The 282,092-nt window shown below is 34.1% G+C and overlaps 26 protein-coding genes, 1 long non-coding RNA gene, 2 other non-coding genes and 1 pseudogene across 38 annotated transcripts; 16 read left to right on the top strand and 14 right to left on the bottom strand.

Annotated features, from left to right (window-relative positions):
- Window positions 1–5,617: 5,617 nt before the first annotated feature.
- On the top strand, window positions 5,618–8,520 carry LOC145592252 (putative glucose-6-phosphate 1-epimerase). Its single transcript, XM_081648706.1, has 8 exons — window positions 5,618–6,103; window positions 6,266–6,340; window positions 6,651–6,707; window positions 6,838–7,001; window positions 7,102–7,236; window positions 7,450–7,552; window positions 7,725–7,824; window positions 8,134–8,520. Exons 1-8 carry the CDS (start codon window positions 5,951–5,953, stop codon window positions 8,301–8,303), a joined length of 957 nt encoding a protein of 318 aa, XP_081504832.1. The 5' UTR covers window positions 5,618–5,950; the 3' UTR covers window positions 8,304–8,520.
- Window positions 8,521–11,840: 3,320 nt separating this feature from the next.
- On the top strand, window positions 11,841–11,912 carry TRNAM-CAU (transfer RNA methionine (anticodon CAU)). The gene has a single exon. It is a non-coding gene; the product is annotated as a tRNA-Met (tRNA).
- Window positions 11,913–18,947: 7,035 nt separating this feature from the next.
- LOC145578775 (putative inactive receptor kinase At4g23740) lies at window positions 18,948–22,620 on the top strand. Its single transcript, XM_081636080.1, has 3 exons — window positions 18,948–19,415; window positions 19,793–21,111; window positions 21,825–22,620. Exons 2-3 carry the CDS (start codon window positions 19,869–19,871, stop codon window positions 22,442–22,444), a joined length of 1,863 nt encoding a protein of 620 aa, XP_081492206.1. The 5' UTR covers window positions 18,948–19,415; window positions 19,793–19,868; the 3' UTR covers window positions 22,445–22,620.
- A 14,362-nt stretch (window positions 22,621–36,982) lies between these two features.
- Window positions 36,983–38,944, bottom strand: LOC145578785 (ethylene-responsive transcription factor CRF2-like). Its single transcript, XM_081636090.1, has one exon. The coding sequence runs from the start codon at window positions 38,354–38,356 to the stop codon at window positions 37,277–37,279; it is 1,080 nt and encodes a 359-aa protein (XP_081492216.1). The 5' UTR covers window positions 38,357–38,944; the 3' UTR covers window positions 36,983–37,276.
- A 10,568-nt stretch (window positions 38,945–49,512) lies between these two features.
- LOC145592259 (ubiquitin-conjugating enzyme E2-17 kDa-like) lies at window positions 49,513–60,671 on the bottom strand. Its single transcript, XM_081648709.1, has 4 exons — window positions 60,496–60,671; window positions 59,358–59,485; window positions 51,028–51,132; window positions 49,513–49,821 (listed from the first exon to the last, which is right to left on the bottom strand). The coding sequence occupies exons 1-4, from the start codon at window positions 60,563–60,565 to the stop codon at window positions 49,678–49,680; spliced, it is 447 nt and encodes a 148-aa protein (XP_081504835.1). The 5' UTR covers window positions 60,566–60,671; the 3' UTR covers window positions 49,513–49,677.
- A 14,466-nt stretch (window positions 60,672–75,137) lies between these two features.
- On the top strand, window positions 75,138–77,425 carry LOC145578795 (uncharacterized). Its single transcript, XR_014098923.1, has 2 exons — window positions 75,138–75,524; window positions 77,225–77,425. It is a non-coding gene; the product is annotated as an uncharacterized LOC145578795 (long non-coding RNA).
- Window positions 77,426–83,704: 6,279 nt separating this feature from the next.
- Window positions 83,705–93,552, bottom strand: LOC145578802 (CMP-sialic acid transporter 1-like). The gene is made up of 8 exons (XM_081636106.1): window positions 93,164–93,552; window positions 90,138–90,221; window positions 89,805–90,019; window positions 89,570–89,648; window positions 89,175–89,344; window positions 88,191–88,377; window positions 87,928–88,005; window positions 83,705–85,077 (listed from the first exon to the last, which is right to left on the bottom strand). The coding sequence occupies exons 1-8, from the start codon at window positions 93,212–93,214 to the stop codon at window positions 84,937–84,939; spliced, it is 1,005 nt and encodes a 334-aa protein (XP_081492232.1). The 5' UTR covers window positions 93,215–93,552; the 3' UTR covers window positions 83,705–84,936.
- Window positions 93,553–102,187: 8,635 nt separating this feature from the next.
- LOC145592281 (serine/threonine/tyrosine-protein kinase HT1-like) lies at window positions 102,188–105,785 on the top strand. Its single transcript, XM_081648730.1, has 3 exons — window positions 102,188–102,735; window positions 103,453–103,908; window positions 104,300–105,785. The coding sequence occupies exons 1-3, from the start codon at window positions 102,292–102,294 to the stop codon at window positions 104,564–104,566; spliced, it is 1,167 nt and encodes a 388-aa protein (XP_081504856.1). The 5' UTR covers window positions 102,188–102,291; the 3' UTR covers window positions 104,567–105,785.
- On the bottom strand, window positions 104,080–114,654 carry LOC145592264 (protein SPA1-RELATED 2-like). 4 transcript variants are annotated; one of them, XM_081648726.1, is made up of 12 exons: window positions 114,411–114,654; window positions 112,360–113,533; window positions 112,049–112,215; window positions 111,110–111,267; window positions 109,228–110,053; window positions 108,498–108,644; window positions 107,570–107,887; window positions 107,402–107,461; window positions 106,286–106,867; window positions 106,075–106,144; window positions 105,782–105,914; window positions 104,080–104,567 (listed from the first exon to the last, which is right to left on the bottom strand). In XM_081648726.1, the coding sequence occupies exons 2-9, from the start codon at window positions 113,501–113,503 to the stop codon at window positions 106,676–106,678; spliced, it is 3,012 nt and encodes a 1,003-aa protein (XP_081504852.1). In that variant the 5' UTR covers window positions 113,504–113,533; window positions 114,411–114,654; the 3' UTR covers window positions 104,080–104,567; window positions 105,782–105,914; window positions 106,075–106,144; window positions 106,286–106,675. The 4 variants fall into 4 exon arrangements, with proteins under 4 accessions (XP_081504852.1, XP_081504848.1, XP_081504839.1 ...); XM_081648722.1 differs by having other exon boundaries at window positions 104,080–104,552; window positions 112,049–113,533; XM_081648713.1 differs by having other exon boundaries at window positions 112,049–113,533.
- Window positions 114,655–117,302: 2,648 nt separating this feature from the next.
- On the bottom strand, window positions 117,303–122,110 carry LOC145578811 (uncharacterized). 2 transcript variants are annotated; one of them, XM_081636122.1, is made up of 4 exons: window positions 121,332–122,110; window positions 119,390–119,530; window positions 118,813–119,305; window positions 117,303–117,751 (listed from the first exon to the last, which is right to left on the bottom strand). In XM_081636122.1, the coding sequence occupies exons 1-4, from the start codon at window positions 122,014–122,016 to the stop codon at window positions 117,544–117,546; spliced, it is 1,527 nt and encodes a 508-aa protein (XP_081492248.1). In that variant the 5' UTR covers window positions 122,017–122,110; the 3' UTR covers window positions 117,303–117,543. The 2 variants fall into 2 exon arrangements, with proteins under 2 accessions (XP_081492248.1, XP_081492241.1); XM_081636115.1 differs by having other exon boundaries at window positions 121,329–122,110.
- A 3,823-nt stretch (window positions 122,111–125,933) lies between these two features.
- On the bottom strand, window positions 125,934–132,959 carry LOC145592290 (uncharacterized). Of its 4 annotated transcripts, none has more exons than XM_081648741.1 (11): window positions 132,246–132,959; window positions 130,731–130,880; window positions 130,342–130,639; window positions 129,138–129,459; window positions 128,858–129,053; window positions 127,993–128,222; window positions 127,661–127,864; window positions 127,482–127,574; window positions 127,293–127,403; window positions 126,752–127,202; window positions 125,934–126,002 (listed from the first exon to the last, which is right to left on the bottom strand). In XM_081648741.1, the coding sequence occupies exons 1-10, from the start codon at window positions 132,808–132,810 to the stop codon at window positions 126,786–126,788; spliced, it is 2,586 nt and encodes an 861-aa protein (XP_081504867.1). In that variant the 5' UTR covers window positions 132,811–132,959; the 3' UTR covers window positions 125,934–126,002; window positions 126,752–126,785. The 4 variants fall into 4 exon arrangements, with proteins under 4 accessions (XP_081504867.1, XP_081504870.1, XP_081504863.1 ...); XM_081648744.1 differs by lacking the exon at window positions 125,934–126,002 and adding an exon at window positions 126,032–126,267 and having other exon boundaries at window positions 128,858–129,050; XM_081648737.1 differs by lacking the exon at window positions 125,934–126,002 and adding an exon at window positions 126,032–126,267.
- Window positions 132,960–133,708: 749 nt separating this feature from the next.
- LOC145578829 (uncharacterized) lies at window positions 133,709–136,218 on the bottom strand. The gene is made up of 4 exons (XM_081636133.1): window positions 135,478–136,218; window positions 134,636–134,743; window positions 134,207–134,541; window positions 133,709–134,063 (listed from the first exon to the last, which is right to left on the bottom strand). Exons 1-4 carry the CDS (start codon window positions 136,079–136,081, stop codon window positions 134,049–134,051), a joined length of 1,062 nt encoding a protein of 353 aa, XP_081492259.1. The 5' UTR covers window positions 136,082–136,218; the 3' UTR covers window positions 133,709–134,048.
- A 2,150-nt stretch (window positions 136,219–138,368) lies between these two features.
- Window positions 138,369–144,410, top strand: LOC145578841 (uncharacterized). 2 transcript variants are annotated; one of them, XM_081636149.1, is made up of 8 exons: window positions 138,369–138,688; window positions 139,473–140,666; window positions 140,770–140,835; window positions 141,941–142,085; window positions 142,273–142,491; window positions 143,078–143,294; window positions 143,859–144,054; window positions 144,218–144,410. In XM_081636149.1, exons 2-8 carry the CDS (start codon window positions 139,513–139,515, stop codon window positions 144,330–144,332), a joined length of 2,112 nt encoding a protein of 703 aa, XP_081492275.1. In that variant the 5' UTR covers window positions 138,369–138,688; window positions 139,473–139,512; the 3' UTR covers window positions 144,333–144,410. The 2 variants fall into 2 exon arrangements, with proteins under 2 accessions (XP_081492275.1, XP_081492269.1); XM_081636143.1 differs by having other exon boundaries at window positions 138,369–138,584.
- A 3,766-nt stretch (window positions 144,411–148,176) lies between these two features.
- On the top strand, window positions 148,177–151,027 carry LOC145605861 (uncharacterized). Its single transcript, XM_081661929.1, has one exon. The coding sequence runs from the start codon at window positions 148,469–148,471 to the stop codon at window positions 151,025–151,027; it is 2,559 nt and encodes an 852-aa protein (XP_081518055.1). The 5' UTR covers window positions 148,177–148,468.
- A 2,715-nt stretch (window positions 151,028–153,742) lies between these two features.
- On the top strand, window positions 153,743–160,305 carry LOC145592310 (uncharacterized). Of its 2 annotated transcripts, none has more exons than XM_081648755.1 (4): window positions 153,743–153,880; window positions 154,468–154,530; window positions 156,222–156,398; window positions 156,855–160,305. In XM_081648755.1, exons 3-4 carry the CDS (start codon window positions 156,299–156,301, stop codon window positions 160,034–160,036), a joined length of 3,282 nt encoding a protein of 1,093 aa, XP_081504881.1. In that variant the 5' UTR covers window positions 153,743–153,880; window positions 154,468–154,530; window positions 156,222–156,298; the 3' UTR covers window positions 160,037–160,305. The 2 variants fall into 2 exon arrangements, with proteins under 2 accessions (XP_081504881.1, XP_081504887.1); XM_081648761.1 differs by having other exon boundaries at window positions 156,256–156,398.
- Window positions 160,306–160,548: 243 nt separating this feature from the next.
- On the bottom strand, window positions 160,549–168,102 carry LOC145592323 (mitochondrial adenine nucleotide transporter ADNT1-like). Its single transcript, XM_081648769.1, has 8 exons — window positions 167,602–168,102; window positions 166,699–166,747; window positions 165,589–165,752; window positions 165,114–165,151; window positions 163,277–163,389; window positions 163,072–163,185; window positions 161,022–161,363; window positions 160,549–160,933 (listed from the first exon to the last, which is right to left on the bottom strand). The coding sequence occupies exons 1-8, from the start codon at window positions 167,763–167,765 to the stop codon at window positions 160,850–160,852; spliced, it is 1,068 nt and encodes a 355-aa protein (XP_081504895.1). The 5' UTR covers window positions 167,766–168,102; the 3' UTR covers window positions 160,549–160,849.
- Window positions 168,103–176,889: 8,787 nt separating this feature from the next.
- LOC145578858 (uncharacterized) lies at window positions 176,890–182,247 on the top strand. The gene is made up of 5 exons (XM_081636158.1): window positions 176,890–177,374; window positions 177,489–180,117; window positions 180,311–180,371; window positions 180,497–180,720; window positions 181,814–182,247. Exons 1-5 carry the CDS (start codon window positions 177,269–177,271, stop codon window positions 181,869–181,871), a joined length of 3,078 nt encoding a protein of 1,025 aa, XP_081492284.1. The 5' UTR covers window positions 176,890–177,268; the 3' UTR covers window positions 181,872–182,247.
- A 4,479-nt stretch (window positions 182,248–186,726) lies between these two features.
- Window positions 186,727–188,197, top strand: LOC145578868 (uncharacterized). Its single transcript, XM_081636169.1, has 3 exons — window positions 186,727–187,590; window positions 187,784–187,844; window positions 187,970–188,197. Exons 1-3 carry the CDS (start codon window positions 186,767–186,769, stop codon window positions 188,195–188,197), a joined length of 1,113 nt encoding a protein of 370 aa, XP_081492295.1. The 5' UTR covers window positions 186,727–186,766.
- Window positions 188,198–194,189: 5,992 nt separating this feature from the next.
- Window positions 194,190–194,296, bottom strand: LOC145607667 (small nucleolar RNA R71). Its single transcript, XR_014105601.1, has one exon. It is a non-coding gene; the product is annotated as a small nucleolar RNA R71 (small nucleolar RNA).
- A 5,237-nt stretch (window positions 194,297–199,533) lies between these two features.
- Window positions 199,534–202,852, bottom strand: LOC145605872 (uncharacterized). The gene is made up of 3 exons (XM_081661940.1): window positions 201,597–202,852; window positions 201,265–201,407; window positions 199,534–199,616 (listed from the first exon to the last, which is right to left on the bottom strand). The coding sequence occupies exons 1-3, from the start codon at window positions 202,850–202,852 to the stop codon at window positions 199,534–199,536; spliced, it is 1,482 nt and encodes a 493-aa protein (XP_081518066.1).
- A 10,476-nt stretch (window positions 202,853–213,328) lies between these two features.
- Window positions 213,329–217,071, bottom strand: LOC145578878 (protein trichome birefringence-like 23). The gene is made up of 3 exons (XM_081636180.1): window positions 216,624–217,071; window positions 215,009–215,289; window positions 213,329–214,908 (listed from the first exon to the last, which is right to left on the bottom strand). The coding sequence occupies exons 1-3, from the start codon at window positions 216,883–216,885 to the stop codon at window positions 214,138–214,140; spliced, it is 1,314 nt and encodes a 437-aa protein (XP_081492306.1). The 5' UTR covers window positions 216,886–217,071; the 3' UTR covers window positions 213,329–214,137.
- Window positions 217,072–218,001: 930 nt separating this feature from the next.
- LOC145605881 (secreted RxLR effector protein 161-like) lies at window positions 218,002–218,693 on the top strand. The gene is made up of 2 exons (XM_081661951.1): window positions 218,002–218,451; window positions 218,502–218,693. Exons 1-2 carry the CDS (start codon window positions 218,002–218,004, stop codon window positions 218,691–218,693), a joined length of 642 nt encoding a protein of 213 aa, XP_081518077.1.
- Window positions 218,694–228,095: 9,402 nt separating this feature from the next.
- Window positions 228,096–231,213, top strand: LOC145578889 (high mobility group B protein 13-like). Its single transcript, XM_081636189.1, has 9 exons — window positions 228,096–228,644; window positions 229,099–229,218; window positions 229,337–229,608; window positions 229,716–229,821; window positions 229,990–230,055; window positions 230,139–230,309; window positions 230,412–230,503; window positions 230,611–230,695; window positions 230,804–231,213. Exons 1-9 carry the CDS (start codon window positions 228,186–228,188, stop codon window positions 230,969–230,971), a joined length of 1,539 nt encoding a protein of 512 aa, XP_081492315.1. The 5' UTR covers window positions 228,096–228,185; the 3' UTR covers window positions 230,972–231,213.
- Window positions 231,214–232,639: 1,426 nt separating this feature from the next.
- On the top strand, window positions 232,640–238,987 carry LOC145578900 (putative GABA transporter 2). Its single transcript, XM_081636199.1, has 7 exons — window positions 232,640–232,960; window positions 233,036–233,266; window positions 235,826–235,923; window positions 237,083–237,269; window positions 237,643–237,773; window positions 237,900–238,136; window positions 238,331–238,987. The coding sequence occupies exons 1-7, from the start codon at window positions 232,846–232,848 to the stop codon at window positions 238,718–238,720; spliced, it is 1,389 nt and encodes a 462-aa protein (XP_081492325.1). The 5' UTR covers window positions 232,640–232,845; the 3' UTR covers window positions 238,721–238,987.
- Window positions 238,988–248,602: 9,615 nt separating this feature from the next.
- Window positions 248,603–249,187, top strand: LOC145605891 (uncharacterized). Its single transcript, XM_081661958.1, has one exon. The coding sequence runs from the start codon at window positions 248,603–248,605 to the stop codon at window positions 249,185–249,187; it is 585 nt and encodes a 194-aa protein (XP_081518084.1).
- A 5,016-nt stretch (window positions 249,188–254,203) lies between these two features.
- LOC145578909 (hydroquinone glucosyltransferase pseudogene) lies at window positions 254,204–255,800 on the top strand (annotated as a pseudogene).
- A 1,455-nt stretch (window positions 255,801–257,255) lies between these two features.
- LOC145578920 (protein SEH1-like) lies at window positions 257,256–261,536 on the bottom strand. Its single transcript, XM_081636218.1, has 8 exons — window positions 261,237–261,536; window positions 260,708–260,819; window positions 260,281–260,381; window positions 260,079–260,156; window positions 259,740–259,895; window positions 258,455–258,567; window positions 258,073–258,199; window positions 257,256–257,671 (listed from the first exon to the last, which is right to left on the bottom strand). The coding sequence occupies exons 1-8, from the start codon at window positions 261,396–261,398 to the stop codon at window positions 257,540–257,542; spliced, it is 981 nt and encodes a 326-aa protein (XP_081492344.1). The 5' UTR covers window positions 261,399–261,536; the 3' UTR covers window positions 257,256–257,539.
- Window positions 261,537–265,200: 3,664 nt separating this feature from the next.
- LOC145592337 (uncharacterized) lies at window positions 265,201–269,204 on the top strand. The gene is made up of 4 exons (XM_081648784.1): window positions 265,201–265,677; window positions 268,541–268,558; window positions 268,656–268,843; window positions 268,955–269,204. The coding sequence occupies exons 1-3, from the start codon at window positions 265,305–265,307 to the stop codon at window positions 268,841–268,843; spliced, it is 579 nt and encodes a 192-aa protein (XP_081504910.1). The 5' UTR covers window positions 265,201–265,304; the 3' UTR covers window positions 268,955–269,204.
- A 1,584-nt stretch (window positions 269,205–270,788) lies between these two features.
- Window positions 270,789–273,126, bottom strand: LOC145592330 (putative WRKY transcription factor 41). Its single transcript, XM_081648774.1, has 3 exons — window positions 272,487–273,126; window positions 272,247–272,375; window positions 270,789–271,718 (listed from the first exon to the last, which is right to left on the bottom strand). The coding sequence occupies exons 1-3, from the start codon at window positions 272,816–272,818 to the stop codon at window positions 271,094–271,096; spliced, it is 1,086 nt and encodes a 361-aa protein (XP_081504900.1). The 5' UTR covers window positions 272,819–273,126; the 3' UTR covers window positions 270,789–271,093.
- A 4,177-nt stretch (window positions 273,127–277,303) lies between these two features.
- Window positions 277,304–278,239, bottom strand: LOC145578927 (uncharacterized). The gene is made up of 2 exons (XM_081636225.1): window positions 277,899–278,239; window positions 277,304–277,491 (listed from the first exon to the last, which is right to left on the bottom strand). The coding sequence occupies exons 1-2, from the start codon at window positions 278,172–278,174 to the stop codon at window positions 277,483–277,485; spliced, it is 285 nt and encodes a 94-aa protein (XP_081492351.1). The 5' UTR covers window positions 278,175–278,239; the 3' UTR covers window positions 277,304–277,482.
- Between the last annotated feature and the right edge of the window lie 3,853 nt (window positions 278,240–282,092).

Genomic DNA, 282,092 nt, shown 5'->3' on the forward strand with positions numbered 1-282,092 from the left:
TTACATCTCTTTTTTTTTTTTTTAAAAAAAAAAAAAAAAGAAAACTATTAACCCATTTAACACCTATTTATAATTTTGATTCTCAACAAACCTTAAATTATTTGAATGCCTAATATAGTAATATATACTCAACTCAACTCATATTTCTAAAACATATTGCCTGTTAAATTAATTGCACCAAGCCACCAAGATAATACGGAGTAATAATTAAAAAAATAATAAAAAAATTAATGGAGTGATTTTGTCTTTGTTTATTAAGCTTACGTGTTTACCGATTTTAAGATGACACGAAAGACTGAAAGAGCGAGCTGAAAATCAGAAGAATGGATCATGTACAATACATTACATTTACCCATAAATATGGCACGACACAAGCATGCACAACGGCACAAATATGCCCTGGCCATTAGCCATCTTTGATAGAACAACATAGGAAATTACTAACGAAATTTGTATTTTATGCAAGTATATCTCAAATTTGAATACTAATATTAGTGAGGTGGGGTCATAAGGAACTAATTCTTTGCCATATCCATCTAATATTTGACTGGCCGTTAAATGAGGAAAATCTCATTTCATCGTCACATATCATTAATTATGTTTAACATGTTTGCTTACATGCATACAACAATGTCTTTTATAACCCCCTGATCAAGTCAAATGTATATAAAAAAAAAAAGTCAAGCACCTTTTCTTTTATTCACACTATTTTAAGTCTTTAACCTCATTTCAACTTTCAAAAGCCAACTTTTTCTTGCTTCAATTGGTCTTGTATGGACCCGGTCTACAATAAATTATTGTAGATCCAAAATTTGACACTTTCAAATAATATAATCACATTCTGGATGATATAATCACTTTTTTAGATGATATAATTATCTTTTTGTGAGTCATATTTTGATCTCATATTAAACCATTTAATGAGATTATATAATTATCTTTAGGATGATAAAATTTAAAAATCATCTTTTGAATGATGTAATTTACTATTTGATACTTTTTATAATGATAAATTCACTTTTTGAGTGATACATTTACATAATAGTTTCAAGATGATATAATCACTTTTGTAATAATATAATCGCATTTCGTATGATATAATCACATTCGTATGGTATACTAGAAGGTTGGGTCTACAATAAGTTATTGTAGACCGGGTCTATTCTAGTCTTATACTTCTTCCCTAGTCTCCCACGGTACGTATGACATACTGTCACATACTCAATTTAGGACACTCCCGTCAAAAATGACTTTCCCAGCTAGACCGTAAAAAAAGAAAAACAAAAACTTGACAAATCCATATCATCAATAATTATAAAAATAATACAGTAGTAACTATTTTATGGATGTTGTTAATACTCTCCTATATTTTTTTGTTAATTTTCGTTTTGATTTTTTTAATCTCATAAAAAGTTAAACACAAATTCTTCAAAAAAACAGTTGTACGATTATTTATTGTAAAACGGGTTAAAGTTATCATAAAAAAAGTTATTATTTTCAAATACTCCGTAATAGATTTTTTATCTTACAAAAACTTATAATGTATTAAATTAAATCATACTAATATTTATATCATGTAGTCATGAATCTATAAGAAGTTACACATTAAAATAAAATTCAAACCAACAACTAATTAAAACTTACCCTTTAAGTAGGCAAAGTTAGCATAATAGTTAAACTTACTCTCAAACTGCCCCTTTTACAATAAAATTAACGTACACTTGTCTTATACAAGACTTGTTCAAAGTTACTCCCTCCGTTTCTAAATACTTGCTCCACTTTTCTTTTCCTGCCGTTTTTAAATACTTGCTCCATTTCCTTTTTTGGAAAGCTTTTACAATATTTTATTCATTTCTCACCCTTAGTGGATCCAACATAATACTCTCTCTCCTTTTATTCTTCCACTACGTATTTTTGCTTTTTACAATTTTTTTTTTCACAACTACCCACAACGGCACTACTTCCATATTTTATTACTTTCTCCAATTTCTCCTAAAACTCCGCATATGTAGAAATATGGAGCAAGTATTTAAAAACGGAGGGAGTAAATGGGAAGAACAAAAAGGAATAAAGGATCCATAAGAATAACAATCAATGCTTAACAACAAGAATATTACTAGGGAGCTGAGCTAAGTACCTAATCCATAACTGAATAATTTTCTCCTTTTTTTTTTTTTGAATAGCGAATAATTTTCTCCTTCAACATTACTTATATGGGGTAATTCATTTAATTTCCATCACTGCTATATAAATTATCTTCTTTTTTTTTTTTTTAATTTTTTTTTTTTTTACATTAGCTAAATAAATTTTCACATGTTCAATTGTGGCCTCCAAATATAAGAATATTGTGTATCGTGGAATTACTATATATGTTACTATGAAGGGTACATTCACATTTACTGAACTGAGCTGAACTGAATTGAAATGATTGGAGCTGAGCTGAGCTGAACTGAATTGATTAGAGCTGAACTGAACTGAACTGAATATTTTATGAGAGAGAGAAATTAGGAGCCGAACTCAACTGAACTGAACTGATTAGAGCTGAATTGAACTGAACTGAAATTAAGTAAATGTGAACAGACCCTAAGTTAGAAGTTATTTACAAATTAAAAGACTACGTACATGTACACATACCTAAAAAAAGGATGGTAATTTAATCATGTTGGTTGGGAAATTGGGATCTTCCTCTTCCCCTCCAATGCCTTGGTAACCTAATTATTTACGAAAAATTGATCAAGTAATATTGCTACTCCGTATTAATGTAACCATCATATGATTCACATACATGGCAGTATTTTTGGGAATGTTTAGAACAAGTTTACAGTGTACCCTAACGAAATATTCATTGCCATTTATTGGCTAGGGATTTTAATGTGGTTATTGTTGATACTTACTTAGATAACGAACTTTACACAATCATATAAATTACACAATTAACTAATAACTTAGGTATATGACTTGTATATATGAGCTTAATTATAATTAGAAGTCTTTTAATTACACAAGTTGTTTTAGATCGATTTAGATCCTTCTATATATTGATCTATAAATCAAGTAGTATACTATCGGGTACAGTCATCCTGACATTTGACGACTTTCAGAAGTTTGAATAAATGACATGTTTGTTTAGCACGTGGCGTGATCTTATTAGATCTTAAAGCCTTGATTAGGGTTTCAAGCCATGCAATATTATGGTGTAACATACTAACATGTGCCACATGTCTTCAATAGATTGAATCTCATGAGGTCGATGTGGCTAGGTGTCGCCATGCAATTAGAATATGTGGCACCATAATATGGTTCAGCCACATCATTTCTAGTCTTGCTTCTACATGTATGTTAATACAACCAATTTCTTTTGTCCAAATATGTGTTATTCTATAATATAATATAAAATACTATGTATAATGCTTCATAAATTTGATATAATACATATTATTCTTCGTACGTAACCTTATGTTTGATAAACTTCAATTCAATAATGTAATTTGTTCAGCTTTTTAGTTTGAATTATTTTTATAAAAAAACAATGTTTAAGGAAAACCATACCGAAAAAGAAAAAAAAAAACAATTATATTCAAAAATAGTTTCAATGATTACATATAACTCAAACAAAATAATAAGTTACTGCATGCCTTAAAAAAAAACACTGCACATAAATTTAGATAAGGTTATATGTATTAATACAAGCTCAAAAATGTCAAATTTGGCTAAATGAAGACACGATAATGTTGATAAATATATAATAAAAATGGACTAAAAAAACACACACACACCACATATTAGGAGTAGGAGTTACACATATATTAGTAGAAATCACACTTTATAATCAGAAAGACATTAATCCAAAAGAATAGCATTAGTAGAGTTTCATATGAGTACCAAATAAAAAATATATATAAAAAATAAAAACTCATCAATGAAAGATCAATACATACAATAATAATCCGTTCAACTTAATACGAAGTAGCACATTAGAAAATAAAATTATTAATACTAGCCTTTCTCTTTCACTCAATAGTCGATAGCACACATTGATACAATTTTGATCATGAATATCATTGATGATACAATAAAATTCCAAAAACGATCCACACAACTAGCTTTAGCCATATAAAAACAATACGTATATAAGAGATTTTATAAATTCTTTTATTATGCGGCTACCAAAAATTTAAAAATAAAAATAGTTTCATAAATCACAAATTGGAAGATAATTAAGGATTCTCGATCATTAGAGAAAAAAATATTGTTTGATTACACGTCGGGTATATCCATATCCCAATTATCCAAGTAGGATCTCACAATGACAACATAGTTTATATCAAATAATCTACAACTCCAATCATTCCAAACAACCAAACAAAAATTTCGTCACCAACTCATACTAATTAATTTAACAATATGATGTAAAATGTTTATGTTTCATACTTTTCTCTTATTCCCTTTTGTTGTTTTCCTAAGCTAGCTAATCAAATGATATAAATTAAAGTATATATTAACCCTATAAATGGATCCTATAATTCTCTAAAGTTGACCCTTCGAGTATCCACTTTCTAATTTACTATTTCTCTTAATCAATTGTTATTACATACTCCCCTGTCCCACGGTATCTGACCTAGTCACCTATTTTCTTTGGGCACGTTTGCAAACGCACACCTTTAATCATTAATAACTTGAAACACTCTGTATCAATTTTTTTATTTAAATAAATTATTTATATAAAGTTAATATTTATTAAGTATACATGCATTTAGACCAATATATAACTCTTGTAAAAAAAAAAAAAAAAACTATTCATTAAAAAATGACACAGGTCATCTCCTCATTAAAAAATTTCACAGGAGTACATAGATACTAAAGGTGAATAAAAATGACACAGGTCATCACTTCATTAAAAAAATTCACGGCTAAAATGCCTTTATATATATATATATATATATATATATATATATATATATATATATATATATATATATATATATATATATATAATCTTTTCTTTTAATATTCCAAGATACTGAGTACAAGTACTTATTAAGATTAAAGGTTTTTAATTTTTATTTTCATTTAAAAATATGAGTATTATTTTTTGGTAGATTTTATATTAACATTATAATTCATTATAAAATTTTGTAAAAATCGTGTAAAAATATAATGTAAAAAGTCAAAACATGTGAAGTATTATAAATCGAGGGATATAATAATAGAGAAGGGTCATAATCAACCCACAAAAAATGATTTAAAAATAAAGGGTTGGGGGAATTCTAGTGTGCAATGATAAGAGTTCCTGACCCTTCTTAACCTTCCTCTATATATCTCTTTCATTTTACACCAAACTTTTTATATAATTTTTATTTTGTGGACTATAGTTTTCGTAAGAGTCTCGCTAAATTCAAGCTCTTTCACAATTCGCACAATTCAGAATTTGTGATCTTTGGGTCTCCTTTTCTTGTGTCAATTTTTTTTTCACACATATAATTTTGTGCACAATCATAATATCCTATCTTTTTGCCACCTGTACACCAATAATTACTTTTGTTTTTATTTTTATTATTTTGGGTTTTTTGGGTAGTATTTATAGCATTCAAAAATTTATTTTTAGTCAGAAAAAAAAATAATTAAAAGGGTTTGTTTTTAGTTGGAGTAAAAGTTAGTTAAAGTGGTTGTTGGAAGTCTTTGTTCTCCTTAGAAAAATTTATGTACAAAAAAGTAAGAGAGAGTCCTATTTTGTAAACTTTATTTTAATTTAATTGGCGGCTTCCCTTTTATATATATTCAAAGTTCAACCCTCTACTTCTTATTTCTTTCCTCTGAAAAATTTTGCACAAAATTATTCTCTCATTAAAATCAATTCCTCTGCCCCATTATTCATAGTCTTTTATTTTGGCCGGTGAATTATATATTTCTCCAAAGTTTATAAATATACAACTTGTATTATAAACTTTGCATGGTATTATCTCTCTTAGTTGTTGAGAAAAATAAAATGACTAATTGTGAAGAAATTTCCTTGGATTCAAGACCTGCATCATATGAAGAAATCAAAGACAAAAATGGTATTACTCAAATCATTCTTCGAAATCTACGAGGCGATACCGTTCGAGTAAGTCATCCTATCCATATTATTATCATCGTCTTAATTAATTACATACTCCCTCTGTTCCTTAAAGATCTTTCTATACACTTTTCTGTTTTTTGAAGTTCTTCCCACTTTACGCGGTTTTATTTCAATAAATCAATATTGATTTGGTGTTCGATTATTTAGATAAGCTTGTACGGTGGTCAAGTTCTTTCATGGAAGAATGAACAAGGAGATGAATTATTGTTCATGAGCAGCAAGGTATGCCACCCCATTTCTATTCAATTATTTTTAATTTAATTATTTTATTTTCATTGAAACTTCTGATATTTTTCATTTCATTATTTTTAATAACAAGGAAGGTTCCTAACAATAATATCTTTGATTTTTTCTGTAGTCTAAGAAATAATTAGTACTACTAATTATCATTTTTTAGACTTTTCGATATAAGTTAGAGGTGGGGTTGTTGTCAAGAATTGGTCTAGTATGTTGATTTATTGGTAATTATATATTAATCATATGTTTTTAGTTAATTATTTATAATAATCATCCTTAAATTTGACTGATTCAGGCTACGTTTAAGCCGCCAAATGCAGTTAGAGGAGGAATCCCCATATGTTTTCCACAGGTAAATTAAAATCTAATTTTACTCATTTTATAAAAGTTGCAAAAAATTAAAAATATGATTAGACCAACATAAATTTCATTGTTAGCTGATTACTGTAATTTTGTGTATTTACCATTGGTATGATCTGAAGTTTGGAAGCCGCGGCCTGTTAGAACAACATGGATTCGCAAGGAATAGAATGTGGGTGATCGACGATCAGCCTCCTTCACCACGTACTAATAAATCGAAAGGCTATGCCACGGTCAATTTGTTGTTAAAACCTTCTGATGAAGATCTTAAAGTGTGGCCTAACAAGTATGTACTACTGATGAAGTACTAGTAATATGTTAACTGAATCTTATTTTAACAATTTTACTTGTTGATTTAATGTCTAACAACAAATTCTCTACTTCAGATTTGAGATTCGAGTCAGGGTTACACTATCCGAGGATGGCAATCTTGTATTGAGATCGCGTGTTAAGAATGCAAATGGAAAGCCCTTGAGTTTCAATATTGCATTCCGTACATATTTTGCAATCTCAGATATCAGGTAATACCTCTTTCTTTGTCGATGTTAACACTTTCCCTTTTCATTCGTTTTAAATTAAGTCAAGAAACCAATTTATAAAACGTGTCACTACTTAATGTTAACATATAGGGTCAGGTCATGTTAGAAAATTGAATTGTTTATGTTATGAATCTAGCTACCAGTTTTTTCTATGATTTTCGAGTCTGATGGTCAATTTTCGGGTTAATGATACAGTGAAGTTCGAGTGGAGGGGTTGGAAACTCTGGATTACCTCGACTGTTTACAGGAAAGGCAGCGATTTACAGAACAAGGAGATGCCTTAACATTTGAATCAGAGGTGCATAACATAACCCAGATTTCTGATATATAACATATATTGCATTATTGGACTTATTGAGGTACTAATTAGGAATTTTTTTAACAACACAAAATAAATTCAAACCATACTGCCTCTCTATATATACAGAATTCAAACTATATTTCAACTAATGAATTATATATTCGTGCAGGTTGATCGAATTTATCTGAGTTCATCAGATGTAGTCGCGCTCTTTGATCATGGAAGCAAAAGAACATTTCAGATAAGAAAGCAAGGGCTTCCTGATGTTGGTAAGTTTTATTCTGTTAAGTCACTTTTGTTTACTACAGAGTAGCTAGACAAGTAGTGGTTAGATTTTTTTTTTTTTTTTATTTTTATTTTTTTGGTAACGAAGATGCATTGCAAGTGTTTCATTCTTACCTAGCAAAGAAATGAAACACTTGCAATGCATAAATGTGCTTGGAATTCACGCACTTGTGAATTCCAAACACATTATTGGTGTTACAAATGCATAATTATAAGCTTTATGGACAAATTACTAGCAAGTAGTACTACTAGATACTAGTTTTGCTGACAATTAACTTGTAAATATCTTTCAGCGGTGTGGAATCCATGGGAAAAGAAAGCAAAGGCATTGACAGATCTAGGAGACGACGAATATAAGAAAATGTTATGTGTTGATGGATCCGCAATTGAGAAGCCCATCACCCTTAAGCCAGGGGAAGAATGGAATGGACAATTGGAGTTCACAGTACTCTCTTCATGCTAACAAAGGAAAAAACACAACAACTTTAGATGATGATGATCAAATTTAGAAAATAATCATAAATGTTGCTTATTTTTCATGGCAACATTTTGTTTATATATTCTGACTGCTAAGTATTATCTGCAGGTTCAGCAAACCATTTAGAAGAGAAAAAAAGTTCCTTTTTTATTTTGAGGGGAGGAAGAAGTTTTATTTATTTAAAATTCTATTTTTTGGTTTATGCGAGCATATTTAATTTGTTGAAGTTGGCAAATTGTAAGTTACACTGTATTTTGTATATCATTTATGCTCTTTGATCCAAAAAAAAATTAACTTCATGGGTCAATGATATTGTAAAACTTGTATTATTGCTTCTATTAGTGATGTTTGTACTAACCAACATACTATGTTACACTTTTTTTTTTTTTTATGATTTGTTGTTATCATTTAATTTGGGTGTATGTTACAATATATTTAGCTCATTTTCAGAAATAAAGAAAAAGATAAAGGTTTTCATTGGCTAGTGACACTTTCTTGTACAGAGGAGGGGGGGGAAAAAGCATAAACTAGGAGCATAATTTAAGGGACAAAGTTAGAAAATTTTCAAGGGTTATCAAGATCAAACACAAGTATTGAATATAACTTACAACCAAGTCTCTATCAAGGTGAATTTAGCCTACTTGTGCAAATATCTCGTACATTCAATCTATTATTCAAGGAACTTTTAAGATTAAAATGTACATTATAGTATTTTGAGCACCTATTCTCATTAAGTATAAAAAAGTTTACCCTTGTATAAAAGAAGTATGATTTTAGAACTTTGACACTACCTAATTTAATCAGACTCGATCTATCCAAAATTGTTCTCTACAACCACAATAATTTAGCGTGACTAAAATCCAATTACACTTGAAACATACCCAACCCAATGGCCCAAATTGACATCTCGGGCTGTGTAGCCTCATAGATTCTACTCGTATTATACTTACTTTAAATTATTTATATCCTAAAGTTTCAATGTTAACCATGCCATCAAAATAGCTAGATGAAGACTTCTGTACTTCATATTGCTTTACCCTTGTAGCCTTGTAGGTCCAAACAAAAAAAATGCTTGACAAACGAGGGTGCTAATGAGCTATCAAATCGAATATAAGTCGGATAAGAGCACCTAACTTGGGCACATCGACCGGCCTAACACTCGAAAAGAAATTACAACATAATACAATATTAAAAAAAAAAAATAAAAAAAAAACTAATGATTTTATCATTTATGTTTCAGGATTAGACTGTCACTAAAATTTAATTGTAAAACGGAGTATTAAAAAAATTAAACATTGCATTTAAAATGTATTTAAGAGCTCAAACAAAGAGCCAAAAGGATTAAAAACTCGATTTTACATATATTTAACGGGTATCAAATTCTACTCACTAGAAATAAGAGGTAGACCACTTATAAACACAGGTGAAATTTCTACAATGTCAAAACTTATGTAAGTTATATGTCCACATTATTTTAAACACGATCTTTACATTTTGTAGCGAATCAAACAAATTACTCCATACCAATAACATGACAAAAATAGGGGAAAAAAATGATCAATAAGACACATGTGAAAGGAGAGGTAGACCACTCTTAAATATAGGTGATGTTTCATTTTAAAACCGATTGTTTGATGGCGAATAAAGAGTTCTAATATATTTATTGATTATTACCTCTCATCTCTATGATTGATTTCAAATAACTTACTTACACAATTAACATGTGCATTTCTCAACCTCGAGTTTTCCAAAAAAAAAAAAAAAAAAAAAAAAAGAAAAAAAAAAGTTATGAAAACTTATCAGTAATTCTCCAATCTACTGATTATGAACAATAAAAAAATGTCTCTAAATGGGAAGTACGTCCCACGAGAAGAGACTATAATGAAATTATTAAACAGCTTATTAATTAGCTTAGGAGAGATAATTGAAATTCAACGGTCCATATGTAATTGTAGATTCAATTGAAATCCATGATTTGTAACTTTCTTGGAATGTCATAATCATGGTGTCTCAAGAATAATTACATATGTCCATTTCTCAATTTTATTTATTTATTTATTTATTGTATTTTTTTTTTTTTTGGTTGAAAATGTCAATTTCTTATGAAATGGCAATATGAATTTGAAATGTAAGATTTAAATTCTATCTGTCAATATGACCTTATAAGTTACTCCATAAATATTGGTTCATATCTTAAATTCGATAACCAAATAAAATTGTTCCACATACTTGTAATCTTATCTCTAGGTACCATTCAATGTGGAGAACTTTTATTTTCAACCATTAGGGAATGAATACCTTCTAGAATGATAAATTGTGTTTTGAATTTCAACCATAGTTTCATTACTCGGTTTAATTATTAGTCGTTTTAAAGTGTAAATGGTTTTTTCACCAAGAAAACAAAAAGTGTAATGGTATTGCTTAAGTCAACTTATCTTTGTATCAATTGCATCATGTTTATGTGTGAGGGTGTGACATCGTAACTAGATAGTTGCACTACTATTTCTCTTTAAGTCGAATCTTGTTCATTTAAGTATCTATTTTCAATAGTAGCAATTTTATACTATGATCAAACAAGTCCATTAGATATCATAAAAAGGGAAATAGACCAAATAGTGTAAGTATTTGGTAATGGATGAAGAAAAAATTTAAGCTCAAACATAAATAATAAATTAATTCTTTTTTGTAATGGTCTCTTTAATTTACTTGCTCTATGCTTATTTGCACAAAAATTTATGCAAGTTAAAAGAAAGAGGGAAAAACATAGTAATTGAGTGTAGGATCCAACTCATGACAAAAAGAGAGAATTTTTCTAAAAGGGAATTTGGAGCAAGTAAATTGGGACGTTCTTGTTAGAAAAAATGGGTCAAATCATTTGGGACGAATGTATTGTATTATGTTCTAGCTCATTCTAAAGAAATTAAGGAGTTTCAAAACTTGATGGTTGGATGATGTTTTATTTCTCCAGATATTTCCTCTGTTTTTTATTAGATGCATCGCTTTTTAAATTTAGAATTTTCAATTTAAATTCATTACTTTCCTTTTTAGACAATAAATTCTCTCTTATCTCTTATATCTATCATATGGGCCTCTTTATTTTTCTCTATATCTTTCTCTACTCCAAAAATTACTTAAGAGCCCGTAATTTCAAAAGTGATACATATAAGATATGATCTAATAAAAAACGAAAAAAAAAAAGTATGAAATGTCTTGCCAAAAAACTCCTAATTTCACAATTTTGCAATAATATAATTTTGCACACACACGCATACACAACTCACCAAAATTTTTTTTAAAAAAAAAAAAAAAAAAAAAAGTAATAAATGCAATTTGAAAAGGTAGGGCCAGTTCACGGGTAAAAAGATTTCATAAAATGGACCTAGTGGTCCATTTCCTACAATATACAACCCGGTCATTAGCCCAATTCTTACGGCTTGTCTATTTACAGCCCATAATAGTCCAAATAATATGCCCAACTACTTTATACGTACTTAAATTAAATTAGTAAAACATATCAACAACATCAGAGTGGCGCAGCGGAAGCGTGGTGGGCCCATAACCCACAGGTCCCAGGATCGAAACCTGGCTCTGATATAAAAGAGTAGCTTCCCTTGCCAAAAATTTTTGTAAGCCCCAAATTCAAATTATGTAGATAGCATCAGTCATCCTATAAATTGTAGATCCCTTCTCAGTCTCTTTTTATTTGATTTGTTTAGTCAATAATAACTTGTATTTATTCTGGACGGAAGCAAATCGTCTTTTAGACTTAGTTTTTTCTCCTTTATGAGCTACGGAAATTAGAAGCCTACGAAACTTGTTTTTTAGTCCCCTAATTTCCTCCATTTTAAGTTACGGAAATAAAAGCAAAAAAACTCAAAATCAAAGTATGTCGATAACATCGATCCATCCTATAAATTATAGGTCCACGTGCATTGTTGTAATGCAAGGCTTGTTACAACAAACTACAAGTAAAAAACAACCAAATTGCCAGCCAATTTTCCTTTTCTTTTTTTTAAAAAAGGCCCAATAATTGGTTATCATTTTCGTCTAAAAATATTGGCAATAATTAGTAGGTGCCAAATGATAGAGTTTGGATCGTCATAAATTATTGTCACTTCTAATTGACACACGAATGGAACTAGGATGATACAACTCAATCACAATGGCCCACTAAGCCTTTTTCATTCTTTGGGATAAAATTTATACGTAGTAATACACTAATACTCCACCAAGAATATAATTATCATTAATTATTATAATCGATCAATTAAATAATTAATATACCCAATATAATGATGTCAAAAACTTATCAACATCGTAACATTGACATGAGTGGTTTTTATTCTTCAATTTGTTCTTGTTTAAAACTATGAAAACATGATGATAAGTTCTAGCTACTTTTTTTTAGTTTATCTATATATATCATGATATCATCTAATACAACATTATTAGGTAATGACTTTCAAGCTTTATTTATAATGATCATGGTTCTCTTCTTGTTTTATTCCCCTTACCACAATAAAGAGGTATGGTAGTATATTTTTCAAACACTAATATACTATTCTCTTAACCTAATTTTTACTTAGTTAAACTGTGTAGATTATTATGTAAATCTTAGGAAAAATAATTTTTCAAATGAAAAACTAATTTCATTCATCATAAAGTAAATTTAACTTATCAAAATTAGGTGTTGTTAAGAAGTAGTACTTGATACACTAGGTTTTTTTTTCCCCTCTCTTAATCAATAATTATTTATGTTTCTTTGCAAAAATGTATTGATTCAATATTGTTTTCTTAGAAAATTATACAGCATATTTATTACATCCATTATTGGGATATTGATTTAAAAACTTTTTTTGACTTTTATAGCAATCATTGTTCTCTTTCTCTTCCCCTTAAAAATAAGAGTAAGTACTTAAATGTAGGGGTGTAAATGAATCAAGCCGATCAATAAACTACTCGTGTTTGGTCTCGGTTGAAGCTCGTTCATGTACATTTATTTAATATATGAACCGAGCTTGAACAAATTTGAAGCTCGTTTAATAAATGAGCTTGAATATGATAATAGATATGCTCGTTCAAATAAGTTCATGAACAACTCGTTTATTTATGTTCATGATTTACTCGTTTATCAATGTTCATGAATCATTGGTTTATTTACAACTGTTGATTTAGTTATTAAATTTATAATTAAGATTCAATTATTGTGCTAATTTTAAAATTTCAAATATCAAAAGTGCAAAGCTCATTTATTGGAGAAGCTAGATTATTATTAAGTTCGTTCATGAAACACTCGTTAAATAAACGAGTTGTTCACGAATCGTTCGTGAACATATAGTGTACTAAATGAGCCGAGCTTGAATAAAAATTTGAGCTCGCTTGAAAGTTCGGGATCGTGCTCGAACTCGCCTAAATTAAATGAAGTTGAACATGAACAAGGTAATACTCAGCTCGGCTCGGCTTGGCTAATTTACACCCTACTTAAATGAATGTTTATTCAGTGTGTTGTTTTAATCGATACATCTAATTTTGGCCTAGTGATAAAGACTTGAGACTTGTATGTTTATGATAGGTCTTTGAATCCTTCTCAACAGCCTCCGCTACTTGCAATATCTTTGTGCGAATCATTTGCACACAAAAAAAGCCATTTTCTTTAATTGAGTATTTAAGAAATATATACGAGTGAATTTTTCTAAACATATATAAAAATTAATGATACAAATTTTCATATAAGAATGTCTTACCATCATAAGAGGGTAAGATCACACCTTGTAAAGCAGGTTGAGCTAAGGGGGAGAGAATAATGAGACAGGTTACATCCTGTGATCAAGCTTAATTATGATGCTAAGGCCGTACAAATGTTTCTTAATGCATGGAGGCTATTGGAGCCACCAAAAGTATTAAATCAATGAACTTAAAATATATATAAGGGTTTTTTTTTTTTTTTTTTTTTTTTCTGATTTTGAAGAAAAATATAAGATTTTTGTGAATACAAAAGATGGAGCGAGGACGCTAATTAAATAATAACTAGATATATGACTGATTAGTATTCCATTTTAATTTATTTGACTAACACATATAACAAGCATATAATCCAAGGTTTACGTACATGTGTTGCTTAAATCATACAGAGTATGTCAATATATGATGAGTATGTGTGTATCACATACGTACACTTAACATAATTTTGTTATAAGTGTCCATTTCATGTCATAATATATGCTTTCATTGTGTTGCCAACTTGATCTTTGATATAAAGATGAAATATAAGCAATCACAAAAATTGTAAAAAACATTATCCTTGTCAAAAAAAAAAAAAAAAAAAAAAAAAAAAAAAAAAAAAAAAAAAAAGAAGAAAAAGAAGAAGAAGAAGAATTATCTAAATTAATAAAATTGGCAATAGACCAATAGTAAATTAGGGGATGCAGCTACAATGAGTTATTATGAAATATATGCATACTCATTAATGTTGGGTAGTTTGGATATATATAAGAAAAAATATACACGTACATTATTTTTTGACAATATATAAAAAGTATAGGCACTATATATATATGCATAGATGGTTAATATATATATATATATTTTTTTTTGGGGGTGTGTGTTTCACTCGGATCACCCTTTGGATTAATCCGAATTCAAGGATTAGTTCTAGGTGGTTAGGTTTCAGTTCCTTCCCGATTGTTGTTGCGGGGGATCAAACATGAGTCCTCCCTACCAAGTGTAATCTCAATCACCACTACACCCACAACCAATTGGTTGGTTAAATTATTGGTTGAGTGTATGGTAATAATTAAGTACTTGCATAATCTTCAACTTCAACTAATCTTTTGGATTCAATTGGAGAGATATAATTAATATGACATTAGTATGTGACGCCTAGCTAATATTATAACATAACACAAGCTGTATATTGGTTTAATCTTGAGAAGACTATACCCTAGCTAGCTAACTTTTTTAGACCCCCTTTTAAAATAATACTCGTATAAGCTTTGGAGATCGAACTTGTAGCTTGACATATACCGGAGTATATTATACAAAGATTATCAAAAAGGATTACATGTCATTTCTTAGGGCGTATTAGTTACATTTACTTGATACTTACTTATTTGAATTGGACGTATTTTGATAATTATCTAAACCTAAAGTAATCAAATAAACTTTTAAAGTTCGTAAAATGAATGAATCCAAAGGACCACAACTGATGAATTTCTATTCAATATATAAAAGCAGAATTTATATACATCAAATAATTTGCTTTCCTTCTTCCTTGATCAATCCATTGAATGAAGACACAAATTGAAGAGGCTAGCAAATATGGACATTTGTAAAGCAAAAGGAGATGAATGAAAATGAAAATGCCCTTAATTAGCTTATCTAGTAAACCGGTTGCATAATGAACATGCACCCTGTTACTCCCAAGGGTTCCATCACACGCAGTTTTGGTCTCTTTTTCAACAAAAACGGATTGTGTAGCACTTTGTAACTATACTGATGTTTGTTCTAAAGCAATAATAGATAAGTGTTGCACAAAAACACTTTCAATTTGATGTAAATTATGCAACGTACTTGTCTATGATACTCTATTTGTTGATGCCCCTTGTATATTATATGAAATGTTTATATTTTGAGACAAAGAAAGTATCATATATATTACTACATGATACAATATATGAAATAACTTGTCTCTAGAATACAAATGCTATATTTTATAATAGCATTCAAACTTTGGCAAGTTTGATTTGTACTTATTTTGGCATTTGTATCTTAAGCTTTAGTTATTGAGTAGGAGAGTATACATGTGAATGTAGTTTGATGATAATGAATGCGGATGGAAGGAGTCATATTCAATCACGATCCCTTAAAGACAAGTACTCCATCCGTCCCAAAATACATAAGATGTTGGACTTTTTTTTTTAACTATTCATGCATTAGGTTTGACCATAATTAATTAGTAACATAATAAAAATATATTTGATCATAAAATAAATAAAAATGTTTTAGACAGCTTTTAATATAAAGCTTCATAATACTTCCTCTGTTTTTTTTAGTTGACACCTTTCTATTATTACGCTTGCCAACGCATGTTTTTAACGCTTAATAACTTCAATTATCAACATTGTAAAATTATAAAAAGTGGATATTTATAAAATATACATATAGACGATTGAAACAAGATCTCACATGATTATATTTTATCGTATCTATATCGAGTCAAAGTATAGTGTGTGAATAGTGTAAAAGTCAAACGATGTCAACTAAAAAAATGGAGGAAGTCTAATTTTTAAAATAATTTTCACTAATATTTAATTATATAAAAATAAAGTCAAACTACTACATTAACATGTGTGCAATGTTTGACTATATCATATATTATGGAACAGGGGGAGTACAAAATATGAATTACCACAAGTCACAAAGATTCAAATCCCTAAAAGACAAGATAAATATTAATTAAAATATACTCAATAACTATTATTCAAGAACAAAGGTAGTACTTCATAATACCAGGTATGAATGAAATATTGAAATGTGCCTATGGTCATGTTTGGTAAGTGGTTTTTTGGTTAGCTTTTGACTTTTGACTTTTTATATGGTCAAACAGCCAAAAAAAAGGATTTAGTAATTGGCTTTTCATTTACCAAAAAAGCTGGCTTTTAAGCCCAAATGAAAAAATTGCTATGAGTAGCTTTTTTCTTGGCTTTTGGCTTGTTTACCTACAAAGTATCTAATAAATAATCAACAACCACCAATTAAATTTACCAAACACTTTAATAAACCGTCGGCTTAACACAGCCAATTCAAAAGCCATTATAAATAGCCAAACATTTCAGCTGGTCAAACAAGTCAAGTAAATCAGCCAACCGCCAACATCCAACAGTCATTTGCCAAACAAGCTTTATGATAAAAAGGTAAGAATACTATTAGTAAAAAGGGGAATTCCCTTACCTCTTCCTCTACTCTCAAGCGTCCACTTGCGGCACTAGGCTGGCTAAACTTGTGAGAAGTGCCAGTTCAGTAGGGGTCTTTCATCATACCTTACAAAAATTATAGAAAAATAAAAAGAATACCGTTAGTAAGAAGAAAACGGGCTAAGTAAATGGGCCACATGGGAGGTTCCTCATCGCACACAGCCCATGAATAGCAGGTCTAATGGGCCCTGAAAAGATTTATGTAATTGGGCTACGTGCGTTTGTCCTTAAGTATTTGGAATTAAATCCCACAATGCTTGTGCTATGTAGGCCCATTACATTTACATCTTTTTATTTTGAAGTTTAAACTTAAAAACAATAATAGTAATACAAGTACTATTATTAAAACATTCTTTGTAGTTTATTGATGAGTCAATGTCTTTATGACCTGTCTTAATCTTGCCGGGGTTGGTAATTTTTTTTTTGCCCCAATTTGGATTGTAATCCATCTAACGGTTATTAATTCGTCTCAGTATGATCTACGGTTCACAACTATCCATAGGATAGTGCCCTATTTAAGGACCATTGCCATAAAATCCAAACATTAGTTACCATCTTTCTTGGGCAAACAAAAATTTGGACCTACTAACAGTTCCTTCTCACATGGAATTTTCATTACGGAGTACATGATTGTCATGATAGGATTTTGATGTTCATCTTATCGTTAATTTACTGTATCTAAATTAAAAACTTGTTTTTATCATCTTATTAAATATTTAATCCATCCATCTAAATTAACTTATTTTATTTAACTTATGTGATAGAGGATTTCTGATTTATAACACCCGTTTTTTTAGAACTGAAAGAGTTAGCGAAAATAAACAGCCTCTCGTTCAGGCGTTATTTTCACTAACGCATCAAGTTCTAAAAGGATGGAATGTTACATGATTAGAGATCACTTTACTAACATACTTCGCTTAATCAAGAATTGTATTTATTAATGATTGATTTTTTAAAAAAAAAAAAATAACTGAATACAACAGATCATTTTACTAACATACTTCGCTTAATCAAGAATTGTATTTATTAATGATTGATTTTTTTTTTAAAAAAATAACTGAATACAACAAACACACGTCAAAAAGTATCTCACATTTCACTAACTTTATTTACCACCTTATTTGACTCCTCTCTAGTTTTTTTTTCCTCACATTGCTACAACATTGACAACATGCACCAAGGCAACCTGTCCCGACTAGGAGCCCTTGGGTTAGTTGCTAAATTGACCACCAGGCGTGGTAATCTTTTGTCCAAAACTCTCTTTGCCTCTTACCTATTTTTGTATTCGCCCCAACAACAATCACATGTCAAACAACGAGTAGTAATTAACAAGTGAGAAGGTATCTCATCAAAACCATAGATGCTCCTATTTAAAACAAATTTGGGTAGCTACCCTCGCATTTGGGCAAGTGGGCAACCCACCTAGCCACTTCCCTTGCAACGGGAATGCTCTTAATAGTTTACGAATTTCATTCCAATTCTCGTTAATAAAAAAAACCTATCTTACCCAAGTTAACATAAAAGACGATCCCCAAACTTTGCCCTAACTTTACCTACATGGACACCACTCATGAGTTATGACTTATGAGTCGAGTCATGATTGCTTACATTTGAACCACAATAGGAAATTGCTTTATCATTGCCCATTATCACCATATGTCCATTAATGCCACTTCTACTCATTTATTCCACCAACATGATGCCAAATCTGCAATATAATTATCAGCCATACCCTTTTGTAGATCTTGCCTGCATATATCCATATTTATTTTCCTTACTAAAATGAACTTAAAATAAAAAAAAGTCACATTTTGACTTCCCTTTGAACTATTTAACCACCTTTTTCCAGTTACTCTCACTTCTTCCACTCCACTCACTCACTCATTTTCTCTCTTTTAAAGGAAAAATTCTTCAAACAAAATCATTCTACTTTCATTGTTAATCATCATTAATTCATACCCCAAAGTCAAAAACCCAACTATAATTACCCCATTTAATCACATTAATTCATCATTAATCTTGTCATTTCACCTCTTATTTATTTTGTCTGCATTTCACCATTTTTATGCTACAATCCGAGTTACTCATTTCTGACTCAGATCTGAGATGATGAAGAAAAAGCAAGGTAATGTTAAAATGGTATTTCTATAAAGTACAGAGTAGCTTCAGATTCGATTTCCTTTTATTTTTACTTTAATTTTTTTACTTGTTTGTCGTTTTATTTTAATTTATCACTTTATTTCTTCTTCTTCAAAATTTTCTCGATTTATGCACTTTTTTTTAGAATCTAAGTTGTTAATTTTCATACTTTTAGTTAAAAAATTACTCCAAAAGAAAACAAATTCAAACACCCTGTAACTTTTTCTGCTTTTTTGTTGCTTTTTTTGGGTTTTGAATTTTCTTTCTTCCCTATTTTGCTTGTTTTTTGTGTTTAGAAATTAGCGCGAAGTTTTTTTGAAAGAATCAATGTTTAACGGCGGACATTGTTTAAATGTTGTTTAGGTATTTGAGGTGAAGAAGCAAGCAAAAATTTAGCAACCCCAGAAAAAACCCAGCAAAAAAACAGGTGGAAAAAAAAATGAGGGTAATTTCAGTTTATTATGTAGTGTTTTTAGTGGTGTTTTCTGGGTTGATTAGTTATTATAATGGGGTAAATGCTAGTTTACTAGATGATGATAAGGAAGCATTGTTGGATTTTGTGAACAAAGTTCCTCATTTACATGTTCTTAATTGGAGTGAGAGTACTTTAATATGTAGTAATTGGACTGGTATTACTTGTAATGCTGATTTGACTCGAGTAATCGCGGTCCGATTGCCGGCTGTAGGGTTTAATGGAGAGATTCCAGGTGATACTATTAGTAGGTTATCAGCATTGGAGATATTGAGTTTAAGGGAGAATGGTATTAGTGGTAGATTTCCTAATGATTTTGGTAGATTGAAGAATTTGTCTATGTTGTATCTTCAGTTTAATAGTTTAAGTGGTCCTTTGCCTGATGATTTTTCTGCCTGGGAGAATCTGAGTGTGCTTAATTTGTCGAATAATCGGTTTAATGGGAGTATACCTAAGGCGATTTCGAGTTTGAGCCTGCTTTCGGCTTTGGATCTTTCTAACAATTCACTTTCTGGTGAGGTTCCTGATTTGGGGTTGCCAAATTTGCAAGTGCTGAACTTGTCGAATAATAATCTTACTGGCATTGTTCCGAAGTCGTTGCAAAGGTTTCCGAGGTCTGCATTTGTTGGGAATGATGTTGGTTTTGTGAATTCTTCGGTTGAGCAGTCAGATGTGTCGCCTGTGCCTGGTGTAAGGCCGAAGCCAAGGAATTGGTGGAGGCAGGCTTGGTTCTTGGCAATTGTTATAGGATGTGGTGTTCTTGGGATTGTAGCATTCGGGTTTCTGTTCTTTGCTTGTTGTTTGAGAAGAAATGATGATGATGGTTTTACTGGAAAGTTTCCTAAGGGAAGCATGTCCCCTGAGAAAACAATCTCGGGTAGTCAGGATTCAAAGAACAGGCTCGTGTTCTTCGAGGGTTGTAATTATGCTTTTGATTTAGAGGATCTTTTGAGGGCTTCAGCTGAAGTTTTGGGGAAGGGGACATTTGGTATGTCTTATAAGGCGATTTTGGAGGATGCAAATGTTGTGGTTGTCAAGAGGCTGAAAGAGGTGAGCGCTGGGAAACGGGAGTTTGAGCAACAAATGGAATTGATTGGGAGCATTAGACATGAAAATGCGGTTGCACTTCGAGCATATTACTACTCAAGGGATGAAAAGCTAATGGTGAATGATCACTGCAGCCAGGGGAGTATCTCTGCAATGTTACACAGTATGTTTCTATCTCATCTCATATTTCCATATGAAAGTCTCATGTGCAGCTCTTTTTTACTTCTTATATGTGACTTTTATTTATGAATCACTATTTCCCTATGCAAATTTTTTGTCCTAATAAGCCTCGAATATTCTACATTTCCTTGGGGGATTGTTGAAGGGTGGCTGTTTCAAAGATGTTAATTTCAGGTTGTTCTGGCAATATGCAACTGGTGATTTGCTCATCATGAATTATCTGTAGTATGTGTCACAGAAACAACAGGAAGACATGTAGCTATAGCCTTAAGATACAAGGGTTATTGGTACTTCCTTTAACAACTGATCAAGTTTGTGGACTTTCTTATTAGGTTGTCGAGTCTTTATGAAAATTTGAGTTTAGAAGATTTTGAGAACTCAAGTTGTATGAAACTAGCAGCTGTATAGTTTATTACCTGGACTCGGTGAAACTTCTGAGCAGCTTATATGGGGGTCAGTCCTTAGTCCTTTTAGCCTGGGGTGGGGTTGGCTGATCAAGGAAAATTGAATCTATAAACTTATGCAACTTTTCATCTGATACTCTGATAGCCTCGGTTCTAACTTTTGATGTTATTTCACTGGCTTATGTTTACTTGCCTCTAATCCTTTTTTAGTTTTGCCGAAACATCCTGCTCCTAGGTTTAAGTTTTGGTGATCATGATACATGTTTTTTCCTCACATTCTATGTTTTTATAGATCAAAGAGGAGAAGATAGGATCCCTTTGGACTGGGAAACACGGTTGAGAATAGCCATAGGAGCAGCAAGAGGAATTACTCACATCCACTCAGTCAACGGAGGGAAATTTGTGCACGGCAACATTAGGTCTTCAAATATCTTTCTCAACTCCCAGAAATATGGTAGTGTTTCAGACTTCGGATTAGCAACAGTTATGAGTCCATTAGCTCCACCTATTTCTCGAGCTGCCGGTTATAGAGCTCCTGAAGTGACAGACACCCGAAAGGCAACCCAAGCATCGGATGTCTACAGTTTTGGAGTATTTTTACTTGAGCTTCTTACTGGAAAGTCACCAGTCCATGCAACTGGGGGTGATGAACTTGTGCATTTGGTCAGGTGGGTTCATTCAGTAGTCCGAGAGGAGTGGACTGCTGAAGTCTTTGACCTTGAGATCCTGAGATATGCTCATGTTGAAGAAGAGATGGTAGAGATGTTGCAGGTTGCTCTGACATGCGTGGCCAGGGTCCCAGAACAGAGACCCAAAATGCCAGACCTTTTAAAAATGATTGAGGATGTGCGGCAGTCTCTTGCCGAGGCTCACCCTGAAAATACTATAGCCACATCAAGTCCACCACATTAGCTGTTTAGCTATGTTATTTTAATTCCTCTTTCTGATTCAAATTTCTTACATCGAGTAATCTGAATCACTGTTATTTTACGATTTGTGGCCTAAAACATGGCCAAAGTCAGATGGAACTCATGGAAATAGTAGAGTTGTAGAAGAGCAATATATATTGCAAGACATTTTTTTTTTTTTTTTGCCCATTCTGGTTTTGTGATGGTTGTTGTAATACTAATTTCAAGCTGTATTGAAATGCCTCTTTTGTCATTAAATTACTGGATGGTTTCATTACTGGAATACTCTACTGGCCTACTGCAATGTTGCCGGTAACTGTTCCTCACTTGCCTAGTTCCTCTCGTCAAGCTTCAACTACACTGCGTTGCCCCCTCGACTCTTCCCTCATCAATTTTTACTCTGCTTATTGTTTCTACATTCAAATAATGCATGATTTGCACGTTTTTATTTAATTTTGTTGAAATTTGGGGATTTCCTCTGCCTCCAATTGTGAGGGGTATCTTCTTTTGAGGGGTTACTTCTTTTGAGGGGTTACTTCTTTTGAAGTTAGAACACCAAAAATGTTTGTGTTATCAGATTTTTATGCATGTTATGCAAACTTTTATACATTAACATTTCTTAACTTGCCAAACTCTGATTATAAAATCTCATTCTTACATGGAAAAATACTTTCGTGCGGGATAGTGTAAAATCTATCTCAATTTGTATACTACGTACGAGTACTTAATAAGATAAGATATCAAAAGTTTATACAAGTATTAATTAGGAATAAATACAATCATTCACACAAAAGTGGTGAAGGTAAATGAGATCAGTGCTAATGAATACAATGGTTAGCTCCTCCCTCTTGGTTGGCTGGCTTTGAATACTGATGGAGTGGCAAAGGGTGCTTTAGTGTGCCATGACCTGCGTGCTAGTGGGGGAGAGGTGATTCGAGACTACATTGGTAAGCTTATAAATGCCTTCTCGCTTAATTTTGGCGCTTGCACAACATTCATGGTTGAGTATGGGACTGAGCAGGGGCGGATCTAGGGGGTTCATTGAACCCTCAGATTTTTTGAAAAAAAATTATAAATTCTGATTTATTATTTTTTTTTTTTTAAAAAAAAAAGTTAAAATAAATTTTTTTGAAGTAAATAACCAAATATCTAAGTCCAGCATATTGGTAAGGGAGTGACTAATAGAGTAGTGAGGCTCCTCTTAGATCATGGGTTCGAGACCAGCTGCCCTCATTTTACTTATCTAATATTATTATTATTTAAGCTCCGAAGTCTGCTTTGCTTGCGTTCTTCACCGGCGCTTTTTATCCTTTAGCACGTATTAACTGGCCCGATTCCCTTTGTTGATGTTTGTTTAGCACTTTCTTTCATTCCCTTTACCCCATCCATTCCCCAAATTCCTTCTAAGTCCATTCCCCACCCCCCTTAGGTATTTCCATTCCATTCCCTAGCCACCCCAACACCACCACATCACCACCTTTACACCTACCAACACCACCGGAAACCAGCCCACCTACGTACCTCATCACCGCCGACCCTAACCCGACCACCGCTGCCCCACCCCCGATCCTCGCCGCCCTCCCCTCCTCCGCAAAAACAACCACAACCCCCGCAAAAACAACCACAACCCCCCACCCATCCCTCCCTATTGCCGTTAAACCGCCGCCTAGCCCTCCCAAAGCCCCGCCCCGCCCCGCCCCTTCCCGTCGCTGCCCTTCCCCTCTCCCCGTAAATCTGCCCCTCCCCCATAAAACGTCCCATAACCACCACAAAACCCTAAAAACTCTTCTCCCTCCCCTTAAAATCGTCAGCCGCCTCTCCCACCACCCTCGAAATCCGTGGGGGAAGGGTTGTCGACGGTTTTTATGGTGAGGGAGAATGGTTTCTAGCACTATGTGAAAAAATGAATTTGGCACCGGTTCAAACCCGGCCTAAGGCACCGGTTTGAACCGGTGCCTATGTGGGGGGTGCCAAAAAGGGGTTTAAAAAGGCACCGGTTCAAACCGGTGCCAAAAAGGCCCACAGAAAATTATTTCAAAGCTTTTGGCACCGGTTAACCGGTGCCAAAAAACCCCCAAAAATCAATTTTTTTTTTTTTTTTGTCGTCATTTTTCACTTAAAAATCAAATTGACTAAACAACAACATATTGAAATTTACAGTATATAATCAAGAAAAAAATTACAATATACAAATTATAAAATTAAACAATTACAACATATAAATAAATAAAAAAGAACTACAATATAAATCAAAAAAAAATATTACAACATCACAATAAAAAAAAAAAAAAAAAACCCAAACATCTAAATCAATATTCTTGATTCTTGATTCTTGATTCTTCAATTATGTGCAATATTTTGGGCCTGCAAAGCAAATAGTAATGTATTAGCTGCGAAATTAGTTAAAAACCCAGAAATTAAAAAAAAAATCGAAAAAATTAAAATCGAAAAATAGTTAAAACCTAGAAAATACAGAAAATGAAGAAAAAATTAAATTAAAACCCAGAAAATCGAAAAAAATTAAAACCCAGAAAATTAAAAAAAAAAATCCAAAAAAAATTAAAATCGAAAATTAGTTTAAAACCCAGAAAATTAAAAAAAAAATCCAAAAAAAATTATAACCTATTAAATCGAAAAAATTAAAATCGAATATTAGTTAAAACCCAGAAAATCGAGAAAATCCAGAAAATGAAGAAAAAATTAAATTAAAACCCAGAAAATCGAAAAAAATTAAAACCCAGAAAATTAAAAAATAATCAAAAAAAATTAAAATCGAAAATTAGTTAAAATCGAAAAACAAATAATAATCGAAAAATGAATCAAAATCGAAAAACAATAATAATACCCAGAAATGAAATCGAAAAACAAAACCCAAAAATGAAATCGAAAAACAATTACCCAGAAATGAAATCGAAAAACAAATACCCAAAAATGAAATCGAAAACAAATACCCATAATTCGAAGAAAAATAACCCAGAAAATCGAAAAAAAAAACCCTATTAAAATCGAATAAAAATGAACAGAAATAAAAAATAATAATCAAAATAAAATTAAAAAAAAAATACCAAGAAATCGATTGAAAGAAGTGAGGACGGTGTTGCATGTTGGAAGGAGATGAGGGAGAAGGAGATGAGGGAAGAGAAATAGAAAGAGGACGGAGAAGGAGGACGGAGAAGGAGATCGAGTAAGAGGAGGAGAGGAGAGAGAAAGAGGAAGAGAGGAGGAGAGAGAAAGAGAAACGGCTAAATGAGCTAATGTGTTAGGGTTGGGGGCTTTTATATGGGCCACTTTTTTTTTTTTTTTAATATTTAATGGCACCGGTTCACTTCAAACCGGTGCCCTTTTATGTTTTTGCCACCGGTTTGAAGTGAACCGGTGCCATATATCCTGGTTCAACTTCCCACCAAATTTTAAGGCCATTTTTGGCACGGGTTTGGTCTGAACCGGTGCCAATTAGGGGGTGCCTTTTTGATTTTTTCTACTAGTGTAGGGTTCATTCGTGGCTGAGGTAAGTTTTACGGGGCTGAGGGAGGATTTGCGAGGGGCGGGGACGGCCGGCGAAGGGAGGCGCACGGTGAGGGAGCAGCGGCGAGGGGTTTGGTGGCTGGGTGGTGGCTGGAAACGGTGGAGAGTGAAAGTGTAGGTGGCTGTGTGGTGGTGGGACTCATTCTCTTTGTTGTAAAACAAACAGCATACACAATTTTAGGTAATTTCATTCCATTCCTTGTCTTTCCCTTTGTTCATTACATTCCGATTACCCTGGGCGAACCAAACGGCTCCTTAGTTTATTGTGGTAACAATGTTTATTCAGTCACACTAGCCTCTAAGCACATAGTAAGGTATCCAATCACCATTAAGGATTAACCAACAGAATTGCAAACAATTACTCCAATTTTATTATTACAATTGATTTATCAATTATTATTTTTTTTAATTATGTTAATAGCTCATATACAAGTGTGGCATTACTATTGTTATGATAACTTCCACATATCACAATTACTTGTTATTAAATTTATCGCATTGATAATGTATACTAACCTTATAAAGTGACAGTTAAATACTAACATCAAGAGTGATATATATGTGTATCCACGTACTAAGATCCTTCACATTGACATTGGGAGTGAATAACAATCTTTATTAGATATGATTCCGTCTTGGTTGTGCACATAATGTATATCATATATTGTAGTTGCAATATTATACTTAAAGTAGTAGCATTGTGACATTCATGACTGTAATTTAGGTAAATATTGGGATAGTACGTGGTGCTATGTAAACCTAAAAATCGAATTTTGATCGAGGCCTAGCACAACAATTGAGCCTTAGAGCTTAGTTATTAACAATTGAGCCTTTTTTTGTGAATATGGGCTGGGCTGGTCCATTCACTCCCAAATTGTATTACAAAGCTTGATTTTGCATCTCTTCTTGATTTTGTACTTTTTTTGAGTCACTTACCTGCAATTAGTGATCTTGTATTCTTTTAGACAATCAAAAATTTCTCCCTCTCTTTTTGAGCTTAAATATTGGGAAACTTGGAATATCTCTCTATGTAAAAGTAGTTTATTCTTAAACTTCTAATGATAAGATGATTTTAACACTAAAATACAGAATTTAGGGACAAGATTATGAATGTATCAGTAACTTATTAAGGCATCACGTTTTGTTCACCTTAACTTTACTAGTTAAGTGAAAATTAACAGACAACAATGTTATCAATTGGAATTATTTTCTATACCTTTTGTAAGGTATGGACTTTGGAGAGCCACAAAAGTCCTCAATTTAGACCTAAGTATATGAATTGTGAAAAACAGTCAGGCATATTACGAAGTAATTGAGAAAAACAGTCCGACATATAAAGGATGAAGGGAATACTGGCTAGTGTAAAGCATCTTAATTCGTAATGAATCTTTGTCTGATCCCACTTGGAGTATCACTTGAGACATTGTAGACAAGCCAAACTCATGACATATACGACTATCAATTACCAAAACAAATAATTTTTATTACATATAGATAAGATATCTTTGTAGAAAATGGTTAAAATTTGATAGAAAGGTGTACAATACGTAGTGGACCAAAGAGGCATGGTCCGGGCATGGTTCTAAACTTCTTATGCTTGCATATTATCAGGTTTTCATATCAATTATTACGGACTATTCCATACTTATTATTATTATTACAACTGCAAAATTAAAATCCAACAAAAAATGTTGGTTTTCTGATATTATCAATTTCCAACATAACTCAAATTCAAATTCCAAATTGAGTGAATGTTTAATGGTTTCTGTCACATTTCCACCTGCAAATAATCTGAGAAATACAACGTGCTTTTCCCTTGCCTTAATTATTTAGCCTCATTTGAGCAACTTTTTTTTTTTTAAATCATAAATTTACTCCCGAAATTGGTAAATTGCACCTTTATTGATGAGTTCATAGTTCACCCCATATAGAGGGAAACATGATCATGAATGGCTTCTTTGCCCCAGTGATCACTGACTGTTATGATTTATATATATTCACTCTTTGCTGATAACAAGTTGTCACATTGTCTTAATCTCTCTGACTCTTAATGTCGTGCAGTGTTATCATTTAGCTTTGATTTATTTTGTTAATTTTTGTCCGATTTATTTAAACTGTATTTCTATATGATGTCTGAAATATATAGCTTGAAATAGTGTTTAAACTCGTTACTTTACTTAATTAATTAATACGTAACAAGTGACAAGTAACAAACAACATGCCCAAATGTCCAATTAAATAAATGTAACATTATGATTGATTGCATGTCACCAAAATAGGTAGGCCTACAAGAATAATGAAAGAGATATTATTCGGTAGGAAGCTAAGGTAGTCAATTGAATTGGGGTAGTACTTTTGGAGGGCAGGAAGGAAGATATGATATGAAGAACAATCACAAAATGTATGTGAGTATGTAAATATGCCAGGCAAGATGCATGAGATTATATGATATCAAATCATAAGAATAATAATGGGGACACTATTTAATTGAAGCAGAAATAATAATAATAGTAAAAAGGATAGATAGATTGATGGAAGGAAAAATCTCATAAAACTCCCTCCATATTACTCCGTATTATCAATTATCATTGTCGGTAGGTAAACAGAAAATGACCCCTTTATTTGTGGGACCTTGCTTCCTCCCATTTATACCATGCACTTGCACTCTTATTATGTTACCTTAGTTTTGTCTCTCGATTGTTTTGTATATCTAAGAGAGTAAGGGTGTAAAATTTTCTTATATATATCCGGGTGTATATGACAGATTCTTTAAAGAGTGTGCTCAATTATAGAGGCATACGAAACGAACCGGATTAAATGGAGAGTAGGGGTTACATACTGGGTGGATTTATTTAAGCGGACTCCACTTCATTTAGTTTTTAAAGATTTGGGTTAAATGGATAATTAGTTTATTGATAGACGGCATGTGAGATGAAGAATAAATTGGTGATTTCATTTAAGCGGACTCCATTTCGATCATTTCCTTCTAACGTGTACTTATTTAAAAATAACACATACTTTCTCTGTATTTTGAGTTGACAAATTTATATTATCACATTTGCCAACGCATGTTTTTAACGATTAATATCTCTAACTATAAACCTTGTAAAATTATAAAAAGTGGATATTACTAAAAGAAAATTTTAGATTTTAACACCAAAATAAATAAAACCGATATTGGTTTTTAACAAAAAAAAAAAAAAAAAAACACCAATTTTAATACCAGACAAATTTCAAAAAAATTGGGTATTACTACCACTTAACTGATTTTGTTTATTGGGCCATAAAGCCACGTGTCGCTTTATTATTAGCCAAAAAAAGAAAAAAAAAAACTAAAACTACCGCAGCCACCCCAGCCCCACCACCGCCCTACCAAAACCCACTACTGCCCTCCCCGAACCCATAACCTGGTTTCTGGTGTTTGACTTAGTTTTGACCCTCGCGTGAGTCACACATGTTCCAGTAAATCCCCCTTCCTTAAATCTTCCCCCTTTTTTCCCTCTAATTGAATCCCCTCTCTCCAATTCAATTTTTCCTCTCCTATCTTCTTCCAACCAAGCCTTAATTGTTTTCCATTGAAGAAGGAAACTCTATTGTTTAGCTCGAATTACTGCAATTGACGTAATCTCGAGGCTAGCAAGTTGTTTTTCCTTGTTTTTATTAATGAAATTGCTTGTTAATTTTGTTGGGCTTTTAAATTTTCATAAATTAATAAATTAGGGTTTGTAATTGAAAATTAGGGTTATCATTTGGGACTGATTTATGCCCACCAATATTTTAGGATGGAATTAGCAGAGGAACCAATGTGTTTAGGTTGCCAACCAATATGACTACACTATACATATACACAGTCATGTAGCTATGTGGGGGTTAGGTGACTATTGTACCCTAATACATGTAGGCGATGTAGCCTATTAAACTAAGTCGTTAAGAATATAATGCTTAGTGTAATTCTCATATAAGAGAGGTTAGGGAATATTTGTGTTTAGGCTTATTATTAGATTGAGAGATTTTGATCGAGAACCATGTATCATCATCTCATATCGATGATTGATCAAAGTCCTAGTGCGAAGTTCGTGATTTGTACTTCTATTTGGCAAAAAGGTGGTTTTTCAAGTAAAATTATTTGTGTAATCTATATCATTCTTCTTTGTTACTTCCGGTTTATTAAATCCGCATAATTATATTGTTGATTACACATTTGTGAGCCCCGTCATAACTCTTATTGTTTAAGGTTACATTTAACCGGCCTTATTAGAGTTGTAAATCAAAAGCATGCCAATGAAATATAATAAGAACCTCAGAGGTTTTATATATTGAATTAGTACTTTCTCTATTATTTTTAAGTGTCTGAATACTCACAAAATAAAATTGCATATGAATTGAACCAAAAAATTGCGGAAATTGAATTGGTACAATTTACACCTTAAACGAAGTATTTACTTACCCAATCTAGTAAGAACCATTTTGTCTACTATACCTTTCCTTTTCAACCCACCAAGTACTCTTCAATCCCCGTTTGACACGTGCTCAATTCCTAAGCAAGGCCTAAAGCATCCTTGGATTGAGAAATCAATGATACAAGAGGTGAATTAAACGAGGACTTCTAAATCAATAATTGTGGACAAGAACAAATTCTTGTTGATATTTTAAATTCTTATATGTTGGTAGTGTCAACAATAATTGTTGGTCAATATTATAATAACAGGAGGTCTATGTTGTAACTCTCATATAAAACTACCAGCAAAGGTCAAGAACGGTTATTAACTAATAGTCTTTCTTGAATTAAATGTTTTAAACAGAAGATAAGAGTGCTCTTACCATGTAAAACTAGAGTTATTGAAAACATGAATACTACCTCAGTTACAGGTTATGTGCAGCGATTAGACATTTTCTCTCTCTGCTTTATGTCAAATCGTTGCACATAACATATAACGGAGGTAGTATATACTACGTATATGTTCTCGTTTAACTATTACTTTGGGCAGTGTTATTTGAATTATTGTTGTTTGGATGAATTAGATTATTTTGAAATGTCTTTCCAAATTTTGGTTATTACTATTTTCATAATTTTCATGAAATCTCAAATGCGATATATTTTAAATTAAAATGACAGATAGAGTACAAAGATTGTATAAGTACAATTTTTTATGCTCTATTCCATACTAATCAAAAATATATCCCAAACAATACTAGACAAGCTTGCACTTAGCTGGCTTGAATGAAGTCATGAAATAGATACGTTAGGCTTGCATGTACTCTAACAAAAATAGAAAAATATTTGACTACTACCTACCCTTTGAATATTTCTAACTTTTAAACAATTTTGGAATTTGAAACTAATTAAAAAGCTTATAAAAGTTAAGGAAGCAAGCTCAAGATTATTTAGGATATCAAGAGAGAAAATGACGTGAGAAGTTTGTCAAGAAGCAAACAGGTGGTGGCTTGGGTGGAGCTCTATATTGTGGGCTGTATGTACTCCAGACTCATACGAAGAGGGTGGTGTTTGCTGTTGCAGAACCATTTTGCAGGCCTTTGCTGCTGCATGTGTTCTGCAGGGGGGGCCTTATCTAGTTATCTGTAGAGTCATCACACATTACTAGTGGTCCTACTTCTCGTCTTCCTCTTCTCTTTCCATATGTTTACTCGAGTATAAGACGGGTTTACAATAATTTATTGTATGTATACGTGTAGCATATACATGTCTATCTGATTAAAAAAATGTATAAGTATAAAGATTTTACATAGTATTAACTTAATCAACTAAGCAGCTAATTTAATTAGTTGAAACTATCAAGAATATTGTTATTGAAATCTTCTTATAATTTAACAAGGGTGAAATGTTCTTGATGTGTTTAGTAGTTATTGAAATCTTCTTATAATTTATAAATTATACTATAAAGATTTTACTCAAGTACAAGGTATATGCTTTACATAAGAGACATAAAAAGTTATATTGTACAGTGAGTACATTATAATAATAGAAGTATTGTTTAAAAAATAACGAAAAAAAGTTGTTGAATTGTATATAAAGCTATCATTTTCATTAATTTTACATGTAATTAGCATGAAAATATCCTCTCCTATTAGAGTCCAATATTTAGGTTAACTATATTATTAAGATTAGTATATTTTAACATGATATGGGTTATTTATGGGTCATAGGGTGCCCTTATCAGAATCACAATATAAGGATCTTAAAGAAAAGGACTTCAAATACAACCTCAACCAAGCTTGAGAGATGGTTCCCACCACCCCTAACAAAATGGCCTCTCGCTGGTAGATAGGGATACATACATTTGCTAATTTGCATGACTACAACATAGAGTGCTTTAGTTTTTAGTTGATGCCAAATCCAGCTCATGCACAAACTCTTGCTTTGCTATTCAATGGTCCTTACTAATACTCAACTTAAAGAGCGCCCTTTTGAATGAACGGAGCATAACTATTTGAACAACACTTCTTATACAAGTGGCCTTGTTGATAATTACCTTTTTACCTTTTTTTGTCAAGTAATTTACCTTTGAAAAATTTAGAAAACGACTACTCTAATATCTGTAGTTTATAAGGCATATTGTTTAGTAGGATAATTTGTCAATTACTACCGCAAGTTAATACCATTTTGTAAATTACTACCGCAAATTAAAAAAGTTGTGAATTACTACCGCAAAATTTTTTAAGATGTTGCGATTACTACCAAACCCCCATTAAACCCAACTATGACGTCATTATATCTCTTTAACCCGTGTTTGACCATTGTTAAGGGTTTTAACCAGCCCCCAAAAAAAGAAAATGGTTCAGGGATATAATGACGTCATGGTTAAGGGCTTTAACCATGGGTTAAAGTGATATAATCACGTCATAGTTGGGTTTAATGGGGGTTTGGTAGTAATCGCAACATCTTAAAATTTTTTGCGGTAGTAATTCACAACTTTTTAAATTTGCGGTAGTAATTTACAAAGTAGTATTAACTTGCGGTAGTAATTGACAAATTTTCCTGTTTAGTATAATTAACACTGTCATTGACGGCTTGTGCTATATTTACCTTTTGAGCGGATATGGGTTTGGAATTGGTCTAGTTTTGTAATGTTAGATACTTTAATTCAATGTTGTGATCAGAACTAATAGTGAGATTAGCATTAGATTTAGCATTGAATACACTCACAATCGAGCTTATATTATCTCATTCCCTTCCTAAAGAAAATTAAATTGGGTAATTATATGTAGTCTATTAATCATGAATCATTTGATTATATGGTTATTCATTTTGACAAACCTAAATCATGCCATTAACTCACTGAGAGATCCAAGAGACAAAAGAGGGGTTAATCAGATCAAAATCATAGAAAAATAAAAACATAGGAAAGGACATAGTTAGTCAGCGGAGAAGGCTGATTGCCTTACACCTTTGCAGTCATACAAGTTACAATACATGAATACATACATGTCAAAATAAAATTAATGTGGTACCAATGCTATTGTGTTATTAAGAATATCAGATAAATTCTTTGGTATTTTGTGTACCCAATTTGATGATTTTTGGTGGTTTTTTAACATGTAAATTCTCCCAATTTGTTTAAAATTTGCACAAATTTGTGGTGGTTTTATATGCTACGTATGTCATATAATCTTTTACAAAACTTGGGATAAGTGAACCAGATTCTAGTGTGACCATTTCATATCAAAATGCATACATATATATCCGTGACTTGCTTCCCTTAAACAGCTAAAATTGATAACGACTTTTCAATAAAATTGTATACAATATACTTTTCTAAAATATCTTTCCTTTCCTTTTTAAGAAGATACTTCAATTGTTGTCATCCTATAAGACAGGATTTTGTGGGATTTTCGGAACAACTAGATTATATTTGGGATGGCCACATTGGATTTTGTTTAATTATTTGATTTTGTTGGGTATGATTTGACTAAGAAACTTATGTTTTTCGGATTCTGACTGAAAAATTAGTTTATTTAAGAATCGTTCTTCTATTGAGTTTATTTTCAGTTCAGTTTAGCTCCAATCAGAACAGACCCTAATATAAAATGGGTCTGGGCTACCCAAAACAAGGAGGACGAGGAGAGTTTGGTCCACAAACAAGGCTTATAAGATTCCATATTAAAACTAATTGACAATAGTAGGATTTACTCTTCTACCTTATAAAGTAGAACCACCTTCCCTCTTTATCAATGTGAGACACTCACAAGTGGGCTACAATGGGTTTCATCATATTTACACATTTGTTGTTGTTTTACGAGTGTGTTATCTGACATTGAAGAAAAAGAGGGATGATGACTATCGATGTAAAAATTAATTCCAAAGGGTTTTATACTTGTATTTGTTTTAGTTTCATTTGGTGCTAGCAATTATTAAAGCGAACTGAATATTTGATAATTTTCAACAAAGCTCATTACTTGCCACTTGTTAAAAGTTATACTTGTATTATACAAGTATGTATAATATTATAAGATTTAACCCTATAGAAAATTCACTTCATGATGCTAATTTAAGGATAAGTGCTACTTTCATCTTATAGATTTTACATTTGTTAGTAAGATTATATGTTTCTGCAAATCTAATACATCTGTGTATTAGCTAATACAAAGTACAAATTTCAATTTGGTTTACATAAAAGAGTTATCTAAAAAAAAAAATTGTAGGAAGTTGTACTACCAAAAATGTAGGAATTCAGTTTTTCAAAAAAGATATCCTACTCATTTATATTGTAAAAAAATGAAGTAAAAAAACCAGAAGAAGAAGAAAGAGCCCATGCCCCAATTCCCAGTAATTAAAAAGGAAGTTTGGCCCAAATAAAATCTCACTAAACAAATTTGGCAAATCACAAGTTGGGGGAAGCACTTAGTTAAGTGGGCCCATAAGATGGGACCTCTTTGTAGCCTGATAAAAACAGCCCCCCATATCTGAGTATCTCACCTGACCCCTTAATAATATTAAAATAATAAATTAATATTTTTTTTATTTTTTGTTTTTGTATAATTTTCTGCTCTTCTTTTTAACAGTTTTCTGTACTACATTGTCTTGAGTAATGCTAAAGCATTAAAGCATTTTCTTGGCCTCCAATCTCCAGGCTTTTTCCTCTCTATTTGAATGCTTTTTCTCACCTCCCAAATTTAGTAGGCAGCTCCAAGAGAAACTACCCCCTCATTTAGTAATCATGCTAACATCCTAACATGCGCCCTTAATTGGCCTTAATCATGTCAATTTATGTTAATTTATTTGTCGAAATGAGAACCTATTATGAACATCGTGTATTTTAATTAGTTTAGTTAGTAGAGTTTTGGGGTGATAATTGTATTTAAGACTTGAAATCATTTTATATGTTAGTTATAATCGTCATTTCTGAATCCTTCCAAATAAAGAGTGCACAGTCCGTTTGAGGAAAATGAGTTTATACATAATTAATTTTAGATTGTAGAAATATCTATCACTTAGCAAACTCATATGTATTTCAATGATGTTATTTAAATGTGTTGTCCACTCGATTATTATAAGATAAAAGGGGTATCAACTTTATAATTACAATAACAATTGTGAACATCTCAATATTGCAATTACAGAGTAAAAATCCGGAGGAAGTACATGACTCTATGGGATTTGCTTAAAATACTCCATATTATTTATTACTCGTATAGTCGTATTTAAAGGCGTGCTCTCATCAATCAACAAAAAAAAAATTAATAAACTAAAAAAAGAAAAAAGGAAGATGCAGTGGGGCTAATTCTAATTAGCAACTTGTGAGCATCACTTATCAGAATCAATTTCATGCAAATATTTAGTGGCAACATATTATTAATTCTATTAATTCCTTAGTTTGTAGTGTATTAAACCCACGTTTATAATTCAAGGGATTAAGAATTTTAAGGTGAAAGAGTTCTTTTTTGTAGATGACCCAAATTTAGCAAAGGAATTTATTCTTATAAGATAGAAATTTTATTGATGATTGATGGCCTATATAGGTTCCATTGAAAAAGCAAAGAGATGAAATATAAAGTGCTTTTGTGCTCTATAGCATAAAAGGCAAAGTTGAGACTTTTGCTAGAGGGTGCAACCTCGACAATGCACTCTAAAGGCCAAAATAAATACAAGTATGATACTTGAATTGGAATTCGACAAAAATTTATACGAGATACTTTTATACGCTGTGTGATTATATATACAATAATTTTACATCATAGATAGTGAAATAAATTTTTAAATTAAAGATTTATTTCCGGTCATAAGATTTTCTATTTTCGAATTGTTTTAGTCTGTCTCTTAACTTTAGTATGATACTCTCATGTTTGATACTTATTCTTAAATTTAAGAAGTTTATTTAACTTTATTCTGAGTTTTAAATGCGATACTTATTGAAAATCTGGGTCCCCTTATGCAATCAAATGAAACATACCTTTTTATAAACCATGTTTTCCAAGTGTAGGGAATGGAATAAGACATGGATTTGTATGGAATGATTTTTAATTATTGTTGTTTTGTCTAATTATTGTGGCGGCTTTACTTATATTAAGTGGCCTTTCCACCTCAAGACCAAGACTTAAACATCAACCTTATTAGGAGAATTTTCACCACATCTTCCATTCATTAGTAATGTACTAAGAATATCTTTAGTGAGTTGACGATTTGACAATTCTTGATAAGTCAATTATATTTTCCACAAATTATTTTCCAAATGCATTTGTATATATCAAAATTATCACTATCAACTTTGTAATGGTACTTCTTTATATGCACGCAATCTATCACTTAACTATCTTTAGGTGATGAACGACTCATAAGACAATGACATAATTGTAATTATATTGCATTGTTTCCAACTTTTAAACATTCTTTGACTCTCCTTTTTCTCCTGTTTCTTTACTAGACGGTTAAAACTTAATCAAAATTTGTATACTATGATGTACAAAGCATATCGAAATCATCATAATCATGTTAGGCAAATGAATTTGTAATTCAATTAGAATTAAAACCTTACTCGTAGATACTTCAAAAAAAAAAAAGGAGAACGAACATTTAAATATATCAAGTGGACATTAATATGATGGAGCTACATACTTACGATAAATACACTTGTTGATAGTAGATTACATACGAATATATGATACTAAACACATAATATTAACGAATTTAAACCAACAAATATAAATAAAAAAATTATACTAAATAGCTAACCCGAACTCATATTTTCACTCATCCTTTTTTTCCTCACTCATTACTGTTTACAAAACCTTCTACTCGTATTTGCCAAATTAATAGGCAAAAAAAGCTAATTAAGGCGAAAAAAAAAAGAAAAAGTTAAAGAGCAAGAAGTGAGTCGGACCCAAATATATCTCCAATATCTGGAAAATAATCATTAGTAGACCAACCCGATAACCCGAAATAATCGTGACGATCATGGGCACAGTCGAGAAACATCCCAAACTTACAATCCTCACCGAACACTTGTCCGTTATCGCGATCAAAACCCGAATGCTCAAACAAGTCGGGTACACTCGGAACCGTATTCTCAAAATCAAAGAACCCACTTGGAAACAACGAATCAACGCACGACACGTATGGTGACGAGCACGGGTTCCCCAATAACTCAACATTGTTTTGTTGTTCTTGTTGTTGTTCCTCCTCCTCTTTGACTACCACCACTACCTCCTCCTCCTTCGGGCTAACGGGTTCGGGTTCGGGTTCGGGTTGAAAACGAAGAACCGAAGTCGGAGAATAAACGGAAGGACGGTGGTGGGACCCGTCATCGTCGTCGTCAATGGAGGATGACGTGGTGGAGAGAGAAAGCTTCTTGTGAGTTTCTTTGAGTTTGTCGGAATTTGGAGTGGAGAAGTTAGTGAGCGCGTGGGGTCCACGGAGCTGAATAGCAGCGTTGTCGTAGACCATAGCAGCTTCCTCGGCGGTGTCGTAAGTGCCTAACCACAACCGTACACGTCGGAGAGGATCTCGAATCTCCGCCGCCCATTTTCCCCACGGTCTCTGCCTCACTCCCCTGAACTTCTTCCCTCCATTCGCATTCACATTTAAGGTGTTACTCTGTTTCACAGAAGAAGAGCATTTCCCTCTCTTCTTCGGCCTCCTCGAAACGACACCGTTTGCTGGCACCGCTACAGCAGCCTCTGAAGAAAAAGAGGAAGAAGAACAAGGCTCGATGTTAACCTCATTAACAAACCTCTTAATACGACGTCGTCTCGAGTCGTCGGAGTAGTCCTCGTCACTTGAAGAATCAGTCGCGTCTCCGTCGGTAACAGAGATTCTTACTATTTTTGGAAAAACAGAGTGATGGTGAAACTTGTTTCGGGGTTTTTTGTGGAGAGTTGTATGATTCTTATGTTCAGTATACTTAACAGGTTGGAGTATCTTCGGAGACGACTCCATGATATTCTATTTTTTTATCACGAACTTAAATTGATTTATTGAGCTGATTTTGCCTTTTACATTTAATAGAAAGAAGAGGGCGTGCGAGATATAGAGAAAAAAGGGAGGAAAGAAGAAGAGAATCGTTGAGAAATGGAGGAATAAAGAAGAAAAGAAATAAGAAGAGGATGATAATAATAAAGTAGTGGAAAGTAAACAACCGCTTCTATGTGAAGCTAAGGAATTCAAAATGTTATTGGAAGTGAAGAAAATCTTGAGTTTGGGTGAGTAAAACAATAAGCACGGAGCACAAAATCTCTGTGTTTCTCTCTCTAAAAATGAGAAAGGTGTTTTTTTTTTAAGAGGGAGGAGAGAGAAAAAGCTGAGAGAAAGAGGGGGTGTTTATTTCTTTTTACTGAGAAAGGATAGAAAATAAAAAAGGGAAAAAGGGGGAAAGAGAAGAAGAAGAATATTTGGTTTCCAACTACTTTGATAGCACGAGTCACTGAAATGAAATGAAGAGAAAAAGCAGTCAAGTACAGAGTAGAGGATGAAGAAGAAGAAAAAAGAGGAGAAAAAGGAGATAAGAAGAGGGTATGTGGGTAGGAGAGAGAATATAACGGAATACTGTTGTGTCACTTGTAAAATTTTGACGAACAACTTCATTTTACTGAATAGTGGTGCTGTTTTATAGGATCTTAAATTTTATTTTTTAATTTTAAATTTGGTAAGACTAAAAATGCTTTAAAATAAATGTCTCAATTTAACAAGTATATTTGTCAACACAAAATGTTAACCAACATAAACGATTACAAATAATACTGTAAACTAATACAGAGTATCATAAAACTGTACATTGAGAATTTAAGTTGATGTATCTACATATTCTTTAGGACTTATGTAATGCATACAACATTAAAGGTATGTTCTCATTGATTAAACTCAACTGAACTGAACTGAAATGAATATTTTATAAGAAAATGAAGTTAGAAACTGAACTAACTGAATTGAAAATAAACGTACGAGAATAAGCCCTAATATTAGTCAAGAGTTTAAAAAAGTGTATGAAAATAGTGTAAAGTAAGATTGATACATAGTTTTCCGTAAAAAAAAAAAGCACATTGATGCATATATAGTTGATTTTTAAGTTAAATTCATTTGTTTTTTGTTACACTTTTCAACATGCTTTTGTAATTGGTAATATTACATATTGAAACGATTTGAATAAAATCATTTATAATTACTTTGTATAATTTACAATGTATTTCGTAAATAATGAGAATTTACAATTTAACCTTAAAATCGTTAACAAAGATTAAAGAAGTACTCGTACATCTTTGGAAAACAGAGGGAGTAAAATAGCATGGGTAGGTGTGTGTGTTAGAGCAAGTTTAGCCCCAAGTCTTAATACTTGGGGTGACATCATCATTTTGAGTCTTAAGATTTATATTTAAGACTTTTCTTATTTTTCTCTTAAGACTTGGGGCTAAACTTGCTTAGTACAGCATAGTTAATAAATAGAAGTGGTAGTGACAGGGTAATGGGTTACAGAAGAGGGAGTGGGGTTGGGTGAGATTAGTGTGCTCTCTCTGCTGCTTTGCCTCCCTCACTTTTTTTAGTATTAATGAGAGAGAGCAAAGTGTCTTTCTTTCCGGTGAAGCTCCGAGATATTTTGCGAGGCGCCGCATCCGATGATGGAAGGAGAGACTGCCACGTCACAACCGTGGGTCCTATGAGACTATGTAATCCAATGGCTTCAACTACAAGGTGAATACAAGTAAATATTTTTCATTTCACTATTTTTGGGTGGTCGAATTTTCAGAGATTCTCCGGGGTACGAGCTTCGTATCTATATCACGTGACCTTTACCCAATACACCCACTTGCCCTTACTCTTTACTTACTCCCTTTCCCTTGTACTCTGTATTTTATTATTCCTCACTCCTAAATCCTTCTATTGTTTAGTAGGGCTGAGCATGGACGGGTACCCGTACCGTTAGGGCCCAAAATCCCTAAAAGTGATATTCATATCCCGAACAGATAAGTTCGGGTACCCGAACTTTGAATACCCGGATTTTTGGATCGGTTATCGGGTATCCAATAAGATATCCAATAATGATAATTAAATTTAATTATGTAGTTATTATAATATAATTTACCACTAATTAACAACAATATCATATAATTTTGACCAAATTATTAATAATATTACAAATCATTGATATTATAAAATAATTATATAGTAAAGTAAGAGTTTAGATTTTTTTAAAAAAAAAATAAATAGATTTAAGTAGGGGAAAAAGGCAAAAAAAATGCTTATCGGAGCGGATCGGGTAACCGTTCATTTTAAAATGATACCCAATAACCATACCCGATAACAAATTATTGGAACGGGTACCCGAACCGTTATGATTATCGGATCGGGTACCCTAATTTTCAGAACGGTTAACAATCGGTTTTTCGGGTAGTTTTGCTCAGCCCTATTGTTTAGGACTTGTTTTCTTTAACTTATTCTAAATACGTAGTACAGAGTATATTTTTTTTAATAAATTCAGATCAAATCAGATCTGATTAGAAAGATATAAATCAGACTAGATTAAAAAATTTTATTATCATTTACTTACATTAAAATATCATTAATTGCATATTAAATTTTTTTTTATAAAAATTACATATAAAAAAAGTTAATGATGAGAAAAATCCAACAAGATCCATTTTGATAATGTTTTTTTTATAGATTAGTATTAAAATGCAGTCAAAATTTAGTCAAATTGTTAAATCAGATTAAACCAGACCAAATCAGAAAAATTCAAATTTATAATTTACTTAAAAAAATGATGCATCTATATAAAAAAAACGGAAGAAGTACCGCTCTACTATTTGTATCAAATTAGGATTGCACAAGTTTGTTTTGACTTTTCTAAAAATTTAGTATTGAATAAATTATATTGCAACTAAATCAATCAATAACTATATACTAAAATTCCCTCCAAAAAAAAAAAAAAAAATGACACACCAGCAATGACACGTGTCATCTCTTGGTGTGTCCTTAGGTTTTTTTTTTTTTTTTTTTTTTTTTGAAATTATATTATAAAACAAATTTTTATACAAAAATAATCAATTCCCTAATGTTATAGATTACACTATAATTGCTAAAAATAAAAGGATTTGACATATTTAAACACAAATATTTATATAGCTATATAAAAAAAACTTTCTTAACATAATTTTGATTATTTTATACATCATTTTATACCTAACATATCTTTGTAGTTCTGTACTTTGATCAAATTTTTTCAACTATATTCTTAGATTTTTTTTTTTCCCTTATAAAACCAATTACAATGATAGTTTAATAATGGCTATTGAAATTACCGTGCATGACACGTGAACTAACCTAGTATTTCATATTTGTCACTTAAAAATACCTCATATATAAATATTTAAAATCAAATATATAGTTGTTAAATGTTAGTTGTTTCACTGTACGTATTGACTTAATAAAAAGGACAATTCTAAATGTTAGTTGTTTCAGAGTAATGCTCTTTCAGTTTTTTTTATAAATAATTATTATTATTATTATTATTATTATTATTATTATTATTATTATTATTATTATTATTATTATTATTATTATTATTATATCTCAAAAACATTAGTCATACAACCTACAATAAATTAGTTATTATTATTATTAGGCAAAAGCTAACGAACGCCCAGGGGCGTTGGATAAGCTAGCTAAAAGTCGAAAGATTAAATTAAAATGAGCATCAATTAAACCGATCGACTCGTGATTTTGTCATGCTTTCCCAAATTAATATCATTTTAGGCAATATTTTAAATGCTTATCCAACGCTTCGAGGGCGTTCGTTAGCAAGATCCTTATTATTATTATATGAAAATAACAAAAACTTACAAAGTCAATCAATTTTCAAGAAATTGGTGGGGAGCCAAGATACAATCTGAGCCCCCACCCCTCTAGCTATAGCAAACCCGATCCTATTGAAGATGTGAGCAGCTGCACGAGCACCAATATCCTGAATCTTAGCGAACGCCTGAACCTGCTTTAGCAACGCAATAGCATCCTTCTCTAATTCCCCCAATGAAGAAAAATACAAAGGTTGAAAACCATAATCAATAGCCTTACAACGCGATCCATACTTGTTCCGCTTCCGCTGAGCCGCCACCGACACAACACGACCAGGAACGAAGTCAGACAACCCCGATTGTGTCAAAGGTAAAGACTCCGTCAAGTCAACACATACATCAAGGCCTCTATTCTAGGAATAAAGCAACACATCTGTTGGTCGAAGAGCCCCATCAAGGCCTCTATTCTAGGATTGAAGCAAAACAAGTTATAATTATTATTATTATAAATAAAACAAGAGCTAGTTTATTAATACATCAACAAAATGTCCATAATTACATACGAGATTACGTGACGGGAAAACCTCTAGTAAGAGCATGGTTTTGCCATACACGCTCAACACCAAAAGGAACTAGCTTAATACGATGATAGACTACATAATTGCTCTCTCTCATACAAGTATCAGTTGTATCACCTAAGAGGGCTAAGACACAATCTCCAAATCAGAGAGGAAAATGGTGATCTTCGAGAGACAAGTAACAAGAACTTTAAGTACTAAGTGTGATTAGGTTTATAAAAGTAGTTGATATTTTGCTACAGTAAGTAGTCCAATAACCAATAATGCTTTAGAACATATGGATTAGCAGGGACAAAGTAAAAAATTTAGTGGCTGATTACTTGGACTCTGTCCCAAGCTAACAATACATTGCATAGAAACATTAATAACGGAACAGCCAAGAAAGTAGTATCATTAATTCATTATAATCTACACAAAACTTGATAACATTATATTTTTTGGTTTTAATAAACAGGATTAATTTGAATTAATTAATTACTTAAAATTTGACGGGAACTTGAACTGATTATTAATCAACGTACAAACTAGGGGTACGAGAATTTATTAATGACTTTCCAAATCACGAAATTTCTACCCACTTGCTAGCTTTGCTAGTACTTGTACCATGATTGTAGTAAATCAATTAACAGTAGTGGCTTCGCTTAAATGATTCATGACTAAGTCAATGAAGCATCAACTCCTAGGTCTCCTCCTCTCTTTGAGCCACAAATTACAAGAAGAGAACATATGACCACTACGACGAGAAATTTACTCCTTGATATATGCATTGGGTAAATTATCTACTATGTATCTCCGATAAAAGTCGGTGATAGTGAAATCCAACTCAACACAATGGAGTAAGGGTCTAATCACTTCAGCTTAATTTTAGTTAATTTCAATTCAGCTTATTTTAGTAAATGTAAACATGTCCTTAATATATCTCTTTATTGTCTATTAGTGGTGGATTTATTTTAGTGAGTACATGTATTGTTTGGATTTAAATTAATTATTGATAATTTTTAAGTTACAAAAACACTCCAATTTTAAGGTTGTTTTGAATGTTTTCAAACTTCTCTATAATACTTGTGTTAGATAAGAATATACCGATCATTTTAATGGTGTTTAGGGTGCGTTCTATTCACCTGATTTTTACTTATCTGAATTTATTATCTGATCTTATCTAAACTTATTAGCCATTATTAGAACTTATATTAGTTATAAATTAAACTTGGGTAGCCTTGATTAACGCTTATCACAACTTATTAGAACTTATTTTTCCTTATCTGAACTTATTAACTCTGAAATAAGTGGAAATAAGTTTAATAGGGCCTTATAGCGGCATAGAGAGTAATGATGTAAACATAATTCCATTTCAAATTAATACAATAGTTGATACCATTCACGGACACTAAATCCCTTTGTTGATTGACTACCACCTTTATCGTCTTTTCACCATCATTAATGGTTTGTGCTGTTGTTCAAGACCCCAAGTTCTGGGGACAAAATTGTCATCCCCATGACTTGTGCTTGTTATACTTTGTACTTCGTAGTTGTTTCAATAGGCAACCAAAACAATGATCATGTGAGAGATAGTTAGAAAAAATTATCAAAAAAACATTTAATCTATATGTTCTTAACTAAGTTTTAATTAGCAATAATATACTTTATAATAAGTTTAGCAAAAATAAGTTAACTTCGACAATATTAAATGGAAGAGAAAAATGCCTAGAGAGAATATAGGTATAAGTCATAATCCCATAAATATAACATCTTTAAGAGTAATTGACGAATGAATGATGGTCTTCAATAATAATAAATGTCTATACTGGAATGTTGAACGTGCCATGCACAAGTTGAGCACTTTCAGGCCACTCTGAGCTAATCACTTATCAAGCAGCTAATTTGATATTTGAAGATACTGGAAATAACACTGTAAATTAGGCTGATGATTAAACTTGATTGCATTAAGTTCTGATCAAATTAGGTTTTGTAAGCATATTAAATTATTTTCCCCTTAATTTAGGAATAGTTAATACTTGTATAATTTAAACCCATGACTAGTAGTACTCTCCAGGTGTTATCACTATTTAATTTAGCTGTTGAGGTTCGCCGCTTCAACATTGGAAGAGCTTATAAGACTGATTACAAAATGTATTATATCATTAATGGATGTTTAGTTAAATGCCTTGCTATTGTGTCCCCTTTATATTTCTCCCCTTTTCTCTTTTGGCTTTTGATTTTTAGGTTAACTAGCCTTTTGGCCCATTCGATGCACGGGTTCTTATCTAGGTTATTTCATATGTAGGTATATTTTTCAATAGTTGAAACTTTTGATATGAAATACAAAGTAATTGTTTCATTGCTAAAACCTAAAAGGAAAAAAAGAATGAGGGTGGAACTGTAGAAAAAGATAAAGGAATTTAGATACGTATATATACATGAAGATTGTAGGATATGAAATGACATATTGGTTTAAGTTATATTTTAAGTTTATTAGTTGAAAAGACAATTTTTAAATAATTAAATTCATATGTTTTTTTTATGTATATTAATTGGTTCAACTTTATTTTATTATGATGGAAATGAAACACTTCATTTTCTTAATTGAATTTGCAAGTTATAGAATGTATAAAGACTTAAACAATAAGATCAAAAGGGGTGACATGTGTCATATGTGGTTGTGAGTGACTTATGATGACATGTGTCATATGAAAAATTATGGTTTGTGTTTTTAAATACTAAGTATAGATATAGATATAGATATAGATTAGCCTAGATTGGTGGAGTTATGTCCATAAGTGTAGTATGTATTGTTTTTATTGTAGACAGTGGCAGATCTTGAATAAATTTTCCTTGGGATCAAATTAAGAGTGACGGGTTATTAATTATATTTGTCTCAAATAAAAAGGGTCCAAATTAAGAACAACAATTATAATTTTGGCTGTTGGGGGGCTTGGCCGCCCCTTGTTAGTCATAGCGAAAATCCACCTCTAATTGTAGGTATCGTATAATATAGAGTTATGTTTAGCTGTGTTTTTGAGTGTAGTGGTCACAATTGACATTAGTTATCATACTAGTTACTAGGGTTACTTGTTACATACAAAATCGACATTGAATTATATTAGGGCATAACCAATGACACATTGTGTAGACCTAAGAAAGCCTTTTCATGTATGTATTCAACTTAATATACTCTAAAATCTCATCAATCAATGTGTCGCTCCTACTACGAGTGTTGATGTATTGTGTCAATTTCACACTTGTTTCAGACAATACTCATCTCGAGCTTAGAGTAGGCAGGAGCCGGGCCACCCCATTATATGCCGAACTTCAGTCATTAGGATAGTTAAGTAAACTCTCAAATTAGTTCTACTAATGTATGCGTTTGACACAAATAGTTGTTTTCAGGCAACATTTGCAAGATTTAACTCTAATCGCTACAATATGTCAAACACAATTATTTGATTACCAAAAGTTATTGTCAAACACACCCTAATCAAATACATACCATAAAGAATTGTAGAATAATCCATAACCCTTAAACAAATACGGAGTACGTATTTGTACAAGTACATTCCATACCCTATAATACTCCATAGATTACATTAAACCCTCCAAGAGAGATTCTCCAAATCTCTATAGGTAATAAAAAATATAACTATCCTACACAACTCAAGTCACCTCTCTAGGATACTAGGATAGACATGTTACAGTGAAACAGAGCATCTAAAATAAAACCCAAATTTAGTAAAGCAAATAAACTTCACCAAAAGATTAGATTGTGTTTTTTTTTTTTGTTTTTTTTTTTTGGGCGACTTTTACGGTCCAAACACAAACACAAAGCACCCCACCTGTAATTGATTCCTTGATACTAATACAAGTATATTTTAAAAATTGGTACTAAAATAGTATTTCCACAACTTTAGCACTTTCTATAATTAACACTTTGTAGTTTGTTAGAAGGTGATAAGATAACTAAAAATGACGCCACATATAATAAGTCTCCACACTTCACTCTACATTCTCTACTTAATTCTTTAATTTCTTTTACTAATTCTTTTTGACGGGAATTCTTTTACTAATTCTTCAACATGATTTGTCATTTTATTTTCAATATCTGTAATTATATTGTAGTAGGTTGATTTTGGGTGTAAGAGATGATTAATCGGTGCCAAATTTGCGAGAATCAAAGCATTTTTAATATTCTAAATTCATCATGGAATTCAATGCATGGTTTCTTTTATGATCTCTTCTGCAAACTGAAAAGTGTATGATTCGTATGAAATAGAGACATTCATAGACACCTAGATAAATAACATAAAATATAGATTTTACCTTTACAAATTTTTGCACTGGTTTGTGAAAAATATCTTTAGATCTAATTCATGTCATCAAATTTCATAAAGGCTACACATACAATTGTTGTATGTGGTCCTACATACAACCTTACTTTGTCATGTTTTTATTGGCTATTATAAAAGGCCCATGTTCCATTATAATTCAATTTATATTTTACTCTTAATTTTCTCTCCTTTTTTATGATGTGTCAAATTTCTAATAGTGTTGTATGTAGGGAAAACATACAAATATACAATAGTTGTATGTGTATCAGCTCTCATCAAATTTGTAATCTATCTTGTTTCAGTTTTCAGTGAAATTTTATGATTTTTCACTTTTAGTTGGCTGTTTAATCATTATCGGTATTTGGATTTGAAGTACATTCCAAAACTAACCTTTTAGGACCTTTGTGATTGTGAGTTAGTGTTACACGAATTATAACTTTCTTTAATTGAATTAGGTAAAATTTAAAGCGAAGTAATCTTTTAGACAAGGTTAAACCTATATGTTGTACATATTAGCTATTAAGTACCCGAGTAACTAAAGAAGATCCATAAACATAGTATGTTTCCTATTTAAGAATGTATGAAAGAAAACCTAATAATTACATCATTATGGAAAGAACATTAGTGTTAATATTATTATTACCCGTTAAAAAAGTTCTAAATTAGAAAGGCACTAATTAAGGAAGTAAAGTTACTCCAAAGCCCAAAGTGAAGACAATGTAAAAATTCCATTGACCTACATCATAATTATTGTATTTCTATTCCTGTTTAAAGTTGTTCTAGTGGTTTATCACATTGGGTTTGATTCAATTTGTTCAACTTTAACATTTATTGAATTAATTCATGAGGAAAAAAGAGTCAATATTTAAAGTGCTTTTTCAGATGTTTCTAAAAGCACTTTTTGATTTAGCTAGATCTTTAGGTCTTTCTTCTCTTTTTAATCCCATTAAACATACAATAGAAAAATTAAACAGTATAATAAAGCGACCTAAACATGCAATGCTTTAATATAAAGCACCCTAGTTAATAAGTCTGTCTTCGAGCACACAGTTATTCAATAAAAAAAAAGCGTGTGTTAATAACTTTTCATGTGTAAATTATGAAATTAATAATATTTGATGTACAAGTTTGGTCGATTCCTGAAGTCAAAGCGGTAAGAGTAATTTAAATACTTGTGATGTAAACGTTACAGAATCAGACTTATGTCAAAAATCAGCTCATAACATTTGCCATGTGAATACCAACTACGGAGTAGCTAAAGTTTTGGGATAGTATTCAGCTCATGAGATCAAAACTCCGTTTAAATCTTACTCTTAAGGGCATAAAGGTCCCTCTAAACCTAAATACAACTATAATGCCAAATGGCCCGCGGAATTTACTACAGTGGAAACTTATCTAGCCCAAGTCCGTTTCATTACCAATTTACCATCCTAAAAAAACAAAGATGGAATGTTTTTCATTCTAAACAAGTAATTTCAGGCTGACTAAATTCTCGGTATAGTTGGAACTAAGAGGCATTACATATCTTAAGACTGACAGTAGAAACTCCAGAATGTTGATCATGTTTCAGATCTACAAACAGTTTCATTTCATTTGACGATTTGCCCTTCTTGTAGCCCATAACTATTTGCCATGCCTCAATTCTAAAAGAACGCAAAAACAAAACAAAAAAAAAAAAAAAAAAAAAAAAAAAAAAAAAAAAAAAAAAAAAACCTCCTGATTTAATTTATATTTTAATGAGAATTAAATCCTCAGGCTCTCCTTAGTCCCAAGAATTAGGCCAACTTTCCAAGCAGCAACAAGCCAGTGACTGACAGCTTCAGCAACGTGTCAGTGTCACATGTACCAGGAGAAACTGCCTTGGTCGTGGAAGCCATAGACACAGTTGACTATAGTTATTAAGTTGCAGTTATAATAATGTTTTATTAATATGTTGGGTGGAGCAAACCTTAAATGATCACCAACATATAGTATCTAAATTTAATATAGTCTCTATCAAAGTGTTTACTTCTGAGTTTAAGTAAAACAAAGAGAGATATGGAGCAATGGAATATCACCATGGGGCGCACGTCGTATGCCTCCCACTAGTACAGCATCTTCAGAGGTGCGGAGGAAACTCAGTTTACGCACGCAAGTAAACGCCTAGAGAAGAAAAATGGCAATTTAACTTGCCACTTGATGTATAATGATAAATATCATCCAACTCAACTGCTAGTCTCATGGGCATATATTAATACTGTAGGAATGTAGCATAAGAGACAGATGCTCTTTACCTTGTTGTATAAAGGCACCACTTCGCACGAGCCCTGCAGAAATAGAATTTCTTGCACATGATTATTAAGAAATGCATTGTGCCGTATTGGACCAAACCATCCAAAGGTGGGAGGTAAGAATGATTTATTCAGTGGCACTGAATACCAAATCATGCATAAACATTTAATACTGATAACGGATAGATTGTGCATAAAACCAAAAGCGGCTGCAGAGGTTCCAACAAGCACATAGTGCTGAGTTTCATTCTTTCTTAATAAAGGACACACAGATTAAAAGTTTCACATCATCACACTTATCTAATGCTAACCCATAGCGTACTTCTGTGTCCAGCTCCTGGCAGTAGTCTCATACTTGACCTTGTCTGTCTTGTACATATGAGCAATCTCGGGGACTAAAGGATCATCAGGATTTGGGTCGGTCAACAGAGAGCAAATCGAAAGCAACACCTACAAACATACACCTCATTAATTGTTAGCCAATTGTTTATCAAAAGATTAGAGCCAAATGCCTAGAATTATTGTGCTAAAACATTGTACACCTATTTTAAAATTTCCAAAGGCCAATAAAAGATATTAGCTTTATTTGGGGTACAATTAAGTACCTCCATGATGCAATGAGATGCACCTGAAAATCCACTCAATAGGACAATGATAACTCAAGCAAAGCAAGATACAGCACTAAGATACCATACAAAAATCTCTGTTGCTCAGCTTGATAAGTCATATTTGCAATTCTTAAATCTTAATGCACTATCTTTTTTTTTTTTTATACGAAGTATAATTTAACATATTAGCAGATTGCAGCCATTTCAAATTCTACAATAAACCACTTTCAAACTTCTTTTTAAGCAGCTATTAGTTGGAGTAAACTGCCTTTAGAGTAAACCTTACTTGCTAGACAGTTTCCAATGAAAATAAATACAGGTAGTAACTCTTACTATTAGTTGGAGTGGCCTTACAGTAAACATTTACTGGCTAGAAATTGTCCAAGTTACAATTTCTGCCCATGACAAGCTCACAAGTCGCAACTATTCAGAATGCCAGTTCTTAAGGTGGAGATCATTTGTTCCATTTTATTATTTTTTAGATATCTTACAGTAATAATTGATATGATCTTGTTAAACAAAGTTTCTTCTGGTGCTTTCTAATGTGGTTAATGTCACTAAAACTATGCATCCAGCATCCATGTTGAACTGCACACATCAGCTACATCTCTGGACTCACATTAGACAAATTCAAGTAATTTCTACAATAAATAGGTTAAATAATTCTCTTTTTGTCCAATACACAGATTATAAACATATAATAAGCTGGAATCTACGGACATTATTAAGGATCAAGGACAAAAACATTGACCTATAAAGTCAAGGTAGTTCTCAGCATTTCAACAATAAACAGTCCCCAGCTGGCAAACTTTAAACATGTTTCAGTGAACACTGGACCACTCAACTTGGTAGACAATTATCAGTCTAGAATCCTATAGCTAAAGGTCAAGGATCACATCTCTATTTAATTTAACCTTCGAAATCCAGATTATTACATGGCTTGATTAAGATAATGCTAACTAACAAAATCATTGTCGAGACCTTTATAAAAACATAATGCTCTGGAAACCAGACTATATTTAAATAAAATAGTGTCGCAAATAAGCACCTTGGAAATGGTTAGAGCAGGGCTCCATTGCTCCTTCAAGATATCAAGACAAATACTGCCGTTGCTGTTGATATTAGGATGAAACACTTTAGTTTTGAATGCTACCTGTTCAAAATAGTATGAACAAGAATTTTAGAGCAAGAAAACTGTGTGAACGGAGGAAAAAGCCAAACCTTGACTTCAATAGATCAACCAGCTTCAAGCAGATCGACAAATATGCCACCATAATTTATTTATTTTTAACTGTATATACATATTATATATTACTATACTAAACAAACATCAAAAGTTTTCCAAGTTTCAACCAAAGACCTTTGGCATAAAATAAAAGATAGATAAATGGAGATTCAAGCAGAAAGGGTCACAAAGCAAGGTATAAAGCAACACAGCTTATAAGACCGCCATTAGCCATATGACGCCAACCTAGAAGAGATCGCAAAAGTATGCCAACTTGTCATTTTTAACAATTGGGAAGCAGTCATAAATTGTGAAGGTCTTATAACTTTCACGCAACACTTTTGATTAATGAAAAAGTACACACAACTTACATTAGACATTTTTTAGCTTAAATGGTGCAATTGAATAAATTGTCACTCACTCATTTATAGAGCGACAACTCAAAAAGCTGATGCAAGCATTCGAGGGCTTGAGCTGAAGCAAAGGGCCCAGATTGCAGGCTGCACAACCTTAGGAATGTACCACAAAATGGCTGTGCAGTCCTGCAAGCATGTAAGATTTTTGTAGCAAAAGTGGTTTAACTCATGTTAGCAGATCTAAATAATACAAACACATTGCTATGCCGCAGCTCCCATTTCATGAGCATATAGTTTCCTGCCAAACAGTTTAGTGAACTAGGTAGATGATAAGAAAATGTACATGAAGCTCTTCTTAATATAAAATTGTCCTAGTACTGCCCTTTTTATTAATAATGGCTTGCTATATGCTTCCTCCATTTATTTTAAATTGCATCAGTTGTCATTTACAACTTGCCAACATGCATCTTAGGACAGTATTAGCATCAATTTTCAATCAATCAATCAAAATCTTATTCCCATAAGTGGGGTCGGTCGGCCACATGAACCAAAAGTGATTATTCCGTGTAGTCATCGACAAAAATCTTCCCCCTCCATCCCTTACGGATAATGCATCATCCTCATGCAAATCCATATACTTTATATCCTTCCTAAGTCGGTCCCCCTCTCCCTCGTTTAACCCCTCCAATCCTCGTAAGTCCTTCCAACAAAGTCATTTTCGGTCACTCTCCCTCGTTTAACCCCTCCACAGTCCCACTCTACGTACTGTTGCACCCTCGAGTCTCCATCTTACATGCCCAAACCAACGGTTGTGAAAGTTCCCTTAGTGTGTCTGCAATGCCTAGTTGCCTACCACACCCTACTTTCTTGCGAATAATCTCATACTTCTATCTCTTACAGTGTTCCCGCACATCCACCTTAACATGCGCATTTCTATAATCTCCATCTTTTAAAATAATATGATATTTTGAAACTATCCTATATAAAACCTAAATTAGGAAATTTTGTTCAAAAGAACCACCTAAGTTGTCTCTTTTGTTTAGAAGGACCTAATAAGAAAAAGGTTGTTTAAAAGGACCATATAAGACGATTTGAGTTGGCTAAAGGGACCAAATCCAATTTTCAGGGAAGTCAACGCCGGAATCCGGCGTTGACCGTCATTAAATTGACCCAAATTTAGGGATTTACCCCCAATTTATCCCATTATCACTACATACTCATTACACACTAACATTCTTATCAAATTTCATTAATTACATAACTCATTATATAAATTCAAAAACCTAACAACAACAATTAATTTATAATTAACCATTACCAAATTAGTTCCTCAGTTACCCATCATCAAACTAGCTCCACAATTACTCATCATCAAGCTAATTCCTCAATTACCCATTATCAAACCAATTCCAAAATTACCAATTATCAAACTAATTCCTCAATAGCCCATTATCAAACGTATTACTCAATCACCCATTATCGACTTAATTCCTCCATTACACACCTCACTTCAAATCATCTCAATTCTTCAAAAAAAAAAAATCAGACATTTTTCTATCAAAATGCAAGAAGAGAATCGAAAGCAGAGAGAAAGAAAACCTATGCTCCATAGTAATACTATCAATAAGAGATTGCTTTAAAAGTTAACGAAGATGAAGCTTAAGCTTAGCCCAATGCCCAGTACGAAAATAATACGAAGTAAAACATTGGGTGTTTTAGCAGTACGAAAATAATAGATTAAAGCAACTTGTCTGCTTAGAGGAGAGAGAAAGGAGAAGAAAGGGGGAAATTGGGGGAAATCGTGGGAAAGAGGGGAAAAAAAGAGAAAAAAATATATATATTTTGGGTCAACTTAATGAGTCACGTGCCCAGCACGTGACAGTCAACACCGAATTCCGGCATTTACTTCCCTGAAAATTGGATTTGGTCCTACTTGCCAACCCAAATCGTCTTATGTGGTCCTTTTAAAGGACCTTTTTCTTATTAGGTCCTTCTAAACAAAAGAGACCACTTACGTGGTCCTTTTGAACAAATTTTCCCCTAAATTAAGATACTTTTAATTGCTAAATCACAAAAAATAGTCAAAGGAGAGTGTATATAGTGTAAAAGTCCAAGTCAAAATAAAATCTACAAAAAAAAAGAGAGAGTAGATTCTCCTGCTTGACAAGAAATTATTTCAGGCAGAAATATAACAGCAATTTAAAATTTCACTTATCCAAATATCCACAAAACATTGCCAGATCTAATGATAAGCCTCCATCTCCTAATACTGGTAGAAGTATTCTGGGACCACCTATGGATTCAGTTGCAAACCTAGTGGATCAAATGACTTATTACCTGATTGGCCTAGAGATGAATCCAAGGAAGACATACCAGCAGCTCCCTAAGAGGCTAAAATACCAACTTCCAGATACAAAGAAATCTCCGAGTCCAGCATAAGATGAGAAGAAGAAAAAAAATCCCTTGGTATAGTGGGCCACCTCTATAAAAAAAATATAGGGGGGTGGGGGGGAGGTCACCAAATTATCACAAAACTACAGCAATTTTCGCTTATATAAGATTTAACCAAGAAATCCAAGGTTGCTACTCCCTCCGTCCTTTACTTAGATGCCTACTTCTCTTTATTATGTGAGTGATAAATGCTAGAAATAGGCATATAATAAAGGGATGGAGGGAGTATTTTTTAAATCATGATCATTTCGCTTTTGTTGATTGAGCAACACAGTTGATCAGGTACCGAGTCAAAGAGTCCATTTTTTTAGATAAAATAATATCCTTTTGCTAAGAGTTATTGCCAGGAGCTTAGAGAGAAATTTAGCAAGCAAAAAAAAAATCACCCACTACTTCAGTGAACTGAAATCAACTAATAATTGCATGATATCTTCCCCAGGAAAAACATACTGATATGTTAAATTTGAAACAACCAGCTTCTAGTATCGCAACAGTCCGACAACTCAGCCCACAGCACAGAATTTGCTTCAAAACCCACATATATTACTTGTCTACCAACACATTGGCATGCAACAGAACTGGATGATCCCAAACTCCAACACCTGCTCTAGCTGGCTTTGTGGATTCAGTCGCATTTAATTCCAAGAGGTAATCAATTTTATGATTGCTATCACCTTCCAAAAACTGAATAATCTCTTTAATTTCCATTATCTTAAGATAAAATGATATACTCATCAAATAGTTTATTAGTGAACTCTAAGACCTATCACCACAAGCTAATCATACTTCGTGATAAAAAGCATCATCCAGCCTCTTGTATCCTTCACCATGACCTCTTTGTAGGATTAGATAGACAAGGAAAAAGAAATACAGATTCATAAGATACTAGAGCTAGTAGAAGGTGACACACTCATAGTGAAGATGATGAGACAGAGAGAAACAAAACCAAAACTTATGCGATCACCTTATGTTCTTTTAATGGCCCATATTTTTGGAAGAATGCTGCCATCAGGTCAAGGTAAATTGTTCTAATAAAAATCTTTCTTAGACATAGTTAAAGTCCCTATTAATGTAAATCATCTGTTCTCAAACTCTATCCCACGCTTTATCCTTCTAGGAAGCCAACTTGGATTGACAAAACTCAATTGACTATGCTGAGACTGAGAGATGTCATGTTCCTCTTCACTTTAAAGCATTGTCTCCAAAAATAAAAGGTGTGACGTACTTATGGATGTAGGTCATAAGTCATAAGTTCCTATGTGGTTTTTTATACATTATAAACGCCATAATATGAGGGAAAGTTAAATCTTTATACAATCTCTAATAAAAGAAAGATGGTTAAATTTGTTCATGTTAAACAAATCCAAAAAATCAACACAAGTCTAATCAAGAACATAGCCCCACACTTTCCCACCTTTGAGATATATTAATCTTATCAAGCTTTAGAGTGAGTTTATGGATGTGATACCAAATAATTTGTCTAACATTAAGAGATCTACCAGACTTGTTTCAACCCCGAGGATGTCATTTGCCTTATCATATAAGGAACTTAGTTTTAAAAGGCGCAAGGCGCACCAAGGCGCAAATGGTCCTTGCAACCTAGGCGCAAGGCGAAGGCGCGCGCCTTTTGTATGCAAGGCGCATGTATTTAGATATTTATTTCAAATTATTTTTGACTTTGATTGTACTTAATACCGATTAAAAAGATTCATAATAAAATATGTAAAGCTAAGGTAGTCTGAATTTGAAAAAATGTCCATCATTCTTCAATTTATAACTTAAATCTTAGTTATTTTCCTTGAGGCGCAAAGGCGCGCCTTACCAAAGGTGCTTTGAGGCGCGGGCCTTCCGTAGGTGACTAAGCCTCGCCTAGCTAAAGCCCATTTCCCCTGGGCCTCGGCGCGCTTTTTAAAACCAAGATAAGGAAGCGTAAATGATTGAATAGGCAAGTTAAGTTGAAGGACTCCTACATCTAGTATAAAATATTATTTCTCATATACAAAGAAAGGTTCCTTAAAAATATAGGATCCTGGAGATTTCACTGTGAGATGGTACATGAACCAAATATGTAAATTAACAAGTTATCATCTAAGTTACTCCCCATAACTGATCTTAGGTATCACCAATTAAAGATAAACCAAATGACGAAAAAAGGTCTTACATCAAATTCAATAGCAAAGGCATAATTCTGATGAAAAAGCACAATATACCAAAACTTGAGGTTTAGAAAGAACGAAATTGCCAAAGAATTAGATAACATGTTTGCCACAAGGAGATCACTATTAAACATGACTTTGACAAGACTTTCCACTTCAATATAATATTGCCAGCAAGTCGGCAACAAATCTCTTTAGCTTGGGTCTTCTGCAGCTTTTCTAATCTAGTATCACTTAAACATTAACATATTTCTTTTGATTGCACCAGCTTAAGATGGCAAGCTACTATTTATACAACACCTGTCACTTCAGAGTTTTAACTTTGTATACTATTATTATTTGCAACAAAAGAATATTTTATATCTCACAAATAATACCCCTTTGTTGCAAATAATAATTAATAGAGGTAGTAATTTAAAAACATTTCAACGAGAACTCTTGAAACTTTCTGCACAATGAATTACTGCATGAATAAAGGCTTGTTAACTAATACATCCACAAATCCACAATCACCCACTATCCCCATATCAAAAAGAAAACCCCTCAAAACATCCAGCACCATTAGTTTCAACTTCACATCTTTGATTAAAAAAATTTGTTTTTTTCTTTAAAAAAAATTATACTGAAACTTTTTGCAAAATGAACTATTGTGTAAAATAAAAAGTCATGTAAATCATTATACCCTAGTTAAACATAATCAATCACCAAAATCCCTTATATTAACAAGCTTACACCATGTCCATTAACAAGCAAACACCTCAACCCATCTTAAAATACCTTATATACTCAACAGCTACATCCAAAACAAGACGGTCAAAAAGGCCATAATCAAATGACATAACATGTGAAACTTCAGTCCTAGCATCATAGAGCAAAATTGTGATTTAGCTGTGTACAAAAATCAATAACATACCACCCACAGCAAGTTTCTCAACCCATCTTAAACAGCTACATCCAAAACAAGATTGTCCAAAAGGCCATAATCAACTAACAAAACATGTAAATTTACTTCAGTCCTAGCATCAAACATCAAACAGTAAAATTGTGATTTAGTTGGGTACAAAAGTCAATACATAGCACCCACAATAGCACTTTGCATATCCTAATCTCCTATAACTTTAAGAAAATTGGCTTATGACAGGACACTTTGTTTTTTAACCAAAGGCAAACCCCAAATCCTTTTCTTCTTCATCACACTAAGCTCCTTCAAACTCTTCAAACATCTTTGAAATATAAACTTCATATAAATCATATAACCACTAAGGCACAAGGATCTAGAAGAAAATTTATAATCCAACTAACACTACCAAAATTCTAACTCAATCACCCTCAAGGATTGCTTATTCTCTTTTAACAAACCTTGTTAAAAACAAGCTCCACAATAACCATATACTGCTCTGGAAAAAAAATGACTCAACTATTCTTATATTAACTTCCAGCATATATGATATGCACTGCTCTAAACTACCCTACAATCCATCAAAAGTTAGTCTGCTAATTTCACTTTTTTTTTTCAACTTTGATTCCTCACACAGTCACTAAATGTGGGTCAAATTTCAGAACAACATTTATACACTATAGTTCATCCAAAAATATTCCTTTCCTCCCAATAACTTTATTGTTTATAGTATCCCAAACAATTTCATTTCTCTTAAACAAAACAACCAGATGTGCCCTTCACTCAAATAATTCAATCCTCCAATTTAAACAACAAAGGTTTGTTTATCCTTCAATTTCAAATATTCATATAGATCTCTATGGCACATAACATCAAACATTGCTAGTAAATGCTTAAACCACAAACACCATGACATCACCAAAGATAAAATTTGAACTTCACATAAGTGATCAACGAGACACAAAAAAACTTCAATAATTTAAAGATGTGTATAAAACAACACTCTTATAAAGAGACTCAAAGTTCACTCGAAGCCTCACATGATGATGTGAGAATAGCGATACAGATATTGTAGGAGTAAATTCAACTGTTTGCGAATGCCCAAGCTGTGGCACTGATATACTTCAAATCTTCCATATTTAAATCCAAAAGAACTCTATACAACATTGTCAGGTAGGAGCAAGGCATAAGACAGCCAAAATCCAAAATACCCAACCAATTTCCTCCAATTAATAAACCCATGGATGGTCAAGTATCCATAACATATCAAAAGAAGTATCTTCCCCTAATTATCGAAAAAATTATCTTCCCCTAAGGGCCTGTTCTGATTTAATTTACTAAACTGAGGTGAGCTAAACTGAATTATTTATGAAAGAAGGAAATTAGGAACTGAACTGAACTAAAATTAAGCCGAAGAGAATATGTCCTAATTCCTTCCAAACCCAACACAACTAACATTTGTATGCCTCAAAACAGTTGACAAAACCCACTCCGAAGCACAAATGTACAATCCCAAACAAACTATACACAAGATCATAGCCATCTAGTCATGTACAAATTAGCAGAGTTCTTAATCACCATATATGTAATTTTTTACTAGTGTTGACCTTTTGCATAAACTTAACATGAAAATTTCCAACCTTTTACAATCTTTGATATACATTTACAATTAGATACATAAAAAGTTAATGAGTGGTTACTATTACTTTTGTAAGGAGCTAAAAAAAAAAGATCAAGCAGAAGACTTTTTAGGGGTTTACTTAGAGACTTGAAGTGTAAACCATAGGTATAAAGTGACAGTTGACCAACTTTAATACGGACCGTAAAACATATTGTGATATAATAAAAGCTTATCTTACAAAAGGCTTTTTGTGGATTAAACATGAAAAATCCAGATTTTAGGGAGAGATCAAGTCACCAGAGAAAGTAGTTAAAAAAAAAAATTAGCTGTGAGATACATACATAGGCAACTTTACACACAGCATGAACTATTATAAGAAAAGTTGGCAAAACAATGAATGTAAGTTAAAACAGATTTCTGCATATCTTAAAAGGTTGAATGCCACCTAAAGTCTTAAACCAAGGCCATACACAAATTGTCCACAAAGATAAAATCCTGGACTTAAGCTTTCCAATATCATAACTTTCTTGGGAAACAGACAAAGACAATATGGTACCAAGACCAAAACTACCAACTCAAAGCTTTTTTCTTAAAACATATAGGATTAACATTTTTAACAGGTTACCTCATAAGTCACACAGAGGTTATGCTAGGAAGAGAAAGAATCAAACCTTTGGTGGTTTAAATGGATAATCTGGAGGGAAATGAATGTTCACAAGGAACACCCCTCCAGCATATGGACTATCACCTGGGCCCATAATTGTTGCTTGCCAATGGAACATGTCTTCACCAACTGGGCCTACATACAAACAGCAACAAAAGATTAGAGATTACTTAGCAAATGAACCTAAAGTAAGCAATATACTCTTGAGTACAACACGAGCAAGAAGCATCGAAGTCAGATAGCTCCACTGGCAACCAAAAGATGTTGATTTAATAACCTCCAGCTGACAATGGTATGAAGTGCATTGACAGAGGGCAAAGAATGAAGTATAAAAACTTCTTCTGCTGTAAAGCTGTTCCAGCTGCACATCCTTCATATCTAACAATGTAATATTGAAACATATCGTGTGGAACTACGGAAACTGATAGAGGGCAACATAAAAGCCCCCTATTTTATTAGTGTACCTTAGTACGGAAAACACATAAGCTTTCCCTGTGTAGGTTATAACAAAAATAAAATAAAACGCAGTATAAAATCCACACATGGAAGTGAAATCACGGAAAATAGGTACTTAGGCATTTTATCCCCAAACCAGCCTAAACATTTCATAATTGGATCACATACGCTGTACAATCGAAAAACCAACACTAGATGAACTTTACCGGCATGGAATACAGACGACAACCACAGAACCAGGCTAAACATTTCACTTATTGGATCACGTAAACTATACAACCAAAAAAAACAACATTAGATTACCTAAACGATCGATTCATGAGTTTCACAAGGCAGAATCAAGTAATCAACCACAATCAAACAAGATTATTACTAATTCAAACAACCAATAGAAGCTACAATTGCATGCAAATCACATCACACGGTGATAATCAACGAACTTCGATGAAAAATCCAGTTAATCAACAAAAAAGTGAACAAATTACAGTTTCCATTCCAATGCATATAAAACAGAAATCACCACAACAAAACTCAAATTCATAACTCGATATAAACGAAATCATCAATTCAACTAATCTCCCTTCTAATTCACAACAAATTCAAGAGAAAAATAACAAAATCGAGAAATTAAGAGAACTAAAAAAAACCGAAAAAAATTATAAAAATCGAGGAAGAAATAGAAGGATTACCAGCACTGCAGGAAGTAGGAGGATCTTTCTGAAGATCCTTCAATTCCTTGAGGATTCGCTTCGACGCCATGAAAAAATCCTAGGAGCTTCGCAAAACCCTAGAATTGGAGAGATACCAAAATTCGTCGAACACAGAAGAGAGTTAGCGTAAGAAAGGGTAGGAGAGAGAAAAAGGTGAGAAAAGGTGAAAGGGGTATTTAAATAAGAATACGTAGGAAATACGTAGTTATACCTGAGATCAAATTTCTGCCAAAGGAAAGTATAAAACGAGGGTTTTGCGTATGACAAATGGTTAGTCGATTAGTTATTATTGGAAAAGGCAAAAAAGCTTTCTTCGAGGCTCATGGACCGGTCATTTCACCTTCTTGCTTTTGTGTTACCCGTGGTGAATGACAGCTCGTCTTGCGTGCATCGTGTGTATAATAACAATAATGGTTCGTCTTGTGTATTTGAAATTAGTGTATAATGTTAAGTATTCACTATGTTCTACTCCGTATAATAATTAACACAGTAAACTTGGCACATATGTTTATGTATGACTTTGATCATTAATACGAGTATGAAAGTGGAGTTGGTGAGAAAAAGAAATACAGAGTAATAAAATACGTAATATTGAAATCTTATTAGGGTAGAAAGTGTTGCAATCACTAATCACTCATGAATAAAAGCCGGTCTCGCAGTCAGGTTACGAGACAGTGATACTTGGCATTCTAGTTTTTCGCCAAGTGTCGTGTCACATATGCGATGAATAGGATGCTTAATAATGGATAGATTTTTGAAGATAAAAATGTTGTATAGAGTTTTATTATCGATGCACTACTAATATTTTATATATACAAAATTAATCATAGCTTTTAATAAAAATCTAATAACTCGGTTCTAATTCCGTCAAAAAAAAAAATCGTTTTATAAAGTTCTTTAAAACAATATCCATTTATAATATTTTAAAATAACATACAATTAGTAAAAATAAGTTTTAATTGGTAAAAATACTTTTTTTTGTGCGAAATTGGTAAAAATACTTTCAGTTTAATAAAAATAACTTAAGTATGAAAATATTCTACTTTATCAAAAGTGATTATATGACTGTATTTAATATTGAAACCAAAAGGTTTGTCAAAAGTCAATAAACAAATTGGGCATCGCCCGGGGCACAAATCTAGTTATTAGTATAAAACGAATGTAAAGCTAAAATTCAAGCAGCTCAAGATCGCCAAAAGAGCTATGCAGACTCGAAGCGAAGGGAAGAAGAGTTCGAAATTGGTGATAAAGTGTTGTTGAAGGTGTCACCAATGAAAGGAGTGATGAGATTTGGAAAGAAAGGAAAGCTCAGTCCAAAATACATTGGTCCATATGAAATACTACAAAGAATAGGCAAAGTAGCTTATAGGTTAGCCTTACCTATGGAGCTTAGTAAAGTACATGATGTATTTCATGTGTCCCAACTACGAAGGTACATCCCTGATAAATCCCATGTGCTACAACCCGAAACCATTGAGTTAGATCAAAGCTTAACTTATGAAGAGAGACCTGTCAAGATTCTTGACAGTAAAGTGCGTAGTACACGCAATAAGAACGTTAACATTGTGAAAGTACTTTGGTCTAACCAAGAATATGAGGAAGCCACTTGGGAGGCAGAAGATGAAATGAAAAAGAAATACCCAGAGCTGTTTCAGGTATGTTGAGTTACGGGGGCGTAACTCGTTTTCTTTAAGGGGGTAGAATGCGATAGAATTTCGCGCTTTTTCCCTATATTTTACATATTTTTGGTGCTTTTTGCACAAATTCTATTAAGTATTTTAAGTATTAGTGCTCTCAAAGAGACACAAAGGAGTAAAATAATGACAAAAAGTACAGCAATACTATACATAAAAAGGAAAAGTTTTGAATTTCGTTTCCCAAGTTTCGGGACGAAACTTGTTTTAAGGGGGGTAGACTGTAATACCCCGTATTTTTATACGTATTTTATTTAAAATATATATTTTATAAGGGTATTTAAATAATTTTAGCATTTTAATTATGATGTTTTTAATTATTTATCCCATGTAAGTTGGGAATATTTAACTAAAGGAAAGTTTGTTTAATTAATTATTTAATAGAAGTTGGGGTTTTATTTTAAGAAGTTATGATTTTTAACAAGTTTTAGTAGGGAAGGGATTAGGAAAAACTAAAGGAGGAAAGTTTAGGGTAAAAAGGGTGATAGAGAACTAAGAGAACGGGTATAAATATCCTTCCTAGGAGGCAATTCAACTTTGCCTAGAGTGGAGAAAACCCAAGGTAAACTTCTTTCCCTTTTCTCTTTTTTTTCTTTTTTCTTTTTCTCTCTCCTTCCCTTCCCCTTCTTGTTGCGCACCACCACCACCGGTGGGCCGCCGACCAACAGCACCAGCCGGCAGCAGCGGCGACCACCGGCAGTGGTGCCGGCCTGCTGTCGGCAGCCGCATATTTCGAAAAAAAAAAGGGTTTTAAAAATCAAATCTTTATTACCCAAATCTAATCTAGGCTTTAATCTAATTGTAAATTATGAGTTTGGAGATTTAATTTTGATGTTTGGTTATTGTAATTATGTTAATTAATTTCCAGATTTGGTTTTTAATTAAAAAGCCCCAATTTTTGAAACCCTTGGTTCCTGATTCATGAGTTATTGAAGGATTATGATGTATAATAGGGTAGACCTTTGTATTAAGTGTTTTAAAGCTTAATTAAAGCAAGTTTTAATTATAATAAAGTGCTGGAATTTTATGTAGAACACTTAATATTATGTTTCTTGAAGAAATTTTAATTACCCATTAATTGGGACTTAATTATGGTGTTTTAAATATAATTTCAACTTACTTTAATTAAATTATGAGGGGTTTTAAAATAGTATATATTGCTGGATATTTGTTTAGAGTGCATATTAATACTCTATTATAATTATGAATTTAATGTGTATGAGACTTTGAAGTAAGCAATTTCTACTAGTCGTGGCAATTTTAAAACCGTACTCAAGGTACGTACGCGTACTTAGCATATTTTGATGATGTAGAATCATGCTAGGTTTGATTTCAATCAATTACAAGTAGTATCATGCTAAGGTTTATGTATGAAATTGTGAATTTATGGTGTTTGTGATTGAATTGTGAAGCATGAATTATTTGTGATGGTTATGGATTGGAAAATTATATTTTGGGCATGTTGTGTTTGAACCACATTTTTATTTATGGCATGTTAGAAGGCATGATTAATTAAACTACATGTTTAATTATGTTTGGAATATTGAAAAGGAATTTTATTATGGTTCAAATAATTTTTATTGATGCTTTAAGCATGAGGAAGGAGCTATATAAGTGTCTATGTACACAAGGAATAAATTGTGTGTTGGTGCCTTTGTGCACTTAAGGTGTTTTTAACACCGAGTGATAGGATTTTTGGCGCATTATGCGTTGAAGGTGTCTTTGACACTGAGGTAGAATTAAAAAGGGTTCAACATTAAATAATATGTGGTCACTAATTGTTCAAGAATTAATTTGGTATGTTTGGTTGATTGAATAATTATTGTTGATTGTTTTATGATGCTTTGAGAGTCATCACCAAGTCCAATAAAAGGTAAAGAACGTAAAGTGAAAGAGATTACGCACCAAAACTCTTGGAACGTATATACCTTGAGTATGAACAATGGGGGGAGTTATGGGGTTTTATATTTAACCATAACTTCTAATGGAGTACAGGACGCTGTACATTCATTTTTATTTATTATTATGCGCAGGAATTCCGCCACCTTTAAGTGGTTTTGTCGCTGGCACGGTTAGCTCCCGTGTCAGTTAACCTCAATTTATTTGGGGGAGGTTAGTAGGAAACCCGTTCGATGCGTAATCAACGCTAAATGAATTATTTAGTGTCTAGTCATTGTGTTTTGTTGATTGATGTGTGTGCTTGTAAACAGGTGCAATGAGGTAAGTGTGTTGATAAGTGAAAGCATGTTAGTGTGTTTAATTTACGCTTATGTACTCAGCTTAGCTGATTGTGTGTGTTTGTGTGTTTGGCCATGTCTTTACCTTGACCCTATGATGACCCATTTTTAATGGAGAGTAGTGGAAACAAGTAGAGATAAACTTTTCAGGTATTGAAGCATAATCATAATGGGGCATGAGAGAAGAGTGAATCTTACTAGCTTTCATTAGGTTATGATGTGTTTAATGCTTTATTTATTTATGACATATTTTATGTGGACTAACACAAAGGTTTGGTTTTGGAACGGTTTGGAATAAGGGCCTTTAATTTAATGGTTCCAAGTTGTAGTTTGATTTTATTTGACTTTGTTTGTTTGGTTTTAAACTTTACTTTCGTTTGGTTGACTTTTGAGTTGACTTGTTTAAACGGTTTTTAATTTTGAGTCTTCCGCTGTGTATCTTTGATAATTGCCTTAGCCATTTTCACGGTGGCGGTAATGTCTTATATATTCCTAAATTGTATTTTAAAGAGTAGAATGGATATTTAAAGGAAAGGAACTTCTAGGGTGTTACAAATACATAAGTTCAAATTTTTTATTGCAAATGGATGGATTAAACATTTACAAAATAAAAAAAATAAAAAAAAACCTACAAAAGCATTTTTCGAGTTTTATACCTTGAAAACGTGCTAATACATTACTACTTATATAAATGATAAATTTATAACTCTGTTGCAAAAAATCAATATTACACATAAAACAAAAATCTCAAGTCCCCAATAAACAAATCAATAATTAGGGGCCGTTTGGTTCGCACGGGGGTAATCGGAGTGGAATGAACAAAGGGAATGAAGGAGAATGGAATGAAACCCTTTCCACATGGTATGTTGTTTGGTTTACAAAAATCACCACCACCACCCAACAACCTATCTTCCTACTTCTTTAGCCACTCCACCGCCCAGCCACGACCTCCCCCACCCCTTGCCGCCCGTCGTCGATCCTCCCCCACCCTTTTCCGCTCGTCGTCGAACCTCCCCCACCCCTCGCCGCCACGCAAAACTTTCCCCCGCCCACGCGAAACCCTAGAAAACGATCTCCTCCCTCTAAAATCGCCGGTCGTCCCTTCCCCTAGCCACCAAGTGTCGAGAAAACTCAATCTTGCTTTGTCTTGAGGTTCGATTATGGGTCTAGTCGAAGATGCGAGTGTGTTCAGGTGAGGGGAGTTGCTGCGAATTCCGGCGAAGTCAAAGATGCGAGTGTCTTGAGGTTCAATTTCAGGGTGTCTAGGCGAATTCCGGCAAGGGATGGGGAGCTACTGCGTGTCTCGGCGAGGAGTGGGGTAGCTGCGGCGAATTCCAGTGAGGATTTGGGAAGCCGTGGCGAATTCCGGCGAAGAGTGGGGAAGCCACGCGAATTCTGGCGAAGGATAGGGAGTTCCGGCAAGGTGGCTGGGTGGTGGGGGTAACTAGTTGCTGGTGTATGTACGGTGGTGTAGTGGTGGCTTAGGAAAGGGAATGGAAAAGTCTTGGGGGGGTGGGGAATCAATGTGGACTGATTTTGGGTAAACTTAACAATAAAAAAGGGTAATGGGAATGAAAAAATTGACAAACAAACAACAACAAAGGGAATGAGACATGTTCATTCCCTTTCCCTTTGATTATTAACCCCAACCAAACGGCCCCTAATTGGTTTGTTTCAAAAAAAAAAAAAAAAAAAAAAAAAACTAATTGGCAAGCAAATTAAATCAAAATAAATTAAATTGATTGTTTGGACCTAATGGGCCATAGCATTTTGTGTGTAACAAATAATAAGAGACCAACAAATTCTCATACAACATCGATGTTACTCATCTTCCCACTTATCTAATGCAAAAAATTAATTTGTGTCAAAACCAAAATTACAATTTTCTGACAACTTGCAATAAAATTACACCAAATTAATCTACTAACATACACATAAACTGAACTCATTCATGTACGTACCAACATAAACAAATTGTAACTGAATTTACAAAAGAAAATTAATAACTAAAAAAAACCATGTATTTCATGTGTTATAAATTTTGTGAACGATCATATGAGAAACACAACCAGCAAGAAAGAAGAGAGCAAGCCCAAGAATGAAATATAAGTGGTGCTAAGGGCAGAATTAGTAGCATGAGGAGAAGAGGGAGCAAGAGCACGGGAAAAAACTTCGAGGAAGTGGCGGCCACGACCGGAGTAACCCTTGCCAGGGACGACGTGAACGTGTAGCTTCTGGCCGAGCTCGCAGTGAGTCCCAACGCTGCTGTAGAAGTAGTAGTCGCCAGTGACGTTGAGCTGGACTACGGTTGGACCTTTGTAAAACATGTTTATTACATTGTCATGCCCACAATTGTCATAGTCTGCCTTTGATACTTGTAGCACGTTGTGTGCTCCCATTCTGTATGGAAACACTGCAATTTTCATTTTAATTAGGCTAATGATAACTGTAGACCTTAGGGTAGCATATAACTAAAAAGATGAAATAAAAAATTGAGCGAGAATAAATAAGCATTAATTTACACCAATCTATACGTGATTTTGCTACAAATTTCTAAACTTGCACAGGGCATTATTTTAGAGCATGTATCAAATGTTTATATGCAATTCTTATGTATAAAAATCCCATAGAGACCAAAAAGTATAAGTATAAAAATCCTATAGAGACCAAAAAGTATCTTGCACATTATATTATAAAACAGATCGATGTGTTAATTAAGCAATATATCAATGAACAAATTTAGGTCAATTTCCTTCCGCAATTTTACATCTTTTGTAAAATTTAACACATACAAATTCATTTTTCATTATGTACCACTTATTATGATGAAAGGGATGATTGATAGACTTATAAAACCATATAATGGCAAGAAATTTCAATATCAAGGCATGATTTAGGAGGATTATAAATTATCATAATTATTGATAAAATAATTTGTTTATTTCATTAATTATGGACAAGATTTTTCAATTCAGCATTATATTGACCTGACTCAAACTCAAACAATTCGAAACTTAAAAAACTCACCTAATTTGTCACCAACCCCGAAGGTTCTAGGCTTAGCCCAATCCGCGAAGAAGGTGACATTAGGGGGTATTTCCCAACCATCAGTTCCTCCAACAACATGAATCAATGCGCTAGTAGATTGCAGCAAAACGCAGCACATTACAACCAACAACGGCAATGCGATGCGTATCATACCCATCTTTTCTTTTCTACCACCAAAATTAAATCTTAACCTATTCAAAAGCCTTTAAAAGGTTGAATTTTTATACCAAATTTAAAAATAAAATGGGTTTTATTTTGAAAGGTGATTTTTTGTTTTAAATGGGGTGGTTGTTATTCTATATAATCAACAAAAATCTAGGATTAAAGGCACATTTGATGTTATCTTTAATTAAGCTTTTTACTAATATTAGTATAAACGCCTAATATAACTAATTTTTAGAGTATTAAAATCTAACAATAATTAAAGTGGGGTGGTTAATTTGATGTTTTAATACACATGAACTGCATGCATGCACTCTAATTATAGAATTGTAATGAAAGCACCCCACGTGAAATAGAAATTTCATTAACCATAATTTGGTAAGTTTTGTTAGTGGTTGGGATCGTATTATGTAAATTTGCAAATTTGGTATATAAACATAAGTTTCCCAACGAACACAATTAAACTTATTTAGGTTATGTTCTGTTCACCTTATTTTCACTTATTTCAGGTTTAATAAGTTCAGTTAAGTTCAGATAAGGGTTAATAAGTTCAGATAAGTTTAGGTTTAATAAATTCTAAATTAACGTTCTCCTCACCTTATTTCCACTTATTATATTTATAGTGTTATTACTAATCAAGATTGCTTTTCACTTTTTTTTTTTTTTTTTGGTAAAATTTTGTGTGTTTTATTATCATGATTTCATATAAGAATAAAGTAACATTTGCATAAAAAATAAAATTAAAGTAACATTATACTCATAAGTTATGGTAAGACTAGATAAATTTTGGTTATATAAAAGTTAAGCAAATCAACAAGTTTATTATTTTTGTGAAAAAAACAAAGGAAAATTAATGAGAATGAAAGTCAGATCAACGACAAAACCAAAGGAGAATTTTTACTATTTCTAAACTATAAAATAGTAGTGTTGTTATTAAATAATGTCTTATAAGTGTTAATAAGGTTTAATAAGGTCAAATAAGTGAAAATAAGTGTTAATAAGGTGTAATAAGTTCAGATAAGGGTTGATAAGTTCAGATAAGTTCAGTTAAGTTCTGATAAGTTCAGATAAGTAAAAATCAGGTGAATAGAACATACCCTTAGTTACAATATACAAATAAATTACACTGCACTATGCACTCACACAATAAATAAATTATGTCTATTAAATTGAAAATTAGTGCATAAAGGTGTTTCATATGTCACATTTAGTTTGAAACATCTAAAAATTGAAGTGATTTAAACTAGAGGAGGGATCAATAAAGGATCAACAAACAAATAAACCTAGATGCAAGGTTGTAATCTGCAATAAAAATTTCCAATATTAGCAATAATAATGTATAAATTCATCCCATAAATTCGATTAGAATACAAGGAATGATTTTCTTTTCGGAAATTAATTATGTGGATAACATGGATGATATATTAAAATTCATCAATTACACGAGTGATGATTACTCCGTAAGGAATTGTATGAACGCGGATGTCCCTCTTTAAATTCACAAATTCAAGTACCATATCTAAAGGTGGGCATGGCCCGTGCTGGCATGATTCAGGCAAGGCCCGGCACGACGACCCAGTTGTGGGCCGTGGGCAGTGCCGTGAATAAAAAAATTAAAATTTGGCACGGACACGGAGGGCGGCACGGTCATTAGCCCGTGGGCCGGCGGCACGATCCGCCAAGCAACCGGCATGTGGCACGGCCTATGCCCACCTTCATTTATATAAACTTATTTATATAAATTTATTTAATTAAGTTTATTTATATAAAATTAATTCATTAATAAATAAATATTAATTAAATTAAAGTTGTTTAAAAAATATATTAACATTAACATAAATAAATCACATTATTTCTATAAACTTAAGTTGTTCAAATATATATATATATATATATATATATATATATATATATATATATATATATATATATATATATATATATATATATATATATATATGGATCCGATAAGAACCCCTAGATATATAAGAACCCTAGATATATAAGAATCCATCTCAACCGTAGGATCAAGTTGTTTTAGACGGTTAAGATTAAAACACGTGTCCAACTTATTCAACCCCCTTACCCACCTCCCTACCTTTTCTCTCTCCTCTAACTTTCTCTCTCTTCTTCCCGATTCTCTCATTTTCTCTCTCCTAAAACCCCCAAAAATCTGATAGAAGTTGCAATTTGAAGGATTTTCGCTTCAGGTATGTTTTTCTTTTCGATTTTGTTCAAATTTTCATGAAATTAGCATGATGTTCAAGTGAATTTGCAGTTTTAATTGGTGATTTTTGCAATTTTTAGGGTTCTATTTTTGCGATTTTTAGGAGTCGATTTTTGCGTATTATTTTGTGCGATTTTTGAGTTGGATTTTTCGTATGGAGTTTGATTATTTTGAGTTCGAGTTTAGCAAATTTAGGGTTCGAATCTTTGCGAATTATTTTGTTCGATTTTTGCGAATTATTTTGTTTGATTTTTGCGAATGATTTTTGTTCGATTTTTGTTCATTATTTCGATCGATTTTTGTTCATTATTTCGTTCGATTTTTGTTCATTATTTTGTTCGACTTTTGTGAATTATTTTTGTTTGATTTTTGTGAAATATTTATGTTCGAAAAATTAGATCTGTCGATTATTTTTTTTTTGTTCAAATTAGTTCGATTTTTGCAAATTAATGTCAATTTTTGAATTTTTTTTGTGTATGTATATTCGAACAATAGATCTGTTGCTGCTACGGCTATTACTACAGCCTCTTCTACTCTGCCTACTGCCCCTCCTATCTTCTTCAAGGTTAATTTTTATATATTTTGTAGTTGAAGGCATTTGGTGAATTTTATGAAGAAATTGATAACAAGAGTGCCGTTTTGTCCACTTTCGAAACAAGAAACATTGAGATGAAATGGAAGAGCAATGCAAACAAACATGATTGTGAAGTATTTTTGTTGAAGCACATGGAAACCTATGAAGGACAATGTCAAAAACAATGGAATTCGGGGCTAGAGAAGGATAATGTAAGTGTCAAGACATATGATTGATTAGGTTCTAATTACATCTACATATTCTGATTATGTTCTAAAGTAATTATGATTATGTTCTAAGTTAAATGTCTATGTTCTAAAGTTAATCTGATTATGTTCTAAGTTTAATGTCTATGTTCTAAATTACTTGATTATGTTCTAAAGTAATTCTGATTATGTTCTAAGTTAGATGTCTATGTTCTAAAGTAATTATGATTATGTTCTAAAGTAATTATGATTATGTTCTAAGTTTAATGTATATGTTCTAAAGTTAATCTGATTATGTTCTAAATTACTTGATTATGTTCTAAAGTAATTCTAATTATGTTATAAGTTAGATGTCTATGTTCTAAAGTTAATCTAATTATGTTCTAAAGTAATTATGATTATGTTCTAAGCTTAATGTCTATGTTCTAAAGTTAATCTGATTATGTTCTAAATTACTTGATAATGTTCTAAAGTAATTCTGATTATGTTCTAAGTTAGATAGATTATGTTCTAAAGTAAATCTGATTATGTTCTAAAGTAATTATGATTATGTTCTAAGTTTAATGTCTATGTTCTAAAGTTAATCTGATTATGTTCTAAATTACTTGATTATATTCTAAAATAATTCTGATTATGTTATAAGTTAGATGTCTATGTTCTAAAGTTAATCTGATTATGTTCTAAAGTAATTATGATTATGTTCTAAGTTTAATGTCTATGTTCTAAAGTTAATCTGATTATGTTCTAAATTACTTGATAATGTTCTAAAGTAATTCTGATTATGTTCTAAGTTAGATAGATTATGTTCTAAAGTAAATCTGATTATGTTCTAAAGTAATTATGATTATGTTCTAAGTTTAATGTCTATGTTCTAAAGTTAATCTGATTATGTTCTAAATTACTTGATTATGTTCTAAAATAATTTTGATTATGTTATAAGTTAGATGTCTATGTTCTAAAGTTAATCTGATTATGTTCTAAATTACATGGGAATGTTCTAAAGTATTTTTTATTATATACTGAATTACATGTGTATTTTAATTTTAACGTGTTTGTATTTTTTTTGTTTGCAGTTTGAGCAAATGAAAAGGTTACGAGTGGAGTATTGTGGGAAGATTATAACATCAGAAGTAAATGAAGAACGGAAAAGAGTGATGAAGATGGCTAGAAAGTGGTCAAAGCTGAACAAAAAATTGATATATGATTGTGTAAATCTTAAGTTTATATCTTTAGACATATATTTAAAACAATATATAGTACATTTTTTGTACAAATATGGAGATGACTATTTTGAACATGGGTATCATTTGGAATATTAATATCATTTGAAACATTAACCTGATTTGAAACATTATTTTTATAATGTTCTAAAGTATTTCTGATTTGGAATAAGCTTAAGTTTTTCTTTCGTACAATGAAGAAGGAAGAGGAAAGGAATGAGGTCACACTAAAGACACCAACTCCTCCTAAAACGACACAAAGATATTTCTACTCTAAGCTTCAATTAGTTGTCGTTCTCACCAACTTTTTTTTGATATATATATATATAAATACATTATACTACCTCCGGTCCACTTTAGTTGCAACTATTTCCTTTTTGGGCTGGTCCACATTACTTGCAACTTTCCCATTTCTTTCCTTTTTTAGTAACTTTTTAGTGATAAAATTACCATTTTACCCTTACTTTTTTTTTAAACACCCTAATTACAAAACTGATGGGTTTCAAATCGGTGGGTTTCGGGGTTGGTGTTTCGGTTTTGGTGGTTCCGATGTGTTGGGTTGGTGGTTTCGGTGTCGGTGGGTTCGGGGGTCGTTGGGTTTCTGGGGTCAGTGGGTTTCTGGTGGTCGTGGCTGGTGGAATCGGTGGGTTGGGGGTCGTTGGGTTTCTGGGGTTGGTGGGTTTCTGGTGGTCGTGGCGGGTGGAATCGGTGGGTTGGGGGTCGTTAGGTCGGTGGTTTGGTGGTCGTGGCTGGGTTGGTGGTGGTTGATTAATTGGGTTGAATTTGTTTTTTTTTTTATTCCTTGATTAATATGATATTATGTTAATAAATTGAAAAGAATACAAAATAAATATATAAAAAAATTACACAAAATTTTAAAACATAAAAACAACTTATTGCAAACTCCATATTGAAAAGCAATTATATCTTTGTTATTTTTCTTCCTTGTAGTCGTAGATTTCCTAGAAGTAAACTCAGCGGCATTTGCATATGCTTTGTAAAAACTAAGACCCTCTTCAGGATCTTTGAATATCATCCCCAAACGAGGTTTTAACTCCTCGGGAACACTTGGAATCCATTCCTTAGTGGTACCACCAGGGCTAAATGATCCAACAACCTCAGGAGTACGATAAATAACACCAACTGCAATAGAACATAAAAAGTAAAATTTAAAACTAGAAGGTAAACTTTAGAACATACAATAAAAGTCATACAATATGAAGAAAATATTATAACATAATAATAAACTTAAAAACATAAAGAGAAAGATACGTAGAAAACTTTAGAACATACAAAATAATTTAGAACATTAAGGATAAACTTTAGAACATAGTAAATTACTTTATAACATACATAATAAAATTTAGAACATAATAAAGTGAAAAAATTTAGAACATAATGAATTAGTTTAGAACATAACCAGGAAAAATTTAGAACATCAAAACAACTTTTGAACATAATCAACATATTCACAAAATGACTTTAGAACATGTAAGCAAGTAAAGTTTAGAACATGTACGTAAATTGAAATTAAAGCATTAAAACAATTAAACTTAGCTGAATACTTTAGAACATAACAAATCACGGACATAGAGTGGAAAAATTTGGAACATAATAGATTACTTTAGAACATAACCAGAAATAATTTAGAACATTAAAACAACTTTTGAACATAATCAATAAATTCACAAAATTACTTTAGAACATGCAAGTAAGTAAAGTTTAGAACATATAAGTAAATTGAAATTAAAGTATTAAAACAATTAAAATTATCTGAATGAGTAACAGAGGAGGGAGAATTATGTTCAACATCATCAAAATCCATGAATATGCAAAAACCTAATCATCAAAAACACAAATTGAAGCAAAAAAACAATCTGAAATTAAAATCCAATAAAATTCAAGCAAATAGAAAAACTCAAGCAAAAAAAAAATCGAAAAATAAAAAAAAAATGAAAATAAAAACAATAAAAAAAACTGGAAAAAGATGATTAGGAAAAATAAAAAAATAAAAAAATAACTGGAAAAAATCTGGAAAAATAAAAAAATCGAAAAATAAAAAAACTGGAAAAAATCGAAAAAAAATCGAAAAACTAGAAAAACAAATCTAAAAACTCAAAAAAAAAAAAAAAAAACGAAAAACTCGAAAAAAAAATCTAAAAACTCGAAAAATAAAAAAATCGAAAAAAAAATCTGGAAATCGAAAAGAAAAATAGGAAAAAATCGAAAAAAATTTTGGAAAAAAAAAATTAAACAAACAAATGTAATCACCACACATTATATAACAGCAAAATCGCAAAAAAAAAACAATAAAATCGGTAAAAAAATAAAATCTTTAACAAGTAATAAACTTACCCAATTTGTTGATGTATAAATGCTGAGGAGAGAGAAAGTGAAAAGAATAACCTTAAGATTTAGGGTATTTTGTTAAAAGTGTAAAAAAAGAAAAGGTAAAAAATTACATAAATGTCATTACTAAAGGAGTGTTTTAGATGGTTAGATCAAATCCAATGAATGACTAAGATGGGTTCTTATATAAGATTGAGTTCTTATATAGAGGAGGGTTCTTACATGAGCCTTCCCCTCTCTCTCTCTCTCTCTCTATATATATATATATCGATTTTTTTATATACATATATATTTTATAAAAAAATATGGGATTTCCCGCTGCCTGGCACGGATGGCCTGCCGCGAAGCCGACCCGACACGAGCCCCGTCGAGGCACGGCCGCGACGGTCCGACACGACACGATGCCCATGTTTAACCATATCCTTTAATTCACAAACAAACTTAATACATATTCACAAATAAACTTAATACATATCCATTACTTGCAATTAATTTTGTACTAGATGAAGCCCGTGCGATGCACAATTTGTTTGATTTTTTTTAAATAATGTTTTTTTTGTATTTATGAGCCTAAAATTTGTTATATATTTAGATAAAATTCCTAATATTAAAGGATAATATATAATATTTAATTAATTTAAACTTAAAAATCTCATTCGCCAATTTTGTTTACATGACATTTAAATTATTTAATTCTAAAAGAAATTAATAATCTCTTATTTAATTGGCTACTACTCAGATTTATAATCCTACATGGCGCGCTGAGAAAATTAAATCCTACGTGGCTCTCTAAAAACTCGGGAAAAAACTCCCCTTTATATATATATATTAGATTGTATTAACTTGATCAAAACTTTAAACCACTACGACTTATGTTTATTGCATAGCGTAACACCAACTAAGCTAATGGCGCAAAAACCATTTCCACAAGGCTCTATTACATTCCACGGCCCACTAGAAAACACGTAAACAAAATAAAAAAAATTCTTACACCAAAGTTCTGCTCTTTGCCCACAGATTGACATATCTTGGGGGAGGAAAAACACCTTATTTGTTTATGATTCTTCTCCTTAAACCCTAAATCACTAATTAATTTTCCCCAAATTTGTTGTTATTCAATTTGGTAATTTGTTTTTCTTCTCATTGAAGAATCTGCAGAATAATGGAAGCATCAAAAGCAGTATGTGGGAAAGAAGCATTGGATCTTCTAAATTGTGTTGTTGATTCAAATTACGATGAAGAGAAATGTCGTAAATTTTTGCAATCTCTTCGCCAGTGTGTCCTCTCCAAGGTTTTTTTCTCTCTCCTCTCTTAATTTACTTTCATTTCAATGGAAGTGCTACATTCTGATTGTTTGTTGATTTTCGTTTTTTTTTTTAAGTAATTTTATCTTAAATTTTGATTATTTTGCATCTTAAAATTTTGAAGATGAGGTGATATTAGCAAAGTTAGAATCTTAATTAGAATCCAATCATTGTTTTCAGCCTTAATTTCATGAAATTTAGAGGGTTTTGAATAATATGTTAAGAACGAAAAAACCAATTACTACCTCAGTTACATATTATTTGCAACGATTTGACATAAAGTAGAGAGGAAAAATGTCTAATCGTTGCAAATAATATGAAACGGAGGTAGTAGTTGTAATTGATGGTGGACAAATGGTGGTAGAGAAAGATGGGTTGAACTATGTGTTGATAATGTATACCATATTGTTGGAATTGGTTATAGTGCTATGCTGAATTTAATCCATTTTATAGCAAGAGATCAGTGTCCCAGTGATCTGGAGTATCGGCTGTTGTTAGATGTTAGAACTCGCTTTGGTGATGGTTTATGATTGATATACGCGGTCTCTTACATGTTGCAAGTGCTAAGAAACACATTGGAGACTTTGATTAGTTTATTTGTGTCGAGTATTGACTGTTTTAGGTGTTAGATATTGTTTTGGTGATGGTTCATGTTTGAAATTTGTGGTCTTTAGATTATGCAAGAGCTTAACAAATAAGTATATAATTGTAGACTCTAATTGGCCTAACCTGTGCCATTACCTTGGGACCCCATTATAGATTGTAGTTAGTCTCGAGTGATTAAGAGATAAGGATCTAATGATGCTTATGCGGCGCCTTGACCTTCTAGCCTACTGGGTTGTTGCTCTAAGTTCCGAATTCTTTGGCAATGAACGTAAGCCCTGTAGGGCATTTATGGGAGTAAGTTATTTATTAAGCTAGAGCAACATTACTGTCTTGGATTGTTTTTGGGTGCAAGTAAATTGTAATTAGTGTTACTTAGAGTGTACCATGTGCCACTGTACCAGTATGTGGAATTGGTATGGGAACGTTCTGTGCTACGTAGTTTTACACTTTTACCACGTTAATCCAAATGTATATCGTGTACGCATACCAAATTTGCACGTTCCAGATTGTGGTGTGGGGGGGAATTAGTGAATTATACAATATCAGTGGTAATCCACTGAATCACTTGTCTTGTGCAGTTTGAAAAAATGAATTTCTTGCTATGCTTTGAAATGAGTAAATTGCATGAGGCAAATCATGTTGCACAGCTGCTCAGTCCTTGTCATGCGATATAAGTATAACCATCATATCTTGTTATTATATGTGGAAAAATGTATTGATAATCTAATGATAATCTAATGCTCTGTCACTCTGTGTACGCTTACTTTGTTGGAACACTTGCTGTTATAAGGGTTGCGTCATCGCAGCATATTTATGTTTATTGCTTTAAGTTGTATTTGTCTATTAGCTATGTTTCTGGCCTATGGTATTGTCTTGGTGCTGGTTGTTTGAGCAAAATTATGCAAGAGACTGATTTAAGAATGGTGGAATATGATTGATCTAGGTGTTTAGATTAAATCAAATTTGGCTGATTGCTGCATCTCCCCCCATAATGTTAAGACCTATGAGCCAATTTATTTCTTGAGGGCAAACTGATGTTGTTGCTTCTACTGATGTTGTTGTTCAATGTTTCTCATTATAGAAAGTGAAGAAATTCTCGCTACCTGACGAGAAGTCGCCAGAACTCCAGAAGTAGGTCATGGCAGCAAAAGGCAAGCCTGAATTGGTTAGTAGGAATTAATGTTGTAACGAGTTTATAAAGGCAGCATGTGTAAACACCATTGTTGAGAATTTTGTAGATAGAATTGTTGTGGAAGGCTTGAGTTCTTGAGGCTGGTTTCAATTTATGATTTACTAAGTTTTCTGGTCTTTCAAGCCATCAAACAGACATTTTCTTACAATTGTTACAGGCGAAATATAAACATGTCAATTGAATGTAGAGCTGTCAATTCGGGTAAACGGGTCCTGTTTGGGTCGGGTAAGAGTGGGTCGGGTCAATTCGGATTAATTCCATAACCTATGCGGGTCGAGTTTGGGTTGGGTCATGCTTGAGTCGGGTCATACTTCTTATCGGGTTTGGGCCGGGTTACATTCGGGTCGGGTGAACAATAGGTCGGGTTAATTTCAGGTTTTCACGGGTTAAAACGGGTTAGGGTAATTCTCGGGTTCGAGTCGGGTTCGGTTCAAGTCAATAATTTGCGGGTTAGAATCAGGTCGAGTCAATCTCGGGTTTGAGCCGGGTTCGGTTCAAGCCAATAATTTGCGGATTATAATTAGGTCGGGTCATTTTCAAGTCGGGTCATTCTTGGGTTCAAATCAAGTTCGGTTCAAGTCAATAATTTGCGGGTTATAATCATGTTGGATAATTTCCAAGTCGGGTCATTCTCGGATTCAAGTCGAGTTATGTTCAAGTCAATAATTTGCAGGTTACAATTAGGTTGGGTCATTTCCAAGTCAGGTCATATGCCGGTTCAACTAACTATAAATAGATAATTATCATTTTTATTAAGCTAATTATTTCATTTGACTATAATATATATGACAATATACTAGGGAATTATAGTTTATAATTTAGGAAGATTATTAATTCATTTGACCATACAACAAATATACGTAGTATACTATATTTAAACTTAAATTTGAGGATGATGCTTCTTTCTTTTGCTACCGACTTGGTCTCCCTAGACAAAATGCTTTGATCAACAATAATAAGGTGGTCTAAATTGCATTTAAGGTGATTTGAAATCGGGTCCGGAACAATTTGGGTTGAATTTAGGTCGGGTCAATAACAAGTCGTGTTAATTTCGAGTCGGGTTAGTAACAGATCGAGTTGAATTTTTGGGTCGTGAAAGTAATAGGTCTGGTAAAATTCGGGTCGGGCCAACAAGTCGGGTTGAATTTGGGTCAGGTCAATAACAAGTCGGGTTGATTTCGACTAGGGTTTGTAACAGCTTGGGTTAAATTCGGGTCGGGTTAGAAACGTGTTAGGTTGAATTCAGGTCAGGTTAGTAACAAGGGTTAAATTCAGGTTAAAACGGGTTTGGGTCAACTTCGGTTCAAGTCAGGTTCAGTGCCGTTAATTAAATTGGCCGTTGTAAAACGGTAAATCGGTACAACTTGTAAATCGGTAAATTGGCCGTCTAAAAGCAAATTGGATGTTTCCACACACCCAATTGGATAGGGACCATGGTAAACATTTCGGCAATTTTTATTTCCGAGTGAAAAATAGTAAAAAAATTCTTAAATCGAAAGCCAATATCCACGCTTTTTGAGAAATTTTTGAGGTTCCAGGGCCCGGTAGGGCTTTGCACGGTGCGGTTTGGATCTTAAACCGTACCAAACCGCAAAATTGCGGTTAGTGATTTTTTCAAACCGCACCAAACCGCAGTTCTATACAAACCGCACCGCAAAATACGGTTTGGTGCGGTGCGGTGCGGTTTGCGGTTTTTCCATAATTTTTTTACCTCACAAATAATGATTATTTGCTAATCTTTTGTTATGAAATTTTTACTTGGAAACTGTACAACTATGCAAATAATTCAATAAAGAAGTAGTGCTTTACTTCAATGTTAGTAGTGACCCAGTTACATGCCAAGGCAAACATGGAGCAAAATCATTAAGTAAACCACAACCACTCCATTACAACTCCAAAGCACAAGAAACGGAGAGTAATAAGAAAGGAAAACTTTGGTTTTCTTAATAATGACCCACACAATTCAGTACATATAAATACAATATAAGAGTCTTCTTTCCATATAAGAGTCTTTGCATTAAATTGCGGTTTGCGGTGCGGTTTGGTTTGAAATTTTTTTGAAACCGCAAAACCGCGGTTTGGTCAAATTTGAAAACCGCACCGTAATTTCCAAACCGCAAACCGCACCAAACAGCAAAATTGCGGTTTGGTGCGGTCTAGACCGTACTCTGCACAGACCTAGGGCCCGGTGTCGAAAAGTCTTGAAATTCTATGGGATACATCTCGGGGTCATATATTGTCGTTTGAAACAATATATGATCATTATTTGTTGTCATAAATGTATGTGGTGGTCTTGGATCAATGAAATCGGTGCAAGTTGTTAACCAGTAAATTGGTCGTTTAAAGGCAAATTGAATGGTTCCACCGACCCAATTAAACTCCCGGAGGGTATTAGGGACCGTGTTAAACATTTCGGCAATTTATTTTTCTAGCGAAAAAAGTCAAAAAATTCAAAAATTGAAGGCTAATATCCACGTTTTTTTAAAAAAAAATTAGAGGTTTCGGGGCCAGTGTAGAAAAGTCTTGATATTTTAGGGGATACATCTCGGGGTCATATAATGTCGTTTGGAACCATATATGATCATTATATGTTGTCATAAGTGTTCGTAGTATGCTTGAGTTAACGAAATCCGTGCAAGTTGTAAATCGGTAAATTGACCGCTTAAAAGCAAATTGGATGGTTCCACTAACCCAATTGGACACCCGGAGGTTATTAGGGACCATGGTAAACATTTCGGAAATTTTTATTTCCGGGCTAAAATAAGTCAAAAAATTCCAAAATTGAAGGCTAATATCCACGCTTTTTGAGCAATTTCGAATGTTTCAGGGCCCGGTGTCGAAAAGCATTGATATTTTAGGGGATACATCTTGGGGTCATATAATGCCGTTTGAAACCATATATGATCATTATATGTTGTCATAAATGTTATAATGTTCGTGGTAGGCTTGAGTTAATGAAATCGGTGCAAGTTATAAACCGATAAATCGGTCGTTTAAAGGCAAATTGGATAGTTCTACCTACCCAATTGGACGCCCGGAGGGTATTAGGGACTATGGTAAACATTTCGGAAATTTTTATTTCCGGACTAAAATAAGTCAAAAAATTCCAAAATTGAAGGCTAATATCCACGCTTTTTGAGAAATTTCGTATGCTTCAGTGCCCGGTGTCGAAAAGCATTGAGATTTTAGGAGATACATCTCGGGATTATATAATGATGTTTGGAACCATATATGAACATTATATGTTGTCATAAATGTTATAATGTTCGTGGTAGGCTTGAGTTAATGAAATCGGTGCAAGTTGTAAATCGGTAAATTGGCCGTTTAAAGGCAAATTGGATGGTTCCACCAACCCAATTGGATTCCTGGAGGGTATTAGGGACCATGGTAAATATTTGGGCAATTTTTGTTTCCGGGAGAAAAAAGTTAATAAAATTCCAAAATTGAAGACTAATATCCACGCTTTTTGAGAAATTTCGAAGGTTTCGGAGCCCGGTGTCGAAATTTTTTGAAATTCTAGAGGATAAATCTCTGTGTCATATAATACCGTTTGGAACAATATACGATCATTATTTGTTGTCATAAATGTTCGTGGTAGGCTTGAGTTAATGAAATCGGTGCAAGTTATAAATAGATTAATTGGCCGTTTAAAGGCAAATTGGATAGTTCCATCCACCCAATTGGACGCCCGGAGGGTATTAGGGACCATGGTAAAAATTTCAAAAATTTTTATTTTCGGGCTAAAATAAGTCAAAAAATTCCAAAATTGAAGGCTAATATCCACGCTTTTTGAGCAATTTCGAATGTTTCAGGGCCCGGTGTCGAAAAACATTGATATTTTAGGGGATACATCTCGGGGTCATATAATGCCGTTTGAAACCATATATGATCATTATATGTTGTCATAAATGTTCGTAGTAGGCTTGAGTTAATGAAATTGGTGCAAGTTGAAAACCGGTAAATTGGTTGTTTAAAGGCAAATTGGATGGTTCCACCCATCCAATTAGACTCCCGGAGGGTGTTAGGGACCATGGTAAACATTTCGACAGTTTTTATATCCGGGCGAAAAAAAGTCAAATAATTCCAAAATTAAAGGCTAATATCAATGCGTTTTGTGAAATTTAGAATGTTTCGGGGCCCGATGTCGAAAATCATTGATATTTTAGGGGATACATCTCGGGGTCATATAATGCGGTTTAGAACCATATATGATCATTATATGTTGTCATAAATCTTCGTGTTAGGCTTGAGTTAATGAAATCGGTGCAAATTGTAAACCGGTAAATTAGTCGTTTAAAGGCTAATTGAATGGTTCCACCCAGCCAATTGGACTCCCGGAGGGTATTAGGGACCATGGTAAACATTTCGGCAATTTTTATTCCCGAGTGAAAAAAGTAAAAAATTTCCAAAAATGAAACCTAATATCCACGATTTTTGGGAAATTTTGGAGGTATCGGGTAGGTAGAGTTGTCAATTCGGGTAAGCGGGTCGGGTTTAGGTCGTTAAGAATGGGTCGGGTCAATTCAGATTAATTCCATAACCTATGCGGGTCAGGTTTGGGTTTGGTCATGCTTGAATCGGGTCACGTCGGGTCATACTTTTTATCGGGTTTTGGTCAGGTTTAGGTTGGGTTACATTCGGGTCGAGTGAACAAAAGGTCGTGTTTGATTCGGGTTTTCACGGCTTAGGGTATTTCTTGGGTTCGAGTCGGGTTCGGAAATAATTTGCGGGTTGGAATCAGGTCGGGTCATTTTCGGGTTTAAGTCGGGTTCGGTTCAAGTCAATAATTTGCGGGTTATAATCAGATTAGGTCATTTTCAAGTCGAGTCATTCTCAGGTTCAAGTCAGGTTCGGTTCACGTCAATAATTTGCGGGTTATAATCAGGTTAGGTGATTTTCAAGTCGGGTCATTCTCGGATTCAAGTCGGGTTTTGTTCAAGTCAATAATTTGCAGGTTACAATCAGGTCGGGTCATTTACTACTCAGGTCATATTCGAGTTCAACTAACTATAAGTAGATAATTATCATTTTTATCAAGCAATTATTTCCTTTGTCTAGAATATATATGGCAATATACTAGGGAACTATAGTCTATAATTTAAAAAGATAATTATCTCCTTTGACCATGCAACATATATATACTATATTTAACTCTTAAATTTAAGGATGATGCTCCTTTCTTTTGTTGGCCTGGACCGACTTGGTCTCCCTAGACAAAATGCTTTGATCAACAATAATAAGGTGGTCTAAATTGCATTTAAGGTGATTTGAAATCGGTTCGGGAACAATTTGAGTTGAATTTTGGTCGGGTCAATAACAAGTTGTGTTGATTTCGAGTCGGGTTAGTAACATATCGGGTTGAATTTTAGGGTCGGGAAATTAATAAGTCTGGTAAAATTCGGGTCGGGCCAATAACAAGTCGGGTTGAATTTGGATCAGGTCAATAACAAATCGGGTTGATTTCGGGTCGGGTTTGTAACAGGTTGGGTTAAATTCGTGTCAGGTTAGGAACGGGTCGGGTTGAATTCAGGTCAGATTAGTAATAAATCGGGTTAAATTCGGGTTTTGACGGGTTAAAACGAGTTTGGGTCAATTTCGGTTCAAGTCGGGTTTGGTTCAGGTCAATAATTTACGGGTTACATTCTGGTCGGGTCATCTCCGATCAGTTCATATTCGGGTTTGGGTCTCACATACTCGGGTCAACTTGGGTGTAAGGTTGATTTTAGGTTGGGTCAGGTTAGGTTTGGGTCACCATTTTTTCGGGTTCAGATGGGTCGGTTAATAATCGGGTTTGAGTCGGTGTTTCGGGTCGGATCAATTTTTGGCAGCTCTAATTGAATGGCATTTTCAATTCTTTGTTCTTTCTTCTGTTCCACTGTTACAGGCTTCTTTTGAACCTTCTTAATATTGCTAGATAAGGCATGTTTTCTAGTCTATGCTTTTGCTCCCCCCCCCTCCCCCCCCCCCCCCCCCCCCCCCCCCATCTTTTTATTTTCTAGTCTATAGCACAGTTTATACGAATTTATAAGTATTGCAGATTTACAGATGTGAGTAAATGAGGACAACTAGCGAAAGGCATAATGATTAAACCAGGATTGAAGATTTCTAATCTTAACCTGAGCCACTCTTTGCATTGCCATTGTACGAAAAATTAGCTAAGGCTTTAAATGATAGCACTCATGATGCGCTAATTTAAGCCTCTTCCATCACCCGAAAAAAGGACAATTAGCACAAATAAGCTAAATACTCCATTTATTTATTTATTTATTATTTTATTTTTTTTTGAAAACCTATTTAAATGTTTTTTTTTATCAAATGAGACAATCTTAATAAGACGGAACATAACATAAACCCAGAATGTAGAAAGTGACAAAACCAAACTGAACATTCATTATATTAGCAGATGACGAGGGAGGCAAACTCCTATCCATGTTGAGTATTTGACTTACCAGAATTATTACAGTTAGCTAAACATACTCAAATTTGCGAAAGACAAATAACTTCACAGCAAAGCCAAAATTAATTATTCCCAGAGGAAAGCTCCCATAGCATACTTCCTCTTTTGTTCCAAAGTTCCAATTACTGGCAAACCATAAGAAGTAAGCAAGCAATCTAGCTTCCACTCTTCCATTTTCTCGTAGTCGCCTTTTTTATACCTGGGATAGTGCAGAGGCATCTGGAAATGATTACTGCTACAAGACTTCCTCTCCTTTTGTTCATCAATGAATTTTGAACCTCCATTGACTGATGACTGAGTAGCCAACTGTTTTCCAGGATTGCCGAAAAATCTCTCAAACATTGCAAGCATTGTGTTTATTTAGTGCCTAATATGATTATATGAGATCTTAAGGAAAGATTTTATGTCAAGAGCAACTTCAATGTTCTACCTTTTATAGGGATGTTGGAGAAGGTAATGTGGGAAGTTTTTAGGGAACCAAGAATAAATTGGAATTATTTATATAAGAAACTAATATTAAATCAGTCAAATTTTGATAATAGAACCAAATTCCTGAACCATTGTTTCCTTGAGCCACAAGCCCACACTTGCTTCTAGTTGGGATTTGTGTTACATGGCTTTGTGCAGCAAGCTATTCTCTGATATGCCGCATGAATATATTCTGATTTTACCAGACTCAGAAAAATTTGCAGTAAGAGAATATTTGAACAAAATAATAATAATTGAACAAAATAATACAAGTATTATACTTATAGATGATTTAAGCTTTTAACGGTTACATAATATTCAATAATAACTAAGCAAGATTACAAAATAATTCAAAAATTTTACTTACAATTCACAAGGATAATTGCTTTCAAAATATAATTCAAAGGCATGTTCAGTTTCGTATATGACTAACAACATATTCCCTTGGTCTTGCAACCAGTGGTGAAAATCCTACTCCTACCCAATTCTATCTAGACTATTAACCAGTCCTTTCACGCGAAACCCTTAAGTAGGCAGCACCACCAAATCCCATAATAATCAGGAAATCAGCACCTCAGAGAGCATAAACCGGAATAATCAGGAATCGTTCACTATCTTCTCAAACTATGATTCAAAGTGAAGATGCAGAATGGCATATTCTTTTGGCCAAATGAGGTCAGGAATTCACCCTTTCTATAGCAACTTCTTTTAGATTCGCATGCTCTGATTTTGCCATGACAGGCAACTCCACAAGCACATTTGGAGGAGCGAAATACATGTGCAATGACATCATGCATATAATGATACCCAAGAAAAGCTGCAAAATTGCAAGAGGGGAAAAAGAATGTCATCAACCCTTTGAAAATGAAAAGAACCAACTAGTTTTTTTTTAAAGAGGTGTGTCCTCCATCCTAAAAATAAGGAAAATAATGACACTCTTTTTCAATAAGATTTGAGCAAGTAGCAGACCCAGAGATATAGCAATAGACATGCATTGTAAAGAAAGTAATATATTTCGAACTATTTCCTGTTTTAGATGTTCAATGAAAGTGATTATGATTTGATTATGATTATATATCTTCCAATAACTCACTTAGAATCAATGATATGGAAGAGTATAAATGAAATGTAATGAGATTTAATTATAGAGGGTAAACTGCCAATTAATCTTAACAGAGGGAAGTAGGGAACAGAAACAATAACACACTAACCAGTTTTTTCTGTTAAACAGATCATAAATTGTACAAACAAACTTTAGGCCCTGTTTGGTTCTGTGTAATTAAGCAATGAAATTTCCAATGCAAATTCTACTCAGTGCTGGCCTGCTCCATACAGGAACTCTGATCATGTGATCCATATTAAGCTAATTACTATACACCCCCTCTATTTCTTTTTGTTCTTTCCATTTGGATCGGCCACTACATAATATTAAATCAAAAGTGAATCTTCTAACTTTTTCGGAGTTTTTCCAATATATATATACCCAAAAAAAAAAAAAAATATGCGGGGTATTGTTTGGTACTCTGGTTCATATCAATGAGTATGTTAAAAAAATCTAAATTTTATGAACTTGCGTAATAAGTAATTAAAGATACTGTTAAATACGAAGTATTAATTATAAAAGGAAATCGGAAGAGCATTTAGAGACCAGAGGGAGTATTTTTCCATATCTAAGGCAGCCATCAGGTGAACCAAATAATCATTACACTATGTATTAGATAATAGTACTGTAGCAAAAATATTTGTCTTTTGGAAGTAGGCTTAAAAATTCATTATATCGTTCCAATCCCCATGGGATGTTCATATCAGGAAGTTATATGAGCTTTGTTCTCCTAAATTTATTTAAATAAATTTCAAAACATATAAGTTTAGTGAACATACGTTCAGTTCAGCAAAACTAAGCTAAGAACAAGAAAGCCCAAGTCTGCTTGTAAGATATACTTTCTCCATTCTTATCTACTTTCCAATGCATGATTTAGACTATACATATATATTAAGAAAAATTTATGTCCCTAAAGATACATATTCAGAAAAATCTAACAAGACCCCACATGCTTTTGTCTTTTCTTATCATGGTCAAGGAGAGTCAATAGTGTAAAAATCCAAATGTTGCAAAGTTATAAAAATGGAATAAGTATAAAAATACTAAATCTATTTTTGTAAAAAAATTATTCTAAAATATAGAGGATGTGCACATTCAAGGAAGCCAAGTGTTAGCGAGAGATGGAAATAAATAATTAAAAATAAGATAATGTTGCAATTAATATGAAACTTTCAAAATAAAGAAATATTGTAATTAAATTATGGAGTGACATATACGATGCCTCTGTTCCATATAAATTGCAATGTTTTCTTTTTATAAAAGTTTCATACCCATTGCAACATTTCCTTATTTGTATGTATTTTCTATATCTCTCTCTTCATTTCATGAGTTATTCCTTTTCTTTTGCTTCATCTTTCTCCCCATCACATGAGTTCTTCATTTTATTAATCTTTTTACTCTTATAATTAAATGGGTAACTCAAGTTTAGCAGATTCTCTACAGTTGCAATATACATTGTATGTTGTTTTTTTTTTAAAATTATTTTTTTAATTGCAATTTTGCAAGCAAGTGAATAGGGTCACAACCCACAAAAAAAGAGAGTGAAATTGTAAAGGGGTAAGTAAACCCGTGTGATTATTTAACAAAAGAGTAAAAAGAGAGAGAAAAGTAAAGGCGCGTTCTATTCACTTTGATTGTCACTTATGTTTTCTTTTTATCTAAACTTAGGGTGCACTCTATTCACCTGATTTTCACTTATACAAACTTAACTGAACTTATCTGAACTTATTAAAACTTATTAGAACTTATTAAAATTTATTATAGTTGTAATTTGAACTTGCGTAGCCCTTATTAGAATTTATTTTTAACCTATTTTTTCCTAAACTGAATTTATCTTAAGTGAACTTATTAGACCTGAAAAAAGTGAAAATAAAGTAAACACAACAGGCCTTATTTAGCTTAATAGAACTTATTTTGATCGCAAATTGAACTTGGATAGCCTTCATTAACCTTATTAGAGCCTATCTTATCATATTTGGGCCTATAAATGGACTTGAGGTGAACTTTGCAAAGCTAAGAAGAACAATTTGCTCACAAAAGAAGGGTACATTGTAATATCACATGTAAAAACTTTTCACCTTAAATTTGGCTGTCAGTAATATGATATATCCGTATAGGAAAGTGATTATAAAAAATAAACATGGAGGGAGTATATGAGATAGAAAAAGAATTATTTTGATATGCACTTACAAAACCATTATCTAATCCAGATCACCCAAAAATTAATGATGATAAATGAGTTTTGAATATTTTCTTTGATTAAAAATATGCCTGAAAAACTTAAGTGCCTTGTTTTTCTAGAAAGAGCATGCAAATAATCAAATTTGGTATAACCCAAAAATTGAGATATGTCATTTCAGGTGTATAAATTCAAACCATGAATCTATAAAGGAGTAATGCTGCAAGAAGAATGTCACATGTCAACCCCCTCCCTTTCTCGGGATTTTTTTGGGGTGTGGGTGGCCGGGGGGGGGGGGGGGGGGGGGGCAGTCACTCCGTGTAACATAAAAGGAATATGATAAGGAAGAATAAGATAATAATTAGTGTGTATATGCAAAGACAAACCTGTAAAGTTGGCTTAAATTCGAACAGGTAAACAGACAAGAGCATTGTCAGCAGCATTGCCATTGAGGTTGCATATACCTGTAAAATATAATGAATTCCCATGAAAAAGAAGATTACTTGTGCTATAATAAGAACTTGCAATTGAGAAATCTATTATTCCAAACAAGTATTTGTTAGTAGAAACTAAAATTGGAGTATTGGACATCCTACCTCACATGGACCTTTGGTTTCAACTACTAGGTATATTAAGAAAACATATTTACCTTCACAATGTTATCTGCATACTTCATTATCCATGAAACTAGTAGCCCTGAAGACCCTAAGTTTAGAACCACGAGCCAGGTTGCCATACTATATCCATCAAAAAGGCGTTGCCACCATGGCCCCTTTTCAAAACCACTTGTGAAATCATCCAAAACTAGGCGTGCCAAGTTAAAGATAGTGCCAAATCTGGAGAAGTAAAAAAAAAAAAAAAATGACAGCATTATTGCCTGATATCTAACAAAGTTTGCAAGAGAACTAATATAAGCACCACTGTTTCCAAACAAAGTAGAAGTTTGAGTAACAGTGCAACAACTGAAGAAAAAAAGGTCTAACCTTGTAAGGCTACTTTTCATTTTTTTTTTTTTTTTTTTTTTTTTTTGGAGATGAGGGGATTAAGGTGCACAAGTAGCCAACAAGCAGAGATGATGCTAAGGGATTGTAATCAGAAAACAAAAACAAAATTCAAATACCTTTGAAAAAATTTACATGTTTACAAATACTGAAATAATTCTGTTCAAAGTACACAGAGCAAAGGTAAGTCAATTGCTAATATGTGGTATTCTTCCCTCTTTAGCAATCCTCGGGATAGAGAAGAGCAATTCACCTTGCCTATGGCATATTCCTAAGTAAAATACAGGTATTGCTCATAACTTCCAACAGAAAATGCCTATATGTACAGTCCAGAAAGAAACATAGGACACTATGGCTGATCATAGATTGGAGAAAGATCAACAGTACAAAGGGGATTGTATTTCCAAATTAAAAGGTATCTTATTTACGTGTCGCTATCACAACATTATTCAAGCATAAAGTAGGAGCAAAATAGCATGCAACCTGGGGGGAGGGTTATTACCAAGTAAATGCTACCGGTGGTCTAAGTCAAATCACCTAACAACTCGGTATGCATGATACCATGCAATCATGAATTCATGATAATACCATAAATGCAAGTCTAAGCATGTAACTCAAACAGAGACACCTACGTATAAAGTTGTACATTCTGCCAATACAGGCTGTCATTGTTTTTCTTCATGAGGAACTCAGTATAAACACCAGCTAATGCTGACAGGCAAGCTGACAAGATCCCAAACATATACCCTTGGATTGGTGCTGAGAGAAGTGAGTCACATGATGACGCTCCACATCCTTTGACCTATGATAGAGGGAAAAAAGACAGATTAAATGCTACATTGGCAAGGTACAAATGAATTGCCTCGGATCATTAACATTTATCTTGTCAGCAAATTCCATGTTCTACCCTTCTTCTCTTTGCTCTTTCATTTTAATTTCTTTTTCTATTGGGGGTGATTTTGGGGAGAGGGGGGGGGGGGGGGGAGGGGGGGTCATAATGAAAGCTGTGTTGGTTTGGGAGTATCACCTGGCTTGTGGTTGTGCCAACAGCCAACAGAATTATTGCCATCCATTGCAAGTTTGTCAACTTTTTCTTTAAAAATAATCTGCATGACAAAAAATCTTCAGAACTAAATTCCAACTTATATTTAAACATGAGTGTCCTACAAATTAAATAAAAAAATTCAAAAAAATGTTACATAATAAATCAGCTTAAACATTAGAGGATGTGAATTAAGAAGTTTTGAAAAGAGTGGAAGCACCTAAACAGTATCCCAGTGGTAACAATCTTGAGATTGCCCATGATTTGGTAAGTGGATGTATCCACATATGTGAGGGTGGCAAACTGAACATTGTTATGAATCAGATATATAACTGATGGTATTGGAAACAGTCGCACAGTTTTCCAATCAGTTGTCATCCTTACAGAAGGTGAAGTACGGACCTCCCTCCAAAGAAGTATGCTGGATACCACCAGCTAGCATTACCAACAGAAAATATGTAAGTAAGTCAATAGGAAGCGATGTTGAACTATGAAGTCACATAAGAAGCTTGGAATTCAAGTCTCCGAGCTACAAGGGAATAGAAGGAAGCACCTTGAACACCTCAGCAAGAAACGGAACGGTTGCATAATCATACTTGTAACCACCATCACTCTGTGATAAAGTAGTTAAAATGCCCTGTCACACATAAAGTAGAGGCTAAGCATAAGATACAGGTAATTGCTCATTTGCTAATACACAAATTCAAATGATAATTCAAGTATTTAATTATCAAAAAAAATATTGTAGTTCGAAACTTGGCACTAAGGTTAAGATGCTGATGAATTTAAACCCAGCATCCCAGAGAAGCCTATTGTTACCATGTGGTGACCCAGGCTGAATAGCAAGTTCCCGCTTATTTGGATGGAATGGAGCATCATAGGTTGTTACAGGTATTCCTGGGACCAAGACTTAGAGCTGAATCTCAAATGTACGTTTGGGAAAACAAAAGTGTTCAGCAGTGACCGCTAAATAAGTTCATGTTAAACTCCAGCAAGGGTCAACTTTAAAGGAATTCATTTTTCCTTTTTTTTTTAAATTAATTGCTAGTGGGATGGCGTCTTAGTGTACTTCGTAAATAAAGGTCTCCTCCTCGAAATTTATTGGACCTAAGTAAATTTGTTGTTATTGTGACTGCTATGAATATACATAGCATTTGGAATATACATAGCATTTGGACTGAATTAAGAGTTTAATTGCAAAAATAAAGCAAGGAGGACGAGTTGATTGATTATAAACTGGCAATTACTGATAATGATACTTACAAGAGGTGGATCTCTTCCTAATTTAGCTTGTTAAGCTAGTCCAAAATACTCAATCAACATGCCTTCCCCACTCCCTAATCTTCTCTATTTATAGAATTTCTTTCCTAACAAACTCCCTAACTTATTTCTCACCCATAACTAACTTATAAGGAGACTGCTTATAATTCCCATCATCCTTACATCAGTTCATTTGCCATCCTTATAAATGGCACTTGCCTTTATGAAAGAAAACTGAATAAACAAAGGAATTCTCACAACATGAAGGCATTTTTTCGAGCTCTATATCCTCAATTTACTCTACAATTACCTAAAACAAAGTAAACTTGCATCACCTATAGGTGTAACGAAGTAACAACTACAGAGCAGTTGCAACCAATTTGCATATCAATGCTTAAATGCTGCTTTCATCATCTTTATTCTCAAGACTTCAGAATCTAGTCATAGGGAATTTAAACTGATATGGAAGGGTAAAAATATCATTCTGTATGTAGAGGAAAAGATGTGAAAGCTGTATTATATCCATAAGCGTATGGTCATAAAAAAAAAGAGGTTAGAGCCATAACACCCCTAATAAACTCCTGGTAGATATAGGTCTCTTTTGGATGCTCCTTTGACCCAAGAATGATTTCCCAAACAAATTTGCCTTTTCTTTTCTTACAAGTTAAAATTCATGGCATCTCTATCTCTCCACACAGCATAGAAAAACATGGATGTAGAACAGAGTTAACATTGGATTACTGCTTCATCAATTGCAAGTGTATTTGGTAATCTGAACCGTACAAGTCACAACTCACATCAATAAATTCATCCTTCCTTAAATTGTTGTAAACAACTATTTCCAGGTCCTCCATTAAAGTACTCCCTCCGTCCCATAATATAGTTCATGTTTTCCTATTTTGGAGAACCAAAATATTGTTCCTGTTTCTATAGTATGTAAAGATCATTATACCCTCACTTTTTCAACTTTATTCATTGTTCTTCCTAATTTACCCTTGAATTTTGCACATACCTTCTACTTTTTTCCATTTTCTCTCTCTAACTTTTGTCTATGATTGTACTTTTCACTTTTATTAATGTACTTTATCCACTTTCTTCTCCAATTTCTTAAATACTGTGAAAAAACACAAACAACAACTATACTATGGGACGGATGGAGTACAATATATGGTAAAATTAAAACAAAATATATTCTAGAAAGTTCCTAAAGTCACCCCACATCTTATTCATCCGTTTAGAGGTTAAACTACTCCATACTTAAACATTCTACTCCCTCTATGTGATAACAATGGTCACATTGTCCCCCCTCTATGATTAAATAAATACCATAGTTTTGATAAGAGATCCTTTGTAGAAGCTGGTGCATTCCCACATTCTCCCGATCACTCTTAACTCCTAAGTAGGGACGTCTTAGAAAATATCCAGTCATACACCAATGCTATTTTGAATAATACAGCAGCATTTTTCACACCCCTGATGATTTTTTCACTAATCACTTTCCTTTTACATATGTTGTTCTAACTTCTACTCGCTTTTACTTAATTACTTTTTTGTATATAATTTTTTACCCTCTAATTACCGGCAACATGGGAGTGATCAGACCCAGTTTGCCTTTCCTCCTTAAAAAGGCCCAAAAGGAAACATGGGTGGTCCTTTACTAACTCTTCTTGGTTAAAGACCATATGAAACTAGTGTATGTGACTATTGTTTCTGGAGAGGGGGGGGGGCAGCTGCACAAAAGTTCTTCACACATGGATGAACAAACTTAATTCCAATAATTTCTTTAGAATTATGCTTCATAATGCTCCACCTCCTCATTCGCACTAGAATTGAAGTTAAGAAAGGGAATTCAATTAAACAAGAAATGAAGGTATCAAGAATATTAGCAAAAACAAAACGCAACCATAAGGAGGTAGGCGCGGAGTTGAGGGGGGTAATCCATTAATCATTCAACCCTTGAAGGTGCGTTTACAATAAATGGGTTCCTGCTCCATCCGCACACTAAATGCACAAAATTGGTCCAGTGAATACTACTTCCTATATTCTTATTCTCCTAAGAACTATATTCTGCAACACAAACACCCATTTCAGGTGAAATTTTCACTGATAATCATTATAAAATTGCATTTCTAAAGTGCCCAATTCAAGCAAATAACATTCACAAGTAACTTAAATACACAGAAATATGAAAATTAACAGCAAATTACAGAACATATAAAAAGGTAGAAGAAAAAAAAACCCATTAAAAATAGAAAACAAAAGCATCATAATTAAATAAAAAAAATTGAAAAATAGAAAAATGATACGATTCAAGCAGACCTGAGAACTGGTGAGGATGGTGAGAAGAGCAGCTACGAAGTACCACTGCATTGAGATCTTCCCTTTTTATTCACCCTTTCAAACAATTTCTACAAGAAAAAGAAAATTAAGGGTTCTAAAATTAGGGGAAAACAGATGAAATTTTGCGGATCTTCATTGGGAAGAAATCATAGTGTAGTAGAGAAATTGAAACTCGGAAAATTAGTAGAAAATTAACAGTTGAATTGTAAGACGCAATTCCGAAGAAGATCGAAGAAAAAGGGTAAAGTTCGAATGCAAAAATGGTACGATTGAGGGGTGGAGTGATGAGTGATGTTAGCCTGGAGAGTGTGAAACTGGAAGTTGGCAAGTGAGAAGTGAAGCAACTGTGATGTGAAGGAAGGGAGAGATTGTGAATCATCAACAACACCATTTAGGAAATTTTATTACTTCACTTGTAATTATTAAATTTTTTTGGAAAATTAAAATAATTTAAAAATTATGAGGGGAATTCGTAACGTAAATACGAAAATCATGTTAAGTTCACCTTAATTTACTTGTCATTTCGTGCGGCAGGTTTTACTCGAGTTACTCAGTCACAGATTATTTGAGTTACTTGGCTAGAGATTACTTAAGGGGTTTGTATAGGGATTATTCAAAGGGTTACTCGGTCAGGGTTTATTCGATTTACTGGTCAGGGGTTATCGTTTTACCCGGTTTGATGTTACTTGAGGGGCTTAGTTAAGGTTACTCAAGGGGTTACTCATTGGTCATGAGTTACTTGTAATACCCCTCATGATTGCTTTAAAAGAATTTGATATACTACTCATATCAACAAGATACATCTTCTTTTTAGAGAGCTCATATACTAAGATACTTCACACTTAAGCGTGCTTGGTTGGGAGTAGTATTGGGATGGGTAACCTCTCCTGGGAAGTTTGGGTGCGCATAAGTGAGGAAAAAATGTGTCGGTGTGTGAGGACAGTTGTTGGCCTTTGATGCACATTTCGTGACAATAGGCCCCTCCGTAATTTGTTTGGGTCGGGGTGTTACAAATGGTATCAGAGTAACCCTACAACCGCGTGCTGATTGTGAATAAATTTGGGGATATCTGGCCATATCCAAACTGGATGTAACAATTTGGCTACGTAGTTGCCATTAGGTGTAATAACTTATAAACAACATAGGTTTAGACAACTTTATACAAAATTAAATTAGATAAATCAAACGGAGATATGAAACCCGTAGTTATGTCTTGAAATCAAATTTTACTTTATATTTATAATTAATCTTGAGCTCAAAAACTATACCAAAGGAGAGTCCAACAAATATGAGCAAATCATTTCATTGGCAAAGCATAAATCTGTCAAGGATCAACAAAGTTTATTATATACACACGGGTGCACTGTGCATCTAAGATTTCTTTGTTTATTTTTATGATTGAATAAAGGACGTTTATTGCTCATTTAATCATCAAATTGGCAAAAAAATAACCTTGGTACATCTTGCACCCGGGTGTATATATAAATATTCAAGAAACCATATATAAAGATATAATATCATATATTCCATATAGCTTAATTTACAACTATGCTGCAAACTAAGCGTAGCTAGTGTGATGAACAGACAGTATAAAATACTAGTGCAATCTTATCAACAATTCAACAGTAGACATGGACAAGTCAATTGAAGCATCAAGAACAATTTACATCTCACAGGAATCACAGCAAATAAATGCACAAAACTGAAGTTTAGTTGTTACAGTGCTTGGTAATTTGATGCTATATATTACATGTATATTATTGTAGCAGTCTTTTTTTTTTCTTTTTTTTTTTTTTTTAAGGAGCAATCTTGTGCATACGATTAACTTCCAAGCCCCTGCATGGCTGCATACATAAATTAAAGTTCAAAGAGTAAGAAGATATACCCGTGAACACACTTGCAAATATAGATAGGGTATTATTTTTTAGATACAAGATTCAACTCATGTGTTTTTTCACAATTGTATAAAGTAATTAAAAACTTCCTCCTATTTATTGTTTTCATCGTTCTTTTTAATAGCAACACTAATAACCGTAGGTAATGCGCAAAAATTAAAGGAATGATATGATAAAGATTAAGGTCAATTTGATTTGATAATGTAATCTTTAGTGTGAACATTTTTACTTTTTTTTTTTTTAGTACGAATTATGTTGCAAGTTGTACTAAATAGTACTCCCTTTGCAACTTACTAAGCGAGAAACCATTACTTCATATAAAGGATTAAAAAAGGTAAGAAGGGAAAAAATTATACGTTTTTTTCAAAGTGATCTGACACGCTTTCCTTCAACCCTTTCAAGACTTATTTAGTGAGAATCTGCTAGAGATCCTTCCAGACCTCCTATAGTGTTCACTTACGCAAGAAGAAAGCATGGCAAGAGCAGTAATATTAATTAATCAAGCAGGGGCAGGGGAGTCATGAGCTATAATAATTTTGTTAGAGAAGTTTGTTATAGAGAGAGAAGAATCTTTAAGGGATTGTTTAGCTGGCTAAGCTTATTTAAGGGAGGGGAATCAGTTGTAATGATTATGCTGAAAATAATGATAAGCTTTGCTTAGTTTTGGGAGACCTCCTTTCTTCTCGAATTGAAAGGTGTATTGTTTGGGTTTTCTATTCATCAATACAGACTATCCATCTTCTTCTTCTTTAAAATTCCACTGTAAACTCTGTTTTTCTCTAATCAGGGAAGCTAATTCCTAGCAAAGTGGTATCAGAGCAACCACGATCTTCGCCGGTGGAGCAATGGCCCGCTTGACCCACGCTCAACGCCTTGACTTACTGGAGCAGGAGATTGCTGGGGTACCATCTCGTGTGGCTCAGGAGATTACCACAGCTCTGGCAGCGTTCAAGACTGACCTCACTGCTCAGTTCGCTGCTGGGCAGGATCGACCCCAGTCTGAGCTTCGAGCATCGGCAGTGAATGGCTCACCTGTTCAGTGGGACAACCCGTTTGCCGGTGCGCCTCCGCAATTGCCGCTGAGTGAAGGAGGAGAACAAGGGGGGTTCACAAATTGGTGATTAAGGAAGTTGGACTTACCCTTGTTTGATGGTTTGAACCCAGACGGGTGGATCCTCCGGGCGGAGAGGTTCTTCCACTTTTACCGTTTGACTGCGGAGGATCAGCTGGAGGCGGCGTTCGTCGCGCTGGAGGGCGACGCCTTGCTCTGGTACCAGTGGGAGCACAGGCGTCAACCCGTGAAGTCTTGGGAGGCAATGAAGAGACTGATTCTCCGCCGCTTCCGCACTACCGCTACCGGATCGCTTCATGAGCAATGGTTCGCGCACCATCAGACCGGAACGGTAACTGATTACCGTCGTCGTTTTATTGAGCTTCTCGCTCCGATTGATGGTGTTCCAGAGGAGATAGCTAAAGGGCAGTATCTCAATGGTTTAAGGGAGGATATAAGGGTGGAAGTCCGAATCCTTGACCCGGTTTCCCTGAATCACGCCATGGATCTCTCCATGCGGATTGAGGAAAAGATGCGTTTGGGCCCAAGGCCCAGATCTGTTGGCAACTTGCCCAGTTGGCTTACTCCTAGCCCAACCTTCCGCTCCAATCCACATTCCCAAACCCAAACATCTACGAACCTAAACACCAGCCAAAACACGACCCTACCCATCTCAAATTCATCTTCCCAGCAACCAAACACCAACCGCAACACCTTCTCTCACCAGAAAAATACCGGAGAAATAAGGCGGCTGACGGAAACCGATCTCCAACAGAAGGGCGAACATGGTTTGTGTTTCAGATGTGACGAGAAGTGGACCATCAACCACCGTTGCCAGCGGCGTGGGTTGAGCGTTCTGCTCTCTGCGATAAAGGAGGACAGGTGGGAGGACGCCGGTGACCTTGATGCCGGCGAACTCACGGCGGTGGAGACGCAGCCGAATTATGTTACTAGTGAACCTCTGGTAACGAATCTGACCCCAGGTGTTTCGTTGAGTTCGGTAATGGGGATAACAAACCCCAAAACGATGCGAATGGCAGGGACGGTGAATGGAGAATATGTGGTGGTGATGATCGATCCCGGCGCCACTCACAACTTCATATCCACCTCAGCTGCACAGAGATTGAAAATTCAACCCACGGAATCCAAGAATTTCGCGGTGACTCTCGGTACTGGCGAGGCTGTGCAGGGAGAGGGCGTATGCAAAGGGGTTTTGCTGGACTTACAAGGAGTGTCAATTATGGAGGATTTCCTCATCCTTCCTTTAGGCAGCTCCGACTTGATCCTCGGTATCCAGTGGCTCGAGAAATTGGGTACTATTGCCACCAACTGGAAAACCCAGATAATGAAATTCCAGATTGGTGACTCTTCTGTTACTCTACGAGGGGATCAATCCTTGGGTCGTTCGGGAGTTTCTCTTAAGGCAATGATTAAGTCTCTTCAGAAGGAGGGGCAAGGTTATTTAGTGGAGTTAAACCACTTGGTGGGGCAGACCATGGAGGATCCCACTCCTAGTGAGGCTCTAGTGTTTTTACAGCAGGTTCTCCAAGAGTTCAAGGGGGTTTTTGAGATGCCAGGGGGACTGCCGCCACGCCGTACAATCGAGCATTCTATTGTCTTGAGGGAAGGGACAGACCCGGTGAGTGTTCGCCCCTATAGGTACCCGCAAAGTCAAAAGGATGAGATTGAGCGCTTGGTCCAGGATATGCTCACGGCAGGTATAATTCAGCCTTCTTGTAGTCCTTACTCTAGCCCTGTGTTGTTGGTCAAGAAACGTGATGGTTCGTGGCGTTTCTGTATTGATTATAGAGCTTTAAACAAGTGCACTGTTCCCGATAAATTTCCAATTCCTATTATTGATGAACTCCTCGATGAATTGCATGGTGCTTGTGTGTTTTCAAAATTGGACTTAAAATCAGGGTACCATCAGATTAAAGTCCGTGAGGATGACGTGCATAAAACGACATTTCGTACTCACGAAGGACATTACGAGTTTTTAGTAATGCCCTTCGGTTTAACGAATGCTCCTGCAACCTTCCAGTCTTTAATGAACTCGGTCTTCAAACCCTTTCTCCGAAAATTTGTGTTGGTTTTTTTTATTTTTTTTTATGATGTGCTAGTGTACAGCAGGTCTCCTGTTGAGCATGAGCAGCACTTGGCTGAAGTCTTGAGGGTGCTACAAGCACACCAACTGTACGCCAACCACAAAAAATGTGAGTTTGGTCAAGAGCATGTTGCTTATCTGGGTCATATTATTTCGGGGCAAGGGGTGGAGGTCGACCAAAGCAAAATTCAGGCAATGTTGGATTGGCCACAACCTCGTAACTTGAAGGAGATTCGTGGGTTCTTAGGCCTAACCGGGTATTACAGAAAATTCATAAAGAATTATGCACAACTTGCCCGTCCTTTAACCGAGCAGCTGAAGAGAGATAGTTTTGGGTGGACTGAGGCCGCCACTCAAGCTTTTGAGACCCTCAAGGATGCCATGACCAAGGCTCCTATTCTTGCTATGCCGGACTTTTCTCAGTCCTTCATTTTGGAGACCGATGCTTGTGGCCAGGGAGTCGGGGCGGTGCTCCTTCAGCTTGGGCACCCTATTGCTTATTTTAGCAAACTATTGGGTAGTCGAGAATGGAAAAAGCCCATTTATGAAAAAGAGTTGATGGCCATAGTACTTGCTGTGGAGAAATGGCGCCACTATTTGCTGGGGAGGCACTTCATTGTGCGTACCGACCAGAAAAGTCTGAAATTTCTGTTGGAACAACGGGAGGTCGGTCAAGCCTACCAAAAGTGGGTGGGCAAGCTCTTGGGGTACACATTTGAAATTCAGTACAAGCCGGGTTCTAGCAACACAGTGGCTGACGCCTTATCTCGAGAATTACTCCCTAATATCTCTTGCGCCAATATGGTAACTTCTTGTGGGGTGCCTTGGACTACTTTTCAGTCTCATATTCATAAAGACCCCTTTATTTGCAAACTGACCAGCAGTATCAAGAACGGAGAAAAGGTCCCCAAGTGGTTTACTTTGGACAATGGGGTACTCAAGTATAAAGGGAGAGTGGTGATTCCCAAAATTTCTGACCTCACAGCTGCTTTACTCAGAGAGTATCATGACTCTCCTCCTGGGGGACATTCGGGCGACTTTAAAACTTATCAACGGATGTCGGCGGAGTGGTATTGTATGGGTATGCGTAAAGATGTCTCTCGGTATGTTCAGGCTTGTTTAGTGTGCCAGAAGAACAAGACCTCATCAGCCACCCCGATAGGGCTCTTACAGCCCTTACCCATTCCAGACAAAGTTTGGGAGGACATTTCGATGGATTTCATCAAAGGGCTCCCTAAATCAGGGGGGTGGGACACCATTTTGGTGGTTGTTGACAGACTGTCGAAGTATGGACACTTCATACTCCTTAAACACCCTTTCACTGCCCCAATGGTTGCTCAAGTTTTTGTTCGTGAGGTGGTGCGATTGCATGGAATCCCCTCCTCCATTGTCTCTGACCGGGATAAGGTTTTTCTCAGCATCTTTTGGAATGAACTCTTCAAGCTCCAAGGCACACAGTTGGCTAGAAGCACGGCGTACCATCCTCAGTCCGATGGGCAGACAGAGGTGTTCAATAAAGGGGTTGAGTCATACCTCCGTTGCTTTGTGAATGGAAAGCCAAGGTCTTGGTCTACTTGGATACCGTGGGCTGAATATTGTTATAATACTTCCTTCCATACGGCCATTAATTGTACTCCCTTCAAGGTGTTGTATGGGCGGGAGCCTCCTCATCTCATCCGTTACTCTCCTGGCAGCACTGTTGTTGCCTCGGTGGAAGATCAGCTACTTGAGCATGATGCGGTGTTGGATGATTTGAAGTTTCACCTTGCAAGAGCCCAGGAGTTTATGCGCTACTATGAGACCAGGGGAAGGCGAGCTGGGCACTTTAAAGTGGGTGATCTGGTGTTCTTGAAACTCCAGCCATATCGTCAGCGCACCTTGGGAAAGAGGTCCAACGAGAAGCTGTCTCCCCGGTACTATGGGCCCTACCCGGTGACTCAGAAGATTGGAGAGGTGGCTTATAAGTTGTTGTTGCCAGAGGGCTCTAAAATTCACCCCATTTTTCACTGCTCTCAGTTGAAGAAGTCTGTGGGTCAGGGTCATGCTCCTTCCCCATTACCTGTTCAGCTTTCTTCTGATCTGGTCCTGGACGTTCAGCCTGAGTATGTCCTGGGAATTCGGAATAGTCAGCAAAGCAACCTTACCCTTGTAGAAGTTTTAGTCAAGTGGCAGCACCTTTCTGATTTGGAAGCCACTTGGGAGTCCTTTGAGGACATTGATGCAAGGTTCCCCGAGTTCCACCTTGAGGACAAGGTGAAGCTGCTTTGGGGGGGTATTGCTAGAGATCCTTCCAAACCTCCTATAGTGTTCACTTACGCAAGAAGAAAGCATGGCAAGGGCAGTAATATTAATTAATCAAGCAGGGGCAGGGGAGTCATGAGCTATAATAATTCTGTTAGAGAAGTTTGTTATAGAGAGAGAAGAATCTTTAAGGGATTGTTTAGCTGGCTAAGCTTATTTAAGGGAGGGGAATCAGTTGTAATGATTATGCTGAAAATAATGATAAGCTTTGATTAGTTTTGGGAGACCTCCTTTCTTCTCGAATTGAAAGGTGTATTGTTTGGGTTTTCTATTCATCAATACAGACTATCCATCTTCTTCTTCTTTAAAATTCTACTGTAAACTCTGTTTTTCTCTACTCAGGGAAGCTAATTCCTAGCAGAATCAAACCCAAGTCCCCCATTAGTTTTTCAAGGGATTGACCAACTTATCCAACCACTTTCTTCACCATCTATGTATAATAGTTTAAAATAATCTGACACTAGAAGATTATTGAATACACCATTACACCCTATGTAAAATGTTTTTTTTTAGTGACAGTATAACTCTATGAATTTGTGACAATAGCCCTATGTTATGTATGGCATGAAAAGGGGAAGAAAAACAGGGAATTTGGATTAATTTTTTATTTTAATTTTTTACCAAATAATCTCAACCCTTTATCTTCTACAAATTCATGTATCATAATCTCAAGATAGGAAACTATATCATCCAGTTCTTTAAAGAGCATTTTCGATTTTTCGTACACTTATCCTAATCCCTTTTAACTTTAATTAATGTATATAAGTAACTTTAAACTAGTCAACATAAACTACCACTTTTAACTTTTATAATCCACTAATAGCTAAACTTTAGCTTATTATCTTGCACCAAAATACATAAATTTAGATGTTTAATCTTTCTAATCTAATACCGACTTTGAGTTATAATAGCTGATAGATACACTAATACACAATATAATTAAGAGTAATTAGCAAAACGCTCACTTTTTGCTTCTTTGGTCACTTCACATTTAATTGGACACAAAAAGAAAAAAGACACTCACTTTTATTTTTGATCACTCTTTTCCCCATTTCATCAAACCAAGCATTCACGAGACACTTCTGAATTCCCTCCTTTGAATTCATCCTCTTTTTTTTTTTTTCTCAGTCTCTCTCCTCTAATCTACTTCACTTGGATTACAAAACCGTGAACATCTCTTACAATCCATTTTTCTTTTCTTTCTTTCTTGAATTTTCTATCGTTTTGCTCGAAAGTTCAGTTCAGTTCAATCCAGTCTATTCCAACCCGGTTCAGTTCATTTCAACTCGATATTGTATTCCATCTTTCATGACCATGAAGTTGAATAACCCACTATTGAATCAATACCTTTCTTTGTTTCTCCTTAATCTAAGCATGTTTCTATAGTACTCTTTCTAAACTTCCCCTGTTTTTTTCCTCTGTTTTTCATTTTTAGTTAGTTTAACAAAAAAAAAATGATGGTTCAATACTATGGAATAACCCATTGGGTTTTTCTGTCTCGTATAAACTTTTAACCAATTTTGATATGCAACAAATCAAAACCATAATTTCGAAAAGCCATGCATCTCAATCAGTTCATGAAGTTCTTAAAATCAATCCAAACTTACAGAAGAAAAATCCCAGTTATAATTTTTGCACCCTCTTCTAATTATTAACATAAAAAAAAAAAAAAAAAAAAAAAAAAAAAAAAAAAAAAAAAAATTCTTACAGTATTATTATATTTTTTGTCCTACAAAAAAGTTCATAAAAATCAGAGATGGAGAGCTCATCATGTTTTCCAACATCATTAAGCTGTTTAAATCTTCGTCGTCGTCGTCGGAAGTCACTAGCGATTCGCTCAATGGCGAAAGCACCAAGAAGAAACTGGGATATGGATGCAGAAAGCACAGAGAGGAAGCGATTCGATAGCTTAGAATCGTGGTCGATGATATTGGATTCAGAAAACATAGAAGCATTAGAATCAGCAAACCAAGAAGGTAAAGAAGAATGGACAGCAGATTTATCGCAGTTATTTATAGGAAATAAATTTGCATCAGGAGCTCATAGTAGGATTTATAGAGGGATTTATAAGCAGAGAGCAGTTGCTGTAAAAATGGTCAGAATTCCAACACATAAAGATGAAGCAAGAGCTAAGCTTGAACATCAGTTTACTTCTGAAGTTTCCTTGCTTTCTGGCCTTTATCACCCCAATATAGTCCAGGTAAATTTTTAGGCTTATATATCATGTTAATTACAGTATTTCTCATGTTTAAGAGAGGGTAAAAAATAATATATTACTTTGGTAATAGGAAAAGAGTGCACTCGAAATTTCGTAGGCTTAAAATATAGGTAGCACGGACACTTTTAAAAGAAGATGTATGTATGAATATGATTATTATTAGGACTCAATTTTGAACCCATATTGCTATTTGTGTGGTAGTCTTGTTATGATATTAAGTCAAAAAAGAATTTCAAACTTTGTACTTGTGAGCTAATTTTATTTGTGATTGTAGTTAACATATATCTATACTTATCTACGGGTTACTGCTTTGCTGCTTTAATTATATTCAAGACATACGAGTGGACTAACCTATCTTAATTGGTTAATGTGTTGGTGGTTATACCCAACACATGAGATTAAATCTTGTTTACATTATTTGTCCTTTATGACTCTCTCTTTACACTAAAAAAACACCAGGTTTGGATAACAATAATGTGACACTCTATTAACTAAATATTGTTGACCGTTAATTTCTTTTCGTATTTTATTAGGAAAAAAAAAAGGGCAATTGCTTTACCTTTTTTGGCAAGGTTTAGATGATTTTTAACATGCACATAAAAAGTGGTACTTGTACAAGTGTGTAACAGTATAGAACACTCCTGCCGATAATTTCTGTAATATCATTTTTAAAAAAAAAAAATTTCTGGATTATTGCAGTTTATTGCTGCATGTAAGAAACCACCAGTATACTGCATAATTACAGAATACATGTCTCAAGGGACTCTGAGGATGTACCTAAACAAGAAGGAGCCTTACTCCCTGTCAACAGAAACGATACTTCGATTAGCCCTCGACATTTCGAGAGGAATGGAGTACCTTCATTCACAAGGGGTGATCCACAGGGACCTCAAATCCAACAACCTGCTCCTCAACGACGAGATGAGGGTGAAGGTGGCAGATTTTGGTACGTCGTGTTTGGAAACGCAGTGCCAAGAAACGAAAGGGAACATGGGAACGTATCGTTGGATGGCCCCAGAGATGATCAAGGAAAAGCCTTACACAAGGAAGGTAGACGTGTATAGCTTTGGGATTGTTCTTTGGGAGCTTACTACTGCTTTGCTTCCCTTCCAGGGTATGACCCCTGTGCAAGCTGCCTTTGCTGTTGCTGAAAAGGTTAGTCCATAGTTTTTCATATCGAAATTATAGAGTATAATCGTTGCAATTTCATCTTAGATCGTAAAAGTAGAGATGAATTGATAGTAAATTACCCTTTTATCATTAGAATGTCAAAAGTACATCGCACATACTGCGTGTGTATAATACTACCTTTGTCTGAATTTAGTCTTTACACTACAAAACTAGTTTATTATCACTAGAATGTCAAAAGTGCACAGCACATTTACAATCTGCATTTAGACATTTAGTCTCTACATTACAAAACAAATTTAACACGACAGTTCAGATTGACTACGGATAGAACGTAACTTCTAACAATTCTAAGAGAATTTTAGATTAACATACAATCGGTTTGATCTGATGTTAAATTGTGTTATTGTATGGCCAGAACGCTCGGCCTCCCTTACCAGCAAGTTGTCAGCCTGCCTTAGCACATCTGATAAAGAGATGCTGGGCAGCAAACCCAAACAAAAGGCCAGATTTTAGTTACATTGTGGCGGCTCTTGAGGAATATGATGAGTGTGTGAAGGAAGGCCTCCCTCTTGTGTCACGCCGTCGATTGGTCAGACGTAATGCGAATGCAATAGCTCATCGTTTCAAAACCTGCATTACCTTGAATTCTCCCCCCTCCTCCTCTATACCTGTAAATGCATGACCTTCAAAAACAAAAAAAAATATGGGAAAAAGGGTCATTCATTCATCATTCATGATCTTGATTAATGTTCATTATTTTTTTAGTTTGAATTGCTAAAGTTTATGACCACCTGCCTAATTTAGTTGAGATTATTTACTTATGCCAATCTATTAAAGTCAATTATGTGTACATATCTATTGCGACCTTCATTTATTGCTTAGGGTATACTCCTATCTCTAAGTCTTAGTCTTACTCTTACCAAAGATGATTGTATTTGTTACTAATTTTTATATGCTTCATTTTATTATTGATCAATTATATTTTCTATCAAGATTGTCACTATTTCACCTCATTTTAAGTGAAGACTCCGTAATAATTTACAACCTGTGGAATTTACAAGTACCATCACTAATATCAGTAATATTGAATTAATTTTGCTAAAAAAGAAAATACAAAACAATTCAATTTTGACAAGTGGCATCAAAATCATTTTAGGAATTTAACTTTGGAGACTTTTTTAAGCAAATACCCCAAAAGTTCAATTGTTCTAAGTTGATCAAAAGTTGAGACCAATGAAAGAAGATTAGTCATAATTGGGACTATTGGAATTAATTTTTCGTATTAGTACAACTTCAGTAGGTGATAAAGGGGTTTAGGCCGTATGGGTAACAAAGTTACAAACTACCAATGGTAGTTTGACATCACAATATACACAATATCTCCTATAAAATTAGTGAAATATGGATTTCTATTTTAAAGTCATGCTATGTATATCTTGAACATGAATAGAGGAGTTGCTACACATCAAATATCGTAGTATTAACATGTCTGCTGATCACTAGAATGCATGGGGAACCCTGAACAGACAATCCCTTCAGTAGTTCTGAACAGACAACCGGTTCAAGTGATCCTCTCAGCGGGAAATTTGGATCGATTACGGCTAGACCTATAGTTGGTGATGTATGAGTATGAAGCAAATTCATGGCTGCTGTACATTCTACATCCCATCAATACATGTATTAAGCCAATTTTACTTTTGAGCCAAGTGTCCATAAATGAGACCATGACTACTACCAAGACAAACAAATTCACATTTACAAATTAAGAAAACAATTCAATACAGAAAGCTACAAGGTAAAGCATTCATATTTCAAATACTTCAGGTTTGAACAGAAATTCAAAATTGAGGAAATCAGATTTCCATGTTTCTAGGAGATAAATCATACTAAAAGTTACCTCTGGTCAAGCCTTCTAAATCCTCCAAAATTCAGCCACTGTTAAGATCGAAGGTCTGCGCTCTTTAAACGTTCACGAGATTTAATTAAGTCCCTGATTCACATTTGATGAACCCTGACCGGTAATGTACTATCTGAAAAGCACAACAATTTTTTTTTCTAAGCATTGTTTCCATTAAAAAGAACATTTGTTTTCTTGATATGAAAACACATCACATGGGATAACTTGCAAAGCTTCTCAAAAGAAGAAAATACTAGTATATATAGATTCAAACATAACGGTTAGTCGTTTACCCATCAGGAATAAGCAGTCTCGAGTCAAAATCAAATGTACTCCTGAGCAATTGGGACCATGATCAACGAACTGCCAAAAAAAAATGAAAGGTTATTGCACTGATTCATACTACAGACAACTGAATCTAAGCTGCAGCAATGAAGACTTGTTCCATTCCAGGAAAGTCTGCATCATTCTGAAAAAATTGTTACTCATATAACAAAGCCATACCATGAACTCAAACTCAAGCATATAGTCTCTTCCATCTCTCTTCAACCCATGCGTTTTATGAGAATACTTGATTTCTTTAACTGAAAAACCCTTCAGCCCATAATCTTTTGCTACCGGCCGGTCCAGCCCCACCGATTGAGAAAGAATGTGATTTGGCTAGAGAATTACCAAGAACCACAGCATTAGTTCGACAACAATCCATCCTCACATCTGCAGTACCATGTCATTTGGGAGAAATGCAACATTATCAAAGGCACACTCTTCATGAAAAAAGAGTGCATGATCATATCAAGTCGCCTTCACAGAACAGTCGCCAGAGGAATCCAATACAGAATAAGATGGAGTGTGGAGACATACTAAATTCTCAATTGGTTTTGTAAATATGAATCCTTAAACCATCTCTAACACTTTTATACATCCACTGGAGTTGGCAGCAACAAGCACATTAGATTTTCCTTTCCAACATACACTGGAAACAAACTGCCCATTGCCATCATCAGTCTCTTTTCCAGATATTGGATCAACTGAGCCAAACTTGTGTGAGGTAATTGGCATAGGAAGAGATTTATAATAAGTATAAACCTAAACAAGAGGAAAAGAGATGTCAGACAAGTACCAAAAGGTATGACATTTACAAAACACTAGTCAGAAAATTTTGAGGTTTCCTTGCAATTAAGTGCACAAGCTAAGAAACATGTACGTGCAATATAAGAAACCTATAAAACTCTATTCTCCTCTTTATTCTAATATTTAAAGAAACAATAAATATCAGTGACCTAGTGGGTGCAAATCTAAAAATTGGTAATAAAAATAATAAATATTAGTATATTTAAAAAAAAAAAATAATAAAAAAATAAAAAAAAAAAAAAAAAAACAGTTGATGAGGTAGTTGTTTTTTGTTTGGGATGATAGTTTTTTTTTTTTTTTTTTTTCCTTAAAAAAAAGTTGAGGGGTAATTTGGGAAAGTGAACTTAATCACCCAGGTTTCTCTTCACTTTGTATATTAGATAAGTGTTGGAAAATTTCACTCAGGTTTCTTTTAGTTTTAATCAGCGCCCCTATATGGAGGATTAGAGTTATAAATAAATAAATAATTAATTAATTAAAAAAAAACACCTCATTTGTTTCTGAACCACAAGCTATGTACCCTTCACCGACAGATAAGCCCACAAAATTCTGCAAAATTCAGAGGTGGGACAGTAGTCAGAATTATCAGCTGAACCATATAAATGACTCAAGTTCATATGATCAAGCAACATATCAATTGAAATATAGGTTACCAACCTTCTCATTCTTATGCCCACCAAGGGTTAAGCTGCAAGCATTGTTGGACAAGCCAGCAGCATTAGATTTGCTAAGATCCCAAAGCTTCAATGTGTTATCCGTTGATGCAGAAACAAGGGTTGCAGAGTCAACAAACTTCACATAACTAACAGCTTTCTCATGACCAGCCAACACACACCATGGAGCATTAGCATTACGGAGATCATAGCAATATATCTTGTAATCAGCAGACCCAAAGGCCAGCAGATGGGATGAGTGAGCAGAAAACTGAACACAGCACACGTTTGCAATGTTCCGAATTGTATGCAAAGAATTTTTCTGCCCAAATTTAAGAAATGATGAGATATTGTGCATTTTTCCCATTACAAGGGCAATGATATATCACTTAACTACAATTCCCTCTGCTAAATTAAAGTCCCATTTAACACACATGTTTAGAAAGTGAATAAAAAATAAGATATTGAGGTTTGGACATTTGTCTAATTAAAGGTGAATACAAACAACAATAGTTGGGTTTGGTTGACAAAAGGCGAGTAAAAAAAAAATAGATAGTGGGGTTTGTTAACTAAAAATGAAAAGAAACAGATAAATATGAAATGAAACTATTATTTAATTTTGTCTGAATTTATCTGACTAATTATTATTATTATTATTATTATTATTATTATTATTATTATTTTTATCTAGTCTCAATTTATTTTTAAACTTATTTTATCTTAAATTATTTTGTTCTGAAATAAAATAAATTAAGCTAAATAAGATGAAGCAAACAGACTATTAATAAGGTACAAGGTTTTTCGGTAAAATGAGACTTTGATTTGGGAACAAGGAGAGTAAGGATTAATTACTGAGCAGTGGATTATGGCCAGATATTTTATCAAGTAGATAAACATGTAGCAAACAATTGTATGACTAATTTGTAAATTACCTCATTGATGCTCCATAATTTTACAGAGCAATCATCACTTCCAGTAGCCAACTTCATGGGATCCAACATAGAAAAATCAACGGACCATGCCCTTTTCTCATGTTCGGTATACTGAGAAAACTCTTGACCAGTGCTGGCATCCCACAACTGGTTTTCATGTTATAATAAGCAATAATAGGTCAACATCAATAGTTGAAATTGAAAACACACATAGCAAAAGGATGAGAGATATTTGCAGGTCAGCAATAATAAAAGAGAAGACATATGACCCAAGAAATATTAGTATCTTCCCATATTGTAATCAAAATTGCTCTGCCCATTACGGTATGAGCACATGACAAATTGTTCACAATTTCTACCCCAATGAAACAACAGTAAAATACGTACTTCGAAAAAAAAAATCCCCGGAAAGTTTGTATAAACTATTAAGCAACGACCATTTCCAGTATAATTCCTGCTTTTAACAGGTCAAATAAGATCAAACGTACAAAACCTCATCTCTAATATTGACTAGTATTGAATATAATGATGACCGACTTTAGTGGCAAATTAAGAAACATGGACTCACAATAAATCCTGATTCCAACTAATAAAGGAATAGGCTTAAAAAATTTTGAACAAACAGAAACATATAACTTATCAAAATTAATTGACATGACAGAAATGTGGGAAAAAAAATATATCCAATCAAGAACAAAAACCTTTAAAAAAAAATGTAAGATGTACAAACCTTGACAATACCGTCGTAATCTGTTGAAGCCAAATAATTTTTGATATAATTGTTCCAGCAGACACAACTGAGCTTTGATTTGTTTGACATCTCAATAACAGGATAATGAATGTCAACAGAATTGTCATAAACTGCCTGATAATCAAAAATCTTTATTTTCTTGGATACTCCAGCTGCGGCAAAGTAGTCCTCATCTCGGTCAAAACTCAGAGAGCAGACAACATTAGTAGAGTTCGTAATTATATCCCTATTTCTTAAAGTCCCACAAAGTTTGAGCTTGCTGTAGCGAGCATACTTGCATAGGCCATCAAAGAAAGCTCCTTGGTCATCCAAAGGTTCCTGTATTTCTTCATCATGTTGATCTGAATACCATTTCTCTCTACTTTTGAGAATTTCCCTGTCTGCACGAACCACAGTATCATTCACAGATTCATGGATTTGGGATCGTGCAGAAAAGTAAGCACTTTCCAGCTGAGAAACATTCTTCATGAACCTTGAGTCTCCTCCATCAAAGACAGGGGTAGGATGCCTGTCTCCGTGGTAAAGGAAACCTCTTTCTCTTGCATAGAGTAATCCCTCTTCTCCTGAGCAAGTTGCAGTCATGGACTTCTTCAACAGGTGCCTCTTCTCTAGTTCTTTGATATCTGAATCTATGCACCCTAGATCTTCAACCAATTTTGAGGCATGTTTTTGCTTCTGATCTTTCACAGACAAAAGAAAGTGCAATAACAGCTCAGATTCACCTTCATCTTGCTGAATAGATGACAATTTCTCATCCCCACACAATGCTTGTACTTCACTCACGATTTCTGATTGTAAAACATCTCTATTCAACCACAGTGATACCGAATTAGCATACCAAGATAGAGAAATATCTAATAGCTCAAATGCTATCAAATTCAATAAAAGAATCACACATATATCCATCTGATTTGCATACAGTATGTGTCACATGTCAATATGAATACTACAGATTAAGAATACTGCTATCAAGCTGTCTTGTGAGCTGCACCAGTTTGGCTAGAATGGGCTTGCTATATAATTGTATTTTTCATAAAAATTAAAAAAACTATGAAATTAGCCAAATTCATGGATCATGACCAAATAATAACTATGTATCCTAAATTTCTCTTAATTTTTTTGACTTTAGATACCATATTCGAAAAGGTCAATGTAATTAAGATGTAAAACACAAAATAATCTTGAGTCAAGTGTGCAGAAGCCCTTTTTAAGAGCTTTTAAGAGCTTGAGCCAAGCTTGAAATTTTGAGCTCGACAAGCTTAGATAAGGGTATGTTCAAGGAACTACCATGTGGCAAACATCCCCTTAGTGCCCTTACCTTGGCCCTCTTCAGATTTCCCTTACCAACAAAGAAAATCAATTTTGATCATTGGTGGTTCCAATGAAACTGGCACTCAACTAATCTCTATCTACATATTGTAGACTCTTGATGGCCCACTGCCTACTCTCTCTACACTCCCCCCCCCCCCCCCCCTCTCTCACCCGTCTTCTCCACCTCTCCATTTGGATATCAATCTCTTAAATTCAAGAGGCATTATCATTTTCGAGGCCGGCACTTGATAAAAAATAAAAAAAATAAATAAAAAAAAAAACCTATTTTTTCTGATTGACTAGTGATATTTTCAAATACATTGTAATGTCATATACCGATCAAAACTAATTTTTACTAATGACAACTAATGTTAACTGCTTAAAACTTGCTTATACAGATTAGAACTGATATTGACTGAAAAGTAGAGTAATTTTTCTACAAGCTGAAGTGAACAGGGCCTTAAAGAATAGCAAAGATCCCAATAAAAATTATATATATAAATATAAAAAAAAAATAAAAAATCCTAGCGTTGGATGGAATATACAGTACCTGGCCGTTGGCCGAAGTGAAGGTTCAGGATGAAGAAGCCACAAACAAAACCCAGCTTCCTTTGGGTTTGCCGATAAAAAGTTGGGAGGAAGAATTCTATGACGCAGATCAGACATCGCTGTAGCTTGCACTTTCCCAGAGTCAAAACTGCTAAGTAACTGGAACAAGAAGTCAGAAACCAATCTCATTAGCCTATGTGCTTAATCCTGTTAAGATTTAACACAGCAAAACCATTAAAGAAGAATGTAGACAACTTAGAAACAAAAAGTTGTTATGAGCCAAAAATACTGCTGATTATGAAGTATAGGAGGAATACATGGCCTGGCAAGGTAGCCATATACACGCCAATTCAAAACCTACATAACTGCAGCACAAAACAGAGAATTTTGAGTGCAATCATGACAATCTGATATTTTAAAAGCCTTGTCATACACCGACAAGAGAGATACAAAAGGAAACAGAGGCACATCAACTTCCATTATATGCAATGTGAAACGCCAAATTATCTACACAATTTGTTGTCTAAGTAAGGCATGAAGTGGATTATTGTATTCTAAAAAGGTAAAAGCTTAATTTGACTAGTTGAGTGAGCAAGTCCAAGAGAATGCACCCCTGACACAGTTTAATTAGCATATAGACCTGAAGTAAAATGTTGCAAGGTTGCGCTTTGTTGGAAAACAACTTGCGATGCGAAGTTCGATAGTCCATAAAAAGTTATACAAATTTTTAAATAAGACCAATTAACCATCACATAAGACCACCTTGCAGGTGGGTATGTCCAAAAGGAGAGAGAAACACAAATAGGGTCACATGCTTGTAGTGACTCACAAAAGTGGTCTTATACAAACGTTTCTCAAGATGAACGATGATAAGACAGTCATATACAAAAGCTTCTCAAGACGAAAGATGCCATAAGATAATAGAAACTAGTTTACAAACCTCAAATAAGAAGACCCCAAGATTGTAGATATTTGATGAGGTTGTGCAACCCCTGCCACAGAGCTCCTCAGGACTTCTATACCAAATCTCTTCTTGTTGTTCATTTACAGAAAGTGCCGGCTGTGCTGAAGGTAGCAAATGTAGCCTGCTTGAGGTCTTAGATACTCCTGGACCAGCAAGATTGGCATCAATTTTATTTGTTATTGGTTTAGGGCCACATCCTAATTGAAACTGTGACTTCATCTTGAAAAAGTTTGCATTATCAATAGATTTCTGGAGCTTCACACCCGAGTAAGATTGGGCTGACATACCCAGCTCTAATGGTCTTTTTAGGGTCTGTGACTTCAGAATATCCTTACCAATTATACTCCCCTGCATTTCCTTCTGTGCACATATGCACCCAAAATACTCGATCTTTCTGGACGGCAACAGCCTGAAAGAAGATGGACGCAAATCTGCCAAGACCTTGCCATCCGAATGAAGACAATACACCAGCTCTAAAATCTGCTTAAAAGCATATAAACTATCAACTTTATGCGGTTTGTTTTGCCTTGATCTCATCCACTCCCTTAAATTCATGCCATCATTCACAGATTCACAACCAGCAGAAGTAGTGACTCCGCAATTAGATGAAAAAGGAGATTTTGGTCCCACATTTACCGGTGGATTGGAAGTTAGTCCCACATTTACTGGCAGATTGGAGGCTGCTATGGGTGCAGCAGCAGCCGCCTTTGCAATTTTTTGGCCCCTCAGTTCTACAGCAGCAGAAATTGGTCCTCTACATACGACCCCTTTACCCTTTAGTGTATTCCTAACAAAATATTCTGGACATTCAGAAGATCTGGATAGAATCTTCATTCTCATAGCCCCAGATGAAAAAGCATGCTGCAAAACTGCATCACTTTCATTTTGAGTTGTCTCATCAGGGCTTACATTGGCATTATGATTAATTTCTTGCCCAGCCAACACATTGGCAGGTCTTGAGTCTTTCCAAGCACCTGATGTTGAGAGGGATTTCTCCTTGTGGAGTAAGTGTTCATGTGGAGTTTCAGCTTCTGATCTGATCCCCGGCTGATATCCATGCTGCCACTCATTTAGAATTGTATCCATCATCTCACCCTCATTCATTGTACCAAAGCCAGAGCTGTGATCTCCCAAGAATAGCTCCTGAACTCTGACCTCCCCACTTTCATGGTAGCTTGTACATGGATCTCGAGGAATTTCCACTACATTTACATCACTATTGCCATCGTTTCCACCTAACATATCCACAAATTGCTGGACTGAGCTCCTTCGGATATCCCCTTCCCTAAAAGTAACCCTCCCCCGTGGTTCCAACACATTGCAGCTCTCCACCAAATTTTCACTTTCTTTACCTTGGGCTCGAATATCCTCCGCTCGACTCACAGGAGCCACATCCTCGGTATCCCCTTCATCCATAGTGGCTGAATACATGCTACTCAATCCTCAATGCACCAAAAGCATCTACGAATTAAAAATAATAACAATAATGAGAGCATTAAGTTTTGAAACGACCACCATATTTACACAAAGTTGAAACCTTGTAGCAAACCAAATTCAATCAATAAAAACTAAGACTTCCTTCAAAAACCCATTTAAACATATGCATCAGATCAAGACAAACATTATAAATGCTAAAACTAAGAATTCGAGCCACCATAACAACCATAATCACGAATTTGCCGAAAATATCCATCAACAAGTATAGTTAAACATAACATAACTAATTTAGCTGCATTCGAGCCACCATAACAACCATAATCACGAATTTGCCGAATATATCCATCAACAAGTATAGTTAAACATAACATAACTAATTTAGCTGCATTCCTGCTCATTATCTACATTCTTGAATCAATTTCAAGACACAAAACACATAATATCCATTATCCACCGACAATCAATTCATAAAAATCAAACTCAATCTATTTGAACAACTGGGTAATGAGCAAAACTAAGTGCATGCACTAATTATACACCCAGAAACAAAATAAACCATTAATTCGAAAAAGAAGGAAAAAAAAAAAAGTTAAATTGAACAAAATTAGATAAAATCAAGAGACACCCAGAATTCAAAATCAACATTAAAGACTCACCAGAATCAGGAATTAACACCAGAAACGAATTCTGTGAAATGGGAATTACGATTTAAGATGAAAAAAAACCCTAAAAATTAATTAATGAGAATTTTCTCCACACATTAATCTTTCCTAATATGGAAACCTACAGATATACCTTGCGTTCAAATTTTCGCCCAGAAAACAAAGGCAATTTGCAGTACAATAATAAATAATAAATAATTTCAAAAAAAAAAAAAAAAAAAAAAGAAATATGTGGTTACCTCAAGTTCTGAAATTTCTGGGTCCTAACAAAATCATCATCATAATAATAAATAATTTATAAGAATTAATTTTTCAGGTATGGGTAGGAAGAAAGAGATTTGTGGCTGTAAAACATGCCAGAAATAGAATAATGAAGAAATGTTTTAGTTTGAGTGATCTTCGATTCCTCAACTCCTTTCTTTCTACACAACGTGGAATTGTGGATGTTGATTATTATGAGATCTTTAATTATATGCTCTTTCCCTCACTTTTATTATGCCTTTCTTTTCTTAATTTGTTTATGGGTATGCCACGTGTTTGACACGTGAACATGGATAAGAAAAATGATTTTTTTTTTATCGCAAATTGGTAAATTATTAACTAATTTGCAATAGTAGATAATATGAATATTAATTATGTAAGGATCTTAATATTACGGGTCTGTTCTGATTTACTGAATTGAAATGAGCTTAACTAAATCGTTTATGAAAGAAGGAAATTAGAAACGAACTGAGTTGAAGATAACAGGTCATAAGGGTCTCCAGATATATTCTATTCAAGCACATGAGATATAGATTGTTTACGTGAATATGTAATGGAATTTTGGTAATTTTAATTACGAATTTTCCTATAAAGGCAAGATGTTGAACATTTAAGAATTAAGATCTTAAGATTCATAAGTAGTATTTTTGAAACTAAATGTCATACTAAATAAAAAGTCAAAAAGGAGTAAAAATAAAACTATATGTAATTATTTATACGTTTGTCATAGATATAAACAATTATGTACTAGTATCAATTAAACTTTTGAATCTGTTTCAATACATTTGCATGTGTATTTCTAAAATATCAATTTCCAAGGACAATGATTATGAAAAGTCAAATAAAACAATCTTAAAGCATGAATAGAGTAAAAAAATATATGAAGACTCAATTGTGAAGGATATAATAAAAAAAATATGAAGACTCAATTGTGAAGGATATAATATGACTGATATCGGTGTTGAAATTTCATACATCTTAAATATTATGAAAAATCTTCCTAAAAGATAGGTATGAAGAAGGGAAAAAAAAAATTATACTTATTCATGTGGTGTTTTTGATGCTCATAATTTAATTCCGACATCAACAAACATAATTTTGGGATTCTAATGAGGAGCATCTTAAGGAAACGTACTCAAGTTAAAGTACTTTTAGTAAGGAAGTGGTGCAATTATTGTGATACTCTCATTTTAGATAGATAGCTGACACAAGATAAATTTGAATAAAACATAACAACAATTCTTGTACGGAGTATAAGATGAACTTTCGTTAAATTTACTGAAAATCAGTTCATTTTCTTTAACAATTTTTATACTCCGTAGTAACTTTAACCCATATAAGTGGGAATCATTTAAATTGTAATGAATGTGGTTGTATTTTATTGTGTAATTACAATTGGATACATGTTAATAAAGACTATTATGATTATTCTAACACATTATAAGTAATTTTAAGGGTAAAACTGAGGTAAAAAATGGTAACCTTTATAATATACTGGTATAAAGATAATTTTGATGACAAGGAATATTTATATGCTTAAATAATAAAATCTTCATTATTTCATTTAATATTCTCCCTACCCACTAACCCACATCCACAAATTTGAAACTAAAATAGTACATCACCATCAGAAACTTTTTTTAATTAACCTAAGCAAGTGAAAATGACACAAGTACATAATTATTTATTAAATTAAAGGACAAATTAAAGATGAAAAAAAGGAACCAATAAATTAAATAAACAAATAAAAGATGAGAAATGAGAGATAGCAATTGCATGAGAAGTGTTCGTGGCAAATAAGAACATAAATAGCGTATACAATGATCCCACCAACTCTTGTTGGCCTTGGCTCTGCTTCGGCTCAAGGGTTTACTTGGTTGGTTGGTTTAGAGATATAAATAAGTCTAAAGTACATGGTCATCTACGGTCCACGTCAGAGGTTATCAAACAAATATTTGCGCACGTGATCATCACGTGGCCATGCATGGCTTCCCTCTTAAATTTTTTGCTCATCACATTTTTTTTACAGGAATTGATCATCACCAATCACAAATCCTATATGAGGACGTTGTTAGATTGAGGGTTTGTTCTCTTTAAGCTTATTTTCAGTTCAATTTCAAATTTTTTCTCTTATAAAATATTTAGTTCAGTTCAATAAATAAGAACAGACCCCAAGTGATAGTTTTAATTATTTCTCATGTAATCATATTAAGCAAGCGGGTAATATAGTTGCTCATATATGGCTAGATCCTAGATGGGATACTAATATGTATGAAGAACGAATTTGTATGAATTACTCTCCAAATTTTGGCGGATCTTGATTTAATATAAGTTTGACCGCTCGCTTTCCTTACAAAAACAGTCTTTTGGTCAACAACTCCATGTAATTAAAAGATTGTCCTATTGCATTTTTATGTTGATTTTGTTGAATTTACTTTGAGATATATGGTTTAATTCAATTTTTATGAAAGTTTGTACTCTGTAATTTCTAAATATGAAACTTAAAATGCTTAACGTTAAAGATGCGTTTTGAAAAAGTCACATTGATCAATCTGTAAGGAATAAAGCAATTTGAATCGGTTCTAAGGGGTCTTCAATTATGCAAATACTGTCTCTCTTACTGTTTTGGAAAAATCATTCGTCTCTATGTTCTCGGTTGCGCTATCAAAGGGAGACTATAATATCTTGAAGAGCACTATTCATTTTCAATTACACCATAGTCGGGCCATAATTTGCTTCTAATGTAGTGTTTCTAATACGGAGTTGATCACAACAATCATAAACACCAACCTAAGTAATCTGACTTTCACTTTTCCTAGAATTTATAAGCAAATATGTATCTGTTAATCCTGTTATTGTGTAGTCGAAAATAAACAAGGAGTTCACGCCCACAATATAAGCTGCTCTAGCAAATGACATTCAACTGGAACTATGTCATAGGGTTGATGATTAGTTAATTACAATATACACCTGAACGGTTTCCTGATTCCTACAGAATAACTAACAATCACTTCGCTACACACAAGTCAGAAGTACACCTAACAATCAGCTCGTTACACTCAATTACATAATCGACTAGTTGAGCACTCCAGGAACGCCTCAGAAGAGTACTTACACAATTTTCTTCTGGCTGGAGATAATGGCAGGTGCAAAGCAAGGGTCTTTGCTATTCTTGTATATATCAAACAGCTGTTTGGAGTGAGCCAATGCTATTTTTTTGCAATCATCTGCTCCTTTCGGATCAAACTTCTCCAGATCAGCATGTGTTTTTATCAACCCACCTTGTGCATCAGTAAGAAACCTGGCCAAAACGATTGCCCTAGGCAAATAATTGCAAAAATGTTAATATTTTCCTCATTTTACAATATTTGCAAAACAAAGAATTTACTGTAAATACAAAGGCAACAGAAAGCAGTTGACATTGATAGGAATGTAATAGCATAAATAATTTGGCAACCCAATTATCGAAAAACAAAGGCATTTTACTTGCCAATAAAAAGAAAAAGGTATTGTCAAAAAAAAAAGGTTTGCTAGTGTCAAAAAAAAGAAAGGTAACTAATGAATTCAAGGCAGCTAATATATGCATTTTCTCCGACTGAAAAGCAGAAAGCAAAACCGTCCAATGTAGTATGATAAGGGATGATATTGTATAACTCAAGTTCTGTGACTCCTAGACAGTATATTCTCCTCTTGTAAATTCAGATATATTCCATACCAAGAATTTGTCAGAAAGACCATTAACTCATGCAAGGATAAGTCATTAGGATTACAGTGTGCAATTCATAAAAGAAGAAAAGCATGGTAAACACCCCATGACAAACACCAGCTTGAAATCAATTGTTGCACCTAAAGAATGGGGGTAACTCTATTAATTAAAAGAATTGCAGTCAATCATAATTCATAATTCATAAATCATAACAGCAACAGTTCTCACCAGAGATCTAAATTTTGATTTCCTGTAACATACAATGATAATAACGAAACTAGCGTGTTTTATAATATTACATCTACCTTTATTTTTATTACTAGTATTTTTTTTAAAAAAATCAAAAAACAAAGGCAGGGCTTCTTCTGTGTGATGCTGACAAAAATTTGAGTGCTTGATTCCTGTTTCTTCACTAATGGCTTTTGCTAGTGTAGTGTTTATATAGAAGAACAGAGGTAGCTAGTGTTAGGTGTGGGTTATAAGTCTTCTAACTTCTCTTTCACACTTTAACCCACTCATATTTGCTATAAAGTCAGTATCATATTATTTCTACTCTTATCATAGATTCATAGACACACAAAGGTAAAGGTTATCTGGATATGTAACGATGTCTTCATTAAAAACCATTTCCTAAAGCTAAAATCTAAAGAGCCACAGAGCAGCATGAAATATACCTGAGAGCATAAAGTTTTAGCATTTTCTGTCTGTATAAAGCACAAAGTCCCTCCATGCAAAGTACAGTATTCTTCTGCAGATCATCAAGTAAATCTGCTTCATAATCCCAATTTTTATTTGAACTTCCGGATTCACCATGCACATCAGTTACCAAACTCTGGTACTTTTCACCTATTGACACCCCAACCTGCTGCTCACACGGTTTCAGGGCTGCCATGGTTTTCTTTGAAGGACTAATTGACTCCATATGAGTGCTAATGCCTAAGGGAGCTTCAGATGTTGAGAGCTTCCTTTTAAGTCCCTTTGGTGAAGGTAGTTCACCATCATCATCAGAACTACATAAATCAACAACATGCGTAGATGCACATGGCGTAGAAGAAGCCGATTTCTCATCAGAAACTGACCAGATTCCTATAGGTCTTTCAGGATTTGTGTTAGATTCAAAACTATTAGGCTGTCCCTGGACACGAGTTGCACTGATTTCTTTAGGGCCTAAAACAAAGGGAAGACATCATTTAAATGCCAGAAAATAAACATAAATAAAAAGACAGAAGAAAATTTGAAAATTGGGAGTACTTGGCTTAGATGAGGCAGTCTTCTCTTCAATGGGTGTTGTTTCATGACTAGATAGCGCTCCAACGAACCCTTCACATTTTGCTTCAAGACCGAAACTCTCCTGCTCTTGCACAACTTCAGTTCTGTCAACCAGTTGTGAACCTTTAAAAAATAAATGAGAAAAATAAAAATCAAAGAAAGAAAGAATCTTCTCAATGAAATTAAAAAGGACAAGCAAACTTGATAGGTGCACAAAAATCACTTCATTGCTAGCTGGTTAGGCACTAGACAAGCTTGCATAATATTTATTAATAGCTACGAGGTCATATTTTTGTGCTTAAAATTCTATGAAAGAAAGAAATATACTCACTCTAGAATATACAAAAAAGACATGCCAAAAGTTTAAATACTACAAGGAATCGGAATTAAGTGGTAAGCCATATTAAACAGTGGTCCTCAACTCAATTCTATCCAACAGAGCATGCACCATCAAGCAGAGAATAGAAGCTCATGTAACAGAAAATTGTAGTTATGCAGACTTTGACATGTCAGCATGTAGTTAGGTCGTAATAATTGTTTGGTAAGACAACTCATTCTTGTATTGTTATTGAATAAGAGAGCTATAGTACTATAAATAGCTCGTCTCAGCTTCTTATTTCATTCATTCAGACAATTGTTGTAAGATTCTTTTTCATCATTAATTAATGCTTTAGTGTATAGGCACTTGAGTTGACAAGGTTCAACAATGAAGAAAAAGTTCATATTGTGTTTCTGATTTAATAAATCTGCAGTAAATCAGTAATTGTAAGTTGTAACATAGAATGAGGAGATTGAGAGACCACAAAACAGGTTGTAGTCACAGTAAATAGAACCCACAGGGCAACAAGCACACCACACAAATACTTCCAGCTCCAACATAACCGACAATGTTTTGTTAACCGACATTGTTTTGTTAATTATCATTGCTTATATACATTCCAATAACCTTTTTAAGACCAAAAGTTCACAAGATAGTTACACTCCATCTATAAACATTTGCATGAAGAGTGTTGATACAAAATCTTAACATCCCCAATACTAGTTATAAAAGGTGCTGACTTAAAAAGTAGTCATCCTAATGAGGAAACACTATGCTATATGAAATAACAAAACCAATTATTATACAAAGAGAATAGAGATCAACCCTTAATTTATAGCTAACTAAAACAAGAACACACAAAACAACAACCCTTAAATTAATTATTACGTACGATTTGAACATTTTTCAATGACGTTAGCCACAACATGAACTAGATGTACTATAGATTAATAGGTGTTCCTAAACAAGTAAAGACATGAATCATACATGACTTGAAGTCTTGAACCCACAACTAAAAATTTATTTGCTAAAATCTATACCACTAAACAATGTCATATTGTCATATAATACATTACCCTTTTGAAATACAATATAAATAAATTAAATTAAATTAAATACAAGTAAAATGAAACAAAACACACATTTGATCATGACATTTATGCATAGATCTTATTCACGCAATAATTTGAGGCATTGCACGGGCCCAAAATCTATTGATATCACAACTTTCAATTTAATGACCGTGAAACCCTATCTACCAAAATACTTAACACAATTTAAAAAGTAATACCACATTCTTCAAATGAGCAACTCAGGTAATCTTACTACATGGAATAACCAAAGGCCTTTTGATTAAGCACGCGAGGAAACTACATGTCCCAATCCACCCCCCCCCCCCCCCCCCCCCTCTCTTTTTGTGAGTCTTTTCCCCATAATCGTTATCCTTTGTACCAAACGCCCGAAATATAACCCAACATCAATAGTATACTCCATACTTTAAAATATTAAATACGAGTATAACACCACATAATTATAACAAGAAAACATATAAACATAACATCAAATCAAATAGTACATTTAAATCAACTGATAATCTCATACTACCTGAACCTGAATCTGAACAAGAACCAGCGTCGTTCAACATGACAACAGCTCGCTCCAAATCCGACACCCGCTTCTCGAATGCTCGAAAACGCTCAGTTGCAGCCGCCATTACACTCCCCAAATCTCTCTCCAACTTAGTGTTCTTCAAAGAAAGCTTCAACTTTTCTTCTCTCTCTTTCTCAGCTTCTTTTACCTTCTTCTCCATTCCCTCCTCCAAAAACCTGATTCTCCCCTTCAAACCCTCACTTTCCAACCTACAAACCCTAAATTCCTTTTCAATTTTCGTCTTCCTCTCCTCTAAACCCCCATTTTCATCACTCAATTCCTTGTTCTGCTTCTTCAACATCTTCACCTCGCTCGACAACTCACTGATCTTCCCAACATCCTGTTCAGCCGAATCGAGTTTTACTCTGAGTCGAGCACACTCAGTGAGTGACTCACTGAGTTGGTGTTGCGACTCGCTGTTTGCGAGCAGCAACTCGCCATGATCCTTCTTGTAGTGCTCCAATTGCTTCGTTAGTATGTTGTTTTCCATCAACACCTTCTTGAATTTCTGCGTAAGTTCGTTTTTCTCACTATTCAACCTCGATTCTACGTAGCTCAAAGCTTGTTTTGTTCTTTCATAATCGTATGGTGAGAGAGGTAATCTTAGCGTAGAAATTGCCTCGAAAATTGGGGGATCCATGGAAGTTTAGCTAGGGATTTGAGTAAACCCTAGGAGAGAGAAAATGGAGGAAGAATTGGGGGAATTGCAAGAGTAATTACGATGAAATTGCAGTGTGAGAGAATATTGTACGTCTGTACTGTAATAATATGACTATATGAGGGAGAAGAAGAGGAAAAGGCACGAAATGCATGAGTGTACGAAACGCAGGTGTATGCTCATGAAACGCAGATCACGCTTTTCCATATTCCCTGTGATAAGTAATTGACGATTTTACCCATTTTAATTTCCTTCAATATTTTTTTTTTTTTTGACAGCAATATTTGATCCTTAAAGATCATAATTAATTAATGGAAAATGTTATACATAGCCCTTAGGGCTACATATAAGCATTAAATTTACACTTGAAAATCGTAAAAAGTTAAAAAATCATCAAAATATAAACACTAATAACACTGATTTACGCGTGTTTTTGTCATGAATTCCTAATTTTATATAATTTCCAAGAGGATATTTAATGCTTATATATAACCCTTAGGGCTACATATAACATTACCCTTAATTAATTAACCCCAAAACTTTAAGCAATTTTTTTTTTTTTTTGGTAGTGTACTCTTGGTGTATCATCTTATTTTCATAATTTTAATGGCTTAAACTTCCCCTTAATACCTTAACCGAGCAATTTTTATGCCACTCAACTGAAGAATACAAAACAACTAAGATTTCATTAATAAAAGATAGTCAAATGACACTTACATATAATTCGGAAATCTAAAATTCCAAAACAAGTACAAATCACCTTAAAAATAGTTACATCGTTGATTCGATCAACAATCGCCTTAATAAAAAAACTTCATCTGAAGGAATACAATATGTGAGTTAACACTAATTCGACTTGAGATCTACATTGAAATAGTTGATTACTTGATTGAATGAAAAACGTATATGGTCTTCAAGATACTTACGGAGATTATAAAACCCTAAATGTTCAATCTTTGACAGACGAACAAACAAAGAGATTAAGCCTATTAGAATCAACACCACCATAAAGATATAATCCATTATTGAAAGCAATTTAAAAGTTTTTTTTAAGGGCTTACCACCGACATAAACACCGATAAAAACCCCTACAAAAATTTACAATCGGGACCAGAAGAAAAGAGATGAAAGAAAAAGTGAAAGAATACCTTTAAAAAAAAACATAAAAAATTTAGCAATGGAGGCTAGAAAAACTCTTCCAATAAAGAAATCCTAAAGGGACCAAAAAAAAACCTCCCAAAAAGAAAACGTAGAGGGAACTTATTTCGAGATAATGTAAGATACTCCAATCCTCCATACAAGTGAATACAAAACAAATTTAATGAAATGTTAAGGTAGAAAATAAATTTGAAGAATAGTGATATCATGTAAAATCCAAACAAAAAAAAAATGATTAAAAAATATTTTGTTTAGTCTTGGATTAAAGTTATAAAAAATTTTGGAGTCTAATTAAGTCTACATATGAATATATATATTGAAATCTTTGTTTGGTGAATTAAAAATGTCTCGTATATATATTAACATGGTACACATTTTTTTTTTTAAACCATTAACATGTATACTTCATCATACATGAAAAGCATGATTAAAGCTAAGTAAAGAAAGCAAGATTTCACGATAGAACATTGGAGGTTGGACCATACAACTTTTTACGATTGGGAAACCAAGTATACTTAGTGGGATTTGATGCTAATCTTTTAGAGTCGCTTAACCTGCAAAACAAAGAGTTAAGGAAAAAAAAAAAAAAAAAAAAAAAAACAGGAGACCTACTTTGCAGAGAGGCATATTTCCTTCTAAATCTGGGACGGGGAGATGAGACAAAACCCAACAAAATTTATGAGGACGTAGTTGGGCGAACGGAAGGCTGCAGAGGAGAAGAAACCGACGTAATTGGTGGGAGTGTTGACGTAGTTTCACGTAATTGGTGGGAGTGTTGACGTAGTTTCACATGATGACCCGTGACTTGCTAAACCTATGGTTGGATCTTCTTGCATCAAATCTGGAGTTGTTTCACAGCTATCGTGCCCTTTCACTGGGGGAGACTAAAATCTATTGGTGTAGAAGCTTCCTGAGTTTCACCATGATCCATCTTCTTCAAAGGATTGGCTACTTAGATGGTGATGAAATTCTTTTGGAGAGAACAATAGTATTGTACTGTTCACCCTTTTGAAATCACTCCATACATTATTGGAGTGAGATGCAATAGGAATCAATTCGCTTCCGGCTTAAGAACCGAAAACTTGACCTTGTGGGATTCGGGTTTTTTGTTTCTGGAGTTTCTTTCAGGACACAATTGTTATCAATAACGTCGGGCTAAAGATCTTGGTCGGTAGGGTTGACTTTACCCTCCAAATCCAAAGAATTGCCATCAACATTCTTTTCCATTTTGGTGTTGTCTTTCACACCTATACAACTTCGAACATGACCATCACCACTATCTCCTTCCTTTCTTTTTCCCCTTTTCCCTAGCTTCTTACAATAATCTCCCTTCCCAAAATACACATAATCTCTAAACTTCTCATCCTCCCTTGTTACTGCAAGTGCCTCATCAATAAACTTTGGAGACCAACCCAATAAGGATATGACCACCAGTAGTATTTGTTTGAACTCATAGTTATTGGGATCTATTTTTAAAGCTTGTGCAAGATCCATGAAAAATAAGGTAGGTTTATTAAGCTCTAACGCCGCAATCGCTCTTCTGAAGTAGGCCTTCACATTCAAAACACAAAACCGTTGAACATAATTGACCCACTCTATCGTAGTCTTTTCACCTTGATGAAGCAAACACCCAAGATTAGATTAAGGGACACAACTATGCCAGAAAACATCAATTTTTCCTTATCACTACAAACCGAAGCAAAGGACAACATCTTAAGAGCAAGAGTGTATTTTGCAATAGCAGACCTTATTTGATTTTGCTTGTAGAGCATGTTTCCCTCATCTTTTAAGTGTAACAATATTGAGAATACCAAAAGGATTCTCTAATTGTCCAACTATAAACTCAAACCCATGAGAAGAGACATCATTCTCTTCAACATGAGAAATACACAACATCCCCCCTAGTTCCTCAAAGCTAGCCATTAAAACTTAAAACAAACAAATTTAAACACCAAAGATAAAGCTAAAACTAAATCACTAAGCTTTTCCTTAATTACACAAAAGACTGACCATACCTAGAAGATGAGAAAGTCAGCAAAGAAGGGAACTCGTATTCGTCTTTGTCTTCACCAATGTGACAAAGGAGGTAACTAGTGGCTTAAAGAAGACGGTGAATTAGCAAACCTATGAACCTAGATACTAGTCGCCAGAGAAGACCAAAGAAGAATCCCCCAATTATTGAAACCCTAACCTTCCTATACTCTGAAAAATCGAAGAGTATGGATTAGTCGAAGGAGAAAACGGTGTACAACCAAGCTTGTAACCTTAAAAGACTGCTCGCCAGTGACCTTATAAGAGCAGCGACGCTCAGGCCACCTGTGGCAGGGGAGAGATACGAGGTGGGCTATGCTTTGTTTGAGGAGAGAAGGCAGAGCCTTTTTTAGTACTTCATAAGTGTTATTGTGTACGAGTAAGAAGTTTAAAACCATTAATAGACACAATCCATGGCTTTATGTAATTTCACAACATAATAAGAATAATTTCTTTTTGGAATTGGTCAAAGCCCTCAAAGGTTGTTATATATATACCTAGATATAAGGTGCACCCAAGTTTTTTGTTTAATGATTAAATAAGGATGGTTATTAGTAATTACTCATGAGCAAATAATACCTTCGTGTACTTAGTTGTATATAAAAAATTTCAGGAATTGGTGGAGGTTCAACTATCCTCTTTGATTCAAAAAGTATCCAATTATCCTGATCTTCCAAATGATTTAAAAAACACAGAGAGATAGAGTAGCATTTTCAATAATTAGTTCTTAAACATATCTATAGAATATACTGGTAGATACTTGATCATTTTTACACATCCTGTAAATAAAAAATATACAAAGTTAAAAGACAATACAAGAGATTAAACTCAAAGCTATCTGAATATATACCCAGCAACTTGTCTAGCAAATGAAGAGACATGGGTACAAACTGTAAGACAACCAGCATATCGAAAACACAGGCTTTGCACAACAATAACAAGAAGCCACAGGGGCAAGCTAAGAATTATGACATACTTATAAACATAAAATCAGCAACTTCAAAACTCTGAACCAGTCACGAAGACAGCAACATGAGCTGAAATCTGCAGAAAAGAGTCAAGACGGTAGAAAAGGAGCTAGAAGTCACTACTCTGAACTCAGGATATTGGGGTCTAAAACACAAATCTTACAGAGTATTTGATACACAGAGGTGCACACTGAAGCCAGCAATAACTCTAATAACAGCTTCAAGAACATAAAATTAACAAGTGATTGCAACTGAGAGTCACCTCAAATCCCTCCTAAATCAGATTTTAGGCCAAATAGGCACTAAAACAAAGCTAACAAACCTGAACCCAGTAAACCATCCTTGCTGGAAAGAATATTTCAAAAATAAAACAGCAGCCATTCTCAAGTAGCACAAACAACCAGTTAAGATCTTCATGTAAAAGGGTAACAGAAAGGTGGAAAAATAAAAAGTCTAATAAGGGGCTGCAAGCTGATGATAGTGGAGAACAACAAACAATATAGCAGTTTATAATAAAAGGTCTGAGTCTCTGAGAGAAAGAAAAGAAAGGGAATACAAACCTGTAAAAAATCATGAAACACATTCAAAGTTACTTTATGCACCATTTGTAGCAGTTGATGAAATAACATTAGCAATCATTTCTGGTGTCAAGCTAGGGTCCTTTCGGCGTAGGCGTGCAAGAGCCAAAGCAACCACATCAAGAGTCATGGTTTCCTCATGAGTGTCAAAATTCTTTTGCATATCTTGTACTTTAGAGGCCTGGCATTCAAGCTCCTCAGATCTGCTCTGCATCTCAGCAACTTGTGCAACATGAGCTTGCTTTTCTTTCACTAATTCATCTTCTTCAGAACTCATATCATTCTGCACATCAGCTGTTATGGCACTTTTGATGGACTCCATGACCTCCTTTGGTATAATTAAAGAAGTATCCGTTCCTTTCTCCTTGAGCTCCTTGTGGGAAACACCTCGTCCATGATCTGCTTGCAACGCTTCCAATCGCGTCATTGCTTGCTATATCAAATAAAGATCCCTTGATTAAAAGAGTATCATCATATAATCACTAAAAAGGTTATGAAAATACAAGATTAACAGAATATATACAGTCTTTTTGAGTGTATCGTCATCGGGTTGATCATTGGCTTCCCCTTCTTTCTGGCTTTGAGTTTTCGCAAACATCTTTCTTTTAGATGGTGCCACATCATCTTCCTGTAACTGAGATATGTCAGAAAAGAAAATTTTACAAGATTTAAATCTAAATGTCTTAAGAGGGATGTGGAATGGCTTTCTCACCATCTGGTTACTCATCACAGCCAAAGGAACAGGGCTAGCTGTGCGCATTTTATCTTGTTCTTGGCGATTTCGAGAATTCTGCAAGCTTGTTTTCTAAAAAAAAAAGACGACGTTTTTAAGAAGGAATAGTTGAAAATAAAGTGGAGATTATTATTAACCAGACCGCATTCCTCATATACCTTTGCCTCGTTAGAATCCCAATATGCTAGAAGTGTTTTAAAGTGTGATTCAGGCACTCTTTTCGGACGATGCTTCAGTCTTTCTTCATAGCTGTCATACTTATAGTAATGGTCTCTTTTGACTCGGCATTTGAAAACCCTCCAAGATGAATCAAGCTTCCCCATTACCCAACCTTTTAATTTTGATGGAAGGATGTACTTACTCTAAAAGAAAGGATGTTTTAGTGTCAGCAAAGGGTAACTTCAAACTAAATGTTTAAATCATGCCACATAGAGGTTTCATCTCAGGGTTTTTTTTAGTAATACAAATATTACGTAAAAAGAAAACTTACATTTACAAATTTCCATATCTTCTCCTTGTTAGGAACTTTTTGCCAACTAATGTAAGTTAAAGGTGCCCACTTGTGATCATGGGCAATGGTTCCTAAAAATCTGGTGAGCTCAGATCTTTTAGGTCCAATAGGTTTTCCTTCATCGTTGCAACGAATAACAACGCGATCTTCCCATTTGCGAGCATAAACATTAGTTAACTTTGATGGCCCTCGGCCCTTTCTATTTTGACCTACCATCCATAAATAAAAAAATATTATAAGATCAAGTGACGGATAAGTAATAACTGATTAAAGAGCTTTCCGATCTACAGTACATTACAATCTTCCAAATGGATACAAGATGCAGAAAATCTAAATTCTTCTGAGGATTGCAATTTGGATTAGTCACTCTACAAAGAGGAAGTGTAGTACATTGTTTATCTTTTTTGGAAGAACCAGAACATGTAAGGGTGAAGGTTTTAAATGATGAAAAGATCATTAGTTAATCATTAATACACATGCAAACAAGATCTGGTATTAAAACTTTTGGGTAGATCATCAAAAAATGAAAAAAAAAAAAAAAAAAAAAAAAAAAGAAAAGAGAATGAACAATTTAACAGCGTCTGAATGGGTATTCCAGAAAATCTGGAACCAGAACTTTTGGATGGATGCATTCAATAACAGGAAATATAAAAGGTTAAGCAAGCAACGAGGGTTGTTATGAGATGTAACAAATTATTAGGAGTAAATATTTCAATAATATACATAAAAGGATTATGTTACTGTCTAGGAAAAGTGTTTTCATGGACACCTCAAAAATAAACAAGGCTTCTTTAAGAGACAAGGGGCTTAGATAGTCTTTAAGGGGACAAAAGAAAACACAGACCTTCATTTTCCGAGAGAGTGGTCATCTCTTGGTTTTCCGATGGATCTTGTTCCGCTATATTTACTTCTACCTCTAATTGATTTGCTTCAGTTGTATCCACTTTTTCTTGCATCGTCATGTAATCATCCAATGCCGAAGAAGGGCACAATTGTTGCTTCTTTTTCTTCCTAGGTTCATGCTCTCTAGCCCTTGCCTTCTAGCACAAGAACACCCAATGTAATTTAATTATAAAATAAATATCATAAGTACTTAAAAAGGTGTAAAAAATGGTTTTTAGAACCTTCTTTGGTACAGTCTTCGGTGTTGAGCGTACTGCTACTTCAGTAAACACCTCTGGCTCTTGATCACCGTCAAAAGACTCGTCAGCTGAGTCATGGTCATCATCAGGTACATAGTCTTGATCATGCTCACTACTGTCAGTGATTTTCTCCTTCCCTAAAGTATTCAATCTCATGGCATTTTCTTCAATGTTCATTAACCTTTCATAATCTGTCATCATTGGTTCAGTCGATGCAATTTGAGCTTTCTCAAATGCTGAAGCTTTTCCATTCTTTTTTGATAAAGAAGCTTTTCCATTCTTAAACATTGTCCATTCCTTGGAACTATTTAAATAAATAAATAAATAAGTGAGATTATTTGGCAACTTGTTTGAGGAAATCAATAAAAATTTACAGAAATATAAAGCCAGTAATTACACATAAGCAGCATGTAAAATCCCTTTGGAAGTATTTCCTAACATAAATGATAAATTACTAATGGAAACTTACAATTGTCAGATTAAGACAGCAAAGATTTTATAAGATATTACATACATCATATAATATGCAGCTTCAGCGAAGTTACTGAATCCACTGTGAAGAATCCTTCAAATTATTCTTACTGAGCTTATATGCTAAGTGTGATTAACCAACTATGCAAACTAAGGCCCATACACAGGCCTTCAGCCATTTAGCAGTGATAAAAAGTAGGAGAGACTGAAAGTTCATTCAAAGGCTTTGAGTTCAATTCAGCAGTAACAAAACAAATCTACAACATGTCAGCATTGACAACAGCCTATGATACAGAAATCTAAGAACTGATACTTTCACAAATTTATCTTGACGAACAGTATAAAGCAGCCTGCTAAAATGCTTAAGTACGAAAAATGGTTGTTGTCTTCACCGCCCTCCCTCACCCCCAAGGAAAAAAAGATATGAATAAAAGAAAGATTGCACAAGCTTAAAGCAACAAGTTCAATTGGAAAGGGAGCAAGCTAACAAATTTAATCCTATATTATGAAATGTTTATTTTGGGTGGTTTCTCCTATCATTAGTCATTACTGATGAACAAATCTTTCTGGGGTTTTGTAATTTCTAAACACTAAAATAATACCCTTTTATATCCACACACTGGTAGTAAGCATACATAGTAGACTGTAAAAGGCTGGATATCCTCTAGTTATCAAATTTTATCAATATTTACAAGTTATAGAGTTTTTTTTCAACCTTTTTTTCTTGGAGCCGGCACCATCCTCCTTGTTAGAAACATCAGATGATGATGATAGCTTCCTTTTATGACCTCTGGGCAAAGGTAATACTCTATCGTCATCAGAACTACTTATCTCAGCAACGGATGGAGATACTGATGGAGATTTGTGAACACATGGTGTAGAAGATGCTGAATTCTCTTCGGAAGTGGGTATTTCAGAAACCGACTGAATTCCAACAGGCTTACTGGGTCTTGTGTCAGACCCAAAACTCCTTGTACGTACCTTGATATGAGCTGCACTAGTCGTTTTCAGACCTGAGAGAAAGGGAAACTATCATTTCAAAGCCAAGACAATGAAACACAAATATTAATCAGAGAAACGATGACAACAGAAATTTGAGAATACTTGGCATTGATGAAGCCATCTTCTCTTTATTGACTGTTGTTTCATAACCAGATTGGGCTCCAACAAGCCCTTCACATTCTTCTTCAAGCCCATAATTCTCCTGTTCTTGCATGACTTGAGTTGTGTGCCTTGTGTCGACCAACTGTGGACCTACAAGAATAATAAATTTTTTGAAAAAAAAGAAAAAAGAACAGAAAGGAGCAAGCGTCATTTAAATGAAAAAGGACCAAAAAAATGTTGATAAGCACATAATTCATGTCCTCATTAACTTAAAACAGCCTTGGGTTTTTAGATCATAAATTTTCTCCTTCAATGGAGAGTGTTTGGTGTCCACAGGCAAACAACTCTAACTCCAAACACAACAGTGGCTACTAATTTCAAATCACTACCCTTTCGCCCAAGTTTTCTTCTGGGTCAGTAGCCAGTAACAGCACTAGCACAGTAGCACCTTTGTAAAAATATCCCTAGAAACCGGAGACTGGAGATTCTATCCTATACTCACTCTCCGTCATACTCCTCTACCCTCACCCAAAATCCACTAAAGTAAGCTTTAGCCATGGGAAATGGGATCGTGAAAATTTCAAAATTATTCATACAATATAAAGTCCCTTTTCTGGAGCTAATAGTGCAATGTCTGGTAAGTGGTAACTAAGTGACAGTACTCTCTCTGGTTGAGTTGCCAAGTCTCTACATCATTAATCTTACAAGTCAACTAAAGAACTATCTTTAGTATGTTATAGACTCAAGCCAAATCCTTAGTAAATCATAATTATTTGTAAGTTATTGACATTTCATCAATTTCCACTTCCAAGTCCTCTAGAACAATTTTGTCGACAAATAACAGTTGAATATCCATGTGTGGAGAGTTTCTACAATAGGATTGATACTTCCAAACCCAAAGCATAATTTGTAGGATCGGAATACAGGGAATTGGTGAACAAGTAGTGAACAACTACCAAACTTAACAACTTTTGGAAACAACTACCGAGTAAGTTATATTTAAATAGTAAAAAAAACAACTCCAATTATTTATAGATTACATTTGATTAGCACTACCTATTGACAGAATTTATAGCAAATTTCAATAGTGAGGCACGCTTCTCCCTCTTTCTCCCATTAAATGAGCATATAACAAAATAATTCGCTATGAAATTCCTTCCTCCTCTTTCTTCCTTTCAATCAATCAATTTGAATTTGAAGACCTTAGTTAGTTTTGTGAGTATGTAAACACCTTCCTCTTGCTCTTTCTTCCTTTGATTTTATTCAATGAATAATCTTGATATCAACCAATAACAAACCTCAATTTGAAACATAAGCAGAATTTGTGACCGATTACTCTCAATTGAAATCCAGGAAACTCAATTGAATACATGAAAGCCTTAAAGCTAAATAACATGATTTGATAATGAAATAAGAACACCATATAATTTGATAATTATATAACTTCAGCAAGAACCAACTAAAATTCTCATTTTTCCTTGAATAAATAAAATAAAATAAAAACCTAAAAATTACCTGAACCAGAAGAAATTCGCTCCAATTCTAAGATGCGTTTCTCAAAAGATCGAAATCGCTCATTTGTAGCAGTCATTACACTACTCAATTTCCTCTCTAACTTGTCATCCTTCACAGGAATCCTCGATTTTTCTGGAGTTTTCTCCTCGAACTTGGTGATTTTTCCCTTCAATTTCTCACATTGCAACCTACAATCAACCAATTGACCTTCAACTCTCGTCGTATACTTCCCTAAATCCCCAATTTTCTCATTCAAATCTCCTTTTTGCTTCTTCAAAACCTTAACCTCGTTCGATAAAGCCCTAATTTTCTCCCCAAATTCGAGCTTTAACCTCTGAATTTCTCCATTTGCTGCAGATAGTCTCTCTGTTAGATCTTCGCATTCGATCCTTGATTCGGGAAGTTTTTGCTGATTATCGTTGTTGATGAGTAGCAATTCGCCATGATCCTTCTTCAATTGCTCCAATTCTTTGGTTAATTTTTTGTTTTCCTTCAATGAATTGTTGAGTTTCATAGCCAGTTCGGCATTCTCTCTCTTCAACCTCGACACTAGCGAGGAATCCATGGAGGTTTGGAAGGTTGAAGGAAGAATGAATTGCAGTAATAGTATTGCTCAAATGAGTCAAATACACGAAGTATTTAATTGGGTTGTTTTTACAATAAATTTTCAATCAGTTTATTTTGCCCTGTAAACTCCATCTCTCCCTCCAGGCCTCCACCCTTGGTTTTTTGTAGAGTGACCACAATCTCCGTTCTTGCTTGATAAAACTCATACATTTAACCACTAAGATTTGAAGTAAGAACTAAGAAGTCTTACCAAATGATACTCCAAAAGCTTACTATCTTACTTTTCGCCTTTTTTAAAGATATTTTGGGACAAAGGAAGTAGTTCATTTTAAGGTAACTGAACTTCCTATGCAAATTTTACGAACTTACAAGCTACTCGATACTTAACTCAATCAAAACTTAGTCAATGCTTGGCTTGAGCGAAATCAAATCAAGTCTGGGTTGGCTCAAGATCTTAGCAAGCCAAGCCTAAGCTATCCTTGACTCGTCCTGAAACTCATTAACAAGCTTGAATTTCTTTAATGTTAATATTATATTAATAAACTAATTTGTAACTTTAAATTATTTATATACAACTATATAAATAATTCAATCACCAATTAAAATAATAAGCTTTGGGGGCTTGTTCAAGACTTGGAAGTAATTCAATCACCAATTAAAATAATAAGCTTAGAGTTAGATCAAAGAAACTCAAGTCAAGCTCATGTCTAGGGATTTTTAGCTCAAGTCGAGCTCAATTTTTCAAGCATTGAGCTCAGGAGTGTCGAGCTTGAGAAACTCGTGAGCTGGGACTCGGCTCATTAACTTCTCTAGTAACAATAAACGAGGAGTATAAACTATAAAGCATGCTTTATATTCACAACCAAATGAGCATTAAGCAATTACTACTTCTCCAGTGCATAAGCTTCCCCGATAAATAACTTCATAGGAGTAGATGATTACAAAACCGCTGTAGTGTATCCCAACTCAGTACGTTTACATCCATAAATCCATTTACACCAGTCAAGGCATGACACCATAGAAGTAGGCCTTTGAGAGAACATAACATAAAAAGTCATTTCATCCTATTGCAGCATCATGCACAACCATACTTTCAATTAGTATGAATTATCTAGTTAGAAGACTTAGGTTATATATACATGAAAGTCTTTTAGATATCGAATGTGGCGAATTCCTTGCATCCGTATACACAGTAGAGAATTCCAACCATAAATCGAAGGGTACAAAGCACTGAAGTCAAGAGTGGATTACCTGCATCATGTAGTCAGCATTATGAAAAATCTTACTAGGTGAATAGACTTATAAGTTATAACCTCAAGACTCAAAATGAAACATGGAGAGGAAAAAAAGAGGCAAAGTAGAGAATAGTCTCAAAAAGTGAATAGAGTTATAACCTCAATCTTCTGCTCACACTGTTTCAGCCTGTATTTGATGGAACTGCCACCATCCTCCTCCTCCTTGGTAGAAACTACAGCTGATGATAGCTTCCTTTTAGTTCCCTTTGGCGAAGGCAGTTCACCATCATCATCATCATCAGAGCAAGTTAAATCAACAACAGTAGGAGATGCAGATTGAGATTTGTGGATGCATGGCATAGCAGAAGCCAAATTCTCCTCAGCATCGAGTGTTTCAGCAACTGTCTCGGTACCCACATGCCCTGCAGGCCTTGTGTCCGACTCATAACTCTCAGACTGTCCCGGTATATATGTTGGTCTGATTGCTTTTGAACCTAAAAGAAAGAGCAAACACAAACTTTAATGCCAATGAAAAGAAACACAACTTTATAAACAAGGCAAATAAAGCCTACAGAAAATTGATAATACTTGGGCAACTAGGCATTGATGCAGCAATCTTTTCTTTGGTGTGTGGTACTTCACGACTCTCTTGCTCTTGCTCTTGATCTTGAAGGACTGTATCGATCAGTTGTGAAGCTTTTCAAAAAAAAAAAAAAAAAAAAAAAAAACATCCCTTCAGTGACAAACTGGGCAAGTCAATTTAATAGGTTTGCAATTATCACTTCTTTGGTAGCTGCTTAGGCATAACCTGTATAAGGTATGACATATAACATGCAAGAAAGAAATGCCAAAAATTAGTATTCATCAGGAAGCTGGAGTAACTGGGTCGACCACAGTGAAGCGATTAAGACCGGTTTTAAATTATACGAAGTTTCAGCAGAAAGTAAGCTATGATCACAATAACAATCATGAATCTCTATAGCACCAGAGGCACAAGTAATTCCAGTGCCAACTTAACCAACAATTATTAGTACCATTGCTTGTATACTTTCCAATAACATTCTCAGAATCAGGGGAAGGGATTTTCCTGCTATTCATATTCTATCTAACTTTATTGTTGCAGAAAATTATACTCGTAATATTCTAGGTGTATTTGCAAGAGCTTAACATATCTAGTACAAGTCTAGGATGCCAACCTATTGAGTGAGCTTAATGACGAAACATTATGCTAATGAGCCAAACAAAATAATATAATAAAGAATAGAGGTCAACATTTTGTGTAAAAATTACATCCGTTTTATCCAATACATATTGCAAACATGAACACCAGTAGATAAATTATGTTTAACAAAAACAAAAACACAAAACACGAAAATGGTAAGTCGTGCAACACACGGGTGCTATACTGTACAAAAACACGAAACAACTACCTGAATCAGAATCATCGTCGGCCACAACTCGTTCCAATGCGGACACCCGTTTCTCAAACGACTTAAATCGCTCATTTGCAGCAGTCATTACACTACACAATCTTCTCTCCAACCTCGCTTTCTCCATCTCAAACCTCGAATTTTCTTCCTTTTCTCTCTCCTCCAACTTCACCACTTTCTCCTTTAAACCCTCACATTGCACCTTACAACCCCTCAATTCTTCTCCCAATTTCTTCGTCTTCCCCTCTAAACACCCATTTTCCTCACTCAAATGCATGTTTTGCTTCTTCAACATCCCCACTTCATTGTTCAACCTCTGTACCTCGTGCTCCGCCTCAGCAATTCTCGTCTTAGATCGATTTAACACGTTGCTTGACTCACTGTTAGCGAGCAGCAACTCGCCATGATCCTTCTTGTAATGCTCCAATTCCTTTGTTAGAATGCTGCAATCTTTGAGTGAGTTGTTGAGTTTCAGAGCGAGTTCGGCTTTTTGGCTCTTGAAACTTGACTCGATGAAGCCCAGGTGGCTCTTTATTCTTTCGTAGTCGTATTCTGAGAGAGACTCTTTAATGGAGTCAATTATGGCTGAAATTGAGAACTCCATGGAAATTTGAAGGAAGGTTTTTACAGGTAGTTTCTGAAACCCTAGGAGAGAGAAAATGTAGATTTGGGGAAAATTGAAGGAATATATTTTGCGAACAAAGTGAGGGAAATTCAGTAATTGAATGAGCAGAGTGATGTGATCAGCGTATCACTTTTGGTCAGAAGTTTATTGTACGGAGTAGTAGAAAAGAATAAGGCGTCAAATCACTCAAATGCATGAAGATTAAAGAGATGAAATGCTGACGGATACTCGTGAAACGCACATCATGGCACTAAAACGTTATTCACAATAGATTGTAAAAGTGATGAAGGGACAAAATTACCCTTACTCATCCCCACTTTGCTTTCTCTCTCCTTAGTCCACCAAGCCTCAAACTCAACCATCAACCACCACAAAATCAACCACCATAACCCACGCCACCATGACAACAACTAACATCATGCCACCACGACCACCACCATCTACCATCACTGCCCACAACCACTAGATTTTTTGTTTGTATTGCTGCCTTGCTGGAACCACCAACAGCAGCCAAGAATCATCGGTAAAAACGACCCACCACGGCACCATCTTTCCTCATCGACAGGAGGGTGGTTGTTTCTTTATATTCCGATGACCACTAACCAACACGATCGGTGTGCAAAACCGATCACCCAGGGGCGGAAAAATGGTTTCCAACGCCGGTTGACTACGATAACCAGCGTTCAAAACTGGTAACCTTCCCTAGTGACCGGTTTTGCACGTCGGTTGACTATGGTTACCTTCCCAAGTGACCGACTTTGCACGTCGACCACAACAATTAAACATAGCTTTGTGGGATTTTGTCATCTTATGAGGGTGTTAGCCTAGGTTTCGCGAGGGTGGTGTCCTAGGTTCGTGATGGTGGTCAGATTTTTAGGGCTTTGTGGGGGTGTTGATTTTGTGGGTTTTTCATGAGGGTGGTCGGATATGTGGGCGTGAGTTTCATGGAGGTGGGAAATTCGTGGGGGCATAGATGCAGTGGTGGTAGTCAAGGCGGTGTGGGTGCCTGGGTGGTTGTGTGATGGTGGGTTGGGTGGTTGTGTGATGGTGGGTTGGGTGGTTGTCAGATTTTTCTAGCATTTTTCAGCCTAATTTGATTTTTTGTTATGAATTATTGTTTAGTTTAGCTACTGTGAAAGATAGTTTTGTTATGTTTCCAAAAAAAAAAACACGGCCCGAGTGTCCTGACACCGAATCGTGCGGCGCACTATTGTTGCGCTCTTGTCTATGGACGATAGGGGCGCAAACCTAGAACGAGAGAGGTTCGTGAGCACACAGCAACACAGACCAAAGGTATCTCAAGAAAGCACACGCCAACAACGGTTGCAGAGTCGGGGCTTGTGACGGCCGATACTTCGAAGCGGGCACAAGCGAAACTGACAAGATGAAGGCGTCTTTTGAGGGTCTCTTGGTTTGGTGGGGATGCTTTAAAACAAGGCAAGCACAATATCTATAAAGGCTTAATAAAACAACACACAGGTCTTAAAACAATAACAAAGGGGTAGGGAGCTTTAAAAGGATGATTTTGTTATGAATTTTTAGTTTAGTTACTCTGAATTATTATTTTGTCATGAATTATTGATTAGTTTGCATGTTGGATATTTTGGTGATTTTGACTGTTATAGATGATGAATTGACGAATTTGATATGGGTTTTGTTTAGTTTGATTATGATGTTTAATTCTACATCATATCATCATTGTGTTTGTTGTACTAATTTTAGGAGAATTTGGTTAAATAGTGATTTAGGTTATTAGTTGTTGAATTCAAATGTTTAATGGTCAGTAAATCTCTATTTATTACAGCTAAAATGTTGTTTATGTGTGTAAATTCACCAAATTGATTATTATTATTATTATTATTTTTTTAAAAAAAAATTAGCTTGCAAATTACTTGTTGTAGCAAATTACTTGTTGTAGCAAGTTACTTGCCGGAAAAGTAAACTCAGGTTGGTAAGAATACCCAATTTGCTACAAGCCAAACATGAGTACCTTTGCAACATTGATGAAAGTTCATTACTCACTTTCATATTAACTCAAATTTACATGAAAAAGTTAAATTTTACACAAATATTATTGTAAATTGTAGAGAATTTTAATAAAAAAATTACTTTAATATTAATAATATTTGAAAAAAACAAATGGGATTATAGTTTTGAGACTTATAGCCGGGACTATCAATATAAGAGACAGGAGGAGTAATTCAATAAGAAATTTACTTCATACTCCGTATACCACTTGACTTGCAATTTCTCTTTTTCTATGGGCGTCAATCCAATCGGCCTTTTCTAAATTCCGTAGTACTTTGTACGGAGAATCATTTATCAATTTTTTAAATACTTCGTAAAAAAACCTTAACTCTCAACCCTGTTTTCTCTGGCTCTACTGAAACGTCAAAATCAAGAAATTTAGGAGCGAAAATTGAAATTTGATTCATTGGAAAATTTCAATGTCATCAAATTTCAATGTCCGACATTGATTGAGGTATAAATTTTACCTTTTTTTTAAATAGTTCCAAATTTTGGTATATATTTGGAATAAAATTCGTCGTTACGGGCGCCGGTCATCCTCTCTTGTCGAAGCTATAGGTTTGTTATTTTTTTTTTCAGGAATAAAATTAGGGTTTAACTTCAAGGCTGAATTTAATTTGTTCTGGAGTGTAATTTCGGCTCCTAGTTGATTGGAAATTAAAGGCATTGCTAGCTTATGCTAAATATACTCTTAGTTTTGTGATATGCTTGTATTCGTGTTTTGTATTATTCTGAATCAACTATTTGATATCATAATCTATGTTTGATCAATTTTTAATCAAAAGTATAATTGAGCGAACCGATGGAAATGCCTTTATTGCCAATTTCATGAATTATTAGTTTGATGATTCTGCGATTGTGACGGGGTTGAAGGGTTGGTCTTGAATGATTTTTTAGGTTAGTGTTTGTGGTTGATGTTGTTCTATTGGATGAATTATCATTGTAATGTGATTTTGTTAGAAATTTGGTTCCCTCTTAATTGATAAGTGGTGGTTTATTTGGCAAACTCATGTCAATTTAATTGCCTTTTCTTGGTGGAATATTAAATTTGTACTGGTTTTGGCGACCTTTTTTAAGGGACTATCTGCAAATCATTGAATTAACCGGTATCAACTTTTACTTTTCGAATACATTGTTAATTTTGCACTGTACTTTAGTAGTTCGCAAAAGAAGTGAATAGTTGAGCTCCATGATGATGGGTTGTGTTTTGGCTTTATACAGAAAAATAAGGGTGCCCAACTTTGTGTGTCTAGAGCTCGAGATTCACTATACATATCTGTGTTCTTGTTGAATTGGTATTATGATCCCGTCTCATCAAATTGCGTTTCTTTGTATGTTTCAGGCTTTTCTGTTCCATTGTGAGTTAAAGCCAAGCAGCAACTATGGGTTCATACAAGGAGTCGGACCCCTTGGGGTTCCTAACAAAGAAAGAGACAGAAGTAAAGCTATCTCAACCTACTAGTGTCAAGAACAAGACTCCTGCTTCTATTCAAATCACTGCTGAACAAATCCTGCGTGAAGCTCGGGAACACCAAGAATCTGAAATCCATCCGCCTAAGCAAAAGATAACTGATCCAGCTGAGCTTGCTGATTATCGTCTTCGGAAACGCAAGGAATTTGAAGATTTGATTTGTAGGGCGCGGTGGAATGTTAGTGTGTGGGTCAAGTATGCCAAATGGGAGGAGTCACAGAAGGACTTTGAACGTGCTCGTTCGGTTTGGGAGCGTGCGTTGGATGTTGATTATAGGAATCACACCTTATGGCTGAGATATGCAGACATGGAAATGAAAAATAAGTTCATAAATCATGCCCGAAATGTGTGGGATTGTGCCGTCTCTTTGCTCCCCAGAGTAGATCAACTGTGGTACAAATACATCCATATGGAGGAGATACTTGGCAATGTCGCTGGTGCTAGGCAGGTTTTTGAGAGATGGATGCAGTGGCAACCTAATCAGCAAGGATGGTGCTCCTACATTAAGTTTGAGTTGCGTTACAATGAGATTGACCGAGCCAGGGGAATATATGAGAGATTTGTGCAATGCCATCCAAAGGTTGATGCATGGATTCGATATGCAAATTTGGAAAGGAAATATGGGGAAGTTGCTCGAGCTAGGAATTGTTATGAGAGAGCTATCGACAAGTTGGCTGATGATGAAGAAGCGGAGAAGCTGTTTGTAGCTTTTGTTGAGTTTGAGGAAAGGTGCAAGGAGATAGAGCGTGCTAGATGTATTTATAAATCTGCATTGGACCATGTACCTAAAGGACGGGCTGAGGAGGTTTATAAGAAGTTTGTTGCATTTGAGAAACAGTATGGGGACAGGGATGGTATTGATGATGCTATTTTGGGAAAGAAGAGGTTTCAATATGAGGCTGAAGTTAGAAAGAACTCCCTTAACTATGACGCTTGGTTTGATTATATTCGGCTTGAAGAGAGTGTAGGTGTCAAAGGCAGAGTAAGAGAAATTTATGAGAGGACAATAGCCAATGTTCCTCCAGCTGAGGAGAAGCACTATTGGCAGCGTTACATTTACCTGTGGTATGTATTGAGGATTTGATGATGTTTTTGTATTGCTGTTATGTATATTCATCTTTTCTGTTAGAAAGAAAAATGAGTTCTGACCAACTCCTGCACTTTTTAGGATCAATTATGCTTTATATGAAGAACTTGATGCAGAAGATATGGAGCGAACAAGAGATGTATACAGGTAAGTTATCAGGTTTCTACATTGACAGTAATTGCTTGCAATCTCAAATGGATGTAGGATATGAGGATATCTCATGCGCCTATGCAAATACGAAGTATCACATTATCAGTTTTATCACTAGCTTAATTTCGTTGCAGATACAATTCTTCTAGATAAGGAAGAATTGACAAATGAATTTGCTTAGTTTATGATGAAGTATTTTGATCATGTATGTATAGCATGATATAGCAGACTACTTTCCTTCCTTAGGATGACAATACACTAGCCTGAAAAATAAGTCATGATACAACCATATAGCAGACTACTTTTCAAATGCAGCACAATATGAGAATAAATCTCCTTTAAAAATCTTTCTTGAATGGTGCGACCTATTTACTGCTGTAGTGCTCTCTATGGTCTTTAACTGGAATACTGTTCTACCAGCACCTCTTGCTAAAATAATTTAAGAGCTGAAACGAAGCTGCAGACCTACCTTTACACCATGACTTTACAGAACCCTCAGCATTTTGAATAAATCATTCTCATTGAACTGAAGGAAAAAACGCTCACACGGAACAAATATTCTCCTATATCAAGCTGACGTTTTCTTATGTCCCACAGTCCAAATGTTTGCTTTATCCTGCTGATGATGAACCGCCCAATTTTTCAAGATAGAATTACTTTACCGTTCATCTCAACTCTTCTATAGCTGTGAAAGAATTTGAAGAATTACTTGGCCTTGAGAATTATTCAATTATGTTATGTCATGAACTACTTTTAAAACAACAATCTAACCAAAGATGAGTGATAGCAGTACTCTGTCTGAGAGAGAAACAAAGAAATACAGTGGCCGAAGTCAAGTTGTGATCAAGTCAAAGGAAGCAGTTTTTGCAGGCTGCATGAATAGAATATAAATAAATCATAGTGCTGGTTGTGTTGCCATTCCAATTTTTGCATGAAAGCTTACATTCTTGTATAGATACAGTCATACAAACATTCCTTTCTCCCAACCTACTTGTTTTCAAATGTCATTATATGCATGTGTATCTGACTATCTGAGTATATTTCGTATTCTTTTTAATGCCTTATGAGTGTCTTTGGTACCAACTATTGTCCTTGCTTTCAGGGAATGCCTTAAGTTGATTCCTCATGCCAAATTCTCCTTTGCTAAGATCTGGCTTTTGGCAGCTCAATTTGAGATTCGGCAGTGTAATCTCAATGGTGCACGCCAGGTGTTGGGAAATGCCATTGGGAAGGCTCCGAAGGATAAGGTAGCACTCCATGTCAAATTACATTAGCACAACTATCATATCTGTATGAATATGCTCTTACAACTGCATTTTTTTCATACAGATTTTCAAAAAATGAACTGAAAATAGATTGCAATTGGGAAACATAGATCAAGCTCTAACAACTCTGTGTGTGTGTGTGTGTTTTTTTTCCCCCTTTTTCTTACAGATTTTCAAAAAATACATTGAAATAGAATTGCAATTGGGAAACATTGATAGGTGCAGGAAGCTATATGAGAAATATTTGGACTGGTCGCCTGGGAATTGCTATGCATGGACCAAGTATGCTGAGTTGGAACGTTCTTTGTGCGAAACAGAAAGAGCTAGGGCTATCTATGAGCTTGCCATAGCACAACCTGCATTGGATAAGCCGGAATTGTTGTGGAAGGTAACTGATTTCGGCCTTTCTTTTGGATTTTATTTCAATGGGAAAAAACATGCACTACATGGTTAATAAGCCAAAGGCTATATAGCTGTTTGAATTGTTTCAAATTAGTTTTGGTATTGTTAAAAGGCTGCATGTTTGTATACGAGATCCTGCTTCTTTCTTTGATGACTCTTTTATCCTTTTTTTGGTTATGGTATTGCTTCTTTACAAACAGTACAACGGATCTAGTTATGCTAAATAAGATTCAAAATAATTGGATGCTACTTTTCTGTTAGCTTTTTATTGTTTTGTTCCTTTATCCCCCCCCCCCCCCCCCTCTTTTTTTCTGTTCCGTACTTGGATTCAGTTTTGTTCTCTTTGTACATGAGTTTATATACTATCTCTTCAGAATTAGTTTTTCTTAAGATATGTATCTCCCTTCAAAGTAGTTGATTTGTATGTTTTATTTAGGAATTATATCAATCAGGACTATCAGGTGTTCAGACCTGTCAAATTGTAAACCAGTGTGCCCTGATGTGTTGGATCATGTTGCATCGTTTTGGACATAAATATCTGAATTTATAATAACACTTTGGATACATGACAGGCATATATTGATTTTGAGATAACGGAAGGAGAATTTGATCATACAAGAGCATTGTATGAGAGATTGCTTGACAGAACAAAGCATTTGAAGGTGTGGATCAGCTATGCAAACTTTGAAGCATCTGCTGGTGTGGACAATGAGGAATCAGACATGCCAAAGAATGAGCCCCAAGAACTTTTACATGAAAAGAGGAGACTGTGTGTTCAGCGTGCTAGACGTAAGCAATCTATGACCTTTCAATTAGATGTTTTTCTAATCTACGTAATATATTTTATGTATATGATATTTACTTCTGAATCAATACAATCCCTTAGTGTATTTTTTCTTCCTTTATAAGAGAATCAGTTGCTTTTCAATGTTATTGAAACTTGGTTCTGTATATCGAAAAGACGAAAACTAAGCGTACCTTTTTAGGACGAGAATTTATAGGTAGTTTAGACCTGTAGCCACTGCCTACTGGTATACAGTTACAAGCTGTTTAAATTTTTTTAATTCCCACGAAGAATCTTTTTGTATTGGGGATACCTGGTACTGGAATGCTATACAAATTGCATTGTAGTTTATATTGGAGCTGTATTAGAGGCATTGGGGCAATGTTATCCTACAGCAGGTGTAAAGGAATTTTAAATTTAAATGGCATCCCACATTGTAAAATGTTAATGCTGTGATATGCTTAGAAACATCATCTCTGTGCTGTATTCTGCATTTCAAATGTTTATTTGTGGCTTTCTGTTGAACAGAATTGCTGATTTTTTTCCCCCTATTATGTTCCATGTATCAGGGGTTTTTGAAAAAGCTCTGAGTCATTTTAGGATTTTTGCTCCTGAGCTAAAAGAAGAGAGAGCCATGCTATTGGACGAGTGGCTGAAGATGGAGAAATCTTTTGGTGAGCTTGGCGATGTAGGTTCAGTTCAAGCCAAGATGCCCAAGAAACTCAAGAGGCGGCGGTCTCTAATGATAGAGGATGGTGCAGCTGGGTATGTGAAACAATTTCTTACTATCACTTGTGTTCTCAATACTTTCATGTTATGCTTTGGATTAAGACCTTAAACTTATCATATCTACTTTTGTCCATATTTTTTGATCGTGTGATACATTTGGATTATTTCGGTGTTATTAATTTTAAACTAAAATTGACAGATTCGAGGAGTATTTGGACTACATGTTTCCAGAAGAGTCACAAACAACTAATTTGAAGATCTTGGAAGCAGCATACAATTGGAAGAAGCAAAAAGATACGGCTGATGTGAAGTAGCAGGTCCTTTTTTAAATGTAAAGAATTAGATCTTGCTGTTATATCCTCGTATGTATACAGAAAACTCAAAAACTTTATTTTTTTGACAAGAAAACTGAAAATTTTCAGCGAATAAAAATTGGCCTTTCAATGACAATAATTCTTTCACAGTAGAAAAGGTTTGCAGGAAATTTTACTTTGATAGCCAAAAAAAAAAATTCAGGGTGCTACTGCACCAGGTTCTAGCACATCACCTCATTTACGGGTCATGAATGAGGTGATGTGCTAGAAATGGGGTGTTCAAAAATATCCGATTCGAAATTTCAGATATCCGATCCGGTTAATAAGGTTTTGGATATTTCGGATCGGAATATCCGAAAAAAATTCCGGACTTTCGGATCGGATTTTGTCCGAAAATTTTAATTACCCGATCCGAAAATCCGGATATCCGACCTGAAATTCGGATATCCGAAAATTTCAGATCGGATTCGGAATGCAATTTCTCTGATCTAAATATTTTGGATATCTGAATTTTTGGATCGGATATCCAAAATTGAACAGCCCTTCAATTGTACAACCGCCATTGTGTTGAAAATTCAAGTTTTCTCTAGCTGCTGTTTATCTCTTTCTTTCGGCTTCCCCTTACCAAAAAGACTTGCGTGGACCTGGTCCACAATAATATTATTGTGGACCCGAGGTCTATACACACGCAACTGACATTATATTGAACATAGTGACCATTATTTTTAACATAGTAAACTTATTTTTAACCTAGTAACCTTTATTAAAACTACTACAACGTTTAATAATATTGTGAACTTGAAATATGACGCTATTACCCTAATTTTAACATAGTGGCCTTTATTATTCATATTGATCCGTATATAAAATATTTCATTACAAAAATAACCACTTAGGCATATATATTACCAAAATGATTTTTATTTCAATATAGTGACCTTTTTTTAATTATAGTGACCCTTTAGTCCACAATAAATTAGTGTAAACCAGGTCCATTTAAGACTTTATATCCCCTTACACTCATAAGAGCGTTGTTAGGAACAGCGCGAGTGCTATAAACAGAAAAATATTTTACTATTGTAAGAAAAAACCATATAACAAATTAAGATTTAATTACAATAGTACTTCTACACTTTATGCTTATTAAGTTTAATCAGCAGAGTTGACAGTTGCATCATTCACAGTCAGAAAATTAAAATAACGATTTTAACGCTATCTGCAGCACAGCCGAATTACCTGATTTTCCTTGTCATTTCGCGGGCTTTTAAAACTGTCAAGTGGCATTTCTCCGTAATTAACCTTAAAAAAAAGGCATTTGTCGTCTCAAATTAACAACTTTGATTTTCCAATAATGGCAGACCACTTGCCAAGTGTGAGTATTTTGTGAAAAATTATCTAATTAATTTTTTTTTTAGGAGAGAATTTAATTAATCCAGAATTTTTAATTACTTCTACAATTAGTATTCTTTATTTTTTAATACTGTCTAATACTTGGTAATAACACAAAGTTGTCAACATGATCCATTTTATTTACGCTAATTACATTTTTTTCAATAAAATAAATGCCTTTTATTTTTAATTTTTGTCCTCTTGAAAGGTTTAAATTTGGGTGGATACTTTTACTTATCAAATATAATTTGCGGATTCTCCTCATAAAATCTCCTTTATTTTTCCTTTCTGCTATTTTTGGGATTTGTAATTTTGATCGTGAGTGTTATGAAATGAAAGCTTAAGATTCTGAATCTAATGGTGTTGGGATCACGTTCATTGAACAATTCCAGACAAATTGGGTAAGAGAATCATGCAATTTTATTCTTTTTCTTATGGTTCGATCACTTTGTGTTTTATATTAGGCTATAATTTTGTTTTGTTTTGTTTTGTTTTGGTTTGGTTTTTTCTTCCCACATGCATGCATATGGGTGTTTTTTAAGGTAGTTTAATCACTTTAATGTATGTAATTATGTATTATTTGAAATGTAATTCGTTTGGCAGACTTCCATTTCTCATTTGATCTCGAATTCAAATCTCATCCACCCCTATCCCTTCTGGCCCCTTTTCATCCAATAGACATTCTCTTGAGATAGGGTGTTGTGATGCCCGATGTGCACCTTAGAATAACAAACTCTGTACCCCATATGTTGTTCATGTAGGCCATATTAGTTTTTTCCCTCCCTAATAAACTTATTTTTCTTTGTTGATAGAGTGGTATTTGTGATCCCAAATCTATGAATACTGTTCAATTTTCAATATATTTGTTGATGTATGAGGGACTCGTGGATTTTAACTTTGAGATTTGTGAATAATGCAAAATCCAAACACCATATTTGAGAAGTCACCTTTCTATACCTTGTCAAAAACCCTATAAAATCGGAGAAAATACATAAATGCCACCGCGATATGACTCTTGATTGACGCCTTTTGCACAAGTTATTCAATTTGTGAATCAAGTAGATGATATAGTAGTTCTTTTGTTTCATTCACATTCTATGATTAGTAGTTGAAAAGTTGAAACCCATCTGTAATTTCATGTGGTTTGTTGTTAAGATCTATTTTGTGGGTCCTTCAACTAAAGAATCTCAGACCTTTTCTTGTTCTTCCCAATTTTACATGAAATTTTCTGGTTGAGTACATATGTCTCGTTGACAAAGATGGTTTATTTTGAGGGTCATTCTAAAAGTTTAGTCTTCTTTTTGTTCATTTGAGTAGTAGTTGTGTTGGAATAACGTTCTCTTGGTTTCTTCTAACTGTCTTTAAGTGGTGTTAGGCTTAGTTTTGGTAGATGTCCCTTTTATTTGATAATAATGAATGATAATTCCAATCAATATTTTGACCTATAAATCAGCTAATAGGAATTGCGTTTATAATTTGCTGTCACATTAGATATGCTTTGTTTGTTTGACCTGCTCCATAGTTTGCTATATCTGAATTCTTGGGACTCTTTTTGTTATCCTCTTTCGGAGATAATTTTTGTATTTTTGTATTTTTCGCATTTTCTCATTATTTATTAGTTCCATGTATGCGTTTAGAGACAAGGGATGTAATAATGGTACTTAATTGATTTAATTGGGAGCAGTGTTACATTGTGAAATATTTCGGTAAGTATAATACTTGTTAAGTATACTAATTGAAAATGTCAGTGAAAACTTGTAACTGTTTCTCTTATAGTACTGTACTGATTAGTCCAAGTATATGAAGAGTGTTTCTTATAAATTGTGTTTTATATATCTGCAATATGAAGGAATTGAGATAATGTGTCATGAAGTAAAACTTCTTCTGGAAAGCTAGAACATCAGTACACTCTTCTGACTATCAAATTACAGTTTTTCCACTAGTAATTTTAATGACTGTGTGTTCAGATGCTGCCAATAAGTTTCGTTGGAGCACCTCTAGAAATGACAAAGCGTCGCTGGAAGGAGTTCATGCAGGCTTTGTATGAGAACCATTTTGATTCTAGAAAAGATGAAGAACTGGAGAAGTCTAAAACAGGTGATGACCTCTCTCTGGCAGAATGTAACTTAATGGAGCAACATTTTAACAATCTTTGTAGTTTAAGGCGACTTGTTAGCTCATACGATGCATATATTTATGCTATTATGTGATCACTAAAATATGAACTATGTTATTGTGCAAATTCTACATAAAGAAACAAGATTAACTAGTTTGATGAAGAAGTTTTCTTGTGGTTGTATTAGTTCATCAGTGGTGTATATAAAAAAGGAGTAAGCTATTGTACACTAGCTCAAATAAAAGTAAACAGACATCTGACTGTTTATTGTTTGAGAGATGGATGTAAATACAATGTGTGAAATTTGTTTAGTGCCTTAAGCTGAATTCTCCTTTAACTCTTTAAGCATATTAAATGACAGACTTTTAAAACCAGTGTTCGTGAACAAGGAGAACAAATAAAATGTTACAAGGAATTCATTATTCATAAATAGACAATCCTGTCACCTTAGAGGCTTGGATTAATATTCATTATTCATAAGCCTTACAATGATCATCTACTCATACCATCATTTGTACTTTGTATGTTTGAGCATAAAGTGTTCCATCTCATGTAGAATGTGCTGCAACTATTTGGAATTAACAAGAATTTTATCTCTATTGCAGATGTAGAAAACAAATTGCCAAAGATTATGAAGCTTGTAAAAGAGCGCCGTCAGAACAGGAGAAACCGAAATGCAGAAGTGCTCTTGAGAAAAGAATCAGAACTTATTGGGCTGATTGAGGATTTTCACAAACAGTATCAGTTTGTTTATGGTCAGTATGATGATCTCAGAGGACAGTTATCTGAAACTGTCAATGGAGCAAAAGAAGATGAGGGGTACTTTACAGCTACTTCCTCTAGTTCAGACTCAGAGGCAGAGCTAGAGAAGGATGTGAAGGCAAATGGTCACACCCACCTGAACCGAGAGAAGAAGTCCTTTTACTCTGAATACGTAGAAACAATGAACAAAGCACAGGAAAATGAGAAGATTATGAAAGAACTGAAAGAGAAGCTTGATGAAAAGGGAAGAGAAGTTTCAATCCTTGCTCGGAAGCAGAAGCTTTGTCAGAGGGAAATTTCAGGCTTGATGAGTGAACTAGAGTCAGAGCTGTCATCCTTCAACCTTAAGCTAAATGGGATGTGCGTTGAGAAGAAAGCATTAGAACAGCGAGTGGATAACAAAGAACTGCAAAAACAGGTTTCAAAACTTGAAAAGATAGCGAAAGAGAGGGATGAAGAGATATCTAAACTTGTTAAAAATGGAGTTGATGGTGTTGTTGAAAATAATGGGTTGATTAGTGAGGTTTCCAAAATAAAGGGGTTGATAGTACAGGTGAACCAGCTGAAATTAAATGTGGATTGTTTGTTTAATGCACAGAAAAGTGATTCAGAAAAACAAAAGTTGTCTCAAAGTAATAACAACGGCTTTGCTATGCATGAGAACTTGCTGGATCAGGTGAACAAAATGAAGCGTGATCTAGGGTCAATGAGAAAGAAGAACACAGAACTAGAGTCAAATGTTAAGAAGAAAACCCAAGAAAATTCAGAATTTTTGTCACAGATAGATGACCTCAAGAAGGAACTAACAGAAAAGGCTCAAGAATTTCAGATAATGCAGAAGGAGAAAGAGGATTCACTAATGAGAGTGAAAAACTTAGAATTAGAGGCACAACATTCAAGCAACCTCAAAAGTGAAAGAGAGAAGCTAATCGCGAAAAAAGAGCAAGAAAAGTTCCAGTTAACACAGGAGTTAGAGGTACTGCAAGGAAAAATGGTGAAGATGGAGAATCTGTTGAAAGAAAGGGAGGATCATTTCACTGCACTTCAAAAGGGACTTGAGAATGGGGAGGATGATAAATCTGCTCAGATCATGGCTTTGATGGCTCCGATTAATCCCATTGAGCAGGAGTTGGAACTGAAGAATGAATCTGAAATACAGATTAAGATAAAGAACAATGATATCAGTAAGCTAACTGATGAAAAGGAGTCACTTAAAAAGAGAATATTAGAACTAGAGAAGAGGCTGAAAGATAGAGGAGACGAGTTCTCAACTTTGGAAAATGACATGTCTACTCATATAGTAGCCTTGAATAAAGAAGTAAGCCATCTGCAGCATGAAAAGGATACAGGAAGGAAGCTTGATAAACAGCTAAGTTTGCGCGACCAAGAGATCAGTGATTTAGAAGATGAGAAAGAAAGCCTACAAGCGAAGATTTTAGAGCTCGAAATAACATTGACAGACAAAGAAGATCAAATTGCTAATCTTCAGAGAAAATGTCAAGCAGGGGAGAATGAAATAAATTGTTTGCATGGAGAATTGTCTGATGAAAGGAAAAAGTTTTCTGAAAGACCATTTCAACTTGAAAATCAAAACGATGAACTGAATTTCAAGATTTCAGATCAGCAATGTATGTTAAAACAACAAGAAGACACCATTAACAAATTAAGAGAGAACTGTAAATTAATGGAAGGGCGATTCCTGCAGGCTGCATACAGGAAGATGGATGAAGTGGCAGAAGAATTCAGGAAGAATTTCGAGGATAAGCTTCGTATGTTAACACGGAGGATAAGAGTGGCCGAGCAACTGCATGCTGAGACCAAAGAGAGCTGCAAGAAGATGCAAGAGCACTGTCAGCAGCAACATCCAGGTTATCTCGAAAAAAGACTATCTCATCAAGTGATATCACCGCACAAATCTGAGTTACAGACGACAGTTGTTCAAGCAGTGAATGAAATGATGAAGGATATGGAGTGTTTGATAAACAACTTCGAGAGCAAGGAAGGGAGTTTCATACAAAGATTGTCTAGTGTGTCTAATGAGATTCAGGTTGCAAAGAACTGGGTTCGTTTGACAATGAATGAAATAAAACCATGTAAAAATAACGAGCTAGTAGTAGCCTCGCCACTTGCATTTACATCGGATGACAAAGAACAAGATAAATTAATGAAAGAGAAGGTAAAGATGTTAGAAGCAAAGGTGAATAAGGAGAAAGGTGATAAGTTAAGGCTAATGAAAGGGATGTATGAGATGCAGAAGAAGGTGGCAGATTTGGAGAGCGCGATTGTAGAGAAGGATGAAGGATTATTGAGACTAGGAAATGAGAAAGTAGAGGCCATAAGACAGTTATGTATTTGGGTTGATTATAGACAAAGTCGATTTGATCAGCTCATGAAAATGATGTTAGTGAAGAAGACTACTAAAAGCTAAGGAAGAGCTTAAAATGCATGATTTCTTGCATTTCCTTCCTTTAATTCATACCCGTTTTTAGCCACTACATGAATTTTGTACAACTATTTTTTTTTTAAAATGATTTACATTGGAATTTCATACCACAAACCTCCCTTATTTATGGATTAGGGGATTAGTGTATTTTATTAGAAAATTTATGTATAATGGTAAGATGTATAATTATGTTTTGATACATTGAATTCTGCTAAATTTTGCAATTAATCTTTCCTTTTTCCTATCATTATTGAATCTAGTGGATGCAACTCCATGTCCCACTTAAGACAAAATTCTTGTATGGTACACTCAATAATACTTTGAATGTTGGAAATCTAATTCAATTATTTATGTATGAAATTTTGATTATATATCTTATTTTTTAAAGCCAAATATATTGAGATTTGAAGTAATAAAAAATTTATCATCCTATAAGCTGTGATTTTTTTATATTCATCTAGTCCATAGGAGTAGTATATATATGGTCCTACATATATAGGAGTTTTTGAGGAATATACCTTTTTTTTTTTATTAAATATCTACTCGAAAATCTTAGAGAAAAATTAATAATTTTATTTTTGAGAGGATTATTCCTCTTTTATTAGACAAGTAAATCCAAATCTTAGAGAACAAATATAATTAGAAAGGTTAGAAAATGTGAAGTTGTCGACATAACCTCACAATCATAAAGACAGGGCATGCAAAAAAGATGATATAATCATTACCAAACAACGCGCGGGAAAGTTGCCCACCTGGCATCATCAAACTGCAATAATTCAAATTCACTTTTTTATTATTGAAAAAAAAAATTAGAATGCAATATCTATATAAAAAAAAAATAATAAATTTAATTATTCTTTTATTAGTACTTGTAGTACATACCGATACACATCATTACTATTACTATAGAATTTTCAAGTCATTTGAGGCCTGTTCAGTTCAGTTCAGTTCAAATAAGTTCAGTTCAGTTCACCTCCTAATTTCTTTCTCTTATAAAATATTCAGTTAATTTAATCAGAACAGACCCTTAATATAGAATTTTAGCGATAATAAATTGTGTGACAAATATAGATATACATCAATTTATTGATTCTTCAACTTCAAAAAATTTATGAGTAAAGGCTAACAGTCTATGAGCCTATCACTTAATATTTAAGAAGGCTACTCTATCATCTAAAGCATCTAAAATCAAGCATAGAAATATATTTGTACCCAAAAATTGAAATCTTATTTACATTGAATATGAGTTTTACATTGAATATCAATAAATGTTACGAGTATTTAAGCTATAAAGTTTTAAACATTTTTTTTTAAAAGTGAATAATTTAAGCTATAAAATTTACCCTCTCAAATTGATGTTTGTACAAAGTATTTTATGTTGGTTAGAATCATCAATTACATTATACTAAAGGCGAACCTAAAATGACACTTGGCAATATAATATAAAGAGTTTTCCCTTCAAAACAGCTTACTAAAAAAAAGCCTTATTAAATATTTTCAAGGAATTTAGATAACTTCGGGCATTTTCTGCGAAAATCACGGTTATATTATGGAATGGAGGGTGTAGTATACTGTATACTACATCGAAATCAATTACATTATACTAAAGGCGAACCTAAAATGACACTTGGCAATATAATATAAAGAGTTTTCCCTCCAAAACAACTTACTAAAAAAAAGCCTTATTAAATATTTTCAAGGAATTTAGATAACTTCGGGCATTTTCTGCGAAAATCACGGTTATATTATGGAAATCAATTACCTTATACTAAAGGCGAACCTAAAATGACACTTGGCAATATAATATAAAGAGTTTTCCCTCCAAAACAACTTACTAAAAAAAAAGCCTTATTAAATATTTTCAAGGAATTTAGATAACTTCGGGCATTTTCTGCGAAAATCACGGTTATTACCTTATACTAAAGGCGAACCTAAAATGACACTTGGCAATATAATATAAAGAGTTTTCCCTCCAAAACAACTTACTAAAAAAAAGCCTTATTAAATATTTTCAAGGAATTTAGATAACTTCGGGCATTTTCTGCGAAAATCACGGTTATATTATGGAATGGAGGGTGTAATATACTACATCGAAATCAATTACCTTATACTAAAGGCGAACCTAAAATGACACTTGGCAATATAATATAAAGAGTTTTCCCTCCAAAACAACTTACTAAAAAAAAAGCCTTATTAAATATTTTCAAGGAATTTAGATAACTTCGGGCATTTTCTGCGAAAATCACGGTTATATTATGGAATGGAGGGTGTAATACTACCTCCGTTACATATTAGTTGCAACTTTGGGGTATTATTTGTGAGACATAAAATATTCTAAAGTTGCAAGTCCTTGCAACTAATATGTAACGGAGGTAGTATACTGTATCGAAATTATGAAAAACACCCAACAGGCCAACATAGCTCTCTCCGTCGCTCGCCAGCCTTGCCTGAAAACCATGTTCTCCATGCTGCTTGCCAGCCAATAAAAAACAAAAATCATGCATGTAATACAAACTATTTCTCAAGGGTACTTTTGTCAGAAAGGTACCTCTCTTAAGATTCCATCCATTTCCCAAATAAATTAAAATAAAATAAATTTAAATTCGAAAATATACAGTATTTGGTTTTTCTGAAGCTCCAAATGATGTGCTAGTCATTTTATAGTCTATTTTTACTTTATTTTTCAAGACTCCAAATCAGACAAATCTTCTTTGCCAATTTTCAATTTCATCACTTTCTCTCTCCTCCCTCCTTTTTCTCTCTCTTTCTCTGTCCTGGTGGTTCAACTTCTACTGCAAAAGAAGAGCAGAGTTTTTGAACTTCTTTTCGTTTTTTCAGGTAATCTTCAATTATCTGGAACTAAATCGATGAATAAATTTTAATTTTAGGTTTAGTTTTACTTCAATCAGATAAATTTCTGCTGAATTCCGCTGTTTAAGCTACTTTTATATTAATCTGATAAGCTTCAAAATATCTGGAATATTAATCGAAGAGATTAGCGATTTCAGCTTTAAATTTTACTTTAATCACATGATTTTGTGTTAAATTCCGATTGATTTTTGTTGCTTAAGCTAATTTTCATTTGTTCTAGCAAGCGCTTCAAAATTCTGCAAAATTTATCGAAGAATTTATCGATTTCAGCTTTGATTGTACTATCAATCATATGATTTTGTGTTAAAATCCGATTGAATTACGTTGATTGATCAAATTGATTTGAACTACTTTAATCTACTTTTTTCGATCTTTTGAAGTTGTTGAAAACTTTTTGATGAGCGTTTTTCCTTACTTTTTTTTTTTTTTGCTAACTGAAATTGCTATGCTTAGGTGTAAAGTTGTTGTTTGATTTCTTTTTCTCTTCCTTTTTTAAGATTCATCTGATTTGTGCTTTCTGGAATCCTGATTCATGTTTTTCTTTGGCGTCCTAGAAATTTTGAGCGAAATTCTGACGGTTAATACAGTAATTCAACTGGAAAGTTCTGGATTTACAGGTATAAACTCAACTATTTCTGGAATTTTACCTGAATTTCTTAAATTGAGTTAAATTAATTAATTAGCTTTAAAACTTCAATGATGTTTTTTATATGTGTTTTTTTTAATATTGATTACTCTTATGATCTTATCTGTAAGTTATGAAGTATTTTCTGGATTGTAATATTTTACTTGTTTTTTCAATGTGAATAATATTTAAAAGTTTAAGTGATATTTAATAAAATAAAATAAATAAATAAATAAATAAAAAACCTAGGTGAAGTCATTTAGAAGTAAAATTGAAGTTTCTGTCTATCTGAATTGACTGCTTTTTAGTTCTAGCAGTTTTTACATTTACTCCCTTTGTCCGGATGATCGGATTTAGTTGTCATGACTCATGAGCATATAGTCCAATTACGCTATCAACATGACTATTAATTTGGTAAACGGAGTCGGTGAGTATTGGATAATTGTTTCCTTTTTGTTCGCATCGGAGAAGTATGGAAAATCTCATGTGAAGTATGTTTGGGTTTATCTATGGCACCGATCTCGAATACTGCATAGGGAGACATGTAGACAATTACAAAAAAGAACAACTCACTTTTGTCATGCTCAAGCTGTTTTATTGAGTACTAAAATCATACGGAGTGGTATTTCTATTGATTGATTTGGCTGCTTGTGCCGCGTTACGTGGCAACACATGATGTTTGTCAAACTAAGTACACCAGTCAAATATTTTGATTACAATATACAGAAAACTTATGATCCATTCCAAATTTCAGATTATTTTAAGTTGGACTATGATATCCAGATCATTTGGCGAATATGTTTGTTTATATACGTGTTTTTTGGGACTCGCTGATGTATGTCCAATGGTTTTTTTAAATTTGAATTTTATAATATATATTGTGAGTTCACGACAGATTTGTGTTCGATAGAAGTATGTGTGTTCTAGCTAGGTTTGGGAAGTGGACATGATTTAGCCACCAATCAGTTAAATCATAATGATCAATTCTTATGTGTTAAAAATCATTGGATAATAATTTGTAAAATTTTGTCTGTGTTTATCTGGAAATTCAACTGATTGCACCATAAGATGCATACCCTTAAATATGGGCAAGATGTAGATTCCTCCCTTGGGTAATGAACTCGCATCTTATTGATGTAGTTAGTAGTTACTAATACGGAGTATGAGTTTGGATTTTGCCTAAAAATAATTTAGTTAAGTATTTGATTCTTAATTAAATTAGAGAGCTAATCTTGGGTTGTAACAATCATACAAGAACTAAGGATTGTAAGCAAATAGCTCACAGTCTCAAATGGTGCGGATAGGGATGGTTTAGAATTGCCTAATTGGATAAGTTACTATTTATTGGTTCGATGAAATTAAATTTACATATGCATGCAAAAGTAAATTTTAAAGTGAAGGTTTTGACCCTCATATTGTTTTGTTTGGTTTTTACCAACACAAGTTCAGGTGTGTTAACACCTAAGTGCAGGTTTATTTTATTTAAGGTTGGTTAGTATTTAATTTATCCCTTAGATAAATGATAACTTCCAGTGGGTGACAAGGTGGCGTTTTCTGGTAGATGGTAGAATTTACAGAAAGCATACAAGCTGTAATTCAAAATCTACCTGTCTTTATCAAAGCAAAACCTAAAATTTCTATTTGCAGCTTAGAGTAACAAAACTTCCTATTTGTTTGACCCAGGTTATGATTCTTTCCTGTCTTGAGCTTCATTCAGATGCATAGAGGTTGAGGAAATTTATGGTGAGAAGCTAGTCAAAATGACGAAGAAGAATCACCGCATGAGAAATTCAATTAAGACCTTTTTTGAAAAGCATACTGATCCTGAACAACATGAGAAGCTTCAAGAAATCAAAAAAGGTATGCTCCTTTACCATGAAAATCTATCTTAAAACTTATTCCTCTGATTTCCCCATGTTTCTCAGTGGCCTATGTGTTAAATGTAAATGAGTCTACCCAATTTTGGTTTTAGTGCTTGTTAATTCCATATTGAAGGTACTGCTGATTGGAAAATCTGATGATGTCTTGAACTCTTGATTTTTTATCATTGAAAAATATTCACTCATCTATCTTATTATAAGTTGATGCATCCAGCAGCATGAAAAAGTTCTTGCTGCCTCTAATTAGCAACTATAATAATGTAGTCCTCTTGTCAAGGCTTAACTACTTTTTTTTTTGTTTTTTTTGAAACCTGTCAAGGCTTAACTAAGTTGAGCTAAGACAGATCTTTAGTTGTTCTCTTAGTTAAAAAATAAAAATTAGAAAATTTACTCCAACTGTAATGCCTTACGTGACGAGTTTCCTATATGTTTGTAGACATGGAGGAGAAGAAGAAAAGATTACTGAACCTTGTGAAGAGCAACGAAGAAAATGATGAATCAAAAAAAGCGCCTCTTGCTGAACTCATTGAGGATTTTCACAAACAGTATGAATCACTCTTTTCTCAATATGATCATCTCACTGGTAAATTGAAGGAGAAAGTTAGCAAGCCACAGCAAAAGAAAGAGAAGCTCTCTTCCTCAGAGTCAGACTCTGACTCTGACTCAGATCATTCATCCAAGGGAAAAGACATCAAAAATGGAAAAGTAGAAGATGAAAATAAAGCCACTGATGGAATCCAGCAAGAGCTTGAAGCAGCAAAACTCGAAGTTGCAGATCTCAAGAATGAGCTGGCAACGACATGCAATGAGAAAATCGCTCTTGAATCAGAATACCAGGCATTACTGACAAAGCAACAAGATTCAGACAAAACTGTTGAAGATTTGAAGGTAGAGGTTCAAAGATTGGGTTCTGAGAAATCAGAACTTCTGGCTGAAAAAGAAGAGCTAGAGTCAAAATTGGAGAACTCTGTCAAGACAGAAGCTGAACTGAGTCAACAGATTGAAGAACTGAAACAAGATAGAGATAACCTTGCCACTGAGAAAGAAGATTTTATCAAAATGCTTAAAGAAGAGAACCAAAATGTAGAAAGTTTGAAAGGCGAGGTCAATCAGCTGCAAAGTGAGAAAAAAAACATTGAGATTGAATTAGAGACAGCTGCCGAGGAAATGTCTAGGATAAAACCAGAATTAGATTCATGGAAGCAGGAAGCAGCAAACTTGAAGGAGACCATGAAAGTTGCTGAAGAGGAAAACACATCTCTTTCTTTGAACATGTCACAAATGACTGATGAACTCAAGCGGGCACTGGATACCATGGAGGAGCTGAAAGCAGAGTATGCCACCTCAAATGATAAGTTGGCTGAGAGAGAACAAGATTTCTTATCTCTAAGGGAGATGCACGATGCCCATACCACAGGAGCTTCAGAACAAATAAAGGCTTTGGAAGAACAGACAAACAGTTTGAAGCTCAAACTGGACTCGTCAAAACAAGAAAACGAAAACTTGAAGGGATCAATGAACACCTCTGAAGAAGAAAAAAATTCTCTCTCACACAAAATTTCACAAATGACTGATGAACTCAAACAGGCACAGGATGCCCTGGATGAGCTGAAAGCAGAGTCTAATAGCTCAAAAGAAAAATTGTTTGAGCAGGAAAGGGAATTTTCATCCCTAAGGGAGATACATGATGTACATAAAACTGGAGCTTCAGAACAAATAAAGGCACTGGAGGAAGAGACTAATGGTTTGAAACTCAAATTAGAGAATTTGATTAGTGAGAACAGAGAGAAAGAAGAGCAGTTTGAGAGTAAATCAGCAGAAGCCAGACAGTTGGGTGAAGAGGTAGCTGAGTTAAGGGAGCAGATTTCACAAATGGAGACGATTTCAAAGGAAAGAGAAGAGCATATATTATCTCTCCAGGAGAAACTTGAGGTTATGGAGAATGAGTCAAATTCCAGAATTGAAGCCCTGACAGCCCAAGTCAACAACTTTACAGAAGAAATTGAAATGTTATCTGCTGAGAAAAGTCAACTGTTAGAACAGATGGCTGGAAGAAGTGACGAAGCATCTGTTCAAATCAAGGAATTACAGGACCAGATCAGCTCATTGGAGCATGAAATGAAAACCTTACAGGTTCAGGAAAGGGAGATGAAGTTGGATCTTGAGAGAAAAGACGAGGATATTGCAGAGTATCGGATACAAATTGAAGGTTTGCATGAAAAATTAGCTAGCAGCGATGCACTTCTAAAACAATTTTTTGAAGAAAAGGAAGCTCTGGAAGCCAAGTTAATGGACCGAGAGCTGGAAGTGGAAACTCTAAACAGCCACAAAACAGGACTGGAAGAGAAAACTAAATCAAGCAGCAGCGAGGCTACTCAACTAAGAGAGGAGATCACAAGGTTGCAAGATAGGATTCAGGAGCTGGAGAAATCCTTACAGGAGAGGGATGATGAGTCATCTACAATGCAGCAAAGGCTTGAAGATGAAGAGAATGAAGCATCTTCCAAGATTACAGCCTTAATGACGGAGATCAGCAATTTGAAGCAGGAATCAGAAGCAGCTCAAACCATAAATAGCCTGTTGGAGGCACAGATTGAGAAGGAGAAACAGGAATATCTTGAGGGTCTGAATCTGCTAGAAACCGAGAATGTTGATCTGAAAACCAAAATAGATGATCATCTCAAGACCGTACAAGAATTAGAGGATGAATTGATGAATAGAAAAGAGCAGTGTGAACAACTTGAAACTCGTCTTCAAGAGAATGAGGTGGAACTCCAAGAGGCAAAAAGAACAATCTGGGAGCTGAAGGAGGATTTGAGCATGAGTAGTGAATCAAAAGATCAAAAGATTTTGGAGTTTGAGATATTAGTTGAAGAATTGAAAAGAGATCTAGAGGTGGCTACAGATGAAGAAAAGACTGCTTGGGAGAAAACCCGGAATATTGAAGTTCAGCTACGCTTAGCAAACCAAAAACTCAGGGTCACAGAACAACTATTGACTGAAAACGAAGAGAGCTTCAAGATTGCAGAAATGAAATATCAACAAGAGTGCAAAGAGCTAGAAGACAAATTCACTCGGCTCTCTCAAGTACTTGCTGCTAATAATGAAGCTTATCGTGGAATGATAATGAATATCTCAGAGAATGTGAACATTTCATTAGCTGGAATGGAAGCAGTCATGTGTAAATTTGAGGAGGATCACCAGAGGTTCTCTAATAATATCTTCAGCATGTCTGAAGAGGTTCAAATTTTGAAGCAACGTGCGATAGGGAAGAGTGTTGAGGGAGAGCAGTTGAAAGAACAGCTGGGCAATCTAAATGAGCAATTGAAGAATGAGAGAGAACACGTACTAATGATGACAGAGAAGATTGGTAAGATGGAAGTTGAGGTTGACAACAATAAAGGCGAAAAAGAAAAGTTGGTGTCTGCAATACATGAGCTGAAGAAGGCAACAGGAGAGATGAATGTGGTGTTGAAAGAGAAAGACGAGCGACTATCAACCCTTGGGGAGGAAAAACGTCAAGCCATAAGGCAGCTATGCTTGTGGTGCGATACTTTGTACACCCAATATGATGAGCTCAAGAAGATTGTCCCGAAGACCACTCCACAAAGAAGGTAAAGGTAGATATAGAATCTTTTGGTTTTTTCTTTTTTCCTAGTTCGGGAGTCATGCATTTAAATTTGGCTTTCAAGGATTGTTAATTTGTTATTATTGTTTCATTGTCTTCGGTATGTCATGGGTGTAAAATAGAGTGTATATCCTTGTGTCTGACTGTCTGTCTATCGAGTAAGTATAGATATTTTTTGGTGTGTTTCCTTCGATCCAGATATTTGGGGACTAGATTTATTCTTTACCTGATATCAAAATAAATGTCATGTTTTTATTAATTTTTTTGGGTCAATTGTCATCTCCAAGTACTACTTCTCTGAGTTTTCTCCCCCATTTCTCATCTGAGCTTCTTCAGTTTCGTCAAAAACACATTTTTTGATTGCCAAATATACTCTTGTTAAAAGCACTGCCATTGACTAAATATCATCTCTTCATGGTTTGATTGATTATAAAGAAATATTGCATATGAAGATATCAAATGATTTATTATTAAGCAGCTCGCGAATCACTAATTTTACAAATGCTGTAAATGAGTATCGGTAATATAGATTGATCTATAAAATTATTGATAAAAGCGTTTTATCAATCTTCTAGGAAATCTAGGATAGTACAAGCTATTCTTTATTAGGAATACCAAAATAAATAAAAAGGGCAAAATCAAAAGGGAACTTAAGATGATCACTTGGCGCAAATACCAGCATCTGCAGCTGACGGCTTTCGAAAATAATCGTGAACCGCGAAAGAATATTCCCTCATAATTTACCTTGACTGTGTGCACCCAACCCCTAATGCAGAAATTAAAAGTTTCAACTTACAACCGCTTCAGTCTGAAATTCTCATCTCCACCCCAAGTAAATCTTTCACAACTTCATATGTGACAAATGCAATTGAAATGGATGGAACCACCTGAAGCATTTATAAATTCCAAAGTGAGACAATGACCAAAACAAAAATTACAACTCCAAACGTGCAGAAAAATAGGGGAAAAACTTGCCTTTACAGAATTTGGAACTAAACCCTTGTACAAGGCTCGAAAGCCCTCGTATCGAACTGTCTTCCTGAAGGCATCAACCATACCTGTATACTCAAGTGCAACTTTTTTCCCATCACCAGTAACAACAGTAGATGCATCTTTCCAGCCGACCATCTGCATTCTTCGGCGTACAACATCAAGAGGATAAGCAACAGTTTGGCCAATAGTCCCAGCAACAGCACCACATGCAAGCCTCGTTGTTACACCCAACTCATTGTCTTGAACAAGCCCAAATGTTTTTTCTTTGATGAGCCAGTCTTTTAGAGATTCGTATACAGCAAAATTGAGACCCACATATGGAACCTGCAGATAACAAGTATCATTAAGGCAATTGATGAATAAAAGTTAAAAATTATCATCCTTAACTTTTCCCTTCACCTTGTTACAAAGCCATTTACAATTTTTACACACATGATGTACAATGCTAGTATACCAACAAACAATTAATAAGTGGCAATCACCCAAACCTAAGAAAAATTCACATTCTAAGCCGAGCCTGGTCTTGCATTAACAAAGAAGGGCTAATATGTCTTTACACTCTCAGTCTCTCACATAAGACATACTACGTATAACTGTAAAAGCCAATATGCCATACCAGCCCAATATACCGCCGAGTTATAACATATAAGTAACAACAAGTTTTCAAAGGATACTACTCAGTATATTAGATATACTTAAATGCTCAGTAAACAGGTATAATATATATAAGAGGACAAATTCCATTTTAATGCTTTATTCCAGTTTATGTCCCAGCAACTAATAAAATCACCAGCCCATTGTTACTATTGTCATGTTATGAAATTGAACTTGTAAGAAAACCAGCATTTGCACATTCAGACTTCAGCAACCAAGCTACATCACTCCATACGTAATGCCTTGATAAATTAAAGATAGTGCGATTGGGGATCTAACTATGACATAACAAAAAAAAAAAAAAAATGTTGTTCCAGGAAAGACTGCACATTGATCAAACCCGTAGGTTGTAGATATTAGACAATCTGTCTAATGTATCAGACTTCATCAGAACTGCACATAACAATCAGATTCCAACTGAGTACTCCTTTGTCCCTCACACCATAACTAATAGTCACATGCACTGTGCCACTTTTTTTAGTATGACTGGAAATGTTTCTAACATTTTTTTTAATAGCAAATAACAGGGTGAAATTGAATTTTCCACAACCATGTTACTAAAAGTGAGTAACTGGGAAAGTATAAATGGCCCAACTATAAATTTTGTCATATCTAAAATGGGGGAAAGGAGCAACGTAACCATAAGTTTTGGACGGAATGAGTGTCTATTTAGTGCCATATTTCAACTCATGCTTAATGAAAAAATGCACCACTAAGACCATATACAATTTTCCCTACAGATGCATGCAATTAATATCAATGCAGACCAGTGAGTGATACAATATACGAGTAACATACTCCCTTTGTTCCAGATTAGTTTGAACAATTTACATGTTAATCTGTCCTATAATAATTTGAGCCCTTCTTTTAAGAGTGGTTCCAACAGTTATTTATTACTTCGTATTTCACATCCCTTCTTTTGAACCCACTTAAAATAACAATAAAACCCTACTAACTCCCATCACATCTACAGTTCTATTCAAAGAATAACTGATAGCCTAACTACAACTGTTAAGTGTTTGAACTGCCGTTGGACAGAGGGAGTGCATATAGACAAATAGATTTTTGAGTCCAAGAGCAAGTACAATAGATTAGAATTGATGCGCATCAAAAACTATCTACAAGGTAGCTTCCAAAAATCACCCAATCTGATTACTATATAGCATAAATGTACTATATATCACTTTTCTTAACACAAGTCACCTACAGTCATGATTAATTCAATATGCCACCACAGCCCCTATACGTTAATGCCATTTTCATCTGTTATCCCAAATTATATAAGTCTATAAGAATTTGTCGGCTGATTTTTTATGGGAGAAACTATAATTTAAATTTATAGTTTTTTATATTAAATCACCATCCATATAGTACTTACCACACCAATAACAGAAGGGAGCCACCCTTTGTACAAGGCCCGGAAACCCTCTTCACGGAGAACAGTTGTAAGAGCATGATATATCCCCCTATACTGCTGAGGAGATTTAGCAGTCTGCGAAAGAAACAACAGTAATATAAATATAAAAAGGTGACCAAAAAGAGTACTTACTGATATTGATTGGTATAGAAAGCTAAATTTATACCTGAACAGTCAACCGGCCTCGTACCATATCCATTGGGTAAGTTGCGGACATGGCAATGATTCCAGCACATGCTCCCGCTCCAAGACGTAAAACAGGAGTCAGTTCAGCATTCTCTGCAAAATACAATGCAAGATAAATCTGATTGTCTCCCACAGAGCAACCCATCATTGTACAATCTGTTGATAGTCAATTCAATGCATCTTGAAACAGCAAGGCACTTGTATTAGTCAACCAAAATAAACCATATCAAACAACAACTACCAAATCTGAAAATATTAGAATGCTTCTGTCCAAGATAAATTTCATACACCATTTCAAGCAAAACTGGAAAGGTATATTCAAACCTAGAGGCACATCCCTAGTACATACTTCACATTATATCTACTACATTTTCTTCCCCTTTCCACCGCTCTACCTTTAATGAGTTTGACTAGGCTTGATTTGAATGCTCAGGAACAAGCTTGGGTTTTTGTTCAGTGGTGTATACATTTTGTAAATTCAAGTTACATGTATAATACTGCATCTACAATTAGTCACTACACATTTATGTTTTTGAGCTAAAATTGATTCACAGCTATGGCTGTAATCTGTATGACATATTTGGAATACTTAACAAAACACACAAGAGATGTTTACCAAAAAGCGTGTTGTACCAAGGACACGAGATGATGGGAGTTAAGACACATGAAAGTTGTCCTAAGTAAAAAGTCAGCATCATAAAGTATGTAAATGCTTTCTCAGAGTTCCACCAGCCACCCCTTTCTTTGTCCACTGCTCACTCTCATTCTTGCATATTGGTGCCTTGGTGGCAAGGCCATAAGCCCATAACTGCACTACTACAATACTAACAGGTCTGCAACTGCAGTAGTGCCATTGTAGGGGCGTAGGTTAAAGGTTTCACTCAACACTGGCAATGATTAGACCATCAGTTTATCAACATCCACAAATATCCAGCCAGTTACACACTAGACACCACCTCCACTGACTGCCTGACATGTATTTATTTATGAGAGTCATGTACCTTAAAGTAGAGCATCAGGCATACTCTCCTCATAAGAGCCTCACTTAAATTTTTAGGAAGGAATCACAGCCGCCCCCACCAGGCAGGCAGCAGGTCATAACGTTTTCTTTATGAGAATCACATCAATATAACCATCTTGGGTAAGATTATACTGTGTACTCGGACATTCCTAATTCCATTGGACCAGCAAAAACCCTTCTAGTGTGTCCATGCAATAACCTGAGTGTGTTTACCTTATGCAATGTATAATTTCTATATGGAGATTTGCAATGTAAGAAAATGTTGGAAAAAATCATAACTTCACCTAATAGATTTGGAAAGTGGCCAATTATGTTGGGACATCCCAGCCTAACGGAGGAAATAAAAACTTCAAAGTATGGGAGTAGATATTAATTGGGCGAGCAAAAACGGGTTTTAAATAAAAATTCAAAATTCAAATTTCAGCTCTACTCAAACTCCAACTTCAGTCAAGCCTCCATTAGGTTTCTCGAGCTGGCTCATCTGCACACCCCTAAATCTGACATCACCATACAATTACAATTTTAAAGGCTCTCTAAATCTCATCAAGGATATCAGCCTGGATAACATTAAAAGGTGAATTGAACAAGGGTTACTACATGTGAAAAGCAGTCGGCTTTGGATGCTCCTTCTACTTCTCTCCCTTTCTCATAAATCTATGAGTTTATCTATGAAATCCTGTAAAAGGAAAAAGAGTAGCAGCTGCCAAGAAAATTCATAAGATCCAAACAATTCTAGGTAAGGCTGTCTATGAGCAGAATGGAAGCTATATGCAACAGAATTTGCTGTTGCTCATACCATTTCCAGTTTGCTGCTGATAAAGCCACAGAATTCCCCTGTTTGATGAAAAAATCCATCAGTAGATTCAAAGAAACTATCTTCAGAAAACCATGACATAAAAGTAATTGATTAAAAAGTTTTTCGGCTCCACATGTTTCAGTAATTTTCTAACTTAATTGTTAGCCTGCAATTATTTTTCTTCAAAAATAAGTCTTTAGCTCAATGATCTTTAATTGATCTCTCCGTAAGTTCACTCAAATATTTCTAACTAATTTATAGGTTCAGATATATTCACTCAGTCAAGAACTCAAGATACTAGATCACCAACAGAAACTCTTTAATTCCCAAATACTCGTCATACATTAATTTGATTCTAAAAATTGACACATGCTAAATAGTTAAAAGCCAAATTAAATTTAAAAAAAAAAAAAAGAATTTATAGTAGCATTGAGATCTTATGCACACAGTTAGCTAGTTCGGTCACAGAACATACTTGGATGCCTGCTCATAACTAAAGAACTTGACTGCCGAATTTGGAACTATACGAGCACAGTTAGTTCCATTGCCTTTGAACAGCCCACGGAATCCTTCAGTCTGCCAGATATATTTTAAACCTTGAACTGTTCCGTTGTATTTGATGCTGTGAGGATTTTGAACCTGAAAAGAACAAAACCAGCAAATCACCACAAAGGAATTAACTTGAGCTTTTAATACTTAAGACAAGATATTGGCAATAACACCGTTAAATTTATAAACTGGCTATCTAGCTCTGATGGGATATTCATCAATACAAATGCTACCAAGAAATCTAATTACAGTACCACATCTGAAAAAATCACATGCTGACTTTAGTGTTTGATACAGAAAAACTATCAGTCTTCATATTGTTTAAACTTCTAATTGATATATATTTGATCTTCCATTGATAAGCATCATATACAAGAAAAAACGAATCGTCCAGTTCTGATCTCAAAACTGATATGACAGCTTTCTACATGGAGAAAAACCATTCTGTTGTTAGACTTGTTACCCAAGCTCCAATTATATACTTTGGAAAAGCAGTGATTTATATGGAATAAAAGAAATACGTCACCAAGCAAGAAAAATCCTTTATATCTTTTTCAAGGTTATCTGCAGGCTTGCATATTGCAATTAACATTTCCTGCTTTTCATAAGATGATTCTTTGGCAATTGGCATAAATATAATAACTCAATAAGTTTCTATCCATCACCTACTGATTCACACTGCAGCTAAATAACAAGCAAAAGTGGACCTGATAAGAGCAGAGAATGAATACATACCAAGGGACAAAAATTAGATACACATAGAGTCAGAGAGGTCAGAAGGTTCATAGAGTAAAATGAAGGTGGTAGTACGTTGTAAAGAATGCATACATATCTCAATTGTATTAACATAGAATTGATGAGAAAAGTTAATAGTCAATGATATACACTATTTGCGTTCTAAGCAGATGATACCATTTCTCTACCTCCTATAATTTTATAATAGCCGTAGCAAAACAAAATACAAGATAATATATACAAACGACTTATAGATCAAGTGGCAATGTTCTATCTCCTATAATTTCATTTGTAAACTCACCTGCAGCAAAATTTTCAAGCGTTCTAGAGGAGCAACTGCTGTTCGTGATCTGCGATCAAATCCACAAAAGTTAGCTAATAATTGATACGGAATTTGGACATTTTTAAGACATTCACCAATTTTCATTTCACAGTCAATTCATTCACTCATTGAAAATTCTTCGATTAAAATTCTTCGATTTTCTAGTTGGTACAAATACACAAACTGCATCACTTTCCAAACCAAATTTTAACTACGTACCAAAACACTAGTTATTCTACACAAAACTTCAATCACATATATTCAGATGGCTCAAACTGTCGAAAACATTGAATTTCAATACAAACAAAAATCACAGCAGTTGATCACATAAAACCTCTTTAATTTTCTCTTAGACTCATTTTCTCTTCATTTTGTCGAACACTTAGCGTGCAACTTATAACAATCAATTCCACAACCAAGTTTCGCTAACACAAACTAACAACACATCAATTCTACAAACAAATAACACTAATCAATAATCACACGCTAATCAGTAATTCAGTATTCTCTGTCATTTCATCGAACACTTAACGTGCAACTTATAGCAATCAACCATTTAATTCCACAACCGAATTCAATTAATACAAACTAATTACACATCAATTCTACAAACACATAACACTAAACAATAATCACACACTAATCAATAATCTCACTCATTTCGCCAAACGTTTAGCGCGCAAGTTGTAGCAATCAAACATTCAATTCCACAACCTAATTCCAATAACACGAACAAAATAATTCATCAATTCCACAAACACACAACACGAAACAGTAATCACACACTTCAAAAAAAAACACCTGAAAACATCAAAAATTCCGATCATCTCCAATTCAAACGCCACCAAAATGAAACCAAAAAAAACGAGAAAAAAAACATACACTCCACCAGCGATTCCACCAGCAGCGAGAGATTTGGAAATGCTAAGAAGAGCATGACGAGGAGACTTAACGCCTTCAGTAGCCGCCTTAGCTTCTCCGGCCAAATTGACGAATGTCGAAACAGCAGCAGCTTCGCCTCGTTGCTTCACATCTTCCGACGCCATTTTTTCTCTCTCCTAAACTGCGAAAATCAACGATGATTCCGAAATTGAAACCCTAGGATACGATAATCGGAGGAATTTTTCTCAGGCGAAAGAAATGAACATGGAGTTTTTTCAGGTGGAAGAGAGAAGAAAGAGGAGAGAGAAAGTTTCTGCAACTTTTCTGATTTTCGGAGAGAAGAAAAGTGAAGAAAGCGGAAAATGGAGAAATGAGGAATATATATGTGAAAGTGGTTTTACGGTTGCCGGGTTCCGGCGCTAGTTAGCCCCGAGGAAGATTTTAAGGCTTGCTAGGGTAAGTGCCGTAATAAAGGCTGCGGTCTGTACGATGTTTGTTTTTTTTTAAGGAAAAAATAAATAAATGTACATCATTATTTTGTTGGATAATAAATTTTGAAGTACTCTATAATAAACAACTAGATAATGCAATTATTAAGGAGATGTTCCACAGTACAGTATATGATATATTCGACTATATAGTTTTTATGAAAGAAAATTTTATTTGATTCGATATATTATATTCTTATGTATTTGTTAACGTCGATTTCCTATTGTAGATGTTGTATTACTTCTAATTAATGAAATACTTTTGTTATTAAAAAAAAAAAATGCCCGAGTTATGTTCGAGTTTTTTAATTATACGAGTAGAAATTTCTAGAGTAATATGAAGTACAATACAACATTCAATTAGTCATTTTTTAGAACTGTAATACAATAATCATATAATTTTGTGATTTTTGTCATGGATTCTAAAACTTATATGTACTGTAATTTAAAAAATTGTATTCAATATTTATATGCAAATCTAAAAGACGTATGAAATATACATTGTAAAAAAAAAAAAGATATTTAATAATTAGAAAATATTTACCCGACTAGTAGAAAAAAATATCAAATGCTCCAATCAAATTAGTCATATGCTCCAGTTATTAACCCCATCAATAATTCAATAGTAGATGGAGTAGATTATAGTTTGAAAATGCTCCGGTGGATTTGAAACCGGAGCATGTAACCTACTTAACTTAATGCTTGGGTCATGAAAAAAAATCAGAGTATTTTCATTAATTTATGCTCCATTTTATATCATGATCGGAGCATTATTAGTTTATGCTCCAATTTTATATCATGGTCGGGGCCTTTTGTATATTTTTTTCTAAAAAGAAATATTGAATTTTTTCACATCTAGTTTCTAATTATTGTCCTGCAACCTGATATTGCTGCACCCTATACGAGTTATACATCTAGCTATACTAAATCAAAATTGACTAATTACAAAATATTATATATTATTATTAATAATATCGTGCATTTGTGCAAATGAATAATTGTAGCGACAAATAAAAGCAAGTCAAAATACAAATTACATAACATACATAAGGGCTTATTCTCTTCAGCTTATTTTTCAGTTCAGTTCAGCTCCAATCAATTCAGTTCAATTCATCAGTTCCTTATTTCCTTCTCTCATAAAATATTCAGTTTAGTTCAATTCAATGCAGTTCAGTTTAGCTTCAATTAGATTAGTTCAGTTTGATTCAACTTAGTTTATTAAATCAGAACAGACCCTAAATTTCTAATTCAAATGAGAGAGTATTAATAACATTCTTAAGACATTCAAATACAATTATTGAGCGTTAGGTGGGCTCCTCCTGCTGTTGGACGCCACAAGGTGAATGTGGACGCTGGTCAGGTGAGTGGTTTGGGTTCTGGCCTAGGAGCTGTTGTGCGCGATAGCTCGGGGACGGTTTGTGGTTGTGCACTTGTGCTGCTGTGCAGGTTCCGGATGTATGGGATATAAAAATTGCAGAAGCTAAAGCTGTCTTCTGGGGTCTGAAGCTTGCGCAGGAGTTGGGTCTGAGGTGCGTTGAAGTGGAGAGTGATTGCCTCTCTGTGATTCAAGCGTTGCGGAAGAAGAGCAGCGGTTCTTCCTCCTTTCACATGGTCCTTGATGATATTGTTTTCTTATGTTCTAGTTTTAATTTCGTTTCTTGGTCTTTTATTAAACGTGATGGAAATAAAGTGGCACACGATTTGGCTCACTATCAACCTTGGGAGGTTGGTCAACGTGTGTGGATTGATGTAATTCCATCATGAGTTGTTAACTAGGCTTTGGCTAATTCAATATAGTCTCCTTTTTGGGGGTTTTCAAAAAAAAAAAGAAAAAAGAAAACATGTCATGTATTTCATCTATCTCACTAGTAGTGAAGGGCTCGAGCCTTTGTGGTATTAATGTATTATAGACCTAAAACAAGCGAAATCAATATAGAAGACAATTATAATAACAATTGGGGAAAAAAAAAGAGTTATGCGTGCAACATTTAAACTAAGTATATTATTATAAGTGTTAAAACTTGTAATTTTTTTTTAAAAATGTTGTTTCAAAGTCATAAATACTCATAACTAAATATCTTAGGTGTATTATAGGTGTTAATTCAACCATTGAGCTAAATCATGGAAAATGAGCAAGATAGAAGTTATTTTTAACTATTATTACTCTAAATGAACCTAAAACTTGTAAATTTGTTTGTTTGTTTTGTTTTTGTTTTTGTTTTTTTTTTTTTAAATGTTGTTTCAAGTCATAAATATTCATAACTAAGTATTTAGGTGTATTGTAGGTGACAATTCAACCATTGAGTTAAAATCATGGAAAATGGGCAAGTTAGAAGTCATTTTGGCCATTTTAAACCATTAATACTCTAAATGAACCTAAAACTTATTATGTGAACATTTCTTGTCTACACTCTTAGGTTTTCGACTACAACTTTTTTTTGTTCAATCCATTTGGAGCATTCTCATGATGTTAGTGGACTTATACAATGTTGTTACGAATCACATGTTTTGAGTTCATAACATTGTTTTGGGAGTTCTTCTTGTTGATTAGGTAAGATTCTAAGGTTTTAAATTATGGGCATAGCTAAACTGAACTGAACTGAACTGATTGGATCTGAACTGAACTGATTGGAGCTGAACTGAACTGAAATTAAGTAAATGTGAACAGGCCCTATTATGCATGTGTTTAATAATTTAAGTTTGCATGCATTTCTTATTATAAATCTAATAAACAGATCTATAAAGGTACGTAGTTTTAAACTATTATTTTTTATAGGTGGTTTTATAAAATCTAATTTTCTTACATATGGTACAATAGTTGATTACTGATTAGTTATGTTTGTAAATTTGTGGAAAAGAGGTTTAATTTAAAACCAAAATTTTGGTATGTATTTTTAAAATATATTATTTTTGTGCATATATTATATATTATACATGTATACCAATTGGTTGTTGGTGTAGTGGTGATTGGGACTACACTTGGTAGGGAGGACTCGTGTTCGATCCCCCGCAACAACAATCGGGAGGGGACTGGAACCTAACCACCCAGAACTGATCCCCGAATCCGGATTAGCCCAAAGGATGAACCGGGTGGAACACCAAAAAAAAAAAAAAATATTATACATGTATTGGAATATGTAGTTTGCATCTATTGGTCCATATAAATTTTTGTAAATTAAATTTGTACATCAAACTCGCACATTGATTCTTTGTAATTAATTGGTGTTTCATTGAAAATAATTAGGGGTTAAAATTGAACTTGACCTCAAATGTAAAGGTATGTTAAAGATACTTTAGGGGTTTAAATAAAATATGCATACAAAATCAAATTTCCAAACTTGTATGAGATAACTCAACGCTGAAAGAACTTATAGGAAAGCAAATAATCAATTCTATGCTCTTAGTTTTTTTACTGCAGCTCTGTTCATTCAATTGATTTGGAGCATTCGATCTTATGATATGGCTTGACCTATTGAGTGTTGTTATCAAGCGCACAATTTGGGTTCATGAGGTTGTTTTTTGGATGTCTTGTAGCTGATTGGGTAATACTCTAAGGCTTTAGATTATTATGTATGTGTTTAATAATTTAAGTTTAATTTGCATGCATTTCTTTTCTTGGTTAAATTAGTACATATTGAATTCAACTACCGAGTACATAGTGTTTACATTTATCATGTGTTTGTCACATGATTTACAATGAGAAAATATTCTTACTTCTCTCATATAGAAAAAATCACATTTGTACTTGGACTCTTTAGTAGATCAAGCCATGACCAACTCTATTAATTGGGATGGCAGCTTAAAGTTGTGGAATTGAGTGAGTTATAAGTTGGGCTTGAAAGAAAATTAATTTACGTATGTATGATTTTAAAATCCTAAAAAATATATTGTTTATGGGCTAAATAAAATGATTAATCAATAGTTGAGATGATAATGCTTGTAATTTTCATCTTAATTGGATGTGGCAAGTTTATTGTCAGGCTGAATGTGCTGCGTGACACAATACCACCTATTACTCAAATAGACTATTGGTGAATAAGTAAAATAACTAGTAATAGTAATTAAGGAAAAATGATTTAGATAACTCTTCATATTTTATATATTGGAAGAATAATAGTATTATCCTATAATTTTAGATTATAATTCTTATAATCTTATATATATAATCAATACATGACTACATGTATTTTGTATACCTTATCGGAATTGTTGATCATAAAAACATATTTGAGAAGATAAAATAATATCATTATTATTTATTTATAATTGGATTTAAAAACACATCTGACCCGAAATTGACCCGACATTTGAACCTGAAAGTTGACATGACCTGAAGTGACCCGATCCGAAATGACCCGACCCGAACTTAACCCGACTCGAACTTGACCCGACAACTTGACCTGATAATTGACCCGACCCGAATTGACCCGACCCGAAATCGTCCCGACCTGAAATTGATCCGACCCGAAGCGTTGACTCGACTTTGACCCGAAACCCGAATTGACCCGACCCGACCCGAACATTTCTTGACTCGAATTTGATCCGACCCGAATGACCTATTTGCCAGGTCCAGTGACACATAAACATTTTTAGGAATGTTTTTTTAATAGATATTATAAATAGATATCAAGTACGTAGTATATATTTTTAAATGTCGGACCACTTGTTAGGTAATGGCGAAAAGAGTAAGCCAAAATACAAATTAAAGTGCTGTTATAGTGGTATATATTAATAATCCATAACAAGAGAATAGTTGGTGAAGTACGTCAAAATAACCATGCATGACGCTAACACATCTAATAATCCAAATGCATGATTTGATTTAAGCGGCTAGTCAATCACTAATAATACCATTTTCTCACAATAATTAGACTTATCAAATCATTAACATTTCCAACCTGCAACCGACCAGGCCATAAACTAAACTCAAATTATACAATTAAAGTGTACACATGCAACGGTCCAAACTTTACATTACAACATCAACATATATATAACAAAAAGTTAGAGATATAGTTCTTCAATTTCTAAAATAAGAGAGAAAATTCAAAAAAGAAAAAATGAAGGAAGAAATTGAAAGATTATCATTAACATCTATATCAAAAGCATCTCCAATGATATGGGATTGTGGAAGTCCTCTTTATGATTCATATGAATTAGCTTCTTTTTCTCATATCATTGAAAGAAATATGATGGTTTTACCATCATCATCAAGATCATCGTCGTCGTCGACATGTTCGTCGTTATGGTCATCATCAACACGTAGTATGTTAAGATCCCAAGGGTCTGGTGGCTTTGAATGTTTGAAGAGGAAGGTGGAGTGGGAAGAAGAAGAATTGACGAGTAAGAAGAAGGCTAATAATAAGAAGATAAAGGTTAGTGGGTGTTTTCGTCTTAATTGTAAATTTTGGAAGAAGTAATACTCAAAAATCAAAATTATGATATTTAATGGAAATTGTATATAGATATGAAATTTGGGTGAGTTTGAATTAAAGTTTAGCCAAATTGCTCAATTTTACGGAGGGAAGGAAGGATATGTGTGTTTGCAAGTGAAATTAAAAGGCAAGAATTTGCAGATATGCGTTGATGCATCTCCCACTATTTATGGATCTACTTTTTTTTTTTTTGATAATATTTATGGATCTACTTCATGTTACATTATTACATGATTTATTGATATTATTATGGTCCTTTTAATGTTGCTTATTTGCTTTTAACGCTTTTGATTGATACGTATATGAGCAATTGATTGAGTTTTATAATTTAACTATAGTTTTTTTTACGGAGTAGTGCATGAATTAAGCTAAACGAATAAATATTTTTATATGATGATGTAGATTATTATAGGATGATGTAGATTATTATAGGATGATGTAGATATGTAACAGTATTAAAGGTAGATTTTTTTTCTTCTTTACTTTCTGTAAAGTATTGTCATATAGTTTGGAAGCTAAAGAAAAGATCATATTTAGTATATGTATGTAGGTATATATATATGTAACATATATGAATAGGCTAGCTAGGGGTGGATTTTGGTTCAATTCATTTGATTTAGCAGTTAAGCATTTTATTTTCAAACAGAGGTTAATTGAAGCCTTGAAGGATCAATCTTTGACCTTTCTATTTTTTTTTTTTCAGGGCTCGCCATATGTAGTACACGAAGTACTATTATAGCACTATGTCATACATACTGTGTCAAATAATTATACTTCGTATACAACTTTAATTTCCAAGTATTGTTAGCATGTGTTATTACCTATAATTACAACAAAAAAAAAAATCCAATGATCGGCTGATTGCATTAAGGTTATGATCCATTATTAAGAGCTTGTTGACCTGTGCAATGTTTAGGCATGAGTGCATGACCCATGCCTATCTCTCTACGAAATTAAACCATGCCAAAATGCCACTTAATAAAAAGAAGACTGAGTAAAACACTTTTCAATATAAATGCTATTTTCAATTCTTTAAAATGATGCCGTAACATCAAGTCAAACATAATACTACTAATAAACTTTATTGTTGTCAACACCGTTACTATTAAGATTTTCACATCTGCGTGCCATCTAAGTTGTTGTTTTAATCGCCTCATCGTCTCTGCCTCTACTATGGTGCTAATGCCACCATCATTTTCTTAATGAGAGAGAGAAAATAAGACGATAAACAGAGATCAGAGCGAAATACATAGAAAAAGATATATGAAGTAAAAGATATATCATCATATCATAGTATATGTGGTGATCAATGCAAAAGTAGAACCCTAGTCAAGTTCCTGATTCTAAATAGTACGACCTTTTCATATTAATATTAACAAGAATGTGTGTTACATGATTACATCACTTTGAGACACTTTTCTTTCTTTCCTTTTTTATAATGCCTAATAAAATGACCATTTCGTGCTATTTTTATTTTAAAAATGTTAGGGGTGTTGAGTACTAAGTACACAGCATAAGCAAATTAAACATGTAGAGATTGATAAAATAATAATGAAGCGATGGATAAACGCAAGATAAGTAGTGAAAATGGACCTATAATACTTAACGTGGATAAAATTATAAAAAAAACTCACGAACAACGAACGTCGAAAAATAATCCACTATATGAAAAATAGGAAAGTATAAGAACCTTAGGAAAACTGTGTGTATGTAGAAACTCCGATCGTAATATATATTTTAGAGAGCGACATTTGTTGGTAAAGGACACTCATAGTGTGTATAGTATCGAGGTATTGGAGGATGATGTAAGTGAATCCATGCTCCCAAATTATGTCCAACACCAGTATTTATAGGTGATGTATGGAGGTCGAAGAAGTGTGTGGAATATTCTACACACATACTCCTTGAATTGCCACATAAATCTAGAGTCTTCAGGTTCATCGTATTCGGATTTCTCTAATTCTCTCTAAGTAACCATTTGTCAAACATTCTCCGACCAAAAGTACTTACTACTAGCTAAATTCCCTGTTTTTATTTATTTATTTATATTATGTATTTTGCGAGATAAAAAAAAAGCCATAATTAAATTGTGAACTCATACGAAATGTTGAGCCAATGAGAAGACCCACATGTGAGTGAAAGTATTGTCCCACATTAAAAAAGTATAAAAGTGAAGAGAAATATTAGAACATGTATTCCACATTGAAGGAAAAACAAAGTCGTGTTCACATTATAAGGCTAAAGGGTTACTCCCTCATTGTCATATAGTTTTGAGGTGAAACCTCATTGGTCGTATAAAGTGAACACTTGTGTTGGGTGTGGCCCAAACCCATTTATCACGAAATAAGGTGGTTTGATTTGATTAAAATATTAACAAATTTTGGATCTTGTTAAATTCATTTCATAGTTTACATTTCTAATATATGGTTTTTATGCATAAATTTTTTGAATATGTAATTAAAGGTATTTATCAATAAGTAAACAAGAACTAAACAATTCAAGGTGTTGTTTGGTTGCCTTTAGTTTCACGGACACTCAAAATCCCATGAATTTTCTTTTGGGTGTGCTGTTTGATTGACATTAAAAAGCAAAAATGAGAAAAGTTACAATTCATTGGAATTTTCGTTTCCCACAAAATATAAGAAGTTCTTTACCCACCCTCCTTTGCTCACTCACAATTCATGGGATTTAAAAATTCCCACATGACAACCAAACATATTTATATAATCCTAAGAATTATAATAAAGGAAGTAATTTCCCATGAGAATATACTTCCTACATCAACCAAACAAGGCCTAATTTAGTGTAATCTGAATATTCTCATCTAATGTTGAAAAATATTACTCTGTAAAAAGTATTTGCAATAAGTCAAACCGAACAAGTCTTAATTTCTTAATACAAAAACTAAAATCACTGCTCAATATTCATCAAACTTCTGTAACTATTCCACCACTACTAGTTCAACTGTAAAACTAGTAAACTTTTGAACTAGCTCAAACACAATCTAGAGACTTGAATTGTAGACTCATTCTAAACTTATGTTGACTTTTTAATGTTATTACCTTATAATTGATCAACTCAAACTTGTACCATACATTTCGACATTTAGTCAAACTATACCTCTGTACATAACAACCACAGAATATCTCCCAACACTTTAAAACAAACGTGGCAACTGGCAAGCTGACATGTATGACGCATTACCTTTTCTTTTTTAGATTTTGTCTTACATTTTTTTTCTTTTAAAAGTTGAAACGCGTCGTTTAGTGCATTACAATCTAAAAACCTAGTCGTTTGATTTGACAGTTAATATTGTCAGGAATTCAGTTGACGAATTCCTTCTTTCTTCCCTCCAAAATTTTTCATTGGGTAGGTTGAAGAATTCTTCTGCTTCACCAAGTTTTCAAGCAAAATATAAAAAGGAAGAAATATAATTCACAAAGTATAAAAAATTCGAGGGTTCTGGAATTTTTTTGTCATTATTTTTTATTCCCCAAATTTTGCTAAATTTCTGGGTAAGTCTTCCCTAAACCCTTTCCACATTACAGATCAGCTAAAACTATTTTAAAATTACTATTCAATTTAAAAGTCAATTGCTGAAAATTGGGTCATTCAACTCTTTTTAAATCATGGGTGTGTTGAGATTTTGAGTATTTTGTGCATTTTTGATTGAATTACTATTTAGTAGTTGTTGTTGTTGTTGCTGATTTTTTGGCGAAAATTTGCTGGGAATAAACTCTATTAATGTCGGAAATTCGATTAGTTCGATGCCCGAAATGCGATCAGGTGTTGCCAGAGCCTCCTGTGTTTACTGTCTACCAATGTGGTGGTTGTGGAGCTATGCTTAAAGGTAAATTGCGTTCTTTTAATTTGATATTTTTAACGCATACAATGTGTTTGTTAATATGTCTGAATGAGTTTTTCTGTTTTCGGGTTATTTTTGTTGATGTAATTATATAAACAGCTAAGAAGAAGTCATCTGGAAGTGAAAATTTGGTGAGTTCTGATACAATTTTTGACAAGGGGCCAGAAGGGGTCAAGGATAGTGGTGGGTTGATTGAAAAGGGTAGTTTTGATATGGGTAGTAGATCACCGTTGAGATCCGAGTTTGGGGAAGGTGATGGAAGCAAGTTACCAATGAAAGGGAGTGATTTGACTGAATTTCAAGGGGGTTTAACCAAATCACCTTTGAGGGATAGATTTTTAAATGATCTTAGTTCTTCGCCGGTGAGGTCAAGGACTGTTAGTCCGTCCTCAATGAGGGGGAGGGGTTCAGGTGATCAAGATTTTGATGGGTTTGGGATTTCACCTGCTAGGTCAAGATATGTTAGCAAGTCACCTGTGAGGGAGCAAGGGGGTAGATCCCCGATGAGTGTGAGAACGAGAAATTTTAGCAGGTCGCCCATGAGGGGGACAGATGCTGTTGCTAGATCACCTGCAAGGGCAATGGATGGAGACATTGCTAATTTGCCATTGAGGGGAGGTAGTGTCTCTGAAGTTGATGAGTATGCTGAGAAAGAACATGAGGGGACAAGAGTTGAGAGTGATGATTCAGAGGAACGTGAGAGGAGTGACAAGATGACTCTTAAAACTTCATTTAACACATGGCTTCCTGATGATAACCATCCCAGAGAGTCTAATGTTAACAAATTAGGTAGGAGAAGAACAAAGTGGAGAGACCTAATTGGTGATGAGGCTGATCGAATTAGTGAAGGGAAGGAATCACTCTATGGTGATGAAAATCAGATGAATCCAGAAAGATTAAGTGATGGTCCCATTCCTGGAAGTGGCTCTATTAAGGGAAGAATAGACAGAGATTCGATATTCAGGGATGACTATGTCGGAGGACATGGAAGACCCAGGGCTGCTGTAGACCATAGGTACACTGGAAGTGATGGGGATCGGGTGATTCACAGAACTGTAAGGGAAGTTGTTGAAAGCGGGAGGAGTTCAGCTTCTTCAAGTACAGTTGATGGACCTTCAAGTTATCATATGGACTACTTTCACGGTCATGGGCACTCAAGGCATAGTTTTGAAAGTCAGAGAGAACCGGCTCATATTCACTATATGGATCGCTATGAATTCACTCAGAAATACCAGGATTCTATGCAGCAATATCCATCAAAACAACCGAGGGAATTTGATGATAATTTGTTTTCTTCTCCTGGGTTATATAATAATGCTGATGATTATTTAGAAGAAAAACATACTATTTTCAGACGGGGATCCAAACAGCAGTTTGCGCCAGATAGACACATGCCAATGACTTCGTTTTCCAATCATGGACCTGGTCTTGCTCATGATATGAAAAACTCGTGTAATTACCCCCCTATATATGATGATCCATTTGCAGGCCAAACGAAAAGGGATCATTATCCCAAGCATCAACAGTTTTCAAGTCAATCAAGGATGGGCTATGTTCCAGGGAAGTCTTTGGACTTCGATCAGGCTTCTCTCAGATTATATTACAATGAGTCACATAATCACCATCCTGCATGTTCTTGCTCTCTCTGTCATAGAATGTCTCTCAATCCGGCTGCACATCCAACATCCAGCCATAGTATGAATCTCCAAAGGCGTGTTCCACGGACTTATGATCCTAGAATGGCACATACTGGTCCTCGAGAACGACCATCCCACCTTGCTCCTCATCCAAGGAGAGTTCTGGTAACTGGACAGAACAAACGGATTTGCCTCCCCATTGCTGGTGGTGCCCCCTTTGTATTATGCCACAAATGCTTTGAGTTGCTCAAATTACCCGGGAAGTTCATGACCAAGAATAATAAAGAGTATAAATTGCAATGTGGGGCCTGCTCTTCTGTTATGTCATTTGATCTTCAGAAAAGTTTTTTAGGTGCTCTTTCTTCACAGAAGAATCCAGATCTTGTCAATGCTACTAGTGGCTCTGGTAAAGTGCTGAACGAGTCAGGTCCTAGACACCACCATGACAGTGTTGCTGCTACTAGTACAAATTTCAAACCTTATGATTTTGATGCAATAGAGAACAGATTCCAGTATACGGAATCCAAAGCCACTGAAACCACAGGAGGACGGAGAATGATTTCAGATTTTAATGAATATACTCGAGGTATTTCTCCATCATCTCATTCTTCTAAGGAAGAGCTCATTACAGATAGTGCAAGTGTGCAAAGCAGCCTACTAACTTCTTCAGAGACGGCTGCAATGATTCGCCCTCCCCCTGGTTCACCTTTGCGGGAACATCTTGATTACTCTGGCCAACACCACAAAGCTGAGGCAGAAATTACAAATACTTTTACTGGAGAAGAGAAGCAAGTTCTTGAAAAAAATGTATCTCAAGATAGCTCTGTGGTAAATACTGCGGTTGCTTTAGAGACTGAAGATCATTCCCATGAGTCATCAACTACTGTATCTGATTCTGGGGATGCTCCAACAGAATGCAGAGATGAAAACAAAAAGTCCTCTAAATCTCCTTTCTGGAAACCCTTTTCACCAAGACCTGGTTCTGTCTCCCCTGAAAAAGATGAGGTATTTGTCAATGGTCAGCGGGTACCACTTCATGTAATTAAAAAGGCAGAAAAGCTTGCTGGACCTATTGAACCAGGGAACTACTGGTAATTGTTGCAATACCTTTTAATTGCGTTTTTTTTTTACAAAATTAATACATAGTACATTTATTCGGCACAAATTTAATTTGACAAGTTAGTTGATTTAATTTCAGAAGGTAGCAAAATGATCTTAAGTTGCTCACTCGGTTGTTTTGTTGTAAAACATCCCTCATTTTCTTAATTGATTATTTTATTGTAGGTACGATCCTAAAGCTGGTTTTTGGGGTGTAATGGACCATCATTGCCTTGGGATAATTCCGGTGAGTTATAGTGCAAAAGAATTTCTCTCACTTTCATTTGGTTTCATCTATTTTCTTTCCAATCCTCTTTATAAGATGTTACATAGTAGTAATTGTAGGAAGTGGCATTCCTATTTGTCTTGCAGCCATCTATTCCAGAATTCAGTTTTCCCATGCCAGCAAATTGTTCTAGAGGGAAAACTGCTGTTTATGTAAATGGGAGAGAGCTTCAGAAAAGAGATCTTGATTTACTTTCGAGTCGAGGACTTCCAACTATGCGGGACAAGAGATATATTGTTGATATATCCGGAAAAGTCCTGGAGGAGCAGAGCAAAGACTTCATTGCTAACCTTGGAAAACTTGCTCCCACGTGAGTGTCTCTGATTCTTTTGTTAGTTCACTTACTTGAAGCAATTAATTACCACAAGTCAGGCTGTCAGCTCAAGTAGCTATTTCCATTCATGAGAAACTTCTTGAACATTTTGGGAACGTACCTTGTTTGATTTTAGTGGTAGATTAGTTGTCTAATTTGTGTCTACACAGAACCAGCTGTAACAAATTTACAAATGAGAGTTTATATGCTGTTAGAACTTAGAAGTGATTTCATATCTATCAGATTAAAAATAAAATATTTCAAATTCACCCTTGAAATGAGGCAGCACATTCACATCTTAGGAATGAATTTTATTTTCAGCCATTCCCTCAAAACAATAGAAAGAATAGGAATTTAGCCTTTTTTAAACAATATCTTTGGTTAGTGGCATGATTAACTGGCCAAAGTATATAATGTTTTTTTTTTAAAATTTATTTATTTTTTTGGATTAATCTATGATTTTCTACCTCTTAGTTTGAATTTGTCATTTGTATGCTCATGACATATATATTTTTCTGTGAAAATTGAGATCGCATTTGCATTTTAAATAGTTCTTCTATTGTGTGTACTTTGATCAATGGATTGGGCACTCTTGAGCCTATTACTTTCATTTTAAATAGCTTTAAGTATGTTTATTGCAATTTTACCTGAAAGCGATCTTGTATAGATTTGGTTGTACACAGATTCAATAGATTTGAGGTATTTGAACAAACCATTTATCCACTAGGACCAATACATTTTCATCGTGCTGTCTCAGCATAATTTTGCATTCACGATGTGCTGAGACTAGTGTCATCTCCGCATAATTTAGCATTCACGATGTGCTGAGACTAGTGTCCTCGGATAGCCAAAATTCTAATGAACATGGAGAAAATGAATTCTTCTTCTTATGCAATGAAAGGTCTATTTGTCTAACTTGTTAGGCAACTCACAGGGATTGAACTATCCTATCTTCTTATGCAATATAGATATCTAACCTTAGATACTGATTGTTAGGCAGTAAGCAAGATTCATGTTTGAACAATAACTCATCAATGCTTCAGCACTTCATTGTCAAAATTACTCACTCTACCTTATTTTTTTTATTCAGAGTTGAGAAGAAAAAGCGAGGATTTGGTATGCGCGTTCCAGAGGAATTCAATGATTAATATTTTTGGGGGCTGCTATCCTGAATTGGATAAAACTTGAAACTGACAGTGGTTGAAAGATTGACAGTGTGCAGCACCGTGATTGTGAAAACTTTCCATATTTTTGTGTATATCATTAATTTCCTCATTATTTATTTGTTTAATTCATGAAATAAAATCCATTCTTTATACGTTATTGTTGTCAAAATGGTTGTTCAGAGTATTTTTTTTTATAAGTCTGTAAAGTGCAAGATGTGGAGTGTTATCTGCAGATTTCTGGAATTTTGAGATGCTCATCAGTGGTTTATCTGTAAAGATTAGTAGAAAAAAAGATCAGTTGGATATTAACAATCTATTGTATATAAATCTACTATCAATTTTTAAATAACAAATTTGATTAAAAATGTTCGTTCGGTTTAACTTTTTGCATAATTGTCATTGCATATTTTTTATCAACAATATCTTAGCTTTGTATCATTGTATGTGTATAATAAAAACTTACTCCATATAAAAGGTATAGTAGTCTTACGTTGTGAAATTTTTATAAATTTCGTGGGGTCATAAACCATAAACTATTTTTCTTTAGGAGATCCACAGAATGAATGATGATAAACTACTCCACTAGTAGCATAGTTTGTTGTTAATTGTTGATTTTGTTGTTGTTCTAGTGCCAGTAGAGCATCATGCACTATCTAATGAGATGACTCAATGGAAAAGGAAGAATTTAAACCATGAGATGCCTCAATGCAGTATATTTCAGACAATCATCGGTGCAGTAAATGCAATTAGGCTTAAAACCATGAGATGACTCAATGGAAAAGGAAGAATTTAAACCTATGAAAATTGTTCTACTACCTCCATTTCAAGTTAGTTGCAACTTTGGGAGGTTCGCGGACTCCTAGGCAAAATTTCATAATGTGTAATTAATGAATTAAATGATATACAATTAAGGGTAAGAGAGAGAGTGGGGATGTTTAATTATTCAAACACCACCACCAGTTCACTGCCAGCACCAACCAGTACACCACCACCCTCATCAGCACCACCCACCATATAGCCACCAAAAACCTACCCCACTCACCTTGAACCACCTCGAACCCACCCCCACTAACATAAACCACCACAAAGAACCACCGTGAAATCCACCCCTAACCTTAAACCACCTGAATTCAGCCTCACTCACCCACGAAAACCACTCCCTACTCTAAACCACCTCTAAATCAGCTTCACCCACCGTAAAATATAACCCGTCGTTACCGTGAACCAACCCGAACTCACGAAAACCACTCCAAACCATCAGATCTAAACAATTAGAAGAGAGAGAGAGGGAAATAAGAACACTGGAGGTAGAGGCGGTGGTCAGAGGTGGCGAAATCGAAGGTGGTCTTCAGTGGTGGCGACATCGAAGGTGGTCTTCAATGGTGGCAAAATCTAAGGCGCTCTTCAATGGTGGCGCCATTGAAGGTGGTGGCTAGAGCCCTAAAGGTGGCGTCGTGGCGGCGACATTGAAAGTGGTGGTTGGATGAGTTCGTGGAGCTAGGATGAAGATTGATGGAAGTTGAATGATTTATGTTGATTATGTTAGGTTATTATTTAATGATTCATGATGTAGTGAGTTAATTGTGTTTAAGTAAGGATATTTTTGTAATTTAATTCAAAAAAACTTACTAAAAAGGGGAAAAATTGGAAAGTTGCAACTAATGTGTAGCACCCCAAAATGGCAAAAGTTGCAACTAATATGTGACGGAGGTAGTATTTCCCAAGCTTGACACTTCCTTGAGCTCTCCAGTCATAACATTCAATTCAAATACCTCAAATCTTATAGTTTGATATCGGAATATATGCTGCATATTGGAGGTAACAATTTCTCGACGAGTAACTTGACGTATAACCAACAATTTGCCTGATGATTCAACCAAGAAATGAAACCATGGTGTTTAGTAGCATCATATGTCAAGATGTTTGGGACATGACCACTAATCACAGCCACCACATCAAAACGAGGATTGCCTTTGAGACGAACCATGCGATTAGAGACGCTGTACGGCTAATCGAGGACTCTTTCTGTGGTAGCATTAGCCACGGAAGTGTACGCATCGATTCTGTAGCATTGGTTAATGCTCGTAAACTAGCCTCCTTTCCGGCTGATCTCCAGTGTGAACAAATTTTTAGTAACGTCTATAGTCTTCATAGAATTCCACATGCTCTACAATTTTAGTCACATTATTGTTTATGTTAATGGACCATCTTAGTTAACCAAAAAGTTTAAGGTGATGATTGAGGCCCGGGAATATGTTTTTACTGACAGTAAGTTGTTATAGTGTCACAGAAATAGAACACCAGCTGCACTCCAGTTATAGCTGTTAGTGACTGTTTTCCTTGTATTTCGGTTTCTAGCAAAGTGAACAAAGCCGTCCTATTATAACTTCTCAGTCTAATATACAAGTATAGGACTATATATGCTGGCAACAAATTCATCCCCCCTTGTTGTCCATCTTGTTGGGTTAGTGTGGCCCAAATCCATACCCCAACTCATTATATGTCAAGTTTTCTCAAGGTTTTTAGAAAATTCTAAAATAATCGAGAAATTGATGGACAATGGTAGAAGAATCTAGAAGCAGTGAATACTCATAAAAATTCTAGATTTATGTGGACAATTTGAAGAGTATGTGGAAAATTCCACACACTTCCTCCACCTCCTTACATCACCTATAAATATAGGTGTTGGACATCATTTGGAGTATGTATCCACCAGAGAATTTACCTACAAATACCGCTCTCTAATAAACATATCATCATGATCGGAGTTTCTACATATAGTCAGGATTTTGAGTCTACCGAGTCAATCGATGGGATTATTTAAAAGCAAAAATATATATTCAAAATAAACTTCAAAAACCTATATTCTCATTCCACTTATTACCAACTAAGTAACAATAAAAAAAAATCTATTTTAATTGTACCCTACGAATTTTCAAAGTAGCGAATTCATTAATCAAAGAGTCTAATTTGTAGTTTATATAATACCCAATTTTACATACAAAATTATCATGAATTATGTTTAGAATTACTCAAAAAAAAAAGTTGTTTAATCAATTAAACATCAATTTATAATTAAAGACCCAAACAAATCTTAAAAAGGGCAAAATCATGTAACAAACAAATTTCAAGAAAGTTAAAAGAAAAAAAGCGAAATTGAGGTAAATTTAAACAAATTAACAGGGAAAAAATTATAAAAAAAAAATAAAAAAAAAAGTGAAAATGGTATTTTTGTTTATGTTAAAAAAAAAAATGTTTTGCTCTTATCATTCTTCGAACTCGCCACCCTTTTCTAAAAAATATACTCACTTATCATTTAACCAATAGCATAAATGTATAATCTGATGGAGTACAATAGTATATATTGCAAAAACTTACAAGAGTCATATTAAAAAAAAAAAGGGCCGAGAAATTGGGCTACAGGGGCCTCTAGCCCCCATGTAGATCCGCCCCTGATAGTGAGAGTTTTCTTGTAATATTCACTCTTTCAAGGGTTCCTGTACTATTGGCTAGGGTCAGGTTCCATTGTTCCATATATCAATGATGGAAAAAGGTCATATACTCTCTTTGATTCAGGTGTAGACACTAGTCTACAAGTATTGGTTGCCAAATTTGACTATGTTCCTCCTACTCCTCCTCCCCCGTCATTAGGCTCTATATAAAGAGCATGTTAGTGTAATAGTGTACTACTTTGAATCTTTGATATTGAGTTTGTTTAAAAATTGACACAATTTTCATTGCTTATATACGTTGTGATATTACGATTTAAATTAAGTCTTAATCAAAGATCCATGACTGATTTCTCTTACATTACTATAATACAAAATTAGATATCGTCCGGTTACACTAAAAGTACTAAGGTCCTGTTCACATTTACTGAACTGAGCTGAACTGAATTGATTAGATCTGAACTGAACTGAAATGATTGGAGCTAAGCTGAAATGAATATTTTATGAGAGAGGGAAATTAAGAGCTGAATTGAGCTGAACTGAACTGAACTGATTGGAGCTGAACTGAACTTAAGTAAATGTGAACAAGCCCTAAGTCCTCAATTCTTTCAATTTTTGCTTGTTATTGTCACTATCTCTTATATTACTGTATACTGATTTTGACATTTTAGCTCGATTTGTTCACAACCAAAAATAATCAAATATCTCACAAAAGTATATAAATTGAACACATGTATGATCAATTATCACATTGATCATTTTACAAAACAAAATACGATACTAAATCGGGAAGTCAAAAGAAAAGGATTCAATCACATAAAAGGATTCTCAAAGATAATCCTAAACCTCAATATCTTTGCAAGAATTTTAGAGTGAAAAGGGAGGGAGGGAGGAGCATGGCAGAAGAGTTGGTAGTATATAGACATACTTAATGCAAATAATCCAACCTTCTCAGAATTATTAGTGTTTCGGTCAAGATCCGACAACCCGAATCCGAGATCCAAAAGTCCGAGCCTGAGACCCGTGAAGCTCCTATCGTCCAGATGAGAACCTATATAGAGACTAGAGATTAGATAACCCCAGGGTGGATCCGAAGAAAATCACCCTGATGACAAAGTCATAAAGTGTTTAAGAAGATAAGAAGAGAGAGAAAATAAGAGAGAGATTGTAACACCCCAATAATTCTCCCTTTTACAAACCACTTACTTTAAATAAAAATAGAGGAGAACCATTGACATGTTACCGCTACGTGTTAAAACGTTAAGGCTTTATCAAAGTATTGCAGCGAAAATCCAACTTAAATCTTAAAATAATATAATTTAAAAAACTAATAAGTCAAAGCTTACAAATTGGAACCATATTGCTGGTGGTGCCCCCTTTGTATTATGCCACAAATGCTTTGAGTTGCTCAAATTACCCGGGAAGTTCATGACCAAGAATAATAAAGAGTATAAATTGCAATGTGGGGCCTGCTCTTCTGTTATGTCATTTGATCTTCAGAAAAGTTTTTTAGGTGCTCTTTCTTCACAGAAGAATCCAGATCTTGTCAATGCTACTAGTGGCTCTGGTAAAGTGCTGAACGAGTCAGGTCCTAGACACCACCATGACAGTGTTGCTGCTACTAGTACAAATTTCAAACCTTATGATTTTGATGCAATAGAGAACAGATTCCAGTATACGGAATCCAAAGCCACTGAAACCACAGGAGGACGGAGAATGATTTCAGATTTTAATGAATATACTCGAGGTATTTCTCCATCATCTCATTCTTCTAAGGAAGAGCTCATTACAGATAGTGCAAGTGTGCAAAGCAGCCTACTAACTTCTTCAGAGACGGCTGCAATGATTCGCCCTCCCCCTGGTTCACCTTTGCGGGAACATCTTGATTACTCTGGCCAACACCACAAAGCTGAGGCAGAAATTACAAATACTTTTACTGGAGAAGAGAAGCAAGTTCTTGAAAAAAATGTATCTCAAGATAGCTCTGTGGTAAATACTGCGGTTGCTTTAGAGACTGAAGATCATTCCCATGAGTCATCAACTACTGTATCTGATTCTGGGGATGCTCCAACAGAATGCAGAGATGAAAACAAAAAGTCCTCTAAATCTCCTTTCTGGAAACCCTTTTCACCAAGACCTGGTTCTGTCTCCCCTGAAAAAGATGAGGTATTTGTCAATGGTCAGCGGGTACCACTTCATGTAATTAAAAAGGCAGAAAAGCTTGCTGGACCTATTGAACCAGGGAACTACTGGTAATTGTTGCAATACCTTTTAATTGCGTTTTTTTTTTACAAAATTAATACATAGTACATTTATTCGGCACAAATTTAATTTGACAAGTTAGTTGATTTAATTTCAGAAGGTAGCAAAATGATCTTAAGTTGCTCACTCGGTTGTTTTGTTGTAAAACATCCCTCATTTTCTTAATTGATTATTTTATTGTAGGTACGATCCTAAAGCTGGTTTTTGGGGTGTAATGGACCATCATTGCCTTGGGATAATTCCGGTGAGTTATAGTGCAAAAGAATTTCTCTCACTTTCATTTGGTTTCATCTATTTTCTTTCCAATCCTCTTTATAAGATGTTACATAGTAGTAATTGTAGGAAGTGGCATTCCTATTTGTCTTGCAGCCATCTATTCCAGAATTCAGTTTTCCCATGCCAGCAAATTGTTCTAGAGGGAAAACTGCTGTTTATGTAAATGGGAGAGAGCTTCAGAAAAGAGATCTTGATTTACTTTCGAGTCGAGGACTTCCAACTATGAGGGACAAGAGATATATTGTTGATATATCCGGAAAAGTCCTGGAGGAGCAGAGCAAAGACTTCATTGCTAACCTTGGAAAACTTGCTCCCACGTGAGTGTCTCTGATTCTTTTGTTAGTTCACTTATTTGATGCATTTAATCACCACATGTCAGCTTTCTTCCCTTCATGAGAAACTTCATGTACATTTTGGGAACGTACATTGTTTTATTTTGGTGGTAGATTAGTTGTCTAATTATTAGTGTCTACACAGAACCATCTATAACAATTTTACAAATGAGAGTTACTATGCTATTAAAAATGATTTCATATACTATGAGATTAAAAATCAAATATTTCAATATTACCCCTGAAATGAGGCAGCACATTCACATCTTAGGAATGACTTTTATTGAATAGGAATTAGCATTTTTTGAACAAAATCGCTGGTTAGTGGCATGATTAACTAGCCAAAGTATATAAGTTAATTTTTTTTTTTTAGATTAAATCTATGATTCTCTACCTCTTAGTTTGAATTTGTATGCTCATGACAAAAATAATTTTCGGTGAAACTTGAATTCGCATATGCATTTTAAATAGTTCTACTGTGTGTATTTTGATCAATGGATTGGGCACTCTTGAGCCTATTACTTTCATTATTGGCTATAAAGTTAGCTTTGAGTATGTTTATTGCTACCTGAAAGCGATCTTGTATACATTTGGTTGTACACAAATTCAATAGATTTAAGTTACTTGAACAAACCATTTATTAACTACATCTTCATCGTGCTGTCTCATCATAATTTAGCATTCACGATGTTCTGAGACTAGTGTCCTCTGGCAGCCAAAATTCAAATGAACATAGAGAAAATGAATTCCTTCTTATGCAGCGAAAGGTCTATTTGTCTAACTTGTTAGTCAACCCACAGGGAGTGAACTATCCTATAAGTTCTAAATGAGCAAATTGTAGCTTGACTTGATTAAGTGCAATATAACCTTAGATACTGATTGTTAATGTCAAAATTACTCACTCTACCTTATTTTTTCATTCGGAGTTGAGAAGAAAAAGCGGGGATTTGGTATGCGCGTTCCTGAGGAATTCAATGATTAATATTTTTGGGGGCTGCTATCCTAAATTGGATAAAACCTGAAACTGACAGAGGTTGAAAGATTGACAGTGTGCCATTTGGCAACGTGATCTGTGAAAACTTTCCATGTTTTTGTGCATATTATTAATTTTCTCATTATTTTTTTGTTAAATTCATGAAATAAAATCCATTCTTTTTAAGGTTACTGTTGTCAAAATGGTTGTTCAGAGGTTGTTTTTTTTTTTTTTTTGCAAGTCTGTAAAGTAATGTGGAGTGTTTTTTGCAGATTTCTGGAATTTTGAGATGCTTTATCAGTGGTTTATCTGTAAATATTAGTAGAAAATAAATCTGTTGGATATTAACAATCTATTGTATATAAATCTAATGTCAATTGTTATATAACAGATCTGATTAAAAGTTAATTAAATCTACTACCTCTGTTTCTTAATGTTCCTTCAATTTAACTTTTTACATGACTTTCATTTCTTTCTTTCTTTCTTTCTTTTTTTTTTTTTTGTTTTTTTTTGTTTTTTTTAAATATCTTTTATCAATGTTAATTGTTGATTTTGTTATTGTTCTAGTGCCTGTCTAGTGGAGCATCATGCACAATCTAATGAGAGGGTACATAATTAAGTTAGAGATATGGAATACGAAGTATATTACTAACTGTTATGTAGTCCAATCAAGTTTACTGAATTCTCTCAAACTTTTGCCAAAGGTTCTATGATAAGAGTTATGCATTTATTTGCAAAATTCAAAGCCCATCTTTACTTCAATAACAAAATTTTGCTGACTGAAAATGGAGTTTCAATTGCTAGCAAAGATATAGTCCAGATGAATGGTCCCTGCCACAGATGGGGTACAAGAAGCTCAACACTGATGGGAGCCGGAAGGGTTCGAACCTGGCTGATGGTGTTGTTATTCAAAATGATGATGAGTCTTGGCTTGTGGGGTTCTCTATGAAGTTTCACTCTGTTTCCCCGGAAGCTGCAGAGCTACTTACAATAAGATAGGACCTGATTACTGCTACAAAGTTTAATATCCTGAATCTTGAGCTAGAAACGATGCAGATGCTCTGAAAAAATTGATCCAGAATGTGAGCTGGGAATGATTATCCAAGATATTGTGTGTTTGCTTAGAGAAGATTGGATAGTTATCATTCTTCAAAGCCAAAAGAGCTGCCAACGCTGTGATAACACGATATTATACACGATTTATATGTGATATTTGGTCATGTTTTATTGTGTTTTCTTCATTCTCCTAATCTTTTTGAGCTATTATTCTTCCTATTTCGATACTACTCTTCTCGGTTTGTTTGTTTTTGTTTTTATAGGAATAGGGCTCTATTTGCATGGAATTTATTTTGATCGCGAGATATTTCTTTATATGGAGCGTTTCTAGCACCAATGGAGCACCAATGGAGCATTTTGGCAGCCTACTCCACAACTTGGTTGTGGCGTTCAACCTTATGGCCACAACATGGTTGTGGGCGTCCATTATTGGAGCAAAGGAGAGGCGAAGACAGCCCGCTCCACAGCCCGGTTGTGGCGGCTTTCTTCATGCCACAACCCACCTGTGGCAGCTCGTTTTGGGCAGCGTTTAGGAGTCCTATTAAGATAGAAATACCTAGTTTTATGAGAGGATATAAATAGGTTTTAGATAATCTTTTATTGATTACTTTTTATCACTTTTACATACATTATTTTAGAGCTTTTTAGTATTACGTTCTTGAGGATTATTTTCTAGGGTTCTACTTTCAAGATTCAAGATTTCATAATTAATTCCAAGTATTGATTTCTTTTTCTCAATTCTCTTATTTTATTATTGTTATTATGTTTTCTTTAATTACTTGTCTTGTTATTTCTATTATCATGTGTGAGTAGTTTCATAATCTAGGGTTAGGTTGAACCCTAATATGGATTAATGTGTTATTTAATTTCCCAATTCCCAATTTAATTAATTTATAATTCCTCTTTGTTAGGGTTGGTTTTTATTATCAATGATTAACTAGAAATAGTATTATTGAATGTGATTAGGTTTACAACGAAAGTTGATTCTTAATTGATATTAGAACCCTAATTAAAAGTTGGAGCTTTTATGCATGAAAATAACTAATTGTTCTTGCTAGGACTTATAGGATGCCGTTCTCAATGTCTTTAATATGCATGATTCCATGGAAATAGGTATGATTCACTAGGTGAAAAAAGGCATTTGGCAGCGGTTCAAACCCGGTCTAAGGCACCGGTTTGAACCGCTGCCTATGTGAGGGGTGCCAAAAACCAAGTTTTTGGCACCGGTAAAACCGGTGCCATAGGGTGGAATAGGCACCAAAAAGGCCCACTAAATTTTTTTTTAAAGTTTTTGGCACCGGTTAACCGGTGCCAAAAAACCCCCAAAAATCATCTTTTTTTTTGCTTAAAAATTAAATAAACTAAATTAAATAAAAACACAATATAAATCAAACATCACAATCAATATAAACGATTCTATTTAATATATAATCAATAAAATTTTACAACATAGATCAATAAAAAAAATTACTTATAAGTAAAAAAAAATTACAACATATAAATAAAAAAAAAACTACAATATAAATAAAAAAAAAAAATATTACAACATCACAATCTAAAAATCCCCATATTCTTTATTCTTGATTCTTGGATTATGTATACACGCGCCAATTAAAACATCAAAAATAAATTGATTAAAATAAACAAGCTGCCAAAAAAATAAAAAAAACCCAGAAAAAAAAAATCGAATTAAAATCGATTAAATTAAAAACAAAATCGAAAAAAACCCAGAAATCAAAAAATCAAAACAAAATCGAAAAAATAAAAACAAAATCCCAGAAAAAAAAATGAAAAAAACCCAGAAATCATAAAAATAAAAACAAAATCGAACAATTAAAAAACCCAGAAATCAATTAAAATAAAAACAAAAACAAAAAAAATTGAAATCGAAGATTACCCAGAAAATCGAGAAAATCCAGAAAATTGAAAAAAAAATTTAAACCCAGAAAATCGAGAAAATCCAGAAAATGAAGAAAAAATTAAATTAAAACCCAGAAAATCGAAGAAAATTAAAACCCAGAAAATTTTAAAAAAAATAAAAATAAATAAAAATCGAAAATTACCCAGAAAAAAAAAATAAACGAAAATATACCCAGAAAAAATTGAAATCGAAAACCAAATAATAATCCCAAAAATTGAAAAAAAATTCAAACCCAGAAAAACTTGAAATCGAAAAAACACAGAAAAAAAAAAATTGAAGTCGAAAAAAAAAATCAAAATCTAAAAACAAAACCCAGAAAACAACCCCAAAACGCATGCATGAAAATTAACCCAGAACTCGATTAATTAGCCCAAAAAACGATTATTTTAATCGAAAATTAACCCAAGAAAAATCGAAATAAAATCTGAAAAAAGATTTAAATCGATTAATGAAACCCAGATCAATAGAATTAAAATCCAAAAATCGATTTAAATCGATTAATTAAACCCATAAAAATCCAATTAAACCCAAAACTCAAATAGCTAAACCCAGAAATCTCAAAATAAAGAAAAAAAAAAAAAAACCCCAAAAACCACATGCATGTACCTAGAATCGGTGTTCTTGGTGGTCTTGGGTGTTGTTCTTGGTGGTGGCCTTTGGTGGTGGAAACGAGTGAGAAGGAGATGAGAGAAGGAGATGAAATCTCGAACAGAGAAGAGAGATAGAAGGAGGAGAGAGAAGGAGAAGGAGGAGGAGAGAGAAAGAGAAAGAGGAGCGGCTGAGGGAGTGAGGGAGAGTTAGGGTTATATATGGGGCGGGGTTTTTTTTTTTTAATTATGTAGGTGAACCGGTTTAGTGGCAACGGTTCAAACCGGTGCCCTTTGTATTTTTGGCACCGGTTTGAGTTGAACCGGTGCCATTTCTCTTGGTCTGAAATTCCGCCCATTTTTAGGCAGGTATTTGGCACCGGTTTGGCCTGAACCGGTGCCTTTTGGGGGTTGCCTTTTTGTATTTTTCTACTAGTGATTGCATGTTAGGGAAGCTATTAGTTGATCGAAAGAAACTCTTAGTATTGTTTTAGGGAGCATCTGTCCTGTGGAATATCTATTGATTTAATTGAGGGAAAGGGATTGTTCTATTGCATTGATTCATATTAGTGGGGATACTTAATCTTAGATGTTTTTAGTTCTTGATTAATTTCATATTATTATTATTTATTGCTTATTAGTTAATATTGTTCTAGTTTTGATCTATTGATATTGATTGGTTACTCGCTTAGTATTTATTTGAGTCTATTTAATTAGTTGAACCATAGTCTCTTGGGATCCGACCCTTACTTGCCCGTCTACATAGTAGTGGTCTTGTTAGGTTATTTTTGTTAGGTACGCGACACGCCTATCAAATTTTGGCGCCGTTGCCGGGGACTAACGGTTTTACACTAGTTATTTGTGATTCGTTTTTACTAAGCTTTATTTGTTGCTTCGGCTATTGTCTCTTGTGTTTTTGATTTCTTTGCTTGTAGTTCTTTGTTGCATGCAAACTCGACGTTCAGGGTCAGACGATTTAGTTCCATTTGATTCTGAAATTGAAGCAACTGCAAGGAGACGAGGAGGTAGAAGAAGAAGGAGAAATCAAAACCATAGAAACATGGTCGATCCAGGCACAAAGTCTCTTTTGGAATATGGCATTCCCGATACCACAACGGGACTCCTCTCTAGCATTGTCAGACCACCCGTTACTGCTCAGAACTTTGAATTAAAGCCACAGTTCATTCAATTCATCTCTAATGATTCATTTGCAGGCACACCTCACGAATGCCTTGTCAGTCATATTGATAGTTTCTTGGAAAAGTGTGATACCATGAAACTAAATGGTGTTACAGTTGATGCTATTAGACTTCGCCTATTCCCTTTCTCATTACGGGATAGAGCGAAGGAATGGTTGAGAGATGAAGGTACTGGCTCTTTTGACACATGGGACAAATTGGTGAAAGCTTTTCTAGTCAAGTTCTTGGGACAGGAAAAAACTGCGAGGTTGAGAAATGAGCTATCTACTTTCGGGCAGTCAGATGATGAGTCCTTATATGAAGCATGGAGGAGGTTCAAGCGATTGCAGAGACAATGCCCTCATCATGGTATTCCTGAATGGATGTTGATCCAAACCTTTTACAATGGCTTGACTCATGAGTTCCGAATCTATATTGATGCTGCATCTGGGGGTTCTCTCTTGACTAAGAACCCAACTGAGGCAAAGGAGCTAATTGAGAAGATGGCGGCAAATGATAATTACCATCCAGGAGGACGACGTAATGTTAAAAAGGGAGGTATGCATGATGTTGATGCTCTAACCCTTTTAACTAGTTCTATGCAGGCATTGACAAGCAAGTTTGATAAGTTCCAAGCGGCATCTTCTGGTTCATCTGCTGAAACTTGTCAAATGTGTAATGTACAAGGTCACATTGCCCCTGATTGCCCACAAAATTCACAGGAGATGTCGATTGAGGAAGCCAATGCATTCTACACTTCAAATCCCAAAAGGCCATATGATCCTCACTCAAACACATACAATGAAGGTTGGAAACATCATCCAAATTTCTCTTACAAGAATACCCAAGCTCAACAAAATCCCCCTCCACCACCACCTCGAAACAATAGCTATAATGCTCCACCCGGTTTTCAAGCAAGACCACATCTAGTCCAACAACCTATGCAACCACCTCCACAAAAATCCAACCTTGAGCTAATGCTTGAGAGCTTCGTTACCACAACGAACAACAACATCCAACAACTACAAGCTCAGAACAAGCTCATGGAAAATCAGATAAGTCAACTTGCTCATCAAGTTGGCCAATCTTTGAAGACTCCGGGCACTTTTCCGGGTCAAACAGAGCAACCACCGAAAGGGCATATGAATGCTGTGACTTTGAGGAGTGGAAAGCAATTGGAAGATCCTCCCATGAGAGAGCCATCCAAGGAGGTTGTTGACGGGGTAGTCCCAAGAGAGAAGGTGGTCAATGGTACTGCGAATGAGGAAGAGTCAAAGGCATCAACTCCGCCACCACTTGTCCCATATGTGCCAACAGTTCCTTTCCCACAAAGGTTGGCCCAAGCTAAGTTAGAGAAGAAGTATGGAAAATTTCTCGATATTTTGAAGAAGCTTCACATCAACATTCCATTCTTAGATGCAATATCCGAGATGCCATCTTATGCAAAATTTTTGAAGGATATGCTCTCTAACAAGAAGAAGCTAGAGGAGAATGCTACTGTTGCGTTGAATGCAGAGTGTAGTGCTATTTTGCAAAATACACTTCCTAAGAAATTAGGTGATCTGGGTAGCTACTCAATTCCAGTGAAGCTCGGGGATATAGAGATCAACAAGGCATTATGTGATCTTGGTGCAAGTGTGAGTCTCATGCCGCTTTCTATTTGCAAGAAACTTCAAATGGGTGAATTAAAGCCTACGCGCATGTCTCTACAACTTGCGGATAGGTCAGTGAAGTTTCCTTTGGGTATACTTGAAGATGTTCCTCTTCGCGTGGGAAAATTCTTTATCCCATGCGATTTCATTGTGATGGAGATGGAGGAGGATGCACATGTCCCCATTATACTTGGTAGACCATTCTTAGCCACTGCAGGTGCAATCATTGATATGAAGAATGGAAAAATCACTTTTGAGGTGGGAGACGAGAAAATGGAGTATTCACTCTTGAATGCTATGGGAACTCCTTCCATGGGAGAGACTATTTGCCAAGTGGATGTTCTTGATGATTTAGAACGTGAGCAACTTCCCTTGATTAAAACGGATGATGCACTTGAAACGGTGTTGGTAGGGAGTGTCAATGATGAAGATTGGGAAACAAGGGAGTACACGAGGCTACTTGAGGAAGCAAAAGCTAAACCAATCACAGCTTCAGTGAAGGAAATCCTAAGCGTATCGAGTGTTGGGGAGAGTACTACGCCTCTCGAGGTAGAGTTGAAACCCCTTCCCTCTACTCTTAAATATGCATACCTTGGTTCTCATAATACATATCATGTTATTGTTAATGCTGAGCTTAATGACACAAAATTAGAGCAATTGCTCACTATTTTGAGAAAATATAAAAGTGTTATTGGGTACACCATTGATGATATTAAGGGTATTAACCCATCTTTTTGTGAGCATAAGATAATTCTTGAGGACGATCATGCCTCCTCTGTAGAACCTCAAAGACGACTTAATCCAAATATGATGGAGGTAGTTAAAAAAGAGGTTCTTAAATTGCTTGCTGCAGGAATAATTTACCCTATCTCAGATAGTAAGTGGGTTAGCCCTGTACATGTTGTTCCGAAGAAAGGAGGTATGACCGTTGTCAAGAATGACAAAGGTGAGCCAATCGCCACTAGAACTGTTACAGGTTGGCGAATGTGTATTGATTACAGGAGATTGAATAAGGCCACCCGAAAAGATCATTTTCCCCTTCCTTTTATTGATCAGATGCTTGAACGTTTGGCTAAGCATTCCTTTTTCTGCTACTTGGACGGATATTCTGGTTTCTTTCAAATTCTCATCCGTCCATGCGATCAGGAAAAGACTACTTTCACATGTCCCTATGGCACCTTCGCCTATCGAAGAATGCCATTTGGATTATGTAATGCTCCAGCCACGTTTCAACGTTGTATGATGGCAATTTTCTCAGGTCTTATTGAAAATTCAATGGAAGTTTTTATGGATGACTTCTCCGTCTATGGAACATCTTTTGATGTATGTCTTGAAATTTTGGAAAAGGTGCTCCATAGATGTAAAGAAGTCAATTTAATTTTAAACTGGGAAAAATGCCATTTTATGGTACAACAAGGAGTCGTTCTAGGTCATGTGGTATCACATAAGGGAATTGAGGTTGATAAAGCAAAGATAGAGGTCATTGAGCGATTACCCCCTCCTAATTCTGTAAAAGGAGTTCGGAGCTTTCTTGGTCATGCAGGATTTTATAGACGATTTATTAAAGATTTTTCGAAAATCGCTCGACCTCTAACTGAGCTTTTGGCCAAGGATGCCCCATTTTTATTTACTGATGCTTGTCTTGAGGCTTTTAACAGGTTGAAGGAAGCTTTGATCTCCGCTCCTGTTATGCAACCCCCAGATTGGACCCTACCATTTGAGATTATGTGCGATGCTAGTGACTATGCAGTAGGGGCCGTTTTGGGGCAACGAAAGGATGGAAAACTTCATGCTATTTATTACTCTAGTAAAACTCTTAGCTCTGCTCAAATGAATTATGCCACAACTGAAAAAGAGATGCTAGCAGTAATTTATGCAATAGACAAGTTTCATTCTTAATTTATTTGTTTTTTTTCTTTTTTATTTTATTTTAATTTATTATTTTTTTATTTTCTTTTTTTTCATTAGTGCGTTAGTTTTATGTAGTACTCACAGTAGTCTAGTTAGTGCTTTTCTACTTTGGAGTATTATATTGTTTTAGTTTTTGTTTTTACCATATTTTGTTTTTAGTAGGTTAGGTAGTTCTATAATATACCAGTAGCTCTTTAGTTCACTCAATGTACCTGCCCTCTCTTGTCTTCTTATGCAATTATATTAATTTGTAATGCAGGGGAAAGCAACTTACCACAAAGATTGGGGTATTCGCATCACAGCAAGTTTAACAGCCTAGTCCACAAGCTAATTGCGGCAAATTCGTTTTTTCCACAGCTTAGTTGCGGCAATATTCTCATTATGCATTGAAACTTTGAGCAAATCAGTTCACTCCGCAACCACTCCGCGGTGAACAACAGCCAGCCACGGATAGCCTGTGGCTAGGTACCTGATGAAATAAAAAGGAAAAGGAGAAAGAGATTCGATAGCCAGAACAGTCCGCAGCATCACCGCGGCATACAAGAAGCCACCACAGCCATCCAGCAACCTGATCTTAATAATTAAAAAAAAAAAAAGAAAATCACATTAAAAGTTCAAGAATCGGCGCAGAGACGAGATTTCAAGCAAGCTTCTTCATACCTCTCCACCTTTGTTATCATCACTGTTGTTGGATAAATTCTCAATTACACAGCAGAAATTTCGAGAGTACTACTATTTTTTCGATCGAAGGGTATTTCGAATGCAATCTTGAACCCCCTGTTTCATTGGCAAGGTATTTTATCGAACCCTAACCTCCGAATCAATTGTTTGCCGGTGAAAACTATTGAGTTTTGAGAAATTATTGCCCGTTCTCCCCTAAAAAGCTTGATTTCTTGGTTGTGCCCCTGTTATATTGGAATTAGTTCATCTGGTTATTGCTCTTGATTTCACCGTATCATTGATTTATTCAATCGAAATTGCTTCAATCTCGAATGGCTCGTTCCACCACAACTAGGAATAAGAAAACTTCTGGAGTATCGCGACCCGTACCCGTCTCTAAGACCTCTACATCCAAGAAGAAATCCTCCACTACTAAGGGAAAGGTGTCATCGACCAAGACTAAGGAGAAAGTGGTGGTTGACTACTATGACATTAAATTTTGTGATGAAGAGCATAAAGCAAAATATGAGAGATTGTTTGAGAGAGGAGTAACTGCAACTCGTTTCTGTGATGTTGACGCCTTAAAAACTCTAAATATTGAAGATGACGTTCAGTGGCTATTCTCTAATGTTGGTTGGGGTAATTTTCTCATGCATAAGTATCTAACATATAAAAGAGTCACCTTAGAGTTTTTAAGCTCCTTGAAGGCGGTTACTTACTCAGAACCAGGCTGTGGTGAAGGGTCTATTAGTTTTCAATTGTACAACGAAGAGCATACTTGGACTTTGGCAAGGTTTAATGAGGTGCTTGGGTTACCCCCTGGTGGCCTGAGACTAACTCCCCCGCGTTGATCTGCATATCCTGTTTGGAAGCTATTAACCGGTGAGAGTACATACGATTCAAAGATGAGCCCAGCAAATCATATTCGCCATCCAGCGCTTAGATATGTCCAAAGGATATTAGCTAACACTGTATTTGGTCGTCAAGAGGGGAGCAAGGCTCGAAAGGATGAATTATTCATGATATATCAAATGCTTCATGCTCAACCCATTGACACAGGTGCATTCCTCATCAAGCAGATGAAAGAGTTGGCAAACACCACTACCAAAAAGGGAGCAATCGTTCTTGGCGGTCTCATAACTCCTATTGCTCTTCATTTGGGACACAAGGAGCGTCTTATGAAGGAAGAATCCATTGAGGGAACCGATTGCATAGACATTCCTGCATGTTCATTAATGGGTTGGATTCACAAGAAAGATGGCACCATTCTTTGGTGTATTCGAAATGATGAAGACGAATTACCCCCTAGAGAGGCATTATCTCTACGTGATAAGGCTAACTGGTCATTTGTTGGTGTTCATCCTCGAACTCGGACTCAAATTCTTTCTTAGCCAGTGCCTGCACCATATGTCTCCAATGGCGCTAGTTCATCCTCTACATTGACAGAGAAGGTTCTCACAGACCTCCTTACTTCAATTGATAAGATCAATAATGAGCAACGAGAGATTAAAGAGCAATTGGTGTCGATATCCACTTTTCTTGGTACCTTGAGCAGTTGGATTCAATCAGGAGGATCTCAAAATCTTCCTCATTTTCCCCCTCAATGAAGCATTGTGAGTGCCTTTTCCCCCCTATTTTATTCATATCATATTATTGCATTGTGGAAATTGCAATATTCAAGTGCGGGGGAGGTTCTTGTACGCATGGTACATTTTTGTTTAGTATAGATTTGTTGCTTTTTAGTATAGTTTTACCGCTTTGAAAAAAATCAAAAAAAAAAAAAAATCATGCTTTCCTGTGCCCCATACTTGAAATTTGTTTTGATTCTTGGTATATGATGACGAGTATTGTGGATAGTTTAGCCATGATTTGAAATTTGATTGCTTGGATGCCTTAACATGCGTCAATTTTGTCCAACTACTTGTGAATATAGTGCTTGACTAGTTGATTTGGTGAGGAATGTGTGTTAGTTCCTGGTATGTCAATGAATTTGAGTATTGGTTTGTGACTATAAGTAGTGTTTCACGACTCATTATTATGCACATTGAGGAGGACGAAGGCGTTGTTCTCTTAGGTGGCCTTCCGACGATATTAGATACATTTGTTCCCTTCTTGCTACCCATGTTGTTACCATGACCTTTTTGTTGTTTATTAGCCACATTACAAGCCGATTTTGCCCCATTGGTTACTAGTCCCAAGCTTAGCTTGGGGGAGCTATTAGTGAGTGAGGTGAGAGAGTTTGTAGTGTGCTTATTATTTGCACAATTGGGTGGTGTTAAGAAGTTGTAATTGTTTTTCATGGTGGTTTATTTTTGATGATTTGAGAGTTGAATTTCTTGTGAAAAAAAATAAAGCATGAAAAAAAAGAGAATTGAAGTTCAAGAGAAAAAAGAAAAGAAAAAAAATAAGTGAACTTCAAAAGGAAAAAAATTGTTTAATGATTCAATTGTTCTAAGTGAAGGTTCATCAGAAGAAAAAAATGAGCTTCAATAAGAAAAATCAAGTTAAAGAGTTCAAAGTTTGTTTATTCACTCAAGTTCTACATTGTTATATTTTTTATGAGTGTAATTGTAAGTGTTGGAAATTTTTGATATGATTGGATTTATGTTTGGTGAATTTTTGGTAGAGTTGAGTTATGTTGGAGATGATTGGTCATTATCTATTTTTGGTCTTGGTTTTGTTAGGATTTTAGCTCCCTTAAGCATTGCTTTTCTCTCACATTTTCCCAAATTTATCCTACCTCTTACCCTGACCTTACATTACAAGCTTTAAAGACCTTCCGACCTTTGTGCATACAGTTGTGCGAATGTGAAAGTAGCTACTTATCAATGCAAGGAATGACTTGACATATTCCGAGTCGACTATTAGGTTTAGTGTATGTTTTTTTTTTAAAACACACGAGCGCGTGAGTTGGGAGGGCATTGTTCACATGATGGGGTTGGGATGGAGAGCGATCGAGTACATCTTTTACTCGCCACATAAATGAGAGTCGAGTGTGTGAGCACTAGTCTTGAATTCTATATGCTCTCGTGGTTTGCTCTATTTGACAATTGTTAGGAAGGATGAGTGATTAAATGGATGAGATTGGTTGATTTTGAAGCATATTTGTTAGATTTACCTTGAATTGGTTGTTCACAATTTGGCTGAGTGTAGTTTACAATTGACTTGATGAAATTGGGTTTCACTTCTTCACTCCCCTTTGGCTGCTGCCTAGGAGTGCTTGGGATGAAAACCACATCAGTCTTGAACTGATTGATGGCCCTAAGGCCATTATAATATATACGTAGTACTTGTATCACAATAAAATTGATTACTTAACAAATAAAATTTGAACAAGAAAGAATGATTTATTTTGTTCAATCTCAAGAAATCATAATAACCATTACCATTACCATTACCATGAAATTTAAACTAAATCAAATTACTTGTTATGAATAAGGAGACTCTAACCAAATAAGTGGTGTGAGTTTGCCGAGATATGATGAGCGACAATTGTAAAAATGATCCTCAAACTTGCAATTGGTTAAATTGTAAAGACATCCACCATGTCGTCCCGGTGTTTGGCAAGGAGTAGATCTCGGACTATCATCGGTATAGTAAATGCAATTAGGCTTAAAACCATGAGATGACTCAACGGAAAAGGAAGAATTTAAACCTAAGAAAATTGTTCTATTTCCCAAACTTGACACTTCATTGAGCTCTCCAGCCATAACATTCAATTCAAATACCTCAAATCTTATAGTTTGAAATCGGAATATATGCCGCCTTCTGGAGGTGGTAATTTCTTGACGAGTGACTTGACGTATAACCAACAATTTGCCTGATGATTCAACCAAATAATGAAACCATGGTGTTTCATTATCATCATATGTCAACATGTTTGGGACATGTCCATCAATCACAGCCACCACATGAAAATGAGGATTGCCTTTGGCAGTCTCAAACTTTACAAACATACCAAATATATTAACGCCATAAAACTCTCCTTGGTAAAAAGTTAAATCGGTGCAATAAAAACTAAGGAAAAGTTGAGTATGGTAGGGGTAATCAGGCCATATTGGTCCCAGTGGAACAAGAAGAGGATCCCTAACATGAATCCACCCATGATCATCACCGGAACAGGCACCGGCACCGCGATTATTCCTCCAGAAAACTAGATTTGATGCAAGATTGTCAGTGCCGGCACTGAAAGACACTGAAAGGAAGACAACAAAATCACTAGTAGTTGAGGGATCGGCTGACAATATGAACCTATTAAGGATTGTTCTATGCCAATCAAAGTCTCTGAAATCTAGGTGGTTAGTATTCCATAACTTAAGTATTGGTAGCTCTATAATGGCACCAGAAAAGGGGTTCAAAATACTAACTTGCTTTGTTTTCGAGAGCACAAGAAGCCACACACGAGAAGATAACATTGGTTTTTTGTAATTCAACTCAGCTAGCAGGCTAATAAGGCGAACCATGCGCTTAGAGAAGCTGTATAAGCGATGGCTCATCGAGGACTGTTTCTGTGGTAGCATTAGCCACAGAAGTGTATGCATCGATTCTGTAGCATTGGCATTGGCATATCCTCGTAAACTAGCCTCCTTTCCGGCTGATCTCCAATTTGAACAAATTTTTAGTAACGTCTCATAGTCTTCATAGAATTCCACATGCTCTACAATTTTAGTCACAATATCTTTTGGCATATTACCCCAGTCTCTCATGTTTCTTTGTTTGGCTTTGGATTTAACAAAGATTATGAGGGATCAAGATTTAAAGGATTTTATAGAAAATTAAAAGTGATAATATAATTGTTTATAAATTATATATCACATGCTTAGTATTGCCGGAGTCATCTCTATCTATCTCCTTAAGTTAGAGATATATACGAGTACAGTTAGGATCATAATTAATTTATAATAGTTTGACCACGATATATATACAATATATTTTCAAAATATTATCAAATTGAATTTTTCTATCATTTGGCATATCACAATCCGAGTAAAAGGATAGGAGCATTATCAAAGAAAATCATATCATATAAGAAGATAATTTAGTGACAGTAAGCTGTTATAGTGGCACAGTAATAGAACACCAGCTGCACTCCAATTATAGCTGGTTACTAACAGTGTTTTCCTTGAATTTCGGTTTCTAGCACAGTGAAGTACGCCATCCTATTATAACTTGTCAGTATAATATACGAGTATATATGCTGGCAACAAATTCATCTTTCCTTGTTGGGCATCTAACTAGTATCCAGTGACTATTGCCTAATTGTCAGCTCAGCCTTGAGATGCAATACCATTGATAAATAACTGGCGCCATAATCGAGGTCCATGTTTTACCAAACAAGTTTCTGTGAAATTGTAGTACCCTTGATATTAGGAAGTAAACTCATCAGCAGCTTTTTGCCTAGCAGAAAATTCATAGTCCACAGCAAACACTATACACTGCAGTCGTGGCAGTTTGGAGGAGAGCTCTGGATCTAACATCTAAACTTTCCTGCATGTCAAGTGTAGAAAACAGATCAGTCGGCACTCGGCAGAGTCGAGTACCAAGTACGTTTCGTCGCGAGTAGTATGTTCTATCCCACTTGACTGTAAAATCATAAACTGCGTCTTCAAAAGCAACCTAAAGATCATCATCCAAATTCATCTTCTTAGCTGTTATACCCAATAAGGGATATAGATTCGAAACAGAACAAAGTCCCCTACTATCAAAATCAAATATTTCCAACACCAGTAACCAAAACCCCTAATTATTCATGCATCAAACAACAACTACAATAAGCAATGGCGCCGTCAAAACCATTGCCAAATCCAATTATCCATTATTCATTAGGAGGGAACATCAGATCCCCTGCTCCAACATACACCCTCAATTATCCTCGCCAATCGACCACCAATCACAACCCATATTACTCACAACAATTCCCCAATTGACCACTGGAAGCCACCTGCCTCACCACCAGTCGCCGCCCAGTAAACCGCCTCAACACAACAACAATTAAAAGCAAATAACAACATGTTGATGAAATTGAAACCCTAAATAAACGAAATCAAGTTTAGGTTCACCTTTCTTCCTCCGAATCATTCCCCTTCTTCCTCTTACTACTACAGGCACCCGATTTGATATTTGCAATTCTAGAATTGCCCAACTCCATATTCGACTGTTTCAACATTTTCCCAGAAACCGTAACCCCAAATTTTGGTTTACGAACATAATCAAAGTTCCCCCAAATGTTGACAGTTTTGGACTTTATGGTGTGTCAAGTCAACGTAATTCCTAAAAAAAAAAAAGTCAATAGTAATTTACACCATCTAGATAGAAGGTCAAAACCTCACCTGGCCAGACTCGAGTGAAAACGACTTTAAAAAATATTTAGATTTCAGCTGGTACTTATATAATAATTTAGCATAATTCAAGTTTTAAAATAGGCCTGACTAACTTAAACACCCAAATTAAGTAATTAACACCTGTAGACCGTATTAGGTAGTCGTACTACATATTAGGTTTAAGTTACAATTGCAGGAAAATGATATGTACTCTGTAATTTGTTTATTTTAAAATATCAAATTAACAAATAAAAAAATAACATCGAATGCACTTTACACCCAAATATATATATATATATATATATATATATATATATATATATATATATATATATATATATATATATATATATATATATATATATATATATATACCTTTATAAATTATTAGGCATACTATTCCTATCATCACACAACCCAAAAAATTTGTATCAAAAATATGAAATAAAAAAAACGTAGAATAAGCTAAGAAGAAGATACTTGCACTTGATTATTAAAAAAAAAAAAAGATACTTACACTTGATACTTAGAATATTTTTAACCAAGGGTTTAGCTTAATACGGAGTACTCCGTACTAACAAACTTTTCATTATGAAATAACAGAACTAATAACAATTATAACCTCCTAAAGTCCTAAGTCCTAACATAACTATTAACAATTATAACCTCCTAACTATCATACCCTTCTATAGCTCTATATATATATAAACCCCACGAATTTCTTCATTACTACTACATTTCCCAACAACATTTCATTGCACATTTCATTACAACATTTTTTTTCATTTGAAAGAATTCACTACAACTTCACACACAAATCATCAAATATTCGGCCAAATTATGTAAGTATACTTCAATTTGCTTTCAATGCAACTTTCAAATTTTAATTTTAGCAGTTTATCCAATTTAACTTACAAGATTTTATCAAATCTTTTTTTGATTTTTATGTAGTTATCCAATTATATTTTTGTTATCTTTTCCTAAGTTCTTCTAATATTGATTCTTTTATGAAAGTATACTTTGACTTACTTTCAATGCAACCTTCAAATTGTAATTCCACTAGATTATCCGATTTAACATGAAAGATTTTATCAAAAATTTTTTTAATTGCATTGATTTTAATTATGTAGTTATCCAATTATATTTGTGTTATCTTTTCATTAATTCTTTTAATATTGATTCTTTTATTTTTATTTTGTTGGGATTTTAGTTTGATTTTAATTCTTTTAGTTATCTGGATCTTTTATTTTTTATAATCAAGTTATATTTTTATGTATCCATTTTATTTATTTTTTGATCAATTTAGTAACGTACTAGTTTCCTTTTTTTGGGAACAATTAGCTACGTACTTTTTTTTTGTTTTGCAAAAATTTAGCTACGTACTCTATTCTTTATTAATCCTTTTTTTTTTTTTTGCAACGCTATGTACTTTATTCACAAAAAAAATTAGTTTTAATTTCTTTATCATTCTTGATTTTTTATTTTTTATTTTTTTTTTGGAATTCTTTCAATCCTACATAATTTAATCAAAAAAAAAAAATAGTTCTAATTTCTTTATTAATCTTGAGTTATTTTTGTATAGGGAGGGAACTCAGGGAAGCCATGAAATTGCTCAGCAACTACATTTGACTTTCGGAGACCTTGAGGTTGTTAATTTGTTGTTGTTATTATTATTATTATTATTATTATTATTATTGACTTTCGGAGACCTTGAGGTTGTTAATTTGTTGTTGTTGTTGTTGTTATTATTATTATTATTATTATTATTATTATTATTATTATTATTATTATTATTATTATTATTATTATTATTATTATTATTATTATTATTATTATTATTATTATTATTATTATTATTATTATTATTATTATTATTATTATTATTATTATTATTATTATTATTATTATTATTATTATTATTATTATTATTATTATTATTATTATTATTATTATTATTATTATTATTATTATTATTATTATTATTATTATTATTATTATTATTATTATTATTATTATTATTATTATTATTATTATTATTATTATTATTATTATTATTATTATTATTATTATTATTATTATTATTATTATTATTATTATTATTATTATTATTATTATTATTATTATTATTATTATTATTATTATTATTATTATTATTATTATTATTATTATTATTATTATTATTATTATTATTATTATTATTATTATTATTATTATTATTATTATTATTATTATTATTATTATTATTATTATTATTATTATTATTATTATTATTATTATTATTATTATTATTATTATTATTATTATTATTATTATTATTATTATTATTATTATTATTATTATTATTATTATTATTATTATTATTATTATTATTATTATTATTATTATTATTATTATTATTATTATTATTATTATTATTATTATTATTATTATTATTATTATTATTATTATTATTATTATTATTATTATTATTATTATTATTATTATTATTATTATTATTATTATTATTATTATTATTATTATTATTATTATTATTATTATTATTATTATTATTATTATTATTATTATTATTATTATTATTATTATTATTATTATTATTATTATTATTATTATTATTATTATTATTATTATTATTATTATTATTATTATTATTATTATTATTATTATTATTATTATTATTATTATTATTATTATTATTATTATTATTATTATTATTATTATTATTATTATTATTATTATTATTATTATTATTATTATTATTATTATTATTATTATTATTATTATTATTATTATTATTATTATTATTATTATTATTATTATTATTATTATTATTATTATTATTATTATTATTATTATTATTATTATTATTATTATTATTATTATTATTATTATTATTATTATTATTATTATTATTATTATTATTATTATTATTATTATTATTATTATTATTATTATTATTATTATTATTATTATTATTATTATTATTATTATTATTATTATTATTATTATTATTATTATTATTATTATTATTATTATTATTATTATTATTATTATTATTATTATTATTATTATTATTATTATTATTATTATTATTATTATTATTATTATTATTATTATTATTATTATTATTATTATTATTATTATTATTATTATTATTATTATTATTATTATTATTATTATTATTATTATTATTATTATTATTATTATTATTATTATTATTATTATTATTATTATTATTATTATTATTATTATTATTATTATTATTATTATTATTATTATTATTATTATTATTATTATTATTATTATTATTATTATTATTATTATTATTATTATTATTATTATTATTATTATTATTATTATTATTATTATTATTATTATTATTATTATCTCAAAAACAAAAGTCATACAACCTACAATAAATTAGTGGGAAGCCGAGATACAATCTGGGCCCCCACTCCTCTAACTATTGCAAATCCTACCCTAGTGAAGATATGAGCTGCAGCACGAGCCCCAATGTCTTGCGTCGTCGAGAACTTTGAATCCGCTTCAGTAACGCAACAACCTCTTTCTCTAATTCCCCAAGCGAAGAAAAGGAGAAGGGAATGAAACCATATCCAATCGCCTGACATCGAGCTTCATACTTAACCCGTTTCCGATGAGCTGCATCAGCCACAACCCGCCCAGGAATGAAGTCAGATAGCCCTGACTGTGTCAAAGGAGAAGACCCTGTCAAATCAACACAGACATCGCGACCACAATCCCATGAATAAAGTAACACATTCGCGGGTCTGAGGGCCTCGTCGTTCCCTCCGGCCAACCCAATGTCAACCTCTTTTCTCGCTGAAATCCCAGAACGATAGCAAACATCAACAAGGGTATCCCGAACAACATTATGCCGATGTTTAATACCCACAATACCAGCACAAGACACTGCGTGATCACCAAAAATATCTCCAGCAAAAACCCTCGAACAAGCAGAGCACAACGTCGAGATAGAGAACAATGGTACACCCAACCGATAGGACAACACACAGCGATAAGTCTTGGCGTTCATCGTCTGACCCAACCCTGAAATAGGAACCGCCCGAAGCCAAGCAGAGGTGTGATCACCTTGCTGTGATTTCCATAATGCTGATTGTCGAGGAGTTAAAGAATAAGCAGATTCTGCAGAAGCGGTAACCTTTGTGAAATATATATCTGCCAATTTCTTCATGAGTTTAGGGGCAGCGACCTCACTAGGATTACTCAAAATGTCAGACTCCACTGTTCCATTAAACAGACTCAACGCATCCTCAAAGGCTCGTCCAAGACCAACAATGCCAGCATGCCGAAGAAGTTGTGTTTGCAACCCAGCAGACTGTAACCGAGAAGCAAGAAAAGCATAGTGACGAACATCACCTGCAGAATAAACACCAAGCCCTCCAAACGCAAATGGTAAGGTGGCAAGTCGCCACTGCCAATCACCAAACCCCGGCCCCGAAGCAGTAACAATACGCTCCATGGAAGATCGAAGAGCTGCATCAAAAGTGCGCTGAGCCACCTCAAAAGTACTAGGAGGACAAGTACGCAATGCAAAGTAGAGTTTTGAAACTCCAGTACATGCCCTAAGTAACAACAGCTCACACTGAGGATCATCGAGCATAGCGACCTTATCCATAAGGGCAATGGTCTTGGTCACCCTCTGCATCACAAGCTCACCACTAAAACCAGAATCGGAACTAGCGGGACCTCCAAGCAACCTAACACCACGCAAAGGTCGAGCAATATTAGGTGGAAAGACACCCACCAGCCTGCTTCGAGGGTCTTCTGTAGGCCAGAAAACTTTAGTTTTTTCCACATTAAGACATAACCCAGAACGAGGTCCTTCCTCCATAATCAACTGTAGAACTTGCCCCACCACCAAAGTGTCACCAATAATCGTGCCGTCATCTAAATACCAAGCTTGAAGACATACATCAAAAGTCTCTCTGATTTTACACACCAGGGGTTGTAAAACCAAAGAAAAAACCAAAGGACCAAGGGGATCACCCTGCTGCACCCCTTGAGATGACCATAAGGTTTGGTCCCCATAGTACAACCTGGCTGGATTAGAATAGCAGAATTCTACCCATCGCGAAATGCCCGGACAACGACGACGTACCTCACGTAACATGACCGAACGATCAACCAGATTGAAGGCATTTTGAAAATCCACCAACAACATAGATAAACCAACATCAGAACCACGATCCTCAATCAACCGATTCACCGCATGAAGAATTGCCTCACCACCTGAAGAAACCCCAACACCAAATTGAAGGCCATCAAAGTAACTCCCTAAAGACTGACCAACCATAACAGCACCCACCTTCGAAACAAGAGGCCGCCAAACCGTACCCACAGCAATAGGACGGATACCACCACCGGGCTTGACAAGTAGCGTAAGAGGAGCACTAGCAATGTACTCTCCTAATTCCATAGGACATCTCCCAGCTAGAAAGAGATTAACCACCCCAGTAATAGAGTCAACCAACTCATCTGATACTGCCACAGCCGCACCACTCAAGCAATCCATAAGATGTTGAGCACGCAAACCATCCCTACCACATGATGTGCCACGAGGGAAACTCCTAATCCGATCCAAAACAACAACAGAAGTCGTAACGAGATGAAGGTGATCAATAGGTATATCAGGAAAGGATGGAGCTGGAGATGAAGGGTGCTTTGACTGTAAATCTGCAAGAGTGGCGTCATTATAAGGTGCAACGCCTGAAGAAGAAAGAACCCGAACCGCAGCAGTGTAATGGCCATCGCAAATCTTCCTACGACACTGCTTAATATTACGCTCTTTCAAATCAATGTCCTCATCATCAACCATCGACAAAGTAGGAGAATCCTCTGCCAAAATTTCCCTCACAAGCTGCAAATTACCACCCGCTACACTCCAAGAACAAATAGCACGGGAAATACTCTCTTCTTGATGCCGACGTCTTACCGAAGACCGAGACTCACGACTACTCCGCGGGCGAAAGATTTTAAGGATACAAAGAGGTAACACCAACAAAGAGACCCAATTAGAAATGTCATCAGGCTTAGAGATCACCTTATCAAGAGCACCTTTCAGAACCCGAGAAAACCCCAAACGACACTTGGGAGGGATAGACTTAACAGAGCGAAACCCCTTAGAGAATAAACAATCAAGGAGGGCCACATCAAAACCACCGTTATGATCTTGCACCAATCCATCCATACGATCAACTCGAGCAGGAGAAGAAGGAGATTGCGGCTTGGTGAAATTATGAAGCACAAAACGAACAACACCATCTCCTTCATCAGGGGGTGACACATCCTCATCCCCACGATGACGACACTGTTTTAATGCAGGTTCCTAATTACACTGTTTTTGATGGACACTTAATTGTAATCGGGTCTACTCATTCTATTGGGCTGGGATCTCAACCAAAGTCTATTGGGCCAGATTCAGGTGATCTTGGACTGAAATCTCCTATTGGCCCGAAATCTTCTCTTGGGACAGAGCCAGATTCTATTGGGCTAGGATCTCAGCCAAAGTCTACTGGGCCTCTCTTTGATTCAAGTGTTCTTAGACTGAAATCTCCTATTGGCCCGAAATCTTCTGTTGGGACAGAGCCAGATCCTATTGGGCTTGGATCTCAGCCAAAATATACTAGGCCTCTCTTTGATTCAAGTGTTCTTGGACTGAAATCTCCTATTGGCCTGAAATCTTCTGTTGGGACAGAGCCAGATCCTATTGGGCTTGGATCTCAGCCAAAATCTACTGGGCCTCACTTTGATTCAAGTGTTCTTGGACTGAAATCTCCTATTGGCCCGAAATCTTCTGTTAGGACAGAGCTAGATTCTATTGGGCTTGGATCTCAGCCAATGTCTACTGGGCCAGGGCTAGAGTCAGATATCAATGCTAGGCCATATACTCTATTTGGACCAAGTGTAGACACTAGTCTTCACTCATTGGTTGCCAAATTTGGTTTCGTTCTTCCTAACCCTCCACCCATGTCAAAGTATAAGACAAAGCTATGCAGGAAGAAACATTTCAATACTGAAGAACGAGAAAAGTGCACGTTTGCACACGGAAACGAGGAGCTACGTCCAAATATCAATGATATGGTATGCTTATACCATAGGGTAGGGTATGCTTGCCCTCATAAGCCTTGCCACTTTTCTCACGAGTTTCTACATCTATGCAACTTTACTCAAGCAAATGTCCCCTGTCCATTTATTGGCATTTGTCGTTTTAGCCACGGAAGTTGAGCTCTAATGCAATGAGATACTTCTGTTGGATATATTTTACTAGTAGTGGTGGAGTTAGGCAATTAGATACTTCTGTTGGATATATTTTACTAGTAGTGGTGGATTTAGGCTCTATAAAAAGAGCATGTTAGTGTATTAGTGTACAACTTTATGCAAGCAGTCATTAGGCTCTATATAAAGAGCATGTTAGTGTATTAGTGTACTACTTTGAACATAAGTATGCAAGCAATAAAGTTAGCCTTGAAATACTACTTTGAACTTAAGTATGCAAGCAATAAAGTTAGCCTTGAGTTTGTTTAATTGCATATATACATTTTGATATTACGATTAAATTTAAGCCTCCATGACTGATTTCTCTTTAATTCATCATAGACACGGTTATTATATAACCCAAAAATCGATATTTGTTTCATTCCATTATATTCGAATATCCAAGGTCCGAGATGAAATCTCCCTAATCTGTGACCCTTCCGCAACCCATATTGAAGTATCCAAGATCCGTGATCAAATCTCACTCACATTATTTATCATTTATGACACTCCATACGCACCCCACCCAAAAAGAAATACTAACAAATGAACAAGAAAGGAAAGGTTGATGATGCGATGATTGAGTACTCATATAATGTTATTTAGTTCAATTCTCAAGATTAACCATTCATTAAAATCATAATCGTAAATGTAACCTTAAATATAAACGAAATTCAAGTTTAAGTCTAGATAGTGATTCTTGCATCTTTTATCCACGTACGATCTACTTATAATATTGAATATTTTTTATCAGCTACTTCCTCTGTCCCATAATATTTTTTACCCTTGATTTTGCACATGTCTTGTACTTTTTTCCACTTTCTCTTTCTAACTTTTGTCATTGTACTTTTCACTTTTATTAATGTAATTCGGGGCTGTTGAACTGAACTGATTTGGAGCTAAAGGGAACTGAGCTGAAATGAATATTTTATGAGAGAAGAAAATTAGGAGCTGAACTGATTGGAGCTAATACTTTATGAGAGAAAAAAATTAAGAGCTGAGGTGAACTGAACTGAACTGAACTGAAATTAAGTAAATGAGAACAGGCCCTTCATCTACTTTTTCATATACCGTGAGTCCGTGACAAAACACAAACAGGATGGAGGGAGTATTTTTATTTTATTTTTTTTTATTTTTTTTTTTTTGAGTGGTGGGGTGGGGGAGGGGGTGATTGATTAGGGCAAGTCCATCTCTCTCACACACTAGGCCACTCGAGCCCAATACACAAAAAATACCGTTGATAACCCAATTCTTATTAGTTGGAGTGTTGGACTGGGTCACCACTTAGCACTCACCACACTCACCAGACCCCAGTTCCACTAGTTGGACTCTAATGAGCATATAGTCTTAATAAAATGAACATGCAACTGTTATGTGAAAGTGTATCACTGTATCAGGTAAAATTTCTGGGTGATTCAAAGATTTTAACTAAAAAAAATAGCTTTTTCTCAAGAAATTATAGTGTATGGAGCACAAAAATTAAGTGTATGGAATGAACACTAAACTATCAAAAGAAGCGCACACAAGCATAGTTGAAATATCAATCAATTTATATATCTAAGCCTCTACTTCTAAGAACAACTACAGAAATTTTATTGCCAAAAAAATTACAGTAAGAAAATACAGAAGTAAGAAGTTAAGTTCAAAGACTTCAACAGTTCAAAAATCTTGTCCTAAAAGAGTCAAGACTGCATGCAAACAAAACTACACCCACTTTTTAATTTCAGTACTTGCATGTACGATCACATATATTCTACTAGGCAAAGTTTAAGAGAACCAAAGTAAATTCTTCCAGCTAGTACCTGGCGAATGATCAATCTTCGATTAAGTTCTTGACCTAAAAAATTGCTCAATATCCTCTAATTGTTGAAGAGACAACATTCTTCGTTGTTAACATGATTCCAGATTCCTACAAGATCCATGCACAAGAAAAAGATGCAACCACCCGAACTGAGACTCGCACATAATGAGTTGCGACACTAAAAAGAAAAATCCCAGCTTCTGCATATCCTCATGCATAGATAATAGCAACAATTACAGCAAGTATGACCCTTTCATTACATAATTGCTTCTTCACAGTTCAAGACAACCAAAACGAGCCATCAAATCAGGAATATAATTTACCACGAGAGATAACAGCAACAATGACCTTTTCAGAAAGTTCTCATCAACCCAGTACATCAAAAATACAATAAATCAGCCAAGAGAATCACAAAATTAGGACTAATAGCTTGGAAAACCAGGGGAGAAAAAAGTAAACTTTAACCTTTAGTATAACCCACCATAGGGTGATGTCCTCTATTTACTCATGAATGATGTTGCTCATTTAGTATTCACACACCGTTCCATATCTTGTTTACAAGTCTCTTCAAAAGAACTCATCCGTTCACTATCATTTCCATGATTACATCATTCCAAGCGTCTATAGGCCCAGGCAAGCACCAATGCAGACAATCGTACTGGACTTGTGCATTTTCATCCAGTGCAAAAGGGTAATGTTGTCGATATGGACCAGGGTGCCCATCAGGCCTTAACAAGGAAAGCTTCATTAAATCCAGAAGTCTTAGTTGCACACCATTCTCGGATGCCCGAGCTACTGCCTTCTCAAATTCCTCTAGCTCAATTTGTCGCAGCATTTTTTGCATGTACTTCATCTCAACCTCACCATCTTTAAATGGGACAGTTCTATTGCACTTTCCTCCACTAGACCACTCTCCACCTTCAAAATGATCAGGCGTAAGAGTCCTGTAAAAGATTAACCCTTTATGATCAGATGTAGCAACAAAGTTGAACACTAACTGCAGAGTTTTGCGGTAAGCAAACTCTAAACTGAGGTCAGTGAGGTTCTTCTGACATTTATGACATCCCAAAACTGTTTCATTCTCATAGTATATTCCTGGTTTGAGAAACCACTTTCCAGAGGAGAAGATCATGTAGTCCAGGTTTTTGTACAAATCAGTCCACTTCTTATCAAGTCTATCAAGGTGCAGTTCAAGATCCTGAGTTGAGACACCATTAATGTCTTCATAAATAGTCGCATCTGTCAGAAAGGGAGACCATATAACATATACGGTCACGTTGTAAGATGGGAAGCGCCATCCTTTAGATTTGTATCCTTCATCATGATAAAACAACTCTGCTTCTTCCACCTGAAGAACATCACATTGCAAAACATAACTTATGAATAGGCCTTTATCGTACCATTCTAAGGTTAAACAAATACTAGCATGCCAAGAGATGTTACTATACCTTTGAGAGCATACAAATTAAGGACTGCACATGATTTCGAGAGATAGAGTCACCTATAAATGCCCACGTTTTGTTCTCCATCATCTCTAGAAATGTCATAGCATTGAACTGAGGTAACTCACAATTTTTTGGACTCCACCTCCAGTAGAGATATTCTGAATCAGGCCTCCCATTCTTCATGCAGTTCTGATGCTCTTCAATGAAATTGCAAGTTTCATTAATGTAGGCAGGTCCAGCTGGATTTGGGATCCAATCCCCGTTAAAAAGATCGCCACACTTTTCTGCATTTAGATCATAGTAGTAATTAAATCAACCAACTAAAGAAAAACCATTGCCATCACAACTAGTTAAGTAGAACAAATTAGTTGCTGTAATGAATACGATTTAAATGGGGATCCTCATGATAAAATCATGCACCAAATTGCTTGTGATACACGAACATAATTCTGTCCTCATGTTAACTACTCGTATTGTATATAGGAGCTAGGAAGACATGGAGGTGAGTAATATAAACTTATGAACTAAATAATAGATGACTGCAATGTGTTACCATGGACACTTAGAAAGCATAACATACAATTCCCAATAACTAAACATCTCAAACCAAACAATCTCTGAATATTTCGAGATTGGTAATTAGTAAGACCAGATGGACAGCTATTAACACTCAATTTCATGCACATGTTCACCTGATTACCTACTTAATTTCTTTTTGTTTATTTTGAAATCCATTACCTACTTAATTTCACCAACTACATTTCACACTTATCAATAATTCTCATGCTTTTGAGTCAATTCAAGAAAATATTCCCTTTTGATAATAGCTAACCTAGCTAGTAGCCAAATTAATACGTAGTAGAAGTATATTTTTGCTACATTCTTATCAAATCCAATGTAATCCTAAAGAACTCAATTTCCTCATTCAAAGGCAAACTGCAAAAACGGTAAAGACAATGACAGAAAATTCTACCACAACAAATCTACAATGAAATTTGAACAATGCCCAAAATTATTTCATTACACTAAAATTTGATCTTCTACTTCCCCGAGCAAATGGAAAAACAAACTCAGCTCGGCCAGTGTTACCTATATCGCTACCCCCACACGAAATGTGATCCAACAAGTATGAATTTGTAATGCGATGTGCAGTATCACACTATCGAGCTAATTTGGATGGGAAACTCAGCTGAGTCAGGTTACCTAATTCACTAACCCCCACACCAAATGTGATCTAAAAAATACAAATTTACATGCCAGTGATAAACTTTCGAGCTAATTTTGGTGGGAAACTTAGGGTAGTGTTACCTAATTCACTAACCCCCACCAAAATGTGATCCAAAGAATGCAAATTGGTACATTCTAGTACTACAATTTCAAGCTAATTTAACAAAACTAGGAAGCAAATTGTGTTTTTGAACCCAATATTGTACCACCGAATCAAATAACATAGTGACGAATTATTGTTTTGTTGTCACTTTATACACAAAAAATTGAAATCATGAAATCTTTAGGCATTACTTACACTCTTACAGCAAAACATGAAAAAACAATCATAAATTCCAACAATAATAATAGTAATCATAATGAACTTTTTACATAAAAATCGAAAAAATACCTCGTTTTATAGGAATTTGATCAGAAATTCCGGAATCTGAAGAGCTAGAATCAGACCCATCAATTAGTTCAGACAACGAAGAAGAAGAACGGGATTGAAATGAAGTAATTCTTTGAAAAAAGGTAGAATCAGGAGGAAATCTAGAGCTATTATGGTAGAGAAAAACTCGTAAAGCAAGAGTAGTAGCTAAAATCATTACCCCTAATTTGAAAATTGATAATTTGTGTTTGTGAAGTGCCCACATTTTGGAGTGCCACTGCATGTTATTTTCCAGAAAACCCAACTCTGAAATTAATTTCTATCTCTAATTTGTTGTTTCTATTTTGTATGAGAGTGAAAGGAGAAAAAAGAGAGGAGAGAGGTCACACCAGTGAGTTGGGGCCTGAATGTCTGATGCCGACACAATTTATCCTTCTTAAGTCTCAACTGTTTTGCCTACCTCTTTTTTTTTTTGGGTGAGGGGTGCGAATGGAGAATAATGTGAGTGAGATTTGATCTTGGATCTTGGATACGAATACTCGGATATAATGAAATGAAATGAATCTCGATTATTTGGGTATATAATAACCGTATCTATGATGAATGTAATATGAGAGGGTTAAGAAGTACTCGTAATTGTTAAAATTAAATGCTTAGCCAAGCAAATGATCACGAATTGCTAAAACTAATGATAATGGTTTTTAAAACTCCGTACAGATCAAACAAACAATTATTAAGGATATTTATCCTAAATTCCTTATTCTCTTTTTGGCCTGATATTTTCCTGCTCTTAGCTGGCATTCTGGTATACCTGTTTTTTGTCCTTTTCCTTTCTGTTATGATGTATTTGCTTAGTACAATGAATGTATTAGATTCTTTTTTTTTTTTTTTGAAAAGGAATGTATTAGATTCTGTGCCAGCTAGGTACAGTAATCTCTAGGGGGCATGTACACCGAGGCAATGGTTTCATAAGCTGTCCTGTGGCCTCCTGAATTTGAGCTTCACTCAATCCAAATCTGATTATAGCTTGTTTACCAAGACAATTGCTACTTTTATCACTCTTGTTTAGGTTTATGTAGATGATCTACTGATATGTGGTAATGATTCGACTGAAATTGCAAATCTCAAATTTCTTCTGTCTAAGGTTTTTCACGTGAAAGATCTAGGTCCTGTTAGATATTTTCTAGGCATTGAGATTGACAGATCTAATGCTGGCTTCTTCCTTTCTCAGAAGAAATACACTACTGATATTCTCAAGGAGTTTGGAATGCTAAATACCAAACCCCTGCAGCTCCCTATGGATAGTCATCTCTAACTCATTGTTGATAAGGGTGATCCCCTTTCTGATCCAAGTACTTATCAAAGGCTTCTAGGGAGACTCATCTACTTGACTATTACTATGCCTAACATTGCCTTTCCTGTGCACATTCTGGCACAATTTATGCATCATCCCACAACTGTTCATCTTCAGGCTGCTAAAAGGGTTTTGAGATACTTAGTTGGGACTTTGTCTCTAGGTATTTTGCTTGCTACAAGCTATGCTGCTCAAATCAATGCCTACTGTGACAGTGATTGGGCAAGTTGTCCTATGTCAAGGCGTTCTACCACTGATTACTGCATTTTCTTTGGTCAATCACCTGTCTCATGGAAGACAAAGAAGCAGCCTGTCACTGCTCGTTCTTTTGCTGAAGCAGAATACAGAGCCATGGCTTTAACCACCTGTGAAGTTACTTGGTTAACTGCTCTTCTCAAGGATCTTGGTCTCAAGAATCTTCCTCCCACTATTCTCAAGTGTGATAATCAAGCTGCCCTTGCTATTGCTGCCAATTCTGTTCTCCACTATTCTCAAGTGTGATAACCAAGCATGTTGAAATTGATTGCCACTATGTTCGTGATCAGATTCAGCAAGGCACAATCAAGACTGCAAAAGTTTCTTCTGCTAATCAGGTTGCTGACATCCTAACCAAGGTTCTTCCTGTCAAGCTTCATCAGCAACATGTTCACAAGCTGGGAGCTTCTTTCTTCGCCCACCAGCTTGAGGGGGGTATTAAGGATATTTATCCTAAATTCCTTATTCTCTTTTTGGCCTGATATTTTCCTGCTCTAGCTGGCATTCTATTATACCTGCTTTTGTCCTTTTCCTTTCTGTTATGATGTATTTGCTTAGTACAATGAATGTATTAGATTCTGTGCCAGCTAGGTACAGTAATCTCTAAGGGGCATGTATTAAGTATGGGTGTACGGGAAAACATTCATTCAATCAATCATATTATTCTTCTCTCTTCTCTCTAAATTCTGCTCTCTTCCTCTTTCTCTCTGATCTAATGACTTTTCCTCTGCATTAAATATATTGGTTTGCATCTGTCATCAACAATAAAACTGTATACCAAAAGAAAAATAAAAATTTATGTAGTCAATATGGATTTACATGTTACCTAAAAATAACTAAATTTCAATATGTTTTACGAGTAGACTAAAGAATGATCCGCAACATGTTGGTTAATGAGACCATCTAATAATCTTTAACCCACTCCCAATTCATAATTTTACATTTGTCTCACGTTGTGACTCGTGAAAGGCTTTGATACATGGGTAGTTCAATTGATTATCGTATCCATATAGGACACGTAATATGCACCTGTACTCTTATGGGTACTAGCCCTACCAGGTACTTTGGCACATTTTTTAATTTTATTATTAACAAACTTTACTTACGATATATTCAATTTGATGATTTTTTAAAATAATTTTTCGATCTTATATGATAATAAAAGGTAGTAAAATTTATCAAAATTCATTGAAACTTTCATAAAAGTTATGTTTATGAACATATTGTATTTTGCTTAATTGGCCGTATTCGTATCGTCTTTCCTTTTATCTAGTGTATTACGTTTCTTAAAAAAAATGTGTATTATGTACCCGTATCTGATTCCGTAACCATTCTTAGGCCATGTTCTTTTGAGCTTCTGCGCAAAGTAGAGCAGAGCAGGGGTCAGCTAATAAGCAGAGCAGATTAAATTTCAGTAAAATTTCAGCAGAGCAGAGCAGAGTAGATTTCAGGATAGCGGAGCAGAGCCGATCAGAACAGAGCAGAGCAGATTTCAACAATATTATTATTATTATTATTATTATTATTATTATTATTATTATTATTATTATTATTATTATTATTATTATTATTATTATTATTATTATTATTATTATTATTATTATTATTATTATTATTATTATTATTATTATTATTATTATTATTATTATTATTATTATTATTATTATTATTATTATTATTATTATTATTATAAAAATATCAAAAAAACCTACAGAGTCAATCAATTTGCAAGAAATGGTGGGGAGTCGAGATACAATTTGGGCCCCCACCCCTTTAGCTATAGCGAACCCGATCATGCTAAAGATGTGAGCAGCTGCACGAGCACCAATACCTTGAGTCTTTACAAACGCTTGAATCCGCTTCAGCAACGCAATAACATCCTTCTCTAATTCTCCCAACGAAGAAAAGGACAAAGGAAGAAAACCATAGCCAATAGCCCTACAACGCGCCCCATGCTTGTCCCGCTTCCGCTGAGCCGCCGCCAACACAACAAGACCAGGAATTAAGTCAGACAACCCCGATTGTGTCAAAGGAGAAGACCCCGTCAAGTCAACACATACATCAAGGTCTCTATCCCAGGAATAAAGCAGCACATCTACAGGTCGTAGAGCCCCGTCGTTTCCTCCAATCAACCCAACGTTAACCTCCTTTCGAGCAGACCTAAAACAAATATCAACAAGGGTGTCATGAACAACATTGTGTCGATGTTTAATACCCACCATCCTAGCACAAGACACAGCATGATCCCCATAAATATCCCCGTCAAAAACCCTTAAGCAAGCAGAAAACGGAGAACAAAGGAACACCTAACCGGTAGCAAAGAACACTACGGTAAGTCTTACCATTCATAGTCTGACCCAAATTCGATATCGGGACCGTCCGCAACCAGGCCGAAGAGTGATCCCCTGCTGGGACTTCCATAAGGCTACCTGACGCGGAGTTAAGGAGAAAGTGGAATCCGCAGATGTAGTGACCTTCGTGAAAATATATATTTGCCAACTTTTTCATGAGTCTGGGGGCAGCAATCTCACTAGGGTTACTCATAAGGTCAGTCTCCACATTCCTGTTAAAAAGACTAAGAGCACCATCAAAGGCCAGTCCCGTACCAACAATACCAGAATTGCGAAGAAGCGTAGCCTGAAGACCAGAAGACTACAGACGTGACGCAAGGAAAGCATAATGTCGAACATCACCCGCCGAATAGACACCCAAACCACCATAAGCAAAAGTTAAGGTAGCAAGTCGCCATTGCCAATCACCAAAACCAGGCCCCGAAGCTGTTACAATGCGCTCCAAAGAAGCCTAAAGGGCCACGTCAAAAGAAACATGTGATGTTTAAAAAAGACAAGGAGGACAAGTGCGCATAAAGCAAAGTAGAGTTTCGAAACCCCAGTACACGCACGAAGAAGCAACAACTCGCATTGGGGATCATCGAACTTAGCAACAGCATCCATTAGCACAACGGTCTTCGACACTCTATGTGAAACAAGCTCACCATAAAAAGAGGAAGCAGCACTGACAGGACCACCCAGTGTAGACACCCATTTGTGTCTCCCCAAAAACAAAACCCAGTGATGAATACCTTTTGCGTCGAACCATAATCGAATGAGGTGAAAGTGTGAAAAGTCTTGTGTTGCGGTTAGTTTTTATTAAAAATCCTTTTTTCTGTTTTCGAAAACCCACTCTATTTTATAAAAACGTCCAATCCAGTTTAGTTTGGTCCATGATAAGGGTCCAATAATAGTGTAGTTGGATGGGTCTTGAAAAGACCTTTCCAACGATATATTATAAGCCCAATTCCGATGAATAATGAGGAAGTTATGGCCAAAATACTAAACTGGGCCCAAACCGGATTTTACCTACGACCCAATGATCATGTGGAGGGTCCAAAGGTTTATTCCTATTCCTAAACTAATTAGGATTGATTAGAATCTTCTATAAGTTTCTAAAATATCTTAATTATCCTTTTTTTGAAAAGATAAGATCATAGAGTTTGAATTTGAATAAAACTTTCCTTTTATAAAACTTTCCTTTTTTAAGTCCTAGTTCTATTCGAATTTAAAGGTTTTCAAAGACAATCAGATATTATTTTCGTGCTTCATATTTTTTATCCAAATTTTATATGGTTGGATAGATTTTGAAATTATCTTTCCAATGATATATTATAATATTAATTTCGAGCTATAACGAAAAAGATATGAAAGGAATACGAAACTCTATCCAAAACTGACACCCTTTTACTATTTCGGCCATATCTTTTTATCTACAAAAGATTTTAATCTGATTCTAATTGCATTAGAAAGTAGACTTCAAGAGATTTCCAATGACATATTATATGACTTATTTAGACTTTTGGATCAAAATATATGATAAAAACAAAATTCACAAAAACTGTCTTTGTCGCCAAACGACAGGTTTGTCGCCTCGCGACAAGATGAATTTCTGGTGACAAGGTCGGTTTTTTGGCAACAACGTGTAGTTTTATTTCTTATCAAGTTCTATGATTTTCCGGACAGTTTCCTTATAAATAGGGTCCTCGACCCTCCATCAACAATCAATTCTCATCAACGATCAACTCTCATCAAGAATTACTTGATTCTCTCTATTCTCTCTCTTGAGCAATATATGCTTTCTTTCTTTCTCTCTTTCTAAACTATCCTTTTATTAAACACAATTCCGCATACACAAGATCTTGAAACACCTAGCCAAGTTCAAAGTTGCCTTCGCCCTAGACGTGAAAGGTTTATACTTTTCTAAGGGTTTGGTCCAAATCTAGTTTAAACTTTATTTAATTTGATTCTAATTTAATTCCTTAATTCTTTAATTCTTTATTATTTTCATTGAAGTTTACTAACTTGTGTATTTTGTTATTAGAAAGAGGTACGAGGCTTCAAAGTAAGTAGACTAGCTTACTCCCTATTTTATTTCAATGTAGAAAGCATGTTTATTATTGTTTTAATTCCTAGTATCATGTTAGGATGTTTTCAATGCTTTCTAGTATCATGTTTAGGGTGCCTTTATTTATTTCTAATAGCATGTTAGTACCATGTTAGGTTTAAAGCTTTGATCTTTATTGCTTAGTGACATGCTAGGATTTGTTATTAATCTTGTTAGTATCATGCCTAGGATCTTGCTATTATTATTAAGCTTTATTATTAACATGATTTTTATTGTTATTATGATTATTGTTATCATAATTGTTATTTATGATTATTATTATGTTGCTTGATTTATTTATTGTTATTGCTTGATCACGCCTTTTATGCTTGTTTAAAGGAAATTTGTACTTGAAATCACGCTTAATAAGATAATTAATAATTTGGTTTAGGCTAATGTGATTTTAATTCAAGTGATCGCCAATAATAATTTTATTTGTGCATTAATATTCAACCAACATAGATAAACAGGTTTAGGGCTAAATATAATGTTTGCATGTTAGTCAGAAAGCGCACATGAATACGAGTAGAACAAAGTAGAGGCCTATTTTATAGGGCGGGTCCTTTCTTTTGTAGATTGGATTCGTACCCTCATCCCCGAACCTTATTTGGTTCAAGACCTTATGGAGTTGATGATCTCCTGGATCGTTTAAGGGGTGTTACCTTCACCTCGTGATTGGTTTACAAGTTCCTAAAACTTGTTGGCGACTCTTTTGCTCTAGCTTTCTTCCCTTTGGAACGTCACCATACTTTAGTGTATGATCACAGTGGGGTTCAAGCTTGGGGTTATAGTGCTTGAAATATTCCCTACAGTTTTTTGGCGACTCTACTGGGCAGGATATCTATTTTAATTCCTGAAATTTATTTTGGCAATGATTTAGAATGAGCGGATGAGACTCGAAAATTCTAAGTATTTCATGTGCGTAATTTTGATTAACATTATTGTCATATGCATAAAAAGGTCCTCATTGGATAGACCATCCGAAATGAGTAAAAAACATAGGATTTTACACATAGGAAATTTGAGAAATATCTTTCACAACTAGAATCGAAATAATATTGCGAAATCTGGAAAATTCTAAGAACACAGATACCTGCCAAGGCATGTAGGAACTAGCGTCTAGAAAACAGAGACCGTCGCCTGTAAAGAGCTTCTGTCGCCTGGCGATAGTTCTGTCGTTTGGCGACAGAGGTTCTTTTGCGGCGACAATTCCTGTAGTCTGGCGCCAAGTTCTTCCAATACTGAGCCAGAACTCTGCCTTCTTGTTTTGACCATTTCTAGTATCGTTGGCTCGATTCTACTTCCTGATTGAGTTTTTTCTCACTTTTCTGAAACCCATATGTGTTCTACATATGGCCATAACCCTCTGGGGGTTCACGCTTCATCTAACCAATCGAACGCTCCTGGCAACGACGGGTACATGCGAATTTGTGAATCCACCAAACCGTGGAAGCAAGTTTTTTAACTTGCGGGGTCCCATCCATACGCGCCAACCCTTCAAGGTTAGGCTTTCGCGCGATGCATCCGGACTCATAACCATGGACCCTCTTTGACTTAACCCATATCCTTGAACTTTAGAGAACTAGAGCCATGGTTAGGTTGCAAACTCATTGCATCATATTGTGACTATGTGAACTACTTGTGCATTCTTACTCGTGCATAGCTTATATGTGACTAAACTAACCGTTTGGTTTGACTTGTGTTTGTAAATAAGTCTAAATAAACTAACCAATGACTAAAGGACTTTGTTTAATTAATTAATTAATTAATTTGAACTGAGCTGAGGGTCCTCCGAGGGCCAGAATACTTCCGTTTTTTGAACGTTGACATGGAGTCTGAGACGAGGTCCCTCCGCCAAAATCAACTCCAAAACCTTAGCTTTCCTATCACTAAAGTGTCACCAATAATAGTCCTGTCATCTAAATATCAAACTTGCAAACATAAGTCAAAAGAATCCCTGATTTGGCACACTAACGGACGAAGAACCAATGCAAAAAGCAAAGGGCCTAGAGGATCACCCTGTTGCACTCCCTGACATGACCATAAGATATGATCCCCGTAAAACAACCTAGCTGGAGTAGAGTAACAGAAATCAACCCATCGCGAGAGAGCTGGACAGCAAAGACGAACCTCACGCAACAAAGCCGAATGATCTACCAAATTAAAGACATTTTGGAAATCCACCAGCAACATGGTGAGGCCAACATCACCACCACGCGCCTCAACCAAACGATTAACAGCATGAAGAATAGCCTCACCACCCGCAGGCACCCCAACACCAAACTGAAGACCTTCTAGATAGCTTACCAAACGCAGACCAATTAAAGCAGCCCCAACCTTTGAAACCAAACGACTCCAAACGGTACCCACAGCAATAGGCCGTATACCACCGCCGGGCTTAACAAGTGGCGTAAGAGGAGCACTAGCAATGTATTCTCCTAACTCAGCAGGACATTTCCCAGCGAGAAAAAGATTAACCATCTGCGTAATAGAGTCCACAAACTCATCTGAAATAGCAACTGCAGCACCAAACAATCCATAACGTGTTGAGCAAGCAAGTCGTCTCTATCGCATGACGTACCTCGCAGAAAACCCCTAATCTGATCCAAAACAACAGCAGGAGTAGCAATAAGGTGCTGACCAACGGGAATATCCGGTAAGATAGGAGCCGGAAAGGAAGGCTGCTTAGCTTGCAAATCTGCAAGAGTAGCATCATTGTAAGGGGAAAGACCAGAAGACGAAAGAACCCTAACTGCGGGCCCGCGACAGTGTAATGTCCGTCAAAAATCTTTCTCTTACACTACTTAATATTACGCTCGGACAAATCATGGTCCTCATCAACATCCAACAAAGGTGGAGACACATCAGCCAACGTGTCTCGCACAAGCTGCACTGCACAGATTCACCAGGCTCACACCAAGAACGAATAGCAGCGGTAATACTCTCTTCCTGCCGCTGTCGCCTGACATCCGAAGAACACTCTCGACTACTCCTCGGAGAAAAAGGTTTTAAGGACACAGAGAGACAACACAAGCAATTGAACCCAATAAGAGATGTCATCAGGCTTGCTAATCACCTTATCAAGGGCCCCTTTGAGAACCCGAGAAAAACCCAAGCGACACTTAGGAGGGATAGATTTCATCGAACGAAACTGCTTAGATAAAAAACTATCAAGAAGAGCAACATCAAAAGCAAAATGAGGCTCACTAGGCACCCTAGGAACAGGATCATATACCTCAGAAGTAGGACCCTGCAGTTTAGGAAAACCATAAAGAACAAACCGAACAACACCATCCCCAAAATCAGGAGGGGCCACAAAATCATCAGGAGCATGACCATGCCGACACTTCGTACGAAGAGTATGTGTCTTGAAACACTCCCCCCAAAGCCAAATGCCCATACGACGAAAGGTTGACTCCGCCTCCAAGTAGATAGCCAAATTAGAAGAAAGAGAGTGCCGAGTCAAATCACGAGTATTTGCACACCAATGACGATCATGAAGATGAGTAAGCAAATAAGCTTTAGAGAGCCCATTACCCCGACCATCTTGACACCCATTAAGACCCATAAATGGGCAATGGAACGGGACAATAGGAGGCATAACACCCACCTCAACTTGCCACAAGAAGATCACACCAACACTACACAAAAAAACAGCACCAAATCCACACTAAAACTACACCAAAAACAGCACCAAAAACACACCCAAGCTACACCCAAAACTGCACCAAACCAACCGTCTGAAAACTGCACCAACTGACTAAAAATAACAACAATATTCGAGAGAAAAACAGCCCGCAAAACGACCCAATAACAGCCTGAACCCGCACCCAAAACGCACCCAAAAACAGAGCAAAACCACGCTTGAAAACACAGTAGAATTGCACCTTAAAGCCACCCAAAAACGCAGGCTGAAAACTGACCAAAACAGCCCAAAAACTACAAGAAAATCTTACCCTAAAGACGCCAGAAACAACCTAAAAACCCGAGAAAAATAGCCTGCAAATTTACCAGAAAATCGGTCAAGAAACCTCCCACAAAAGCCGCCTAAAATCCGCCCAAAAGCCGCCTGAAACACCCCTGACTGAAAACCGCACACCTGATCAGACCTTACGCCGGAGATGATGTCGGGAAAAGGTTTCAGAACTGCACCAAAACAGCCCAAAATTGCACCAAACCAACCCGAAACTGCTCCAAAATGACGATGTAATCGCACCTAAATGACGAGGAAACTGCATCAAAAAACCGAGAAGCCACTCCTGACCAGAACGCACTGACCTGATCGCCGGATAGTGCCGAAAAACCTGCCGGAAAAAGAACGTGGAAACCTACCCTAAGATGAGTGAAAACATAAATATATGTGTACCATATATATTTAACATGTGTTAATAGTAGAAAGATAAAACACAACACTTTAATTATATTTATTTCACAAAAATTTTAAAATAAAATGATTTAATGAGTAATAATGATTTTATTTATAAATTTGTCTTAATCATATATTTTTAACCCCAAAAATAATAATGATATACAAAGTACTACTTGAAAACAATCTCGTTTTTTTTAATTCTTAAATTGTATGGAAAGATTTGAAAAATAACTCAACTCAATGAAATAACAATCAATACCTACATAAAATGTTTCTACACATTGTGATTCTAATATAAAATGTTTATAAATTTTTTTTTTTATTAATTGTTAGTATTATTATTTATTTTTTTGAAAGAATTTTTATAATTATTAGAAATTATTAATTAATAATATTATTAAATATTAATTCTTAATAGTTTGAATTATTAAATATTATTATTGATAATTATTATTATGATTAATAAATATTAATTATTATTATTAATATTAATAGATATTAATTATTGTTAATATTAATAAATATTAATTATTATTAACATTAATAATTAATTATTATTAATATTAATAATTATTAGAATTATTTTTAATATTAATAATTATTCAAAATAATAAATTATTATCATCAATACAATATCAATTATTATTATTGAATATTAATTATTATTGTTATTATTAATTATTATTTGAAAATAGAGCAGAGCAGATTTCTTTTAAGCATAGCATAACAGACTAGATTTGAGCAGAGCAGCTCTAAAGAACGGGGCTTTATGCAACCTAGGTGAGAGCTAAGAGGATATAATTTTACATCAGGATATTATAGTAAATGGACACCTTAAGTTAAATCCAATAAAAATTAGTATTTGAAAATACAATTCAAGTTCATTTTATTATCTTTGGAATCTTCCAATATTGGAAACAAATTGGGGCAATAATATCATAATTGGGCTGAGGCTCTTCATCAACTTTTTATGGAAACGAAAATCAGCCCTGATTTTCACCAACGGCCACTATTCCACTTTGATATGAATTTGAATTTGAAAACCAAAAACATGACCGTTACCCCTTCATCTTCCTTATAAACCCCACCATTTTCTCACTCCCAATTTCAAATTTACCAGAAACCCTAAAATCAAAATCCTCTTAAACTCAATTTCCTTTAATCATCAATGGCTGCCACTGCAACATCCAATCTTCCAATGGCTTCCGACCCAGTTCCGACGAAGAAGGGAAGAAGCAGAAAAGCCCTAAAGGAGAAGAACCCATCAACAAATGAGGCTAACATTTTGGCTGGAAAATCATCTGATTCGGTGGATTTGCCGGCATTGGTGCCGGAATCTGATTTGACCAAGGAAAACAATGAAATTCTCTCTCATCCTCGGTCTGAGAAGAAGAAATCGAAGGCGAAGTCGAAAGGGAAGGCGAAGAAAAGTGAAGAGACCAATGATTTTGAGAAGGATTTGCAAGAGATGCAAGAAATGTTGGAGAAAATGAAGATTGAGAAGGATAAAACTGAGGAGATGTTGAAGGAGAAAGATGAGATTCTGAAGAAGAAAGAGGAAGAGCAGCAGAAGCTTCAATTGGAGCTCAAAAAGTTGCAGAAGATGAAGGAGTTTAAGCCTACCATGGTTTGTTTTCTTAATAACCTTTAACTTTCAGTTAATGTTAGTCACATTTTTGACTAAAATTTGAGAATTCTGGGTTTTTGCTGTTAATAATTTGATTGGGTTTTAATTTAGGGTTTTGAATTTGGGGGTTTGATTGGGTTTCAATTAAGGGTTTTTAAGTTGGGGGTTTTCTGATTTTGATGAATGTGATGAGTTGAAATGTATTTGCTCTTGCAAGTGATATGGGTTTCAATCTAGGGTTTTGAATTTGGGGCTTCTGATTTTGATTAATGTGATGATTGTGAACCATTGGATTATGTTTGTTCTTGCAATAATAAGTCTGGGTTTCAATTTAGGGTTTTGATTTGGGGGTTTCTGAAATGATATGTGTTCAATGAATTTGTTTCAATTTAGGGTTTTGAATTTAGAAATTTTCTGATTTTAATAAAATTCATCAATTGTGATTTATGACCAGACTCTGCCCATCATGAAAGACCAAGAAGTAGAGAAGAAAGATAAGAAAAAGAAGGAATGCCCAGAAAGGAAAAGGCCAGCTGCAGCATATGCCTTGTGGTGCAAAGATCAGTGGAATGAGGTAAATTTATTTACTCCATTTTGGACCATAATCATATTATTATAGTCCCACCATATATTATAAGGTTGATCATATATAGGTTATACCACCTAAATTGGGTTTTTGTTTTGTGTTTTAGATCAAGAAAGAGAACCCTGATGCAGATTTCAAGGAAGTCTCAAACATATTGGGTGCTAAGTGGAAGACCCTTACTCCTGAAGAGAAGAAACCATATGAGGAGAAGTATCAAGCTGACAAAGAAGCTTATTTGCAGATCGTCAGCAAAGAGAAGCGCGAAATTGAAGCAATGAAATTGTTAGAGGAAGAGCAGAAGCAGAAGACTGCAATGGAGCTGCTTAATCAGTACCTTGAATTTAAGCAAGAAGCAAACAAGGATACCAAAAAATCAAAGTATTGACTTCATTTTTTTTTTCTTTTGCCTGTAATACTCTTTGCTTGCTCTTGGATTGATTGAATGAAAGTTGGCTAACTAATGTTTTTTTTCTTAAAATTCTCAGGAAGGAGAAGGACCCTTTGAAGCCAAAACAACCAATGAGTGCTTTCTTCTTGTACTCGAACGAGAGGCGAGCTGATTTGCTTGAAAAGGGCCATAATGTGCTTGAGGTAATTGAATAATTATGGTTCAAAAGCTGTAATATACTTCTATCTACCTGAATTCAATTTTCATGTGGATATTGTAATAAATGTAATTTGAACTTGTAACATGTTAACTATATTTAGAAAATTAGAAGTGTAACTAAATTGTGTTGTATGTGATTGATACTTTGATAGGCATCAAAGATCATTGGTGAAGAATGGAAAAACATGTCAGAAGAGCAAAAAACACCTTACCAAAAGGTCAACATCACAAAACAGTCATAATCTGTCTTATCATTTTCTGTTATTCATTTTAGTTCTATTGTTAACATCATTTTTTTCAGACTGCAAATTTAAACAAGGAAAGGTACCAACAAGAGATGGAGGTGTACAAACAGAAGAAAGAAGAAGAAGCTGCAAGCTTGAAAAAAGAGGAGGATGAATTCATGAAAATTCAGAAAGTTGAGGCTTTACAGCTGCTTAAGAAGAAAGAAAAGGCTGAGAACATCATCAAGGTTGATTACTGTTCATTCATTCTTAAAATGTATCTTTTGTTTGCTTATATATATGAGTATTATGGTTTTGAGGGTTGTTTTAACTCCGATTAATGATTGCAGAAAACCAAGGAGGACAAGAAGAAGAACAAGGAAGTGAAAGTCACTGATCCAAACAAGCCGAAAAGGCCTCCATCTTCATTCTTTCTGTTCAGGTGAATCATTTTTCGAGCTGTTGTTGAAGATTAAGAGAAGAAAACTTGCTTTGAGATTAGATGTTAAATATTACTCCGTATTAAACTGGTTTGTCATTGAAATGCAGTATGGAAGAAAGGAAAAATCTGACGAAGGAGCGGTCTGAAACCAATTTCTCCACCATCAATGGACTTATTTCTTTGAAATGGAAGGTAAATTTTTCACATGCTCTCTTCTTACAACATATGTATTGTACATGAAAATTGCATACTTTTAAGATTGGAACATAGCAAATTGCTAATTTAATGTGTTGATTACAGGAACTAAGTGAAGAGGAGAAAAAGATATGGAATGAGAAGGCAGCTGAGAGCATGGTAACATACAAGAAAGAGCTGGAGGAATACAACAAACAGCTCGAAGCCAAAACCGGAACCGAAGCCAAAGCCGAAGCCGAACCCAAAGCCAAAGCCAAGAAAGGCAGCAAATGAGAGTTTTAAAACATCCTAGTTTAATTTGCGTTGATGTTCAAGTTGTATAGTTGAACATCTTGCATTGAATTAATGAGCTCAGGTTGACCTTTGTGTAGTTTAGTCACATTAGAGAGTAACCTTTTGTTCAACTGGTGGCTATTTCAGTGGGTTGTTTAAACTAGAATTAGTGATTTGATAAATTTGGTTTCTAACCTACCATCAACTACTCTCTTGCATAAATTTCATGTTTATTTAATTCATTGTACTTAGTTTATTTTTACAGGAACAGCAACAGACGAGAACAAGAACAAGACAAACTCTTTTTTGAAATAAGTTTGTCTAGATTAAACTTATAGAAAAGTTTTTTAAAAAGGCACTACTTAATTATTGTTTAAGGAGTTGAAAAGTATAGAAAAAATTGAGTCAAAGGAGTAGGCAATACACATTCGTGTGAACATGGTCTTGTTGAGAAATGGAGACACAAAGGAAGTTTTGCCCCCCACGCGTGATAATCATGTAGTGGATATTAATTAGACGGCATTCCATCTTATGGATATTATGTGTGCTAAATTTTATCGTGTGTGGAATGAGTTGAACGGACAATTAACACACAGATTTACTCGAGGTTTATCGTAAAATTGTTATTAATCTCAATCATGACAAGTTTATCTATCATCACTGTAACTTTATAATTTTTTTATTTTTTATTTTTTTTTTCACATACCACTATAGATACAAGTATGAGATTGTTTGACCGGTACATTTGTCGAGACGCTACTTTAACCATAAACATCTTTAATTGTGTATTAGTAAAAATTGTAACAAAATTATATTATGAAACTAGACATTATGACAAATCTAATGATATATAATAACATTTATTCATTTTTTAGAGGTGAAAAAATTAAGTCAACCATGGTATGTGAATAGTGCAATTGTCAAAGTGATGCATATAAAAAAAAACGGAGGGAGTATCAACATCTACTCGGCTTAAATACTTATTTAATTGAATAAAAGTATTACGAGTAGTATTTTTTTAAAACAAGTACGGAGTATTAATATCTTTTAATTGTATACTGAATAAAATCAATCAAAAAAATCTAAATTCACTCAATAACTTTTGTCAAAAATGTTTCACTAGTTGACCTTGACCATGAATTGTGTGTAAATGTTGTCAAAGGGCTAAATATGTTCTTCTAGATCTAAGACTATGACAATGTCGTGGTTGCCATTTGCTATGTCATATCATTGAACTTTAATTAATACCAACTTGTATTAGTTGTATATATTCCTAGTCCTCCTCCATACTTCATTCTTCTTTACTTCTTACATCCAATTGCTATAAATTCTTGACCAAAGCTTAAGATTTGTTTATTTTAAACAGAGTTTTATACTTCTATTTTTTTAGTCCAATTATCTGTAAAAGTCTTCATTTATACATATGTATTCAAAATTAAAATTAATTATCTATACACTTATATAAGTCTTAAAAATACACCATATATTGTGATTTGAAAAAACTAAATTAATGGTGTTAAAACAACAATTTGCAAACCAAAAAGTTTGGTACCCTTCCTCAAAAATTATAACTAACCCCATAATTTTCCCGCGATCTGAATCAACGATTGTTATAAATTTGTAACTATCATTCATCACTCATTTCTACCTCTTCTATTCTCTTATACTCTTCACAAAGCAAAGCATTTTTATAGAAAATTTTCTTATTCCTTCTTAATTCCCATTTTTAAATAAAAAACAAATTAAAGATAAAATAACACATTGTTGTCAGCAATTTCATTTAAAGCTAATTCCGTATTCATAAGATTACCCAAATTTCCAATTTTTTTTCCTAAAATTCTCCATTTTCTCTCTCTTACATTGAATTCGTTACCATGCCACCGGAAGATCCAATGACTACAAAAATTTATCCGGGACCAGTATCATCATCATCCGTGCCCGACATCAAACACGATGATGCCGGAGCACAATTCGTCCTCGAGTCTAAAGGTAACGAATCGTGTCACGTTACTAGTTCAAATTACACTATCAACACGACAATATAATGTGGAAATTAAATTGCAGGAAAGTGGTATCACGCAGGATACCATCTGACGACTGCGATAGTGGGGCCAACAATACTGGCATTGCCGTATGTGTTCAGAGGATTAGGTTGGGGATTAGGATTTTTCTGTTTAACGGTGATGGGTTTGGTGACGTTTTACGCTTATTATTTGATGTCACTTGTTCTTGATTATTGTGAGAGAAATGGTCGCCGTCATATTCGATTCCGTGAACTTGCTGCTGATGTTCTTGGTATGTTATTTTCTCTCTCCTGATTTTTGTTTTGTTTTGCGGAATTTGAGGTTGTTTTAGTGTGATTAGTGTTAGAATTGTGGTAGATTCTGTAACGCCTGAGAAAATGGCGTTTTATTAGGATCACGCTTAATGATGGGTAAAAATTTTAGGGTCTAATTCGGGTATGAGTATAATTGTGTTGATTTCTTGTGGTCGTTGTGGATGTGGTAAACAAGTTGTTCGGGTCGGGTCGGGTCAAATTTAGGTGAGAAGAGTTTAGGGTAAGGTGCTTTATTTAGTTATAGCTAACTATGTCAGTCGAACTCTTTATTTTACCTTAAATATCTTTGTTGAACTCTTGCATAGATATTTTTCATAATTTAAAATAGTCGAATCAAACACTTGGATGCGTACCCTTGTTGGACACCCGGATTTGAGTAACATAAGTTATAGACTTATAGCCTTATAGGTGCGAGTACACTACGAGTCCTGTCAGTTTTGCAAGTCTGATGGTATGTTGGTATTAATCAATTCACTTGTACAATTGAGGGTTAAGGGGTCTCAAACAATAATGCATTGTGTACAATGTATGTCGTGCACATTGAATATCTCAAACTCATTTTAGATGTTTATAACCGGTTATCAAACAGACCATAGGAGTCAAAATTAGTGGTCGTATGAGCGTATGACTAGTGTTGTATGGAGTAACTGTGTTTCTTGAACGCCAGAGAGTATAAATGTACAATGGCAAATTTTTAGGATCAAGTAAAAACAAGAAGGTAGTACTGGTAGATGTTTTCTTTTGACAGGAACATAAATTGATCAATTAAATAACCATTCAATAGAGCATTTAAATATTGTCTGTGTGCTGTGTCAATGTGAAAAGACAAACAATACGAAGTCAAACCTAGCACGTCTATTTTGTAGGTTTCCAAGATAAATATACTGCACAACTCCAACTACAAGCATTTAAATTGTGGGTTCACTTTTTTATTAAAGCAATTTTTTGGTATTTTTTTTTTCAACTTAATTCCTATCTAATCTGATATTGATTGATGCCTTGAGAGAGGATATGCTTGAGATTTCTTGTAAATTTTTTAATAATACTTCTGGTTTGTTAATTGTCATGTGAAATGGCATTTAAGAAAATACAGTTGGAGTTGAGTGTATGTATAAATTTCAATATTGTATAAATACTAAATACTAGATAGTGATGGAAAGAGTCATCTTCTATATAATATGGAGTATGTTATAATCAATAGGAAGTATAATTATGGAGTCGTAGACAAATCATGATAACAATCTACGAAATATCTAGCTTTTACAAAATTAGATTAGTCAAATGTGTTGATTAATGGAGTAAGTACAATTAGTAATAATATATCAGTAATAATATGTTGATTAATGGAGTAAGTATGGTCAATAATGCTGCAAGTAAGTATGGTCAATAATGCTGCATCTACACCAAAAGTTCAAGAACGTTTATTATAAAAGCAGGATCTTAATTAGTCGTAGAGTATTGTGCTTGCCTAGCATCTATCGATTTTTTGTACTAGTAGCTTGAAGTTTTTGCTATGCTTTTTAGCTAAGTAGAAAAAAATGAATTGAGCATAATACACCAAAAAGACATTTAATTTGGAGGATCGTGCTTGATCTAACAAGCATAAATGTCGGCTAGCTTAGTTGATTACAGTTTTGAGGTAGTACTTTTACAAAGAGTCGGATAATATCCAAGAATCAAACCCGCATATACATAGTTACTTTGTAGAAGATAAGGCTATAGCAAAGACAATGCATATTCTTAAGGTCATTTTGGTGGCAAGTATATCCCTCTTCTACTTTTATTGAAAATGGATCATCAAACATAATTTATGTAAATGATCAAACTGTTTAAGCAAGCAAGGGATATACTTAGGCTAATAAAGTGAATACACTATACGTGATTGATTGATCATATACATTAATACAGATCAGAATTTAGAGATTGATTGATTATCAAACTTAGGCAACTAAAGTATCTGATTCTTACTTGTTGAAAGAATAAAGACTGTATATGATTATTTATTTAAAGATAATTGTGGAAAACTACTTTTTATTGCTACTTTTACTCTGTGCATTCAATAAGATTTACTTTTTTCTTTGAAAAATTCCTATATGGACTAAGGCAATTTAATTAATCATTTTGACAATTTGATGGTTTTTATAAGCTTCAAAATTTAAATGTTAATTAAGACCCATATAAAAAGTTCTTACTCCGTACTTTTTTACTCCTTACTTCCATGCTAATTGGCATGATATTGTTGGTTATATCTTCTATTTAGACTATGCAACTCAGAATCATGTAATATTGATTGTAAAAATTGCTTAAGACGGTAGCTAGTTACTGTATATCAATGAATTTTAAGAAGTAATTGTTTGTTACTAGAAGTTTGTCCATATGATACCTAATATTGTGCTTCATGACTTGCAATGAAATTGTTAGTGAAACAATTATTATTGCACATATTTATCAGTAATTACTCACCTGGCCTACTTGAACATAAAACTAACTATTTTTTTTCATACAAATTTGAATAGGGTATGGCTGGATGTTTTATTTTGTAGTGTTCATTCAAACGGCCATTAATACCGGGATAAGTATAGGAGCTATCCTCTTTGCTGGGCAATGCCTTCAGGTAGTAGTCTACTATATTCTTAAGCTGTTTTTTTCAACTCACCGATTACTATTTGAAGTCAACATTTGATTAGCTTTTATTTTTCAAATTTGTGTGCTTCAAATTGCGATGTTAGATCAGCTTTCCACAAATAGTTGGGCTGATTTTCTGACTCCAGTCCTATTTATCACATTCACATCAGAAGTTGTAGCTTTCTTCTAGACATCAGCTTTTATATGTAAACATCACAATTTGTATTCCTAATTTGAATTGGTCACATGGCTTTCTGCTTTCCTGGTGATATTAGCTGAATTAAAGGGACTTAATTAGTGACTTTTCCAACTATTACTTTGCTTTACAAAATAATCAAAACACGTGTTTGATTAATCATACAAAGCAATATCCCATTAAATATTTCGACAAGACAGAGTTTGGAGAGATTTAGATATATACATCACGGCATCACCTTTAAATAGTTGAAACAGTCGGAGTTACTAAATGATGGCATATTATAAACTGCTTAAATCAGTCTACCTAGTAGATCTTTGCTGATAATGAATGAGGAGTATAATAAACATGTCTTTATTTGGGATTTGTTTGAGTTTATGATTTCAATATTTCACCACAGAATGAACATTTTTTAGGCCACTTACAAGTCCTACATCTAGCCAGGAGATTTTGATTGTATTGTGCAAACTAAACCGAATTATTGCTTAATACTTCAATGGAGTTGAATCTCAAAATTGCTCTTTTCTTGCTTATCGTACTTTTATCAAAAAGCTAGCAAACACGTCCTTGCATAAATGTGTACTTCCTCTATTTAGAAATATTGTCCACCTTGTAAACTGTTGCACACATTGATGTGAGCCACAGGTATCACAGTGGACATTCTTCTCTCGATGAAGGGGATATCACTCCAATGCAGGAGATCATTGTGGTACAATCTATGGAACTCTGCTGATTAGTACACTTAAAATCTTGAAATTGCCCTGTTCATGCTAAGTATGCTTTTAATAGAAGCCAATGCAGTCCTAGGAAAAAACATGCATCACAATTGCAATTCTTTGGATCACATTTAAGTGTTTAACTGCTTGCTTCAATATTGATCTTATAGTTTATTCAATGCAAGTATTATATACTATGATACTAATATTCTTCTTCTTTTTTGTTGGGTTGGAAGCTTATGTACTTGAGTCTCTTGCCAAATGGCTCGTTGCAGTTGTATCAGTTCATAATGATGGTGACAGTGGTGTTTATTGTACTCTCCCAGCTGCCATCCTTTCACTCTCTCAGATACATCAACTTGGGTTCATTGGTTCTGAGTTTGGGCTATACCGTCTTAGTGGTCAGTGCATGCTTATATCTAGGTATGATGGTCAACATATCGTTTTATTTATTTGACTGGTTGAGGCCTATGAGATATCTGAGGCTAAATAAAGGAAGCTTTTAAGAAGAAAAAAAAAATCAATTTTTCAAGAACCTAAACTAATTAATTACAGTGCTGGACTGTACTTTAATCTTTGGCTTCTTGTTTTAAAATTGATTCTTATAATTTCTATTTTATGTTGGTTTACTCTGAATAGCCACTTACACCAACCATATTTCCATAAAATTTTACAAACATAATAATTTTATTAATGATAACTGTCTTTAAAAATCACATGTGAAAGCAAGCAAGCATCAATAAGCTATTTGAGTTATGGAATTGCATATATAATAAGTTTGAGGCTTAATTTGCAGCTACCTCAAAAAAAGCCCCTCCAAGGGACTATTCTTTGGATTCTTCAAAGGCAGTGAGCATTTTCAATGCGTTCAATTCTATCTCCATCATAGCTGCAATTTTCGGTAATGGCATACTGCCAGAAATACAGGTAACTTGTTCTGTAAAATTCTTCTATCATTAATTTTGCATTGTGATTACTTTTGTTTTACTACTGTATAATTTTTTGGTGATAACAAGCATCATTTTTTTTCTTTCTGTTTTACATCTTTGTTAGGCAACTCTGGCTCCTCCAGCAACTGGGAAGATGTTTAAAGGCCTTCTGATGTGCTACTCTGTCATATTTGTCACATTTTATGCAGTTGCCTTTTCTGGATATTATGTCTTCGGTAACAAATCTACTTCAAACATACTTAAGAGTTTCCTGCCTGATAGTGGACCAGCTTTGGCTCCAGATTGGGTTTTAGCAATCGCAGTCATCTTCATTCTTCTCCAGCTTTTTGCCATTGGCTTGGTAAGCTTAATTTCCAATATTCCTAGTAATCATGGTGAATCCTTGATCATGAATTGTGTGAACCGTATGATAAATATTTTGGACGACTTGACAAAAGTAGATAACCAACTGGTTGTTCTTTATCAGTGATGGGGTAATAGTAATTTTTTTACAATGCATGTGTATAAATTGATTTGAATCAATTAATTCAACAGGTTTACTCTCAAGTAGCTTTTGAGATCATGGAGAAGAAATCAGCAGATACAACCCAAGGGATGTTTTCAATGAGAAATTTGATCCCTAGGATCATACTTCGTACATCATACATGGTATTGTGTGGATTCTTAGCCGCAATGCTGCCATTTTTCGGAGACATCAGCAGTGTTGTAGGAGCCATTGGTTTCATCCCCTTGGATTTCATACTTCCTATGCTTCTCTACAACATGACTCATAAACCATCAAAAAAATCAACTGTTTATCTGGTTAACATTGCCATCATCATCATCTTCACTGGTGCTGGACTTTTAGGGGCCGTCTCATCAATCAGGAAGTTGATTCTTGATGCCAAACAGTTCAAGCTCTTTAGCAACAGTATAGTGGATTAGTAATGGACCATAAGGCGACTGACCACTTGAAAAAGTAAGCTTGACTGAATGTTCATCACATTGTACTCAATGACTCAATGTATACTTGTATCTGAAGTACAGAATAGTATACACAGTCAAGCATCTTAGTGTTAGCTTTAGTTTTCCACGATTTTTTTTTCGCTAACTGTAAAGTTTGTTGAGCCACATCTGTGTAGTTTGTGCTTATTTTAGAGGTGTTACATACATTCAGAACAATTGGAGGACGATTGGGAGCTGTTTTCTGTAACGAAAATTCTGTACAAGAGAATGCGCTCTATGATTGTTTGTTATTATCACTCTTTTGTGTATCATATCAGTTAGACCTAAGAATCCATACATGAACTGAAAAAGACACGCCAGTATTATATTTTTCCTTCATTTTTTAATATTTGCAACATTTTCTGTTGTAGAAATTGCAAGAATTGCAACATATCCATTTTAACCGCGCAAAATTACATGTTTGTGAAATTAAAATGTGATGATTAGCTAGAATGGACAAGTATTGAGACCAAGACCATAGAAGCTTGGGAAAGACTTTGATAGTTTGAGGCTCATTCACTGGGCCTAATACTAGAAAGAAGGAGAATTCAAAATTCAATAATAAGGAACCTGGCCCAGCCCAATCTTTGGATTTTGATTTGACTTTACTTTTTTTTTTTTTTTTTTTCTTCTTCTTTTTCGTATAAATTATTCATAAGGAATTGATTTGTACACCTCATCATCTCCAATAACTTATACGAAGTACTTCGTATGTACAAGGTGTAAACAAGAAATCAGCTGATAGTGGAGTCATAGTGGACAAGTAATTAATTACTCTTAATTCAATGTATTTCTAAGAAGACGGTCTAATATTGTGTTCTACTCCTAATAATAATGATAATGATTTAGCCAAATTATTATGATTTTGTCAACTATTTTGGATATTAGATGCATGGTACTTAATAAGTATTTTCTCTACCCAATACTCATGTTTTGGTACGGTGTACCCAAATGAATAAATTAATCAATAAGTTACCTAGTATGAACTTAATCATTGACGACAACTAGGTAGGTTTGATATGTATTATAAAGGGGAAAGTCATCCCAAACTAATGACAGATATTAACAAATATATATAACAAGATTTTAGTTGGTAGAGATGCATGGCGCGTCAGCGAATTCTGATTCGATTATACAATTAGTTGTATCATTTATAAATTGCAACCAAAGCTACATTTTTAGATCTTTTTACACATTTATAGTCAGTGTACTTTAATTACGCTTGTTCTTGCAAAGAAGCTACAAATGAGGAATTTGTTTGTTGCTAGGCAATACCCGATTGGCCAAGGGCAAGTCTTTTGGGAGATAATCGACAAGGTCTCCTACTGAATTACCAACGCAGGTGTACCCTAGAGGGGTGGTGGCCAAATTAAACACACGCGATTGATTGGACCATGGATGCTTAAAAATAAGAGTGCAATTATTCCTTCTCTCTTTCGAATTTTTCATTAATCCCGTGTACAAACCTAAGGAAATTTGGGGGGAACTACTTAACTTTGTATAAAATATCGATAAGAACGTGTGGAGTAGAATTTAACAAACTTATATATGGATAGGGTTAATTAGAAGCTCACAACAATTAGAAAGCTTACAAAATATTTAGAAAGACTCCTTTATACAGTACTTTGGCTCCCAATAGTTGGTGTGAACGTGCTTGTTAATGTACTAATGTATGGTACTATCGATCAATTGATGATGGTGTGGTGCATTACGTACATATAGAACTTTGCCGATTTTAGGTACGTTATTGTAAGCTTTTTACAGGAAAAAAAAAAAAAAAATTAAAATAAAATTAAAAATCTGTCCATATATATAGGATTTAAATTTGCATGTAATATGCACTTTGGCTTTGCATGCAAGTTATTAAAACTCTGTGATTGATTTAACTTTATTAGATGAATTGTATTTATATTATCTAAACTTATTTATTTTATTTTTTTTATTTAAGACTAGAAACTTATTAGTTTGTACACCGTATGAAATTAACTATCTGTACATTTGAACTTATTTCTATTTATCTTCATACCCTAAGCAATCGTATACAGTGTGTTTGGATAGATTAGGGGGAAGGAAAAGTAGTGGTGGGAAGGGAAGGAGAAGGGAGGGAAGAATGAAGAGTTTTTCTTCCGAATCTCTCCATTGTTGGAGAGATCAATTTCTTGCAATTCTATCCCTCCATTTCTTTTCCCTCCAATTCTCTTCCTTCTTCAGATCATTTGCTATCCAAATGAGAGATTATCTATCCCTCAATTTCTCTTCGTTACCTTCCTTTCCCTCTATTTCCTTCAATCCAAAGAAAGTGATAGTGTAGAAATTCAACTCCGATTAATGAACTATTTTGGATAAGCATGCAAGTAATCAAGCAACCATAAATTAGTATATGACATAATTTTAGCTACAAATAATTTATGATTCCCTAATCTGATCCACTACTGTCATTGCTTTTAAATTATTTAAATTAGTATGTGTGAATATATGTATGTTTAACGTGCACGAAATTTCAAACGTTAAACATATTGGCCCTGTTTGGGAGAAAGCTGAAGCTGATTGAGTTAGCTGATTTTATTAACTGATTTGACTAACTTATTGTATTAACTGATTATATAAAAGTGTTTGGTAAATAGCTGATAACTTAAAGGTGATTGAGTATGTGAAATGACCAATAAGCTAATTGTGGGGTAGGTAGTTTAGATAGGATTTTAAATTAAATGAGGTTATAATAAGTGTCATTTCACAATAATTAATGAATAAGCTAATTGAAAAAGCTCCTAAAATGAGCTTTTTTAAAAAGAGCTTAGTTAGTGGAATAAGCCCTTTCAATAAGCTTACTACCAAACACTTGTATTAGCTTGTTTGACTAGTCAATCAGCTAAAGTTAGTCAAATAAGCTAATATACTCCCAATAAGCTTACTACCAAACAGGGCCATCATGTACAACAATAAGTGAACGAAATCTTGAGAATTCTGGTGTCAAAAGTTTCAACTATAGATTTAAATAAACATTCATAATGTTGTCATAAATTGCAATCAATTGCCACACTAGCTAGATACCCTTCTTGCCCTTAAATTACTCAAGCACCACTCTATTCTTACCCACCATATATAGTACAGTACTATATTCCATCAGTACATCTCTTTTGAGTCTTGATGCATGAAGTCATGAGTACTCTCCGTTTCATTATAATTGACACACTTTGACTTTTTACACTATTTATATACAAACTTTTGATTATAACTTTTGAATAATATATATAAAGCAATCGGTAAATGATGTAATATGTTTTTAAATTGAAAAATTGACATATATATATATGCAAAATTTGATTGTGTTTTAATGAACGGAGGGAATACTACTTCCTAGTTCTCACACAACCAATAACCAGCCACCACAATCCGCCACTAACGGTCTAACCACCAAGTATTGTCACCAGTGACCGGCCACCAATAATGATGATTATTTGCATGTGCAAACTCCATCTTATCATAAGCCAAACCACGGTAGTCATCCACCATCTTCCGGCCAGCCAAACACTGGCTGCACCCCCAGGGGTCCTGCCCTGATGCCCCCCAACCAAGCTACATACTCCTTACAATTAAAAGATTATGGCAATGCAAAATTAATTGTATTATAAACACAAGATTTTAGGGTATTTTTTATTTATCCTATGCCCTATGACATCTAATTTAAGAGATAAAATATCAAATCTAAATTCCAAATGGGACAAAAAATTTGTCCCATATAATCAAACCATTCAAACCTATTAATTGCTCATAGATTGGCCATTTATATTTTGCCAGATTGGTCCTTCTCTAGCTAAGCTAATACGTCACTTAGCTTATAAATCACGTCTTAATAAAATAATTAAATCTAACCCAATTTATAGATTGAGCTTAGATCATAAGATCGCCCTGCTCCCATCTGATACCCACATCAACTTGTTTTTACTCACTGTCCCTTTGATAGGTGTCCGTTTTCTATTTAAATAGCTTCGCTTGAATTAAAATATCGGATGGAAATTAATTTATAATCTGCATGTCTAATTAACCAAATAGTCATATTGGTTTTTTTTTTTTTTTTAAAAAAAAAAAAAACAAACTATATTTTTTACTATATGCGTGTTTTGATATATCGAAGTGTTAGACTTTGAATCTACTCTTTATGATGAGCTTAAAGCTATAGGATCAAGTTCTAGTTAAAACCATTTAGAGATTAATTTTTCTCCTATTCAGTCTATTCACCTTATTTTCACTTACTACGTATTTCAAGTCTAATAAGTTCATATAGGAAACATAAGTTTTGATAAGGGTTCTTCAAGTTCAAATTACAACTAAAATAAATTTTAATAAGGTCTAATAAGTTCAGATAAGTTCAGGTAAGTAAAAACCAGGTACGTATTTGATCTAATTGGCAGGGATGGATCGACACAAATGGTTTATGGTTATGACCCATTAATCCAGACCCAATTCAATACCACTGTACAAGTTAAATCAAAATTACCTTCTTTAAATTAGGTAAACTAAATATAGTCATCAAAACATCTTACTAATAAGTAACAAGTGTCATTATATATGCTCAAGACTTTTGATGAAATCTTAGATTATATAGTGCATATTTCATATGCCTTTTTGTTCTCAAAAAGTCAAAACGTACTTATGATAATAACACTTACAGTTATAAATCGAACACATAGCCAAGAACAGAAATATAGGTGTAGTAGTGTTGATCAAATCAACTGTACGTATAACAGGCTTCTGGATTTGACTGCATGCCATGTTAAGTTGCTAATTGGTGGATGACATTAGTTTAAAGCATGGAATGTAGCAAATGAACACGTACATCACTTGTAAAAAATAAAAATTGGTGGTTCTAAAATGTCTATGAATTCAAGTATGAACTGTATATGACTGATCCAGAATTCTCCGTGCATGCTTGCATTGTGATAGTATTCGCAATTTCGCATAGTATTCATCACGGCCTTCTTGCGGTATGTAGAAGATTTTGATGATGCTACCACTGGGAATGTATCATGTATGTGTTCACACAATTGTTGGTCACGACCCTTTTAATGGTTAAACCTTTACTCCGTATTTGGTATATCTTAATTAGACTTAAATAAAGATAGCCAACTAGCCGGTTAGTCACGACCAGACAAGTAACCTGGGTACAATTTATTTACGTACACCCAATAGTCTACAACGTGGCTTTTAAGGTGGGTGAATATAACCCATAAGCTAGTCAGCTAGTCTAACCTGCCATGGACTCGGCTCAACTAATTAACTCCACTTAACTGGGATCATCCCCATGTCCCAAATACATACTAGTCAATAGTTAATTAGAAATAATAAGCTGAAAATCCCTTTTCTTAAATCATTAACCGCGGACCTAGTTGGGTTTTCCATTCAATCTAGGACGGCTTGGTCTCTTGGATCACCCTACCCACTTCCAACCGGCCATATTATTTAGCTTAAACCAGCCAATGGCCATCTCTAATTGGACTAAGTAGTAGACTAGTAGAATAGTACCTCAATATTCGGTTACATTGTACAGTATGTCAAGAGCCCTATAACTAGGGCTGGCAATCCCTGACTTGACCCGACCCGAAGTTACTGAGTGAAACCCGAACCCGAAGAACCCGAATTCGACCCGATTTGACCAAAAATGTCATATATCGTTATAATATTAAGTTTTAAACTATTTTTTTTTTATAGTTTTTAAGCACAACCTGAAATCTGACTCGAACCTGACCCGCTGACCCGAATCCGACCCGCTGACCCGAATTGCCACCCCTACCTATAACCAAACAATTAATTTGACAAAAGAATATGACATTGAATTAATCATGGAAGAATAATTTTAGTTTTACTTCTCGCCATAAAATTGTGGTATGTAGAACTGTAGAAGGGATAAAAAAAAAAAAATAATAATAAAAAAAATTAGAATCAAGAACGTGGAGGGAGCACGACTACATAAAACATAAGATTATGAGAATTGATTTCAGTATATTCATGATACGTAGGAAAAGGCATGCAAAATACTTAACTTTGGCCAATTATTATGACTTTTTGAGGTTCCTATTAAAAGGAAAAAACTTTTTTAAAAGAATGTGCTTTTTTAACAACAAAAAAGCTATTGGTAAAGGTACGTCAAAGATAAGAGATGAAAATTACACCAAACTTTATCATCTAAACTTTGTTTGATACTTCATTTCTTTAGGCTATAGTTTCTCAATACATGAGTTTATGTCACAATTTCTGTAATTAACAATTATATATTATAATAAATGTTAGTTAATACATGTATTTGAAAAAATACATATTGGAGACGGGTGAATTTGACAAGGCATCATGATAATTTTTTATAAATATAAACTATAAAAGAATATCAAAGTAAACTACGTAAATTGTGAAAAAAGTTAAATATATCACTTATTTGTGGTATTCTGTCAAGAAAAAGAAAAAAAAAATATTGTAGTGAAAGATGATGCTATACACTATACTCCATCTATCCCAAGATATGTACACATCATTTTAATAGCACTGTCATGAAATATATATACAATTGATCATTAATATGTTTAATTACTGGTATTACTAACAAAAATATAAATAGCACTGTAGATATTATAAAACTATACATATAACATCAATCTAATTTTACATGCATTGATCGATTATGATTTTGTTTCAGTGAGAAGTTTTGCTCAAAATTCTATTAGCACTACTTTGAGTATATTATTTGGTTCTATAAGCTATAGTACTTCCTATAGACTATAGTGTACTTTGGCCCTGTGTTTTTTAGCTTCTAAGCATAACAGAGCAAATTTTAGCAGAGTTGAGCAAATGTCAACATAGCAGAGCAACTTATTTATTCTAATCAGAGCAGAGCGAAGCAGGATTCAACATAGCAGAGTAGAGCATATTAAAACAGTTCAAAAGAACAAGGATTTTGTATATTATTTGACCGAGGGAAGATGTCAGCCTAAAACCAATTTTCCAAGCATATTGGGCAATGGGTAGTAGTAAAAGTCAAATAACCTACGATTACATTTACGTAGGTCAAATTATCTAGGATTTTGGTTTATTATAATCAAAGTTGGCGATCAGTAAATGACATGATACTGACTTGTTCCATGCTATCGATTATCGACATGATTATATAAATCTGTAAAATGCTTAATTAATCCAAGGTCCTAATAATAATATCTATCAGAAATATTTAAATGCTGCTAATAATATACAGAATAGATCATGTCCACACAACTAACAAGTGTACTATAATGAATTACAGATTAATTAATTACGCTACTTGCATTATTATTGATCAGAATTGACTATTATTAAGATACATATATAACGTGCATGTTAATTTAAATTAAAAAATCATTTAGGGGCCATTATCACAATTCGATCATCACAATGAAGATTTTTTTTTTTTTTAAAAATAAAAATAAAAATAAAAGACCTAGATAATCTTAATTGTGATTTCTTCAAAAAAAAAAAAAAAAAAAAAAAAAAAAAAAAAAAAAAAAAGATTATCTACGTCTTTTCTTAAGCGGCGTAGATAAGTTGAATTTAACATTTCGTTTTACTTTCATGTTTGTGCTATATGACTATATATCCACTTGATATTTGCTTGAAATTTTATTAATATAATTACATGTTTGCATGAAAACCTATAATATATTCATCATATGTCTTTTTAAATTATATTTAAAATAATTATAAAAAGCTTTGTTTCAACATAAATATCCGATACATACTTATATATATCTTGCAAGTATAGTAAACTAGATGAACCCCGTGCGATGCACGGTTTGTTAGTATTTTTTTAAGAAAATATTTTTCATATTTATGTGATTTTTGTTACTACGTATTATATTAGCTTTAAAATATTAGATAAAATTTCTAATCTCAAAAGATAATTTTTTGTATTTAATTAATTTAAACTTTAAAATTTCATTCGTCAATTTTGCTAACGTGGCATTTGAATTATTTAATTGTAAAATAAATTAATAATCTCTTATTTAATTGGCTACAACTTAAATTCATAATCCTACATGGCGCGCTAAGAAAAATAAATCCTACGTGGATCTCTAAAAATTCGGGGAAAAACTCCCCTTTATATATATATATATATATATATATATATATATATATATATATATATATATATATATATATATATATATATATATATATATATATATATATATATATATATATATATATATATATATATATATATATATATATATATATATATATATATATATATATATATTAGATTAGTAATGCTTTAATGTGTTTGGCATTAGTTTAACTTATTTTGCTTTAAAAAAAAAAAAAAAAAAAAAATTGTCTGAAATTCATATACTAGTATGTGTGAATGTGTGATTGTGCATAAATTGTACTTTATGTAGTATTATAGAGCGAGTGATTATATATGTATGATTTAACCTTCAATTTTTTAATACGAAAAACTTGTCTCCGGCCATAATATTGATTTAAATCTAAAATCACTATTATAAGTTGCTCAAACATTCCCTAATAATCCCACTCATACCTATTTTATAATATTGCATGGTAAATTTATATGTAACGTGTTCAATTGAGGTTAACCATTAAAGTATTAAATGCATTTTCCCGACTCATTTTGAAGCTAGTGGATCCAATTTATACGTATAAAAACTAATCCTCATCGCTTTCACTTTTTACGCGTCAAAATCTTAGCCCGTACATTGCAATATTTCATCCTGTTTCTTCATTTAATGCAATACTATGCATTAATGCATGTATCAATGTTAGTTTAAAAGCGGATTTCCAAAAGTGAAATTATAATTTAATGAAATAGCGACGCATTCTTCTTCTTCTTTTATAATTTTGAGAACAGGATAAGTGTATAGCTAATATATATAATGGTACAATTAATCATCTCTTGTAAATTTGCAATGAGATTTAACAACTATGGGTATTAACTTTTTTTTATGTCACTAATTAATTCCATCATTTCTCTTTTTAAGATCAAACTGTAAAAACGTTGACCATAAGTTAGAATTATTACTTCACATATAAAAGAAAATATACACATATGAATACTTAGGGCCTGTTCTCTAACGTTGAAATTCAGTTCAGTTCAGTTTAGTTCAGTTTAGTTCAGCTCAGTTCAATTCAGTTCAGTTCAGCTTCTAATTTCCTTCTCTTATAAAATATTCATTTCAGTTTAGTTCAGTTCAGTTCAGTTTGGTTCAGCTCAGTTCAGTTTAGTTCAGTTCAGTTCAATTCAGCTGATTTCTGTCAATGAGAACAGACCCTTAATCTACGACGTAAGGAAAAAGTCTCACCACATATAATCCCAAAAGGTAGATTTTTTCAATTTTATGTTAAAAAACTTGTTCCACTATATTTATAGGTCTTATATTTTTAATTAAGATTGGTTAAATAAATACTACCTCAGATACATATTATTTGTAACGATTTGACATAAAGTAGAGAGGAAAAATGTCTAATCCTTGTAAATAATATGTAACGGAGGTAGTACAACTAAACATCAACCAACAACTGATTGTCCAATAAAAAATCCGAGTTAAACTACTCCCCGAGAACCCAACTCAGCTAGGAGCATAGTCAACTATGAACATGAGAATCCCTTGCACCATACACGAAAATAAACACGTCGTACGTAATATATATAATTGGTCCCAATCTTCCATATGATTAACCCGCATATTGTGGTGCCCTATTGCTTTATTAACACCCTCTCTTCCTTCTCTCCCCTCATACTTTCCTACCCACCTTATTTTCTCCTCAATTTTTCTCTCAAAAATGGAGCAAAAACCTCAAACTCAAACAATTTCACAAAAAAATGATCAACAAAAATTACCAAATCTTCAAAAAACCAACAATAATAACACCAATAAGAAACAAATATGGGATTGTGGTAGCACCCTTTACGACTCATTCGAGCTCACCTCGTTTCAAAGACAACTCGATTCCGCCATTATCAACTCATCTAGAACCTACTCCATGCCTCGTCTTCCCTCCGAAAACCGCCGTGCACCACCACCACCGCCGCCATCAAAGAAGCCGATAACCTCGAAAGTATCCAGATCTTTCCAGAAGCTTCTACGGTCTGTTTTTAGGGCTTCTAAGCCCAATAACAATAATTCGAAGCCCAATTATGATAGTAGTAGTAGCAGCCCTGATCCATGGTTTTTGGATCCTGAGATCCAAGAAAAAGAAAAGGTGGTTGATGGTGGTAGGTATTTTCTTGTCTATGAAAAGCCCAATGGGCTTTCGAGTATTCCTGAAGTTCCGGAAGTTTGCTTTTCGCCTGAGATTAGTTCGTTGGTTAGGAAAACGATGTCGGATCGTTTCACGGCTGCTTCTACTGGTATTTACTGTATTTAATATAGAATAATTTATTAAGGTATGTAAAGATATAAAATCGAGTATATTAACTTTTTAAGAACTTGTATTATTGATTTTCCTTGTTAATTATATCGGTAGTTGCTAATATTTTGTTTTTTCTTAAAATAATCTTAGCTCGGTTACAAATTCTTTGTTTGTTGTTCCCGGGTATAGTACACCTGAAGTTAGGTGTTATATATAACTAAAATGTTAAATTAAGTAGAAGCGTGTTAAAGTAGATTCATAAATAGTACGTGATCGATGAATATATGTTTGAGAGTTGATACACGAGTGTTGATGATCAAATATAATTGTATTGATGTGTCTATTCTGCATTGCATAATTGCTTTTACGGATCTTGATTTACAATAACTAACGTTTGCGATATATCTCTTATAGTATAGCAATAAATATATTTGTTGAGCATCAATTCCTTCTTTCATGGTGGACCAATCTATTTAAAACCAAAGGCAAAGACATGGCATTAGTTGTGATTTGTGATTGATCTATGCCATATAACAGACCTATATTAAATGCATGATATCTTTACTAGACTTTTCAAATTTCATAATATCACTAGGGCAAAGGTACGATAGTAAATTTAATTTGGGATTTCCTATGATTAATTTTGATCCTATCATTTATTTCCATACCTTTTAAATTTTGTGATTCTGGTTTTTTTTTTAAGTAAAAATAATTAATTTATTTTTTAGAAGAAGTTCACATGCATTAAATTTTGACTTATAGGGTTTATATTCCTATCTAGAAAATTACAGCACTTTTTAATGAAGTAGAACTTGCTTAAATGAGGATCAAAATCAAAATGAACACAATAAATTCAAAATTGTGTACTTGAGGAAAGTAGTGATTTCTCTGAATAATGCTAAAATACAAATTAATTCCCTATATAAGTTGGTTTAAAAACTAATTCTCATAATACCGTACCGTCCACATAGGATCGGCTCTTAGGTTTTGAATTTGGCAATATAGAACCGCTAATACCATTAGAGGCTCTATGCATAGAACCTCTACTTTAGCTTTCACTAGACGACACTAGCGGCTCTTTATATAGAACCATTAATGGTATTAGAGGTTTTACGTAAAGAACCGCTAATACCAATAGATGTTCTATGCATAGAACCGCTAATACTAATAGAAGTTTTGTGCATAGAACCTCTAATACCATTAGAAGTTCTACTACATTAGCTAAAACTGCCAATAGTGTTAGCGATTTTATACTTGTAAATACCGAACCTCGGAACCTAGCCTACGTGGATGGTATTATGAGAAATAGGTTTTAAATCAATGTATATAAGGAATTAGTTTATATTATTACATTTTTTTGGGAAATTACCCTGGTGAAAGAGTCTTGAGAGATTGTGATTCGTGGCCAGTGTTGTATGTGGCTATGTGAGTGATCACTCTAAAGGCCTATAGGGGATTTATTTACTTTCACTACGTGCATCTTTAATTCTTTAAAGCTCTTGAAAAAAGCTCAAATTAATAAAAAGTTGCACAATCTCGCATTTCAGTAATCGGCATTTCAGTAATCGGTTGAATAAAATAATTTATATGGAGTAACATTGGTTATAAGCTTAAAGATAAGGCTTAAAGTCCTTTGGTCTTATGAAGTAAACTATCTCTTCTTTTAATCTTTTTACTTGTGGTTGTTTTCATTAACATAATGTGTATCTTATTAGAAAACAATTACAACGTTGTACAATAAGTGTAACAAGGGTTGAAATTAGAAGGTACTGCGACGTATCTTGTGGGTAAAGCCAAGCTATGTGTATGTTGCATAATAATTGGAGCCAGATTGTGGCTTACGTTGGTCGTGTTGTATAATGACAATAATTTACATTTATTTGGAGTTTCATTGTCTCTTAAGATTCCAAGGTCACATTTTACAAGCTTATAAAACACACATGTATGATTGTATACCTGTACTTTTTTTTTTTTACGGGATACATGTATACCTGTACTTAAAAGGAAGGTTCTACTCCGTATTTTTGGATTATGTATATACTCCGCATATGCATGTTTTTAATTCAGTATTCGTGGTTGGTTAGTACTTATTCACTTTGGTTAATCATTGTACATTTCAAGGCCCAATTCTGTAAAAATAAGCTCAAGTCAACAAAAACAAGTCCAACTTAATAATAATAGATTTACATATGTAAAAATCGGTATTTTCAAACCATAATAACTTTAAACTAGTAAGAATAAAATTTAATAAAACTAAAAAGTTCATTAATTATGAAGTGAAGAGAACATGGCTTTACAACCAACTACCCAAAGTTATAGACTCATAGTATGCCAAGAGGTATTATGCGTTGTAATTAAGTGAAATTTTATTTTAAGTAGACATACTAATAATAGGATCAGAGTAACACACAAACCTTATATGTTTGTCACCATCTTATCATTTTCCGAGTAAGATGGACAATGTTTTATTCACACAAACATAGGATATCCCAACAGCCTAGCTCCCCCTAAATGGTGCACCCTCACTCTCAAGTCATTGTTCACAGAACCTACAGCACTTATCATAAATTTCCAGATAACTCAGTAATACAACCACAACTTAGGGCTTCTTTCTATCCCCATCACATCTAGCTTATGCCCCCAAGCCAACACCAATCAACTAGCGCGTATTCCACTTCATGCTTTCAACATTTGGGAATCAAACCATATTAGGGACATTTCAGAATGAGCTACTATTGTATCAGTATGCTAAGCAAATAAGCAAGGTTGGTTGACCTGTGCGAGGTTTCGTTTGACAATATGATTTTCCTAGTCAAAATAAGATCCTTTTTAGCTCATTTCACACAATTGGGCCTGAAAATGAATATCTAGAGAAATTGTTGGCCCGTAGAAAGAGGCTTTTCATACACAAGAGCAGAACAGGCCTATATTCCTTATATTGGGTTCCTTGTTCGTTATGCCCAATTTTAAAGCTGTATAAATGGGCTACTTCATTACCCAAACTTGGGCCTCTTAGCTCTGGCTGTGCAATTATTGATACTCCGTATGAATTTACTACGTAGATGATTTCATCTTTGAAATGTAATGCACTACTGCTCCATTTGATTTCACTAGTTCTACGTTTAGGAGTTGAAGATCAACTCAGCTGAGTTCAGTTCCTAATTTTCTTCTCTCATAAACAATTTGATTCAATTCAGTTCAGCTCACTTCAGTTCCAAATCTCCTTCTCTCATAAACAATTCAATTCAATTCAGCTCAATGAATCAGAACAGGCTCTTAGTCTCTCTTTTTATATACTTCCTTTTTTATAAGCATTATACTTAATTACTTACTCATAGTTTTAGGTGATTTAATTGACTTATAAACTCTTTTTATATGACCTTAAAAAATACATTAGTTTGTCTTTTACACTATTCAGGCATTAACTTTAACTCAACTTTAACTTTAACTCAATTTTATACTCTTATTATATGTTTTTTTAAAAAAAATTATGCTACTTCCTCCGCTCCAATAATATTGCAACAAGAGTGAAATCATGCATCTCAAACACATTTTATATGTTAAATATCTATAATTGTATAAGAGTAAAAATTATAAAAAGTTGATATTGTAAAACTATTTTGAGAGACGAATTTAATAAGATCCTAAATGACTATATTTTGCTTAACGTATAAATCATATTATATGGTCAAACAAGATTGATGAATAGTGCTAATAGTCCATTGTTACAATATTATTGGAGCGGAAATAGTAATCCGTATTAAATAAAGGACAAATATCATTATACAAAGGTTTTTTTGGCAAAATATGCGATAATGTTTAATTTTACACCAAATTAGTAGAGTGATGCATATGAATAATGTAAAATACAAAATGAGACACTTGTTATGAAATGGTTATGAGTTACGAAGTATAACTTTTTTTACTCCGTAGTAGTAATAAAAAACTTTTATCAAATTTACTATGTACTCCCTCCGTCTTTAAAACGGCCCATTTGGCCTAATTTTAGTCCCAAAAAATAATGACCCATTTGTTTTTCCCAACATCTATTAAAATCACAAAAGTACTAATATATCCTCAAATATTTTTGTGTCAACTTGACAATCTTGTGTACTTTAATTATATTGATTGTTGTAAAACAATACTTTAATCTTAATGGCTAATAAAGCATCACATGGACTAGTGCATTTATTACACCATGTTTACTTGTGTTTTCCCATACATTTGTACTTGTAAATTAAGTTTCTTAATACCCGCGAAATCAACCCAAATGAATCGTTCTTTCGGGGAAGGAAGGAGTAATTAATTATTTGAATGGAATGTATTTGTGTTTTTAACAACTGGTTTGTTTCCCTGCTACATTAATTACTAATGGATTCCCTTTCATTTATGAAACATAAATGTATTATACAGTTATACACTAGTATTATTGGTCAAAGTGATACATGTAAACGTATATTACAACAGCATTGGTCAAAATGGTATAAGTAAAATGTATACTAGTATTATTGGTCAAAGTGGTTCATTTCAACTTACTTTGATATAATTTGATACTCGTATTAGCTTAACTAGAAATAATCAAATCAGATCAGATTATATCTTTTTTTTTTTATGTATAATTATTTATATTTAAATATCTTTAAATTTGTAATAAAATAAATCATACAATTTTCACTTTGAAAAATGCATATTATTATATGAATACAAATCTAATGACATTTCAAATGGTAATTTTATATCTCACGAATTAGTATACAAACATGGTCAAATTTAAAAATCAAATCGACCGGATCACATTACATCAAATTAAACTATTAGAAAAGTTAGACTTCGGTCAAATCATGTAAAATGAACATAGCCTTATAATATTAAAAGTAATAAGTATTTTTTTCTTATAATGTAATTAATGTGGTAATTTTTTTTTTTCCCAACAACTAATTTGTTTTCTTGCTACTTTAATACCAATGGATTTCCTCCCTTATTCAATCCCCTTTACTCACTATATAAACCCTTCCAACACTCACTCAATATTATAATTTATAAACCCTTCCAACACTCAAAAACATTTGTACAACCCTTTGAACATGCAAGAAACACCACACATTGCCATAATCCCCACACCAGGGATGGGTCATCTCATCCCCCTCATAGAGCTAGCCACCCGACTCACTCGCCTCAACTTCACCATCACCATTCTCATTCTCAACGACGGTTCACCGCCTTCGAAATCCCAACTCACTCTCCTACAAAACCTCCCACCCTCCATCTCCTACACCCATGTTTCTCCCATCGATGTGTCTGATCTTCACTCCGATTGCGCCATTGAGACTCGCATGACTCTCACCATTACTCGGTCCATCCCGGGTATTCGTGACTCGCTCCGAGCCTTGTCTAAGGAAACACGTTTAGTTTCGGTCATTGTTGATCTCTTGGGCTCAAGTATCATACATTTGGCCCGAGAGTTTGGCGCGTTATCGTATATTTTTTTTCTTACTAGTGCTTTGGGATTGTGCTGTCTTTATAGTCTACCAAAATTGGATAAGATACATTCTTGTGAATACAGAGATTTATCTGAACCGGTTCAGTTTGTGCCCGGTTTAGTTCCGGTTCACGGGGCTGATTTTCCTGACCCGGTTCAGAATAGAAGAAGTGAGATTTACCAGTTCTTTCTTAGTAAGATAGAGTGTTATTCTGAAGCTACTGGGATTTTAATCAATAGTTTTTATGATCTTGAACCGGTTGCCTTTGATTACTTGATGAATGATCGTGGTCGAGAAGATAATGTTCCTCCGGTTTACCCCATTGGACCGGTGATTCGGACCGGTTCAGAAGACGGGTTGATAGATGGGTCGGGTTGTATAAAATGGTTGGATGAGCAACCAAGGGATTCGGTTTTGTTTGTGTCATTTGGTAGTGGTGGGAACCTTTCTCATGAGCAAGTAATTGAGTTAGCAATAGGGCTTGAGTTAAGTGGGCAAAGATTTTTGTGGGTTCTTAAAACCCCAAATAATAAATCTAATGCTTCTTTTTTTGGTGATACTAATAATATTGATAACCCACTTGAGTATTTGCCTCAAGGGTTTTTAGATAGGACCAAAGGGTTAGGTTTTGTGGTGCCGAATTGGGCCCCACAAGTTCAAATAATAAGTCATGGTTCGACGGGTGGGTTTCTGACTCATTGTGGATGGAACTCGACTCTAGAGAGCATAGTCCATGGTGTGCCTTTGATTGCTTGGCCGCTTTATGCCGAACAAAAGTTGAATTCCGTGTTGATAGCTGATGATTTGAATGTTGCATTGAGGGTGAAACCAAATGATAAGGGTTTGATTGATCGGGAACAAATTGCTGAATATGCAAAATGTTTGATGCAAGGAGACCAAGGAAAAATACAACGAGAGAAAATGAGAGCTTTGAAGCATGCGGCTATTGCTACTTTAGGTGAAGATGGATCGTCAAAACAATCATTAGCAAAGGTGGCCGAAGAGATGAAGAATCACAAAATCATACAAGAATCGGTGTGATTAGCCTATTTACATTGATCAATGATGTTTAAGAATTTCAGTTATTGTCTAATTAATGTATGATTATGTTTTAATGTTGCGTGTAGTTATAAGTAAAAGTTTAACTACATTATCAATAGATGCCTTAGTTCATGAAGTTACAAGCTCTTCTAGTTTTGTTTACTTTTTTTTTTTATTATTCATTTGCACTCCAAATTCCAAATCCTTACATCCAACTACATGCATATTAGGAGTAATGAATGTGGCTTGTTCAGAGTTCAAACTAGCTTTTCGTACACACCCTCAATCTCGATCATTAGACCAAAACATATGTAGGCATGTACTCCAAATTCCAAATCCTTACATCCAACTACATGTACCTACCTATGACTATTATATTTTCGGTGTAACATATCAATTTGTCATCCCATAACAAATTTGTCAAAAAGCATTAAAGCATGTAATAGTTATACAATAGATTACTTTTTCCCGACAGTTACCAAAAACCATATTACACACATTTTTTATATTATTATTACTATTAATGATAATATAATATAATAATAAGAACGATTTATGGGTTTATTTGGTATCGCTGTGATATTTTGTTTTTCAATATCATTTAATATACGCCATATAATGAATTAAAACTTGGTCAAATTTATTAAAATTATACTGTAATAATTTTGAAAACTAACAGTAAAAAAGTAAAAATACTTTTTTTTTTGCTTTCTGTTTTTTGTTTTCAGTTTTTGGTGTTTTATTTTCAAAAAATACAAAAATAAAAAACTAAAAAAAAAAAAAAATTAACAATTTCAAACAAGTTTTGTGTTTTGTAACTATTGATTTTAATTTACTCTCTACGAACAAAAGTACTTTTTAGTGTTGCATGATTGCATCTAATAATTCATTCAAAAAAACAATTTCAATCGCAATTATTATATCTTAAATACTACGTAGAAAACAAAAATTAAAAAAGCAGCCCATAAATTCATTATCATAAGCCAATGCATGAAAACTAAAAAATCAGGCCATTGCAAATAGTCAGTCAGTGAGCCCATGCAGACCAGACAAAAGACTAATTATTCAACTCCCAATAATTTTTTATCACTACAGACATGATCACCAAATAAAAAAATACAAGATCTTAAGATTGGTATTACTTTCGAATTTTTAATGACAAATAAATCATGATATATAATTAGATAGACCAAGGCCCTGTTCTTTTGAGATTCTGGGCAGAGTAGGACATAGCAGAACAGAGCACATCAAAGACAGGCTTCCACACACAGCGGAGCAAAGCAGTGCAGAGCAGAACAGCTCTAAAGAATAGAGCCCAAATCAATTAAAATCATTCACAATCATAGACTCATACACGCTAATGTTAAATTTTAGCTAATCAATTTACTTAGTCCCCTTAAGATTTTTGCCTGTTCAGGTTCTGAAGTATACTGAAAGTAGAAATGACTAATAATTCACAATTAAGTAAAATATGGCTCATGACATGCCCTCAATAGCTTGGTCATTTTAGTCGAGCAAAGGTTTAGTTCCATATCATCAACTGAAGAGTTAAAGGTTGCATGGAGTAAAACCAAAGGTGTAGGGTTTGATTCGAAAAAGTATTACAAGAAAAATTGTTGATGTTGCTTTAAACGAAAATTGGTTGTTAAAGCAGTCATTAGCAACTACAATATGCAAGATGCAATACAAATGGCAAGACTCGTGAAAAACCCATATCGTATTTCCAAATCTGCTCTAGTATTTGATTACCAAAAGAAAATTCTAGGCAAATCCTATGCATATAGTACTATAATACAGCCCTGCAGGTCAACTGAGATACTTTGTAATACAAGGGACGGTTACAAGGTTACGAAGTAGGTTCCAAGACTGCCTGCTCATGCCAGACACCATTCAGATTAGATTGCCAAAGCCTGACCACCCCATCACTCCCAGTGGTTGCCAATGTCATTCCGCTCATATCCCACTCCATTTGCCATACCTATTCTCACACAAAAACCTCGCCAATTAGCAGTTTGACGAAAAAGAGAGTTCCATATGCATCACAAAAGAATACTCTCACCATCCTTAAAGTTTGCACCATCAACACATTCCACTTTATTACGAGTTGAGTTGAGCAGATAACCAGATACAAAGTATTTTTTTTAGTATGTAGGGATTGTAGGAACTAGGAACCATGTTAACTATAATGGAAATGATGCAATATTTTAGGGATGAAGGGAGTAACACTTAAGAGTAAATATCTGTTGGAATTGACAATCTTCACAAATTTTACTTAGGGTGTTCCAATTATGTGCATTTTAACAAGCTAAACATTGATTAAGGATCTTGTAACATATTTTGGAGAACTAAATGCCAAATGAAAGAAATTTGCTGTCATACCTCGCCTTGATGACCTGATAACAAAGCTATCTTCTCCACTGAGAGATGCCCGTCAACATCAGGGTTCAAACCAACATGCCATATTGCTATACCCATCTGAGTAGCAACAGAGATGATTTCATATGGCCTGTAAATAAAAATTCAGCAGGAACATAATTATTATCAACAGAAATACAGGCACATTCATCTCCCAAATTCACAGGGTTAATGCCAAGTAATAATATTACAGGCCAGAAACAATGAATGAGAAGTTCAACCCTGCATGGCCATAGATCAAGATGCCACACACCAGCAAAGGCTCAAGCCGATTGACCAACAATCAGAAAATGCGATTTTTAAGTATTGACGAAAAAAAAAACAACCTAGCCTGGGTGAGGGTTACCTGCAAATATTTGGAGCCCAAGCAACAGCATGCACTGGATCACCACTGTTTTCAGGTAAAGCTAACTCAGCAACAGTAAGCCACCTTTGATGTAATTGATCAAACTCCCAGACCTGATATCATCTAACATGAGATTGATTTGGATAAGTTATTCAATCAAGCAGGTCACTTCATCACACATATTTCCAACCAAGAGCTACATCAAGTAATTTCAGGGGAAAAAATCCTTTAATCAAAGATTTGAAGGAAACTTGTGGAAAATTAGAGATCTCTAGGAAGATATATAGATCAAGACATAAGGTAATTACTTAAAATTTATCTTATTAGAAACGAAATGTAACAAAAGAAAAATAGACTCTTACAACCCTATATTTGGTATGCTGTGACTTATCATATCAACCAAGACATCAATTCTAAGTAGCCGGATTAGTAGATGATGATATAGTAGCATAACTTTCTTGAGATCTGGTGATTTGGAATGCCATAAAATCGTATTGGCTATGATTCTCATACATATTCACTGTGTTCATAAGAGGTTTCTGTAATTTTATAGCCCTCTGTGTTTTAATTTATTTGCAACAATGTGACATTCACCAACATTTAGGCAAAATTTGTTTGTTAGTAAATAGAGAGAGAAAAATAATGTTCCATGTGATGAGAGAGATAGAACGAAATGATAAGTAAAAAAAAGAAGGAAAACAATTGTTGCAAATAATTTGTAGCATTCATTTATGATAAATGTTGCAAATAATTTGAAACAGAAATAGGATATGCCTTTCATGTATGTGACTATCTAATGTATATGCAACGCATATAAATTTTCAGAGAGCAGAATGTTTGATCAAAGTTGCAAGAAGCCTGAGCATTACAGCAAACAATACTAATAAAAACAAAACCAATAATGAATCCAGTTAGGTACCTAGGGAAAAGCACATAATGTAGTATTGTACTACTCTATTAGCAAGAATGAAATCACAACATAGGCTAACATAGTGGAAAAAAGAGTGGTTAATTATTAAGAACACCATAACAGACAAAAGGCTCAGGACAGTAACAGCAACCACACAATGAAAATTTACAAACAAGGGGGCCGTGTGGTCCAACTACATGAGAACATCAGCATTAACTGCATGCTGATCAGATCGTCACTTGTCAGGAAAATTTAGATGCTCCATGTGAACGAAAAATTGTGAAATACATTTTAGACTCAACAGTATCCTGGAAGAATTGAGTTATGGTTTATCTGAATTGTACCCAAAATGTAAAATGTTGTGAAACACAGTACCTTGGAAGAATTGAGTTGTGGTATATCTGAATTGAACCCCAGAACAAAGCTCAATTGCTGGCTTTCACCTTTTTGTGGAATCCACGATATGGATGCTGATAAGCATGAAGCTTTTGCAAATTTAGATACCGAGTCAATAACATTCTGGAACTCAGCCTACACATCACAATTTGGCAATAAAAAGTTTGTTAGCCGATTTCAAACTTGCATTCACGTTTACCACATAGAGATCCTATGGTTATATATATAATCCTAAATTCCTAACTAAATAAAATCTCTTTAGCTAAGGAGTCATCACGTTAATAAAGTATTCACTTATGTATTCAAGCAATAACATACCTGAAGTTGCCAAGTGTTCAGGTTCAAGGGATTATGAAGCTCATAGACTTTGACATAACCATCTGAATATGCAGCAACCTACAAGAAAGGGATATAGCACATAGTTATATAACTCCGAGGAGTTCATCATGCTCCAAAAAGAGCACATGAAGTAAGTTACGTTACATTAAAATGATAATTTGCAACAGAAGCTAACACTTACCAACTTCAAACAAGTAGAGGAACCTCCAAATTGGATATCCAATACACGGGCATTTTTATTCAGAAACTTAGTGCAAATCTTCCACTGAAGCGATTGCCCATCTGTATAGAATAGGGATAAACATATGTTTTAGATTTCATAGTCTAACTGAAACTAAACACCACTATCATAACTATACTGAAAGTAATGTCTCACTTATTAGTAATGTAGTATGATGGCCAAATGGCCAATATGTACAATATTACTCTACTTATGAAACAAACATCTGAAACTTGATAAAGACATAATTCTCAAATATCGAAACAATAATCAGCATCAAGTTTTGCAGTTAAATCATTCACCAAGGAAGTACAACCAATACACAATAACTTATAATGTGAGCAACTATATGATTCTTTCATATGAATGCAACAATAATTAGAGTTACCTCCTGCGACTTCTTCCCACAATGACAAAGTACCATCATCCAAAACGCACGCGACAGCATCTCCATACTCTGGAGGAACCCATAACACCTTCACAATGCTACCCTCATGTACCTTCACAATGAACAATTCGGATGATCACAAAATAATTGTCCAGCCTAAAATTTTACAATTCAACCGTAATTTGAAATTAAATCAAAAACCCACATAGTAGCATGACTAACCAACCAATTAACCCAACACAAACGACCCAAAAACCCAATTTGACAGCTCTAAATATACAATTATTATCCCAATATATTATGACTGAAATTTACAATCTTTAATCATAAATTGAGTAGTACAAACATAATATGACCGAAATTTGCAAACTTTCATAATAAATTGAGTTATACCATTACAATATGACCGAAATTTGCAAACTTTTATTGTAAATTGAAGTAATACTTAGAACCAAAACATGAATTAGAAAGAAAGGACAGATAATAGCAAGTAAAAACCCAATTGATTGGGGAAAAGAGAGAAGTATACCTGAAAGGAGGAAGAAGGAGAAAAGGGAGAAGAAGAAGCAGGGTCAGGAGAATCGAAGATAGTGAGGAGGCCATTGATGGAACCAGTAGCTAATCTTTGAGAGCTGTAATTCCAAGCAGAACATACAGTTCCAGTCTCCAATGTCGCCACTGTTTTCTCCATTTTTTATTTCTGTGTAATTTCTCGGCCACCGTAGTGTAGGGTTTAACTTCCCGCTCCTCCTCTTTCGTTTTCACCAATTTTTCGGGGGTTTTTTTTTTTTCGGCTAAACCAATTCAAGGCTCAACTACGAGTATTGTGAATTGTGTGTTTTTTATTTTTTGGTTTTTTTGTTGTATAAAAATATATGAATAAAAAATTATTTAAACTTATTAAAATCATAATAATTTAAAAAAAAACAGGAAATTAAAAATCAAAAATGATGTCAAACAAGCCTTAGTTTAATTCATTCACATCAATTCATTCACATCATAGTGTAAGTTCGATTAGAAATTTTCAAATTAGTTTTTATATAATATTTTGAAGTTTATGTGAAATAATAATAATAATAATAATTCTACAATGATTGTTAAGACGTTAATTGTATTTGTTTGTTTAGTTTAGTAAATGTTCTTTTTTAGTCAAGTTTGAGCCTTGTTTGAGTCCAACTCAGATTGACTTTCAACATTTAAAGTTTGTTTGTATTTTATAGTTGAGTTAAGCTCCTATTCTCTTGCTTCAAAAAAAAAAAAAGCTCCTATTCTCTTGTGTGTAAAAAATTAAAAAATAAAAGGTTCCTATTTGAGTCACACTTGAGCACAATTTGAATCAAACACCTAATTTTTTGATATAATCTTTCAAAATTTTACTTAAATGAAAAGTAAAGGTCATTTCGATATGACTATAGTTTCAGTATTTTGGTCTTTGGTTTTTTTTATTTTGGAAATCATATGACATGTTTTATAGATAGAACACAAAATTAATCAAATCTAAAATGAGTGAGCTCCAAATCCCTAATTGATATCAGTAATAAAAATTTTCATTTATCTCAGTGGCATTTACGTTAATAATACTAAACTTCAAAAGATAGAACCACATTTTTCATGAAAATCGTGACTCACGGCATTTACCTTAGACTTCCTTATTCTTCCTCCTTCCTACTTATCAACATTATCGGAACAAGCTACCATCTCCTGCTTCTTCCTATAAAACACCACCGATAGTCCGGTAACAACCATCATCTCCTTCCCCTTCGATCTACAACTAGAAATCGACCATCATCTTGTTCTTCTTCCTACAACTCACCCACCTTCATCTTTCTTATTCCTGCAACCAACCCACTTCATCTTTCTTCTTCTTACGTCGACACCGACACCAAAACTGATATATTAATGGCAGCTTCACCGCCAAACTAAACGAAAACCCGATAAAAAAAATAGAGAAATTCAAGGCATAGTTAACCCCAAAGGGTAATTCATATTTCCCTCCACCATTGAAGTCTTGAAGATGAGTACATACATTTTCGAACTTCATTAATGGACAAGAAGCTTGAAACTATTTGTGGTTACTTTTTTTGAGATAAAAAACTTAACGGACTTTTGTTATCTCAATCATCTAACTTTTCCTGGCCAATTAGCAATGTGTCAGAACTTTTGTTCAAAAGCAATTTTTTTTATTTTTTATTTTCACTGATATAGTGATACTAGATTAAACCCCGTGCAATGCACGGTTGTTAAATAATCTAATGACAATAATTTTTACCAAAAATAATTGATATAAATATTATAAATTGACTTAGTAGTAAAAAGTATGAAATATTGTGAAAGAAATTAATTAAACATGTTATATTTACAATGGGCAATTTGATATTTAAGGACATTTATTTTAGATTTTATACAAACTAAAAGTCATAATTTAATTACAATAAGTTTTTTTAGTAACTGGTTTTGGAGGGAAAACTTTTTATAATATTTTGCCAAGTGTTCTCTGAGTTTCGCCTTTAGTATAATGTAATTGATTAACTTGGATTTTCTCCATTTAATAGTACGGAGTAATAAAAATTACACTTTATTTTTTGTTTTTACGGAAACCTGAAAACAAAAACAAAAACCAAAACCATAACCAAAAGACCCAATTGTAACAATTGGTCTTGTATGGACCCGGTCTACAATAAATTATTGTAGACCCAAAATTTGACACTTTCAAATAATATAATCACATTCTGGATGATATAATCACTTTTTTAGACTATATAATTATCCTTTTGTGAGTCATATTTTGAATTATATAATCTCATATTAAACACAAATTTTTGTATGTGGCTGGCCACACGGTGTGGCCAGCCACAAATTTTATTATTTTTTTTTAAAAAAAAAATACCACAACTCTTCTCTCTATTCTTTTCTTATCTTCTTCTCCAAATCATACATCACCAACAATCATATCTCTACTATACCCATTTTCTCTCTCCTCTTTTCTTAGCTTCTTCTTCAAGCCAAACCACACATCACCAACAACCATATCTCTACTCCACCCATTTTTTTTCTCTCGTCTTTGCCAAATTGCTGCAATTAAAGCCCGAAATTGTAGAATTTGGGTGTTAAATTGCTATGAAAAATTGTGATTAATTATCCTTAAAATCATCAACAACATTTAAAGTAGTGAAATTGATGAGAACCAAAGAAATGTGAGCTCGTTTTCTTCGTGGAATCTTAGATCAAACATTCTACGTCAAAAATTGTAGGGTGTTACTAGTTCGGTTATGAGAACTTGTAGGTGTTACTGGTTTGGTCAGGGCCGGGGTTACATGTAGGGTGTTACTGGTTTGGTCAGGGGTTACTTGTAGGGTGTTACTGGTTTGGTGAGAGTGTTACTGGTTTGGTCAGGTTACTTGTAGGGTGTTACTGGTTTTGGTCAGGGGTTACTTGTAGGGTGTTACTGGTTTGGTTAGGGGTTACTTGTAGGGTGTTACTAGTTTTGCTCAAGAGTTACTTGTAGGGTGTTACTGGTTTGGTTAGGGATTGCTTGTAGAGTGATGTTATAATTAGTTTTGCTCAAGGGTTACTTGTAGGGTGTTACTGGTTTGGTATGGGGCTTACAAGTAACCGTTGAATAAGTAACAAGTAACCTTTGAATAAGTAATTCATACAAGTAACCTTTGAAGTAACTCATATAAGTAACCCCTGAATAAGTAATTCATTCAAGTAACCCTTGAATAAATAACTCATACAAGTAATCCTTGAATTAACCCATACAAGTAACCCCTGAAAAAAAAAAAATACAAGTAACCCCTGAAAAAAATACAACTAAATCTTGAAAAAAAAAAAAAAGTAACCCCTGAAAAAAAAATACAAGTAACTCTTGAAAAAAAATACAAGTAACCCCTGAATAAGTAGTCCATACAAGTAACCCCTGAAAAAAAAAAAATACAAGTAATCCCTGGAAAAAAAAAATACAAGTAACCCTTGAATAAGTTTTCCATACAAGTAACCCCTGAAAAAAAAATACCAGTAACCCCTGAAAAAAAATACAAGTAACCCCTGAAAAAAAAAAAAATACAAGTAACCCTTGAATAAGTAATCCATACAAGTAACCCCTGAATAAATAATCCATACAAGTAACCCCTGAAAGAAAAAATACAAGTAACCTCTGAAAAAAATACAAGTACTGAAAAAAAAAATACAAGTAATCCCTGAAAAAAAAATACAAGTAACCCTGACAAAACCAATAACCCCGTTATACGAGTGAATAATAACCCCGTTATACTGCGTAATCCGTTATTTTTACTCATTTGGCAGCAGGTCACACGGTGTGGCCTGCTGCACCAAAAAAGCACTGCATATTAAATCATTTAATGAGTTTATATAATTATCTTTAGGATGATAAAATTTAAAAATCATCTTTTGAATGATGTAATTAACTACTTGATACTTTTTATAATGCACATTCGTATGGTATACAATCGTAAAATTTGCAGCACCCAAATTATTGACACATACTCGGGTTACCACACAAAAGAAAAACCGGTGGCTTGGTTGCACTCTTTCTCCAAACGATAAAAACCGAAAAAGCTCAGAAAATCAAACAACAATGGCAGCTAATTGCATTCTCTCAATTCATAGCAATTCAACCCCAACTTCACTCTTCCCCTTAACTCCTTCAAACTCCCTTCAAATTCCATCCTCTTCATTTCTGAAGATTAGGGATAACACCAAACTTAACAATGGCGTTTTTACAACAACAATTGGAAGAAGAAGAAGAAGAAAGGGAGGAATTGTCTGCGGATTTCTACCAGTAGATCCATGGGCACCCACCATTGATTCTCAAAGCATTGCTTCTCAGCTTTTCGCTTTCTCTCTCTTCCCTTATCTGGGTTTTCTCTACTTCATCACCAAGTCTAAGTCTGCTCCTAAACTCACCGTTTTTGGGTTCTATTTCTTGCTTGCTTTTGTTGGTGCTACCAGTAAGTTCTTCTTCCTCCTGTTTATTCTTCTTTTTGTTTTGGTTTGATTTTTGCTGTTATAATTTTTGTTTAAATATTTTGTTTTGTGGGTTTTTGATTATGTTATATCTTTTTGTTGCAATTATTAGGAATTTTCTGTAAATATTGACATTTGTTGATTTGAGGGTTTTTCTGTTAGTTTTGCTGTTTATGAGAACTCATTTTCTGTGGTTAGTCAAAATTAGATTAGATAACATTTAGCTGAAGTAGATTAGTTTGATAAGTTAGGATGATTCCTGAAGGCCATTTAAACTAAACAATGGGTCTGGATAGGTAGGAATGTGATTGAGATTTGAGAAAGCTCAAAAGTTGAAACTGAGGACTAGAGATAGAGGTAGCTAATCACTGTTTTGTGTTTGATTATTCTGATTATAAAAGTTTATGGTGATCAGCAAACTATAGGAGGCGCTATTGGATAAGCAAAAATGGGATCAACAATTCTCGAAAGTCGAAACTGAGGAAGAAGAGAAAACTAGTTACTTGCTGGTTTGTATTTGTTGTCCTGTAAAGTGTTGATTATCAAACTCTAAAAGGTATTTGTAGTTTGGTGGACCATAGGGTATCTTCACGGTATAAATTGATGTGTGGATTGATGCTTGCCTTGTGGTTGAAATGGCAAGGGATTAGGAAAATTGTATTATCATCAGAGATTCGCTTACTTTGCGTAAGGTGGATGGAATCTGATTCCCTCTGTGGTCTTTACAAGAAATTGGAAATTTCCTAGCATTGCAGAAAAGTCGGTTTGTTTGGTTTTGATAGGTGTTGATAGCATATTGTAAGAGTCAGAGTTCTAGGAAGCAGGGAATATTAAGGTCCTATATAAAATCACTCAGCAACGTTCTTGATTTAGTGCAGTTAGATCTTTATATTGGAAACCCACCTAGGTCTAGGTTGAACATGAATGTCAAACAGTCCGAGTCCCATAAGGCAACTATTGATGAAGTGCAGCTGAGGGCATTATTCAGGAAACATGATATCAATGGTGATGGCCACTTGAATAAGGAAGAACTGAAGGAAGCCTTTCGAAAACTGGGTTCATTTATGCCTAGTTGGAGGGCAGATCGTGCAATCTATTACACTGATATTGATATTGATGGAGTCATAAATGAAGAAGAGATTGATCACCTAGTGGCTTATGCTGTGGATTACGGTTATACGCTTGATTGAGGCTTCTATGTTCTGATTCTAAACATTTCGTGTATCCAACATATGCTAGAAGTAACAACAATATGTATCTATGTCATCTTAACCTCGATGACTTTGTAGTTTGTACCTTTATGATTTGTTTGATTAAAAGCCTTCTCTTGTGATAAAATCATATCCTTTATGTTTTATAGAAGTCTATCCTCCGGTCCTCCCCTTCCCTTCAGCCATGTTGGTGTTTTTCCTATATGGACATTTGGTTTGACAACCATTTAAAGAGGCCATTGATATGATGCCACACCTGTTTTCTCTTTTTGCTTAAAGTACTGTTATATGTCAATGATGCCACACCTGTGTTGATAATTTTCCGTCTTCACTATGTAGTATGTAGAACCTATCCACTTAATATCGGGATAAATGATAGCATTTTGGTTAAGTTTGATCCTTAGACTGGATTAATTTGTTAAATTATACATTTTTTTTTCTTCCTAGAGCCATTGATAACTCTTTAGCTCTCGAAACCATAACACTAAGCTCAGACATATGAAATTTGTCTACAAGGTTTATGAGTGGGAATGGCTAATCAGGTGATACATAATGCTATGAAATACCTAAGTTACAGGTTTTAATACACGATGATCAGTAGGTTTTATATAGCAACAATATGGCTTTAGGGTTCCTTAAACAATGCTTAATTACTTAGCACTCGAGGTCTCACGAAGTCACGATCATTGGAAGGTTTATTCTCTCTTTATGGAGAAATTTTCTGTTGGCCTGCAAGTTAGTTCGGAGGAGAAGAGTTACAACCCTGACAAAGGGAAACTGTTACCACACATCCATGCCTGATGTGGATCCAGTGAAATCTATGCTATCAGTGGCGGTGGGGATACTGTTACAACCTTCTGTCATATGTTCCATGGGCCACCAGGAAGGGTATCAATAACATAATTTGCGGCTTTTGATGTGTGAAAAGATCTTAGGTTTGCCATTCATTTTTCATGTGGCTTTTGAGGACTCAAGTAAACTTCCCTCAAGAATCTTTTGATAAAATTTTGCTGACCTTAAGATATAGTTAAAACCCTTCATATGGAAATTCTTGGCTGATTCTAAGTTGTACTTCGTATATCATTGTGATTCTTGTAGGCAGAAAACCTCAAACCTGGATACTTAAGAGGTATTTGTTGATTGTGATGAGCTCATGGGCTCCATACAAATTTGGTTTATATGCTTCGTTGATCCATGAAAAGAGTTTGGCCTTCCCAATGTCAACTATTATTGAATGATTTGAATCTATTGTCATCTATGATCCTGGCGATCATTAGCGACTGGCTTCCTGGAAGTGTCTCACAAATGTGAGTTATAAACTTAAAAAATGGATATTTATGTTTTTGCTTCTTGGCTGTGAATCCCCGTCTATTTTTCCTGTACTTTATATTATCCTTTGTAAAGAAACTCGCATGTATGATATATTTCTATTTTGAGTGTGATTGCAAGAAATAAAAGCTGGCCATTTGGGAGATTGCCTAATTGTCCTGACATTGTTGGTTCTATTGCGGCCTTTTGTTTGTTAATTTTTTCATTGTAGTCCTTGTGAATATGATTTTAGCATTTCATTCTTTCTGATTTACATCTACTAATTGTCCCTTGTTGGATTTTGCTGCTCTGTCTTCCTCATTGGTAGTTCCTGCTGGAATCTATGGTAAGTTACTTAAACAAGATTAGTTAATAATCCTTCATGGTTTATAAAGACTAGATATTGAATTGATGCCTGAATTCTAGTAAGTTGTTGGTGATAGCGAAGATACACTATGGAACATCCCTCTCTAATGTGGACTGGTTGCATGGTGGGGCTGAGTCTCTGCTCACTTTGTCAAACCTATTTGTTGTGCTGGGGTTGAGAAGGGCTCTAAAGAAACCTATACATTCTGAAGAGAATCAATCTAAAGAAGTTTCAAGATTGAAAGAGGAGAACCCTTCCTCGTAGGTATGGATTGTCTTCATGTCTTGCTGTGTTTAGTTGAGTTTGGTTGACAACCTTATAATGTTATCCCAATTGTAGATTGTGTCTTGAGTAATAAGCATATTACATTTGCAGATATAATAATGCAATTGCTGCTGCAACTAATGAATTTGAAGGTTAATGTTACCTCAACTGCCAAATGTTGCCACATGGTGCATCTTGTAGATATCGTGCTGGAAAGATGGGATTTCCTGTGCTCATTTTGTTGTAAATTTATTTTTATTACTATACATGTTGCTTATGTTAAACTTATCCATCTTTTCTTCCGTTTGTTCTCCACACTCTTATTCAGATAATACATGATTATCTACTTAATTTGCCTGTATCTTCAAATAGGGTTCAATAGTCTCTAAATTCAGTGGAACTTACATGGACTATGGATTTGTTTTAATTCCCTGTTTCCATTTCGCTGTGCTATTCAATTTCTATAACTTGGGTATGATTATTCTTCACAAGGATCTTCTTTAACCATTAATTTTTTTTTTTTTCCTTTTTTTTTCAAATCGATTAATGTGAGTTTCTAGAGATAAAGGCTAAAATCCTTACCCTTTCAAAAGGAAACAACCCTTACAAAACTACCCAAACTGTTTCCCCTTTTTCTCAATGTGAGAATATGGCTTAATGGCCCTGCTTTTCTAGTACTAGAGCTCCTCTATTCACATTCATTTTAGCTTATTTTCCTACAGATCTGGATCACTAGCTGATTTCCAGCCCCATTCCTCAAAAAAATATAAAATATAAAAAATTAGGCCTTCCCCATGCTTTTCCAGCTCTAAAGCCCTCATTTTTTAAAAAAATTCAAGGTCTTCCCCTCTCTATTCTAGCTCTGTCAAGTTCTTCAGATTGTGCTAGCGATTAGCTTTAACCTTCATCCCAGCTAATTCCCATCGCAGTTCAGAGCCTAGCTGTAATCCTTTTTTTAAAAAAAAAAAAATAAATAAAATAATGTGTTAACTAGAATACTAGTACAAGCAAAGAGCCCAACTATGCACTCTTCACATGAAATAATGTGTTTTGGTTTGAATATCTTAAGGTCTGATATGGTTTGATCTGAATTTTCTGATCTGATCTGTTATTTATTTCTATGGTTTGATTGAACTTTTACTGCATTTGTATACTAAAATATACTCTGAGAAACACTTGTCAAGTGGGTCTAATTAGATTTGTCTTAATGTGTAGTTTTCACTTCATAGCTGTTTTGTTTTTCCACGAACTTCCAAAAATATGGAAATAGACAGACGCAAATAAGATCTGGTTTAGTCTATTGTGATTTTTTTGGTCTGACATGGCCGGAGATGTTAATAATAAGCACTAGTAATAACTTCCTATATTAAGAAGAGAACATAGTCCTAGATTCGTAAGCTATGGCTCAGTACTAATTTCTTTTCATACATAATTCTAGTCACTTAAGTTTTATATTACTTGTTTCCTCAAAAAAAGTTTTATGTCACTTGTCATTCTAGAGTACCTGTGCAATTTTGTTTGTCTTAAATAAATACCAAAATTGTAGTTTACAAATACTCAAACATTAAACAACTTCTCTCTTTGTTCAAATTTAGCTGTAACATTGTCCAACATTTGTCATAGTTGTAAACTTCCCATTCTCTCTGGAAAGTTTCCACCATAAAATGTAAGCGGGGGTTAGCTAGAGAATTCAATCATAAACTACTTTTGATTTTGGAAACGTTAAATCTTTCCGAGACATTGCAAAATTTTTGTTTCATACAGGAGGAGTAAGCCTTTGGATAGAGCAAGGACTTTGTAAGGCTTGAACTAGACATCATCTGTCTTACTAAAAAAAGGAAGCAAATTGAAGGTAAGATACTTTTCTGTAATGCAATATTCACTCTGTTTTCATAAAAATTGACTGAAGGGCTGTTTTAGTTAACTAAAGAATTTACGGAGTAGGTTACAAGGGAAGGAGAAAAAAAAAACTAAATAATTAAAGTGTCGTCAACTAGCATGAAGCTCTTTGCTTGTACCACTGACTCCCTATAAACCTAGGACAAGCTTCCCTCTATTTTGTTATATCAGGTACTAACCCCGTTTGTTTCCTAGATGCTAGTTCTCTGATAATTTACAAGTAAATAATGATTCTATTGTTTATCCTCTCTGCCTGTCTTGTCTAATTAAATGAAATGCTCAAATTGAACTTTCCCAAAAATAGCCAACTGTGGGATTACATGTCGGATTGTTTTCTTGCTGTTGATGACATTATTCTTTAGCTTGAGAGAAGCTGTTAGGAAATGCCTGGTTATCAGACAAAAAACCCTCCCATGGATCCATTGAATAATCAATGCCTATTATTGGGGAGTTGGTTCCTGAAGTAGTAGCTGAAATTATTTCTGTAATATCTGATTCAAAATGTTGTCCATAGTTAACTCCTCCAAAGGTGCTGACCTTGCAAGGTGATGTGGAGAAATAAGTTGATTCTGAGGTGGCTGGTGATTGTATGAACGACTGAGGAAAACTGTTACTAGGGTGACTGTTATGGACTGTTGACGGTGTAAAGGCATGGTTTTCATACCCAAAATCTCTTGTAGGAAAGAAAAATCCTGTCTCTTGATTTTCTAAGCTTTGAATGTCAACTCTCAGTCCTGTCTGAAAATTTAGCAGCATATCGGGCGGCTGCTGGTAGTGCATGATGGGAAAATTGCTTTGTTTGTTGCGTTCTTGTTTTTGTGGTGATGTTGGTGCAGACTTTGAACGTGGGGCTAGTGTACAAGTATGAGTTCCCTTATAGGTGACGTTGAATTGCATGGGATCTTCATCATTTCGTTGCACCTGTTTGGTAGCGTAACAGCCTTGAATGTTCCGGTACGTGCATCTGTAGTAGCTTCTGTAAATGCAGAAATTAATCTTGCTGTTAGATTCTGATTCTAGTTATTTGCTCTACTTGAATTACCCCTTAATCACCTAAAAGGCTGATTGTTATGATATAAGTATTAAGTTTATTATTTTAAATTTTATAAGGATCTGAGATTTCATTGTAGTCCTACCTTTGATATGATGTACACTTTGTACATTTATAGTCAAAATTGTAGTAGTTTGGCTTTTTTTTTTTTTTTTTTAAAAAAAAAAAAAAATCCTTTCATGAGTCAGGTTATGCATATTATTCCTACTTTTTTAAACAGGAATTGCATGATTTTTCTTTTAAGTTTCTAGTTGAAACAGAGTGGAGGGCAAATATACAAAAAAGGATTGGTCTACATTAGATCAAGTCTTTGCTTACTAGAGACCTTAGGATCTATTTGGACATGTTTAAGATTTTCTGACAAAGACCTGGTCTGATGATAAATATGCATGTTCGGATGGACTTTTTGTCTTTTTACTTTATTAGTTTTATCTTGAGAAGCAGAAACCTTACCTGGGGTGTTTGGCTCCGAGTATATCTTTCTGACCATACTTCCTCCAGCTATACCCGTCCTCGGGTGGCCCTTCGGCTGCATTCTCAGAGCATGCCCTGACTTGGTCTGTCCAAGTTGGCATCATCTTTCTGCAACAAGTATCCCAAAATTATTAGAAACTTCTCGAGGTCTTTGTAACCAGGAAATGTAGTAGAATTCTCAAGGACTATAGCATTAAAACTCAGCTTGAAAGTCTTTACCTTTTTTTTGACAGCTCTACGCTATCTTGTTGAACATGAATCCCCGGGTTCAAATCTTCACTCTTAGGACTTCCAATGACCGAAAGTGGTGATTCAGGGGCTGTGGTTGATGGGACTAAATGCTGGTGAAACTGTTCCATTGACCCACCTAATCTCAGGATCAAAAGAGCCTTCTCAAGGCAAGAATGTATCCGTTCTGCCAACATTCCTTTAGTTTCACCTGCAAGTATTTCTGAACTCATTTGAGCCTTTAGCTGCTTAGCTAGCGCTACCCCCTGGTTTAGCTCCACGACCAATGATTCTTGCTCGTAATTGCCACAACCGTTTTCCATTTTCCTTTCTTGTTATTCTTCAGAGTGAAAGTAATGCAGAATGCTCCTCTGGTTTTCTGAACTGTCTGTTGTACAGTCGTATACCAGATCACCAGCTATTCTTGTTACTCTCTTGATGTAAGTTGCATGTCTCAGGTGTGTTACAAGGCATAACACAAATACGTATTAAGACATACACTTACAAGAGGAGGATGATCAAATAACGAAAAGAAACCGGGAAAGTTTACAGTTGCTGGTGTTTTCTTCTGTTAAAAAAGGCAGAGTGGAAGTTTAACTGTTTCAAAAATGTGTCTGAGACTCTGAAGCAGGAGAGAAAGGGAATTGCTGAGTTTATGCTTCAAAAGGGTGTAAATTGAAGTTGGTTATATAGGAAAGATTTATAAAGTGGTAGGAAAAAGAAAGAATTTGACCGAAAAGCAAGTTGTTGACAAATGAAAGTATAAATTTTCTGCAGAAGAATAGTCTATGGTCAATAGAAATTGAGAGTAAAGAACAAGGGATGAAAAATGAGTTAAAAATTGGAGTGATGTATGTAGTGCTGACTTTTTCAAACTTTGTTTTGATTGGTCAATTATTGAAAAAAATAGTTTTGATTTTAATTTAAGTGTTGAATAAAAAAGGGCTTGGACTCGTTCAAACTTTTGTTTCCGCGTGTGTATATGTATATTTTTAAAAAATAATTCATGGGATGATTGAATTTTCTTACTTTGAGCAATGATTAGGACTAGTATTTTTAAGGTTTTAGTAATTTATTAATTTATGTACTATAGAATTATGAATCAGAAAATATTGTGCAATGTTTTTTTTTTCCTAAGGCTAAATGATTTATGGGTCCTCCTAGACAATGACTTCCTATCTCATATTTTCTTTCTTTTATTTTTTGTGGTTTGTTAGTGTCTTGTTGACCCCCTTGTTCTAGAAGTGGTAAAATAAGACTTTATTTGTTAATATCCTAGATTAGTGATGTGTAGTTAAACTGAAATTGAAATAACTTTGAATTATCCAGTACTTAAGATGGAATTATACAATTATATATGGTAATGAATTTGTTGATCAACTAGGTTAGCACCCATGCAATGCACGGGTTTAACAGTAATTTATCTTTGGATTTTTGTTTTCACATTTTTTTATTAGCTCAAAATGTTTATAAGCTCACTTAATTGACCTCAATTATGCTAATAACGCGTATTAATCAATGTCAATTTTGTTGTTGTCAAAAAAAAAAAAAATGCTAATAACTCCTAAAAAGACTCCAACAACCTAAATTACCAAAATAATAGGTACCTATTTAAATTAATTACCTAAAAAATAGTTATTACCTATTTAAAATTAAATAGCAAAAAAAAATCAAAAAGCAATTGAGCGGGAAATCTTTTCATGAGATAGCGCCACATATACAACTTTGAAAAAAGATGACATTTACAATTGCTACTTTAGTATTAGTTATAGATGTTTGAAGTAACCTAAATTATAACTATTTTTTTGTAAGGTTTAAGGGCCTGTTCCGATTGACTGAACTCAGCTGAACTGAGCTGAGCTGAGCTGAACTGAACTGAACTGAACTTATTAATTAGTGATTTCTAACTACGGATTAGTGATCTTTGATTATTTATTGATTATTTATTACTATACATATGTGTATATACAAATGTACATATTATTATTATTATTATTATTATTATTATTATTATTATTATTATTATTATTAATTTTGATTATTATTATTATTTATTGATTATTTTTAGTATTATTATTATTATTATTATTATTATTTATTGATGATTATTATTATTTATTGATTATTATTAGTATTATTATTTCAATTATTATTATTATTATTATTATTATTATTATTATTATTTATTGATGATGATTATTATTATTTATTACTTATTGATTATTATTATTATTATTATTATTATTATTATTATTATTGTTAATATTATTATTATAATTATTATTATTATTATTATTATTATTATTATTATTATTATTATTATTATTATTATTATTATTATTATTATTATTTGGCTTTATATCATTAGCAATATCATTAGACGTAAATTAAGAGCTGAACTGAACTGAACTGAACTGAATTTCAACGGAAGAGAACATGCCCTAAATTGTATTTTATGTATATTGCCCCTTTTTCTCTCTTCTCTCTCCTCTCTCTTCTAGGGTTTTAATTTTCTTGGCCGTTTAGGCCGGAAATAGTCTAATTCTTCGAAAATTAGACTATTTTCGACCTCTTTTTTCTTTAATTCAATTTAGTTTTTTGTTTTGTTTTACGTTTTGGTGTATTTGTTTTGTTTTGTTCTCTTCATCTGTGAGAGTCTGTCCCAATTTTCTGGGATTTTGATTCTCATCTATGGATGAGAATTTTATTTTTAGGGTTCTTATAATAATTGGGAAGGTGATTTGAATTCCTATGGGTCTGAGATTTGTCATCAACCGATCGATCAAAACATCAGCGCAGATTGCGGAGGTCTCAACTTGAAAAGATGCAAAGACATCGAAAATCATTGCTCGCGTCAAGCTTGAAGCGGTGGAGTATGAGCTATGCCAAATATGCAAATTAGTTATGATTTTGATTGTAAAAGTTATGATATTTTCTCTAAATCTGTGGTTTACAGATCCTTATTATTGTAGATGTCGTATGGCTTTTATTTAATGATATTATTCTTCTCGTTAAAAAAAAAAAATTATAACTATTTAACTTGGATGAAATACTTATTTGATTTGTGTATATTTGATCGATTTTATATTCACACTCCACTTTAACTCTCTTTAATGATTTATATTTAAAGGAAATATAGCAATTACACGGTAATATTAAAAAAAAAAAATCTTGTATGTTTAATAAACTAAATGCCCACTTTTTCATTTTTTTTTGAAACGGGAAGCATTAATATCATTAAATAATAGTCATACGGCATCTACAATAATAAAGATCTGTAAACCACAGATTTAGAGAAAATATCATAACTTTTACAATCAAAATCATAACTAATTTGCATATTTGGCATAACTCATACTCCACCGCTTCAACCTCATATTTTCCCACTTTTTCATTTGTTGATGATTAATAATGATGAAAATTCAAAAGTATATGAATTTCAAATTAGTTAATAGTTAAAAACAATGTAAAATTTAATACTGTACTCCGTATTTACATTCTCAACTCCATTTGGACAAAATAGACCTAAATCCGAAGCTAATGACCAATTAACCACCAATAATTGAGAACCCAATGAAGTGTATATTGACATATTGTTACCCAAGTACGTGGAGCACATCACGGCTCCTTCCTCTACATTATTGTCTCAAATCTCCTATGAATTGAATTAGGTTGGGTTTTTCAATTTGGTACGTAATTTTCAAAGTTTCCATTCTTTAGACCATCTGTTGGTGCATGGTAAATTATGTCTGATCTCGACAATTCTTGACCCTGTTTATGGAATGCATTAAAAGCTAAGTTACTATTTTCCTACAAAAACATGTTTTTGCTATCATGAAAAATTAACTTTTATGCATTTCAAACCGGGTTAAGTTTAGCACATGCGAAACAAAATTAGGAGTAGACGGCTTAGGTTTTATGCTCACACTAAACACGTATTTATACTAGTACATACGAAGTATTAGTGATATTACTACAACAGATATTAACATATCACGATTTTTTGGTTTCGTTTGGATCCACTGTTTCAAGTACACAATCTTAAACTTTCATTTAAGATTTGAAATCAATAGTTACATTAGAATTTATAAGTGTAAGATAAACAAATTAAATTAAATGTATATTATGAGTAGTTTTCGATTCATCTCTTATTTATAATTTTGGAAGTCACTTATTCAAAAACGAGTGTTTTTTTCAATGTACATCAATGATATACGAGTAATATTACATGCGACACTCAGCACTTCCCTAAGCTTATACAAACTATAATTTTACAACTATATTTGGTTCGAAGTACTTTACATAGTAAACTCTTTCACCATTTGAATTTTCTAAGAAAGACAGTAAATGCTCCTATTTGTAGTTGTTCTTTGTGGTACAACATTCGTCCTATTTCTCTTCCAACAATAATTTGTCACTTAGAAATTTCCGTTATACTCCGTATGTAATTACAAATTTGTACATATTCGTACCATATTTATCTAGAACTACTTCTCACTTCCTTCTGTCTGACTAGTTGAAGTTTTGACTAACTTGCCTAGGCCTAATTATTGAACTTTAAATGAATAATGTTCGAAAAAATTATACTGGTTCCAAATTCATATTAATCAAATCTCGTCAAAATCAATTTCATTTTCTTCTAGAGTCTAAGAAGCCATATATGATATTTTTGTAGACGAGATTTGACTTTTATGATAGTCCTCACCCCAGAAAGTCCAAAACTCCACCATTTAAGCAAAATGAAGTTCAAGAGTGTTAGTCACAATATATGATTAACTATAGTTTTATAATCTATAATAAACGAGGAGTACAAACAAAGTATAGTCGTATAGATAAGCTATAATAGATTAATACATGATCTCAGATCACAAACTCTACCAAATAGGTAATAATACAGCAGTAATTTGCCCAAGCCTAAGGCAAATTAACTAGGTCTTTTTTATTCTTCTGATAATACTCATAATTAGTTGCTACGTCGTACTGGCTCTTAGTAGGTCTGCAAAATACGAAAAGAACGTTATTTCATTGCCAAAGAACAAATTTTACGTAACAGAATTAATTAAAAACAAATACCAGTAAAAGAAAATTTTAAGCCTAATAAATATGATGGAAATTGATTTAACTTCAATTTGAGAGTTTTTTTTTTTTCCTTGTAAAACAAATGATGTTTTACATACTATATAATACAGTTACAACTTTATATGTATAGTTAGTTATGAGATTTGAACATGACTATATTTTTTCTTATCACGAAATCATAAAATGAAGTCAAAACAAGTTATGTAAATACTAATTAAATAATACGTAAAGTTAAACTGTATTATCTAATCTGAAACGAAGAAAGTATAATATTATATGTAAAACAGAAACAATAATTTAAAAAATAATAGTTGGAAGACATACCCTCCTGTAGGGATCATAGACATTGTCAACATAGCGCTCACCAGTCCTCTCGATGTACTCGGTTGGTCCACCGTGGTGATGGTGGCGGTGGCCTGGCACGACATCAGTCACAACCTCGGCCACAACCTCATTGTGGTGGCCAACCGGAAGCACACGGTTACCATATTCATCAACCCTATACTCGGATGAGTACGAGCCACCATATGGACCTTCACGGACGACTTCCCTGTCCGCCTCGTAGTAGTTGTTTCCGTAGGGGCGGGTGACGTATGCCATAGTGGGTTAATTGGATGGTTTACAATTCAAAGCTCTTAATTGAATTGTAGTTTTGTATTGCTTTGGTTGATGTACGTTCGAGGTTATGCAAAAGGGATAACGTGCATGGTGTGCTTATATAGTGGTGCAAAGTATATGCATGCATACTTAAGAGTCGGTTTATTTGGAAATGCTTTAGTTTATTTGTGTCGAATCCAACTTCTACTGAAAGAGACCATCTTAGGATGACATCGATGTTATTCCTCTTCGTCCTTTATTATTTGCATCATTTTCACTATCTTCAAATAATATATTCCATTATGAATATATTCAAATTTTATATGACTATTTTTTTTTCTTCCCATAATTTATTGAATTTTACTGTCAAAGTTAATGAACTTTGATTTTTAATTACAGATGAGCAAACAATTAGGTAAAATCGAAAAAAAAAAAAAAAAACTTTAGCGATCTATCTCTTCATTTGTCACTCCTCCACATCATTTCCATCTGTATTCTATTTTTAGATTCTATTTCAAAACCATTAAATAAAGTGTTCAGTCTTTGTTTATCTTGTTACTTTTCCAATGTCTTAAGAGATTGTCTATAGGTTTATAGTTAGAAGTACTAAACTGGCGAATTAGGCGAATATCATCATGAAGAAAAAAATTAAACCATGCACAAGCACTTAAAGTTTAGATAACCAATTATACAAGAACTAAAGTATAAGCTTATGAAGAGCTAACTTATACGTAGTATAAGCTTATGTAAATTTTTTCTTCATAGGATTTGGTTGTGGTTTGGGTTTGCAACCCCTTATAATATCTACAACGCAAATAAAAGTTTTAAAAATTGTAATGCAACATAAAGAAAATATAAAAATAAATAAATAAATAAATTCAAGAAATTATAAACTAAAAATAAATATTACATAAATAAAATTATATTAGATAAATAAAAGAAAATGTTAATGATACTATTTTATACCAATTAATATATATACCTATATACTTTGTACTTTATTATTTGAAAAAAAATAAAGTCAACTATTAACTACATAATCATTAAAATATTATTGTAGCCTTTCAATCGGCCACTATAAAATTTTCATAAAGAACGTAAACATAATTATATCCACTATAATCTTTTGAAAAAATAAACTTAGCTTGCTTGTATGTCTTTGTAACTAATTTTGAGAGCTTGCGATAAGTTTGTATATGTTGGTCCTTTTTCCTAAAGTTTGTTGACTTTGACGGACATTGATCTTATAGTAGTATAATATTTGTCGCATCTGGTTTCCTCAAAAAAAAAAAAAAAGTTGTTAGTTTGTTACGGGCAAATACTAGTATATCGGCCAGATAAACGAATTTTTGTTAATCTGATGACATTTTTGTAAATATATTGAAAAAGCGTGGTTATTTATTCAGTACTTTTAGTGAGCTGTTCAGTTTGCAACTTGCTTTTACTATTTGGTGAGGAAATTACACATATACCCCTCAACTAGTATATGAAAAGACACATGTACCCTTCAACCGGTACTTGAAAAGACAATTATACCCCTAGATTTATCTGGGTAATTAACTGGGTACAACTCATTTGTTAGTGAATATGTTTAAGGTCGGTGAAGGTCATTCTATTTATTAAATTTCTTTGTCCATATTTGTTAGCTAGGCCTCAAATTCAACAATTTAATGAGTTATTTACCTTAACTGATTCAAATAGCACACTTGAATCAACTTTACATTTCAAACTACTATGAGTTTTTTTATTATTATTTTTTTTATTTTAGGATGACAATCTAGTCTGGATCCGACCCTACTCCGCCTCGATCTGAGGTAAAAAAATCAGCTCCGAGTTCGACCCCGTTAAAATAATCCGACCCCGCGTCGGATCCTACAAAAAATCCGAGAAAAAAAATCCGACTCCGAAAAATATCCGACTATGACGCGCGGATTATCCGACTCTGATAGATCGTGGATTTTGGTGTGGGTCAAGGTGGCATTGAGTGTGGGTTGTAAAGGCCCAAATAGCCCAATTTCTCAAAATATATTGAATAACGAAAAAAACTCGTAGTCGGGTTAAATCGGAGTCGAAGCTCGGATATTGAATCGGAGTTGGAGTCTCGAAATCAGATATTGGAGTCGGAGTTGGATTTAGCATCTGGCTTCCTGTAGGGTCGGAGTCGGATTTAGCATAATCCGCTCCGAATCCGACCCGTTCCATCCCCAGTTCAAACTAGTAAAGGTTTCTTAAATTAGCATACATCTTCCACACTTTAAATAAACGTGACAGTACAAAAGTAGCAAGTAAAGAGATAAAATTTACTTCGTAATTCACATAATGCTGTCAAGTTTCAAATCGAAACCGTTTAACTGCCCGAAACCGACCGACCCAAATGAGAACCGAATCGATTAAAAACCGATTTTTTTGAAACCGAAAACCGACCCGAACCGTATTTTAGTAAACCCGAAACCGAATCGACCCGAATAATGTTAAACCGTATAAGAACCGGCCCGTTAACAAACCGAACTGAAAGAAAACTGAACCGAAAAAAAACCGAACCGTATCTAACCCGAAACCGGTTCCAACCCGAAATCGTTTAAACTGGCAAAAAAACTGCTTACACCGAACCGTTAGCAAACTGCTACCCGTTTGCACCGAACCATTTAAAAACCGAACTGATTGTAAACCGAACTGGTTATAAACCGAACCGTTTATGAACCAAACCGCTTCTAAATTGAACCGTTTACAAACTTTTTTATATAATTAAATGGATTTTTTTTTTTTTTTTTTGACGGGGATATAATTAAATGGATTAAATATTAGAAATCTTAGAATTTATTTAAAAATAGCAAGGCAAATCATTCATTAAGGTCTTAAGGATAATCAGTGTTCACAAACAAGAGCAAAACAAGCAGGCTCAGACCCTGCCTCAAACTATTAGCAACACTACTGCCTCTAGTCATGTATACATTTGAGGTGATGAAACCAAATGAACAAAAAACTTGTAATATTAAGTACCAAGGCTTGGCTGAAGGCGTAATAAATAAAATTAATTCACAGAGAATATTAAGCATATGATTACATTGATTCTGTGAGTAATAATGAAATAAAGATGGGAGTGTGCTAGTGACATGAATATACTATTAGGCTATGTTTTAATTCAGATTCAACTATAATTTAGTAAACTTTAAATGGAACCGATATGAATAACGTTAAAGTGGTTAAACAAGCGAAGAACCGAACCAGTTATAAACTGAACCGAAAAAGAACCGAACCAGTTAAAAACTGAACCGAAAAAGAACCGAACCAGTTATAAACTGAACCAAAAAAGAACCGAACTGTTTCTAACCCGAAACCGTTTCCAACCCGAAACTGTTTGAACCGGGATAAAAACCGTTTACACCGCACCGTTAACAAACCGCAACCCGTCTGCACCGAACCGTTTACTACCCGGACTGTTTACAACCCAAACCGAATTAAAACCGCTTAAGAATAAACCGAAACCGAATCGAACCGACAACTATTTAAACCGAACCAAAACCAACCCGCGAGACAATTAAACCAATTCCAAACCGACCCGATTAAATACCGAACCGATTTCAAACCGAACCGAAACCGAACTATCAAACCGTTTTGACAGTGCTAAATTCACACTATGCATTCATTTGCAAAATATTAAAAAGCTATCTCACCCCTAAAATTGAAATAGCATCTTGACCGACCATCTCGTACAATAAAAGTAAGAAAATAAAATAAGAACAATCCATCAAATAAAACTTTAGCACTAATAATAATACGACAAAGATGAAAAGGGAGAAAATTAAGTGGAAGTAGTTTTCATAATATGAGAACAAGTTCTAATACAATGACAAAAGGATCATCAGTCATCTTCAGACAATTCAGACCAACCAAGAAAGATACTATATATTGTAGATTTGG

The sequence above is a fragment of the Chenopodium album genome, chromosome 2 (genome assembly GCF_948465745.1).
Source record: "Chenopodium album chromosome 2, dcCheAlbu1.1, whole genome shotgun sequence".
In the NCBI taxonomy this organism is placed as follows: Eukaryota; Viridiplantae; Streptophyta; class Magnoliopsida; order Caryophyllales; family Amaranthaceae; genus Chenopodium; species Chenopodium album.

Bases quoted from the DNA above. Each gene is read 5' to 3' on its own strand.
- LOC145592252 (XM_081648706.1), top strand. From the start codon at position 5,951: ATGGTATTATCTCTCTTAGTTGTTGAGAAAAATAAAATGACTAATTGT. The intron at 6,104-6,265 runs GTAAGTCATCCT...TCGATTATTTAG, and splicing joins TACGAGGCGATACCGTTCGA to ATAAGCTTGTACGGTGGTCA. The intron at 7,825-8,133 runs GTAAGTTTTATT...AATATCTTTCAG, and splicing joins GCAAGGGCTTCCTGATGTTG to CGGTGTGGAATCCATGGGAA.
- LOC145578775 (XM_081636080.1), top strand. From the start codon at position 19,869: ATGAGGGTAATTTCAGTTTATTATGTAGTGTTTTTAGTGGTGTTTTCT. The intron at 21,112-21,824 runs GTATGTTTCTAT...ATGTTTTTATAG, and splicing joins TATCTCTGCAATGTTACACA to ATCAAAGAGGAGAAGATAGG.
- LOC145578785 (XM_081636090.1), bottom strand. From the start codon at position 38,356: ATGGAGTCGTCTCCGAAGATACTCCAACCTGTTAAGTATACTGAACAT.
- LOC145592259 (XM_081648709.1), bottom strand. From the start codon at position 60,565: ATGGCGTCGAAGCGAATCCTCAAGGAATTGAAGGATCTTCAGAAAGAT. The intron at 51,133-59,357 runs GTTTGATTCTTT...TATTTTGAACAG, and splicing joins ATCCATTTAAACCACCAAAG to GTAGCATTCAAAACTAAAGT. The intron at 49,822-51,027 runs GTGCTTATTTGC...GTATGTTTGTAG, and splicing joins CTGCTCTAACCATTTCCAAG to GTGTTGCTTTCGATTTGCTC.
- LOC145578802 (XM_081636106.1), bottom strand. From the start codon at position 93,214: ATGCAGTGGTACTTCGTAGCTGCTCTTCTCACCATCCTCACCAGTTCT. The intron at 89,649-89,804 runs GTGCTTCCACTC...TTTGTCATGCAG, and splicing joins ACCACTGGGATACTGTTTAG to ATTATTTTTAAAGAAAAAGT. The intron at 88,006-88,190 runs GTAAATATGTTT...TATATTTTACAG, and splicing joins ATGCAGATAACATTGTGAAG to GTATATGCAACCTCAATGGC.
- LOC145592281 (XM_081648730.1), top strand. From the start codon at position 102,292: ATGGAGAGCTCATCATGTTTTCCAACATCATTAAGCTGTTTAAATCTT. The intron at 102,736-103,452 runs GTAAATTTTTAG...GGATTATTGCAG, and splicing joins ATCACCCCAATATAGTCCAG to TTTATTGCTGCATGTAAGAA. The intron at 103,909-104,299 runs GTTAGTCCATAG...TTGTATGGCCAG, and splicing joins CCTTTGCTGTTGCTGAAAAG to AACGCTCGGCCTCCCTTACC.
- LOC145592264 (XM_081648722.1), bottom strand. From the start codon at position 113,503: ATGTATTCAGCCACTATGGATGAAGGGGATACCGAGGATGTGGCTCCT. The intron at 110,054-111,109 runs GTACTGTATATT...GTGGTTGAATAG, and splicing joins TCACTTCGGCCAACGGCCAG to AGATGTTTTACAATCAGAAA. The intron at 107,888-108,497 runs GTAATTTACAAA...AAATTTGGGCAG, and splicing joins AATTATGGAGCATCAATGAG to AAAAATTCTTTGCATACAAT.
- LOC145578811 (XM_081636115.1), bottom strand. From the start codon at position 122,016: ATGGATCCCCCAATTTTCGAGGCAATTTCTACGCTAAGATTACCTCTC. The intron at 119,306-119,389 runs GTACTCCCAATT...CCTTTGTTTTAG, and splicing joins GACTGCCTCATCTAAGCCAA to GCCCTAAAGAAATCAGTGCA. The intron at 117,752-118,812 runs GTATATTTCATG...TTATTTGCCTAG, and splicing joins CTAAAACTTTATGCTCTCAG to GGCAATCGTTTTGGCCAGGT.
- LOC145592290 (XM_081648741.1), bottom strand. From the start codon at position 132,810: ATGGATTCCTCGCTAGTGTCGAGGTTGAAGAGAGAGAATGCCGAACTG. The intron at 129,460-130,341 runs GTTGAAAAAAAA...TTATTTAAATAG, and splicing joins GCCGGCTCCAAGAAAAAAAG to TTCCAAGGAATGGACAATGT. The intron at 127,203-127,292 runs GTATATATTCTG...TATTTGATATAG, and splicing joins ACGATACACTCAAAAAGACT to CAAGCAATGACGCGATTGGA.
- LOC145578829 (XM_081636133.1), bottom strand. From the start codon at position 136,081: ATGGAGTTCTCAATTTCAGCCATAATTGACTCCATTAAAGAGTCTCTC. The intron at 134,744-135,477 runs GTAGTTGTTTCG...TTTTTTGAAAAG, and splicing joins CGACGATGATTCTGATTCAG to CTTCACAACTGATCGATACA. The intron at 134,542-134,635 runs GTATTATCAATT...TCTTTCTTTTAG, and splicing joins ATCAATGCCTAGTTGCCCAA to GTTCAAAAGCAATCAGACCA.
- LOC145578841 (XM_081636149.1), top strand. From the start codon at position 139,513: ATGGGTTCATACAAGGAGTCGGACCCCTTGGGGTTCCTAACAAAGAAA. The intron at 142,492-143,077 runs GTAACTGATTTC...GATACATGACAG, and splicing joins AGCCGGAATTGTTGTGGAAG to GCATATATTGATTTTGAGAT. The intron at 143,295-143,858 runs GTAAGCAATCTA...TCCATGTATCAG, and splicing joins GTGTGTTCAGCGTGCTAGAC to GGGTTTTTGAAAAAGCTCTG.
- LOC145605861 (XM_081661929.1), top strand. From the start codon at position 148,469: ATGAAGCTTGTAAAAGAGCGCCGTCAGAACAGGAGAAACCGAAATGCA.
- LOC145592310 (XM_081648755.1), top strand. From the start codon at position 156,299: ATGACGAAGAAGAATCACCGCATGAGAAATTCAATTAAGACCTTTTTT. The intron at 156,399-156,854 runs GTATGCTCCTTT...ATATGTTTGTAG, and splicing joins GCTTCAAGAAATCAAAAAAG to ACATGGAGGAGAAGAAGAAA.
- LOC145592323 (XM_081648769.1), bottom strand. From the start codon at position 167,765: ATGGCGTCGGAAGATGTGAAGCAACGAGGCGAAGCTGCTGCTGTTTCG. The intron at 165,152-165,588 runs GTATGTTCTGTG...TTCATCAAACAG, and splicing joins AGTTATGAGCAGGCATCCAA to GGGAATTCTGTGGCTTTATC. The intron at 163,390-165,113 runs GTATGAGCAACA...TGTATTTTGCAG, and splicing joins TCAGCAGCAAACTGGAAATG to AGAATGCTGAACTGACTCCT.
- LOC145578858 (XM_081636158.1), top strand. From the start codon at position 177,269: ATGTCGGAAATTCGATTAGTTCGATGCCCGAAATGCGATCAGGTGTTG. The intron at 177,375-177,488 runs GTAAATTGCGTT...TTATATAAACAG, and splicing joins TTGTGGAGCTATGCTTAAAG to CTAAGAAGAAGTCATCTGGA. The intron at 180,721-181,813 runs GTGAGTGTCTCT...TTTTTTATTCAG, and splicing joins CTTGGAAAACTTGCTCCCAC to AGTTGAGAAGAAAAAGCGAG.
- LOC145578868 (XM_081636169.1), top strand. From the start codon at position 186,767: ATGACCAAGAATAATAAAGAGTATAAATTGCAATGTGGGGCCTGCTCT. The intron at 187,591-187,783 runs GTAATTGTTGCA...ATTTTATTGTAG, and splicing joins ATTGAACCAGGGAACTACTG to GTACGATCCTAAAGCTGGTT. The intron at 187,845-187,969 runs GTGAGTTATAGT...TTTGTCTTGCAG, and splicing joins ATTGCCTTGGGATAATTCCG to CCATCTATTCCAGAATTCAG.
- LOC145605872 (XM_081661940.1), bottom strand. From the start codon at position 202,852: ATGAGAGACTGGGGTAATATGCCAAAAGATATTGTGACTAAAATTGTA. The intron at 201,408-201,596 runs GTTAGAGTCTCC...TAATGGCCTTAG, and splicing joins AAACTCACACCACTTATTTG to GGCCATCAATCAGTTCAAGA. The intron at 199,617-201,264 runs GTAAATCTAACA...TATCAATTGAAG, and splicing joins TTGTGAACAACCAATTCAAG to TAAGGAGGTCTGTGAGAACC.
- LOC145578878 (XM_081636180.1), bottom strand. From the start codon at position 216,885: ATGCAGTGGCACTCCAAAATGTGGGCACTTCACAAACACAAATTATCA. The intron at 215,290-216,623 runs GTATTTTTTCGA...ATCTAAATGCAG, and splicing joins TCAAATTCCTATAAAACGAG to AAAAGTGTGGCGATCTTTTT. The intron at 214,909-215,008 runs GTATAGTAACAT...GATGTTCTTCAG, and splicing joins TAATTTGTATGCTCTCAAAG to GTGGAAGAAGCAGAGTTGTT.
- LOC145605881 (XM_081661951.1), top strand. From the start codon at position 218,002: ATGCCTAACATTGCCTTTCCTGTGCACATTCTGGCACAATTTATGCAT. The intron at 218,452-218,501 runs GTGTGATAACCA...GTTCGTGATCAG, and splicing joins CTGTTCTCCACTATTCTCAA to ATTCAGCAAGGCACAATCAA.
- LOC145578889 (XM_081636189.1), top strand. From the start codon at position 228,186: ATGGCTGCCACTGCAACATCCAATCTTCCAATGGCTTCCGACCCAGTT. The intron at 229,609-229,715 runs GTATTGACTTCA...TAAAATTCTCAG, and splicing joins AAGGATACCAAAAAATCAAA to GAAGGAGAAGGACCCTTTGA. The intron at 230,504-230,610 runs GTGAATCATTTT...ATTGAAATGCAG, and splicing joins TCTTCATTCTTTCTGTTCAG to TATGGAAGAAAGGAAAAATC.
- LOC145578900 (XM_081636199.1), top strand. From the start codon at position 232,846: ATGCCACCGGAAGATCCAATGACTACAAAAATTTATCCGGGACCAGTA. The intron at 237,270-237,642 runs GTATGATGGTCA...CTTAATTTGCAG, and splicing joins CAGTGCATGCTTATATCTAG to CTACCTCAAAAAAAGCCCCT. The intron at 237,774-237,899 runs GTAACTTGTTCT...CATCTTTGTTAG, and splicing joins GCATACTGCCAGAAATACAG to GCAACTCTGGCTCCTCCAGC.
- LOC145605891 (XM_081661958.1), top strand. From the start codon at position 248,603: ATGGAGCAAAAACCTCAAACTCAAACAATTTCACAAAAAAATGATCAA.
- LOC145578920 (XM_081636218.1), bottom strand. From the start codon at position 261,398: ATGGAGAAAACAGTGGCGACATTGGAGACTGGAACTGTATGTTCTGCT. The intron at 260,820-261,236 runs GTATACTTCTCT...TTCATTGTGAAG, and splicing joins CTCCTTCTTCCTCCTTTCAG to GTACATGAGGGTAGCATTGT. The intron at 260,382-260,707 runs GTAACTCTAATT...TATTCTATACAG, and splicing joins GTGGGAAGAAGTCGCAGGAG to ATGGGCAATCGCTTCAGTGG.
- LOC145592337 (XM_081648784.1), top strand. From the start codon at position 265,305: ATGGCAGCTAATTGCATTCTCTCAATTCATAGCAATTCAACCCCAACT.
- LOC145592330 (XM_081648774.1), bottom strand. From the start codon at position 272,818: ATGGAAAACGGTTGTGGCAATTACGAGCAAGAATCATTGGTCGTGGAG. The intron at 272,376-272,486 runs GTAAAGACTTTC...TACTTGTTGCAG, and splicing joins GTAGAGCTGTCAAAAAAAAG to AAAGATGATGCCAACTTGGA. The intron at 271,719-272,246 runs GTAAGGTTTCTG...CTGCATTTACAG, and splicing joins CTCGGAGCCAAACACCCCAG to AAGCTACTACAGATGCACGT.
- LOC145578927 (XM_081636225.1), bottom strand. From the start codon at position 278,174: ATGGCATACGTCACCCGCCCCTACGGAAACAACTACTACGAGGCGGAC.